Source organism: Dendrobates tinctorius, unplaced genomic scaffold (assembly GCF_039654945.1).
Source record: "Dendrobates tinctorius isolate UK_male_01 unplaced genomic scaffold, ASM3965494v1 ptg000127l, whole genome shotgun sequence".
NCBI classification, from domain to species: Eukaryota; Metazoa; Chordata; class Amphibia; order Anura; family Dendrobatidae; genus Dendrobates; species Dendrobates tinctorius.
This window is the reverse complement of record NW_027361795.1, coordinates 11,870,539-12,073,468: the sequence shown is the minus strand read 5'-3', so window position 1 is coordinate 12,073,468 and position 202,930 is coordinate 11,870,539. Positions and strand designations below refer to the sequence as shown.

General features: G+C 43.8%; 3 protein-coding genes across 4 annotated transcripts; 1 reads left to right on the top strand and 2 right to left on the bottom strand.

Moving 5' to 3' along the window:
* Nucleotides 1–26,661: 26,661 nt before the first annotated feature.
* Nucleotides 26,662–63,634, bottom strand: ABHD10 (abhydrolase domain containing 10, depalmitoylase). Its single transcript, XM_073542517.1, has 5 exons — nt 63,455–63,634; nt 55,253–55,436; nt 29,505–29,616; nt 27,490–27,627; nt 26,662–27,302 (listed from the first exon to the last, which is right to left on the bottom strand). The coding sequence occupies exons 1-5, from the start codon at nt 63,552–63,554 to the stop codon at nt 26,961–26,963; spliced, it is 876 nt and encodes a 291-aa protein (XP_073398618.1). The 5' UTR covers nt 63,555–63,634; the 3' UTR covers nt 26,662–26,960.
* Nucleotides 63,635–65,684: 2,050 nt separating this feature from the next.
* AUNIP (aurora kinase A and ninein interacting protein) lies at nt 65,685–84,990 on the bottom strand. Of its 2 annotated transcripts, none has more exons than XM_073542516.1 (4): nt 84,640–84,990; nt 71,753–71,897; nt 68,698–68,817; nt 65,685–67,355 (listed from the first exon to the last, which is right to left on the bottom strand). In XM_073542516.1, exons 1-4 carry the CDS (start codon nt 84,643–84,645, stop codon nt 66,802–66,804), a joined length of 825 nt encoding a protein of 274 aa, XP_073398617.1. In that variant the 5' UTR covers nt 84,646–84,990; the 3' UTR covers nt 65,685–66,801. The 2 variants fall into 2 exon arrangements, with proteins under 2 accessions (XP_073398617.1, XP_073398616.1); XM_073542515.1 differs by lacking the exon at nt 84,640–84,990 and adding an exon at nt 78,479–78,808.
* A 2,160-nt stretch (nt 84,991–87,150) lies between these two features.
* On the top strand, nt 87,151–185,803 carry LOC141047472 (GPI ethanolamine phosphate transferase 2-like). Its single transcript, XM_073542583.1, has 6 exons — nt 87,151–87,353; nt 96,969–97,178; nt 97,573–97,761; nt 116,270–116,411; nt 185,398–185,610; nt 185,748–185,803. Exons 1-6 carry the CDS (start codon nt 87,216–87,218, stop codon nt 185,801–185,803), a joined length of 948 nt encoding a protein of 315 aa, XP_073398684.1. The 5' UTR covers nt 87,151–87,215.
* The last annotated feature ends 17,127 nt before the right edge of the window (nt 185,804–202,930 follow it).

Below are 202,930 nucleotides of genomic sequence, written 5' to 3'. Positions count from 1 at the left end.
CAAAAATTACACGGTGCGCCGTGTGCCGTACGGCCCGTATTTGCGGCCGTGATAAAAGATCGAGCTTGCTCGATCTTTTATACGGCATACGGACACGGCCCCCATTGAAAAACAATGGGGTTTTGCGGAAGACCGTTTTTTTCCAATACTATTTCAATAGTATTGGAAAAGTAAAAAACGGCAATCCGCAGGATTTTTTGCGGCCCATTATTGCGTCAAACAGCGCTCCTTCCCTTCCGAGCTCTGCCATACGCCCAAACAGTGGTTTACCCCCACATATGGGGTATCAGTGTACTCAGGACAAATTGCAAAATAACTTTTGGGGTCCTGTATCCCTTGGGAAAATAAAAATTGGGGGTGAACAGATCATTTTTGAGGAAAAAATATGATTTTTTAAATGTACAGCTGGTCGTTATAAACTTCTGTGACACCCTTGGGGGTTCAAAGTTCTCACCACATATCTAGATAAGTTCCTTTGGGGGTCTAGTTTCCAAAATGGGGTCACTTCTGGGGAGTTTCCACTGTTTAGGTACATCAGGGGCTCTCCAAACGTGACATGGCATCCAATCTCCAATTTTGCATTGAAAAAGTCAAACTGCGCTCCTCCCCTTTCGAGCTATGCCATGCGCCGCAACAGTGGCTCCCCCCCCCCATATATCACGTATCGGTGTACTCATGACAAATTGCACAATAACCTTTGCAGTCCAGTTTCTCCTGTTACCCTTGGTAAAAAGAAAAAAATTGGATCTGAAGTAAATTTTTTTGTGAAAAAAAGTTAAATGTTCATTTTTTTTTTTTTAAACATTCAAAAAATTCCTGTGAAGCACCTGAAGGGTTAATAAACTTCTTGAATGTGGTTTTGAGTACCGTCAGGGGTGCAGTTTTTAGAATGGTGCCACTTTTGGGTATTTTCTATCATATAAACCCCTCAAAGTGACTTAAAATGTGATGTGGTCCCTAAAAAAAAAATGGTGTTGTAAAAATGAGAAATCGCTGGTCAACTTTTAACCCTTATAACTTCCTAACAAAAAAAAATTTTGGTTCCACAATTGTGCTGATGTAAAGTAACCATGTGGGAAATGTTACTTATTAAGTTTTTTGTGTGCCATGTTTCTGTGATTTAAGGGCATAAAAATTCAAAGTTGGAAAATTGCGAAATTTTCAAAATTTTCGCCACATTTCTGGTTTTTTTCACAAATAAACTCAAGCTATATTAATTGAAATTTTACCACTAGCATGAAGTACAATATGTCACGAGAAAACAATGTCAGAATCACCGGGATCCATGGAAGCATTCCAGAGTTATTACCTCATAAAGGACAGTGGGCAGAATTGTAAAAATTGGCCCGGTCATTAACATGCAAACCACCCTTGGGAGTAAAGGGGTTAAACATTGTTTTTATTTTTGTTAATAAAAATGATTTTTTTTCACAATCCCTGTCTCCCTGTGTTTTCTGTATCTCTTTATTTAAACATGTGTGTATTGTTGAGTGAAGTATTAACGGGTGTTACAGTCAAGGTGTTTAGTATTAAAGTTACAGTGAAGGTGTGGCTGGAGTCACACTAACCAGCGCAAAATACGCTCCGTAGTTTACATGCGTAATATGGATGAATGACCCCTAAATAGTGCTCCGTAGGTCATCCGTAAGCCAGGTGCGGTCGCGTATTTTGCGCATGTGTGCATCCGTATGTAATCCGTATGGTATCCGTATGCAATCCGTATGGCGAGATTTTCTCGCAGCCTTGCAAAATGGACATTTAACGGTTTTTAGGCCTGCTAACTATTTAAATTATTAGCCTGCACCCTATTTCTACACTCAGAAACAGGTGGCTGCCTCCATACTGTCCATTTGTGAGCTTGCATTTACGAGGTGTGTTGGTGTTCTTTGTGCAACATGGCAGAGGGTCTGAGATTCAATACAACTGAGCAGGTTCTCTTTAACTGGCTTTTGTCACGGCGCTTTGGGCAACCAGACCCAGTGATAGTGGATCCGCGGAGGAGGAGACGCATGTGGGTTCATCCACTTTTGAGGCAACGACTCACAAGAGGTCATTTTCACCGCCTCTATTCTTCTCTGCGGGAGCATCCTGAGAAATTTTACCAGTACTGTCGCATGAGCATTTCCACATTTGATCGACTCTTGGAGACAGTGCGCCCTGGGATAACCTTTCAGGACACAAGGATGCGCAAAGCCATATCTGCAGAGGAGCGACTTCTACTCACAATACGGTATGTACTACACAACCACATTCTCTATGTTCATAATGTGTGTGCTAAAGTATGTTTTTTTGCCTTCTTTGACAAAGTTTTATGCCCTCATCTTACTCCAAATATGTTTCAACTTACACCTCAGAATGTTAGATGTAATATGTCCTGCATATCACTTAGTTATTGTGGAACCAAATATGTGTGTGTTATTCTATCTCAATTCCTCCCAAGTTTGGTCGGCATGTAACTGATGTTTTTGGACTTTACGCATTCTAAACTTATCAATTTATGTTGTTCTACAGCTTCCAGTCCACTGGCCTGTCTTATGCCACCCTCCACCATGAGTTTCTCATTGGAAGATCAATCATTTCAGGCATAGTGAGGTCTACATGTACAGAAATCTGGACAAGACTCCATCAAGTGGTCATGCCTGAGCCCAGGATGGAAGACTGGTTGAGGATATCAAGGGACTTTGAGGAGGACTGCCAGTTTCAAAATTTTATTGGGGCCCTGGATGGCAAACATATCCGGGTGCGTAATCCGCCGAACTCTGGCTCCCAATTCTTCAATTATAAACAATACTTTTCTGTTGTATTGTTGTCTCTGGTAGACCCTCAATACAAGTTTATAATTGTTGACATTGGGGCCTATGGAAGGACGGGAGACTCTAGAGTCTTCAATACTTCCATAATGGCTCGGCGGCTACGCACCAACCAGTTGGATCTACCACCACCACGCCAGCTACCAGGCTCCACTGAAGAATCAGTCCCTTATGTCCTTGTGGCAGATGAGGCCTTTCAGTTATCGCGCAATGTCATGAGCCCATATCCCCAGCGCATTTGTAACTTGCGCCTATCACGTGCTAGGCACCTGGTGGAGTGTTCCTTTGGGATTCTTTGTGCCAAATTGCGGGTACTACAGTCTGCCATTCAGTTGAGTGAACAAAATGTGAATGAAGTTGTGAAAGCCTGTGTTGTTCTGCCTAACTTTACCAGGATACATGATTGTTCCTCCTCTGATGGTGTTGTGCGTAGGCCGGACAATGTGCGCAGGGTGAGATCACCTATGAACCCTCAACGTAGACCGCTCTCTGGCCTCAAAGTGTGTAATATTTTCACTAATTACTTTATCTCACCTGAGGGGGCAACTTCTTGGCAAGAGCATGCTGTGTCTATGTTATAATTTGTTTCTTTAAGTGTGTCTAAATATATATTACTCAACCCCTTATGATTCTATTGTAAATAGAAACACCAGCAAAAAATATCAAATGTCCTTGCTATAAGGCGACTCAATATCATACTTCAATAAAGGAGGAACAACGAGTATATATAGCCAAAAGTACAGAGAAAAATTGTATTTATCAAAAGTTATACTTTAATAAATATATGTAATACAAACATCATATATTAACAAACATGCATGGGCATACATCAATGTCATGTGACTAACTCCATGGGTCAATATAATGACCAGGAAAAGCGGGACCCAAAATTTAAATAACACATGCACCATTCAAAAAAGATCATATAGAAGGTTAAAGGTTGTTTAGAGACACGTTATCCAGCGATAGGGATTAAACAGTACTGACTTCCCCAAAGCATACCATTCCTATACCGCTAGGTAAACAACCTCCCATAGACACTAATTAGCGCCTTTACAAGTGTATAATCCAGTGCACGGTAAAGGAGAGATTTATAAGAGAATTGGTACAAAATAATTACCCATAGTGGTGTGTATAAAGTCCCGTCTAGACCTTGGTCATATACCCCGACGCGCGTTTCGCGTACACAAGGTGTCGCTTCCTCAGGGGGCATGGCCTAATCCCGGTCTCGGTCGGGTATTTATGACAAATGAATCCGGTCACGTGACTAAAGTGCGAGGTGAAAAGTGCGCAGGCGTAGAACGTGGAAGTGTGCTGCCCACCACATCCAAACCTCGGTCTCGGCTCACACAAGATGGTCACATGATGGGGCTGGTACCAAGCACCCGTTCACGTCACACACTTGCGGCGTTATATCAAGGGTGAATGCAATGGGACAGTGTGACTAAAAATATATAGAAAACAGTGATAGGCTTGATGCCAAAATATCGCAATAACAAAAATAGTGCCGTAAAAAATGTGAAAGAAAGTGAAATCTAATTTTATTGATTTTATATACATATGCATGAGTAAATATGCATGAATAAATTATACCTTGATATAACAAAGCATAAGTGAAAATACAATACAAAGTGACAAAATATGATATAACATGTGCATAATATATGTTATTCATCTCATATGCTCTTTCATAAAAAGTGAAACATACATATTACCAAACATACATCCACTATATTAAAAAAAAATTTAATATATTGGATGTATGTTTGGTAATATGTATGTTTCACTTTTTATGAGAGAGCATATGAGATGAATAACATATATTATGCACATCTTATATGCATAACATACATCCAATATATTAAAACATTTTTTTGCATATATATGCTCAAGACAATAATAATCAAATGATATAATCATTTGAGCAAATAGTATAAGAAAAAAAAATTTTTTATGAGAAATTTTTATACAATATAACAAATTTAATATGATATTATTAGATTACATAGAAATTCCAAAATTAGGGTAAAATGCTAATAGAAAAATTTGTTATATCTTTTATTACATCCCTTCCCTTGAAGTAGTAATCTCCACTATCTTCTTTTTGTTTCTTTCTTCATCTCATATTTCATTTTTCTTATTTCTTATTTTCATCTTTATTGCTCACTAATAGAATAATATTATCGAAGACATTGCTGAAGCGAATGATACACAAATCCATCGCACACAACCAACTAAAAAATAAAAACAACCAAGACAAAAATTATAAAAACCAACGGTAGCAGGTAGAGATAATGTACCACAGACAAAATGGAATGTATATGTTTTTATAAAAAGGAGGAAAACCCATGAGTCTCATTGAGACCCCTAGGAGTCATCGTGTCCAGTGTTGTGATCCACTTGCACACTCTTTGTGCAAGGAGGCGTTGAATATCGCCTCCTCTAATTCCACACTGGACACGATCAATCCCCCTCACCGAGAGAAACTTAGGATCACATTTGTGGAACTGCAAAAAATGACGTGGTAAAGTTTTTAATTGAACTATATCAGTGGCATTTTCAGCCGCCATTATATCACGCACATGTTCCCACGTTCGTGTACCCAGGCGTCTGGATGTCATTCCAATGTACACTTTAGGACAACTGCATCTCGCGTAATATATTACCTGGGTAGTTCCACAGGTAATATGAGAATTTATAGAAAAAATCTTTTTACCATCCGAAGATGCAAATTCTGTTGTACGACAAATGTTACTGCAAGCTATGCAGTTGCCACATGGAAAGCATCCCCTAGGTAGACCACGTGAACCAAAAATATTTTGTTTAGGCGTTGGGATATAATGGCTTGATACAAGCAAATCTTTAAGATTTCTACTACGTCTAGAGGTCATAGATGGATATTTAGTCAGATATTTTGATAGAGTTGGATCCATTAAGAGAATGTCCCAATGTTTTTGTAAACAATTTCTCATTGAGGCCCATTCTCCATTATGTGTGGATATGAAATGGACAACATCTTTATCTTTATTCATCTTAATCCGTGGACATAACAAATCCTCTCTTGATTGATATTTGGCCCTTTCATATCCTCTCAATGGATCTGTTGCTATATCCCCTTGCTTTAAATCTAGATTTCAAGTCCTTGGCTTGTAATTCAAATCTGGCAGTTGAAGAGCAGATACGCTTCATTCTCAGATGCTGACCAACTGGGATGGCATTTATTGTAGAGTAGGGATGACTTGAATCCGCATGCAATAGAGAGTTAACAGCAGTGGGCTTCCTGTACACATCAGTCTGCAAGTAACGATTCTCATTCACCTCAATCTTTATGTCCAGGAAGTCCACTGCCTTTTTACTCGCTTGATAGTTCAATTTAATATTAAACCCATTAACATTCAATTGTTGCATAAATTGATGTAACATATCCTCTGATCCTTGCCATATTATGAATAAATCATCAATATAGCGCAACCAGCACTGCACATGGTCAGCGACCCGCGCACCTCCCCCGCCAAAAACCTCCCTTTCCCAGAAACCCAGGAAGAGGTTGGCGAAAGAAGGCGCACAGGCCGCACCCATGGCAGTGCCGCGTTGTTGCAGATAAAAGACATCCCTAAAGACGAAAAAATTCTTAGTCAGAATGAATGGTAACAATTCAATAACAAGGTCACAAATAGCATCATCCCAGTTGCTTGCATCTAAGAAGAAGCGAACTGCCCGTAGACCATCATCATGCCGAATGCATGTGTAAAGAGATTCTATATCAGCAACCACCAACCACATATCTTCCTCCAATTGAATCCCATTGATCCTACATAGGACGTCCGATGTGTCACGGGCATAGGAGGGAAGCGACTCCACAATAGGTTTTAAATAGAAGTCCACAAACTTACAAATAGGATCGCTTAAACCCCCCACCCCCCGAGACAATCGGACGGCCAGGAGGGTCAATGGGATTTTTGTGTATTTTGGGGATAAAATACAAAGTCGGAACTTTGGGTTTTTTAGTTAGAAGTCCATCCACAATTTTTTGGGGTATTACTCCCTTCTCATACGCATTCAGTAGAATAACTTCCAATTCTTGTTTGAATTTGTCAATGGGATTATAATCCAATTTATAATATGTTTGCTTATCCTTCAGATGTCTAAGTGCCTCTCTTTCATAAAGGTCCTTGGGCCACAAGACTATGTTTCCCCCCTTGTCTGCTGGTTTTATAACAATATCGTCATATGTCCTTAATTTTTCAAGCGCTAATCTTTGTTTAGATGTCAAGTTGTCACATCTACGTCTACTGGATATGCTTTGGAAGTCCTGCAATACCATTTTTGTAAAGACTTCCACCGCCGGACACAGAGACAAAGGGGGAAACTTAGTCGATCTAGGATAACAATTTCGAGGAAAAATATTTTTTGTACCTGAAGATTGTTCTTCCAGAAGATCCTCAAGTGCCATAAGTGCCTCACATTCTATATTCTCTACTGCTGGCGTATGGACATCTTTTTCATGTAATTTTTTCAAAATTAATTTCCTTGAGAAGAGGTGTAAATCTTTTGTAGCTGTAAAAAGATCAAAATTATTAGTTGGAGAGAATGATAAAACTTTCTCCAATACCTCCAGCTGGTCATTAGAGAGAATGTGACTAGACAAATTAATTACCTCCAGACCCTTCTTTTCTTTTTTGTTTTGCTGATTGACTTGAAGAGTCTTACGTTTAGTAGCTTGTCTTTCACGGTTAAAACCGGAATTGCGTAAATCATAAAATTTTGAATGTGATCTGTTAGATCCTTCACTTGATGTTACTGATATAATAGAGGCAGATCTGGCACGAGAGGATCCTCGGGCACGATAAGGTTTTCTATTCCATCTGTATACCATATTAGATTGTTGATCACTCACATCCCTTTGGAGTTTCTTTGATTTATTTTCACAGATACTTTTGTCCCATTTGACAAATTCATTTTCAAGTTCAGTATTAAATCTAACTAAAGCCTCATTAGACAAATCCTGTTTTAATTGATTTTGCAGTTCCACAATATCCTTATCCAAATTCTCCAGAATGATCTGATTATTGGATGCCAGCAGTTCTATGAATCCCCTGGAACATGTTGTAGCCAAATCCTCCCATTTTTGGCGAAAGATAAGGTCATCAACCTCAAATGAGGGAAAAACTTGAATCCTAAGACCTCTAGGTATTAATCCTTTCTCAAGGTACTTGTTTAAAAAGGCCCGATTCCACCAGGTCCTCATACATTTATTCAAAACATCTTTTAATTTATTAAAAATATCCTGTTTGTCTCTACCATTACCCATTGGCAAAACCCCTGGATCATCACAGAAAACATCATTCAACTGTGTCAGCCACGTCTGTTCACGGGCTTTATAATCCATATTAGAACTGGCTTTGAATGCTGTGAAAAACACAGAAATAATCAATTGTAAATAGAAACACCAGCAAAAAATATCAAATGTCCATGCTATAAGGCGACTCAATATCATACTTCAATAAAGGAGGAACAACGAGTATATATAGTCAAAAGTACAGAGAAAAATTGTATTTATCAAAAGTTATACTTTAATAAATATATGTAATACAAACATCATATATTATAATAACCTACTCAAAAGATGAATACACCAAATGGAGTCCAGAATATTAAGACTCAAATTTATTACATAATTACCAATAAGTATACAGAACAAGACATAGTAACATACCATAAATACAAAACAATACATGTAAAAAATACATATAAAAGGACAAAGAGCACTATAAATAAATAATCATGACAAAATGATAAGGATAATAATAATAAAGTGCATAATAAATATGAGCAGAAAAATCGGCTCCTAATAAAGTGCAAAATAAATACGCACAGATTATATATATAAATCCAAATCATATACACCCGTAAAGTGTGGTTCAATGTGTCCAGGCTCCCTCCAACGTACGTTTCGCCCACCGTGGCTTTTTCAAGGAGTGTCCCGGCCTCCTCTACACCTGACTAGACTTAGGACATAAGGACGGGAGTCACGTGCTGACCCTACACATCGTGGTCACTATAGGTACCGCTCCAGCGATACACACCTGAGGTCTCCTTCTCATTTATCCTTCTAGCCGAAGGTACTCTACCTGTGCTATTACAACAACCCTACATTCTCTCCTGTGACGTCTGTGACTTCAAATGAGTCCAGACCAGCAGGACTACCCCTGACAGTGATGACCTCGCCCTAGCTGGACTACAAAGGCAAACCTATACCACCTATACACACACCCCAAAACCAAGGACCAAGTCATATCCCTGATGAAAGCTCGAGATGTAGAGCTGAAACGTTGGATTGTAACACCACCCTTTTCCACAAAAAATAAAATCACAACAAAAAAGAATGTCGTTGCAAAGACTCTACCGTCTCGACCTTGGTCATATACCCCGACGCGCGTTTCACGTACACAAGGTGTCGCTTCCTCTGGGGGCGTGGCCTAATCCCGGTCTCGGTCGGGTATTTATGACAAATGAATCCGGTCACGTGACTAAAGTGCGAGGTGAAAAGTGCGCAGACGTGGAACGCGGAAGTGTGCTGCCCACCACATCCAAACCTCGGTCTCGGCTCACACAAGGTGGTCACATGATGGGGCTGGTACCAAGCACCCGTTCACGTCACACACTTGCGGCGTTATACCGAGGCGTTCCACGCCTGCGCATTTTTCACCTCGCACTTTAGCCACGCCCCCAGAGGAAGCGACACCTTGTGTACGCGAAATGCGCGTCGGGGTATATGACCAAGGTCTAGACGGGACTTTATACACACCACTATGGGTAATTATTTTGTACCAATTCTCTTATAAATCTCTCCTTTACCGTGCACTGGATTATACACTTGTAAAGGCGCTAATTAGTGTCTATGGGAGGTTGTTTACCTAGCGGTATAGGAATGGTATGCTTTGGGGAAGTCAGTACTGTTTAATCCCTATCGCTGGATAACATGTGTCTCTAAACAACCTTTAACCTTCTATATGATCTTTTTTGAATGGTGCATGTGTTATTTAAATTTTGGGTCCCGCTTTTCCTGGTCATTATATTGACCCATGGAGTTAGTCATATGACATTGATGTATGCCCATGCATGTTTGTTAATATATGATGTTTGTATTACATATATTTATTAAAGTATAACTTTTGATAAATACAATTTTTCTCTGTACTTTTGGCTATATATACTCGTTGTTCCCCCTTATGATTCTATGACTGTTTCATTGCATTGGTTAGTGTAGGTTAGTATGTTGTGAGGGTTTGTGAAAAATCACACAGAGACGTTAACTATAGTAGATAAATTTTTAGTTTTGCCTTTTTGTTTTGTTTGCTTAAAGGCAAACATAATATTGCCCTAAGAACATTTTGGCAATGGGCAAAATGACCCTTTGTGCCTTCTTTAACTTTTTTGAAAAGTAACATTACATAACATAACTCAAAAAAAGATTAGGCAATAACAACATTGCTGCAGGAGAATATTAAACTAGAATTGAAAAAAATAGGTGAGCTCCATCACCAAAATAAATGCTAAAAGATAACACTCACATTTCTTCATAATGTTTTCCAATCATAGAAAGATTCCACCATGACAGGCAAGGCTACCTCACGGCTTTCAGACAGATATTACCTGTCTGTAGAACAGAGAATATTTAACCATGCTATACTGGAAAGGATGAAAAAACAAAACTCACTTGTTAAGACATAGAGAGAACGTGATATTCTGAAGGCTAGTCACCTTGATTTGTTTTACTAGAGATTGCTAGCAAAAAAGGTGACTACTTCACTAAGGCCAGCACGCCTTTCCTAGGCATTAGCAAGTGAGTAGTGTATTTTCATCCTTTCATTTTACAGTATAGCGCGTTGAAATATTCTGTTTTGTACACACATGTAATATTTGTCTGAAAGGCGTGAGGTAGCCTTGCCTGTCATGATGGATTCTTTCATATGATTGGAAAACATTGTGAAAAAATTAGAATGTTAAATTATGTAAAAAAGTTTGGTGATGGAGAACACCTGTTTTTTCCTTTCGATTTGGAGCACCAGTTAAACCGCACTGGACCTCTCCGGCCATCAGACTTATAAATTCTCATAGGTTGGGGAAGGGGAACGTGGAAGAGCTGCCTGTGGGTGCTGCTGGACACTGTGGCCAACATCGCCCTGTGTGGGGCCATACTGTTGCACAAGATGCTGGAATTGTCCTGCCTCCTGGGACTGTTGGGGATACTGGCCAGAGTAATGATGATGGTGAGGGGCATCTTGTTGGCTGTGGTAGGCACGTGGCTCATACCCACCAAGATAGCCAGATCGTCCCCAACCAGGTTGGGACCAGCCTCCAACACTGGGTGGGTACAAGTGGCCATACTGGTGGGGTTGGCTAGAGGCTGACATTTGGGGCTGCGGAATAGAAGGTTGGGTAGTGGGAGGAAGGGGTTGAGGTGTTGGCCCACGTATTAGGGGCTGTTCGGACCCTGCTTGAGCAAGCATCTGTGTGGATGGTCTCATGCGCATTAGATTTCGGGGGGAGAGCTGCCACCTCTCCAGATATTCGAATACCTCATATGGGGTATTGGGGGTGCTTGCATCAAGCAGGATCTGAATACATCCCCTAATACGGAGCCTGACCTCACAGGTAAGGGCACGGAGATAAAGGGTGAGGCTACGTGTGTAGGTCTCCTCCCCATCATCTGTAGTTACTCTAGATAAATAATTGAGCACCCCTGTGTCCACATTGGTCCTGCTCTCTTGAATAGTGACCTGGCGCCTTCTTCGTGTTCGCCGTGATGTAAGAGCAGCCTGTGGGGAGGCCCTGATCTGGCCAGTTGGGCTGCTGCTCAAGTTGCCCGGCTCTTCCAGAATGGGTGATGGGGCAGCTGCAGACTGTCCTGGTGGTGTTGTGTGTTGGGCAGCCATTGGGTTGTCCTGTGATGCCTCATCTTCTGCCATCCTTCTTGTAGGGGGAGAAGATGGGCCAGCCACCTCATCCCCTACAGGATCTATTATGGGCTCTGCCTCTGAGGCCGTTCCTCGATCTGTAAGGTTGGATTGAGTTCTGTTATGAAATAGAACAGAGGCAAAAATACATCAATATTTTTGGCCCTGTAAAGTATTTGTGTAATGTGGTGTGAGGTATCTACTTACGGTCTCAGATCCAGAATTGGGGCGAGGAAGGACAGGCGGTCATAGTGGATGTGCTTCCTTTTAACATATCCAGCATCCCCACTCCTGGACCGCTGCTGGCGTTCCCGGCGGTACTGGTCCCGGATGCTTCGCCAGCGTTTCATCACATCTTCCACTGCAATGTGACAGGAAATATTGTCAAATTCACATATTTGAGAGGTCACATTTTCTACCAGTAGTCTAGGCATGGGGCCTTCTGGGGTGTGCTTTATACCCATGCTGGCATATGTAATTGGGCAGATACACAGGGTCTCTTTAGCTACACTTAATAATTGTTTTGTCTAGGAGGATGAGGAGCTTGTGGCCTAACCCCAAATTATGGCTGTGTGAAGCCACGTGTCACATCCAAATGTAACGGCCTCATGAGGCTAAAAGTACATGCACAGGAAGGGGGGTGCTGATTCTATATTCCTTTTTTCTTGCGCGCTAAGGTTACTGATGTTTTGCGTTGTACTTACGAATTTTATGCTGCTCCTCACGTGGTCGGTCACAAAAGTCATGGTACATCTGGCGACAGATGCGCCTTCATGACGCCTCCTTTCTTGCCCGGTTTGCATAATTTGCATCGCGTTGGTCCCAGATTTCGGGACGCTCCTGCACCAGGACAATGAGCATCTCAACATTTATGTACGTGGATGCCATGCTGCTGCTGTACTCCGTGGAGGCGTACTTCCTGGATGTCTGGAGCGCTTTTTGAGCTCATTTGCATGTCTAGGCTTCCTGATGATGGATTGGCCCATTTCCTGTCACCAGCCAAAAGACCTGCGTATTGCTCGCAGGTCACACGTCTGGTCCATGTGTAATCTGTATTTTTTGCGCGCCCATAGACTTGCATTGGCGTACTACGGGCGTAGTACGCTGACAATCGCAGTATGCTGCGATTGGCACGGAGCGTAGGATACAGATGAGAAATATACGCCTGGTGCGAGTGACCCCAAAGAGAATCATTTGTCCGTGTCTAATGCGTGCTTTTAGCGCCTCTCACTCGGCCATATTCCTCCCCAGTGTGACCCCAGCCTTAGTATTAAAGTCACAAACATTACAGGTACATTTTACTTCTTAGTGACTTAAACCATTTCGTCTTGCCATGCCACACGTCCAATATCAGAAACAAAGTAGGCAGCAAATTTATCTCTCATTTGGGCAACTTCAACTGTTGTCCTCAGTGGATGATCTTGGTAATCTTGCAATGTGGTAGCAACAGGTTCATCATGTTCTAAGTTGGGTCGCTCTTTTGCCAGGATGTAATTGTGCAGAACAGCACACACTTTCACAACCTCATCAATTGTCTCAGTTTTTAGACAATCCCAAAAAGAATAAATGCCTAGAGGCAGCTTCAGTATTCAACAGTACATCCAAAAAACAAATGAAGCTTCATGCCAAACAATAAAATTACAAAGCTTAATTGTGATATATGTTAAAAAAATAATATAAAATAGACATGAAATAGGGACAAAACTATGCAAAAAAACACAATAAGGCAAGCAGTAAGCTGTAAAGAAATTTGGATGACAATATATAGAAAAAAGTAATCCAAATGCAAATGGTATGTAAATAGCAGCAATCAACAATCAGGACAAAGAAAAGAACCCCCAAATAAGATGGAGACAATGTAGGTCCTATTAGTATTAAAGTACACAAAATAAGGTTGCACTCTAACATGCTAAAGCATGTCAATATAGAATATAAGAAACTTGAACAGCAATACAGCTATGGAATATTAAGAAAAAAAATGAGACGCTTAGCTTATAACTTGGCCAAATTATATCTGCCCATCAACCAACGTCAAGGTGGCCTCAAAATCTGATGGGTACCTACACTGTGTGAATACCTCTCTAAGGCTGATGTCTGATTTCCTGGGTGAATGTGGACACCTCTGTCAGCAATGCCTGCATTTATGGGTAAGTAGGGACCTGCTGTAGTTAAAATCACCACCTGGTGGAGGACGAAGTGCTCGGTCAGTAGGCTAATATACAAAAGAAAAAAGTAGCGACGACGACGTCTTCTCCTTCTTTTTCTTCTTCTTTCTTCTTCCCAAGCCACAGCAAGGGCAAAAACCAATTTCAATGCCAAATCCAGATTACGATAGAAGCTCTCCATGCCAAGATCCATCTTGCAGCTGGATACAGCAGAAAAAGTTGAGGATTTCATCTGTTCAAGGATCTATATACAGAATTTCCATAAGACACGCCCATTGGACGTGGCTTGTGTCAAGGAAATTCTCCTGGAAAAGCATTGTCCTATCAAACGCATGCAGATAAATAACGCAAACGCATGCAAAAACGCATACAAATGCCACGTTTTGGAGTCATGCGTAAGCGGATACGGATAAAAATCGCTGCGTTAGCATGCATTTGCACATGCAGATGATACGCTGTGCACATATACACAAATGTGAACTTAGCCTAATGCAACATTTTAGTGTAAAAAACATAGTTTTTCATTTCTACATTGAAATATTATTTACGTTCTTGACGCACCTGTGGGTCCAAGAAGGTCACTACAGTCCTAGATGAATTGCTTGAGGGGTTCAGCTTACAAAATGAGGTCATTACTGTGGGGTTTCTGCTTGTTTGGCACTTTTGGGGTTCTGTAAATGCGACATTGTGTTCACAATCAATTCCAGCCAAAATTGGGCTCCAAAGTCAATTAGTTCTCCTTCCCTTCAGAGCCCTGCTACGTGCCTAAACAGTCATTTCTGGCCACAAATGGGGTATCTGGGTAGACAGGAGACCTTTTTTTACAAAATTTGCAGTACATTTTTTCCCAACTACCCTTGTGAAAATGAACAATTTGGGACTAAAATAAATCTCATCGCAGTTCAGCCCGGCTGGGAACAAAGCCTCACTGACCGGTAGTAACCTCTATGACGTCACCACCAGTCAATGACACTCCGTTCCAAGCAGCTCATTCACCAGTTGTTCTCAGCCGGGACGGTCGCGCATCTTTTCACCATCCAGGTTGAAAACTCTTAATCCCCGAGATATGGATTACGGTGTGGGACAGAACGACAGACAGCTATGGTATATTGTTTTTTTTTATTTTACCTTTATTACAGGAGAACGAGGGCTTTGGTAGAATAGGCGTTTGGTGAGTATAACTGTGTTTGTTATTTTTAAATAAAAAAGTAAAACTGTGTTTTGTTTTATTTCTAATAAAAGACTTTATTCTGGCTGTGTCTTTATTTACCATACAACTATAGGATTAGCCATGGATAGGTGTCTTTTAGACGCTTCTCCATTACTAAACCGTGAGCTTGATTTCACCTGACAATACAAAGGTGACATCAACCCCACAAATATGAACCCCATTTGCCACTGCTACAGGGCAAGTGGGAAAAGCCGGGAAAAGCGCCAGAATTGGTGGTTCTAATAGATGTGCCTTTTCTGGGCAGCTGTGGGCTGCTATTTTTAGGTTGGGGGGTCAATATCCATGTCAATATCCAAGGCTAGTTGTCAAAAATGGGGGGACCCCACACCGTTTTTTTCATTATTTAAATCATTTAAAAAAACAGCATGGGTTGCAGCCCCCAGCTGTGAGTTTTGCCTGGCTAGTTATCAAAAATACAGGGGAACTCATGCCATTTTTTTCATTTATAGCACAGGTGGCTCCTGCTGTCACTGTTATTAGCAGCAGCAGGGGTAGGCTGATGGGAGTAATAGTCCCATCAGTCACCGCCTGCTGTCTCTTTTATCATTTAAATGTAACTCATCATTCTCCCCTGCTCATGCCGATCGCCGGCAGAGGAGGCGAGAATGATAAGAGCCTTGTTCAGTACCCAGCGCAGGGGAACAGTGCTTACTGTAACACCTCTTCCCCGGCGCCGATGCGTGTCACACAGATGACATCCATGTGTGTTTTGCATGTGCATGTATGCGGGACGTTTTACGGCCCGTGCTGACATTAAAAACGGACATGTCAGCATGTTTTTCCCACGGACACACGGTCTGTGGAAACACACTGACATGTGAAAAGACCCATTCACTTGAATAGGCAAGTAGCGTTCCTCCTAAGTCTCTCTCTATGGCTAATTAATACTGTACAGCCACATACGGGGTACTGCCACGTTCAGTAGAAATTTTGGGACAAATTTTGGTGCCATTTTTACCCACTTCTTGTGAGAAAAGGTAAAATCTTTGGCTAAAATAAATTTTGGGTGATAAAAATGTACTTATTGTGTCTTCACTGCTCAATGGTATAAAATTCAGTGACACACCCATGATGTTAATATGACACTGCACCCATAGATTAATTCATTGAGAGGTGGTTTGTAAAATGGGGTTCTGTTCTGGCACCTCAAGGGCTCTCCAAGTGGGTCATAGCACCTGCAAACCCTAACAGCAAAATCTGGTGCTCCTTGCCTTCTGAGCGTTGTACTGTGCCTGAAAAATATTTCCCGATTACATGAAGGGTTTTGGCGCACTCAGGAAAAAATGGACCTCAGTTCGTTGTAAAAAAATTTCCTATTAGCCCTTTGAAAAATTAAAAACGTGGGGCTAAAACAACATTTTAGTGGTAAAAATGTAATTTATTCTTTCTTCACCGCTCAGTGGTATAAAATTCTGTGAGGCACATGTGGTGTTAATATGATCACTGCACCCCTAGACGAATTCATTGGGGAGTGTAGTTTGTAAAATGAGTTCACATATAGGGGGCTTATGTTGTTCTGGCAATGTCAAATGGCACCCTCAAACCTTTCCAGCAAAATCTGAACTCCGAAATGGCACTTCTTCCCTTTTGAGCGTTGCACTGTGCCGCAAAAATAGCATTCCCCTACATATTGGGTATCGGCATACTCAAGAGAAATTGCACAACTTTTGGGGTCCAATTTCTCCTGTTACCCTTGGTAAAATAAAAAAAATTGGGGATCAAAAAATAATTTTTGTGAAAAAAAAAATTTCATGGCTCTACGTTATAAATTTCTGTGAAGCCCTTGGGGGTTCAAAGTACTCACCACACATCTAGATAAGCTATTTGGGTGATCTAGTTTCCAAAATGGGGTCACTTCTGGGGGGGGTTTCCACTCTTTAGGCATACCAGGGGCTCTCCAAATGCGACATCTCAATTCCAATCTTGCATTGAAAAAGTCAAATGGTGCTCCTTCCCTTCTGAGCCCTGCCATGCGCCCAAACAGTGGTTTACCCACACATATGGGGTATCAGCATACTCAGGACAAATTGCACAACAACTTTAGGGGTCCAATTTCTCCTGTTATCCTTGGGAAAACAAAATTGGATCTGACGTAAATTTTTTGTGAAAAAAAAGTTAAATGTTCATTTTTTTTAAACATTCCAAAAATTCCTGTGAAGCACCTGAAGGGTTAATAAACTTTTTGAATATGGTTTTGAGTATCTTGAGGGGTGCAGTTTGTAGAATGGTGTCAATTTCTGTATCTTCTATCATATACACCCCTCAAAGTGACTTCAAATGTGATGTGGTCCCTAAAAAAAATGGTGTTGTAAAAATGAGAAATTGCTGTTCAAATTTTAACCCTTATAACTTCCTAACGAAAAAAAAAATTTGCTTCCAAAATTGTGCTGATGTAAAGTAAACATGTGGGAAATGTTACTTATTATGTATTTAGTGTGACATATCTCTGTGATTTAAGGGCATGAATATTCAAAGTTGGAAAATTGTGAAATTTTCAAAATTTTCACCAAATTTCCATTTTTTTCACAAATAATCGCAAGTAATATCACAGAAATTTTACCACTATCAAGAAGTACAATAAGTCACGAGAAAACATTCTCAGAATCACTGGAATCCACTGGAGCGTTACAGAGTTATTACCTCATAAAGGGACAGTGGTCAGAATTGTAAAAATTTGCCCGGTCAGTAACATGCAAACTACCCTCGGGGGTAAAAGGGTTAAAAACGTCATGAATGCGTTTTTGTACACTTTAAGAGGTGAAGTTTTTAAAATGTTATCATTTCTTTTTCCGACATATAGCCCGCTCAAGGTCATTTCAAAACTGAATAGGTTAGTAAAAAAAAAAAATAAGATTCTCTACATTTTGTTATAAAACTAATAATTGCTGCAAAACTTTTAACCCTTCTAACATCCTGACAAAATAAAATGGCATTTCAACAATAATGCTGTTGTAAATTAGACATATGAGAAATATTTTTTTTTACTATTTTGTGGTATATGATTATCTTTTATGAAGACATAAAAGTTAACACATTTTTCTATTTTTCTATTAATTCCTGATATATTTATTAATAAACATAAATTGTATTGACTAACAAGAAGTATAATGCGTCACAAAAAAATTTTGCAACTTAGCAATTCACTTAATCAGGGAATAGATTTTCATTCTTGCCAAGGAGAACACCGAAGAGATAATGCAGATCCTGCCGCTGCCACCAATTTGTCAAAGATAACACCAATGTCAGGGAACAACACTCTGCTGCCTCCAATCGCCATGTTCGCTACGCTTCTTGGGCTGAATGGTAAAATCACAAGCTCCAGCACAGTAGTTTACCATTTTAGATGGCCAGCTGAAAAGGGTGTGTTCAGTCACTATGGTGAAGTTGCACCCATATAGCTAGGGCTGCAGCTTCCGCAGGGCTCACACTATGGCGAGACATTCCTCCACAATGGCATAGGTCACTTCCTGCGGTAAGAGCTTGCGGCTGAGGAACACCAGATGCTCTTCCCCCTCCCCGTTTCCCTTGTTGGGTCGTCACCTAGGCCAAATGCCCTACCATCTGTTTGAACTACAAACCGCCGGGTGAAGTCTGGGGCTTGTAAAACTGGGGAATTGTCAAGGGCAGCTTTTAGCGCTGAGAATGCCCAGTCACAATCAGCTGTTCAGTAGACTATATGTGGTAGCTTCTTTATGGTGAGGTCCGTCAGAGGCTTGGCAAGGGCACTATAGTTGAAGATGATTTTCCTATGGTACCCTGACATACACAAGACGGAAATCACCTGCTTCTTGGTCTTGGGGGTTTGCCAGGAGGCAATAGCATTGACCTTCCCGGGCTCTGGCTTCAGCGTTCCGCCAGCCACTTGGTGATTGAGGTACTGCACCTCCCCCATGCCTATTTGACATTTTCCTGGCTTCATAGTCAAACCAGCACCCTGGATCCAACTGAGCACCTGCTCCAGGTGACCCAGGTGTTCCGCCCAGGTGGGGCTGAAGATGGCAAGGCCGTCCAGATGAGCAGCAGCAAACCCAACGTGTCCCTTGAACACCTGGTTAACCAATCGCTGAAAAGTGGAGGAAGAATATCTAATGGCAAATGGCATGATGAGGGATTTGTGCAGTCTAAATGGGGTAAGTTGGGCAGACCTTTCCTATGCCTCCTTGGTTATCTGCCAATAATCCCTACCCAAGTCCATGACAGTCAAATACCGGGCACCGGCAAAGTAATCCAACAGATCATTATTGCGTGGAATCGGGGGGCTGTGATGTAATATAGCCCCCTGTAGTCCAGGCAGAATCGGGATGTCCGGTCCTTTTTCAGGGCCAGAACTACATGCAAGGCCCATGCACTGTTTAATCACCCCCCAGGCATAACATTTAATCTATCTCCATTTTGATGTCCTTTTACACCTCTAGGAATACACGGTATGCAGGTTGACGGACAGAAGGGTGACTCCCTGTGTCTACTTGGTGGATGGCTAGCTGTGTCTTCCCTGTTACACCAGTGAAGATGGTTAAGAAGGCCAGAATACCTTTCGCAGCTGGGATCTCTGGTCCATGGTTAGATGCGGGTTGAATTCCGCATCCTCAAGAAATCTTCCATCCCAGAATTCGGCCAGAAAATCCACCAGGACTTTAGTCTCACCTTCAGCAGGAAGGCTGCACACAGGAAGGGCACAGGCCTTACTGTCATGATGAGCTTTCATCAAGTTGACATGGAAGACCTTCTGCCTGTTCCTGGTGTGGTCAATGGTGACCACGTAATTTACATTGCTAAGGCACTGATGCACAAGGTACAGTGGGGAAAAAGGTATTTAGACAGCCACCAATTGTGCAAGTCTGATGAAACCAAAGTAGAACTGTTGGTAGAAACAAAACTCGTGTTTGGAGGAGACAGAATGCTGAATTGCATCCAAAGAACAACATACCTATTGTGAAGCATGAGGGTGGTAACATCATGCTTTGGGGCTGTTTCTCTGCAAAGGGACCAGGACGACTAATCCGTGTACATGAATGAATGGGGCCATGTATCGTGAGATTTTGAGTGAAAACCTCCTTCCATCAGCAAGGGTATTGAAGATGAAATGTGGATGGGTCTTTCAGCATGATAATGATCCCAAGCACACCGCCAGGGCAATGAGGGAGTGGCTTCGTAAGAAGCATATGACGGTCCTAGAGTTGCCTAGCCAGTCTCCAGATCTCAACCCCATAGAAAACCTTTTTGAAAATCCGTGTTGTCCAGTGACAGAGGCCTAAAACATCACTGCTCTAGAGATCTGCATGAAGGAATGGGTGAACATACCACCAACAGTGTGTGCCAACCTTGTGAAGACTTACAGAAAACGTTTGACCTCTGTCATTGCCAACAAAGGATATATAACAAAATATTGAGATAAACTTTTGTTAATGACCAAATACTTATTTTCCACCATAATATGCAAAATATATCTTGGCAAATCAGACAAGGTGATGTTCTGGATTTGTTTTCTCATTTTGACTCTCATAGATGTGGTCTATCTATGATGTCAATTACAGGCCTCTCTCATCTTTTTAAGTGGGAGAACTTGCACAATTGGTGGCTGACAATACTTTTTCCCCCCACTGTATGGACCTTCCAAAGCCACCTGAAGCTTGTTTTGGGTCAGTGGAACTAGGACCAACACCTTCTGACCCACTTCGTACACCTGCTTAGCTTCTGGCTAACTTCGGCCTGCACCATATTCTCATGCATCAGCTCTGTCATTGTTTGCATTTTGTGACAGAGTCGTATTGACATACTCGATGGCGTACAGTTCGGGGGTGTTCAATTCCCATTCACAAGATTCCGTTACCAGTCCAAGGGGCCTCTGGATTCATCTGCCATACAGGAGCTCAAAGGGGGAAAGCCCTGTCGAGGCCTGTGGTACCTTTCTGTAAGCAAACAGCAAGTTTGGGAGGTACCGCTTCCAGTCGTGCACATGGAACGTAACCAGCATTGTAAGCATAAGCTTAAGAGTACCATTGAAGCATTCACACAAACCATTGGTCTGTAGCGGATACAAACTTGATACCAGCTGCTACACGTTCATTTTCTTACAGAGGAATTGCATTAAACAAGAGTCACCAGAACTGTAAAATCTCAATCAAAAGAAAATATGGCCAAAACAGCATCTGGCACCTTATCGGCCCGATTGAGCCACTGCCTCTGGGTACCAGTTATCATAGTCTACAACCAATGCCGTCACTAAGAATTTCAGAGGCCCATACTGGCAACATTTTCAGGCCCCTTGGCGACTTCACCCCAGTTGCGCCTCCACCTCTCGAACCTTTCACAGTTCTAATGCCCTGTCTCGGAAAAACTCCAGTTCTGCACCCAGCCTCAACAATCACACATTAAGGGTATGTGCACACGTAAGTGTTTTTTAAGCATTTTTGCCAAATAAAACGCTTAAAAAAAAGCTTAAAAGATGCATCTCATTCATTTTAATCAATTCCGCACCTTTTGTGCATATTGATGCCTTTTTTCCACGAAAAAAGCGCATTGCGGTAAAAAAACGCAGCATGCTCATTAATTTCGCGGAAAAATCCGCATTTCTAGCTATTTTCTATGAAACTGGGGACACTCCGGAAAAAAAAACGCATAAAAACGCACGTTTTTTGCGCAAAAAACGCACTGAAAAAAATGCACATTTTCTGGGAAGGAGTCCGTTTTCAGTCAGGAATTTTCTGCATATGTGTGCACATAGCCTAATAGTTCTCATTGACCACCAGATCACATACTTTACATAGCCATCAGCTTTTCTTTTGGCAAAAAGATTTTTTGAGCTGCCACCACAACAAGATAGACTTTTTTGGCCAGGCCCTACTCTAATCTACTAAACACTTCTTAAAATATCCAATACTTTTTTTTTAGATATATTTTTCTATTTCTTTAAGGGAATGTGTCCTATACATTTTTTCTTTAAATGACCAATAATACCACATGCAAGGGAGAAATACCGCCACACCTGTGCCATTATACACAGGAGCTCTGTACAAAGTATACAGTGCATAGTGTAAATGTACAGTTAATATAGTGATCACCAGTGACATTATACAGAGGAGCTCTGTGTATAGTGTACAGGTAATACAGGACTCACAGGTGACATACACAGAAGCTCTGTATATAGTGTCAGTGTACAGGTATTACAGTGATCACCGGTGATATACATTGGAGCTCTGTAAAGAGTGACAGTGTACAAATAATACAGTGATCAGCCGGTGACATTATACACAGGAACTTTGTACATAGGGTCACTGTACAGGTAATACAGTGATCACCAGTGACATTATACAGTGGAGCTCTGACACCTCCCCTTGAGAAAGCTACTCGCGAAACGTGTGTCGGGACAGTGCTGGTGGGACAATATTGATACTCCCTCATTATGGGTAGGCAATACCATACATAACTTCTCTCGTCTGACTTTAGACTTCTGGCTATCGTACCCTTTACTATATATGGTACTCAGCTTTATTACATAGGTGAATGGCACATTGTGTGTTGTCTGACATGCTGGATCTATTTTTTGATCTCCATCATTATTCCTTCTTATTTGACACATTTATATATTGATGGCAATTATTTTATATAATCAACAAGTGTCCAAATCTATGCAAAGGGCACTTCACATAATAGCATCCAAAAATTCCCATATAACGCTATATAGGACAACGAAGAGATCCCAACAATAGTAAAAACAATATTTATTTCATAATCAAGTTAAAATACAAATAAAAAGCAAAATGCCGTCTAGGGAACGCTAGAGCACACAATAATAACAAAAATAACAACAAAAGGGGTAAATACAATTATCAATAGTCCAAGGAGTTATAAATATAACAGGATATAAAGCATATCTGATAATGTTACAAAATGCAATCATATGCAGGTATACAATACTGAAATATAGAACAATTACCAATGCTCTAATGAGTTATCATAAAGTGGTATAAATATCAGCCAGAGCCACCGGACTACTACCCCTAATATCCCACATCATCCCATCAGCCTGGGGTCAGAACCAGAGCGCTGAGTGGATTTGCCCTAACTTCCATACCAATGATCCCTTTAATAGAACCCTGGGGTGAGAATCAGAGCGCTAAGGGATTTACCCTAACTTCCATACCAGAGATCCCTTTAAGAAAGCCTGGGATCAGAACCAGAGCGCTGAGTGGATTTGCCCTGACTTGCATACCAATGATCCTTTTAATAGAACCCTGAGATCAGAACCACAGCGCTGAGTGGAACGGTCCATAGTTCCATACCAGAGATCCCTTTAAGAGAGCCTGGGGTCAGTACCAGAGCATTTGAAGGCAATTGCCCTGACTTACATACCGGGGATCCTTTTAAGAGAGGACTGGGGTCAGTACAAAAGTGCAGTTTGGATTTGCCCTCACTTCCATACTGGGGATCCCTTTAAGAGGGGCCTTGGGTCAGAACGAGAGCGCTGAATGGATTTGCCCTAACTTCCCTACCGGGGATCCCTTTAAGAAAGCCTGGGATCAGAACCAGAGCGGTGGATGGATTTGCCCTGACTTGCATATCAATGATCCCTTTAATAGAACTCTGGGGTCAGAATCAGAGCGCTGAGGGATTTGCCCTAACTTCCATTCAGGAGATCCCTTTAAGAGAGCCTGGGGTCAGTACCAGAGCATTTGAAGGCAATTGCCCTGACTTACATACCGGGGATCCTTTTAAGAGAGGACTGGGGTCAGTACAAAAGTGCAGTTTGGATTTGCCCTCACTTCCATACTGGGGATCCCTTTAAGAGGGGCCTTGGGTCAGAACGAGAGCGCTGAATGGATTTGCCCTAACTTCCATACCGGGGATCCCTTTAAGAAAGCCTGGGATCAGAACCAGAGCGGTGGATGGATTTGCCCTGACTTGCATATCAATGATCCCTTTAATAGAACTCTGGGGTCAGAATCAGAGCGCTGAGGGATTTGCCCTAACTTCCATACAGGAGATCCCTTTAAGAGAGCCTGGGGTCAGTACCAGAGCATTTCAAGGCAATTGCCCTGACTTCCATACCGAGGATCCCTTTAAGAGAGGCATGGGGTCAGAACCAAAGCACTGGATGGATTTGCCCTGCCTTCCATACCAGAGATTCCTTTAAGAAAGGCCTGGGGTCAGTACCAAAATGCTGAGTGGATTTGCCCTAACTTGCATGCCATTTGATCCATGGGAGGGGGATTCATTTCTGTCATGTGCTCGCTGCTCCTTTCTGGGGGGCAGACAATGGCTGGGAGCTTATGTTCCTGGGGATGCTAGATTTCTCCAACCATGTCAGTGTTTGCTGAGGTGTTGTCAAGTGGGAAAACTTGCTCATAGCAACCAATCACAGCTCAGCTACTTTTAACCAGCTCTGGTGAAATGAAAGATGCTTTGTGATTGGTTGGTGATACACACATACATACATTCAGTTTTATATATAGAGCTTTATACCACTATATGATAGCTCATTAGAGCATTGGTAATTGTTCTATATTTCAGTTTTGTATACCTTATACCTGCATATGATTGCGTTTTGCAGCATTTTCCAATATGATATAAAGCATATTATATTTCTAACACCTTGGACTATTGATAATCGCATTTGCCCCTTTTGTTGTTATTTTTGTGTGCTCTAACGTCCCCTAGAAGGCATTTTGCTTTTTATTATTTGTATTTGAACTTTATTATGAAATATTGTTTTTACTATTGTTGGGATCTTTTCGCTGTCCTATATAGCGGTATTGGGAATTTTTGGAGGCTAATTATTTTATATCTATTGTTTCAATTAATGTTTTTTAAATTTATTAGTGGTTTTCTGCTACTCCATCTCTTTTCTCTTGCAGCAGAGCAGGAGATGACGGTCATTAGCGTATCGCAGCTGATGCTCTCTCAAGAGAGAATTAACGTATGCCATACGCTAATGGGACCCCAGCCTTATGGATGAAAAAAACAGTCATGGGTATGAGAAGAATAACTGATATCCAAATGAGGCCTAAGATAACATGGAGGAACCCTTTAAAAAGTTTTCACACAAATTATTATTTATCACGATGTGCAGTCATCGGTATATAGTTTAAAATGTAAAAATCAGTAATAAAACTTAAAATACTACAATAAGGTATTGGTGTGGAGGAAAGACCGGTTCCTCCCACATCACCAATGTGATGTAACTACACAGGCACAGCCTTTGTCTCTCAGGTCAGTAAAGGAACTGCACCTAGAGCAAATGGCCGCTGGGGAGGATGTCCTGTTACCCGCTGCGTATTCTAAGATCCGTAATCAGAGTAAAAGCATGAGCCCAAGATTAATTTTATGGTTTAGTTACCTTAAGGGCGCACTAGATAATTACAGAAATATACAGTAAGCTATACAACGGAATTACAGTGGATTTGCAGTCAGAGTAAAAATTTAACAATAATGGTACAAGACTTAGAGATAAGCCGGAGGTCAATTTACCAGGTTGTAGGTTGCATGTGGATGCCGGGAGCTCTGCAGTTCACAGGTACAAGAATAGTTACCGGACAGACCCCAAAGCGCATGCGGCTACTCCCTTGGCAGATCTGTCCCCAGTTCTTTCTTAGTTCATCATCATCTGGTTCTTCTGTGTGAGTGAGACGGTCTGCCATGTGCTCCCAGTTTTTAAGCATGCTGGGTTCCTCCCCCCTGTGTCAAAGGGTGGGCTAATAATCTCCACCCTTTAGCTCCCTGCAGAACTTATTCCCAATATCTAAGAAAGGGGGTAACTTCCTCCAGGATGATCGGATCAGGACCCGAAAGGGGCCAGTGAATGCGGTTTGTTTTGCAGGTCGTGTGGAGAGCAAACATGGCCCCATTGGGTCGCTGTGGAGGGCCAATCTCTATCTCAGGTCCCAGAGCCCTCACCGACTCAGGAGTCGCACTGCCAGATGCGCGATTTCCTCAGGGTCACGCGGATATTTTTATGAGTCTATAACTCGAAAGGTGTGCTCATAATCCATGATCCTAGGATGGAGCCAAAACAGCTGGGAGAGACAATGGATGTGTATTTGTGTCCAGCGGCAGGTATATTCTAATTGAAACCCCCAGGCACCTTCATGCCCCATGCAGGCATGGCTCCTACTCAAGCTTTGAAGTTCTGTTTTGGCCTTATCTCATTATCATACTAAAAGGCCATGCTATTCAACATTGGAGCACTAAATCCCGCTTTCGTCAATATGCTCACAGGCCATGGGAGGGTAGGAGCTGTTAGCTACCTGTAATTCTTGTGAACTCAGACCAAAATGGCATCACTGGGATAGGCCAAGCTCAGACATGAGGCTAGCATTAGGCCCCATATCCAAGATGGCGGCTGCTCCTTCATCACAATTGGCAAAAAACATTGTGCGTGCGTCCAACCACAGATGTGCATACCTGGTGACTTGCAGGCACCATGCAGTACGGTTTCAATACTTGTGCCTGTACCAGTGCAGTCCCTTCCAGGTGTACTTATTTCTACAGGCAGAAGGTACAGTTTATATGTATAGTTTATTTCTCTGTAAACATGACAAGCCATAGTGTTCTCACTAGGAAAGTGATTTCTTTCAGTTCTGTACAGTTTGAGCAAGTTATTCACATTTACCAAGGGAAGTAGAAAAGGGCATATTTGGGTAGTATAAAACATGAGTTGTACTGACAAGAAATAGTATAAAAAGAGGTTATCCACAGTTATTAGTAGGTAATATTTGTGCAAACATCTACTGTGCAACACTCAAAAGGGGCATCACAAATAAGTAAAGCTGTATGTTACTGTGCAGATTATGGGAAGTCACCCCAACGTAGTAAGTTTATCAATTAAATCATCAATTGTGTATACAAGAAGTTTGATGTCATCTTTTTCACTCATCCGATGTAGGCCGTGTTTGCGGAGAATGACGTCTACATCAGTACTGAGTACACGATCAGCGATCTGCATAGATACATGCCATGGAACATCCTCATCTTTCATGCCATGAATGAGTCGGACAGGAGACGTTATAGGTATAGGGCTATTTAACAAGCAGTGATTTTCAGCTTCTTTAATAAAGGAGCAAGGTATGGCATAAAAGCCCTCTTCACTGTATTTTGAGGGAAGTTTCCATTCACCCATATCTTCAGCTGCTTTCTTTTCCTGGAAATTTAAAAGATAATAGTTTACTGAATTTATAATCTCATTACAAACACTTTGTGTTTTTAGACTATGCTCTTCGTTGGGAACATGGTGCCATATATTCATTCATAGGTTCTGATAATCACATGTATTATCAGCTGCCAGTTATAATAAAGCACAAAATACGTGACATGTCCAAATGATATACCTCCAATGGAAGTTTGTTAAATACTGTAACAAAGTGGTCTGCAGCAGGGGCAACACCAACAAGAGCTGCAATCTTCTCGGGCCGGGCAAGCGCAGCAAGTAGCATGAGCCACCCTCCCATGCTTGATCCAACTAGTATCTGATAGAACACAGAAAAATAAGTCAAAAAGAGGGCATCGGAAAGTAAAGAAAAGTTCAGATTGAATTATTGAACATGGTTACATCTCTTGTTTAGAGCAGTTTGGCCTACATCAACCGAGTAGTCTGACAGTGGTTAACATACATTGTTCTATAACGGCAGGCAGTCTTGACTTTGAGTTGTAGTCCTATGTTTCTATGAAGGAGATATGTGGTCTACTGTGCCTCAAACTTTTAATAAAAGGTTTTTAAACCCAGTAATCTAGATTAAACTATTTTGTTCTGAAATCCCATGCAAAGTAGCCCAGCTATCATATGAGCTATTACTTACCCAAATTCTTTCTTAAAAGTTTGTTTAAACAGTTTACTGTTAACTGCAAATCAGTCTGTTATACACAGTGAAACCTCTTTTGTACCAACACTAGGGTGATGACTAATTTAAAAATTTTGCAAAGCGAAAATGAAACCCCTTACATTGGTGGAACAATTCCATACAAATGACATTAGTATCATCAAATTTGTAAAATATTCAAAAAAGTTCCCCCCCTTTTTCATTTCAAAAAAAAGATTTTTCGTGTTTTAATATAAACCTATAAAGAAAATATCTTTCTAAGTTGTAACAAAAAGTGGTATTTTATTCACATCTAGAACATTCTGGAATATTTTAAAATATTTTGTAATTTAGTATTATCTTTTCATTTTCAGTGCAAAGCTTCAAGTTTTACGATCAAGAAGTGCAGAAAATGTCTTCTAGAAATTCCAGCAACAGTGTAAAGGCAAACAGGTCTATCTGGACGAGGAATCTGCCCTTCTATTCTCAACATAAAAGGCATCCAAGTATTCCATATGTTGAAAAGCTCTCCAATCTCACGCGGATGCCAACGAACTGCCAAATTCTTGGAAACTTCAGTTTTCTGTTCAACGAGAAACGGCGAAGGCAGAAGAAGAAGGCAATTAAGTGTTTGAAGGCGCACTGGTTGGTCGAGGAGTCATTAATTGACATTCCCAGATCTAACCAAAATGCTGAACGTGCTGTAAAACTGATGGAGGAACTACATGCGAAATCGAAACAAATTGAATCTTTGAATCTAAAATTCATAGGAAAAAATAATTTTTAAACACTTCTTTTGTACATATTGTACTTATAATTAACTGTTTTATACCGTATTTGTTAAAAAAACGAATAATAAAAGTTGCTTAGTTATTACTATTATCGTTTCAATAATGCAAAATTGCATGTCCTTTTTTGGGGGGAAAAAACAATTTTTGCCTTATTTCATTTGAATGAAAGGGGGAACTTTTTTTAAAAAACAAAAAAAAGCAATACTTATTCTTAAATAACCCATAAAAGTTCCTCCATTGCACATTGTTTCATAAAAAATTTTTTTTTGTCATTACACTAACACGGTTTTAAAAATACATGTTCTTCTCAGTTTCCATTGATTGGCCCTCACTTTAGAAAATCACTTGCTGTGTGTGGTGTCATTTCATGGGTGAGAATTCAGAGTGTACACATTTTTCTTCACAAGTAGTAATCAGAAAAGAAAGGTCTTAAAAGAAGATTATCCACTACTTTTCCATTAATGACCTATCCAGCCGGAAGAACTCACTTGCGGAGCTGGCAGTCTTCTGATAGTGGCACCACAGGGTACCACGCAGCCCCCCCCATTTGAATAGGAGTCAAATGCGCAGTACCAAGCCTCGGCCACTACCAGATGACGGCCAGCTCCGCAAGCGAGTACTGGCAGGGACGCTGACACCGATAGCAGGTGATCGTCAGACCCCAGCCAATCGGACATTGATGACCTATCCTAAGGATAGGTCATCAATGAAAAAGTAGTGGACGAACTCTTTAAGCAAAAGCCATGGTAAGCTAACCTGTGGGCCTTCAGACACATCATCCAAGATTGAAAGTACATCTTTCTTCCATTTTCCAATAGTGCACTCCTTCATATTGCCCTCAGAGCTTCCACATCCAGTGTAATCAAACCTGGAAAAAAAAAACCTGTTACTGCCTGCCCTTTTTTTTGAAGTGGTGGAAGGGGGCTGATAATCCCCCTCAAGCAAATACTTTTCTTTTGTGACCAGAGCCATGATATTTTGAACTGGACCTACATAAATAATTTGGTGATTGTAATTGTAAATATAAAACCACCATTGTAAATTACTTTTACAGAAGAATCCAATTGTGTTCTCGTTATGTTGTCTTTGATATAGTGCAAAGTCCAGTATATCCTGGCGGAACTGCACTCTTTGCTCCTTCAAGCACACCTGTACTTACCAAGATGAGCATCAAGTATATGGATTTAAAAGGAAATCCATCAGCAGGTATTTTCTATGTAATCTGACAGCAGTATGAGGTAGTAGTGACAGAGACCCCAATTCGAGTGATGTATCACTTGGTTTACTGGGTGCAACAGTTATTATAGAAAACGGATTCTATTCTGCAGATCTAGCACAGCTGAGATGTTGATCTATGTATAGTTGTATGAAAAAGTGTTCGCTCCCTTCTTGGTTTCCGATTCTTTTGCACATTTGTCAAACTTAAAATCTTCCAGATCACCAAACAAATTTAAATATTAGACAAAAGATAAACAAGTAAAAACAAAAAAAAAATGCAGTTTTTCAGGGAAGGTCTTTGTTATTAGAGGAAAAATAAATCCAAACCTACAGGGCCCCGTGTGAAAAAGGTGATTGCCCCCTAAACCTAATAACTGGCTGGGCCACCTTTAGCAGCAACAACTGCAATAAAGAGTTTGCGATAACTGGAAATGTGTCTTTTACAACGCTGTGGAGGAATTTTGGACCACTCATCTTTGCAGAATTGTTGTAATTCAGCCACACTGGAGAGTTTCCGAACATGAACTGACACTTTAAGGTCATGCCATAGAATTATAATCAGATTAAAGGTCAGGACTTTGACTAGGCCACTCCAAAGTCTTAAATTTAGTTTTTCTTAAGCAAATCAGAGGTGGACTTGCTGGTGTGTTTTGGATCTTTGTGCTGCTGCATAACTCAAGTGCGCTTCAGCATGAGATCGTGAACAGATGGCCAGACATTCTCCTTTCAGGATTTTTTGACAGACAGCAGATTTCATGGTTCCATTTACCACAGGTCTTCCAGGTCCTGAAGCAAGTACGGTAGTCCCCAGACCATCACACTACCACCACCATATTTTACAGTTGGAATGTTCCCTTTCTGAAATTCTGTTACATCTAAGCCAGATGAAATGGGACATACACCTTCCAAAAAGATCAACTTTTCTCTCGTCAGTCCACAGAGTATTCTCCCTAAAGTATTTTCTGGCAAAAATTAGATGAGCCTTTATGTCCTTCTCGCTCAGCAGTGGTATTCGTCTTGGAACTCTGCCATGCATGTCATTTTTATTCAGTCTTTCTTATGGTGCAGCCATGAAAACTGACCTTATCTGAATCAAGTGAGACCTGCAGTTCTTTGGATGTTGTTGTGGGGTCTTCTGTGACCTCTTGCATGAGTAGTTGCTGTGCTCTTGGGGTACTTTTGAGTGGCCAGCCACTCCTGGGAAGGTTCACCACTGTTACATGTTTTCGACATTTGTGGATAATAGCTCTCAATGTGGTTTGCTGGAGTCCCAAAAGCTTTAGTATGGCTTTATAAACTTTTCCAGACAAAGATCTCAACTACTTTGATTCTCATTTGTTCCAGAATTTCTTTGGATAGCGGCATGATGTCTAGCTTTTGAGGATCTTTTGGACCATTTCACTTTGTCAGGCAGGTCCTATTTAAGTGATTTCTTGATTGAGAACAGGTGGCTGTGTGTAGCTAAGGAATTTGAAATCCACTTCCCAAAAGATGTGATAAACCACAGTTAGTTTATGTAGGTTTGGCTTTTTTCCCTTAATAAAGATCTTCCTTTAAAAACTGCATTTTGTGCTTACTTGTGTTATCTTTGTCAAATATTTTAATTTGTTTGGTGATCTGAAACATTTAAAAGTGAGAAACATGCAAAAGATTAGGAAATTAGGAAAGGGGCAAACACTTTCACACAACTGTATAACCATGGTCACTCCACAGCTCTCTGTGTATATTTTATAGTGACAGAGAGCTGCTAATTAGCACAGGGGGCAGGATTGTATTGTATACAGAAGGCCAGTTGTCCTCCAATGATAATCTTCTGCTTATAAAACAATGATTTTATTGAAACAGCAAAACACATCACAGTAAGGCCAGGGTCACACTTGTGAATTTAATGCGAGAAACTTGCACGAGTCTCTCACATCAATACCCGGCACTGCAGCTGGCACTCGGGAACAGAGTGTGAGGCTGCATGTATTTCTTTGCAGCTGCACACTCCGGTCCGGGTGCCGATGCAAGTTTCTCACATCGCACTCACAAGTGTGACCCCGGCCCAAGTGACATGTTGCTGGAATTAGGTGCCAACAACCTGGTGGTGACAGATTCAGTTTAACCCCTTCGCATCAAAGCATTTTTTCACCTTCCTGACCAGGCCAGTTTTTACAATTCTGACCACTGTCATTTTATGAAGTCATAACTCTGGAACGCTTCAACGGATCCTACTGATTCGCAGAATGTTTTCTCGTGACATATTGTACTCCACAATAACGGTAACATTTCTTTGACATGACTTGCGTTTATTTGTGAAAAAAAAAAAAAAAAAAACTTTCCCGAAAATTTTCCAATTTTCAAACTTTTAATTTTTATGCCCAAGCCTATTTTGACCTTAATGACCAGGCCATTTTTTGCAATTCTGACCAGTGTCTCTTTATGAGGTAATAACTCTGGAACGCTTCAACGCATCCTAGCGATTCTGAGATTGTTTTTTCGTGACATATTGGGCTTCATGATCGTGGTAAATTTAGGTCGATAATTTTTGCGTTTGTGAAAAAAACGGAAATTTAGCAAAAATGTTGCAAATTTTGAATTTTTATTCTGTTAAACCAGAGCATTAATGTGACACAAAAAAGTTAATAAATAACATTTCCCACATGTCTACTTTACATCAGCACAATTTTGGAAACAAAGTTTTTTTTTGTTAGGAAGTTATAAGGGTTAAAAGTTGACCAGCGATCTCATTTTTACAACATAATTTACAAAACCATTTTTTTATAGGGACCACCTCACATTTGAAGTCACTTTGAGGGGTCTATATGGCAGAAAATACCCAAAAGTGACACCATTCTAAAAACTGCACTCCTCAAGCTACTCAAAACTACATGCAAGAAGATTATTAACCCCTTCAGGTGCTTCACAGGAACTAAAGCTACACTTGTAAGGAGAGCTTTAAACTAGAACAACATGGGAAGGGAAGCAAAAGACCAGAAAAAGCCATACACCTGACAAATGCTATTGAGAACTCTGCTATTAGAAGTGGAAAGGAAGAACAAAGACAAAAGAATCTAATTAATAAAAATAATGGAGAAAGAGAAACCAATCACAAACTAAAATGTTTCTATACTAATGCACAAAGCATGGGCAACAAACAAGGAGAATTGGAACTACTAACACAGGAACAGAAATATGATGTAATTGGAATCACTGAAACTTGGTGGGACAATACACATGATTGGAATACAAGACTAGAAGGATACAACTTATTTGCAAGAAATAGACTTGATAAACGAGGAGGGGGAGTCGCATTGTATGTTCGAAACGCGTATATCTGCACAGAGATTGAAGCTTCAGAGACTGGGAGTTCTGTGGAAACTGTTTGGGTAAGAATACAAGGACAGAACAATGGAAAGGACACCATTGTAGGCATTTACTACAGGCCGCCTGTGCAAGCCGTAGATATAGATGAACTCTTTATGCATCAGATGGCCAAGTTCTCCAAAAAATATGACATAGTTGTCATGGGAGATTTCAACTATCCAGACATTTGTTGGGAATCTCTCTCAGGCAAAACTAACAGGTCAAGGAAATTCTTATCCTCTCTTGCTGACAACTTTATCTTCCAAAAGGTAAGGGAGAAAACAAGGGGAACTGCTACCTTGGATCTAATCCTTATAAACAGGGAGGAAATGGTTGAGGAGGTAAAAGTGGCTGGGACCCTAGGAGGTAGCGACCATGCTATTTTAGAATTTTGGATTACTAGAGGTGGAAGACCTGTGAAGACTCAGACGTCAAGGTTAGATTTCAGAAAGGCAGATTTTAAGGGATTCAGAAAGAGAATTGGAGGGATCCAATGGCTGGATATCCTTAAAGACAAAAATGTCCAGGAAGGATGGGAAATCTTGAAAAATGAAATTCTCAAAGCACAGTTGTTAACAATTCCGAAAAGAGGGAAGAATAGGAAGCATTTAAGGAAACCAGGATGGATGAACACAGAACTTAAGCACATGCTAAAAAGGAAGAAAAAAATGTTTATAAAATGGAAAGAGGGAGGCATATCTAAAGAAGAATATAATGCTGTCTGCAGAACCTGCAGGGCACAAATCAGATTAGCTAAAGCTGAAAATGAACTGAGGCTTGCAAGAGATGTCAAAAGCAATAATAAAGGATTTTGGGGATATGTCAAAAGTAAAAGAAAAGTCAAAGATGCTATAGGATTTTTACAGGATGAAAATGATGAAATGGTAAGACAGGATGTTGAGAAGGCTGAACTTTTAAATTCCTATTTTGCATCTGTTTTCTCTCAGAAAGGAAATGCAACATCAACTGTTATTCACTGTCCTATTAAGGGAATAGAAGAATCCAGGATATCTATAAACAGAAAGATAGTGAGGAAACACTTAGCTAACCTAAATGAATTCAAGTCTCCAGGTCCAGATGAATTACACCCCAGAGTACTGAAGGAGATAGCAGAAGAAATTTTTGAACCCCTCTCCATAATCTTTGAAAATTCTTGGAGAACAGGAGAAGTGCCAGAAGACTGGAGAAGAGCAAATGTTGTTCCTATCTTCAAAAAGGGGAAGAAGGTGGACCCAGGCAACTATAGGCCGGTGAGTCTGACTTCTATACCAGGAAAGATCTTTGAACAAATTATTAAACAACATGTATGTCAATACCTGGATAAGAATGAAGTGATTAAACAGAGTCAGCATGGGTTTGTAACTAATAAGTCATGTCAGACTAACTTAATTTCCTTCTATGACGGTATCACTGATTGGGTGGATCAAGGAAATGCTGTAGATATAGTATATCTTGACTTCAGCAAAGCATTTGACAAAGTCTCTCATACAATCCTTATTGAAAAAATGACTAAGTATGGAATGGACAAGGCAACTGTTAGGTGGATTCATAACTGGCTTAGTGATCGGACCCAAAGAGTGGTCGTAAATGGCTGCACATCCAGTTGGAAGAATGTCTCAAGTGGGGTACCACAGGGCTCTGTCCTGGGCCCTGTATTGTTCAACATCTTTATCAACGATTTAGATGAAGGAATTGAGGGTAAACTGATTAAATTTGCTGATGACACAAAGCTAGGAGGGATAGCTAATACTAGAGAAGAGAGAGAGAGGATTCAAAAAGATTTAAATAAACTGGAGAAGTGGGCAGCAACTAACAGAATGGTTTTTAACAGGGAGAAATGCAAAGTACTACATCTGGGCAATAAAAATGAAAAAAGCATATATAGAATGGGAGGAATAGGGCTAAGTGACAGCACATGTGAAAAAGACTTGGGTATACTAATAGATCACAGACTGAATATGAGTCAACAGTGTGATGCAGCAGCAAAAAAGGCAAATGCAATTCTAGGATGTATTAACAGAAGCATACAGTCTAGATCACGTGAAGTCATTATTTCCCTCTACTCCTCTTTGGTCAGACCTCATCTGGAATATTGTGTCCAGTTTTGGGCACCACATTTTAAAAAAGACATCAACAAACTGGAGCAAGTTCAGAAAAGAGCGACCAGAATGGTGACCGGTCTGCAAACCCTGTCTTATGAGGAAAGGTTGCAGGATTTGGGAATGTTTAGTTTGCAAAAGAGAAGACTGAGAGGAGACTTAATAGCTGTCTACAAATATCTAAAGGGATGTCACATTGTAGAAGGATCAACTTTATTCTCATTTGCACAAGGAAAGACTAGAAGCAATGGGATGAAACTGAATGGGAAGAGACACAGATTAGATATTAGAAAAAACTTTTTGACAGTTAGAGTGATCAATGAGTGGAACAGGCTGCCACGAGAAGTGGTGAGTTCTCCTTCAATGGAAGTCTTCAAACAGAGGCTGGACAGACATCTGACTGGGATGATTTAGCGAATCCTGCTTTGAGCAGGGGGTTGGACCAGATGGCCCAGGAGGTCCCTTCCAACTCTACGATTCTATGATTCTATGATTCTATGATTCTAAAGCAACATGGAAGGAAAAAAAATGGACATTTTAATTTTTCCAACAAATTTTTTTTTTCGCTTCAATTTTTTTAATTTTCACATGGGCAACAGGATAAAAATCGATCCTAAAATTTGTTGGGCAATTTCTCCTGAGTACACCGATACCTCATATGTGGTCATAAACCACTGTTTGGGCGCACGGCAGGGCTCAGAAGGGAAGGAGCGCCATTTGACTTTTTGAATGGAAAATTAGCTCCATTCGTTAGTGGTTGCCATGTCGCATTTGGAAAGCCACTGTGAGCCTAAACTTTGGAGCTCCCCCACAAGTGACCCCATTTTGGAAACTAGACCCCCCCAAGGAACTTATCTAGATGCATAGTTAGCACTTTGAACCCTCAGGTGCTTCACAAATTGATCTGTAAAAAAAAAAAAAAAAAAAAAAAAAAAAACTTCACAAAAATTTTCTTTTAGACTCAATTTCTTCATTTTCACATGGGTAACAGGATAAAATGGATCCTAAAATTTGTTGGGCAATTTCTCCTGTGTACACCAATACCCAATATGTGGTCATAAACCACTGTTTGGGCGCATGGCAGGGCCCAGAAGGGAAGGAGTGCCATTTGACTTTTGAAAGGAAAATTAGCTCAAATCATTAGACACCATGTCGTGTTTGGAGAGCACCTGTGTGCCTAAACAATGGAGTACCCCCACAAGTGACCCCATTTTGGAAACTAGACCCCCCCAAGGAACTTACCTAGATGTGTGGTGAGCACTTTGAACCCCCAAGGGCTTCACAGAAGTTTATAACGCCAAGCCGTGAAAATAAAAAAATCACTTTTTTCCCCCTCAAAAAATGATTTTTTTTAGCCCGCAATTTTTCATTTTCACAAGGGTAACAGGAAAAATTGGACCCTAAAAATTGTTGCCCAGTTGGTCATGAGTACGCTGGTACCCCCTATGTGCGGAGGAATCACTGTTTGGGCACACGTCGGGGCTCGGAAGGGAAGCAGTGACGTTTTGAAATGTCGACTTGATGGAATGGTCTGCGGGCGTCATGTTACGTTTGCAGAACCCCTGATGTGCCTTAACAGTAGAACCCCCCCCCCCAAGTGATCCCATTTTGAAAACTAGACCCCCCTAAGAGCCGTAAAAATAGTTGTTTTTTTTTGTTTTTCTTTCACAAAAATGATTTTTTTGCCCCCAATTTTTTATTTTACCAAGGGTAGCAAAAGGAATTGGACCCCAAAAGTTATTGTGCAATTTGTCCTCCGAGTAGGCTGATACCCCATATGTGGGGGTAAACCTCTGTTTGGGTGCACGGTAGAGCTTGGAAGGGAAAGAGCGCAGTTTGACTTTTTCAATGCAGAATTGGCTGGAATTAAGATAAGACACCATGTTGCGTTTGCAGAGCCCCTGATGTGCCTAAACAGTGGAAACCCCCCACAAGTGACACCATTTTGGAAACTAGACCCCCTAAGGAGTTTATCTAGATGTGTGGTGAGCTCTTTGAACCCCCAAGTGCTTCACAGAAGTTTATAACGCAGATTTTAGCCCCCAATTTTTTATTTTCCCAAGGGTATCAGGAGAAATTAGACCCCCAAAGCTGTTGTGCAATTTTTCCTGAGTACGCTGATACCCCATTTGTGGCGGTAAACCACTGTTTGGATACATGTCGGGCTCGGAAGGGAGGGAGCACTGTTTGACTTTTTGGACGCAAAATTGGGTGGAATCAATGTTGGCACCATGTCACGGTTGGAGACCACCTGGTGTGCCTAAATAGTGGAAACCCTCTCAACCCTAACCCCAACACACCCCTAACCCTAAACCCAACCCTAACCCTAATCCCAACCATAACCCTAACCACAAGCCTAACCCTAATCCCAACCCCAACACATCCCTAACAGTAATCTTAACCCTAATTCCAACCCTAACCGCAACCCTAACCCTAATTCTAACCTTAAACCTTGTTTTAAACCTAAAGGAAAAATAAAAATATATTTTCTTTACTTTATTATGTGTCACTAGCTATGGAGGTGATAAAGGGGAGATTTACTTACTTTTTTTGTATTTTGATCACTGTGACAGTTTATCAGTGATCAAAGTGTACCTGTAAAATGAATGAATGAATCTGCCGGCTGGCAGACTCGCGGGCGCACTGCGCATGCGCCCGCCATTTTGTAAGATGGCGGCGCCCATGGAGAGAAGACAGCGGGACATCAGGAGGTACCGGGACTGATAAGGTACCGGGGGGCTATAGGGGGAAGCGGAGGGGGGAGCAGATTATTGCGGCGGCTGCCGATCGCCACCGTCAGAAGGTGGCGGCGGCACATCGCCGCTGCCAGCCAGGTGGGGGTTGGATCACGATCTCCAGCCATGTCCGATGCTATTGCAGCATCGACCATGGCTGGATAGTAATCTTTCATTGATGAAATATTACTATCGCTCTGATTGGCTGTTAAAAGTGATACAGCCAATCAGAGCGATCGTAGCCACGTGGGGGCGAAGCCACACCCCCTGTGGTGAAGTACAAAGCCCCCTGTATCCGTGGGTCGGGTGACCCACAGGGGGGGCTTTAAACTCATGACACAGCATATGCGCCATTCATGACGTATACGCTGTGTCATTGGTCGGGAAGGGGTTAAATCAGAGTTATATCGCACAAAATAGTTACCGTATATACTCAAATATAAGCCGAGATTTTCAGCGCATTTTTTGGGGCTGAAAGTCCCCCTCTCGGCTTATATTCGAGTCATATGCACCGGGGGGGGGGGGGGTCGGAGGGGGTGTCAGGTCATACTTACCCCTCGTGGCATGGTCTCTGCAGCACCCAGGTTCTCCACGATCTCCCTTCCTTCCTTCAGCAGTCACATGGTACCGCTCATTAAACTCATGAAAATGCGCATATTCATGAGTTAGATGAGCAGTACCACGTGACCGCTGAAGGCAGGGAGACCGTGGGAGAACGGGGCTGCAGAGACCGCGCCAGGACAGACAAGCATAGCGATTTTCACTTGTCCGAGGTCCATCGCTGCCGTCTGGCACGTTATCTGTCAGTGACGTTCAGGCACGGTGACGTGGTTAGTGCGCACCCCCTGCAGTCTGAACGTCACTGACAGATGACGTGCCAGACAGCAGCAAGCAGCGATGGACCCCCCCGACAGGTGAATATCTCAGGTGCCAGCAGTGACACCGGCACCTGGCCTCCAGTGACAGAGAGGTGAGTATGTCATTTTTTAAATGCAGCAGCATATGGGGGCATAATCTATGGACCATCTTATGGGGGAAGCATAATCTATGGAGCATCTTATAGGGGCAGCATAATCTATGGAGCATCTTATAGGGACAGCATATTGGGGCATAATCTATGGAGCATCTTATGGAGGCATAATCTATGAAGCATCTTATAGGGGCAGCACATGAGGGCATAATCTATGAAGCATCTTATGGGGGCAGCACATGAGGGCATAATCTATGGAGCATCTTATGGGGGCAGCACATGAGGGCATAATCTATGTGTTAGGGACGGCGGAACGCACTAATAAATAAGTGCGTCCGCTGCCCGGGGTCCACCGTGCAGTAGGTGTTACACCGCTGCTAGATAATGGCAGACGCACAGTATGGCGGTATATCGCACACAGGTTGAACGTCACCCGGTGTGCACTGAGCGTACTCTGTTATCTCCACAGAGACACTTAGAACTTAAACGTAAATACTGAGCCTGTTGCACTCACAGGTCTCAGAGAACTGCACGCACGGTAATCGGTCACAGGAGCTGAACCCAAGGCAGAGGGTCAGGGTCCGTCTAGAAGACCTACCGTGTGTGCGGCATCACTACCGCGGACGCCCACAGATGCTGGTGATTGCAGCGACTGACTCAGCCGCTATACGTCAGTGCCCAGAGGAGGCGCACTGTCGGACGCTAGATAGGTGAAGATATGCACTGTGGCCTGTATCATGCCACTGACTGGCGTTGACTCTAATACAAAGTCCCTATCCACACACGTAATATCAGATGGAGGGGATCTTAATGAGTCATTCGCAGGCACATGTATCCGTCATCATTCACACAGGTAGCAACTAGAGTCTATACTAGCGCATGGCCGAGCGGCCATGCAGGCCTTTTCTAGCCGTGCGCTTCCGGGACCTTCAAGATCTGAGATGGACCAATCAGATCAGGAGAAGGACCTGAGCACGTGACTCCCGATCTCCACAGGGAGATAGTCTTGTGAGCATGCCCAGTAGCGCGGCGAGAGGACTTAGCCTCTGGAGTGGTTTGCTGCAGAGCAGGCTGTGCTACTATTGATTGTCCAGAGGTGGCCGCAACAACCAGACCAAGAGAGCTGGTCTGAGCAGGGCGTCTGGATCGCCGAGATTGCTGTGTAGGTCCCTGAGAGGTCAGAGGGGAATGGGAGACCGCTGGCTGCATGGCTCTGGATTCCTGCTGTGCAGCTGCAGGAACCCGACGCCTAACACTATGGAGCATCTTATGGGGGCAGCATATGGGGCATAATCTATGGAACATCATCTATGGAACATCTTATGGGCCCATAACCTTTATGGAGCAGCATATGGGGCATATTATTCTATGGAGCATCTTATGGGGCCATTATTAACCTTTGTGCAGCATTATATGGGGTGTATTTTGTATGGAGCATCTTATGGGGCTATCATGAACTGCATGGAGCATTATGTGGGGCTCCTGATTAAATATGGATATCCAAAAACATTTAACCTACTGATGTCTCAATTAATTTTACTGGTATCTATTTTTATCGGCTTATACGGTAAACAACATTTCCCACACGTGTAATTTACATCAGAATTTTTTAAACAATTTTTTGTTGGGACGTTACAAGGGTTAAAATTTGACCAGCGATTTCTCATTTTTACAACAAAATTTTCAAAACCTTTTTCTTTAAGTGACCACCTCACATTTGAAGTGACTTTGAGGGGCCAATGTGACAGAAAATACCCAAAAGTGACATCATTCTAAAAACTGCACCCCTCAAGGTACTCAAAACCACATTCATGAAGTTCATTAACCCTTTATGTGCTTGACAGGAATTTTTGGAATGCGGAAGTAAAAAAACAAACATTTACTTTTCTTTCACAAAAATTTCCCTTTAGACCTTTTATTTTTTTACTTTCGCAAGGGTAACAGGAGAAAATGGACCATACAATTTGTTGTGCAATTTCACCTGAGCATGTCGATACTCCATAGAGTGGGGAAAGAAGTACTTAGTCAGCCACCAATTGTGCAAGTTCTCCCACTTAAGATGAGAGGCCTGTAATGGACATCATAGGTAGACTACAACTATGAGAGACAAAATGAGAAAACAAATCCAGAAAATCATCTTGTCTGATTTGGCAAGATTTATTTTGCAAATTATGGTGAAAATAAGTAGTCATTAACATAAGTTCATCTCAATATTTTGTAATTTATCCTTTATTGGCAATGATAGAGGTCAAATGTTTTCTGTAAGTCTTCACAAGGTTGGCATACACTGTTGGTGGCATGTTGGTGCATTCCTCCATGCAGGTCTCCTCTAGAACAGTGATGTTTTGGGCCTGTCGCTGGGCAACACGGATTTCCAAGTCCCTCCAAAGGTTTTCTATGGGGTTGAGACTGGAAACTGGCTAGGCCACTCCAGGACCTTTATATGATTTTTACTAAGCCACTCCTTCGTTGCCCTGGCGGTGTGTTTGGGATCATTATCATGCTGAAAAACCCATCCACGTTTCATCTTCAATACCCTTGCTAATGGAAGGAGGTTTGCACTCAGTCTCACAATACATGGCCCCATTCATTCTTTCATGTACATGGATCAGTCGTCATAGTCCCTTTGCAGAGAAAGGCCCAAAGCATGATGGTGCCACCCCCATGCTTCACAGTAGGTATAGTGTTCTTTGGATGCAACTCAGCATTCTGTCTCCTACAAACACGACAAGTTTTGCTTCTACCAAACAGTTCTACTTTGGTTTCATCAGACCGTATGACATTCACCCAATACTCTTTGGGATAATCCAAATGCTCTCCAGCAAACTTCAGACGGGCCCGGACATGTATTGGCTTAAGCAGGGGTACATATCTGGCACTGAAGGATCTCAGTCCCTGGCAGCGTAGAATGTTACTGATGGTAGCCTTTGTTACAGTGGTCCCAGCTCTATGCAGGTCATTCACTAGGTCCCCCCGTGTGGTTCTGGAAGTTTTGCTCACCGTTCTTATGATCCTTTTGACCCCACAGGGTGAGATCTTGCGTGAAGCCCCAGATCGAAGGAGATTATCAGTGGTCTTTTATTTCTTCCAGTTTCTTATTACTGCTCCCACAGTTGATTTCATCACACCAAGCTGCTTGCTTATTGCAGATTCAGTCTAACCAGCCAGGTGTAGAGCTACAATTTTGTTTCTGGTATCCTTTGACAACTCTCGGGTCTTCACCATAGTGGAGTTTGGAGTGTGACTGTTTGAGGCTGTATACAGATAAGTTCTAACAGGTGCCATTACTACAGGTAATGAGTGGAGGACAGAGGAGCCTCTTGAAGAAGTTACAGGTCTGTCAGAGCCAGAAATCTTGCATGCTTTTAGGTGACCAAATACTTATTTTCCACCATAATTTGCAAAATAAATCTTACCAAATCAGACAAGGTGATTTTCTGGATTTGTTTTCTCATTTTGACTCGCATAGTTGTGGTCTATGATGTCAAAAACAGGCCTCTCATCTTTTTAAGTGGGAGAACTTGCACAAAACTAAACACTTTTTCCCCACTGCATGTAGGGGAAATCTGTTTGGGAACATGGCAGAGGTAGGAAGGGAAGGAGCGCCATTTGATTTTTGAAATAGCGGGCACCATGTCACGTTTGGCCATGTCATAGAAGTTTATAACGTTAAGCTGCGGAAAAAAAATACAAAAAAAAAAAAAAAACCACTTCCCGCAAAAATCTTTTTAGCTCCAAATTTTGTATTTTCACAAGGGTAACAGGAGAAAATGGATCCCAAAATTTGTTGTGCAATTTCTCTTAAGTTCACCAATAGCCCATATGTTGTCGAAAACTACTTTTGAGGCACAGTGCAAAGTTCAGAAGGGAAGAAACACATTACAGTGCAGATTTTGCTGCACTTGTTTGAGGGTGCCATGTTATATTGGCAGAGCGCCCCTGAGGTGCCAACACAGACGAACCCCCCATAAATTACTCCATTTTACAAACTAATGAACTCATATCGGGGTGCAGTGATTATATTGACACCACAGGTGTGTCACAGACTATTATACCAATGAGCAATGAACATAAAATTTACATTTTTACACCAAGATTGTATGTTAGGCCCCAGTATGAAAATGTAAAACTTGGAAATGGGTAAGAATTGGAACCAAAATTTGTCCCACAATTTCTGAATGTGGCAATACTCCATACGTAGCTGTACAGTATTACTGAGCCATACGGAGAGAATCGGGAGGGACGGAGCGCTATTTGCCTCCTGGAACACAGATTTTCTTGGAAAAGTTTGCGGATTCCATATAAAGAGGCCCTAAGTGTTCAAAAAGCTAAATCCCCCTCAAGTGACCCCCAATTTTGGAAATTAAACCTCTGAGAATTTATCTACATACCCGTATATACGCGAGTATAAGCCGACCCCTGTAATTTTGCCACAAAAAAAAAATTGTGAAAACTTGACTCACGTATAAGCCTAGGATGGAAAATGCAGCAGCTACTGGTGAATTTCAAAAATAACTAGATGTGTATTTCCTGAAGGAAGTACAGATAGTGCTTTGAAATGGTGCCTGGGCTGCCCCTGCAAGACTTTTAACGCAGGATCCGTTTTAACTGTGGGTGCCTCTCAGGGGTCACTCTGGGTCCGATTTGGTGAGCGGGGCCACTCTGGGTCCGATTTGTAGGCCAGGGTGGCTCAACCTCCAATTTGTAGGCCAAGGTCGATCAGCCTCCGATTTGGAGGCCAGGGTGGGCTCAGCCTCCGATTTGGAGCCTGGGGTCACTCAGCTTTCGATTTGGCGCGCCAGCCCTTTAAGACTCTTTTCGGTGCGCCGGCCCTTTAAGAATCACTTTGGCGCGTCGGCCCTTTAAGAGCCAGTTTGGCTCACTGGGCTTCTAAATCCACTTTGGCGCACATTCTCTCTCAGGGGCATGCGTCATGTGATGAAGCTAGATTTGCATTTGTGCTGTGGGTTTCGCTTTAAGAGCTGAAATTATGTGGCAGAAACTGTGTCCTGGGGGGGTCATGTGAAGTTCGTAGGCGTTGTCATAGTAACTGGGTCTGCCTGCGCATATCAATGAGCTTAACTGCCATTTGAATCGCCTCAGGGCATGTTTTCCCTGTGGCAACATTTTCCCATTGAAATGCATTGAGGAAAATGTTTTTTCAAACGCAAAATGCGCAAAAACTACAAATCCGATCGACACGAAAATTACTTAGCACACCACTCGTGGACGCTGGCTTCGAAACGACACCTCAATGGAGTCTGTGCGTGTAGCGGTTCGGGCCGCATTAATTGCGGAAAATCAACTGCATAATAAGAAGCAGAAGTTAGCAGCGTTCGGATTACAAGATAGTGCTTTCTTCAAAGCAGTATAAAAATAGATACCAATAAAAGTAAAATTGAGACATTAGTAGGTTAAATGTTTTTGAATATCCATATTGAATCAGGAGCCCCATACAGTTCATGATGGCCCCATAAGATGCTCCATACAAAATACTCCCCATATAATGCTGCACATGGTTAATAATGGCCCCATAAGATGCTCCATAGATTATGCTCCATATGCTGCCCCATAAAATGATCCATAGATCATTCCCCATATGCTGCCCCATAAGATGCTCCATAGATCATGCCCCATAAAGGCTATGGCTCCTTAAGCTGCTGCGAATTATAATATATAAAAAAAAAAAAAAACACCTCACCTCTCGTCGTTGGGGGACAGGTGCCGATGTCGCCGCTGGCTCAGGGCCCTGGCACCTGAGATATTCGCCTGTCACCGTTCCACCACAGCGCGCCACTCTGTCTGCCGGGTCCTCTGTCAGTGACTGTTCAGGCAGAGGGTGCGCACTAACCACGTCATGACCTCTGACCTGAACGTCACAGCCAGAGGACAGAGCAGCGCGGGAACAGGTGAATATTGCATATACTTACCCCCTCTTGGCACGGTCTCTGCAGCCCCTGCTTCTCCCACGGTCTCCGGCAGCTCTTCCTTTCTTCAGCAGTCATGAACATGCGCATATTCATGACTAATGAGCGGTACCAAGTGACCGCTGAACACAGGCGCCGGAGACCATGGGAGAAGCAGGGGCAGCAGAGACCGCACCAGGAGGGGTCAAGTATGATCTGACACCCCCGCCGACCCCCTGGCGTATATGACTCGAGGATAAGCCGAGAGGGGCACTTTCAGCCTTAAAAAACGGGCTGAAAATCTCAGCTTATACTCGACTATATACGGTATGTAGTGAAGATTTTGACTCCATGGGCATTTTCCAGAAACAGGCAGCAGTGGATGTTGCTGAGTGAAAATTGCAAACTGCCAATGCAGTCACCAGTACATTATGCCCAGCCCGTGCTTATGGAGACACGCACCTGTAAATTAGGCTCCCTTCACTACAGAAATGCCAAACATGTGGGCACTAAATGTAGTTTAGGCCCACTGGGGCTCAGAAGGGAGTGGGGCATTTGGATGTGCGGAATTTGCTCAGTTTCTTCTGGGGTGAGAGGAGTCATTTTGGTTTTCCAGAGCCTTTGTGCTACCAGTAACGTGGAAGCCCCTATATTTCCGTTAACAGATGACAGATCTGATTGGGGACTTGCTTTTTTTGTGGATTGAGTTGAAGCTTTTATTGGAAACATTTTGGATAACATTTATCCGGTGCTCTACACTGAGCACTTACATCGGGGTTTCCATCTACATCTGAGTGACGTGATCCAGATGAAACCCCCAAGTGATCCATTCACTATGAGGCAGCAGATTTACTGTCGCACACTAATAGATGCTTTATATTGCAAAAATAGTTTTTGCGTCACCATATTTTGAGAGCTATAATTTTTCCATATTTCGGCCGACAGCCAAGTAACGGCTTGTTTTTTTGTGGGATGAGCTGACGTTTTTATTGGTACTATTTTCAGGCACATGACAATTTTTGGGAGGTAGGATGAACAAAAAACAGCAATTCAGGAATTTTTTATTTTTTTTTGATGTTTACACTGTTCCATGTGTGGTAAAATTGGTAAGGCAGCTTTATTCTTCGGGTCAGTACGATTACAGCGATACCCAATTTACATAGTTTTAAGGTTTTTGCGCTTTTACACAATAAGAACTATTTAATAGAAAAAAATTTAATTATTTTTGCATTGCTTTATTCTGAGAGCTATAACTATTTTTCTGCTGATGGAGCTGTTTGAGGGCTTGTTTTTTGCGGGACAAGATTACGTTTTTAGCGGTACCATTTTTTATTCACATTCGTGTCATCACCGATCGTGGGCATTGCTCCCACACAGAGCTGACACCCGTGCCCGATCAACGCGGCGCTCAGTGTGAGGCCGCACAATCAGTGCGCGGTGTACTTGTACTGCTGTTTGCGAGAACGCAGCTCCCACTGAGGAGTACATGTGTGCATGTCGGGAAGGGGTTACGCGACATCCTGTAACCAGTTCTTCAGACTCTAAACCAAGTCTACAGTTTTTGTTGTTTTTTTTTCTTTCCTAGGATTACCCAGGAAGCCTCAAACTACTGTTACAAAGCCATCTCCAGTCACTTTTTGGTTACTAGTGAACTCTAGGTCACAAGGTTCACCTGTGGTACTGTGCCTAGGTGTCCGTGCGTTCTAAAAATAGGTATTAGACCTACCGGTAATCATGTTTCCAGGAGTCCATCCTGACAGCACCATGGAGGACGTCCTCCTCCTTACAGGGACAGGAAAGCACACGAGAGGTTAAAAGGCCCCGCCCCTTTTCCCTCAGTGATTTAACGAGTACCACAGCGTGGATAATGCAATAATTCTTTTAATTATATCATATTACATCATATGACATAACATAAACAGGGAGGGAACTACCCGTGCTGTCAGGATGGACTCCTGGAAACATCATTACCGGTAGGTTTAATACCCATTTTCCAGGACGTCCCCCTGACAGCACCATGGAGAGTACCAAAGCACCTCCTCAGGGTGGGATCACTGCCTGGAGAACCTTTCTCCCGAATGCAGTATGTTGGCCTGATAGCACATCAAGCTTGTAGTGTTTGCAAAACATATTAAGGCTTGCCCAGGTTGCCGCTCTACAGATTTGCTCGACTGAGGCGCCTGCGCGCTCAGCCCAGCCGAAACTGCCCTGGTAGAGTGGGCCCTTAAGGAATCTGGCGGGCTGGCGCCTTCCGACTGGTAGGCGTCCGAAATTACCGAGGTGATCCATCTTGCGATGAACGCCTTAGAGGCTTTTTTCCCTTATTTCTACCCCCAAAGAGGATGAACAGGTTTGGGTCAATACGCCAGTCATTGGTGGCCTCTAGATAGCTTATAACTGCCTGTCTTACGTCTAGAGAGTGGAGATGCTGTTCCTTCCCGTTGCGGGGATTGCTGCAGAAGGATGGTAACACTATCTCCTGATTTATATTCTGGTAAGAGGCTACCTTGGGGATAAATGCCAGATCTAATCTTAAGATTATATGATCTTCTCTGATCTGGAGATATGGATCTTTGGTGGACAGGGCCTGGATCTCTCCTATTCTTTTGGCCGTTGTGATGGCTACAAGGAAAGCCGTCTTCTGAGTGAGAGTTGAAATGGTCATCCTTTCACTAGGGATGTAGGGGTCCCTACATAAGGATCTGAGTACCAGGCCGAGGTCCCATGGCGGGGTGAGCTGCCTAATTGTGGGGCGAAGACGCTCCGTGGCCTTTATGAATCTTACCACCCAAGGATGGGAAGCTAAAAGGGTAGTGAAAGAAGGAGCTCAAGGCCGAAATCTGGACTTTTAACGTGCTGGGTTTAAGGCCCTTATTATACCTCGACTGTAGAAAGTCTAGAACACTAGGGAGGTCGGGGGTACCTGCCAGGAGGTCAGACCTGCCACCTTCCAGGCACTATCTCTTCCATATCTTCCGGTAGATTGCGGATGTTACCGGCTTCCTGCTGGCCAGTAGAGTGGATATGACCTGATCGGATAAGCCCTTTGCTCTCAAGATGTTCCTTTCAGGATCCATGCCGAGAGATGTAGTCTTGCTGGATCTGGGTGGCGGATCGGGTCCTCCTTCCAGACCTCATCTGGAATATTGTGTCCAGTTTTGGGCGCCACATTTTAAAAAAGACATCAACAAACTGGAGCAAGTTCAGAAAAGAGCGACCAGAATGGTGACCGGTCTGCAAACCCTGTCTTATGAGGAAAGGTTGAAGGATTTGGGAATGTTTAGTTTGCAAAAGAGAAGACTGAGAGGAGACTTAATAGCTGTCTACAAATATCTACAGGGCTGTCACATTGTAGAAGGATCAACTTTATTCTCATTTGCACAAGGAAAGACTAGAAGCAATGGGATGAAACTGAATGGGAGGAGACACAGATTAGATATTAGAAAAAACTTTTTGACAGTTAGAGTGATCAATGAGTGGAACAGGCTGCCACGAGAAGTGGTGAGTTCTCCTTCAATGGAAGTCTTCAAACAGAGGCTGGACAGACATCTGACTGGGATGATTTAGCGAATCCTGCTTTGAGCAGGGGGTTGGACCAGATGGCCCAGGAGGTCCCTTCCAACTCTACGATTCTATGATTCTATGATAGGGGTAGCTCGACTGGGTTTCCTACTGCCATGGCCCCTAGCAGCGGAAATCAACTCCTCCTTGGCCAGTATGGCACTATCACCACCGTCGCGTGGTCCTCGCAGATCTTCCTGAGTGCCGCCGGTATAAGCGCCAGTGGTGGAAAGCGTACAGGAGGGGTTCCTTCCAGGCCTGGCTCAGGGCATCCACTCCATCCGGTTGGTCCGCCGGGTTCAGGGAGTAGAATCTGGCAACCTTTGAGTTCTTCCGGTTTGCGAACAGGTCTAACCTTGACCCAACTGCTATGCCCAGCTATCACCCCATATTACTGCTCCCGTTTGCTTCCAAACTCCTTGAACAGCATGTCCATGCTCAACTTTCCTCCCACCTCTCATCTAACTCCCTCCTTGACATCCTGTAATCTGGCTTCCGCCCCCACCACTCCACTGAATCTGCCCTGACAAAAATTACTAATGACTTACTCACAGCGAAAGCTAACAGACAGTTCTCCATCCTCCTCCTTCTTGACCTGTCCTCTGCCTTTGGCACTGTTGACCACTGCCTGCTGCTACAGATTCTTTATTCCTTTGGCATAAAAGACCTTACCCTGTCCTGGATTTCCTCATACCCTTCTGACCACACATTCAGCGTTTCCCACTCCCATGCTACCTCCTCATTCCGCCCCATCTCTGTTGGAGTCCCCCAAGGCTCTGTCCTGGGGCCCCTACTTTTTTCCATCTATACTCTTTGCCTCGGACAACTCATAAAGTCCCATGGCTTCCAGTACCACCTGTATGCAGATGACACTCAGATCTACATCTCTGGCCCAGATGTCACACCTCTGCTGTCGAAAATCCCAGAGTGTCTATCAGCCATATCCTCCTTTTTCACCTCTCGCTTCCTAAAACGCAACATAGACAAAACTGAACTCATTATCTTTCCTCCATCTCACGTATCTTCCCTATCCGATTTATCTATTATGGTAAATAGCATCACGCTCTCTCCCGCACCTGAAATCCGCTGCCTTGGAGTAACTCTCGACTCTGCCCTGTCCTTCAAACCACACGTCCAAACTCTTGCCACCTCCTGTCGCCTCCAACTCAAAAATATTTCCAGAATCCGTCCCTTCCTCAGTCCTCAATCTACTAAAACTCTTGTACATGCCCTCATCATCTCCCGCCTTGACTACTGCAACACTCTCCTCTGTGGCCTCCCTGCTAACTCTTGCACCACTCCAGTCTGTCCTCAATTCTGCTGCCCAACTAATCCATCTCTCTCCTCGCTACTCCCCTGTCTCTCTCCTCTGCAAATCCCTCCATTGGCTCCCAATTCCCCAACAAATCCAGTTCAAACTACTAAAACTGACCTACAAAGCTATCCACAACCTTTCCCCTCCCTATATCTCTGAACTAATCTCCCAATATCTTCCCTCACGTAATCTTCGATCCTCCCAAGACCTCCTACTCTCCTCCACACTTATTCATTCCTCACACAACCGCCTCCAAGATTTCTCCCGAATATCCCCTATCCTCTGGAATGCCATGCCTCAACACGTCTGATTATCCACCACCCTCGGATCCTTCAAATGGAACCTGAAAACCCATCTTTTCAGGAAAGCTTACAGCCTGCAATAACCATTCTGCCGCCTCACCACTGCCTGAGATGCCGCCTCATAACCACCAGAGCTACTGCACCCCGGACCTTCTGTCTCTTCCCCGCTATCCCGTAGAATAAGTCCGCAAGGACAGGGTCCTCTCCCCTCTGTACCAGTCTGTCATTGTAAATTAGTTTACTGTTAACAATATCTATAAATTTGTATGTAATCCCCCTTCTCATGTACAGCACCATGGAAATAATAATATTATTATTATTATTATTATTATTATTATTATTATTATTATTATTAATAATAATAATAATAATACTGGGGGTCCCCCAACGCTGACATAGTTGATGAAAGATCTCTCCGTTTAGTTCCCACTCTGTCGGGCAGACCTGCTGTCTGCTTAGGTAGTCTGCCACTACATTCTGAGAACCCTCCAGGTGGATTGCCGTTACCGAGAGGACAACCTCTTCTGCCCAAGCGAATATTCGTCCTGCTAGTGCCTGGAGTGGTCGATGTCTCAGGCCTCCCTGGTGCTTCAGGAACGAGACTGCCGTTGTGTTGTCGGACAGTATTCGGACGTGTCGATTTCTCACTAACGACCGGTTCTGACGCAGGGCTTCCCAGACCGCATAGAGCTCACTGAAGTTGGAGGATCAGTTTCTGATGCTGACTGGCCATCTTCCCTGGAAAATTCTTCCTTCTACATGGGCTCCCCATCCCCACGTACTGGCGTCTATAGTGATTACCACGTATGGCGAGGTTGTCCATAGCACGCCCACCTGTAAGTTTCTGGGCTGTATCCACCACTGTAGAGATCTTTTTACCAGATCTGGCAATGATATGGGCCCGTCTAGTGAATCCTGACGTCTGTCCCATCTTCCGAGGATTTATTTTTGCAGGGGCCTCGAATGGAACTGGGCCCATCTGATGCACAGAATGCAGGCCGTCATCAGGCCCAGGACCTCCATTGCCCCTCTTATGGAGGAGCGATGTTTTAGGAGGCTCTTGGCTCTGTCCTGAATGATCCGCTGCTTCTTTTCTGGTAGCAAGGATACTCTGCTTCTTGAGTCTAGAAGGACTCCCAGGAAGATTTTCCTGCTTTCTGGCTTTAGGTCCGACTTCTGTTCGTTGATAAGCCAGCCGAGATACTCCAATGTTCTCATCGTTCGGCTCCTGTCCGGAATGAGCCTCTCTTCTGATCTTGTGACTAGGAGAAAGTCGTCTAGGTATGGTATTATAGGGACCCCCTGGTTTCTCAGGTAGGCCACTACCTCTGTTACCAGCTTTGTAAATATTCGGGGGGCTGAAGCCAGCCCGAATGGAAGGCATTGGAACTGGAAGTGGCAGGTCCGGGCCGGTAGTCTGATTGCGAATCTTAGCAGGGTCCGAGATGAGGGATGGATGGGGGCCTGATAATACGCACTCTTCAGGTCGAGAGTACACAACGGCATTCCTGTCTACAAGATGAATTGCCGAACGTATTGATTCCATCCGAAACCTTTTGCATACCACCCAGGCATTTAGAGGTTTCAAGTTTATGATAGTTCTGGCCTCGCCAGATGGTTTTGCAATGGAGAACAGGGAGGAGTAGTGACCCTTTCCCCTCTCCGACTGCAGAACTGGCACTATGACCTTTGACCTGAGCATGTTCTGTAGGTCTGCCCACATGGCAGAGCCTTCCGGGACTACGGTGGGGGCAATGTATCTGTCGGGGGGAGAGGAACAACATTCTATGCTGTAACCTTCTGCGATGGTTCTGAGGACCCAATGGTTGTGAGTTACCTGGCCCCACCTCTCTGCGAAGTGTCGCAGTCTTCCCCCGACGCCTATGGCGTCATTGCCTTCTGGACCGGAGGTTGATGCAAAAAGAGGGGCTTTGCTTCTCCCCCCTTGGCTCTGAACGTTTCTATAGGAGCTTCTATTGAATCTACCCTGGCTCCTAAAGTCGGTCTGTCTCCGGAAAAAGGGCCCCCTCCGAAAGGACTGGGGACGCTTGGGTTTTTCCTCTGGAAACCCTTTGTTTTTGTCAGACACCTGCTCTAAGATGCTATCTAGAGCTGGTCCGAACACCCTTGAGCCTGAAAAGGGGATGGAGCAAAGCTTCGCCTTTGAAGCATTATCCCCCGACCAGGACTTTAGCCAAACTGCATTGGAAAGGGAGCCGTTTCTGGCTGCAAATCTTACTGATTCGGCCGACGTATCTGAAAGAAACGCCGTGGCTGATTTCATCAGGGGGAGGGAAGCTAGGATCTCGGATCTAGGGGTCTTGTTGGTTAAGTGCTCTTCCAACTGCCCCACCCATAGGAACATGGACCTGGCCACCGAGGTGGCTGCTATGTTAACCTTAGTGAGGGCCGCCGCCGTTTCCCCATGTTCTCTTTAACAGGACATCCGCCTTCCTGTCCATCGGTGTCTCGGAGACTTGCCGAGTCCTCGAAGGGGATGGCGGCCTTTTTGGTAACCTTAGCTACAGGAACATCGATCTTAGGAATTTCCTCCCACAATCGAGTTTCCTCTGGGTCAAAAGGCAGTAGGCTCTTAAAGTTCCGGGACAGCATGAGTCGACGTTCTGCCTCCTTCCACTCTTCTAGGACCATGGTCTTAATGTGCTCACTTACAGGGAACACAGTGTCTCCGAGCAACCAGTCCCCCAAACATCAGGTCCTGTCGGGACTGCGGTTTAGGAACTTCTTCAATTTGCAGGGTGTTCCTTTACCGCCTGCACCAAGTCATCAGTGTCCTATAGTCTAAACAGGTTTTTCCTGCCTTGGTCCCACCTGTCGGTCGGGATCTCTCCCTCTTCCTCGGGATCCGAGTCCCGGAGGTCTGACCCTTCAGGCGAGCTTGTTTCCTAGGATAGCTCCATCTCCCACCTCGGCTGCATCCGGCCTGGGGGACTGTGGCCGTGAGAGGCTGGATCTGGAGGCCTGTACTTCCTCCCGCATCAGGGATCGCATCTCGGCAAGGAGGGACAGTTGCTCGTCTCTTACAACCCTTGAAGTGCAGGGTCCGCAGAGAGTTTTGATGTGGGTGTCTGGCAACTTTACCCTGCAGACCGGGCATCTGACAGATTTAGATGTGGCCTTGGCCGGAACTTTAGCCTCTGTCGGGGGGCTGGGGTACCCTTCTCCTGTATGATACACAACATCGATAGTCGGGTCAATCGTCATGGGCTGCGGGGAAGGCGGTGTGGGGGGTGGATTGCGCCAAGCGCACTGACCCCTCTGGGTCCATAACCACCAAAGCTGCTGCTGGCGTGTGCTGAGCCTGCGGTGAGCTGCTGGCGTGCGCTGAGCCTGCTGGCGCGCTGATTCAAAGTCAGCGCGTGACGTCACCGCCGCGCCACGGGTCCTCCCGCGATAGCCGAGATCACGCCTGCCGCTTCCTGCCCGGATCTGACGCACCCCAGGCGTTCTGTAACGGCGGCGTTCGCACCACTGCCTGCGGGGACTCGGCTGCCACTGCAGTACAGCCTGGAGCCGAGAGCCTCCCACCGGGAGGAGCGGCTCCCCCCAGGAGCGACGTCCTGCTCCTGTCTTTGGGGCAGAGGAACTCCCCACTGGGAAGTGTCGGCCCTGGGCATCCCGGCAGGGGGAAGGTTTGGACTGGCCACCCGATCCCCCTGCGCCCTCCGGTAAGTTGATCTTCCTCTCGTATGTCCCTCAATGCAGGGACAGGAAAGACACTGAGGGAAAAGGGGTGGGGCCTTTTAACCTCTCGTGTGCTTTCCTGTCCCTGTAAGGAGGAGGACTACGTCCTCCATGGTGCTGTCAGGGGGACGTCCAGGAAATAACCGTTTTGTAGTTTCTGATGCCCCACCAGCCTGTTCTGATGAATTTTGGTAGATAAAATCTTGCTTATGACTTTAAGCAAATGAAACAAATATACCCAAATAGGGAAGTTTAGAAATGCCACAAAAGGAAAATTTATGACGAATAAAGGGGGTTGTCCGGCTTTAGGCTCTGTGCACACTTTGCGTTTTCGCAGCGTTTTTCCACTGTGGAAAAATTTGCAGGAGGCTCATTCTTTTTGCGGAATCGCGGCGATTCCGCACCCATAGGAATGCATTGATCCGCTTACTTTCCGCATGTGGCTATGCCCACCATGCGCAAAGTAAGCAGATGCGGTTGATACCCAGGGTCTGGAGGAGAGGAGACTCTCCTCCAGGCCCTGGGTACCATAATCCTGTAAAAAATGGAATTAAAAAAAAAAAAAAAAAAAAAAAAAAAAGAGAGATATAATCACACTCCGGCGGCCCCCGAAGTCCTTCCCGCCTCTCACCACGCTCCCGGCATCTTCCGGTCCCAGTAATACTTTGCGAGCGTGACGTCATCTCAGGTCCTTCGAGCAAAGCATTACTGGGACCAGAAGATGCCGGGAGCGCCACAGAGCAGATCTGGGGCCATCGGAAGGCGAGAACAACAATATTTTTTTTTTTTTTTTTAAATTATTTTTAACATTGTCACATTTCCAAGTGATGCTTGTAATGTGCAAGAATTCCACTTGAAAAACATTTACAAAACGCTTGTTTTTCACTGGAAAAACGCATGTGAATTCGCATGCACTTTACCCGCGGCGGGAGTTGCTGAAATTTCCGCAGCATTTCTGCACATAGCTTTAGGCTACAAGTCTGCAATCATTATGATTACTGACTTATGAATCCACACATTGCACGCACTACTTGATGTGACGCGTGACTACAATTATGCAGCATGCAAGCATGCAGCCTTGCTCAAGGTAAGAGAATTAAGTGAGGCCGAACAAGTCTAGTCCGAATGTAGTTGCAAGTATGCAAATTTCATACCTTGTAATCATATGGCCGCCCCCAGATAATCCGCACAATATGCGTGCTTTTGCTATTTTTTTTCCATTAAGAATAAAATGAACTCCGAAAGCAAATGCATTAAAATCTGAACAAGTGCCCATAGCTTTTTAAACAAAAAACAAAAAAACAAAACAAAAAGTAGACTTGTATGATGTTTTTATTGGCGTTACCGTATAAATGAGTGTCCAAGAGATTTGCAAAAGTCTTCAAGGGCCACAGCTTTCTGAGCATTCATGTCTGAGGCAAAACCAGGCAAGAAAATGACTCCGGGACTTTTGCCTTTTACTTTCTGGTAAGCCAACTTTGGCAAATCTGTGCGTGCCAAGTACTGAATGGATGATTTCAACCTGCAAACTGGAGAGAAACAGAAAGGAATTCAAAGACAAGTAAAAAATACAAACAAAAAACTGCATTGAAAAATTCTTAAAAAGATCTTTTTCATGGTTATATGCCATCACTTTCTGCCAAGATGTCCTTGATTCTCAGAATAAAGGGGCAGCCGTAGATAGGTGCTGCAGCTCCCTCACAGTCACTGCAGCTCAATGCTTTATCCACCCACGACCTGGTATAATAAAACACATTCTCTTGATATACTAGCAATTTGCCAAAATATTCTAAGATGGGGATGAAGAAGATTAATATGTTCACACATGGTGGGGATTTTACAGTGAAAAAAAAAAAAACAGTGTAGGATAGATATATAGGTGTAAAACGATATGAAATGATACTTCCTGATATGATTTTTTTTTTACATGACAAAAACCTGACATTTTAACCCCTTCCTGACATCCGACGTACTATCCCGTCCACGGTACCCGGGCCCGTATGACCGTGGACGGGATAGTACGTCTACCGCGATCAGCGGCGCCCACATGGTGAGCGCCGCTGATCGCGGCCGGGTGTCAGCTGATTATCACAGCTGACACCCGGCACTATGTGTCAGGGGCGGTCACGGACCGCCCCCGACACGTTAACCCCTTGCACACCGCGATCATGTTTGATCGCGGTGTACCGGGAGTTAAAGGGAAGCATCGGCAGGGAGGGGGCTCCCTCCGTGCTTCCCTGAGCCCCCCACAGCAGCGCAATGTGCAGCGCTGCTGCGGGGGGCTCCTATCCTCCAGGCCCCCGAATCCAAGATGGCGACGGGGGCCTTCGGGGACCTGAGGAAGCTGGCTTCCTCAGTGCCTGCAAAGCGCAGGCAAGAGGAAGTCTGCTTCAATGCCTGTGACAGATTGCTGATCTGTCACAGTGATCTGTGATGTGACAGATCAGCGATCTGTCACAGGACAGTGATGTCCCACCTGGGACTATGTAATAAAGTAAAAAAAAAATTAAAAAAAAAAAATGTAAAAATAAATTAAAAAAAAAATAAAAAAAAAAAAAAATCGCCAAATAAATTAGTAAAAAAAAAAAAAATATTCCCCAATAAATTCATTTTTTGAAAATAATAAAAAAAAAAAACAATAAAAGTACACATATTAGGTATCGCCGCGTCCGTAATGACCCGCCCTATAAAACTGTCCCATTAGTTAACCCTTTTAGCAAACCCCTTAAAAAATAAAAATAAAAAACGAAGCAAAAAATCATGATTTATATCATACCGCCAAACAAAAAGTGTAATAACGCGCGATCAAAAAGACGCATATAAATATCCATGGTACCGCTGAAAACGTCATCTTGTCCCGCAAAAAACGAGCCGTGACACAGCATCATCAGCGAAAAAATAAAAAAGTTATAGCTCACAGAATAAAGCGATGCAAAAATAATTATTTTTTATATAAAATAGTTTTCATTGCATAAAACCGACAAAAACATAAAAAACGACCTAAATGAGGTATCGCTGTAACCGTACTGATCCGAAGAATAAAACCGCTTTATCAATTTTACCGCACGCAGAACGGTGTAAACGCACCCCCCCAAAAGAAATTCATGAAATGCTGGTTTTTGTTCATTCTGCGTCCCAAAAATAGGAATAAAAAGCGATCAAAAAATGTCACGTGCCCGAAAATGGTACCAATAAAAACGTCAACTCGTCCCGCAAAAAATAAGACCTCACATGACTCGGTGGGTCAAAATACGGAAAAATTATAGCTCTCAAAATGTGGTGATGCAAAAACTATTTTACAATAAAAAGCGTCTTTTAGCGTGTGACAGCCGCCAAACATAAAAACCGCCATAAATAGTAAGTCAAACCCCCCGTTATCACCCCCTTAGTTAGGGAAAAATAATAAAACTAAAAAAAAAGTATTTATCTCCATTTTCCCGTTAGGGTAAGGCTGTGTGCACACGCTGCGGATTAGGTGCGGATTCATCCGCGCGGATTTTGTAAAATCCGCAGGTGAAACCGCAGGTCAAAAGACCTGCGGTTTTACCTGCAGATTGCTCTGCGGTTTTGTCCTGCGGTTTTTCATCTCCTCAATAGAGGAGATGGCAAACCGCAGGAGAATCCGCAGAAAGAATTGACATGTCAATTCTTTCTGCGGATTGAAAACCGCAGATAATCCGCGCGGAAAATTCCGCACCATCTGCACTGCGGTTTTTGATTCCCATAGGGAATCATGCTACTGGGGTCCGCAGCAGCCAAAACCGCTGCGGAACCGCAGCAAAATCCGCAGCGTGTGCACACAGCCTTAGGGTTAGGGCTAGGGTTAGGGCTAGGGCTCAGATTAGGGTTAGGGGTGTGTTGGGGTTCGGGTTGGAGTTAGAATTGGGGGTTTCCACTGTTTGGGCACATCAGGGGCTCTCCAAATGCAACATGGCGTCTGATCTCAATTCCAGCCAATTCTGAGTTGAAAAAGTCAAATGGTGCTCCTTCCCTTCCAAGCTCTGCCATGCGCCCAAACAGTGTTTTACCCCCACATGTAGGGTATCAGCCTACTCAGGACAAATTGCAAAACAATTTTTGGGGTCCAATTTCTCCTGTTACCCTTAGGAAAATAAAAAATTGGGGGCAAAAATATCATTTTTGTGGAAAAAAATGATTTTTTTATTTTCACGTCCGAGTGTTATAAACTTCTGTGAAGCACTTGGGGGTTCAAAGTGCTCACCACACATCTAGTTAAGTTCCGTGGGGGGTCTAGTGTTCAAAATGGGGTCACTTGTGGGGAGTTTCAATAGTTTAGGTACATCAGGGGCTCTCCAAACGCACATGACACCCGCAGACCATTCCATCAAAGTCTGCATTCCAAAACGTCACTGCTTCCATTCCGAGCCCCGACGTGTGTCCATACAGTAGTTTTCTCCCACATATGGGGTGTCAGCGTACTCAGGCCAAATTGGACAACAACTTTTGGGGTCCAATTTCTCTTGTTACCCTTGGGAAAATGAAAAAATTGGGGACTAATTGATCATGTTTCTGGAAAAAAATACGATTTTTTTATTTTCATGCCCTGGCATTATAAACTTCTGTGAAGCCCTTGGGGGTTCAAAGTGCTCACCTCACATCTAGATAAGTTCCTTAGTGGGTCTAGTTTTCAAAATGGGGTCATTTGTGGGGGGTTTCCACTGTTTAGGTACATTAGGGGCTCTCCAAAGGCAACATGACACCCGCAGACCATTCCATCAAAGTCTGCATTCCAAAACGTCACTACTTCCCTTCCGAGCCCCGACGTGTGCCCATACAGTAGTTTTCTCCCACATATGGGGTATCAGCATACTCAGGACAAATTGGACAACTTTTGGGGTCCAATTTCTCCTGGTACCCTTGGGAAAATAAAAAAATGGTGATTAAAAGATCATGTTTGTGGAAAAAATACGAATTATTTATTTTCACACCCGGGCATTATAAACTTCTGTGAAGCACTGGGGGGGGGGGGTCAAAGTGCTCACCACACATCTAGATAAGTTCCTTAGGGGGTCTAGTTTCCAAAATGGTGTCATTTGTGGGGGGTTTCCACTGTTTTGGTACATCAGGAGTTTTCCAAACGCGACATGGTGTCCGATCTCAATTCCAGCCAAAAACGTCAAATGGCGCTGCTTCCCTTCCGAGCTCTGCCATGCGCCCAAATAGTGGTTTACCCCCACATGTGGGGTATCAGCGTACTCAGGACAAATTGCACAATAACTTTTAGGCTCCTGTTACCCTTGGGAAAATAAAAATTGGGGTGAAAAGATCATTTTTGTGGAAAAAATATAATTTTTTAATTGTACCGCTGTACGTTATAAACTTCTGTAAAGCCCTTGTGGGTTCAAAGTTCTCACCACATATCTAGATAAGTTCCTTGGGGGGTCTAGTTTCCAAAATGGGGTCACTTGTAGGGGGTTTCCACTGTTTAGGTACATCAGGGACTCTCCAAACGTGACATGGCGTCCGATCTGAATTCCAGCCAATTTTGCATTGAACAAGTCAAACGGCGCTCCTTCCATTCTGAGCTCTGCCATGCGCCGAAACAGTCGTTCCCCCCCACAAATCAGGTATCAGCGTACTCAGGACAAATTGCACAATAACTTTTGCAGTCCAATTTCTCCTGTTACCCTTGGTAAAATAAAAAAAATTGAACCTGAAGTATTTTTTTTGTGAAAAAAAGTTAGATGTTAATTTCTTTTTAAATATTCAAAAAAATTCCTGTGACGCACCTAATGGGTTAATAAACTTCTTGAATGTGGTTTTGAGCACCTTAAGGGGTTCAGTTTTTAGAATGGTGTCACTTTTGGGTATTTTCTATCATATAGACCCCTCAAAGTGGCTTCAAATGTGATGTGGTCCTAAAAATAAAATGGTGTTGTAAAAATGAGAAATCGCTGGTCAACTTTTAACCCTTATAACTTCCTAACAAAAAAAAATTTTGGTTCCAAAATTGTGCTGATGTAAAGTAAACATGTGGGAAATGTTACTTATCAAGTTTTTTGTGTGCCGTATCTCTGTGATTTAAGGGCATAAAAATTCAAAGTTGGAAAATTGCGAAATTTTCAAAATTTTTGCCAAATTTCCATTTTTTTCACAAATAAACGCAAGTTATTTGAATGAAATTTTACCACTAACATGAAGTACAATATGTCACGAGAAAACAATGTCAGAATCACCGGGATCAATGGAAGCGTTCCAGAGTTAAGACCTCATAAAGGTACAGTGGTCAGAATTGTAAAAATTGGCCCGGTCATGAACGTGCAAACCACCCTTGGGGGTGAAGGGGTTAAACAGGGGTTTAAAATGGTACATCTCTACTCCCTCATTCTGCCAATTGGTGAGAGTCCTAAGGGTCAGACCACCTCAAATTCTACAATGTAGGTCAGTTCTAAAAGTTTTCTTCAGCTGAATTTTTTGATGACTGGTTTAGAATAACATCTTTTTACAATTACAATATGTACAGTGTTTTGTTTGTTTTGGTAAAACATGTCGTGGATCCGTCCACAAGATGTAATTCTGTGTTGAACCCAACAAGTCCAAATGATACATTTCCGGTCGGTGACCATGATGATACAAGCGATTCTGCCAGGCTTTCATGAAGTATTCTCCTCTTTCACATGGGAATGTTTTCAATAGTCATTATATAACGCTACATTTACTTTGCTGTGTGTCCGGAATATATCAACTGCTCATAACTGGGACACAGGGTTGCTGTAGGTACAATAACGGCTTTGTCGCAAGCTGCTAGACAGATATAATACTGCTGTTTTCTTAAGTAATCACAATACTCCGCTACACATTACAGTGAGAAATAGTTAACGTGCTTTCATGATGAAATTTGTGATCAATGAGGTTTGCAAATCCAAATTAATAACTACAACTTACGGAAGAATACGAATCACTAAATCACTTGTAGAAGGGGTCACAAGCAGGAAGGCAAAACACTCCTTCATATGGTGGTGAAGGTGCCAGCAGTACAGTCTAATAACACGCATGTGATCGCAGATGATTTTTCAGACATCGTTTAATGCCCGAGCCGAGGGCCAAGCTAATGACTAGTCGCACAGGCGTGTCCCCGGCGGCTTCTCCCCGCCTGCTGACAGTGACTCACAAGCCTGTGCCCATGTATGCGTGTAGGCAGAGGCTTGCCAGCCACTGTCATCAGGTGGAGAGAGACAGCCAGGGACCCGCCTGTACAACTAGTCATTAGCGTGGATCGCTCCCCGGCAGCTATTAAAAGTGTTAAGGCCCCGTCACACACAGCGATATCGCTGATTTTGTGACGCCACAGCGATCTCACCAGCGAGATCGCTGTGTGTGACATGGATCAGCGACCACACCCCCTGCCGGGTATCGCTGATCGCGCTCCATCGTCCTAGGCCATTTTTTGATAGTTGGCCTCCCGCTGGCCAGCGTGCGTTGCTGCGTGTGGCAGCGAGACCAGCGACGCTGCACGCTGGTTTCCAAGTTAAACAACGGGTATCTAGGATCCGCGTGGCTCTTAGATACCCGCTGTTTACATTGGAAACCAGCTTGCTCGCTGGTCCTGATCGCTGGTGGGGCTGTCTATGTGACAGATCACCAGCGATCAGCTATGTCCCAGCAATCCCATCCACATTGGATCGTTGGTGGGATCGCTGGGACATTGATACGTGTAACAAGGCCCTAAACCTCTGATTGCTGCAGCGTTTTAGGGACAAAAGATACATGGCTGGGATACTACAGCCAGTGACTAGTACATGCTGACAGGTGCCTTTTAACACCAATTGCTGTACCCAAACAGTTGGGTATATTTATGGACACATTACTTGTCTTGTACAGATTCTGTGTAACTTTTTACTGAAGCCCAAAACAAAGCGTTACTCCTACATGCTTGAGAGAAAGTGATATATAGAATAGCCATGCCAGAAAACATGACACACAAAAATGCAACAGCCAGATTTATCATCAATTTATGAAGGTTTTGATAACAGGTTTTTTTCTAATAATACGTCACATCATTGCAGAATTTCTGCACCTAGTCGGTAAATTAGGCAACTGCGTTTTTGAGTGGCTTTTTTTTTTTTAAATGCATTTTTATCGCTACGGTTAATGTCTTTTCTTAGTATGTCAAGTTTTAAATAAAGCAGCTTTGTTTTTGATACTTCCAGGTATTTGGCTGTAACAAAGCTTTATCTATACAGTATAGCTTTATGTGGATGATGCATCCCTACGTCACCCTCAGTGTCTTCCCATCATCGAGCTCCTACGCAGGCGCACTTCTCTGCTCTGACTCACACGTTGTTTTTGCTCCTTTTTTACGCAAATTATATGCGGTGTTTTACAGTACCAGCAAAGTCTATGAGATTTCAGAAAACTCGCGCACAATTTTTTTTCCCCTGACTGATTTGGAAAACTTCTGCATTTTAGAAGACTACAGCATGTCACTTTCAGCGTTTTTGCACCTACAGAAAGCAATGAGTAAGTGCAAGAATGCAGGTATCAGGTTTTGCTGCATTTTTAGTGAAGAAAAAAAAAAGTGAGTTTATAAATGAAACCAATTTAATTTTGTGATTTTCACAAGTTTAAACCAAAAGGTCGTGATCACCTCACCTGAGATAGCAGTTGGGTAAGTTCAGTTTAATTAAATCAGTGATCTGTACAAAGTATACAATGGCTGACCAAGGTGAGAGATTGAGCAATGCATGTCGCCAACCAAGGTGTGAGATTGAGCAATGCATGTAGCCGACCAAGGTGTGAGATTGAACAATGCATGTAGCCGACCAAGGTGTTGAGGGCAGAGTAGTGCGCCTGCGCAGGAGCCATGACGGGAAGTAAAGAAGAGGACGTCACCGTTAGAATGTGGTAGGACCCGGCCCCTGACTGCGACACCCATCGGACCAATACCGGACCCCTGGGTGAGAATAATCTAACTCGTTTTTCTTATCTTTCAGGTTACATTGATGGCGGTGGCTGCAGCTTATATGCGAAAAATGGGGTGACAGATTCCCTTTAAGAAACTGGCCATCAGAGAGGCGGAGGATCAGGAGGTTGAATGCAGCCCACGTGGTGCCAGGCTGGAGTGCGGTGGCTGATACACCGCTATCTGTGGGACATCGGGGGCCCAGAATGATTAACCCTTTTCAGCACCCCCTGCAGTGCCAGTCTCTGGACCTGCGGTATCGTGTGTACATGGCAGGCACCGCACGGTCTCATTATTAGCAGCATTTCTGCTTATTACAATTGAAAACCTAAAAAGGAAAAAAAAAGACCGCTTGCGCCGGATGGCAGCAGCAATGCCTCCGTCTGGTCACAGACACCTTGGAACAAGTTTGCCCGGTGTCACTGCGGCCCCGGACAGAGAGAGGCTCCTCACCCCGGTAATAACGCGCAGGTGTGACCAGCAGCCGTGCCTAATAACGCTGCATGCTCAACCCCTCGGTGGTGCAGTGACCTCCGTGATGCCGCACACCTCCCCAGCCCGGGCAGTCATGCAGGACGTGTAATACCCCGTACGGGCAGTGCGCCCCCTGGCGGCCACACTCACCTGGACGGTGGCCGGTGCCTCCGGGCTGCAGGATGGCCGCCTCATGCTTGCACAGCCGCAGCGCCCAGGAGCGATGCCTGCCCAGCGCTATAAACGCCATCGCTTTACACCGTGAGCCCCGCCCACTCTGACGTCCCCGGAAGTGTGACACACGCCCTCTAGGGCACACACACGTGACAGGGCATGTGTGGCTGGCGGGCCTGAGCGCTCTGCTTGATATAACGGAGGGGTTACGTGTGAGCTTGGGGTCTCCCAGCGTCTTTTTGGAAGCGCAGTTATCCTTATAATTACTATGGCAACTGCTCTGTTCTACACATTGCATTTATCAGTCTGTCGGTTCCCCTTGGCATGCCAAATAGGATTTCACCAGCAGGACGAAATCCAGCCGCCAGGGGGCACTGCAGAGGCACGTGCCTTATTGGTGGAGCAGAGCACTTCACACTGCGCTCCCCATACTGGCATTCCGATACCAAGATGAAGCTGCGGAATGATGGAAAGCACAGGACTGATAGACATTAATGATATGAAGATGAGGGGAAAAAGGTCCCAAACCTAGTGCCACATGCCCCATTTCCTGCCCTGTACCAAGGCTTGTATAAGTGCAGGGATTACACTCCACACCAGAGAACCTCTGGCCATTTGGCTACTTTTCCCGTCCTTCAGGGGCCGTACAACTCCTGCTAACTCCGCCCACAAAGTACATCCTAGCGCTGATGTCAGGCTGCAATCTTTCATTGCGCGCCCCTCAGCAGTCAGTAGTGAACACAGCGTGCACTGCTCACAGAGCAAGAAGACATGAATGGGCCGCAGCCGTCATAATACAGCTGCCGGCCCAAGCACTGCGCTGTCCGGGGGCCTGAGGTTCCCCACCGCTGCCGCCAGCATGATGTGCTGCCTAATATTCGCATCTAGCCATCCTGCAATGGCCAGAACTCTACAGACTGTCCATCTCAGTGTTGCAGTTTGAGTTTTGTGGTGTGTAATTTTAGGAGAACGGAAAATAGCAGCTTTAATATTGGCGCCATTGTTCTTCTGTATATAGCCAATGTGTGTGACATAAATAAGAAACAAATACAGTAGATTTAAAAATGTGTTGTGCCTGCAAAAATACAGTTTGCTTAAGTAGCTGTAGTTTTGTGATACCTAGTTACAGAAGGTTATGAAAAATTCTAAGTAAAACTGATGTGCGCCTTGGATGGAAACTCAGGCATCACAGTTTTCAGACTTGGCACTAGTTGTTTAAGGCAGCAGTATAACAAAAGAAAATGTCAGACCCTGAACACTTAAGGCCAACATACACAGACCAATTTTTAGTCTATCCCCCCCCCCCCTCCCGAGTGTAACTTGTCTGGGGGTCTCCCGACTCTCCAACAGATAACTGGAGATAAGGATCCACCGTGCCTGATTTCGGACTATCAATTCTTTTGTAGTCGGCAAAATAAGCCACCACCACCTCGTAAAGAATATAGGAGCGCTCCTGTGAATGGAGGAGTCAGAGAGCCGTTGTTCGTACAGCAGCTATATCTTGTGCATAGGACCTCTTACATTTTCCAAATTCTAAAACAAAACAAAATTTGTATTATACCCATCTAAACAGGAGACTAATTCCTATTGTGAGAAGGTACCTGTGATGGATGGGGATGAGAAATGTAGTAACCTGCAGCCATTGTGGGAACCTGTCAGCAAGTAGTTTTAAACACGCGTAGCAGTCTAATTGGAAGAGCAGATGCAGGGAAAAAAAGAGACAAGTTATATTTTACCTGCAGCTGCACATTTCTATGCATCAGTGTAGTATCACCACTCTGTACATAGGGAGCACTCTGTAGTCTCTGCCCTTCACACTGACTGACAGCCTGTTTTGCATACACTTCAGAGCAGGCTGTCAGTAAACACACAGGCAAGTGATTGCAGCCACACTCCCTGTGTACAGAGCTCCAACACTACCTTGACAAATAGAAGGGAGCAGCTGCCTGCAGAATATAACTTCATATTTTATTTCTCTCCAACAGCCATCATTGCAATTAGACTGCCACATGTTTCATACAACATTTACTTGCAGATTACCACAACAGGCAACACTAATGAAAGATTCCCTGTAAAGTTACAATTTCACAGAAATTATGAACTGTAATTAACAGATACTAGCCTTTGCACAGTAGAAGAATTCGCTGGAATTTATTTTGTGTGAAGTCTTGATATATTAGTTGCAAACTGGAATTCATTGCCACTATAGATGGAAATATACCTCTTTATTTAGTCATGCAACCAATTTACAGATGAAGACAGAACAATAGATAGCTAAAATTTTATTGAGCAAGATAGACATTTGCAATAAATAGATGTTAAGGGGCTGTTCGGGATCTTTATAATTGATGACATACTTCAAGGTTTATTCTGTCACTGCTCATTTCTACATTGGGAATTCTGTAGAACAGGACATGATGCCTTCTAGTCATGTATGCGTCCTGTATCTGTAAGCAGAGCTGGTAAAGTCATCTTTCTGTGCGAAAGCGAGTAGTGCCGGAACAACCACCCTCTAAAATTAGCTAAGGTGTAGCAATTGCACATCTACAGCATGGTCTGGATATAAAAAAAAAAAAAAAAAAGGGAGGGGGAAAGGGGGTCAGATTGCTTCTCATTAAAGACAAGCCATCACTTTAATATCTAGGACAACCCTCATCACCAAGATGTGTTCAGATGCAGCAGGTTCACAGCATTAGGCCTCATACTCACTGGCAATAAAATTGGACGATTGCAATCCGATTGTAAATCGGATTGCACTCTGACCAATGTTAGTGAATGGGTGACATCTCACTTGCAATGATTTTTTTCTCATCCAAAATCGTACTGAAAAAAAAAAATCGCAGCATGCTGCGAATTCCGGCGATTTTCGCCAATGCAAGTCAATGGGTGTGATTAAAAAAAGACCAAAAACAGACCATCCGTTTTAAACGGATACATTATCAGTCTGTGGCATAGAACACTGTAAATGTTCCTGTAAATGACTGTAGAAAAATAGATGCTGCGAAAAAAAAACATTGCAAACAGATGCAAAACGGATGGTAAGATTTAAAAAAAAAAAAAAAAAAAAAATTTGCATAGGAATCGCATGACACTCCACCCTTTTTTACAGTCCAGAAATCAGACCTTTTTTTAATCGCCAGTGAGTATGAGCCCTTATTTTAGTGTTAGACAGGTACTACCCTGCCAATGCCATTTTACACAAACAGAATTCCAGGATCATTTAATTGACCTGCTTGTTTAGAACAGAAAATAGTTGTGATCATAAGACTATGCATTTGCAGTTCAGTATATTGTTTTATCAGGACTGATCTGCAAGTCAGTGATTAATGTTTTATAACCATATTTCCTTCAGAATCTTGTGTGAACATGTTGAGGGCCTCTTCATCACACACTGTATGTAGAGTTCCTTTCATAGGACTTCTTGTGTCCCAGCTGATATTAGTTTTGTCCAGCAATGGTATTGATGAAAAGGTATTCATAGGTCTTTCACTTGGAAACCTGTGACAGATCACTTTGTTCCCTTGTGTATCCTGTGTGAAGAGCTGACTTTCAGACCGACTTGAAAGAAACAGGCTTTCTTCTTTATAATCCTCCTGATGACACGTAGAAGATAAAGAGTCAGATAAGTTAGTCTGATACTTGGATCTCAAACTTGTTGCCCAGTAGTTTGTAGGAGGCTTCGGAGATTTATGTTGTGCTTTTGAAGCACTGGGAAAGTATCCAGGCCTGTGACCAAGTTTATCCAACACACAGCTCCAGTCAGTCTTAATTTGTCCTGAACTTTTATTTTCTGTATCTCTCTGTATTTTACATGAAGAGACATCTTCCAGATTTTCAGCATGTTCACGATAGGTTTGCTTCAAACATGTAGAAGGTCCTGGTGAGAATTAAATACATTACCATAAAATGCTTGCCAAAAGGATACATGCACTTTGGACTTTATGTGATTACTTTAAACGGGACCTGCTGTCACGTGTGTGGAGCTTCTATGACTGTTAAAAGGAACCTATCAGCATGATTGTGCACAGTAATCTACAATGTCAGTCAGTGCAGTTAAGGCTGTGTGCCCATGTAAGCATTTTTTGCATGTTTTTGAAGCGTTTGTCCCGGTTAAAACGCATAAAAGCATCCGGTTCATTTTAAGTGAATTCCGCACTTTGTGCACATTGATGCATTTTTCCGCGAAAAAAACGCTTTGCAGTAAAAAACGCAGCATGCTCATTAATTTTGCAGAAACGTCCACGTTTTTGCTATATTCTATGGGTCAGAAAACGTGCAGAAAAAAAACCACATCAAAAACGCACGTTTTTGCGCAAAAACCCACAGAAAACACGCAAAAAAAAAAAAATCACATGGAAATAAAACACGCGTTTTTCTGGGAAGGAGTCCAGTTTTAAAGCAGAAATTTTCTGCATACGTGGGCACATAGCCTTAATCCGTCTTGTGGCTGTTGTTTAATCTTTATTTTCGGTTTTGAGTTAGGAAAAAAAAAAAAAAAAAAAAAAAAAATATATGAAGAATGTCATTCTTTTGTGTTAATGATTTCTCCCAGGCTCCAGGGATTACAATGCCTTGAAGAAATACCTGCCTCCTCTACTCATTACAATATAACCCCCTTCCCATGCACATCAGCTATGGCCCTGCACTCCCTCAGAAATACATACCTCATCCGCTCTTCTGTGGGCACTGCATTCAGGGATCTTGTGCGCAGGCGACTTCCGCTCTAGTGACCTCTGGCGTGGGGGCCAATAAGGTGTTCTCCCCATTTCCTCCCTGAACAGTCATTGCCATGTACACATGGTTCTGAGCAGGGAGAGCACCTTATCAGGGCACGCACCGGAGGTCACATTGAGCCAGTGCCTGAGCAGAAGATCCCTGAATGCCGTGCCCACAGATGGGAAGATGAGAAATGTATTTCTGAAGGAGTGCAGAGTGAAGGAATCCAGGGCCGCAACAGACACTGATGGGAGGGGGCAAGTATTACCATGAAGACAGGAGGCAGTGATTTCTTCCAGGCAACATACACCCCAGAGTCTGGAAGAAATTACATAATATTTTTCAGCATCAAACCCATTAATATGAGGCATACAGATAGAAATGTTACACTAGTCCTATTACCTGTTTGCCTATATTAAAAGGTCGTATACGTCCTGGTGGAGGGGGTGACAGATTCCCTTTAATTGAGCAGACATAATTAAAAGAGGACAATGGCCACATACCAATGGCTGTAGGTTTCATCTCATTCGTAGCTTCTAGTTCATGTCTTTTCTCACACACCAGAGGAATTTCTTGAGTCAATGTATGAATATTAGTAATACGAGATTGTTTGTCCCTATTGTCTGAAAAAGAAAAATACAGTATTTCATATAGAAAATATTCATAGTTACCAAGAAAAAAAAAAAAATGTGAAAAGGAGTGTTTATTTGTAATTTCAGTGGGGGTATGCTATCATTCCTATGTATAATATATAAGAACTGGATATTTCACAAACATATAAGGACAAATGAAGTATAACAAAGAAGTAAACGTGGTTATAAAAGTCACAAAAATATTGTCAGTTCTCTGAATCTACTTTCTTCATTACCAGGGCTGTGGAGTCGGTATAAAATGGACTGACTCCGACTCGCAAAATATATAATTTGGGTACAGTAGTTCAAAGCAGAATGTGCTGAATATTTTTTCATAGGAATTTGGGAAAGTTATGAAATGTCCTATAAATGACTGTTCTATTCCTGATCTAAGGCTACAATCACACACAGCGTTTTTCCTGCATTTTTTGAGGATACGTTTTTCAGTTGCAAAAGCAGATCAGCTTTTTAAAAAACGGCATCACCTGAAAGGTTTTTGAGCTCATAGCTAATATTTTCAATAGCAAAAGCAGATTAGAAATCTGCTCTATATATCCATATCATATCTGCACCAAAAAGAATGAAAGCCAGATAGCACACAGACTAACTTTTTTTTTAGCACCAGTCAGGTACACCTCACAGCTGCCCAAAAGGACGCCCAGGACAGGCATTGCTCGTCTTCAGTAACACATCAACATCAATTGATAGCTGGAATAAATAGACTGCATTCACCACCACATCTTCTTAAGGTGCAGGCTTTATTTTCAAGTCTAGGGGGTGTGCAACATGAGGTTCTGCAGTACCTGAGGTGTGCAGTTTGAAATTCTGCAGAACAGTATGAGGTTCTGCCCCCCCCCCAGGTTTGATCCTGGCTACGCCCATAGTGCGAATGTAGCCTGAGGATCTAGGCTTTATCTTAGCAGAGATAAGTCAGAGTGATAGAGATAAATATATATATATATATATATATATATATATATATATACACACACATATACATACACACACACACACAGTACAGACCAAAAGTTTGGACACACCTTCTCGATCAAAGAGTTTTCTTTATTTTCATGACAATGAAAATTGTAGATTCACTCTGAAGGCATCAAAACTATGAATGAACACATGTGGAATTATATAATTAACAAAAAAGTGTGGAACAACTGAAAATATGTCTTATATTCTAGGTTCTTCAAAGTAGCCACCTTTTGCTTTGATTTCTGCACACTCTTGGCATTCTCTTGATGAGCTTCAAGAGGTAGTCACCGGAAATGGTTTTCACTTCACAGGTGTGCCCTGTCAGGTTTAATAAGTGGGATTTCTTGCCTTATAAATGAGGTTGGGACCATCAGTTGTGTTGTGCAGAAGTCTGGTGGATACACAGGTGATAGTCCTACTGAATAGACTGTTAGAATTTGTATTATGGCAAGAAAAAAAGCAGCAGAGTAAAGAAAAACAAGTGGCCATCATTACTTTAAGAAATGAAGGCCAGTCAGTCCGAAAAATTGGGAAAACTTTGAAAGTATCCCCAAGTGCAGTGGCAAAAAACATCAAGTGCTACAAAGAAACTGGCTCACATGAGGACTGCCCCAGTAAAGGGAGACCAAGAGTCACCTCTGCTGCGGAGGATAAGTTCATCCGAGTCATCAGCCTCAGAAATAGCAGGTTAACAGCAGCTCAGATTAGAGACCAGGTTAATGCCACACAGAGTTCTAGCAGCAGACACATCTCTACAACAACTGTTAAGAGGAGACTTTGTGCAGCAGGCCTTCATGGTAAAATAGCTGCTAGGAAACCACTGCTAAGGACAGGAAACAAGCAGAAGAGACTTGTTTGGGCTAGAGAACACAAGGAATGGACACTAGACCAGTGGAAATCTATGCTTTGGTCTGATGAGTCCAAATTTGTGATCTTTGGTTCCAACCACCATGTCTTTGTGCGACGCAGAAAAGGTGAACGGATGGACTCTACATGCCTGGTTTCCACTGTGAAGCATGGAGGAGGAGGTGGTGAGATGGTGTGGGGGTGCTTTGCTGGTGACACTGTTGGGGATTTATTCAAAATTGAAGGCATACTGAAACAGTATGGCTACCACGCATCTTGCAGCGGCATGCTATTCCATCCGGTTTGTGTTTAGTTGGACCATCATTTATTTTTCAACAGGACAATGACCTCAAACACACCTCCAGGCTGTGTAAGGGCTATTTGAACAAGGAGAGTGATGGGGTGCTACGCCAGACGACCTGGCCTCCACAGTCACCAGACCTGAACCCAATTGAGATGGTTTGGGGTGAGCTGGACTGCAGAGTGAAGGCAAAAGGGCCAACAAGTGCTAAGCATCTCTGGGAACGCCATCAAGACTGTTGGAAGCCCATTTCCAGTGACTACCTCTTGAAGCTCATCAAGAGAATGCAAAGCAGTAATCAAAGCAAAAGGTGGCTACTTTGAAGAACATAGAATATAAGACATTTTCAGTTGTTTCACACTTTTTTGTTAATTATATAATTCCACATGTGTTAATTCATTGTTTTGATGCCTTCAGAGTGAATCTACAATTTTCATAGTCATGAAAATAAAGAAAACTCTTTGAATGAGGTGTGTCCAAACTTTGGTCTGTACCGTATGTATGTAATCGATATTCTACAGTGTATTACATATTTACAATTTATTAGATTGTGTTCTAACGTTGTATTCCAATAAATAGATATTATGTTCTAGCTAAATATCTTGATTATTGGATCATAGAAATGATTAAATGTATGATGTTCACATTGTACTACAATACATTTTTCACTTAAATATATATAAGCAATATATGTGGGAGTCGGAGTAAGGGAAATTGAGGAGTCGGAGTCGCAGGTTTGGCTTACCGACTCCACAGCCCTGTTCATGACACTAGATTACTGATCTATGAAATAACCATTACCAGTTGGGGAGAAGAAGGAATACATGGACGTCTGCTTGGTGCAAAGCTGAGAGGATTTTATTTGTGTACAATCAACCGGCAAAGAATCCGCAGATTGTCTTCTTGGCAGCGGATTAAATCTTGAGGATGTACAGCTAATCACAGTCTAAAAAGGAAATAGGCACATTAATGTTTAAACCCCTTAGTGACCAGGTCAAATTTTTGAAACCCGCCAGTGTCCCTTTATGTGGTAATAACTGGAACGCTTCAAGCGATTAAGATTGGGTTTTTTTCGAGGCACATTATAATGTATGCTACTGGTAAATTTTCACCAGCACCATTTGTAAAATGTTATTCTATTTTATTAGCATTTCAGGAGGTTTAAAAGTTTGAAGTGACTGAGGGATGGAGGAAAAAAAAAAAAAAAAAAAAATATAAAAATATATATATACACATACACACACACCTACAAAAGTGATACCATTTTAAAAACAGCACCCCTATAAACAACCTATTGAAAACTGCTGTCAGTTTATTAACCCTTCAGATTATTTTCAGGAATTAATGCAAAGTAACATTACAGAAATGGAAAATTATTTTTACCACCTAAGGGTGAGTTCACACGTGGCTGTTTTTGTATTTTCGGGGCATTTTAAAAGCGTGATTTTGCTGCGAAAACGCAAAAAATAAGCATCCCATGCAAACCTATGGGATTGCGCAATGCTGTGCTACTGCTGCGGATTTTTCCACGGCGGAATCACATCGCAGAAAAATACGCAGCATGCTCATTAATTTTGCGGAATTGCGGCGATTCCGCACACATAAGAACGCATTGTTCTGCTTACTTTCCGCATGTGGCTGTGCCCACCATGTGAAAAGTAAGCAGAACATTTGCGGATAGCACCCACGGGCTGGAGGAGAGGAGATTCTCCTCCAGGGATCTGGATACCATATCCCTGTAAAAAAATAGAAAAAAAAATAGTCATATTCTCACCTTCCGATGTCCCTCGCAGCGTCCCCAGGCCTCTGCGATGCTCTCGGCAGGTGCCGTTCCCAGTGATGCATTGCGGCAATGACCTTTGATGATGTCGCCGTCCCGCGACGTCAAAGGTCATTGTCACAATGCATCACTGGGAATGGGACGTGCCGAGAGCATTGCTGCATGGGACGTCGGAAGGTGAGAAAAAACACGATTTTTTTTTTTTTTATTATTTAACATTAGATCTTTTTACTACTGATGCTGCATAGGCAGCCTCAATAGTAAAAAGTTGGTCACACCAAACACTATGTTTGACGAGTGTGACCAACCTGTCAGTTTTCCAAGCGATGCTACAGATCACTTAGAAAACGCTAGCATTCTGCAAGCTAATTACGCTTGCAAATCACTAGTTTTTCCGCAGGAAATAGGCGGGAATTAAAATGCGGTTTTCTCTCATATTTCCCATGGAATGTAATTCCCGCAGTAATTCCGTAACGTGTGCACATAGCCTTAATGTCGCTAACATCTGAAGAGGCCGCTATAGTCGGGAGACTCTCAGGCCGCCATTTGCTCGTGAATTGCCATGGCAAACAACAGGACCACACAATCATGATCTCAGGGCACCAATGGGGATAAAGAGGGAATCCCCACATTCTGTTAACCATTTATATGATGTAGTCACTATTGAGAGCAGCATTTAAGCTGTTAAACAGATTTGGACAGTGCAAACACTGATCGTGGCTAATGCAGCAAGTTGCCAACTATAGTGTACAGCAGACAGCTGCAGACTTGTCACCTGTATGGGGATGATATTCTTATATCTCAGGCCAGTAAAAAAAAAGCGTATTGGCGGTCATTAAGGGGTTTTAAATGAAAATGGAAACTTTTCATATCTCCATATGTAAACACAGGAGCTTACAACTGGTATTATCCACCAGGAGCCATAAAGATTCCTCACTGCATAGCATAACAACTGATGCCATGTAGTGATATGTTTGGAAAAATACTTAACCTTGCTCACTGAATATGATGATTACAGCCTGCACTGATGCTCTTTATTTTCATTTCATATCTAACAGGCAATCCCTGTTTGTGTCGTGGCTGTCAGACGTCGCGAGACACACAGCTGCGGCGACTCGAATATATTTTTTTTTAGCTTCACAAGCACCTTATCCGAGCACTCTCCCTCATCACTAGTGGGGGTGAAGAAACAGGTGCCTCTTACAAAATTAGATTAGAAAAGTACATTTCAACTCAATACAAAAAGTGAAACTCATTATATATAGAGTCATTACAAACAGAGTGATCCATTTCAAGTCCTTATTTAGGTTAATGTTGATTATAGCTTACAGCCAATGAATATCCAAAAGTCATTATCTCAGTAAATTAGAATACTTTATAACACCAGCTTGAAAAAAAATTGATTGTAAAATGCAAAATGTTGTCCTACTGAAATGCATGTTCAGTAAATGCACTCAATACTTGATCGGGGCTCGTTTTGCATCAATGGGGCGTGGCATGGAGGCGATCAGCCTGTGGCACTGCTGAGGTGTTATGGTAGCCCAGGTTGCTTTGATAGGAGCATTCAGCTTGTCTGCATTGTTGGGTCTGGTGTCTCATCTTCCCCTAGACAATATCCCATAGATTCTCTATGGGTTTAAGGTCAGGCAAGTTTGCTGGCCAATCAAGCACAGTGATACTGTTTTTAAACCAGGTATTGGTACTTTTGGCAGTGTGGACCGGTGCCAAGTCCTACTGGAGAATGAAATTTCCATCTCCAAAAAGCTTGTCAGAAGGAAGCATGAAGTGATCTAAAATTTCCTGGTAGACTGCTGCATTGACTTTGGGTCTTGATAAACCATAGTGGACCTACACCAGCATATGACATGGCTTCCCAAACCATCACTGATTGTGTAAACGTCACACTAGACCTCATGCAGCTTGGATTGTGTGCTTCTCCACTCTTCCTCCAGACTCTGGGACCTTGATTTCCAGATGAAAGGCAGAACTTTACTTTCATCTGAAAACACCTTGGATCACATAACAGTCCAGCTCTTTTTCTCCTTGGCCCAGGTAAGACACTTCTAGTGTTGTCTACTGGTCATGAGTGGCTTTACACACGGAATGCGACACTTGTAACCCATGTCCTGGATACATCGGTGTGTGATGGCTCTTGAAGCAATGACTCCAGCAGCAGTCCACTCCTTGTGAATCTCCCCCAATTTGATTGGCCTTTTCTTAATCCTTTCAAGGCTGCAGTTATCCTGGTTGCTTGTGCACCTTTTTCAACCACATTTTTTCCTTCTACTGAACTTTCCATTAATATGCTTGGATACAGCTTTCTGTACAGCCAGCTTCTTTAGCAATGACCTTTTGTGGCTTACCCTCCTTGTGGAGTGTGTCCATGACTGCCTTCTGGACATCTGTCAAGTCAGGGGTCTTCCTCATGATTGTGGAGCCTACTGAAACAGACTAAGGGACCTTTTTAAATGCTTTGGAAGTCTTTGCAGGTGTTTTTTGTTATTCTAATTTACTGAGATAATGACCTTTGGGTTTTCATTGGATGTAAGCCATAGTCATCAACATTAACAGAAATAAACACTTGAAATAGATCACTGTAATGACTATATAATATACAAGTTTCACTTTTTTCATTGAAGAACTGCAATAAATTAACTTTTTGATCATATTCTAATTTTGTGAGACGTACCTGTAGATAAAAACTAGCAGGTGGGAAGGACACACTGAATGATTTGGGCCCGGCGTGATGCACCGAGTGCCTGCACTTTGTTTGAACAATCATTTCATGCTGATAAAATCCCTTTCACCCAGATAAGAGTCACTGTCAGTCACAGACAGTTGCATTTATGTTGCGCCACCTCAGTGGCTTATTTCTTCAGCAGCGTATCACCCACTTTCTCACGACGAGATTGTGGAGAGCTAATTGGTTCCAAGGAAACTGGTTGCCATCTTAGAAATCCGTGAAGCCCATAGGGATTATGCTGGTAATTAACCCCCTAACGACCAGGTAATTTTTCATTTTTTGCACGTTTGTTTTTTCTTCCCTTATTCCAAGAGCCATAACTTTTTTTATTTTTCTGTCAGAGCTACGTGAGGACTTGTTTTTTGTGGCATGGGTTGTACTTTTGAATGCTACCTTCCATTTTATCATGTGATCTACTGGAAGGCGGGAAACTAATTCCAAATATGATGAAATAGCAACAAAAAAAGGCGCATTTTTTTCTGTAATTTACAGCAAGCGTTTGTTTTACAGTAAATACAATTTTCCAGGTCAGTATGATTACGCAAATACCAAACATGTATAGTTTCTGTATTATTTAAGCAGTGAAAAAAAGTTCAAAAATTTGTTAATAATAATAATAATAATAAATTGTATTTTTTATAGCGCCGACATATTCCGCAGCACTTTACATTTCAGAGGGGATTTGTACAGACAATAGACATTACAGCATAACAATAATCACACACAGATTATAACAAATACCAAGAGGAAAGAGGGCCCTGCTCGCAAGCTTACAGTCTATGAGAAAAGAGGTAGACACGAAAGGTGGGTGGTAACAGTTGTCCTGATTGTATGGACCAGCCATAATGTTAAGTGTGTAACAGTACAAACACAGAAGGCTAATGGATGCATAAAGCATGTGGGAACATGATGCGGGAAATCTGGTTATGGTAAAACTTTTGGCTGTGCCACACAGGGATAGATTAGGTTAATGTGTTGAGGCGATAGGCCAGTCTGAATAAATGCGTTTTCAGGGCACGCTTAAAATTGTGGGGATTGGGGACTAATCGTATTGACCTGGGAAGTGCATTCCAAAGAATTGGCGCGGCACGTGTAAAGTCTTGGAGACGGGAGTGGGAGGTTCTGACTATTGAGGATGCTAACCTCAGGTCATCAGCAGAACGAAGGGCGTGGGTAGGGTGGCAAAAAAAAATTTGCTTGTGTCGCCATTGGTGCCCACAGTTGTTGCTGCTGCTCCTACTACTTCCCCCCCCCCCCCAAGAGCTGTTTTACAGACGCAGCAATAGCAAATGTGTATTTTTTTTTTTTAATGGGTAATGGGGGGGGCACGCTCGATTTAACTTTTTTGTAGCTTATTGCTATTTAAAACTTTAGTCCCTTTGGCGACTTGAACCTGTGCACATTCGATCACTCGTGCTACATGCAGCAATGCTATAGCATTGTTGTATATGGCAAAACTGTTCCTATGTTCAGCTCTTGTATTAGGCTGTGACCCCTGTTGAAATCATGCAGGCATTTCTTCAATGTATGTACACTAGTGGGTGCCCTTTCATGGCTCTCCAAATATGGCCATGTCTATCTGAAAATGACCGATGATTGAGCGCATGTGCATCGTCATTTTGCGCTGCATCACATTCCTGGGGCTGCCTGTATAGCACCATATGCATTTCTAATGACATCACTGGGTCAGAGTTTACCCGACACGCGCGCAGCACAAAGACAGCCATACAGGAAGGGGACTTGAGCGTCAGCAGTAGCACATGCACTGAAATAATCAATATTTCCCCACAGGTGTGGGTATATATAGTAGAATGGGACTTTACATATGACACCCTTTTGAGATATCACCCACGTGAAACATGGCATCTGGGGCTGCAAGTAGATGATTGTTTGCGGTCCTGGCACACTATAGGTAAGCAACTGTGATCTATATATCTGACTATGGCTTGAAGGTTGTTTCTGATAGCATGATCTTTGCTGTGGATGTTCCTTTGTAGTCTGTGTGTGGATCCCAAACTCATTTGAATGCACCTCTCCTTCCATGTTTTTACCCCATGTCTCTTTATATATAAACTTTGACAGTTTTACATTTTGTATATTTTTGGTGGTTTATGGCTACTCTAATTGTCAGTATGTTTAGGAGTACTCAACCATTTTTATTTTGTTTGAATAGAGAGAACATTACATACTTCTCGGGATATGGTCTCAACCTGGCTATATATCCTGTGCTCCATGAATACTGTTTTAGTCTATGATAGGCATGGGGGTCTCCAGCAGACCCCTGGCCACCATGATATGTCACAGGAGCACCAAGGGACTTGCAGAACAGCACATTTGACAGGTTAACAGCCATGAGCAGCGCTCCGCTCCTCCACAGCTGTAAGGGGGAAGATGATGGCTGATTAAATCAGACATTATAGTTCAGGGAGACATCATATGCTATATTATATCACACACCACACGTTTGATACTGCCAAACCCGTGCATGTCCAGTCCCTGAAAATGTAACACTATATAGTGGATATGGTGAACACCATAAAAACAGGGGGCGGGAGCGAGTCAAATTTGCTGTTCTAAGTTATGAAAATATATGTACCAAAAAAATGGCACAAATCTCACTACCGGCACCGGCACAAAGAGAACAACTGCTCATACATGGCCATCGATGGAGGGGTCCAGTCTTGTAAAATAGAGACACAGAATATTTTTCTGTGAAGAAAGTCTTGAACATCTGTAAGGTTTGCTATTGCTGAGAACGCCCCGGGTTCCCCCATCCTGTCTACCGCACAATGAACGCTGCAAAATAACGGAGCCATTGCGGTTCCTCTCAGCTGCAGTTCTGTCATCTGGGGACATGAACGGTGCAGGCACAACCACAACTCGCCCGCATATGGAGGGGCTGCTAGAGATGGCTGTCCGGAACATTCTCCTCAGGCATTGGCCTTGTGCCTCACATCACCAGACACCCTGCCTTCCCCGCGGAGCACAACCCCCGTCACCTCACCTGCTGGGGCCTCTTTTTCAGCTGTGACGCATCTAACCAGACTCCGCACTCTTCTGGCTGCGGCAGCGCACGGACACGTTTTTTGCTCTTCATTCCCAGCTGTACAGCGGGCGGAGGAAGCCGGGTCACTGCCTGAAGCACAGACTGTGCCTCTGAAGTGCACGTTCCAATTTCCCGCGCCGGGGCCTTGTAATGAGGTGTCCTGTGCACTGCCTGTACGCAGCCGTAGCTGTCCTTGTGCTGCCTGCAGTGTGTGTGTTCAGTGCTGGACTGTATGGGCTCCTTCCAGGTGTGATGTCATTTCTGGGGGCGTGTCATACCGGGGGAGCGTTCTGACAGCAAAGGCAGGAAGAGAAGAGGCCATTTATTTACCCGTGTCTCTGCCATTACTGCACCGACAGGGGCACTGATGGCAGAGCCATGAAGGTCGGCTCGTCGGGCTGGGCGTGCTGTGCCTTCTGGTTCAGGTGTTGGGCCTGGCTCTTCTTCCCTGTACCTGTCCGGTCTCAGACCAGGAAAAGCCGCGCGTCTGAGATGGCAGCAGAGCCTTGGGCAGGTAACTCCTACCTCCAGCTAGGAGCCATCTGCACCAGTGCCTGGGCCGTGCCCTGATGCCCCCCGTGGGCATTCTCTCCCATCCATCTCTCCTGTGTGTTAGGCTGAGTTCACACATGGCGTTTTTTTCACGGCGGTTTTAACCGTGCAATTTTGCCGTGAAAACACGAAAAATAAGCATCCCATGCAGCGTCGGACTGGAACACCTTGGGCCCACCAGAGAAAATCATTCTTGGGGCCCACTATGTAGCTGCATAGAGTTAAATACCAGACCACCAATTGTGCGGTAAAACACGCTAATATCCGGGTATAATAAAAGGTTGTACATGTCTTAATTATGTAGCAGGAGTTGGGGTAGCCCCCTCATAGAATATAAAGCAGCCCCCTCACATAGTATAATGCAGCCATCTCATAGAATATAATGCAGCCATCTCATAGAATATAATACTGCCCCCCTCATAGGGTATAATACTGCCCCCCTCATAGGGAATAATGCACCCCCTCATAGGGTATAATGCACCCCCTCATAGGGTATAATACTGCCCCCCTCATAGGGTATAATACTGCCCCCCTCATAGGGTATAATACTTCCCCCCTCATAGGGTATAATACTTCCCCCCTCATAGGGTATAATACTGCCCCCCTCATAGGGTATAATGCTGCCCCCCTCATAGGGAATAATGCTGCCCTCCTCAGGGTATAATGCTGCCTCCTCATAGGGTATAATGCTGCCCCCCTCATAGGGTATAATGCTGCCCCCCTCATAGGGAATAATGCTGCCCTCCTCATAGGGTATAATGCTGCCTCCTTTTAGGGTATAATGCTGCCCCCTCATAGGGTATAATGCTGCCTCCTTTTAGGGTATAATGCTGCCCCCTCATAGGGTATAATACTGCCCACCTCATAGGGAATAATGCACCCCCTCATAGGATATAATGCTATATAGATATAGAGTTAGATAGATATAGATAGAAAGATAGATGTAGAAATAGATATAGAGATAGATAGTAGATAATGGATAGAAAGTAGATAATGGATATATATAGATAGAAAGATTCATAGAGATAGATATAAAGATAGATATAGAAAGAAATTTAGATAGATAGATAGATCGATAGGTAGATAGATATAGAGATAGATAGAAAATAGATAATGGATAGATAGATATAGAGATAGATAGCTATAGATAGAAAGATATAGAGATAGATATATAGATAGAGATACATAATAGATAGAGATAGATAATAGATAGAGATAGATAATAGATATAATATTCTCATTTGCACAAGGAAAGACTAGAAGCAATGGGATGAAGCTGAATGGGAGGAGACACAGATTAGATATTAGAAAAAACTTTTTGACAGTTAGAGTGATCAATGAGTGGAACAGGCTGCCACGAGAAGTGGTGAGTTCTCCTTCAATGGAAGTCTTCAAACAGAGGCTGGACAGACATCTAACTGGGATGATTTAGCGAATCCTGCTTTGAGCAGGGGGTTGGACCAGATGGCCCAGGAGGTCCCTTCCAACTCTACGATTCTATGATTCTATGATAATAATAATAATAATAATAATAATATAGACATATATAGATAGATATAGAGATAAATATATATAGATAGATGGCTATAAATAAAAATAGATATAGAGATATATATAGAGATAGATAGATATAGAGATAATAGATATAGAGATAGATAGATAGATATAGAGATAATAGCTAGATATAGAGATATGTATAGAGATAGATAGATATAGAGTTAGAAAGATAGACAGATATAGAGAGAGATATAGAGATAGATAGAGATAGCTAGATAGACAGATGGATAGATAGATATAGATATAGAGATAGATGGATAGATCAATAGATAGAGAGAGATAGAGATAGATAGATAATGAGATATAGCGATAGATACAGAGATATAGTGTTAGATAGAAAGATAGATATAGAGATAGATAGATAGATATAGAGATAGATAGATATAGAGATAATATATAGATATAGAGATAATATATAGATAGCTATAGAGAGAGAGATAGATATAGAGATAGATAGGTAGATAGATATAGAGATAATAGATAGATATAGAGATAGATAGATATAGATATAAAGATAGATAGAGATAGAGAGAGCGGTAGATAGAGAGAGAGATATAGAGAGAGATAGATACAGAGGTCGATAAATAGAGAGATAGATATAGATATAGATAACAGATAGAGATAGATAAAGATAGATAATAAATATAGAGATAACAGATAGATATAGAGATAGAGTAAGATAGAAAGATATAGAGATAGGTAGATATAGATAATAGAGATAGCTAGATAGATAGACATAATAGATAGATATAGATAGAGATAGATAGCAAGATAGATATAGAGATAGATGTAGAGATAGAAAGATATAGAGATATAGCGAGAGATATATAGAGATAGATAGATACAGAGAAAAGATATAGAGATAGATAACGGATAGATAGATAGGTATAGAGATAGATAGATATAGATATTAGATAGAGATATATATAGATAAAGATAGATAGATATAGATGGTAGCTAGATAGATAATAAATATAGAGATAATAGATATAGAGATAGATAGAGTAAGATAGATAGATATAGAGATAGATAGATAGACATAATAGAAAGATATAGAGATAGATAGATAGATATAGAGATAGATGTAGAGATAGAAAGATAGATATAAAGATAGCGCGATAGATAGATAGAGATAGAAATAGATATAGATAATAGATAGAGATAGATATAGAGATAGATAGATATAGATAATAGATAGAGATAGAAAGATAGATAGGTATAAGAGAGATAGAGAGAGAGAGATAGATAGAGACAGATAGAGTGAGAGAGATATAAAAAAAACAAACAAAACACAATACTCACCTCTCCTCCTCGCTCCCACGCTGATCCCGGCTTCAGTGTCAGGAGCTGCCCCCTCTGCCAGACACACAGCGGGTGCGCGATGTAGTGACGTCATCGCGCACTGGCTGTGAGTCAGGAGCAGAGGGGACTGAGGGCGGCGCCGGCCCTGATGCAGAGCGGCTAACTGGGCTGGGGGCGGGGCCTCTGGGGGTGGAGACCTGAAATGATATTCACTGCTTCGCAGTGAATATTCATTTCTCTTTAGCAGCGGGGATAGGGGCTCCTGCCTCCTGACACCCGCTGCTACTCCGCTGGCAGCGGGGGCCCTAGGCAACTGCTGGCCCTGTATGCCAGCAGGTGCCAGGGCCCACCAGATGCCAGGGCCCACCGGAGAATCCTCCGGTTCTCCGGTGGGCCAGTCCGACGCTGATCCCATGCATTCCTATGGGATTCCGCAATGCTGTGCTAATGCTGCGGTTTTTACTGTGGGGGAATCGCTTTGCGGTAAAAACCGCAGCATACTCATTAATTTGTGGAATCGCGGCGATCCCGCACCCATATGAATGCATTGTTCCGCTTACTTTCTGCATGTGGCTGTGCACACCATGCGGAAAGTAAGCAGAACAATTGCGGATGGTACCCACGGTCCGGAGGAGAGGAGACTGTCCTCCGGGCTTTGGGTACCATATCCCTGTAAAAAATAGAATTTAAAATAAAAAATATTGTTATTCTCACCTTCCGGCGTCCCGCGCAGCCTTCCCGCCTCTCCACGCTCTCGTTCCAGTAAGCCTTTGCGAAAATGCCCGCAATGACGTCCGTTCTCGCGGGATCGCGAAGTCTCGCGGTCATTCGCGCAACGTCATCGCGAATCACCGCGAGAACGGACGTCATCGCGGGCATTTTCGCAAAGGATTACTGGGAATGGCTGTGCGGGTCTTCGGAAGGTAAGAATAACACCATTTTTTATTTTTTTTTACATTCTATCTTTTACTACTGATGCCGCATAGGCAGCCTCAATAGTAAAAAGTTGGTCACACTTGTCAAACACTGTGTTTGACGAGTGTGACCAACCTGTCAATCAGTTCTCCAAGCGATGCTACAGATCGCTTGGAAAACGCTAGCATTTTGCAAGCTAAATACGCTTGCAAAATGCTAGTTTTTCCGCGGGAAAATCGCGGGAATTTAAAATGCGATTTTCCCGCGGAATGGAATTCCGGAATTCTCGCGGTAATTTCCGCGAGAGTTCCGGTACGTGTGCGCTTAGCCTTAGTGTTGTCATTCCCCTACCTGCCCATCCTCCAAGAGCCATGACTTCTGTGTTTGTAACACTTCTATTACCTGTATGCCCATAGTAATGGGTCACATACAGCGCTGGCAAAAAATTAAGAGACCACTGCACAGTTTTATAAAAATCAGCGTCTCTACATGTCTGACAGCCAATTCCATTCCAGGGTCAGTTGAATTCCACCCAGAGTACACCTCATTCTACTTAATGTGCTTTTGATTAGGTGATCACCTGGACTAAATCTTATTTAAGGCTGTGTGCCCACGTAGCGATTTTTAAGCGTTTTTGCCACGATTTTCGGCGCAAAAACGTTTAAAAATCGTGTACAGAACGCCCCCCCATGCATTCCTATGGCATTCCGCACATGCTGTGCTAATGCTGCGCTTTTTTCTGCGGCGGAATCGCATGGTCTTTTGTGCGGAATCGCAAAGAATTGCCGCGATTCTGCACCCATAGGAATGCATGAGAATCGCTTACTTCCCGCATGTGGCTATGCCCACCATGCGCGAAGTTAAGCGTCTCATGTGCGGTTGGTACCCACGGTGTGGAGGAGAGGAGACTGTCCTCCAGGCCCTGGGTACCATATCCCTGTAAAAAAAAAGAAAAAAAATCGGGGTATATTTACCTTCCGGCGTCCCGCGCTGCATTCCCGGCCTAAGCGCTCCCAGTAATGCCTTGCGGTAAGGTCCTGTGATGACGCGAGATCGCTATAGTAACGCGAGACCAACGTCATCACAGGTCTCGCAAGGCATTACTGGGAACGCTGAGGCCCGGGAATGCAGCGCGGGACACCGGAAGGTGAATATACCCTGATTTTTTATTTTTTTATCATTTTATCTTTTACTATTGAGGCCGCATAGGGGATCTTCCTGTAGGATCTGGATCCTAGTTAGCTGGTGGGGCTGTGAATTCTGACTTTACAGCTGATAGGAGCTCGGCTTTTTTTGATAGCCGATCCCTGGCTGTCACTACTAAGAGTGGTGCCTGCATTGCCCTCGGCTGTTTAACACTCCACATTACAGCATTTAGAAGGCAGGCAAATCGGTGGGCCTGAATGTTTTCATGGCGACCCGAGGTCAAATGATGACCTCTGGGTGTGCAAGCTACAGTGGCTTGTTAAGACCATGCCAGCGTAATGGTTTAAAAGGCGATCTGTCCGTGTTATACTGACAGGTGTAATGCATTGTAGTGTTAGTGCATTACAATGCATTATACCAGTGATCAAACTAATAAAAGAGGGACTAGATAAAAAAAATGAATAAAAGTAAAAAGACAAAAAACAAAATAAAGAATTATATCAAATACATGTATTTATGTATGAACAAGTACACATTTGATATAGCTGCGTTTTGAACTACCCAATCTATATAACTGTCATACCAGGGAACCCCTTCAGTGAACACCTTGAATAAAACAAATGGCAGAAAAGTTTTTTTCATCATACCTCCATGCAAAGAGTGGAAAACACGATCAAAAAGGTGAGTGCAAATCAAAGTGGTATCGCTGATGTGGTAGTTCACTCACAGGGCGGCACAGAGAGTTAGGAAAAATGGGTACACCGTCTCTTTTAAGTCCTTGTTGGTTTATTATCAGGCAGCATAAACCAACTCATGGGAACAAATCTCAGCCTTTCTGGCTAAAACAGGAACAAAACAAAAGGAAAAAAACAATGCTGCAACACAGTCCGTATGTTGCGGTCAGTACCCCGCTCTGGAGCAGCACAGTTTCAGTCTGTGCTCGACAAGCCACAAAGCCTCTGGAGATTCCTCTCTCCTGGCTAGCTGAACCCCCGACTGCCTGTAGAGCTCGGTTATTTAAACCTAAGCCTGTGATTCCCATCATATGATTGACCTCACGCAGGTCCTGGCACGGGAGATAAAGTGGACCTCCTCCCACCCGCTCTATGAGGACCACATAAAACCAGCCCTATGCAACATAACCCTCAGAACTTAACCTTCACACACCACTCAGCTCTCAACAGAAAAATAAAAAAGCCACAGCTATCAGAATAAGGCCATGCAAAATCATATTTTTTTATTGTTTAAAATCTGCAAAAGATAAAAAAAATTATAAATGTGTAATCGTATTGACCCAAAGGAAAAAAGCTGTTTTATCACTTTTAGCACGTGGTGAACAGGATTAAAAAGAAAAAAAAATCCTGAATTGCTGATTTTTGTTTATTTTGCTTCCCAAAAATCTAAATAGAAAGCGATAAAAAATATTACGGAAATGGTACCAATGAAAAAGTCAAGTCTTTCCGCAAAAAAAAAAGCGCTCACATGACAGAAATATATAGAAAAAATATAGTTCTCAAAATATGGCATTCAAAACCTTTTTTTTAACTTATTTCTAAATAAAAAAATGTAACTTGTGATCGCAATCAAACATAAAAACAATATTCTGATATCTCTGTAATTGCATCGATCTGAAAAATAAAGTTGCCTTATCACTACTGCACGAGTAACAGTGTAAAAAATACATGGAATAAATTCTTTAACTTCAGGGGATTAGGTGTTAAGGTGAGTATAATTTTTTCATTTATTTATTCATTTTACACTCGAATACAACTCCCATCACTCTCCCCTGCTCGCGCTGATCGCCGACAGAGCAGAGGACAATAATGTGAGCTGTCTTCAGCACCCGGTGCCGGGGAACAGCGCAAACAGCACCGCTGATTCCCAGGCTCTGGTATGTGTCACACGGATGTAATCCATGTGTCATCAGTGTGTACGTGTCTAAGACGTTTTGCATCCCATGCTGCAGCTAAAAAACGGCATGTCAACGTGTTTTGCCCGTGGACATGTAGGGAAGGTGACCTGACGGACGGACTAGTCAGAGTGAAGAAGGAAAGGTTTACACAGTGTAGGTAGGTGTCAGTTATTACAGTGGGGAAACAGCTAGGAAAGTGTAGTGGACGTGCAGTACCTTGGGTTGACCATTAGATGGCAGGGAGGAGTGTGAGCAAAGGACTTGACAACAGCTTAGGGCTTTAGAAACCGTTGGTCATGGGGGGCGTGGTTACAGTGACAGGGGACCGGGAGAGCTATAAATACTGAGGGAGGGTTCCAGAAGGTTCCAGTCCCCAGGGGGAGCTCCAGTGACAGGTGGACTGCGACAGTCTGTACGCTGTGAGGAGAATCAAAACCAGGGGGACTGAGGAGAGAGAACGTCAGGGGGGTGGTCCTGACAGAAAGAACCGCAGAAGGGACGAGGCACTGGGTGTGAGACACCATATTTGACACGACGACTGATCAGTGGAAGCGCTGTTGGTTTACGGGCCTAAGGCGGCCACAGTGACGGACCTGTCAGAAGCGTCGACGAGTGAGGAAGGGACGGTGTGTGCAGACACGTCCCCAGCATAAGGTACGGTGTGAGAAGCGGCTCTGGAAACAGAGGGCCGACAAGGGAAGCGAAGTAAAGTGTATTGCTTTGAAGTGCGGTATACTGTGGAGGCTGTCAAGTGGACGGCCAGAGAATAAAGCTTGGACCTGTTGCACCCTGAATTTGCCTCCATGTTGTCTCTGTTTCGTCTCTGTGTGGTAAGAAGTGGGACCGCCCCCCAGCTCGGCCCACCGACCCTACAGACACACGGTCCATGGAAACACACTGACGTGTACAGACCCATTCACTTGGAACGTTTTTACAGGAAAATGTATTTTTTTCGTTTTCACGGCTCAGTGTTATAAAATTCTGTGAAGCACCTGTGAATTCAAGGTACTCACCTCACCTCTAGATAAGTTCCTCAGTGGGGTGTAGTTTCCAAAATGGGAACACTTGTGGGGAGCTCTGCAAACGCGACATTGTGTCCGCTATTGCTTCCAGCCAATTTTGCGCTCCAAAAGTCACATACCACATAAAGTGGCCTGGTCAGGACGGTGAAAACAGGCTGGGGGCTGAAGGGGTTAAAGGGTAAACAAGTGGAAAGAAAATTAAATTTATTTTTCCTTTTCAGGTAAAGCATCAAACTGGACCCAACTTCCCCATCCAGTTTTCAAGAAAGTAGTCATTCTTCTCATAGATATGTTGAGACAGGACTTCGTATTTGGTGTCAAAGGCAAAGAACACATGCCTTATACAAGACAACTTATAGAAAAGGGGTCAAGCCTCAGCTATATTGCAAAGGCCGCAGCCCCCACTGTGACAATGCCTCGTATTAAGGTTAGTACACATTTGTTTGCACTTGCTAATGTATTGGGGTCTTTTGTTCAGGACTATCAGCTATTAGTGGGGACAGAGAGGCTATACAAAGTATCTCTCTCTGTCTGGATTACCCATTACATGCATGAAGTGCCAGTTTCCCACTATAGCGGCACTGCTTGCGATTGTGCCACACAGTACCAACTGAACGGTGCAGTATTGACTGTTCAATGCAATGTTTGGCGGTGCTGAATGCTACTAAGTATGCAAACTGTTGTATTGGTATATGTGAGCAACATGTTTTTTTCAGGCAGGTGTAGTGCAGCGCTTACGGAGTGTGTTGGGGGACACTCACTTTGCTGGTCGCTGAGGCATACGCTGGGACACTCAGGGTTAAAAAAGGTCCATTTGATTTATTAGTAAACAACATAAACCGCTCCTCAGGAACCAAGTAGTATGCAGCCGCAAGTACAATGTCTGTTACACATTCAGCTCTATAGGAAAACACAGTCTCTTACTGACCCTGGTCAGTATCACTCACGGTTATCAGACCGTCCACTTGGGAGGTATCTCAAAGACCTCCTTCCTCTGGCTCAGACTAGCCAGCACTCTTTCCCCAGGCTGTGTGAGGTCCAGCAAGCAGGTTTGGTCTGGAGCCACACACGCAGGGAGACTTCTCCTTCACTGCACACAGACCACTCTGTAGTGTCCAGCATGGACACATGGAAATCTGTCCACACTGACAGACTCCCACCACACTCTACTCCCATGTGCCAAACACACCTCCATTGCATAGTTGTAACCACTCCCAGGTATCACATGGCTAGTCTGGTGATCTGGTGATCGTGACATCACCGCAGGTCCTCAAACACACAACCACACACACTCTTCATCTTGGGTGTTCAGACACACACCCCCTTGAGTGCTGATGTAGGTGACTGGACCCACCCAACTCTCCAAGTCACCTGGAAGCCTCCCAATGTAAAGCAAGTCCCTCAGCAGTAGATCTGGTGAGCAAAACACGCCCAGGGCTTCCATCACAGGGCCACCCACTTCTGTGATACATACCGGCCATTCATCACGACACTGGTCAGTGTCTCACCATCACAGTTATGCCTCCAAGCGTATCCAGAGGAGCGCATACAGCGCCCCCTAGCTGTAACGGGTCACTGCCTCACACAGATTAGAATTTTTCTAAAAGAAAAGCGATTCAGGAAACGTTATTTTTAATCCCTGTAATCCCTGCAGTTTTAGTGTTTCTTTTTGTTTGGTTGTTCTTATTGCGCTTATTTGATGCTTTTCATTGAAAGCTTTCATTGTTTGCCAGACATTTTTTATCTACACTACCGTTCAAAAGTTTGGGGTCACCCAGACAATTTTGTGTTTTCCATAAAAACTCATACTTTTATTAGTCAAATGAGTTGCCAAATGAATTTAAAATCTAATCCAGACATTGACAAGGTTTGAAAAAAAGATTTTTATTGGAAATAATAATTTTCTCCTTCAAACTTCTTTCGTCAAGGAATGCTCCTTTTGCAGCAATTACAGCATTGCAGATCTTTGGCATTCTAGCAGTTAATTTGCTGAGGTAATCTGGAGAAATTTTACCCCATGCTTCCAGAAGTTCCTCCCACAAGTTGGTTTGGCTTGATGGGCACTTTTTGCGTACCGTACTGTCAAGCTGCTCCTACAACAGCTCAATGGGGTTGAGATCTGAAGACTGCGCTGGCCAATCCATTACAGATAGAAAACCAGCTGCCTGCTTCTTCCCTAAATAGTTCTTGCATAATTTGGAGGTGTGTTTTGGGTCATTGTCCTGTTGTAGGATGAAATTGGCTCCAATCAAGCGCTGTCCACTGGGTATCGCATGGCGTTGCAAAATGGAGTGATAGCCTTCCTTATTCAAAATCCCTTTTACCTTGTACAAATCTCCCACTTTACCAGCACCAAAGCAACCCCAGACCATCACATTACTTCCACCATGCTTGACAGATGGCGTCAGGCACTCTTCCAGCATCTTTTAAGTTGTTCTGTGTCTCACAAATGTTCTTTTGTGTGATCCAAACACCTCAAACTTGGATTTGTCTGTCCATAACACTTTTTACCAATCTTCCTCTGTCCAATGTCTGTGTTCTTTTGCCCATATTAATCTTTTCCTTTTATTAGCCAGTCTCAGACATGGCTTTTTCTTTGCCACTCTGCCCTGAAGGTCAGCATCCCAGAGTTGCCTCCTCACTGTAGACATTGACACTGGCGTTTTGCGTGTACTATTTAATAAAGCTGTCAGTTGAGGACCTGTGAGGCGTCGATTTCTCAAACTACAGATTCTAATGTACTTGTCTTGTTGCTCAGTTGTGCAGCGGGGCCTCCCACCTCTCTTTCTACTCTCGTTAGAGCCTGTTTGTGCTCTCCTCTGAAGGGAGTAGTACACACCGTTGTAGGAAATCTTCATTTTCTTGGCAATTTCTCCCATGGAATAGCCTTCATTTCTAAGAACAAGAATAGACTGTCAAGTTTCACATGAAAGTTCTTTTTTTCTGGCCATTTTGAGAGTTAAATGGAAGCAACAAATGTAATGCTCCAGATTCTCAACTAGCACAAAGGAAGGTCAGGTTTATAGCTTCTCTAATCAGCCAAACTGTTTTCAGCTGTGCTAACATACTTGCACAAGGGTTTTCAAGGGTATTCTAACCATCCATTAGCCTTCTTACACAGTTAGCAAACACAAAGTACCATAAGAACACTGGAGTGATGGTTGTTGGAAATGGGCCTCTATACACCTATGAAGATATTGCATTACAAACCAGACGTTTGCAGCTAGAATAGTCATTTACCACATTAACAATGTATAGAGTGTATTTCTGAATCATTTAATGTTAGCTTCATTGGAAAAAACTGTGCTTTTCTTTCAAAAACAAGGACATTTCTAAGTGACCCTAAACTTTTGAACGGTAGTGTACTGTTACGTTGTGGACACAGGTGACGAGAGTGGACCCACTGGACCGTGGCGCCGAGCTCTCCCCGAGCAAGCGCACCAAGTGGACCGACCCCTATACAGGGACCGTTAGGGAACAGACTCGGGAAGTTCTAGCGCCACGGCAGCCAGGACCAGGGGTCGGCTCAGGAGGGTGAACTAGTGATGAGGAACAGAGGAAGGTCCAGAGAGGAACCAGGGTGACCAGGGTCCAGCGACTGCGGAAGAGGAGAAGGACGGAGGAAGGCGGGGGTCCAGGAAGAGGCGAACTGAAAAGGAAGGAGACACAGGGGTTAGGCAGGAGGAACGACCAGAGGGACAGAGGAACACTGAGGACACAGGAACTAACAGGAGGCACAAAACACAAGGAATAAACTAGAGAGCAGCTAGCAAGGAACAAGCAGCAGGGAGCACGGCCTAGACAACCGAGAGGCAACTCAATAGTCAGGCGCCTCCACTAAGGGAGGGCGGCCTGAAATACCTGGTGGTGGCCTCTGATAGGTCGGGGGGCCGGTCCGGGTCAGGTCACGGCAGACAGGTGGCTGCCGGTAGCAGCGTGCGGCTTATCCCTCCGGCGCGTGCGCAGAGGCACAGTGCGCGCGGCCGAGGGAAGTGGAGGAGAACGTCGGGACGCCGGTCGCCGGAAAGCAAGGGAAGCGGAGGCGCGCGTGCAGGACGCGTCAGAGGAGAGAGTCGGGGCAGAAGCAGGAGCGGTGAGTATGGCAGCGGGAGCGGTGCTAACAGTACCCCCTCTCTTACACTCCCCTCCACTGCGTCTGGCTAAAAACCTCTTAAGAATGCGAGGAGCATTGATATTCTCCTGCGGCTCCCAGGATCTCTCCTCGGGACCAAAACCCTTCCAGTCGATCAAAAAAAAGGTTTTACCTCTAACTTTTCTCGAGGCCAGGATGTCTTTTACCTCGAAGACGTCATCAGACGTAACAGGAAGAGGAGAAAGGTTCGGGGCCGGGTGAAACCGATTCAGGACAACCGGTTTAAGGAGGGAGACGTGGAAGGAGTTGGGGACCCGAAGCGACGCAGGCAACTCCAGTTTGTAAGATACGTTGTTCAGACGTTTGAGAATCTTGAAAGGCCCAATGTAGCGCGGTCCCAACTTGTAGGAAGGGAGCTTTAGCCTAATGTACTTGGCCGATAACCAAACTTGTTGACCTGGGAGGTAGTTGGGAGCATCCAAGCGTCTTTTGTCAGCGTGCCTCTTCATGTGTTCCCCCGACCTCTGGAGGGCCTCCTTAGTTTCGGACCAGATCCGAGAGAACTCTTGGGTCAGGGAGTCGGCTGCAGGCACACCGGAGGAACCGGACAAAGGTAGAGGAACTCCAGGGTGCATGCCAAAGACTACGAAAAATGGAGACTTGGCTGATGACTCGCTGGGATGGTTATTGTAGGAGAACTCTGCCCAGGGAAGTAGATGGACCCAGTTATCCTGATGAGCGTTAGAGAACTGCCGTAAGTAGGACGCTAGTACCTGATTAACGCGTTCAACCTGACCATTGGACTGGGGATGGTATGCGGATGAAAAGTCCAGTTTTATCTCTAGAAGTTTACACAAGGCCCTCCAAAACCGAGAGGTGAACTGTACCCCTCGATCGGAAACAATATGCTGTGGAAAGCCGTGGAGGCGGAAGATGTGCTGGATAAAAATCTTCGCCAACTCTGGAGCGGAGGGCAGCGCAGGTAGAGGAACAAAATGGGCCATCTTGGAGAAGCGGTCAACAGCTACCAGGATAGTCGTAGATCCGGAAGACTTGGGCAGATCCGTGATGAAATCCAAACCAATATGTTGCCATGGAACCGAAGGAATCGGGAGAGGAAGCAGAAGGCCGGCGGGTGGTCGCCTAGGAATCTTGACCTTGGCGCAAGAGGGACAGGAGGCCGTGAAGTCTGTCACATCCTGGCGGAGTGAGGGCCACCAGTAAAAACGAGCGATGAGCTCAAATGTCTTCTTGACTCCGACATGTCCGGAAACTTTCGAGGAATGTCCCCAATGCAGTACCTTTTCTCTTTCAGCATCTGGGACGTAGGTCTTGCCGGGAGGAGGAGTAATCAGTCTCACCGGGGCCACAGTGATGATCTTAGCGGGATCGATAATGTGAGATGGTTCCTCCATCAGATCAGCGGGCTGCAGAGACCGGGACAATGCGTCCGCCTTGATGTTCTTTGGCCCGGGACGGAAACGCAATTCAAAATCGAACCGACCAAAGAAGAGGGACCATCTGGCCTGCCGAGGGTTAAGTCTCTGGGCTGACTGGAGATATGCAAGGTTCTTGTGGTCGGTAAAGATGGTAAACGGATGGACCGAGCCTTCAAGGAGGTAACGCCACTCCTCGAGCGACAACTTTATGGCCAACAGCTCGCGATCCCCGATGGCGTAGTTACACTCAGCCGGCGAGAAGGCCTTTGAAAAGAACCCGCAGGTAATCAGGCGGCCGGACGGGGACCTCTGTGAGAGCACTGCACCTGCTCCGGTGGAGGAGGCGTCTACTTCCAGGATGAATGGCTTATTAGCCTCGGGTCGGTGTAGAACAGGTGCGGTCGCGAAGGCTTGCTTCAGGCAGGAAAAGGCCTCTTCAGCCTCCGGAGGCCAGGACGAGGAGTTGACGCTCTTGCGAGTGAGACTGGAGATGGGTTTGATGATGGACGAAAAATGTGGCACAAATTGACGGTAATAGTTGGCGAAGCCGAGGAACCTTTGAATCGCCTTGACCCCCACAGGGCGAGGCCATCGAAGAATAGCCGACAGTTTCTCAGGATCCATCTCCAGCCCAGAATCTGAAACGATGTAGCCCAAGAAAGGCAAGGAAGACTGCTCAAAGAGACACTTCTCAAGCTTCGCGTAGAGGCGATTCTCCCGCAGACGTTGTAAGACCATACGAACACTCCTCCTATGGGACGCCAGATCCGGGGAAAAAATAAGGATGTCGTCCAGATATACCACCACGCAGGAGTACAACAAGTCTCGGAAGATATCATTAACAAACTCCTGAAAGACCGCGGGAGCATTGCAGAGACCGAAGGGCATAACCAGGTATTCGTAATGCCCGTCCCGGGTGTTAAAGGCGGTCTTCCATTCGTCACCAGGGCGAATGCGGATGAGGTTGTAAGCCCCACGTAGATCCAACTTTGAGAAAATGCGGGCTCCCCGTAACCGGTCAAAGAGTTCAGGAATGAGAGGCAACGGATATTTGTTCTTCACAGTAATGTCGTTCAGGCCCCGGAAATCAATACAAGGACGGAGAGAACCGTCTTTCTTCTTTACAAAGAAAAACCCGGCTCCGGCCGGGGAAGAAGATTTCCGTATGAACCCTCGAGCTAAATTCTCACGAATATACTCGGACATGGCCGTAGTCTCTGCAGGGGACAAGGGATAAATTCGCCCTCGGGGCGGAGTGGTCCCGGGTCGCAGATCAATAGGGCAGTCATACGGGCGATGCGGAGGAAGAACCTCTGCCTCCTTCTTGTCAAATACGTCAGAGAAAGCCCAGTATGCGGCTGGAAGAGCCTCGGGACCCGAGGAGGCTGGTGGAGGGTTAGCCGGGCGGACAGGCCCCAGACACTTCTCTTGGCAGGGATGCCCCCAGCGGAGGACCTCACCGGAACGCCAATCCAAGACAGGTTCATGAGTCCTAAGCCACGGAAGACCAAGCAGCACAGCATGGGAAAGGTTGGGGAGGACGTAGAACGCGATCCGCTCCTGGTGCAAGGCCCCAATTTGCAGACACACCTCCTCTGTTACCAGGAACACGGATTCACGTAGGGGTCTACCATCTACTGAGGCGATGACACGTGGAGTCTTCAGAGAGACCACAGGAATCCGATACTTCTTTACCTCCTTCAACCTAATGAAGTTCCCTGCCGCGCCCGAGTCCACATAGGCCACCTCCGAACCACGTCTCCGACCCAAAACCAACTGAACTGAAAGGGTAAGGGGGTGAGAGGAGTGAGACACACCTAGATCGGCCTCTCTTACCTGCCCTAGGTGGAGGAGTTTCCCGGTCTCTCAGGACAGAAGCGTAAGAAGTGGGACGCGCTGCCGCAATACAGGCACAGACCCTCCATCATTCTCTCCTTACGGCGCCGTTCTGCCAACTTGACCCGATCCACCTGCATTGGCTCAGACGCCGGACTGGAGGATGCCCCAGGCGGATGTGGGCTGGACGGCCAGTGAAAAGAAGCAGATGGTCTCAGCGGTCTCCTGTCCCTACCAGTCTCTCTAGCGCGTTCCTGGAACCGAAGGTCGATGCGTGTGGCCAACGAAATTAAATCCTCCAAGGAGGTTGGGGTGTCTCGCCCTGCCAGCTCATCTTTAATTTTGCCTGAGAGGCCACGCCAGAAGGCCCCAACCAAAGCCTCGTTATTCCACCCTACCTCGGAGGCCAAGGTACGGAACCGGATGGCGTATTGTCCGACTGTAAGAGCGCCCTGGGAGAGGCAAAAAAGAGACTCCGTGGCGGAAGCCAACCGTCCGGGCTCGTCAAAGACCCTACGGAATGTGTCAGTGAAGGTCTGGAGACTGGAGACCACGAGATCGTCCCGCTCCCACAGGGGATTTACCCAGGAGAGTGCCTCTCCCTCCAAATGGGAGACAATGAAGGCAACCTTGGCCCGATCGGTGGGGTATTGTTGGGGCAGGAGTTCGAAGTGCAACCTGCACTGATTCAAGAAGCCCCTGCACAACTTGGGGTCGCCGCCATACCGAGGCGGTCTACCAAGCCTGGGAGGCGGAGAGGGTCCGGGATCTGAACTGCGGGACGAATCGCGTCCGGCGGCCGATTGAAGGGAAAGCAGCCGATCGTCGACCGAAGCCATATACGAAAGAATATGGGATTGGGTGTCCCGTTGTTGAACCAGCTCCTGCTGGAGGCTGGCAAGTTGGGAGGCGTTACCAGGATCAGCGGCCTGCAAGGCCGACAAGCGGGAATCCATGGTCTTCATGAAAGACATAATACGGGTCTGGTTCTCCCTAAGGAAAACCAACTCCTTTTGGGTAGCGGCCCCGGCGGGGTCCATGGCCTGACTATACTGTTACGTTGTGGACACAGGTGACGAGAGTGGACCCACTGGACCGTGGCGCCGAGCTCTCCCCGAGCGAGCGCACCAAGTGGACCGACCCCTATACAGGGACCGTTAGGGAACAGACTCGGGAAGTTCTAGCGCCACGGCAGCCAGGACCAGGGGTCGGCTCAGGAGGGTGAACTAGTGATGAGGAACAGAGGAAGGTCCAGAGAGGAACCAGGGTGACCAGGGTCCAGCGACTGCGGAAGAGGAGAAGGATGGAGGAAGGCGGGGGTCCAGGAAGAGGCGAACTGAAAAGGAAGGAGACACAGGGGTTAGGCAGGAGGAACGACCAGAGGGACAGAGGAACACTGAGGACACAGGAACTAACAGGAGGCACAAAACACAAGGAATAAACTAGAGAGCAGCTAGCAAGGAACAAGCAGCAGGGAGCACGGCCTAGACAACCGAGAGGCAACTCAATAGTCAGGCGCCTCCACTAAGGGAGGGCGGCCTGAAATACCTGGTGGTGGCCTCTGATAGGTCGGGGGGCCGGTCCGGGTCAGGTCACGGCAGACAGGTGGCTGCCGGTAGCAGCGTGCGGCTTATCCCTCCGGCGCGTGCGCAGAGGCACAGTGCGCGCGGCCGAGGGAAGTGGAGGAGAACGTCGGGACGCCGGTCGCCGGAAAGCAAGGGAAGCGGAGGCGCGCGTGCAGGACGCGTCAGAGGAGAGAGTCGGGGCAGAAGCAGGAGCGGTGAGTATGGCAGCGGGAGCGGTGCTAACATGTACATTGAACAATAAAGAAACCGCTAGCAGTTTTTGAAGCAGAGACACTGGCAAGAAACCCGCTAACAAATAAAACCTGGATGTAATTTTAGCCTTCCCATTCACTTATGAAGTAGAGAGCATCTTCAGAGCAGAAACCTGAAACTTTTTTTTAATGAGAACTTTGTGTGGGCCATTATACTATTTGAAGGGCCAGGTAGGGACCATTTAAATATTTGGAGTGCTATGTGGGGGCAATTATATTGTTTGGGGGACTATTTAAAGGGCCATCGTATAGTGTGGAGGGACCATTATATCGATTGGAGGTACACTTGTATGGAGGGAGACCACTTTCACTTGTTTTGACCAGGAGTATGTAGTACACATACATACTCAGAAACCGGTGAATCCCCACAGTGCACTGCAGGCGCTGGAGGTTTCATAAGTCTGCAGTCACATTTTGGACAGGACAACCCCATCTAAGGTCAATGTAAAACAGTTTAGGGCCTTGTAGAAATTTGGACAGAAATTGGCCCCTTTAATATATTTATGTACTGAAAATGGATCTTCTAGCCTGGGGAAAAAAGGCACCTTAATGAGTATGTGTGTTTTTTTTTTTAAATTATAGAATGTGATAGTATAAAGTGAAAAGAGAATACCCCTTTAAATTCAGTCTTATCAAGACAACTCATGTAAAAATGCCGTAGTAGGGAAATTTGAATCCGGCAGTAGCTATTAAAATCCCCTATTTCCGAGATCTGTAAGACAACACCTGTAAAGTCCTCTTAAATGTCCACTATATTCCTAAGCATTACTTCTTCAGTCCCTTGCTGGTTTAACTTTCTGTCGGCTCTATGACCTGTTTCCTATTCTGTGTCTCCAGGCATTGATGACAGGTAGTATACCCGGGTTTATTGACATTGTAATGAACCACAACTCCGCTGAACTGCTGGAAGACAACTTGATATGGCAGGCAAAGCAAGCTGGAAAAAGAATAATGTTTTATGGTGACGACACGTGGATAAAACTTTTTCCAAAGCATTTTGTGGAGTTTGATGGGACAACATCATTTTTTGTTTCTGACTTCACAGAGGTACTCTAAAGAGCACCTTCCATCTCTACTTACCTGTCCATTTTGGTATAAATCTATTTCCTATAACATAACAATTCTGGGGCATGTTTTCCTAGAAATCTTTGTTGTTCTGTTCCTCTGTCATCTCGGACTAGTCATCCAAGATAAATGGTTCCGGAATGGCTTTTCAAAGTATGTTTTATCTGAAACACCACAGCATTTCAGAATAAAAAATACCTGACTGCAATAACTCAGCCAGTATCTGAGTCATGCCATCCTCTTGAATGGCTTGTTGATCTGCTAAACATAACTATTTTCATGTATGTGGTTTGTGTTTTTTTCACATGCCTATCTCAACTTTAATTATAAATAGTGTTTTATTTGTATATTGCTTCTATACATCAATATTTTTCAGGTTGATGATAATGTCACCAGACATTTACATGATGTTTTAAAGAGGAATGACTGGGAAATGCTTATTCTTCACTATCTGGATTTAGATCACATTGGGCATTTAACTGGCCCACATAGCCATTTGATTGGCCCAAAGCTTTATGAAATGGATCTTGTCTTGAAAAAGATTCACTCGTCATTGCTTTCAAAGGTATGAAGCTTCTGTTACTTTCTTTTACAGTACATTGTTTTTATATTTAATTTTTTAAAGATTTCAAAACATTAATTACTTTGGGGTATTTCTCAAACATCCTAAAGTATAAATAAATGTGTTAATTATAACAGGTTCATACTTGTTTTGCCTGTACACTAATATTCCAAGAAATGACACAAAAATAAATCTTAGTTATTATTGGGATAGTAGAAGTGGCCTGTACTCTACTGTTTTTATGCTAGCAATATTAAGGCTATGTGCACATGATGCGGCGTTTTTTTTCCACGCTGAAATAGTCCAGAAATGAAATGGCATCCTTATGCAAGGTAATTCAATGACAATCCTAAACTGTTGTGCACATGATAAGTTTCCCTCCATATTTGCAATGCTTTTTTTTTCTTCAGCATGTCAATTCTTTTTGTGTTTCTGCACCCATTGACTTCAATTGGGTCAGTCAAATACTCAGCAAAAACGCAGGTATAAAAAAGTTTGCGGATTTGCTGAGTTTTTGTTTCTCATTTTACCGGCTTTCTATGGTGTTTCCCACGCTCTCATCTGTGTGACAGCGTGGGAAACACCTGCACCGTAGTTCTTATTGGCGGTAACGCTACCACTGACTGGTAAGACCGTCGGTCACAGCGCTGCGGGATCTTGCTGTCAGATGTCAACGTGACCCTGCAGCTGTGACTGCGACCCGCGGTAACGCTGACTCTGTCAGAGCGCTGCGGGATCATGCAGTCAGATGTCAGCGTAATCCCGCAGCTGTAACTGTGACCCACAGGCGTGGGCTGATGTGACTACTGCTCTCATCGGGCTACGTCTGCTGTCACTGATAACAGTGACAGCAGGTGCCGCTAATGGGAGACGTAGTCTCATCTGCCAGCGCCTGTGCTCACAGTTAAAAAAAAAAAAAAAAGTAGTAAAATTACATACATAGTCAAATAAAAAAGCAGTATACTCACATTAACGCCCAATCCCTAATGCCTTCGTCTCCTAGAAATAATGTAAAATAATAAACCAACATATACTCACCTGTCCGCCGTAGTCCAGGTAATTCAGAGTGTCCCACGGCGATCTCACGTGTAGAACAGTCACATCGGGAGATGCTACTGCTCTTCCCAGCCACCGGCTTTACACTGCAGGAGCGATTACCTCCTGTCAGTGTATCACTAAGCTGCTGTGAGAGTTCACCAGAGTTAATCAGCTCTGGTGTTCTCACTTAGGGCACCGCTGCGTGAGAACTTTCCCACGCAGTGCTGGTGCCATAAGGGAGATCACCGGAGCTAGTCAGCTGATGAACTCCATTGAACTCTCTCACGGCAGCACAGTGATACACTGCGGGAGCGATTACCTCCTGTCAGGGTATAGCCGGCTGTCTTTGAGAGCAGTCACATCACTGATGTGACTGCTCTCAAAGTGATCTGGATCGTCGTGGGACATTATGGATTATCTTCTCTGCGGACAGGTAAGGAATATTGTGGTTTATTATTTTATTTTCTCCTTCGCCTCATTGGGGGACACAGACCATGGGTGTTATGCTGCTGCCACCTGGAGGCTGACACTAAGAAAGTTAGATCTTCCTCTGCAGTATACACCCTCAAGCTGGCTCCCAGAGAACCATTTCTTGCTTAGTGTCTGTAGGAGGCATACGGGTCAGGTCTTCAGACCAAAAACTCTTTATTATTTTATTATTACATTTTTACATTTGTGATTTTACTTTTTCCTCGGATGAAGGGGCGACGGATCCTTTCAAGGCTCCGATCTCCCCGAACCATTAACAGGTGAACACGGGGAATGTCGCCTCCCCGTATCCTCTCCTGCGACGTGGGATGCCATGTCTGGGCTGATTTTTTAGGGGCGACGGGTCCCTTAAAGGGCACCGATCTCCCAAAACCCTTATCGGACGAGCACGTGGAGTGTTGCCTCCATGTATCCTCTTCCGCAGCCAGGAATAATGCCGGACATTCATCCCTGTCCCATACTAGAGGATTTAACTCCTTGAATGTACGGCGGCCCCTTTTTTGGCATCTGAGCAGCCCCCACTTCACCACCTCTGTTAAAGCGGATGGTACAAGAGGCAGACGGTCCCTCTTCTCCTAACGATTAAAGGGATCGTGGATTGAGGGGGTGTTCCTGCACCGTCCACTCCTAATTACATCTCCTGACCTGCATGAAGAATCCAAATCCTGGCAGGGTCGGTGAAGAAGCTGCAGCAGTAAGTGGCTGGGTCAAGGGTAGCAAAGGGGGGCCCAAGTCCTGTGTCCGTCCGTGGTTAACAGCGCAAAATTTGTTCTCCGACATCAATCCAGGCTAGGCCGCAATCCGGACCTCATCCCTGGGTGCCCCAAGCTGCGTCCGCGGTCCGCCGGGTGCGCTCAGACTGGTGCCGGACATTTCCTCTCCGGCGTCAGCCCAGGCACGGCCACTTGGAGTGTTCCGGCTGGCGTCAAAGATTTACTCCCCGGCGTCGGCCAAGGCTAGGCCACACTTCGGATCTTGATTTGGGAGTGTCACTATGCTCTTCCTCCGCCCGCCGGGTGCGTTCCGGCCAGCGCCAAAAATTTACTCCCTGGCGTCGGCCCAAGCTAGGCCGCAATCTTCAAGCTCCACCCACCGGCTTTTTGGCGCGACGGCAGCTCCACCCACTTCACTGGCGCTTCTCGTTCAGAACAAGAAGTGCCCTCAGATACTCTCTGCGGCCAACTTGCTCCCTGGCGGCAGCCCTGCATGTGATCCTCTACAGGGACACTGTAACCGGCTATCGGCGGCAGCTTCCTCACACTATAACCGGCAACCATCTTTTCTCCAGCAAGGGAGCGCAGACCACCGTGGAGGACTGTCGGGGACGCAGGACCTGGATAAGAACTGAGCTGCAGTACACATATTGGCCCTTCAGCTGCACTAATTTCCTGGCAATCTCATCTATTAAGCCATATTAGCAGGGAGACATCGGGGTACACCATGTCATTCTCTGCTGGGACCCCACCCCTGGTCTAGGGGGTATGATTCTCGCTTTGGGTGCGAGAGGTCCCGGGTTCAGATCCCGGACGACGCCCTTTAGACATCGATAAAGGCTAACTAAACACATGCAGTGTTTTTAACCTCATGTACCACCTGCCACACGGCGTCGCCCCGAGGACAGATTTCACCACTCTATGATTTAAAATGCGCTCAGGAGCCCCCCCGCCGCTACCGACCCCAGTGTACCTAGTCCCGCTAAGTGGGCTTCGTCACTGTCGCAATCTATGGCTTCACTGGCCAAAGTGATTGAATCCCTTCAAGACCCCTCCACGGGTTGGGGCATTTGTCTGCCTGAGTTAGAGGGTTCCCCTGCTACGAGGGAACCGTCGGCCAGCAGGGACCGTTCTCAGTCACAAAATACCCAGACGTCTAGGTACGTCTCCCGAGCCCTCTCGCACCTCGGTATCTGTGAGTTCCATTTCTCACTCCCCCTCACCAGGGGCTCGTAGCTATCAAAACCCTCAGTACGAGTCGGTCATGTCTCTAGACACCGGATTCTTTCCTTGGGGCCGCCAACTGAACTTTGAAGGTTGACAACGTTTCTGTCTCCGCTCGATGTCCTTCATCCAAACGTCCTCATAGGGTGTCTGGGAATATGTTGGGGACATAGTTCACCGACATTAGGAACGGTCAGATAAACGCTTCACAGGGCAAAAGCTCCATAGGACGGGATATCCTTTCTCTCCGAATTTAAGGAAGGACTGGGCTGGCTCCCTTCTGGTGAATCCTCACGTATCTCGTCTGGCGTCCAAAACCCTCTTTTCCTTGCCAGATGGATCCTCGATTAAAAATCCCACGGATCGTCAAAATAGACAATCCTTGCTCGTTCTGTTTCGAAACCTCAGGGTCTCCTGGGCGGATACTCTGACCAAATCTTTTGAGGACAGCATTACTTCCCGGTGACAGCAGATCTAGCCAATCAGATCGCGCTGGCCGGGGATTATTTTGTGCACGCCCCTCTGGATATGGCTAACTGCGAATCTGTCAGCGGCAAATGCCATCACGATCTGAAGGTCACTGTGGCTTAGAGAAAAGGGAAAGCGGACTCCGCCTCCAAAAAGTCGTTCACATCTCTTCCTTGCCAGAGCGGGCATTTATTTGATGAGAAGCCGGATCAGCTTATCTTGACGCTACGGGAGGGAAGAACAAACTTCTTCCCTAACAAAGGATTAGGCGTCCCTTTCAGTATCAACAACAAAATTGAGTTTTCATTTTGTCCCTCAACACGGTGGATTGTGCGGAGTGCGTTCGTATCACTTGTGATACTCTTTCTCGCCTGAGCTGGCTAATCAATTTAAGCAAGTCTTCCCCCGTTCCAGGCCAGTGGATATCTTTTTTAGGGATGACTCTTGGACTCCTCCCATGGGTTGGTGACTCTTTCTCGAGATAGGCTCCTAGCCCTTGCCACTCATCCCCTCATTACATCCGATTTGCCATGAGGGTACTGGGAAAAATGGTGGAAGCAATGGAAGCGGTCTCCTTACTCAGTTTCATCTTTGCCCAGCTGCATCTCTGTCCCCTGCAGCAAGCTCATCTGGCAGCCTGGGACAGAAACCTGTTCTCCCTCGACTGCCACTGCTGCTTGCCCCTATGGGTCAGACAGGCTCTCAGGTGGTGGACATTGAGGTCATCTCTCAACCAGAGGAAATCCTTTCTTCCTGTTTCATGGCTAGCGGTGAATTCCGATGCCAGTCTTTCAGCTGGGGAGCAATCTTCCGTCACCACACTGCTCAGGGATACCAGTCATCTCGGAAGTTGAGCCTCCTTATCAATGTCCTAGAGATCCAAGCGTTCCGTCTAGCCCGGCAGCAGTTCCATTATCTCCTGGCGGGTCACCATACGAATTCAGTTGGACAACGCCACAGCTGTGGCATACATCAACTATCAAGGGGGGTACCCGCAGCAGGGTGGCCATGTGCGAGGTAGCCCACATTCTCCGATGGGCAGAGAAAAACCACTCAGTAATCCCAGCAGTGCATATCCCAAGCATGAGAAATTGGACGTAGGTTTTTTTTCTAACCGTCAAAGTCTTGCCTTGGGACAAAGGGAGTGTCATCTGGAGGTCTTTCGTCAGATCTGTATTCGTTTAAGGACTCAGTTGTGGTTCTGATGGCTTAAAGATTGTACACCAAGATATTCTATTTCAGAGCACGTCTCGGGATCCCAAGACCATTGAGGTGGATGCACGGGTCTCTCCGTGGCATCAGTTTCATCTTCCGTATGTGTTTTCCCCCGCCTTATATACTCACGACGGTCATCAGGAAGATCAAGGTGGAATGGACTCCAGTTATCCTAGTCGCCCCAGTTTGGCCACGCTGGGCATGGTATGCAGAGTTGGTGCAGTTCGTTGCTGATGTCTGTTGTGACTGCTGGATAGTCCAGTTTTGCCCTGCCAATGTCCGATTTGTCATGAGATCTCAGGGGCTATCTCAAGCTGGGCTCTCTCATCAGGGGTTTCCCACCATGATTAGCGCCTGGCAGCCTGCATCAGCTAATATCTATCACCACACCTGATAACCATTTTTGCATGGTACAGGGACTATGGATGTTCTCGGTCTTCTTTGCTCCCTCCATTTTGGCAATTTTTTCTTTTTTTAGACTGCCCTGGAATCAGGCTTGGCGATCAGCTCTCTCAAAGGCCAGAGCTTGGCCTTATCAGTTTTATTCCAGCGCAGGATTGCTTCCAATCTGCGAGTGAGGACTATTCCCTCCAGGGGGTCTCCCATGTGGTACGCCCTATAGAATGCCGTCAGAGGCCTGGGGCCCTTATTTTGATCCTGGGCGCTCTTCAGGCGCTTTTTCGAACCGTTGCAGGACATCTCGTTGCCAGTTCTGTCTTGTAAAGTAGCCTTTCTTGTCGCGGTGACGTCACAGGGTCGTCTATCAGGCAAGTCTCGGAACTGGTAACACTATCCTGTCGATTTACATTCCTGGTTTCCACCAGGACAAGGCGGCCATCGAACCGTCTCCATTCTTTTTTGTTCACGGTGGTCTAGTCTGTCCACCTTAATGATAAGGTCATTGTCCTTCTCTCCTTTTGTCCAGCGTCAGTACATTGGGAAGGATGAATTCTTCTTTTCCTGGATGTAGTGAAGGCTCTCAGGAAGAGCATCTAAAAGAAGGCGCTCTTCAGTAAGTCGGACGCTCTATTCATTCTTCCTGAGGTTCTCAGGCATGGTTTAGCCCCTTCAGGGCCACAAGAGCCAATGCATTCGCTCAGCTATTCAGAAGACTGCTTTGAGACATCCCATGGTCTGTGTCCCCCAATGAGGCGAAGGAGAAATAGGGATTTTTGTGTACTCACCGTAAAATCCTTTTCTCCGTGCCTATCATTGGGGGACACAGCACCCAACCTGATTAATGGCTTTGTGCTTGTTCAGTAATTTGACATGTTATACTCTTATATGTTGTTAATGATCTCCTACTGCTTTTGCACTGAACTGGTTCTCTGGGAGCCAGCATGAGGGTGTATACTGCAGGGGAGGAGCTAACTTTCTTTGTAATACTTAGTGGCAGCCTCCTGGTGGCAGCAGCATAACACCCATGGTCTGTGTCTCCCAAAGATAGGCTCGGAGAAAAGGATTTTGCGGTGAGTACACAAAAATACCAATTTTTTTGCAGATGGCGTTGGTGGATTAGGAGTTTGGTAAGTGGTTTAATTAAGATTATTAAAGGAGTCTTTGTCATTATTTCAAATTAAGGACTATATTCTGGGGTTACTAATGGATAGGTGTCTTATAGACGCATCTCCATTACTAACCTGTGGGCTTGATGTCACCTTACAATACAAAGGTGACATCAAACCCACAAATATGAACCCCACTTGCCACTGCTACAGGGCAAGTGAGAAGAGCGAAGATAAGCACCAGATTTGGCACATCTTTTAGATGCGCCTTTTCTGGGGCGGCTGTTTTTAGTCTGGAAGGAGCCAATATCTATGGCCCCTTCCTAGACTATTAATATCAACCCATAGCTGTTTGCCTAGCCCTTGCTGGTTAGATTTTATAAGGTTCCCTATGTCAGTTTTTTTCTGGGGTCCCCCAGTAAACTAGTCAGTAAAGTCTAAGCAAACTACTGTGATGTGATATTAATAGCTTGGGAACCTTTATGGCTATGGACTCATTCCCAGAATTTTAACAACAGCCCTCAGCCATCAGCTTTCCTTCTGCTGATTATTAAAATTACACAGGAGCTCCCACAATTTTTTGTTCATTTTTTTTTCTTTAGTTGCTGTCTGGTTACAGCCTATGTACGTTCGTTCTGTTAATGCTCCTACATAGGCTGGTGACAATGACAATGTGTGTTTGTGTTTACTTCTCGGGTTAGTAATGAGGGTGTCGGGCTGACACCTTTTCATTACTAAACCTAGAGCTAGGTGTCAATGACAGCTGCTGACACCAAGCCCTGATCCCATTATTCTGATGCTACTGCATCAGCATGAAAAAGATGGTGTTGAACCAAGAAATTACATCACAAAACTTTTTTTTAAATATCTATTTAGCTCAAAAAACCATTCATTACTGTACAAAAACGCGGGAAAAAACGCAATATAAACGTGCGTTTTCTCTGCAGCGTTTTTCCTGCCAAGAGATGCAGAAACCTTGAAGAAATTTCTGCAAGCAAATACTCAACGTTCGCACATAGCTTAATTCTGTACCTTAATCAAAAATATTTTAGTAGAGAGTTTCAGTACGTATTTAAAGTACAAGTAACTCACTAAGTCAGAAAGACTACCTTCCTTTCACCAGTTTGAGCATGTTAAAATGACCACATCATGGAATAATGGCTTCAGAGCTGAGTAAATAAATTTTCTGATTTCATAATTCCGAAACAAAGATTAGTGGTCTTATTAATACTCGAGCTTTCATCGCAAAATAGCCAGTGTGATGTGAAGAGGCAGTACAGCAGAGCTGAGGGCCTTGGGAGGAGAGCTTGATAGAAGTGTTTGTAATGAGACAAAGCTCAGTGAGAAGAGCAGACTTTCCACTATCAGTCTCATACAGGAGATCTCACTGCAGAGGTATGTGTGATTACAAAGTTGGGGTTTTGAAAAGATGAGTGTCATTGCATACATATTTCGTCTCACAGCAGCCTGTGTGTGGATCGGGGGGGTGTACAGCAGTGTTGAGCTTATATCTCATAACAAACAATTCTGCAGCTGTAGCTCTCCTCACATAGTGCTGTCAGCTCAACTATACAGCTTCACCGCTATGCCATGAGTTGAAAGTTTAACAAGCGTTAGTAGTCACACTCATCTCTGCTCTACTCTCTACAGCTTGTAATCACACATAACTCTGCAGTGATATCAATGAGAGCTCTAAGCTGTTTGTGCGGGTGTGCCCTTTTCCATACTGTATGATGCTGCCTGCTTATGGTTAGTGATGGGTGAACCCAAATGGTAAAGTTCGGGGTCCGTGCATGGACACCGAACGCGCACTTCTCCCGGAAATCTGTGTTACTGTTCGGGTTCAGCAGCCCGAACAAAGCTTGCTGAAAGGCAAACCAAGGCAATTCAAGTATTGACATGGCTGTGATTGCCTGACGTAGTATATGTGAGTTAAAAAAAAAAGCCAAAGTGTGTCCCCTCTCTTTTTTTTGATAACCCAAGAGAGTTATCTTGGTTAGTAGTCCCATCAACCAGACTCCAGTGACCGGAGGTAAACTTTTTACCTACAATCACAGCTGCGGGCTCACACTGTCATTTAACACCGTGGGAACCGCGGCTCTCTGACTGGCAGTAATGATTTTTCTGCTGATCAGAAGCAGTATTTGCCACACTGTCATTCACGTGGTGGCGTGAAAAGCACTAGATGGTCAGGCCCCCGCATTCAAGTGAATGGGGTCCCAAACATCCAGAGATCAACCCATCTCTAGTACTGTGACGGGAGTATTCTCCAGAGCAAGGAGGGACAACAGGCCTGGGAATAATCCAACAGATTTATTGACCAAAAAACAGGAACAACACGAAGGTAATTTGCAGAGTCCCAAAATAAGTCCACAGGAAACTGATTCGGGGGCACCTCCCGACAATCCTTGTGCCAGATCACAAAACCATAGTCCTTTAAGAGTCCCAGAAATCCACCACGATCACACAGAGGCCGAAGCTTCCTCAGACAGTCTCATCCTTCTCTTTTAGCATCCAACTCACATCTGATCTTAAAGCAAGAATGTATTGTCAGGGCTCCTGGGATCAGTCCATCTGAAGGGGGGTAGGGGTCACACCTACTATTCAATGGTTTGGTCCATCAGAAGATTCTAGAAATGTAAGGGCTCCACTTAGTCTACAGGATGTGTATTGTAGGTTATCTTCTGCTTAGGAAAACAATAGCCAAAGTTCCACTAGCTGTTGACACAAGCCTAAATTAGATTATGGTCCAGGTACATCACAAGACATTGCAAAGTATTGGGGGAAGGAGACATGGTTAATTTACAGCAAATGAATCAGAGGAAAGTTAAATGACCTATTATACAAAATACAGGACAGGGCAAGACTACAAATCATGACAATCCCTTCCCCTCCTAATTTGTGTACGTACTAGGGACCTCTACAGGTCACTGGTTAAGTACACACAGGCATGGCGTAACTTACATGTGGCTTCATGCAGCCACGAATTGGCATCGTAGCTTTCCCACATCATTGCCCAGGAGAACAGCTGCAGGCAGACCACCCATCACCCCAACCAAACATCGCCTGACCCCAAAACCAAAGTTCAGATCCACAGTGGCTGTGGGAATAGTCCTCCATTGTCCACCAGCCAGTTCAATGACAATTCCAGGTCCTCTATGGATTGCCTCAGGCCGAACCACTCGGGGATCAGCCAGCGTGAGGAAAGCCCCTGAGTCACAAAATCCAACAAGTCTTTGTCCATCCAGCACGACCTCCTGCAAGTGCTTACCTCGATGAGCTGAAGTCGTCATAGCTGCGGGTCGCACACCATAAACTCCTAGTGGTGCAACATGGGTGGGTGAGGCACTAGGCCAGTCCTCACTTAGTGGTGACACGTCTTCCTCCATGGCACTTGGCTGTACATAATTAATAATATGATTGGGTACAGGATCAATCCTCATTTGAACAGCTGGGCAGGAGGCTTGCAGATGCCCAGGCTGCCCACATCGATAGCATCTGTGCTGTGTCTCACTCCATCCAATGCGTCCTCTTGGGCGAGGAGTAAGGGAACCTGCCGGTCGGCTCCCACCTGAAGGTGCTGTAGGGGTTTGAGGACGATTCCTCCATGAGCTGGCTGGACATGAGGCCTGCAGATGCCCCGGATGCCCACAACCATAACACCTGCGCTCTGCTACTTCCTCTCCTCGTCGTATTCCAGAAAACGCAGTGGAAGCAACAGGAGGCACATTAACACAGGTATCAACACGAGGTGGTGGCTCAGAGGAACGGGGAACAATGGGGACAGAAGAACTGGGGGCCACCGGTGTTGTGGAGCTGGTAGGCCTCTCTCCATCCTCCAACAGAACTCTCCACCGAGGCTTGATGGTGAGAGCCTCATCAGCGAGAGATGCAGCTTCTTCCACTGTAGCAGGTTTCCTCTCACGCACCCATTCCCTGATCTCAGCGGGGCACTGGGCAAAAAATTGTTCTTTTAGGATAACCTGGAGACAGGTGTTCCAGGTTAAGGCCTCCTCTGCCTCCAGCCAGCGATTACATATTTGTTTGAGTCTGTGGGCATACATCTTGAAAGACACTTCCTCATTACAGGCTAAAGTACGAAACTGGGTCCTGTAAGTGTCTGGGGTCACAGCATAATGTTCTAGAACAGTCCGTTTAATCTCTGCATACTCACAGTTCCACCGAGGGTCCATAGCTCTATAGGCTGCGGCAGCTCCACCCTCTAAGAGCCCCACAAGATGTCGGACGCGCTCCCTTTCCGGGACTTCCATTAATCGACACTGATGCTCAAAGTCCAGGAAGAAGCCCTCAATGTCACCGGAAGCCTCATTAAACGGCTTGAAGTCTTTGCGGGACACTCTGGGGAGTTCCCTCATGGGGGATGCTGTGGGTACAGTCTGTCTGGAGCTTCTCGCTGCCTCCAAAGCGATCTCCCTCTCCAGCATTGCCCTCTCCTCCATCCTTCGCTGCCTCTCCTTGGCTGTGCGCATGACCTCCCTCTTATCTTCTATGGTAGCCTCTTCTCCCAGTAAGGCCATCTCCTCCTCGTACCACACAACCCACTGACTTTTTTGGGTATTTACCTCCGACTGCCGCCTTTCCTCTCTTTGCTGTGAGGATCCTTCCACAGCATCATCTTGCAGGCGAACTGCTTCCAAAGCTTCAATCAGCTGCTCCTTGGAGAGTCCCTTGCAGCTGACTCCCAGTTCACGGGCCTTTGTTTGTAGGTTCTTTGCAGTCCAGTTCTTGTACTCTGAGGCTCTGGTTCCAGAAGTTGATGGGCCGTTGTCCTCCATTTCTTCTGCTCTGATCCCACCGCTGCCAACCAGTTTGTGACGGGAGTATTCTCCAGAGCAAGGAGGGACAACAGGCCTGGGAATAATCCAACAGATTTATTGACCAAAAAACAGGAACAACACGAAGGTAATTTGCAGAGTCCCAAAATAAGTCCACAGGAAACTGATTCGGGGGCACCTCCCGACAATCCTTGTGCCAGATCACAAAACCATAGTCCTTTAAGAGTCCCAGAAATCCACCACGATCACACAGAGGCCGAAGCTTCCTCAGACAGCCTCATCCTTCTCTTTTAGCATCCAACTCACATCTGATCTTAAAGCAAGAATGTATTGTCAGGGCTCCTGGGATCAGTCCATCTGAAGGGGGGTAGGGGTCACACCTACTATTCAATGGTTTGGTCCATCAGAAGATTCTAGAAATGTAAGGGCTCCACTTAGTCTACAGGATGTGTATTGTAGGTTATCTTCTGCTTAGGAAAACAATAGCCAAAGTTCCACTAGCTGTTGACACAAGCCTAAATTAGATTATGGTCCAGGTACATCACAAGACATTGCAAAGTATTGGGGGAAGGAGACATGGTTAATTTACAGCAAATGAATCAGAGGAAAGTTAAATGACCTATTATACAAAATACAGGACAGGGCAAGACTACAAATCATGACAAGTACCTATTCATTCTTCACCAGCCAATAGTATAAAAATCTGTGAGGTACAAGTGGAGTCAGTATCATCACTGAACCCTTAGATAAATTCATTGGGGAATGTAGTTTGTAAAACCGGGTCATATATGAGGGGTTCTGCTGTTCTGCACCTCAGGGGCTCTGCTAATGTGACATGACACCCTCAACCATTCCTGCAAAATCTGAATTCCAATATGGCGGTTATTCTCTTCTAAGCTTTGCACTGTGCCTCAAAAGTATTATATTTTTTGGACTATAAGACGCACCTAGGTTTCAGAGAAGGAAAAAAGAAAATAAAATTAAACAGAAAATGTGGTCATTATGCACTGTTATGAGGGGGAGTTGCTCGTGACACTGCATGGGTATGCATGGGCCCCATCCCCATCCAGGTATACATGGCCCCACATCCTGGTATTCATGGCCCCCATCATGATGCGCACATAAAAAACCCCAAAAACTTACCTTCCCTCCTCTCACTCACAACGTTCTGATGCCGGCAGCTGTCTGCTGTTCATGACGTCACTGCCATGTGCCCTCACATTACGAGATCAGCTACCAGAATATTCACTGCTCCCCACGCCCGGGATTATGGACGTGGAGAGCAGTAAATATTAATTTTTTTTTAATAGCAGGCACACTGTTAGCCGGAGCTGACGGGCGATCATGTGGGCCCGCTATTAAAGAGAATGAATATTCACAACTCTCCACTCCCATTTAGATGAGCGCATAAATTAGACGTGTGCTGTCTGATTTTTGATCAGATAGTACCTGGCCAGCACACTGACCTATACTATTCAGTAAAGATGTTCAGGTCAGACAGTGAGAAAAAAATTGCAGCATGCACTATTCTCTAAAAAGTCTTGACTAAAGATCACCCATTCCAGTCTACGAGTGCGTGAAGAGAAAATTGTATCCCACGCAGAAAATCCTTGTGGTATTTTATTTTTACTTATAAATTTCTAATGTAAACCTAGAAAACTACTGGATCATGTACAATTTTTAATTTTAGACTTATGAAAACAGATGGCACATGGATGCAAAAAACGGACACGTGCCTGGCAGACGGATGAAAGTCATGAAAGACTTTTGTAAGAAACTCAGATGATTTTTCATAAGCTTGTCTGCCGCTGGCCTTAAAGTATATTCACACTCTGTCTAATTGATTATGCTTAACGCAATCTATGCGATTTTGATTTATGGCAGACCTGGAGGCCAGTTTTACGTCTCCAGTTGACATAGCAAATATCGTTTCCCTACAGTCATGCTGCGGAGAGAAAACGGAGTGACACAAGATGTGATGTCCCTCTGTCCAACATCTTATATGCTGGTTGCCATTGAATGCAGCATAAGGAATTAATTTACACAGTGCAAAGTGTGACAAACCACAGTTTCTGCTGCTGTGTCTATACTAACTTCGGGGAGTGAGTCCTGCTTGAGAGTGTCCTTGATCATGATGCCCCTCTTTTTCTTGTCCTAGTGGAAACTGGCATGTTCTAGTAGTAAGTGAGAAGGCATTGCAGTGAGAGGAAACTGCTAAACAGGCAAATTTCATTGTCTATTTGCCATGGTTTAGTGGCAGAAAAATGCTATGTGTGAGGACTTAATTTTATGCTGTGCTCCTTTTTGTGTTCCTCATATGAGCAAGGCAGATTTTTATTCCCTGGGATTATCAGTGATGTATGACTTTGAGGAACTGATTTATAAAATGTATGTGCACAATTTCAGAAAAATCTGAGACCAGTGGCTTTCAAAAGTTTTTAAAAGGAAGTAGGTGCAGTTGAAAATAACGCTGGGCTCAGCTGCACCCTCAGAGATTGAGATCATTATGATCCTGACCATACATTTTAGACATTGTTCACATCAGTGTTTTTCATTTTTGTAGTTTTAGCCCACCATAGGAAAATATCAACAAAAATGGTGACAGTGCTGGATCTAATTCTGTCAGCCCAAAAGACCACATTGACTAAAATGGTGTTGGGTGTCTGTCAGTGTTCATACTTTCACAATGTCAAATAGCTTAACCCCTTAACAACCGCCGATACGCATTAAAACAGCGGCCACTAAGTGTACTTAGTTCCTTATTGCCGTTTTAAAATGACGATTGGGAATAAAGCTGTAGCGTCCCACAGAGTCGAAAAATCTCCGGGGTTTCGGCTTCTGTAGATAGCCGAGACCCCAGAGAACAACATCAGGGACGGATTTTCGGTGTCCGGTCACGTGATTGCTGTTATTCAGTGAATAACGGTAATCGCAAAAAAAAAATATGTGTCGGCTGTTGCAATGATTTATCTCTCTTCTGACATGATATACATGTCAGAGAGAAATTATGCTGTCACGACAATGGAAAAATATCATGTATGATTTTCCCTATTATCACACCTTCCGGAACATTCCAGAATCTTCTATTCACATGCTGAACTCTGCTATACCAGTGGTGAGGGTTTGACCCCCCCTTTCCCTCTCCCTGCCTGTCAGCAACTGCAGCTGTGTGTTCTTCTAGCTCTGTAACCTGAAACTACAGTGCACGCACTCCTTCCTGTCCTCCCTCAGGAATGTCTTAATTAGCAGGGAGAATTTCCTTTGTCTCTTCTCCCCATGTGCGGGCTTCTCATACCCTATAATTAGAAGCTAATCATTTCTACATAACTTGACGGCAGTTTACAATAGAAAAATGAAAATTACATATTGGGACGTACTTCGATAGAGCTTCCCTACAGTGGTTTTTGCTAAGCTATAGCGCCGATAGAACCCGAGAAATGGATTTCTCCTGAACAGAGTGGAATAGCTAGTCCGAGTTTGGACTCATTAGAAAGCCAATTTAAAAATAAGATGAATGATGGTTCTGCCGATATTCTGCTAGGTTCTCAAGCCCAGTTATGATCGTTATAAGTTTTCAGAACCAAATCTGTAACTCTGATCTAGAAGAAGGGTGCCAGTAAAACAACCTCTTCAGTGATGTCACAAGCCCAGAAGTATAAGTTACTTTCCCTCAGACCAGTCTCATTCTTGCCTGGGAAATTGCTGCAACCAGACCTTCAGATGCATTGTGACGTCTGTCCCCTCGCTCCAGCATGGTTGCCTGAGATGATCTAAGCAACATGTGAGTGTTTTTCTTCTTTAACCCTGTTTTATTTGTAATTGCTTTGTACATAATTTAATTGTCTCATTTTGTAAAATCTTTTTATACCTTCTGCAAACACTGCCTACCTTTTTTGGAGTAAAATATAAAATTATTAGTCTCGGATGTTCATGCGCTATAACGAATTCATACATGCCTGAAGTTGATTGTGCTACTAATTTGGGTTGGCTTCGGACCCTCTTTATTAATTTAAATATTGATAGATTAATCGGAATTGGTGTCGGCGAAGTGTGTTCTGGGGCTAGGTGGGCACCGCTGGCAGTGCCTGAACGGGTTTTATAAGCTGATTGTTTGGCTGCGGCCAGAGCATTTATAATTCCCTCGCTGTAGCGAGCCTAATAGCCAGTGCACAACAAGTGGCCCGACCGTCACTAATTTTCCTAGGTGCAGTTCCCTGACTGACCTGAGGGTAAAGGGGGTGCCAGAGAGCTGCAAGTTCCAAAGCGGAACCAAAAGTGGGATATACATAAATCCCGATAGTTTGCAACTCATTTTTGGCAGCGGTGGGATAACTAAAATAAGCCCCCATGCGGTACATTGATAGGTCAAGACTATCTTGCTGTTTTCATCACATTGTTGCAGTGGTGGGATAACTAAGATAAGCCCCCCTGCGCATGTGATAGCCGTGTGCTGGCCAAAGGTCATAACCCCCTATCCATGACAGATGCCCCCAAGAACCCACGGTACCTCCCCGGGCCTGGCGCCATCTTCCTGGAAAAAAAAAGAAAAAAGGTGGGTGCATGCGCCGATCTGCCGTCCGGTACTCGGCAACAATGGGAGATTTTTCCTGTTGGTTCCTTTTATTCATTGGGACAGTGATCAAAATAAAAAAAAAATAGTAAATAAAATGTTACCCCCTTAGTTAAAAATGATAAAATATTTTTTATATTCTTTGCAGTCGGGGTTGGGGATAGGGTGGTTTTAGCATAAGCATGACGATATGACGGCTAGTATTAAGCGCAAGTACTCGCTACTCGAATTTGCATCGGGTGTTCGGCTTTGCAGAGAGTAGCAAGGATCTGCGCATGTTTTTATGGGGGGAGGGTCGAACAGCCATGAAACATGCTGGGCAGGGACTCGAGCATGTCACTCAGGCACCCGCGATATTGGGTGCATACCCGAGCACCTGATGCAAACTGGAGTAGTGAGCACTTGCTCAACACTAATGACGACCTAATGTTATTAAATACTGTGTTGTACTTGTGGGTTCAAAATGCTCACTATGCTACTGAATACAATCCTTGAGAGGTGTAGTTTCCAAAATGAGGTCACTTGTGGGGGATTTTCACTGTTTAGGCACATCAGAGGCTCTGCAAACGCGACATGGCATCCGCTAATTGTTCCAGCAAATTTTGCATACAAAAAGTCAAATGGCGCTCCTACCCTTCCGAGTCCTGCTGTGCGCCTAAACAGTGGTTTTCCCCCACATAAGGGGTATCGGCATGCACAGGAGAAATTGCACAACAAAATTTTTTTAACCTGGTACCCTTGTGATAATAAAAATATTTGTCTAAATTATTTTTTTTTGTGAAAAATGTTCATTTTTTTCCACATTGCAAAAATTCCCTTGAACCACCTGAAGGGTTAATAGACTTCTTGAATGTGATTTTGAGCACCTTGAGGGGTTAATTTGGGGTACTTTCTGTCATATAGACCCCTCAAAGTCAATTCAAATGTGCTGTGGTTCCTAAAAAAAAAAAAAAATGGTTTTGTAAATTTTGTTGGAAAAATGAGAAGTTACCGGTCAACTCTTTCCTAACCCTTATAACTTTCTAACAAAAAAAAGTTTTTTCAAAAATGATGCTGATGTAAAGTAGACATGTGGGAAATGATGTTTATTAACTATTTGCTCTAACATAACTCTCTGATTTAAGGGCATAAAAGCTAAAATTTTGAAAAATGCTAAGATTTCAACTTTTTCTTTTTACAAATTTTGAGTTTTTTCACAAATGAGCGCAAGTTATATAGAATAAATTTTATAACTATCATTACGTACAGTATGTCATGAAAAAACATTCAGAATCAGTTGGATCCGTTGAAGCGTTTCAGCGTTATTAACTCGTAAGGTGACGGTGGTCAGAATTGTAAAATTTGGCCTTGTCATGAAGGAAAAAATTACCTCGGTCATTAAAGGGGTTGTCCGGGCTTTTCACATAATCTCAGTGCATATCTGGGCTGCAGAATGCTGACAATAAGTAATTTACCTTCTGTGGCCAGTTTGCAGGGTTTGCTAGATATCATCTCTTGCTTGTAAGAAAAACGTCCAGGGGGGGTGTGTTCTGGCATTGAAATGAGAACTGGTCGTTTCCTCCTCACTAGTTTCACTTTCCATAGATCACTGTTCAGCGTGTGTCTTGGGGAGGAGCAGCTGGGTGGTCCTGCTCTCTGCACTGAGGCTGCTAGAGGGGGAGGATTTGTTACTGTGTGAGGAGGGCTTGTTCATGTGGTCGGGGAGGGCCTGTTGCTATGGAGGGTGGGGTTGTTGCTATAGAGGGCATGTTTTTAGTAGAGTAGGAGGAAACGATCAGTTCTCATTTCAATGCCAGAACACACCCCCCCTTGGATGTTTTTCTTACAAGCAAGAGATGATATCTAGCAAACCCTGCAAACTGGCCACAGAAGGTAAATTACTTATTGTCAGCATTCTGCAGCCCAGATATGCACTGAGAGCAACCCCTTTAAGGGGCTAATAGCCAAATATTTCTAATAGAATCTGCAAAAGCACCTTAAACATAGGTGTGAATACATGCTTATTGCTACATAAGGTGTGGCTTTATGTTTTAACAGAGCAACCCCTTTATGTGCTATATGATGGAATATTTAAAAAAAAAACCTACAATACTTGGCAGCCCTTTCCAGGCCCTCTCCAGCATCACAGGATCACATTTGTGATCTGCGGAATTCCGCAGTTCTTCGTTGGGAGCGGAGGTCGCTTTCTGAACAAAATCAGGCTAGAGAGCATCTTTCTGAGTTTCAGTGGCTTATATTGATAACATTTAGAAAGTGACCTCCACTCAACACATTAGGCACTGTGTTATTCGGCAAGTTACAAATGTGGTCCCATAACACAAGAGTGGTGCTGGAAGTAGAAATACATTCTGCATACTCATAATAGAGGAGAAAATAAAAAAATCACCAAAGTGCTTTTTCTATATGCTGTCAGTTCTTGTGTGCCTTTTTTGTGGTACTCAGCATGTATGGATATAAAATTCAACATTCCATATTGATTTTTTTTCCCTACAGGATGAAGATCCATTGTTCCCAAGTTTAATTGTTGTCTGTGGTGATCATGGGATGTCAGAGGCAGGAAGTCATGGAGGATCATCTGATGAGGAAGTGCAGACCCCGCTCTTGTTAATTAGTTCTGCGTTTCAAAACAAAGCAGGTACAGCATTGCTGGAAAAACATTAGAATGATGTAGTTGTGCACTAGTCATGGCAATTTTGTGTATAACCTACATATGTTGGATCTTTCTTCCTTCCATGTGATGGTTTCTGTAACTGGACGTTTTCTATCAGTGCTTGCTGAATTGGTGAGTGTCTTGTCACTCTTGTGATGTCAGAACTAGTGATGAGCAAGCTCAGATAAGGTGTTATCCAAGCACGCTCGTGTCCTAATCGAGTATTTTCGGCATGCTCAAAAAAAAATGTTCGAGTCACTGCGGTTGCAAGTCTCGCGGTTTGTTAGGCAATTCCTGCATGTGTTGCGGCTGTCGAACAGCTGCAAGACATGCAGCCGCGGCGACTTGAGCATTTTTTTCGAGCACGCGGAAAATACTCGATTAGGACACAAGCGTGCTCGGTTAACACCTTATCCGAGCACGCTCATCACTAGTCATAACGCTTCTGCTAGTTCTTACTCCACACTCACAGCATTCATCTCATGCACAGGCTATGGCTTCATTCACATATCAGTTTTTTTCTCTGTTTTCATCATTGTTTCTAAGCAAATATTGTGAGTGGAACCTGTGAGAAAAAAAATACTCTACTTAAAGTGTCCTCAATGTCTTGTTAGTCATGCACCTTGCATCACTAGCATGTTTATCTCAAGCAAAACGTCCCAGTATTTAGTGCAAAAATCAGTTTTTATACTTTGATTGCCCTACATACCTTCTGCTTCAGTCATAGGAGTGGGGACCTCTAGCTTTTCAGTCACGGTCGATAAAATTCTCTACACCCATCGTATTATTATTCCTTCCCGTCACTGCTTCCTACGGAATGCCCCAGCATGGCGAGCTGTTAGACAGGCGTGCATAGCATGTACATTCACAAACTGTCATGTTGCCACTGACGCTCAGCAGCTGAGTCATTGCGCAAGCGCGGGATCTGCTGGGAGATTGTGGTGTGATGTAGGGAGCAGTGAAGGGAAGTACTAATAATATGATGGCTGTGGGGAATTTAAAAGACATTTGACTGACTGTGACTGAAAAGCTAGAAATCCCCACCCCTACGACTGAAGCAGAAGGTATGTGGTGCATTCATCACAGTATAAAAAGTGATTTCTACACTAAATACTGGGACGTTTTGCTTGAGACAAACATGTAAGTGATGCAGTGTGAATGACTAACAAGACATCGGGGGCAGTTTAATAGCAATAAAGGATAAACAAAAAAAAAAAGCCCCACTGCCCACCTTAAATTGGAGACCCTGCGACGTCATCATGACCCATTGTCAACATCCGGGTCACCAAGCTGCCATACAGCTCAATCAGCTGAAAAAAAAAGTATAGCTCTCAGAATAAAGCGATGCAAAAACAATTATTTTTTTCTATAACATAGTTTTTATTGTGTAAAAGCACCAAAACATAAAAAAAACTGTGTAAATGTGGTAACGTCATAATCGTACTGACTCGAATAAAGCTACCCTATCAATTTTAGCACACGTGGAACAACATAACCCTCCCCCCCCCCAAAAAAAAAAAAAAAAATCTGAATTGCTGGTTTTTGATCATTCTACCTCTCAAAAATCGGAATAGAAAGCGATCAAAAAATGTTATGTGCTCAAAAATGGTACCAATAAAAACGTCAACTCGTCCCACAAAAAAGAAGCCCTCACATGACTCTGTCGGCTGTAATATGGAAAAATTATAGCTCTCAAAATATGGCGAGGTGAAAACTATTTTTTGCAATAAAAAGTGTCTTTTAGTGTGTGACAGCAGCCAAGCATAAAAATTCTATATAAATCTGGTATCGCTGTAATTGCACCGACCTAAAGAATACAGTAAAACAAAAAAAGAGCATGAGCAGCACCTCCAAAAATCATACGTTGATTTAATGCCGCTAGGCAAAAATTTATATAACTGAACATGAGGGTCGTAGTTCTTAGTTTAACATTGTGATCAGACTGTATGAAGTCCACTGCCATGTCACGGCAAACCTCGTAGTGGGTCCTACCGCCCTAACGGAGCCCAGCCGTGCGCCGACCACCGCCACAGCGGCCATGCACCAGTAGGGCAGATGGCCTGGTGCCCCACAGCATCCATGCTGCAAGACTGAGTCCCCATGACTCCAGACCGCGCCACCCCACCAGCACAAAACCACAGCAACAATGGCCACCACACAGCACCCACACCAAATGAAAGGAGTACTTAAACTCACCTTCCTCCAGCTCTTCAGTGAGAGCAGAAATGGACTAGACCCCTTACTTTGCAGTCTCCTGCTAATTAAATTCACCTGTGCCAAATGGGAGGAGTGCTGGTCCTTTTTTCCTTTGGATGTGCACTCCTCCCATTTGGAACAGGTGATTTTAATTAGCAGGAGACTGCAAAGTAAGGGGTATAGCCCATTTTTGCTCACACTGAAGACCTTGATGGAGGTGAGTTTCATTGCTCCTTAGACTTGGTGTTGGTGCTGTGTGGTGGCCATTGTTGCTGTGGTTTTGTGCTGGTAGGGCGGCGCGGTCTGGAGTCATGGGGACTCTGTCTTGGAGCATGGGTGCTGTGAGACACCAGGCCATCTGCCCTGCTGGTGCATTGCCGCTGTGGCGGTGGGTGGTGCGCAGCTCCGCTCCGTGGGAGCGATGGGGACTCCTTTCATTGGGTGTTCGTGCTGTGTGGTGGCCGTTGTTGCTGTGGCTTTGTGCTGGTGGAGTGGCGTGGTCTGGAGACACCGGAACATCTGCTCTGCCAGTGCATGGCCGCTGTGGCGGTGGTCCGCGCTCGGCTCCGCTCCGTTAAGGCGTTAGGACCCACTGCGAGTTTTGCCGTGACGTGACAGTGGGCTTCATACAGTCTGATCAGAATTTTAAACTAAGAACCTCATGTTCAGTTATACAGCTCTGGCAAAAAATAAGAGACCACTGCAAAATTTTCAGTCTGTCTGATTTTTCTCTTTATAGGTATATTTTTGAGTAAAATGTAAATTGCTCTTTTATTCTGTAAACTACTGACAATGTGTCTTCGAATTTCCAAGCAATAAATTTTGTATTTATTTTCAGAAAATGAGAAATGGTCAAAATAACCAAAAAATGCAGTGCTTGCAGACCTCAGATAATGCTAAGAAAACAAGTTCATAATCATTTAGAAACAAGAATACTAATGTTTTAACTCAGGAAGAGTTCATGAATCAATATTTTGTGGAATAACCATGATTTATAATCACAGCGTTCATGTGTCTTGGCATGCTTTCCACCAGTCTTTCACACTGCTTTTGGGTGACCTTATGCCACTCCTGGTACAAAAAGTTAAGCCGTTCTTTGTTTGATAGCTTGTGACTATTCATCTTCCTCTTGATTACATTCCAGAGGTTTTCAATGGGGTTCAGGTCTGGAGATTGGGCTGGCCATGACTGGGATTTGATGTGATGGTCCTTCATCCACACATTGATTGACCTAGCTTTGTGGCATGGCGCATTGTCCTGGAAAAAACAGTCCTCAGATTTGGGGAACATTGCCTGAGCAGAAGGAATCATCTGTTTTTCCAGGATAACCTTGTATGCAGCTTGATTCATATGTCCTTCGCAAAGATTAACCTGCCCAATTCCAGTCTTGCTGAAGCATCCCCAGATCATCACCGATCCTCCACCAAATTTCACAGTGGGTGCAAGACACTGTGGCCTGAACACCTCTCCAGGTCTCCGTCTAACCATTAGATGACCAGATGTTGGGCAAAGCTGAAAATTAGACTCATCAGAGAAGATTACCTTACTACAGTCCTCTATGGTCCAATCCTTATGGTCTTTGGCAAACTTCAGCCTGGCTTTCCTTTGCTTCTCATTGATGAAAGGCTTTTTTCTAGCCTTACATGACTTGAGCCCTGCCTCTAGGAGCCTGTTACGAACTTTTCTTGCCATGCACTGCACCCCAGCTTCTATTTGCCATTCCTTTTGTAGGTCACTTGATGTCATCCTGTGGTTGCTGAGTGGTATTCAAATAAGATGACGTCATCCCGGTCAGTGGAGAGTGGTTTTCGCCCTCTGCCGGTCTGTAGCTTTGTTGTCCCCATATCTGCTGCTTGACCTTGTTGTAATGGACTGCCATCTTAAAAATTTTAAGGATGGAGGCAACATGAAGCTCACTGTATCCCTCTGCTAGTAAAGCCAGAATTGAGCCCTTCTTTTCCTCACTCAAGGCTTTTCTTTTGAACTCATTTGGCATGGTTAAAAGTTATTTTTTCATTCCTATTACTTTTGTGATATTACTAGCACTTGCTTTGCCATCCTGCTTGTCCTATTGTAAGAGGATTATGAACGCCACAGCAGGGTTTTTTTTTTATACTTTCCTTCGTTAAATAAGATTTGGTTCAGGTGATCGCCTAATCAGAAGCACATTAAGTAGAATGCGGTGTCCTCTGGTTGGAATTCAACTGACACTGGAATGGAATGGCTGTCAGACATGTAAAGAAGCTGATTTTTATAAAACTGTGCAGTGGTCTCTTAATTTTTGCCAGAGCTGTATATATTTTTGCCTGGCGGCATTAGATCATTGTAAGATTTTTGGAAGTGCTGTCCTCTCTCTTTTTTTCAGCACAAAGAATACAGTCATCTAATCGCTAACACCGCACGAGGAACGGTGTAAAAAATAAATGAAACCAATTCTTAACCTGCTGCTTTCTTGTTCATTCTGTAAGGTTCGGCTCACACTTATCCTGTGCTGGGCTCTTACATCAGGGATTCCGTGTAAATCTCTGAAATACGTGATTCAGACAGTTCCCAGGTAGAAGATTCCCTATAGCGAGGCAGATGGAGGCACTGAGGACGCCTTCTGACCAGTGATCCAGCAGTGTCCTTCTTTTTATTGGGAATGTATAAAAGTGCTGTCGGCCACAGTTTTCTGCACCTCTGAAAAAAAGGACATTGCTGAACAGAGGCCAGATTGAGTCCCGAATTACTCTGCTGCTCCATTCTAGTGAACGGATGCCTCAACGATTTCATATAAATCACGTCACTCGGATATTTAGATGGAAACCCCAAAGTATGTGCTCAGCGTAGCACACAGGATAAATGTGATCCCAAATGTTATGTAAAATGTTCCAAATAAAAGTTTCAACTCAATCCACAAAAAAAGCAAGTCCCCACTCAGGTCCGTTATCTGTTAGCAGAGATATAGGGGGCTTCCACATTACTGGTAGAACAAAGACTTTTCAATAAAATAAATGGCCCTCGCCTTCCCAAAAGAAGTTCAGCAAATTCTAAGCTCCCAAATCCAAATGCCCTCCTCCCTTTTTAGCCCCAGAGTGTGCCTAATCCACATTTAGCATCCAAATGTTTGGCATTTCTGTAGTGATGAGAGCTCGCCTAATTTACAGGTACACGAGCTGGGCACAACATACTGGTCACTACAACTTCAGTTTGCAATTTTCACTCATCAACATCCACTGCTGCTTGTTCCTGTAAAACTCCCATGGAGTCAAAATAGTCACATCACCTGTAGATAAATTTCCAAACAGGTATAATTTCCAACATGGGGTTACTTGAGGTGGGATTCCGCTCTTCTAGCACTTAGGGTCTCTGTATATGGAGTCTGCAAACTATTATAGAAAATTCTGCTCTCCAGCATGCCTCCTGTATAACAGTACTGCTTAGCCATTCGGCTAAGAGATTCTGGAGATGAGGAGCGCTATTTGCACTGTACTGTACAGCCACATATGGGGTATTTCTGTATTCAGCAGAAATTGTGGGACAATTTTTGGTGCCATTTTACCTATTTTCCTGTGTGAAAATGTAAAATCTGGGGCTAAAACAAAATTTTGGTGGTGAAATTGTAATTATTTCTCCTTCGCCTCATTGGGGGACATAGATACTGTGGGTGTATGCTTCTGCTGCTAGGAGGCTGACACTAAGTGAAAAAAAGAGGTTAGCTCCTCCTCCGTCGTATACATCCTCGCCCCTATTGCGGGCGGAACTCAGTTTTTTGCTTAGTGTCCATGGAGGCACACACGTCTGGTTTTGCTCCAGACTTTTTCTTTTTCTTTTTACTATGAAGATGAGACGGGCAACGGATCCTATTGAAAGGGTCTGATTTCCCCAAACCATCAACGGGTGAGCACGCTTTGAGTATCGTCTCCGCGTATCCTTTCCCGCACCGAGGGACATATCTGGGTCTTTTTCCCCAGACTTCTATTTTTTCTTTTTTATTTTATGAAGATAAGATAGGGGCAACGCATCCTATTGAAAGGATCCGATTTCCCCAAACCATCAACGGGCGAGCACGCGTTGAGTATCGTCTCAGCGTATCCTTTCCCGCACCGTGGGACATATCTGGGTCTTTTACCCCAGACTTCTATTTTTTCTTTTTTCCTTTATGAAGATAAGACAGGGGCAACGCATCCTATGGAAAGGATCCGATTTCCCCAAACCATCAACGGGCAAGCACGTGCGAGTATCCCTCCACGTATCCTCTCCCGCGACGTGGGACGTAATGCCGGATTTAGCCCTGTCCACCCCCAGGTATTGAAACCATGGGCTTGCACAGAGGCACAAGACTAGTCTGTGCGGCCCCCACTGCTCCACCAACCCTAGGTGGCGGTGCTGCATAGCGGCGGACGGTCCCTCTCCTCGCCCCTGCAGGGGGGGCGGAGTTAGGGTGCCTGCACCGTCCAGGAAATTACTCCATCCCCTCTACCTGGGGCGCTGGATCTGTAGCGGAGGTTATCGCAGGTTTGGAGGACTGGGGGTGGCCCTGCGGCAGCGTTCCGGGAGCTCCATTGAGAAGGCTCCAGGCGGAAGGTGGTGCTCACCTGGTCCAGCATTTCTTTACCTGGTCCAGCGCGGATGTCGGTTCATTGAGCGGCTAAGAGAAGGGCCGGCGGGACCGCCATGGTTGGGGGCCGCCAGCGCGCAGGCGGGCGGGCAGGGGTAGAAATTTAGCCCGCGGCATCAGCCGTGACTTGGCCGCGGGTAGAAGTCCCGCCCACAGCGTGATGTCATTTCCGGCGCCGCCCCCGTGGCTAGGGCGGACGCGAACAAATTGAGCCCCCGGTCTCATTACAGGGTAGACCGCGACCAGGAGAGGACACCGCGACCATTAATTTCCTGTGGGGCCAGTTTTGCACGAGCACAGAGTAAAAAATTATGTGAAACCTGTGACTCCGAACACGCCCAGGAGCCCTCCCCTGCGACCGAACCCACAATGCTTGTGTGGGCAGACCGCAGAGGACAAGGCTTGGGATTCCCGCTGTGCAGCGCCCGGAACCCGACGCCTTGCAGAACCTCAATGGACGTCCTCCACTGCGACCGCGGCCAATGTGCCAAGCCCCCCAGAGTGGGCCCTATCACTGTCTCAGTCCATGCAATTGAGTCCCTTCAGGCCTCAGGTGGGGGCAGGGATAGTGGCTCGCCAGCCTTAGAGGGGACCTCCACCTCACAAGAGCCTCCAGCCTGCAGGGGCCGCCCTCACTCCAGGCAGACCCAAGGGAAACGAATCCACCCGGTGTCGCCCAGTCCATCCGGTGCCTTGGCATCAGTAAGTTCTGCTTCTCTCTCCCCGTCACCAGTGGTTGATAGCGAGCAGACCTCAGAATTCGACTCAGACGAGCCCCTTGACCTGGATAATCCAGCGTCATTCGAAACAAGGTATCCGTTTGCTGCGAACCTCCGTAAAAAATGGATGGAATCCCCGATGGTGGACCCTCCGGTTTCGCGCCTAGCCACTAAGACCCTGCTATCAGCCCCTAATGTTTCCTCAATTAAGGATCCCACGGATCGCCTTATAGAGAGCTTAACTCGCTCAGTATATGAGGCGTCCGGGTCAGCGCTCGCTCCCTCATTCACAGCAACTTGGGTAGCCAAGGCTATGATATCATGGTCAGAAACATTAAACAAGGTCCTGCAGGAGCAGGATCTACCTGCAGAGATTTCGGAGGTCGCAGGTCAGATGGCGATGGCCGGAGACTATGTAATCAATGCATCTTTGGATGCGGACAATTGCTCGGCACTTGCTGCCCCTAATGCAATTTCTATCAGAAGAGCCCTATGGTGAAGGACATGGCGAGCCGATTCTACTTCTAAGAAGTCTTTGACTTCCCTGCCTTATCAGTGCGGCCACCTATTTGGGGAGAAGTGGGATCAACTTATCTCCGACTCCACAGGAGGAAAGAGCGGGTTTCTCCCTCAACAAAAGGTCAAACGCTTTTTCGTCACCCGTTTTCCGGCACGTTTCGGGCCTGTCGCAACCCCGGGTGGACTACAGCGACCAATTCCGCCGCCTCAGGCCGCCCCAACCACGATAGGGAGCGGTAGGTCTCATATAGAGCCAACCCATTGGGGGAGAATGCATACTCAGCAGCCCAGATCGAGGGGATCCAGATCCCAAAGACCGTCGGTCAAATGACTCGAGTCCTTTACCAAACGACACCGGCAAGGTGGGCGGCCGCCTGCTCTGGTTTCACCACGTCTGGGTCAATGTCGCTCGCGACGCATGGGGAAAGGAATTGGTGGCCTCAGGTTACAAGATAGGAGTTGTCAGATATCCTCCAAGATGGTTTTTTCTTTCCGGCCTCCCCAGGGATACCTAGGCAAGGGCTCTATTGGGAGCCATCAAATCGCTCCAGCACAACGGAGTCATTGTTCCAGTGCCAGAACACGAAAGAGCTCAGGGGTTCTATTCCAACCTTTTTTGCGGTTCCCAAAAAGGACAGGTCTGTCAGGCCTGTTTTGGACCTGAAGCTTCTGAACAAATTCATCAGGATCAGCATATCGGCCATGGAGCAGTGAGAATACTTGGCCTCAATAGGCATCCAGGACGCTTATCTGCATATTCCCATTTTTCTCCTCATCAGAGGTTTCTATGCTTCACCATCTGTGATCAACATTTTCACTTCGTAGCGCTACCCTTTGGGCTAGCCACGGCTCCCAGGGTGTTCACAAAGGTTATGGCAGATGTCATGGCCACACTGCATTCTCGAGGCATAGTCGTCTTGCCTTATCTGGACGACCTCTTGGTCAAGGGCCCGTCAATACGGGCATGCGAGGAAAAGGTCAACATCACGCTAGATACTCTTGCCCGCTTAGGATGGTTGGCAATGCAAAGAAGTCATCCCTTGTGCCAGCTCAGAGGATCTCCTTCCTAGGAATGATCTTCAACACTTGCCGTGTGTTGGTAATTCTCCCTCAGGAAAAGGCGCTAGCTCTGCGGCAGGGAGTTCGGACACTTCGCCAACCAGTCCCTCATACCATCCGATCCAGGATGAGGATTCTAGGGAAAATGGTGGCAGCAATGGAAGCGATACCTGTCGTCCAGTTCCACCTTCACCCCCTGCAGCACGCCCTCTTGTCAGCCTGGGACAAGAATCCTTTCACGCTCGATCGGCGGTGCCGACTGTCCGCTCAAGTCAGGCAGTCGCTCGGATGGTGGATAACCAGTTCCTCTCTGGCCCAGGGGAAACCTTTCCCCCCAGATCATCGGCTGGTAATGGCAACCGACGCCAGTTTCCTCGGTGGGGGAGCGGTGTTTCGCCACCACACAGCCCAGGAACGGTGGTCGCCACAGGAGGCACGCCTCCCGATCAACTTATTGGAGATACGAGCAATTCGGCTGGCTCTGCAGAAGTTTCTTCACTTTCTAGCAGGCCGCCCCGTCTGGATTCAATTGGACAATGCCACGGCGGTGGTTTACATAAATCATCAAGGGGGCACCCGCAGCAGAGCAACCATGCGCGAGGTAGAGCTCCTTCTTCAGTGGGCCGAAGCAAACCACTCGGTGATTTCAGGTGTCCACATTCCGGGGCATGGAAAATTGGGCAGCAAACTTTCTCAGCCGGCAGGGTGTTGCATCCGGAGAGTGGTCTCTACATCCCGAAGTTTTTCAGCCGATTTGTCAACTGTGGGAAACTCCGGATGTGGACCTGATGGCTTCCAGAGTGAATGCCAAGGTGCCCACATATGTCGCTCAGGCCATGGACCCGCAGGCAGTCGCGGTGAACGCGTGGGTTCTGCCATGGAACCAGTTTCGCCTCCCATATCTATTTCCCCCACTGCCACTACTTCCGAGAGTCATCAAAAATATCAAGACGGAAGGGGTACCGGCGATCCTGCTGGCCCCGTCGAGCGTGGGACGCATATCTAATGCAGCTGCTCGCCGACGTTCCTTGGCTTCTGCCAGAGCGCCCAGATCTACTGTCTCAAGGGCCGATTTGCCTCTCGAACTCAGGGACCCTGTGTTTGACGGCATGGCCATTGAATCTTGGATTCTAACCCAGGTAGGGTTCGGGAGCGAGGTGTGTTGTGAGTTCATTTTTCCCTTCATCATTGAGGTCTGATGAACTCCCTCCTCTGGTGAAGGAAGGTAGTGAGACTGATTACCAAACACCTGGGCAGCTAGATGATAACTGGGTGGCTGGAATTGAGGACTGGATATAAGGCTGCCGACGCCCTTCTTCCTGGCTGGTGATCTTCCTGCTGGATTCTTGGAGACCAGTCTGATTCCTGCTTCTCAAAGCTAAGTTTTTCTGCTCTGCTTTGTACTCTTCAGTTTTGTTTTTGTTTACCTTGTTTTTTGGGAGTTCTGCCATCCCCGGCCGGGGGTGAGCTGAATTCCATTTTTGTCTCTGATCTTTTGATCTTTTGCTCTGTCTTCAGAATATACCTGAGTGCTGATATAGTCTTTTGAAGCCTAGCGACTTCAGGGCCTGTTTTTCCTATCAGTCGGTTGGCTCATTTTGATAGGGTTTTTGCGGATGGCATACAGCAGCTTTCCTATCCTGTCCTATGTAGTTAGCTTGGGCCCCATCATTTGCTCAACCTATCTTTCTATCTGTGTTAGTGTTTTCATCTTGCTTCACCGTCATTATATTTTGGGGGCTGCCTATTGCTTTGGGGTCTGCTCTGGGGCAGTTTAGTTTTCCCCTTTCTGTCTTTAGGCTATGTAGCTCTCCGGCTGTGATCGAGGGGTCTAGGGCACCGTAGGAACCCCCCACGGCTACTGCTAGTTGTTGTGGATAGGTTCAGGGGTCTGCAATCCCATAGCTGTCAACCTCTCTGGTTTTTCTGGACTTAGCTGGTATTTTGTTTTTTCCTCCTTCGGTGACTCATCATAACTGAGGTGGTCGCTACAATGATTAGCTTCTGGGCGAAGCCTGCTTCAGCACGAATTTACCACCACACCCAGAAGGTGTTCTTTGCTTGGTGTCGACGCCGCAGTGTTTCCCCACTGGCATTCTCGGTCCCCAACATCTTAGCTTTTCTCCAGTCGGGCTTAGAGAGCCTGGATTGCTCAGTCGGTAGAGCATTAGACTCGGGCTTTGCCCCAGGTTCCCTCAGGAGACAAATATCGGCCGTATCCGTCCTGTTCCAGCGCAGAATTGCAACCAATTTGCAGGTGAAGACTTTCCATTCAGGGAGTCTCCCACTTGGTACCTCCCTATAAGGCGCCTATGGACGCCTGGGACCTTAACATGGTCCTAAGTGTTCTGCAGGAAGCTCCATTTGAACCGCTTCAGGATATCTCTTTGAGGTACCTTTCCTGGAAAGTGGTGTTCCTAGTGGCCTTCACTTCCATCAGGCGGGCTTCAGAGCTGGCGGCCCTATCCTGCCGAGCTCCCTTCCTCACTTTCCATAAGGATAAGGTGGTCCTCAGACCAGCCCCTCCTTTTCTGCTGAAAGTCGTGTCCTCTTTTCACATTAATGAAGATGTTGTTTTGCCTTCATTTTGTCCAGCACCGGTGCGCCATGTGGAAAAGGCTCTTCACACGTTAGACCTGGTAAGAGCCCTCCTGTGGTACGTGTCGCGGATGGCACCTTTTCGTTAGACGGACACGCTGTTCGTGCTCCCCAAAGGGTGCAGGAAGGGACTCGCTGCCTCAAAATCGACCATAGCCATATGGAATCGTTGGACGATTCAGGAGTCCTACCGCATTAGAGGCACGCCGAATCCAGCAGGGATCGGAGCGCACTCTATCCGGACAGTGGGCACCTTTTGGGCTCTTCGGCACCAGGCTTCGACGGAACAGGTTTGCAAGGCAGCAACCTGGTCCAGCCTGCACACATTTGCCAAAGATTATAATATCCACGCTCAGGCCTCGGCTGATGCGAGCCTGGGTAGAAGGATTCTCCAAGCAGCGGTGGCGTACCTTTTAAACAAGAGGTGCATGTAGCTTGGATAGCTTGGATCGGTGAGTCAATCTCCCACCCAGGGACTGCTTTAGGACGTCCCACAGTATCTGTGTCCCCCAATGAGGTGAAGGAGAAACATGGATTTTTATGATAACTCACCGTAAAATCCTTTTCTCCGAGATGCTCATTGGGGGACACAGCACCCACCCTATTAGCCAGTTGGCTCTGTTCTATTTAGTTAATACGCATTTATTTATGTGATATAAGGGTGGTCCTTTTCTGGACATGTTGTACCTGTATTAAGGCTGATTTTGTTGTCCTCCTACTGCTTTGGCACCAAACTGAGTTCCGCCCGCAATAGGGGCGAGGGTGTATACGACGGAGAAGGAGCTAACCTATTTTTTTCACTTAGTGTCAGCCTCCTAGTGGCAGAAGCATACACCCACAGTATCTGTGTCCCCCAATGAGCGTCTCGGAGAAAAGGATTTTACGGTGAGTTATCACAAAAATCCATGTTTTTTGTTCATTGCAAAATGTTATAAAATTCTGTGACCCACCTGTGGTGTCAATATGATCACTACACCCCTAGATGAATTCTTTGAGAGTTGTAGTGGCACCCTCAAACCAGTCAAGCAAAATGTGAACTCCCAATATGACACTTCTTCGCCTCTGAGCTTTGCACTATGCGCTAAGAGTAGTTTTCGACCAAATATGGTGAATCGGCATACTCAGGAGCAGTTGCAAAACAAATTTGAGGGTCATTTTTTTCTGCTATCCTTGTGAAAATAAAATAATTGGGGCTAAAATAACATTTTTGTGGGAAAAATGTGATTTTTTTTTATTTCTTTCATGGTTCAATGTTATAAACTTCTGCGAAGCACCTGGTTCAAGGTGATCACCACACATCTAGATAAGTTCCCTAAGGGGCCTAGTTTCCAAAATGGTGTCACTTGTGGGGGGTTTCCACTGTTTAAGCACATCAGAGGCTCTCCCAACACAACATGGCATCTGCTAATTATTCCCGCAAAGTTTGTGTTCAAAAAGTCAAATGGCGCTCCTTCCCTTCTGAGCCCTGCTGTGCGCCCAAACAGGAGTAGGTATGATATGGAGTATCGACATGCTCAGTAGAAGCTGCACAACTTATTTTTTGGTCCATTGTCTCCCGTTACCCTTGTGAAATAAAAATTGGGTCCAAAGTAAAGTTTTTGTGAAAAAAGTTTAATGTCCATTTGTTCTATCCACATTCCATTAATTCCTGTGAAGCACCTGAAGGGTTATTAAACTTAAATGTGGTTTTGAGTACCTTGAGGGGGGCAGTTTTCAGAATTATGTCAATTTTGGGTATTTCCTGTCTCACAGACCCCTCAAAGTCACTTCAAATATGATGTGGTCCCTAAAAAAAGAGAAAGAAAAGGCTTTGCAAATTTTGTTGGAAAAATTTAACGTTGATAGTCAACTTTTAACCCTTATAACTTCCTTACAAAAAAAATTGTTTCAATTACTGTGCTGATGTAAAGTAGACATGTGGGAAATGTTATTTATTAACTATTTTGTGTGACATAACTGATTTAAAGTCATAAAAATTAAAAGTTTAAAAATTGCTAAGATTTCAAAATTTTTTACAAATTTTGAGGTTTTTCACAAATTGAGCGCAAGTTATATCGAATAAATGTTTACCACTATCATGAAGTAGAATATGTCACGAAAAACAGTCTCTGAATCACTACGATGCTTTGAAGCGTTCCAGAGTTACAACCTCATAGAGTGACAGTGGTCAGAATTGTAAAATTTGACCTTATCATGAAGGTGAAAAAAAGCTCAGGGAGTGAAGGAATTAAATGACGTCTGTTCAGACCATTAAAGGTCCCGTCTATGCTTTTTGTACATTTTAATTTTAATCTTTTAAATGGGGAAAAAGGCAGGTGATTTGCATTTTATTTTTTCATCCCTTAACCCATTAACGACCGCTGATACGCCTTTTAACGGCAGCAGTTAAGGGTACTTATTCCTTGGTGCCGCTTTTTAAAAGCGCTGAGAAATAAGGGTATAGCGCCCCCCCCAGCATAGGAATTTCTCTGGGGTCTCGACTACCGGGGGTAGCCGAGAACCCAGAGAACATAATTCCGGTCGGTTTTTACCGACTCCAGTGTTGCGATCGGCGTTATTTACGGAACAACGGCGACTGCAAAAAAAAGTGTTAGATTTCCCATTTAATTTCTCTCTCCTCTGATGTGATCGCACATTAGAGGAGAGAGAAATGAGGTCACCCAATCCCCTGCCGATACTTTTGGTGTCCCTGGACCCTCCTGCATCCCCCGGTCCTGTCCCCGGACTCCGGTGTCTTCTTCTGGGAAGAAAATGGCAGGCGCATGTGCAGTGCGCCCGTCGGGATCTGCAGGCCAGCACCCGGCAACAATAGGAAATTTTTCCTATTTGTTCATTTTGATCACTGCGATAGAACCTATCACAGTGATCAAAATAAAAAAAATAGTAAATCAAACCCCCCCTTTTATCACCCCTTAGTTAGGTAAAAATAATAAAATGTATTTATTTCCATTTTTCCATGGTTGAGCTTATAGTTGGGAGGTTTTAGGTAGGGTTAGGGTTGGGATTAGGGTTGTTAATAGGGTTGGGATTAGGGTTGTGTTAGGTGTATAATTAGGGTTGTGGTTAGGGGGTTCGATTAGAGGTAGGGTCAGGGTTGGGATTAGGGTTGTTAATAGGGTTGGGATTAGGGTTGTGTTAGGTGTATAACTAGGGTTGTGGTTAGGGGGTTCGATTAGGGGTATGATTTAGGTTGTGGTTAGGGTTGTGATTATGGGTACAGTTAGGGTTGGGATTAGGGTTAGAGGTGTGTTGAGGTTAGGGTTGGAGTTAGAATTACTTGTTCCCATGTTCATGCTTTATGCCTCCATTAGCCCTCTGTGTCTGTACTGTTACACACTTAACATTATGACTGGTCCATACAATCAGGGTAACTGTTACCACCCACCTTTCGTGTCTCCCTCTTTCCTCATAGACTGTAAGCTTGCGAGCAGGGCCCTCTTTCCTCTTGGTATTTGTTATAATCTACTGTATGTGATTATTGTTATGCTGTAATGTCTATTGTCTGTACAAATCCCCTCTGAAATGTAAAGTGCTGCGGAATATGTCGGCGCTATAAAAATAAAATTTATTATTATTATTATTATTATTACTTCTTGAATGTGGTTTTGCGCACCTTGAGGGGGTGCAGTTTTTTAGAATGGTGTCACTTTTGGGTATTTTCTGTTATATTGACCCCCCCCAAAGTCACTTCAAGTGTGACGTGGTCCCTAAAAAAATGGTTTTGTAAATTTTGTTGGAAAAATGAGTAATTGCTAGTCAGCTTTTAACCCTTAACGTCCTAACAAAAAAACATTTTTTTTCTAAAATTGTGCTGATGTAAAGTTGACATGTGGGAAATGTTATTTATTATTTTGTGTGACACCACTTTCTGATTTAAGGGTACAAAAAAAAAGTTTTAAAATTCCATTTTTTTCATAAATAAACGCAAGTTATATCAAAGATATTTTACCACTAACATGAAGTACAATATGTCACAGTGGTCAGAATTGTAAACATTGGCTTGGATATTAAGTACCAAATTGGCTCTTTCACTAAGGGGTTAAGGGAATTGAGCCTGCTGTTGTCCGATTGATTATATTATAAACAGCAATAATACATTGTCGCTGTATAAAAAATCAAGTCATGCTCTCCGTTGAACACCAGCCATAGGCTGAAATTCACAGAAATACTATTGAGTAATGTACACTATTCTATTAACCAAATTAATGCAAAAAAAATAAAAACGTCCCAGAATTTTTCACTTTTTAGCCACTTTACTCATTCTTCTACAGTTCAGATCTCAAATTATTCACATGTCTCTCTACCGCAGCAGAAACAGCATGGGACATTATTCCAGATGAATATATTATGTATAAACAAAAACGCACACTTTACACATTGCATATTGCAAGTACACTTCTATTCACATGCTTTATTCCTTTGATCAATACCTTTTGTGGGACAATCCTCCATGCTTTCCACTGTTATTAAATTAGCTTCTTAGATATTTTACTTTATTATATACCATATTTTTCGGATTATAAGACACACTTTTTCCCCCAAATTTGGGGGGAAAATGGGATGAGTCATATAATGCAGATATACCTTACCGACCGCGGTGGAGCAGGGTCCCAGGGTCGCTGTTGGAGGAGGCAAGAGTGGTGCATTGCTGCAGGCCGGGATGCGGTGGTGTTCCGATGTGCGCTACAGGTGAAAATAGTTGCGGTGTTCTGTGGTGCGGGTGGCTCCAACGGCATTTTGTGAAAGCCCGGAGCTCCCCGCACATACATTACTGCAATGCGGTGGCCTCCGGGAAAATGGCCACCAGGGGTGGTGCATGCTCAGATTGAGATCTCGGCAACGAGATCTTGGGAGTATCTCGTCTCCCAAGATCTCGGAACGAGATCTTGTTACCAAGATCTCAATCTGAGCATTCGCCGTCCCTGGCGGCCATTTTCCCATAGGACACCACATCACAGTAATCGATGTGCTGGGGGCTCCGTGCTTTCACAAAATGCTGGTGGACCCCCACACCAGAGAACACCGCATTCAATTTCATCCGCAGCGGAGCACATCGGAACACCCCCTCATCCCAGCCTGTGGCCTGCAGCAGCGCTCCACTCTTGCCTCCTTCAGCAGCGACCCTGGGACTCCGCTTCTCCACAACCACCACCCCTGGTAAGCAATAAGACGCATGGATAATAAGAGACACCACCATTTTATTAAAAAAAAGGTTTTTTTCCTATTTTTCTCCTCAAAAATTGGGATGCGTCTTATAATCCGCAAAATACGGTACTTGACGCATAATTCTTCTGATTTGAGCAAATTAACTCCTTAATCACCAAGCCAATTTTCACCTTAATGACCAGGCCAAATTTTACAATAATGACCACTGTTTATATATATATTTTTTCGCAGGGCTGGTTTTAGACAAAATGGGGCCATAGGCAAACCTGAAAGTGGTGCCCCCATTACTGAAATATTCCTCCAACAACACTTTTAGGCCCCCTTCACATGTCCATATAAAACATGTACGTGTTACACCGATATCGGTGTCACTAGTGTGTCCATGTGCCATCAGTGTTTTCCGGTATGGATGCTGGAAATTAAATTACAAAGCATCTCACATACTTTCCATGTTAAACACGTACGGCACACGTGCAGCACACGTACGGCTCACGGTTGGCACAAGGACGCAATGTTTAGATGGACCCATAGACTTGTATTGACCCTTGTCATCTGTGCTGCTGGGAAAAAGCGGACATGAGGGCAGCACTGTAGGTTAAATAGGGGACATGTGGCATCCGTGAAAAACATGATTCACGGTTGTGTGAAGGGGGCCGTACAGTCACATAATAGAAAACATTAGCAGAATTGCCATCTTTTTCTACATCCTACCTCACAAAGAGCAGAATAAAAAGCAATTTAAAAAAAAAGTTTTACATGTCCCCCAAACTACTCTGCTTAATCCCCTCTGGCTCCGTGGCCAATGGTTCAGGGTCCCTGATGGTTATTATTCACTTTGCAGCTATAATATAAGGTGAAGCCACAAGTTGACTACAGCCTAGTGCTAAGACTGGCGGAGAACCCTGGAGCCACAAGACCACTGTTGCCCGGTGCCAAGACTGGGGGAGACCCTCGGTGCCACAAGACCACTGCAGCCCCATGCTAAGAGTGGCGGAGACTCCCAGAGCCTTAAGACCACTGCAACCAACCGCTAAGACTGGCAGAGACCCCCGGAGTCACAAGACCACTGCAGCCCAGTGCTAAGACTGGCGGAGAACCCTGGAGCCACAAGACCACTGTTGCCCGGTGCCAAGACTGGGGGAGACCCTCGGTGCCACAAGACCACTGCAGCCCCATGCTAAGAGTGGCGGAGACTCCCAGAGCCTTAAGACCACTGCAACCAACCGCTAAGACTGGCAGAGACCCCTGGAGCCACAAGACCACTGCAGCCCAGTGCTAAGACTGGCAGAGACCCCTGGAGCCACAAGACCACCGCGGCCTAGTGTTAAGACTGGCAGAGACCCCCGTATCATCAGTGCTGAAGCCGCAGGGGATTTATCATTTCATGCTAATTATTTTTACATTCTCAGAAAACCCCTGTAATGTCTGTTCACACACACTATTTTTGCTGCGGACTGATCTGCTGTGTTGGCAGGAAATATTCAGCTTTTTTGCAGCCTTTTCACTTGCATTTTTGTGTCCCTTTCATTTGAATAGGGAAAAAATGCTGCAGAAATGCAGAAAGATGCCATGCAACAGATTTATAAAAAAAAAAAAAAGTGTCTCCAGGCAGGTGTCCGTGTCTGGCCGATGCAATGGGACAGCGCAGAACAGTATAGTAGACTGCATTATTCCACACAATAGGATATTAAGCCCTGTTCACACTTAGAAATTTCCTTATTTTTGAAAGAAAAGCACAGTTTTTTCCAATGAAGCTAACATTAAATGATTCAGAAATACACTCTATACATTGTATACATTGTTAATGTGGTAAATGACTATTCTAGCTGCAAACATCTGATTTGTAATGCAATATCTTCATCGGTGTATAGAGGCCCATTTCCAACAACTATCACTCCAGTGTTCTTATGGTACTTTGTGTTTGCTAACTGTGTAAGAAGGCTAATGGATGGTTAGAATACCCTTGAAAACCCGTGTGCAAGTATGTTAGCACAGCTGAAAACAGTTTGGCTGATTAGAGAAGCTATAAACCTGACCTTCCTTTGAGCTAGTTGAGAATCTGTAGCATTACATTTGTTGGTTCTTTTAAACTCTCAAAATGGCCAGAAAAAAAAGAACTTTCATGTGAAACTCGACATTCTTTTCTTGTTCTTAGAAATGAAGGCTATTCCATGCGAGAAATTGTCAAGAAACTCAAGATTTCCTTCAATGGTGTGTACTATTCCCTTCAGAGAAGAGCACAAACAGGATCTAACCAGAGTAGAAAGAGAAGTGGGAGGCCCCGCTGCACAACTGAGCAACAAGACAAGTACATTAGAGTCTGCAGTTTGAGAAATCGACGCCTCACCGGTCCTCAACTGACAGCTTCATTAAATAGTACACTCAAAACACCAGTGTCAACGTCTACAGTGAGGAGGCAACTCTGGGATGCTGACCTTCAGGGCAGAGTGGCAAAGAAAAAGTCATATCTGAGACTGGCTAATAAAAGGAAAAGATTAATATGGGCAAAAGAACACAGACATTGGACAGAGGAAGATTGGAAAAAAGTGTTATGGACAGACAAATCCAAGTTTGAGGTGTTTGGATCACACAGAAGAACACTTGTGAGACGCAGAACAACTGAAAAGATGCTGGAAGAGTGCCTGATGCCATCTGTCAAGCATGGTGGAGGTAATGTGATGGTCTGGGGTTGCTTTGGTGCTGGTAAAGTGGGACATTTGTACAAGGTAAAAGGGATTTTGAATAAGGAAGGCTATCACTCCATTTTGCAATGGTATGCCATACCCTGTGGACAGCGCTTGATTGGAGCCAATTTCATCCTACAACAGGACAATGATCCAAAGCACACCTCCAAATTATGCAAGAACTATTTAGGGAAGAAGCAGGCAGCTGGTATTCTATCTGTCATGGAGTGGCCAGTGCAGTCACCAGATCTCAACCCCATTGAGCTGTTGTGGGAGCTGCTTGACCGTATGGTACACAAAAAGTGCCCATCAAGCCAAACCAACTTGTGGGAGGGGTTTCTGGAAGATTACCTCAGCAAATTAACTGCTAGAATGTCAAAGGTCTGCAATGCTGTAATTGCTGCAAGGGAGCATTCTTTGACAAAAGCAAAGTTTGAAGGAGAAAATTATTATTATTTCAGATAAAAATCTTTTTTTCGAACCTTGTCTGAACTAGAGTTTAAATTCATTTGGCAACTAATTTGATTAATAAAAGTATGAGTTTTCATGGAAAACAAAAAATTGTCTGGGTGACCCAAAACTTTTGAACGGTAGTGTACAATATACAGTCACATACAGTGTGTACAAGCACATATGTAAAGTATATACAGTATACAGACGCATGCAGTGTGTACATGCACATATATAAAGTATATACAGTATACAGACACATACATTAGTGTGTACAAGAATGTATATGCAATATACAGATGCATACAGTGTGTACAAGCACATATATAAAGTATATATACACACAGAAACATTCGGTTTATATGCAGTATGCTCACATACATATATACTTTATACATATATAAACACAATATAGTGCACACATGCAGTATACAAATATAATATACACAGACACACATACTATGTACTGTATGTACATGCATATGTATATGTATACACACACACAAACGCACCAAAGATATACACAATCATACTCTATACTGTTTATATGTACACACATACTATATACACATATATCATATATGTATACAGTCATATGTAAAAGTTTGGGCACCCCTATTAATGTTAACCTTTTTTCTTTATAACAATTTTGGTTTTTGCAACAGCTATTTCAGTTTCATATATCTAATAACTGATGGACTCAGTTATATTTCTGGATTCAAATGAGGTTTATTGTACTAACAGAAAATGTGCAGTCTGCATTTTAACAAAAGTTGACCGGTGCAAAAGTATGGGCACCCTTATCATTTTCTTGATTTGAACACGCCTAACTACTTTTTACTGACTTCCTGAAGCACTAAATTGGTTTTGTAACCTCATTGAGCTTTGAACTTCATAGCCAGATGTATCAAATCATGAGAAAAGGTATTTAAGGTGGCCACTTGCAAGTAGTTCTCCTATTTGATTCTCCTATGAAGAGTGGCATCATGGGCTCCTCATAACAACTCTCAAATGATCTGAAAACAAAGATCATTCAACATAGCTTTTCAGGGGAAGGATACAAAAAGTTGTCTCAGAGATTTAACCAGTCAGTTTCCACAGTGAGGAACATAGTAAGGAAATGGAAGAACACAGGTACAGTTCTTGTTAAGCCCAGAAGTGGCAGGCCAAGAAAAATATCAGAAAGGCAGAGAAGAAGAATGGTGAGAACAGTCAAGGACAATCCACAGACCACCTCCAAAGACCTGCAGCATCATCTTGCTGCAGATGGTGTCACTGTGCATCGGTCAACAATAAAGCGCACTTTGCACAAGGAGAAGCTGTATGGGAGAGATGCGAAAGAAGCCGTTTCTGCAAGCACGCCACAAACAGAGTCGCCTGAGGTATGCAAAAGCACATTTGGACAAGCCAGTTACATTTTGGAAGAAGGTCCTGTGGACTGATGAAACAAAGATTGAGTTGTTTGGTCATACAAAAAGGCGTTATGCATGGAGGCTAAAAAACACAGCATTCCAAGAAAAACACTTGCTACCCACAGTAAAATTTGGTGGCGGTTCCATCATGCTTTGGCGCTGTGTGGCCAATGCCGGCACCGGGAATCTTGTTAAAGTTGAGGGTTGCATGGATTCAACTCAGTGTCAGCAGATTCTTGACAATAATGTGCAAGAATCAGTGACGAAGTTGAAGTTACGCAGGGGATGGATATTTCAGCAAGACAATGATCCAAAACACCGCTCCAAATCTACTCAGGCATTCATGCAGTGGAACAATTACAATGTTCTGGAATGGCCATCCCAGTCCCCAGACCTAAATATCATTGAACATCTGCGGGATGATTTGAAGCGGGCTGTCCATGCTCGGCGACCATCAAACTTAACTGAACTGGAATTGTTTTGTAAACAGGAATGATCACAAATACCTTCATCCAGGATCCAGGAACTCATTAATAGCTACAGGAAGCGACTAGAGGCTGTTATTTTTGCAAAAGGAGGATCTACGAAATATTAATGTCACTTTTATGTTGAGGTGCCCATACTTTTGCATCGGTCAAATTTTGTTAAAATGCAGATTGCACATTTTCTGTTAGTACAATAAACCTCATTTGAATCCAGAAATATAACAGAGTCCATCAGTTATTAGATATATGAAACTGAAATAGCTGTTGCAAAAACCAAAATTGTTATAAAGAAAAAAGGTTAACATTAATAGGGGTGCCCAAACTTTTACATATGACTGTACTTACCAGGTTCTGGTGCTTCACCTATGCAGATCGCATTGGTTTAGGAGAACCCTTGATGAGAAGGAGAGGTCACAGAAACACACAGAGCTGCAGGCATCGCCCTGCCCCTGCTCTGACCTCTGCTGTGAGACGTTTCCTCCCCTCACTTTTAACTTAACCTGACACTCCGGGGGTTGGAGAGGGTTTGAGAGACACAATCAAGGACTGCAGAGGATGCACAGCGTTATTCACTGTAAGGAATGCTGTACACCCTGTAGGCACTTCATAAACGGGCTGCAGATGCAGGGGGCGCCCTTTGAGTTTGGGCATCCTAGGCAGCTGCCTTGTTTGCCTGCCCCAAACGCCGGCCCTTTTTATCCAATATGACTTGCGTTTATTTGTAAAAAAAACAAATTTGGCAAAATTTAGCAATTTTCAAACTTTTAACTTGTATTCCCTTAAATCAGAGAGTTTTGACACACAAAATAGTTAATAAATAACATATCCTACATGTCTACTTTACACTCGCACTGTTTTTGTTAGAAGGATTAAAAGTTGATCAGCAATTTCTCATTTTTCCAATAAAATTTACAAAACCATTTTTTTAGGTCTATATGACAGAAAATACCAAAAAGCGACACCATTCTAAAAACTGCACCCCTCAAGGCGCTTAAAACCGCATTCTAGAAGTTTATCAACCCTTCAAGTGCTTCACAGGAACTGAAGCAATGTTGAAGGAAAAAATTAACATTTAATTTTTTTCACAAATGTATTTAGATCCAAACTTTTTATGTTCACAAGGGAGACAAGAGAAAATGGACCCCAAAATTTTTCTGATTTCTCCTGAGCACTCCGATATCTTATTTGTGGGGGGAAATCTACTGTTTGGGTGCACGGTAGGGCTCAGAAGTGAAGGCACGCCATTTGACTTTTTGAATATAAAATTTACTGGAATAATTAACGGACGCCATGTTGCATTTGGAAAGCCCCTCATGTGTCTGCCTAAACAGTGGAAACCCCCACAAGTGAACCCATTTTGGAAAGCACACCGGTCAATGATTTTATCCAGGGCTATAGTTAGCATTTTGAATCCACAGGTACGACACAGAATTTGATAACATTAGATTGTCATATTGACTGTCATCATTAGTTTTGAGCGCAAGTGCTAGCTACTCTAGTTTGCATCGAGTTCTTGGGTGTGTACCAAACATGGCTGGTTCTCGAGTGAAACGCTCGGGTCTCTGTCCCACATGTTTTGTAGCTGTTAGACACTCGCAAAAAAGCATACAGGGATCCCCAATACTTCGTGCATACCCGAGCACCTGATGCAAACTTGAGTAGCGAGCACTTGCTTTCAACACTAGCCGTCATATCATCATCAGTTTTTTTCTTTTCTTTTTTTTACTTTTGAAACCGTAATACATCCCTAACCCCAAATGCAACGAATGGAAAAAATAGAAATTATATATATTTTTTTTAATCTAAGGAAGTGAGAAAAGGGGATTTGATTTACCATTTTTTTTCTTTTGATCACTGCAATAGGGTCTATGACAGTGATTGAAATGAAAATGTACTATTGTTGCCGGGTAGCGGCCAGCAAATTTCAGCAGACACACTGTGGTGATCACGTGAACTGGGACAGGAAAACCTGTCCCTGATCATGTTCTTCAGTGTCTCAGCAACTCTAGGTAGCCGAGACCACAGAGATTTTCTGACTCTGGGGGGCACTACAGCCTTATTCCCAATCGCCGTTAAGCAAGAAGTACCCTAAGGCCTGTTTCACACTTCAGTCTTTTGCCATCAGTCACAATCCATCATTTTTTGAAAAAAATGGATCCAGCGATTTTTCATGCTGGATCCGTTTTTTTCTCATAGACTTGTATTAGTGATGGATGGCCACACATTTCATCCGCCTTTTGACGGATCCGTCGGAAATTCTGTGTCTGTCGGCTGGATACAACGGACGTGGTAACGTTTTTGTCAACGCAAAAAAGTTGGACAGCGACGGATCCTGCGCCATCCGCCGTTGGATATAATGGAAGCCTATGGGCGTAGGATACGTCGCTGTCCGTCAAAAGACGGATCCGTCACTGGATTCCTTATTTTGCAACTGAGTATGCCCGGAATCATTTCTCTTCCTGTAATTTAACCCCAAAATCCGTTCTGGCACATAAAATCTCTCTCCCTCTCTCCAGAATTCTGTTCCTTTAGTTCCCACAGCAAGGCTGCTACAACGGATCCGTCACAAAAACAGATCCAGTGCATCAGTTTTTTGCAATATGCACAAGATCCATCTTTTGCACACTTTGACGTATTGTGACTGATTGCAAAACACTCAAGCGTGAAGCAGACCTAAGCCTCACCCCTAAAAGTACCCCACATTTTTTCACTGTTGTTGGTATTTTTGGTGAAAAAGGAAACAATTTTAGTGGAAGTGGTCGTCAAAGTTTGTTACTTGACCGTTCGGAGGGTGGAGGTGCTGCGTTAGGGGTCCTGTTACCATAGTTTCTGACCCATTACTTTGCTTGGGGGGACGCCATTGGCTTCATCTGCCTAAGGCTTCAAAATGCCTTGTCCTGACTCTGATCATATTACTAAAGATACCAAAAAACAGGTCTGTATATGAGAAGAATCTAGCCAAAAGCAACATAGATGTTTTATGTATATATATTTGTGCATAAAAGTTGTTAATATTATGCAAATATGAAAAAGAAAGCGTGTAGATAGTGACTTTCTGTATAAAGTAGCAGATGATGATGATTCCGCTTCTCGGGCCTTGGTTTGCACTTGTGCTGATTTTGGACATCCAAGTCTGGATCACACATGACAGAGAGGAGAAGAGCAGGAATGTGTGACATGTGCTCTGTGTAGTTGGAGTTTTCCTGGAGTCCTACATTATCGCAATCAATCATATGGCCTTCTGTTTGACCATGGGCAGGAAGGTGAAGGAGCAGCCTCTTCCTTCTGTCTGTACATGGCCAAGTATGAGAAGGAGCAGCCACTTCTTTCTTTCTGTAATATCCGGTAGGTAAAGGAGCAGCCACTGCCTTCTTTCTGTAAATATCCTGTAGGTTGAAGGAGCAGCCGCTTGCCTTCTCTTTGTCCATATTCGGTAGTCTTCTCCTTACCACCACATTGTAGATGAGTTGTCCAGTTGGTGACATAGCAAGTATTGCTGAAAGAAGTCCTTCAATTTCAGCCTTTAATTACTTGCTATGTTGCTCCAGAGGAAGGCGAAAAATAACCCTGAGGACTCGTTGATGAATTATCCTCATATCAAGGTAAAAAAATTCCTTCCTGACCCCAAATATGGCGATCGGAATAAATCCCTGGATGTTTAGTGCTCAAATCTACGTGGATGTTATGTGGTAGAAGCTCGGTAGGTTTGTCACAGTCCGGTAAATGAGAAAGTCCAGTTTTGTCGTCTCATCTGATTAATGTAAATCTTCATTCCTGGATGTTACTGGAATGGGGCTGATTGTTATCAACCTAATAGTCCTGCTGTAAGAAGAGAAATATACACGTCTGAGAATCAGCTCCTCACATTCAGTATATATAGTGTACTGGGGGATATAATAATAAGGGGTATAGTGAGTAAGTGAGTTACTGGGTAGTGATAACATTATGGATGTCCGTATGTGTTATACTTACAAAGTAATATGGGTATGGTGGGTCGGATCTGCCGCACTCCACATCTCTCCAGTCTATGGAGTGGAAGAACGGGTGGGACCTGATTGATGACGTTATAGCCAATCGGGCAGATGGAGTTTTGCAGAGAAGCTAGAAAATGAAAAGACACCATTAGTCATTAGATTATGTATTATTACTGATAACTTATTACACAATGAACGTGGACTGTCCACATCTTCTATCTATTCTTGTAATCCACCTTCATGTTTATCCATCTGATACTACTCACCCTTTTTATGATGTCAATGGTATTAGTGCATATCCCTGGTGGAAAATAAGGGATGTGCTCACGCAGAGACTGGTGGTATTCGTCCAGTGAGCCTTTGCTGTAAAATGGCCAGTCCCCTACGCTCATCATGTATAGGATGACTCCGAAGGAAAAGGAGTCTGCCAGATGGTTATATCCTTCTTCATCCATTATCTGTGGGAACATGAGATTGGAGGGAAGCTGAATATACCGGGAAGGAGAATTACACAAATACTATGAGGACCGGTCTGTGATTAGATGTGAGCAGGATACATTGGGATCAGATTATCCCTCAATCCTGCTATCGGTACCAATCACACAGAGATGTTCCTTACCTCAGGCACCATGAAGCCTTGAGTGCCAACAATGTACCTCACTTTGCCACCCTCAGACACATTCACGGCTGATAAGCCAAAGTCTGAGATTTTGATGTGGCCAGTGTCTTGGAGGAGGATGTTCTCTGGCTTCAGGTCACTGCAGGGAGAAGGAGCAGACAATGATTGTGAGGATTATTCATGAAAATAACTTTCTACAATAGATATGTAAGGAGACAACAGAGAGTCACAGGTGACAGATTTATGGAGGTGAAATGATTACCTATGTATGACGCCGTGTTCATGCAGGAATTGGAGTCCGCACACCATCTCTGCTGCAAAGAGTCTGTGGAGTAGAAAGTAAAAGATGGATCAGTGGTTACATACACAATCATACGGAGAACATGAGGAGATCACACACGTGTCCTTTTCACCTCATTATTTGCTCTTGTCATTCTCCATTGCTCTAGGACTACAATGTGCGGGCAGCAGATTATTAAGAGTTAGTATAAGACGTTTACCTTGTTGTGTTTGTGTTAAACATCATTGAATCTTTCATGTGGTGATTCAGGTCTCCTCCGGCCATATAGTCCATGGCTATTGCATACTCTGTAGGTGTCTCCATAAACGCCCGAATAGACATTAGGTAGGGGCACCCGGCAGCCAATCTCAGGACTTCTACCTCTGTAGCGATTATGTCCTCACAAGATCTCTTGTCCATGATCTTAATGGCCAGCAGTCCTTCATTGACCGGATCTGATGCCAAGCTGACCTGGAGAAAAATCACAACAGATCAGACCAAACTCCCAGCTATTACTCTGTAATATGTCACTAGTTTATCCCAAGTATTGTTACATATGAACATCCTGTAATGAATAAGTCCATCCCTCCTGTGTATCTGTGCAGGATACATTGAGGAACACGGACAAATATAAATTGACACTTACTTTTCCATAGCCTCCTTTTCCAAGATCTTTCAAGAACTTGAGACTGTAAAGGTCCATAGGTTGGTCTGTGCGCACAAGTCCTCTTTGTGGAGAAATCTGTACACTGGCATCTCCAAGGCCTTGTGCCGGCATGTCTGTTGTGTTGTGGGGTGTCTTTTCCATTCCATCTGCTGAGATGACACAATATTTATTAGCCCCTTAGCGAATTCATAATGGAAATGTTTGTCAGGTTGTGTAGTAAATGTATGGAGCGGGCTCAGGAGCTGAGCATGCATCGTACCAATTCCTGCTGTATTACAAAGCTGCTACCTGCCTATAACTGCAGCCACCAGAGTGTTCTCCGATTACTGCTGATTAACAATTTCAATGCTGACAATGGTATTTAAACTAAATGAGTTTCAATTTGTGTCCACGCAATTGCAGCACATAATTGCAGGGGGACAATTGTTTGAAATGACTACCTGGGCCTGCTGAAAGCCCCTGTCTTTCACTTTCCTTCTCCTGTGAAGACCAGCCTGGCTTAATTTCATATGAGAACATTAATTTAGCTATATATAGTTCTATCACAGTATATAGTACAAGCGATCAGAAAACACAGGTTCAAGTCCCCTAAGGAGATTAAAGAAAAGAAGTAACTGAAAAAATTGTTACAGAAGAAAATAGAAAATAAATGTTAAAACTTTACTTTCCCATTAATAATGATAATGATAAAAATAATTTGCCTCTCTAGTATCACCACATCTATATTGGTCCGATACACAAAAATATAATATTTATTATTATTAACGCAAACCGTAAACACTGAAATGAGAAAACAGATGAAAATTCATTTTTTGAGAGTGCCGTATCCACCTAAACAATTGTAATGAAGAGATATCACAATGTCTGGTCTACCCAGGAAAGGTTTCAATAAAAGCTACAACTCGACACGCAAAAAATAAGTCCTCACACAGCTCCATCAAGCTATCAAAATCAAAAAGATACAATGTCTCAAAATGTGGGGACACAAACCAATTTTTTTTAAATTCACAATTTTCTTTCACCACCAAGTAAAAGGAAAACCCCTATGTATATTCAGCATTTTGTGAGGTCATTTTTACCACTCAATGAACACAGTAAAAACAAAAACAATAGAAGAATCACTTTTTTCCCCACACGTTGAATCTTTTTCCCTATTTTCTAGAACATTGAATGGTAAAATAAATAATGTTCAAAAGTACAGCTCGGTCCACTAAAAAAAGGAGTGCACATACGGCTACTTTGGCAGAAAAACTAAAAATAAATAGTTATTGGTTTTATAAGGCGTAAGAAAAGACGGTTTATCAAAACCGTCAATTAGCAAAAAGTTCCTGTTGCCGATAGCAACGAATCACAGCACAGATTCTATTTCTTAACATTCTATAGGACAATGAAAGCGCATTGTGATTGGTTGCTATGGACAACAAGGACAGCTTTTCTGCACTTTCGATAATTGTGGACAGTACATAATATTAGGAGTATAATCCCCCTCACCCCAGTCTTATTATACTGAGCAGTTTCCATCTTACCTGGTTCCTCTTTATCCAATTAGGTGTTTAGTGGAGAATCACTCAGCTGTTTGTTCTCTGGGATGGAAATGTTTTCAGCTGGTGTCCTGGACCTCCGTAATGCACCATTCCCATTTATAATGGGTTTGGCGTAGATGAGACGTCTTGTACATTGGACAGCCCAGTCTCTGCAGTTCCTGATCCTCTTCTGGGCTGCCGCTCTTTGTAGGTTCGGTGTCTCCAGACTTTCAGATCTAGAGAATGTGACATATCTCAGGGTTTCTTGGATAACCTCTTCCAGCTCTAACTCTGCGCTGATGTTTCTCCGCTTATTGAGGATGTCTTCTTTGTTCCTCTTCCGTATTTCAGGGACCAGATCTCCGATTTTTTTCAAGGCGCTTAGAATGGCCCTCTGAAGCTCAGCAGAGGCTGCAGAGTGAGACTCCATGAGGGTCTTCATATTCCTTTTCTCTGTAAGGATCTCATGTCTTTTGGTCTTTCTCGTTTTCTCAAGAATTTGTCGTTTGGACGCCATTTCTGAGGCGTCAGTGTCAATGTCCGGTAATATAGAGTCTTTTCGCCCTAAAGTGAACAATGGTACCTGCTCTTCATTTATTCCTCTCTTCTTTCTCAGAACCCGATCTCTTTGGGCTCTTCTCTTTTTCTCCATTTTAGAATTAATTTTTGCTTTGTTTATCACGAAAAACAAAAGGGGTTGCCTCACCCTTGGGAGTCTGTAAGGCAGTGATCTCCCTTTGGCCGCAACAATGGAATATAGAATGTGATGATGTCATGACATCACTTGTGACATCGGCTTTATTGTTATGTCACCATGAGAGAGATGATAGAGATAGACAGATAGATAGATAATAAATATGAAATTTAAAGGATGCTGAACCAAAGTTTTGCGGATGTATACATGTACATATATACCCTGTGTGCACAATTTGTATTTTTGATTAATTTTATCATTGAACAACTACTGTACTGCTGGTTGATTCAAAATGTTAATAAATCTGAAACCTGAAAATTTAGGAAATTAAAAATGAAGTTTTTTCTTAGGAAAATATCACTGTGCGCAGAAGTACTGAGTAACTATTATTGTGCAGATTTATTATGCAACTAAATGAAAAACATACATTTTCTCATCTCATTTGTTTATTTTCCTCTTACAGTGAGAATAATAATCAAGGAACTCAAAAAGTTAAAAAATACATTTCGGACATTTAAAAAATATATATCAGTGCCCACTATAGCCGCCCTTCTGTTCATTAATAGACATAAGCCGCTCATCCATGGAGTCTGTTGCAATCAGCTTTTTGAGCAACACCAACCACAGCCTCCCAGACCCTGGCATTAGATGCATTGATACATAATGTTTTAGAGGTTCCCAATTGGATTCAGGTCTGGGCCTGTTTTGGAGGTGGTAGTGGCCCCCTAACCTCTTGGTCCCCTGTGTGTCTGTACAAGTTGCACTGGGTCTGGGGATCATGGACTCATCAATACCTTCATCATCCAGTAACTGCGTACACAGTCTGGTCACATGAGGTTGAGTAATGTCCTGCACTAGGAGTAGGGTCCTATGCAGCGCGGTAAGGTCTGACAATGGCTCTAAGAATTTCATCCTGGTACCTAATAGCAGTCAGGAGCCATAGGCTATCACATAGTGCCCGTCCTCCTACCAGATGATGGTGCAGACTGCATAACGTTCACCACGGCGTCTCCAGACTATCACATCTGTCACTTGCTCAGTGTGAACATGCTCTCATCTGTGCAGAGAACGTAGGACCGGCCAATTCTGGTGTTCTCGGGTTTGTGCCACTTGAATTACAAGGTGCTGGGCTGTTAGTAAGGAGGCTGCGAATAGGGAATTCAGGTGGGAGAAAGGGAGTAAGCGAGCCAGCGGAGGACCGGGCAGAGACAGGAGATTGGCGATATAAGTGTATGTTATTTTATTTTTTAACCAGTCTGTTTATCGTGCTTTTCGTTCTGCAGAGACTACAAGAAAAAAAAACCAAAGTAATGGACAAATATAGATGGTGTTATTGAATATCCAAACTTTATTGACCAAACAATAGATGTGCAGGAGTAATACAACAATATGACAGCGGGTGCGTATCCAAATACTAATGTGAATAATCTAAAAACTATAAAAATTGTGTGTCCAAAGAAGCAACTGAATACATAAATCCACTGATAAACTTGGCGCAGTGCAAATATGACAACAATACATGTGATCATGTGAGAGTATACTGGTAATGAACTAAGTGGAAATGGAAAAAAAACGAGGCATCGCTCAATGATGGCCTGTTTACTAGTATACAAAATGGCCATTGGAAAATGCGTGTGCATGTAGCAATGCTATTATATTGACCCATGTAAAGTGATAAAGTGATATAAGCACATGTTGATGTACGTGATAGAATGACAAGGTGTTAAAGTGTATAGATGCATATGGAATAACCCATATTGTTCATGTAGGCATTATATAGTAATAGATGGCTAGGTCAGATAAATGTGTACCTGTATGAATGACAGCAGAGATTTCAGGGAGGATGCGCCCAGCCTGAGACGCATTTCAGCGTTTGCCTTCTTCAGGGGTGACATCATCTAGGGCAGGGTTGGGTAATTAATTGTCCCAAGAGGGCTACATGAAAGACCGTGACTGTTGTGGAGGCTGAACCAATATGCCAAAATTAAGATTGCTCAATATTAAAACTAACATAGTAATTATAAATATTTTATATTAATTGTATGAATTAATATTGAGCAGAATTAAGTAGCTGACATTCCGTATTTTCCGTATGAGCCTGTATAGAGCCATCTATATACATACCGTGTGATCCCACATGCAGTCCCCTAAATACTGTAAGAGCCCACATACAGCCCCCTACATACCGTAAGAGCCCACACACAGCCCCCTAGAAACCGTAATGGCCCACACATAGCCTTCTACATTTTATACAGTATGAGCCCTCATCTAGCTTTTCCTCTTATATATAGCAGGTTCCCCATGTAGCCTCTGATATACAGCATGTGCCCTATGTAGCCTCTGATACACCCCATGTAACCTCTGATATAAACCATGTGCCCCATGTAGACTCCTATACACAGCAAGTGCCCCATGTAGCCTCTGATATACAGCATGTGCCCCATGTAGCCTCTTGTTTACAGCATGTGCCACATGTAGCCTCTGGTTTACATCATTGGCCCCATTTAGCCTCTGGTTTACAGCATGTGCCCCATGTAGCCTCTGATATACAGCATGTGCCCCATTTAACCTCTCTTATACAGCATGAGTCCCCACATATCCGCTTATATACAGCAAGTGCCCCACATAGACTTTTATATACAGCATGTGCCTAACATAGCCCACCTTATGTACAAAATGAGCTCCACATAGCCTCTTATATACAATATGAGCCCCACAAGAGCCTCATATATAGAGCATGAGCCCTAAATATGCCCTATACACAGTATGAGCCCCACATAGCCTCTTATATACAGCATGAGCCCCACATAGCCCCCTATATACATCATGAACCCCACATAGGGTCTTATATACAGAATTATTAATATTTATTATTATAGCACCATTTATTCCATGGCACTTTACATGTAAGGAGGGGTATACATAATAAAAACAAGTGCAGTGTTCCTAAACAGTACAAATCACAACGGGTACAGGAGGAGAGAAGACCCTACCCGCGAGGGCTCACAATCTACAAGGGATGGGTGTGAATACAGTAGGCAAGGATAGAGCTGGTTGTGCAGTGGTTTGGTCGATTGGTGGTTACTGCAGATTGTACGCTTTTTGGAAGAGGTAGGTCTTCAGGTTGTTTTTGAAGGTTTCTATGGTAGGCGAGAATCTGATATGTTGTGATAGAGAGATCCAGAGTAGGGGGATACGCGGGAGAAATCTTGTATGCAATCGTGGGAAGAGGAGATAAGAGGGGAGTAGAGAAGGAGATCTTGTGAGGATCGGAGGTTACATGCAGGTAAGTACGGGAGACGAGGTCAAAGATTTATGGAGGACACATGTTGTGGATGTCTTTGTATGTCATGGTTAGGGTTTTGAACTGGAGTCTTTGGGTAATGGGGAGCCAGTGCAGGGAATGACAGAGGGGAGAAGCCTGGGGAATAGTGGGAGGACAGGTGGATTAGTTGGGCAGCAGAGTTTAGAATAGATTGGAGGTGTGTGAGAGTGTTAGAGGGGAGACCACAGAGCAGGAGGTTGCAGTAGTCAAGGCGGGAGATGATGAGGGCATGGGCTAGGGTTTTTGCAGAATCTTGGTTAAGGAATGTACGGATTCAGGAAAGACTTTTGAGTTGATTTCAGCAGGAAGTGGAAAGGGCTTGTATACTGTAGCATGTTCCCCACATAACCCACCCTATGTACAGTTTGAGCCCCACATAGCCCCCCTATATACAGCATGAGACCCACATAGTCTCTTATATACAGCCAGAAACACCCTTATACACAGCATGATGCCCCCACTGCTTCCCTATCTGCACTATCATGGCCCTCAGAACCTCTGTACACAGTATGATGCTCCCCACACTGTTTGACCGCTAACTACACTACTACTAACACTGTATATTGCCCGCAAAGCCCCCAATTATCAGTATAATGTCCTCTTATACATAATATGATGTCTCCATAGCTCCCGTATATACACTATCATGGTCCCATAGCTCCTCTATACACAAAATAATGCACTAGTGGACACAGACAGAAAAGGGCCCCTGTACAAGAACAATATAAGGGCCCTTTGCAGCCCAAGAGCTCCTAAAAATCAAAATTAGCACCTCCTTTGAAGGTTGAAATGGACCACCCTTACCTTTTGGTCCCCTTTGCGGCTGCACAGGGTGCACTAATGATATGTCCGCCCCTGAAATAATGCCTCCTACACTGTTTGATGGCCCCCACAGTTTTCTATAAACAGTATGATGCGCTCAGTATTGTATGATAGGGCTGTAATGGCAATTCACTGACTACCTATAGATATCTCCAAAAATATAATTAATAATTCACTGTCTAATCCAGTTGGAGTAAATTCATTTAAAATAGAATATTTTAAGCCACAAATCCTCTCCCAGTACATAGGATATTGACCACTTATTCATATTTTCTTTCAAACTGGCTAATCAATATATATTCCTAATGTGAGTAATAGGATATATATTGGATGAATACTAAGGTCTCAATTGTGAGTATCAACATTCATTAACCCGTGCCACACCAAAGACCTAAAATGACACCTTCAGCCATATATTGAATATATACTCAGGAATTTGGTTCCCTGCTGGTCACATGATTTAGAACCTGACAGTTGTGATTAATAACAACTATAGTTCTAAAACATCATTCATGAATATAGTCCTAGATTGATAGGTTTAGGAACAACAGAGATATCCACATGGTTCACTGTGGAATAATAATTACTGCTACTTCATTCATATAGGAAATGACTGGCAACTGTCAAAGTTAGTTTACTCCTAAAATAATACCCCTGTGCGTTTCTACAAACATTGGTTACCGCTAGAGATGAGTGAGCACTAAAATAAAATGCTCGGATGCTTGGTAATCGAACCGAGCAATTCCTAATGCTCGGATGCTGGTTTGAAGAACAAGTGTGGGAGTCAATGGGAAATCCAAGCGTTTTTTTGGCAGACCCTACTAAAAGGTCTGTCAGCAGTGAAAATATTGAAATAGATGAAAAAGTGTAGAATGGAAGGAGAACAGCATGGTGAAGACCCTTGTAAGCAGCTCGGACTCCCAGATTGCTGCTGAGAACAATGGTGTCACACTTTTACTTCACTTTAAGGAGTGACAATAAAACATTCCAAATCAATAAGAAATTGGAGTTTACAGGAAAAAATGTTAAGAAACATTATTTCTTGCAAAATGATTTTTAATAAAGTCAAAACTTAAAAATAAATGTAAAAAAATAATTATTTAGGTAAAATTGAATTGAAATTTCTGGAAAAAACTAGGAAATTTCTGTGTAATTTATGAAGAAATCAAAAACGGCCCAAAATGTGATGTAAGAAGGACTCAGATACACCCTGTATTAGACATAAAGGAAGTCCTCAGACTAGACTCATAATGGCTATGCAATAAATGCCAAGCCTTCCAAAAATTACAAGCAGGATCATCCATACAGCCTTGAAGGCACCAGCCTCATTCAATTGCTGTCAGCAAAATATAGTTGTTGTACCCCTCCATTCACAATAGTTTTACACAGTGCAAATCCTGCCAAAAATTAGAAGCCGGGTCATCTATGCAACCTTGAAGGCACCATCTGTAGAACCTCATTCAAATATTGTGACCAAAGTTCTGCACAGTGCAAAGCCTACCAAAAAGTGCAAGCCGGGTCATCTATACACTCTTGAAGGCAAAAACTGGTCAGCCTCATTAAAATATTAAGAAAGTGTACACCTGCAGTATGCCAATTTTGGTTTTTATTTCAAACCAATGAAATTTCATACAAAGCAGGTTCTACAGTATATACGACAATAGTCCATTTTTGGAACAAATATACTTTGTGAACTGTACAAGGCCAAGCGGTTTTAACCCACCATAATTTTACAGAAAACACGTTAAACTGTATAGATGAATTATTGAATCCAACAAAGTTTTGGAACAGTTTTTTTTTAAGAGTTTAATATGTCAGCAAAATGTAGCAATAACCATGTTACAGTGTATGGATTAATCAGTGAATCCATAAAAAGTTGTGGAAGTTGTTTTTACAATTTAATATACCAGAGAAATGTACCAAGAATAGAGTTGAGCAATACCGTCCGATACTTCAAAGTATCGGATCGGAATGGATCGGCCGATCTTAAAAAAAAGTATCGGTATCGCCGATTCCGATACCGGAAGTCCCATTCAAGTCTATGGGACTTCCGGTATCGGAATAAGAAAAATCCTGTTTTTCCCTTGTACAGCCTCTCTGGGGTCTGTACGGGCCTTTCGGGGGGCTGTGCCGGCCTGCCAGGGGGTCTGTGCAGGCTCCGGTGGTCTGTGCCGGCCTGCCGGGGGGCTGTGCCGGCCTGCCAGGGGGGCTGTGCAGGCTCCGGTGGGCTGTGCCGGCCTGCCGGGGGGCTGTGCTGGCCTGCCGGGGGGCTGTGCAGGCTCCGGGGGGCTGTGCCGGCCTGCCGGGGGGCTGTGCAGGCTTCGGGGGTCTGTGCAGGCATCGTCCGATGGGACTACAAGTCCCATCGGGCGATGCCTGCTACCATGACAGTGATTGACACATTAGCCAATGATGGGACAGTAGTAGTCCCATCATCCGGCTAATGTGTTGAATGTAAAAAAAAAAAAAAAATTACATGCTACATACATACAACATGCATACTACATACATGCTACATTCATACTACAAACTACATACATGCTACATTCATACTACATATATACTACATGCAACATACATACTACATATATACTACATGCAACATACATACTACATATATACTACATGCATGCAACATGCATACTACATATATACTACATGCAACATACATACTACATATATACTACATGCAACATACATACTACATATATACTACATGCATGCAACATGCATACTACATATATACTACATGCATGCAACATGCATACTACATATATACTACATGCTACATACATACTACATATATGCTACATACATACTACATATATACTACATGCATGCTACATACATACTACATACATACTACATATATGCTACATACATACTACATATATACTACATGCATGCTACATACATACTGCATGCTACATACATACTACATGCTACATACATACCACATATATACTACATACATACTACATGCATGCTACATGCTACATACATACCACATACATACTACATACATACTACATACATACTACATGCTACATACATACTACATATATACTACATGCATGCTACATACATACTGCATGCTACATGCATGCTACATACATACTACATACATACTACATGCTACATACATACCACATATATACTACATACATACTACATACAATACATTCATACAATACATACATAGACATACAGTACATATAACATAGAGTAACATACTTACCAATACTTGTCACATTGTTCCCCGAAGCCATTGTCTTTTACGGAATAAATATTAACATAACAAACCACAAAAATACTCACCCACGATCCGAAGCAGTCCACGAGTGTGTCCCACGACGATCTTGGGTAGAGAACTGCAGCATCAGCTGTTGCTGCCGTTCTCTACGGGCTGCAGGAATCCAATGACGGAAGGTAGGTATCCTTCCGCACTGTATTCCTCCGCCACTTAAAAAAAAAAAAAAGTCCCTAGTCTCACTTTATGCCATTGCTGTGTGGGAAATTCCCACGCAGCAATGGCATAAAGTGAGACTAGGGACTTTTTTTTTTTTTAAGTGGCGGAGGAATACAGTGCGGAAGGATACCTACCTTCCGTCATTGGATTCCTGCAGCCCGTAGAGAACGGCAGCAACAGCTGATGCTGCAGTTCTCTACCCAAGATCGTCGTGGGACACACTCGTGGACTGCTTCGGATCGTGGGTGAGTATTTTTGTGGTTTGTTATGTTAATATTTATTCCGTAAAAGACAATGGCTTCGGGGAACAATGTGACAAGTATTGGTAAGTATGTTACTCTATGTTATATGTACTGTATGTCTATGTATGTATTGTATGTAGTATATATGTGGTATGTATGTAGCATGTAGTATGTATGTAGTATGTATGTAGCATGCATGTAGCATGCAGTATGTATGTAGCATGCATGTAGTATATATGTAGTATGTATGTAGCATGTAGTATGTATGTAGTATGTATGTAGTATGTATGTGGTATGTATGTAGCATGTAGCATGCATGTAGTATGTATGTAGTATATATGTGGTATGTATGTAGCATGTAGTATGTATGTAGCATGCAGTATGTATGTAGCATGCATGTAGTATATATGTAGTATGTATGTAGCATATATGTAGTATGTATGTAGCATGTAGTATGTATGTAGCATGCAGTATGTATGTAGCATGCATGTAGTATATATGTAGTATGTATGTAGCATATATGTAGTATGTATGTAGTATATATGTAGTATGTATGTAGCATGTAGTATGTATGTAGCATGCATGTAGTATATATGTAGTATGTATGTAGCATGTATGTATGTAGCATGCATGTAGTATGTATGTAGTATATATGTAGTATGTATGTAGCATGTAGTATGTATGTAGCATGCATGTAGTATATATGTAGTATGTATGTAGCATGTAGTATGTATGTAGCATGCATGTAGTATGTATGTAGTATGTATGTAGTATATATGTAGTATGTATGTAGCATGCATGTAGTATATATGTAGTATGTATGTAGTATGTATGTAGTATATATGTGTTATGTATGTAGTATGTATGTAGTATATATGTGGTATGTATGTGGTATGTATGTAGTATGTATGTAGTATGTATGTAGTATGTAGTATGTATGTAGCATGCATGTAGTATGTATGTAGTATTTTTTTTTTTTTTTTAACATTTAACACATTAGCCGGATGATGGGACTACTACTGTCCCATCATTGGCTAATGTGTCAATCACTGTCATGGTAGCAGGCATCGCCAGATGGGACTTGTAGTCCCATCGGACAATGCTTGCACAGACCCCCGGACATCAGCACAGCCCCCCGGCAGGCCGGCACAGCCCCCCCGGCAGGCCGGCACAGACCCCCACAGGGTGCACAGACCACCGGCAGGCCGGCACAGCCCCCCGGCAGGCCGGTACAGACCCCGGGCAGTCCACACAGCCCCCCGGCAGGCCGGCACAGCCCCCCGGCAGGCCGGCAGAGACCCCCGGAAGGCCCGAAATGACGGCGCATCATGATGCGCACACACCGCGCATCATGATGACGTCAGGCTGTCAATCAACTTTGAACTTCCGATTCCGATGCCGACTTCCGATATTGAAAAAATATCGGAAGTCGGTATCGGAATTCCGATACAGCAAGTATCGGCCGATACCCGATACTTGCGGTATCGGAATGCTCAACACTAACCAAGAATCATGTTACTGTGTATGGATGAGTCACTGAATCCATAAACATTTATTCAAATTTTTTACATTTTGGTGCCAAATAAAAATTTAACATAAAGCACGGAATACTGTATGGATCAGTAAGTGAATTATTAAAAATGTTTTAAAATATTTTAGAGTTTTATATAACACCAAAATGTAACAAAAAGCACGTAAAACTGTATGGATGAGTAATTGAATCCAGAAAAATGTCTCACTTCTTTGTTGTAGTGTTAAAAACCAACGAAATGTACTACAGAGCACGGAATACTGTATGGATGATTAATTCAATCAATTAATTTTAAAATGCTTTTTTTGAGTTTTACATAAAAACAAAATGTACCCCAGGACACGTAATACTCTATTGAAGAGGACTATAATACCGAGAAATTGATCAACAATTTTTTTTGAGTGTTACATACAACCAAAATTTACCAAAGAAGACGTAGTAATCTGTGGTTGAGCAATATAACACCAATACATTTTTTAACAATTTTTTGCAGGGTTAGATACCACCAAAATGTACCCAAAAACATGCAATAATTTATGAATGAGCAATATAATACCGATACCTTTTTTTAACAAATTTTTTTGAGGGTTAGATACTACAGAAATGTTGCCAAGAAGACGTAATACTCTATGGATGAGTCATTGAATCAAGTCTTATTTTCAACACATTTTTGTAGTTTTACATACCACTGTAATATAACAATAACCATATTCAACTGTATTTATGACTAATTGAATCTATTTTAAACTTATTTGAAGTAAGTATTTTGAAAGTGTAGTTGATGTGCTTTTACACTTATAAAGGCCCAAGTTCATAGCTGAGTTAGTATGGGTGTACAACAACCGCAAGCATCGAACCACCGGTTACACTCCTTATACCTGTCTATTTGCGTCACTGGATAACTCCTGAGCTTGAGCCACACGGAACAACTGTTGGAAAATTCTTCTTTTAGAAGCGTGTGGGCTCTACTGCTTCAGAGTTGCATCAGAAGGTTCATTGATGAGGAGGCTTCTGAAGTCCTTTAACACATTCATCCCCAGGGTAACGGCATGTCCGTTACTTACTTCTCCAAGAGTCAGCCCCGCACTCTTCCATCCCAGATCTTTGCCGCAGATGGTTATCTGCATCCACACCACCCCTGCGACCCGAATGTCAACATTGTCACCCGGCCCCTCTCAGGCCGCATCGCCGATAGTAAGTTTCAGGTATCGTAGTCACCTGTGAGCCCATATCTATTTCGGCCCAGACAAAAGGGCATGTTGAGACTAGATTTGTGGGACTTCTAAGACTCCTTTGTGATTCTTCAGGCTATGATATCATGGTCAGAAACATTAAACAAGGTCGTGCAGGAGCAGGATCTACCTGCAGAGATTTCGGAGGTCGTAGGTCAGATGGCGATGGCTGGAGACTATGTAATCAATGCGTCTTTGGATGCGGACAATTGCTCGGCACTTGCTGCCCCTAATGCAATTTCTATCAGAAGAGCCGTATGGTGAAGGACATGGCGAGCCGATTCTACTTCTAAGAAGTCCTTGACTTCCCTGCCTTATCAATGCGGCCACCTATTTGGGGAAAAGTGGGATCAACTTATCTCCGACTCCACAGGAGGAAAGAGCGGGTTTCTCCCTCAACAAAAGGTCAAACGCTTTTTCGTCACCCGTTTTCAGGACTACAGCGGCCAATTCCGCCGCCTCAGGCCGCCCCAACCACGATAGGGATTGGCAGGTCTCATATAGAGCCAACCCATTGGGGGAGAATGCATACTCAGCAGCCCAGATCGAGGGGATCCAGATCCCAAAGTTCATCAGCCAAATGACTCGAGGCCTTTACCAAACGACACCGGCAAGGTGGGCGGCCGCCTGCTCTCGTCTCACCACGTCTGGGTCAATGTCGCTCGCGACGCATGGGGAAAGGAACTGATGGTCTCAGGTTACAAGATAGGAGTTGTCAGATATCCTCCAAGACGGTTTTTCTTTCCGGCCTCCCTAGGGATACCTAGGCAAGGGCTCTATTGGGAGCCATCAAATCACTCCAGCACAAAGGAGTCATTGTTCCAGTGCTGGAACACGAAAGAGCTCAGGAGTTCTATTCCAACCTTTTTTGTGGTTCCCAAAAAAGGCAGGTCTGTCAGGCCTGTACTGGACCTGAAGTTTCTGAACAAATTCATCAGGATCAGCATATCGGCCATGGAGCAGTGAGAATACTTGGCCTCAATAGGCATCCAGGACGCTTATCTGCATATTCCCATTTTTCTCCTCATCAGAGGTTTCTATGCTTCACCATCTGTGATCAACATTTTCACTTCGTAGCACTACCCTTCGGGCTAGCCACGGCTCCCAGAGTGTTCACAAAGGTTATGGCAGATGTCATGGCCACACTGCATTCTCGAGGCATAGTCGTCTTGCCTTATCTGGACGACCTCTTGGTCAAGGGCCCGTCAATACGGGCATGCGAGGAAAAGGTCAACATCACGCTAGATACTCTTGCTCGCTTAGGATGGTTGGCAATGCAAAGAAGTCATCCCTTGTGCCAGCTCAGAGGATCTCCTTCCTAGGAATGATCTTCAACACTTGCCGTGTGTTGGTAATTCTCCCTCAGGAAAAGGCGCTAGCTCTCCGGCAGGGAGTTCGGACACTTCGCCAACCAGTCACTCATACCATCCGATCCAGGATGAGGATTCTAGGGAAAATGGTGGCAGCAATGGAAGCGATACCTGTCGTCCAGTTCCACCTTCACCCCCTGCAGCACGCCCTCTTGTCAGCCTGGGACAAGAATCCTTTCACGCTCGATCGGCGGTGCCGACTGTCCGCTCAAGTCAGGCAGTCGCTCGGATGGTGGATAACCAGTTCCTCTCTGGCCCAGGGGAAACCTTTCCCCCCAGATCATCGGCTGGTAATGGCAACCGACGCCAGTTTCCTTGGTGGGGGAGCGGTGTTTCGCCACCACACAGCCCAGGAATGGTGGTCGCTACAGGAGGCACGCCTCCCGATCAACTTATTGGACATACGAGCAATTCGGCTGGCTCTGCAGAAGTTTCTTCACTTTCTAGCAGGCCGCCCCGTCTGGATTCAATCGGACAACGCCACGGCAGTGGCTTACATAAATCATCAAGGGGCACCCGCAGCAGAGCAACCATGCGCGAGGTAGAGCTCCTTCTTTAGTGGGCCGAAGCAAACCACTCGGTGATTTCGGGTGTCCACATTCCGGGGCATGGAAAATTGAGCAGCAGACTTTCTCAGCCGGCAGGGTCTTGCATCCGGAGAGTGGTCTCTACATCCTGAAGTTTTTCAGCAGATTTGTCAACTGTGGGAAGCTCCGGATGTGGACCTGATGGCTTCCAGAGTGAATGCCAAGGTGCCCACATATGTCGCTCAGGCCAGGGACCCGCAGGCAGTCGCGGTGAACGCGTGGGTTCTGTCATGGAACCAGTTTCGCTTCCCATATCTATTTCCCCCACTGCCACTACTTCCGGCTACTGCTAGTTGTTGTGGATAGGTTCAGGGGTCTGCAATCCAATAGCTGTCAACCTCTCTGGTTTTTCTGGACTTAGCTGGTATTTTGTTTTTTCCTCCTTCGGTGACTCATCATAACTGAGGTAGTCGCTACAATGATTAGCGCCCAGAATCCTGCTTCAGCACGAATTTACCACCACACCTGGAAGGTGTTCTTTGCTTGGTGTCGAAGCCGCAGTGTTTCCCCGCTGGGATTCTCGGTCCCCAACATCTTAGCTTTTCTCCAGTCGGGCTTAGAGAGCCTGGATAGCTCAGTCGGTAGAGCATTAGACTCGGGCTTTGCCCCAGGTTCCCTCAGGAGACAAATATCGGCCGTATCCGTCCTGTTCCAGCGCAGAATTGCTACCAATTTGCAGGTTAAGACATTCCATTCAGGGAGTCTCCCACTTGGTACCTCCCTATAAGGCGCCTATGGACGCCTGGGACCTTAACATGGTCCTAAGTGTTCTGCAGGAAGCTCCATTTGAACCGCTTCAGGATATCTCTTTGAGGTACCTTTCCTGGAAAGTGGTGTTCCTAGTGGCCATCACTTCCATCAGGCGGGCTTCAGAGCTGGCGGCCCTATCCTGCCGAGCTCCGTTCCTCACTTTCCATAAGGATAAGGTGGTCCTCAGACCAGCCCCTCCTTTTCTGCCGAAAGTCATGTCCTCTTTTCACATTAATGAAGATGTTGTTTTGCCTTCATTTTGTCCAGCACCGGTGCGCCATGTGGAAAAGGCTCTTCACACGTTAGACCTGGTAAGAGCCCTCCTGTGGTACGTGTCGCAGATGGCACCTTTTCGTTAGACGGACACGCTGTTCGTGCTCCCCAAAGGGTGCAGGAAGGGACTCGCTGCCTCAAAATCGACCATAGCCATATGGATTCGTTGGACGATTCAGGAGTCCTACCGCATTAGAGGCACGCCGAATCCAGCAGGGATCCGAGCGCACTCTATCCGGGCAGGGGGCACCTTTTGGGCGCTTCGGCACCAGGCTTCGACGGAACAGGTTTGCAAGGCAGCAACCTGGTCCAGCCTGCACACATTTGCCAAAGAGTATAATATCCATGCTCAGGCCTTGGCTGATGCGAGCCTGGGTAGAAGGATTCTCCAAGCAGCGGCGGCGTACCTTTTAAACAAGAGGTGCATGTAGCTTGGATAGCTTGGATCGGTGAGTCAATCTCCCACCCAGGGACTGCTTTAGGACGTCCCACAGTATCTGTGTCCCCCAATGAGGCGAAGGAGAAACATGGATTTTTATGATAACTCACCGTAAAATCCTTTTCTCCGAGATGCTCATTGGGGGACACAGCACCCACCCTATTAGCCAGTTGGCTCTGTTCTGTTTAGTTAATACGCATTTATTTATGTGATATAAGGGTGGTCCTTTTCTGGACATGTTGTACCTGTATTAAGGCTGATTTTGTTGTCCTCCTACTGCTTTGGCACCAAACTGAGTTCCGCTCGCAATAGGGGCGAGGGTGTATACGACGGAGAAGGAGCTAACCTCTTTTTTTCACTTAGTGTCAGCCTCCTGGCGGCAGAAGCATACACCCACAGTATCTGTGTCCCCCAATGAGCGTCTCGGAGAAAAGGATTTTACGGTGAGTTATCACAAAAATCCATGTTTTTTGTTCATTGCAAAATGTTATACAATTCTGTGACCCACCTGTGGTTTCAATATGATCACTACACCCCTAGATGAATTCTTTGAGAGTTGTAGTGGCACCCTCAAACCAGTCAAGCAAAATGTGAACTCCCAATATGACACTTCGCCTCTGAGCTTTGCACTATGCGCTAAAAGTAGTTTTCGACCAAATATGGTGAATCGGCATACTCAGGAGCCGTTGCAAAACAAATTTGAGGGTCATTTTTTTCTGCTATCCTTGTGAAAATAAAATAATTGGGGCTAAAATAACATTTTCGTGGGAAAAATGTGATTTTTTTTTATTTCTTTCATGGTTCAATGTTATAAATTTCTGTGAAGCACCTGGTTCAAGGTGATCACCACAAATCTAGATAAGTTCCCTAAGGGGTCTAGTTTCCAAAATGGTGTCACTTGTGGGGGGTTTCCACTGTTGAAGCACATCAGAGGCTCTCCCAACACAACATGGCATCTGCTAATTATTCCCGCAAAGTTTGTGTTCAAAAAGTCAAATGGCGCTCCTTCACTTCTGAGCCCTGCTGTGCGCCCAAACAGGAGTAGTTATCATATGGAGTATCGACATGCTCAGTAGAAGCTGCACAACATATTTTTTGGTCCATTGTCTCCTGTTACACTTGTGAAAAAAAAATTGGGTCCAAAGTAAAGTTTTTGTGAAAAAAGTTTAATGTCCATTTGTTCTATCCACATTCCATTAATTCCTGTGAAGCACCTGAATGGTTAATAAACTTAAATGTGGTTTTGAGCACCTTGAGGGGGGCAGTTTTTAGAATGATGTCAATTTTGGGTATTTCCTGTCTTACAGACCCCTCAAAGTCACTTCAAATATGATGCGGTCCCTAAAAAAAGAGAAAGAAAAGGCTTTGCAAATTTTGTTGGAAAAATTTAACGTCGATAGTCAACTTTTAACCCTTATAACTTCCTTACAAAAAAAATTGTTTCAATTACTGTGCTGATGTAAAGTAGACATGTGGGAAATGTTATTTATTAACTATTTTGTGTGACATAACTGATTTAAAGTCATAAAAATTAAAAGTTTAAAAATTGCTAAGATTTCAAAATTTTTTACAAATTTTGAGGTTTTTCACAAATTGAGAGCAAGTTATATCGAATAAATGTTTACCACTATCATGAAGTAGAATATGTCACGAAAAACAGTCTCAGAATCACTGGGATGCTTTGAAGCGTTCCAGAGTTACAACCTCATAGAGTGACAGTGGTCAGAATTGTAAAATTTGGCCTGATCATGAAGGTGAAAAAAGGCTCAGGGAGTGAAGGAATTAAATGAAGTCTGTTCAGACCATTAAAGGTCCCATCTATGCTTTTTGCACATTTTAATTTTAATCTTTTAAATGGGGAAAAAGGCAGGTGATTTGCATTTTATTTTTTCATCCCTTAACCCATTAACGACCGCCGATACGCCTTTTAACGGCAGCAGTTAAGGGTACTAATTCCTTGGTGCCGCTTTTTAAAAGCGCTGAGAAATAAGGGTATAGCGCCCCCCCAGCATAGGAATTTCTCTGGGGTCTCGACTACCGGGGATAGCCGAGAACCCAGAGAACATAATTCCTGTCGGTTTTTACCGACTCCAGTGTTGCGATCGCCGTTATTTACGGAACAACGGCGACTGCAAAAAAAAGTGTTAGATTTCCCATTTAATTTCTCTCTCCTCTGATGTGATCGCACATTAGAGGAGAGAGAAATGGGGTCCCCCAATCCCCTGCTGATACTTTCGGTGTCCCTGGACCCTCCTGCATCCCCCGGTCCTGTCCCCCGGACTCCGGTGTCTTCTTCTGGGAAGAAAATAGCAGGCGCATGTGCAGTGCGCCCGTCGGGATCTGCAGGCCAGCACCCGGCAACAATAGGAATTTTTTCCTATTTGTTCATTTTGATCACTGTGATAGAACCTATCACAGTGATCAAAATAAAAAAAATAGTAAATCAAACCCCCCCCTTTATCACCCCCTTAGTTAGGTAAAAATAATAAAATGTATTTATTTCCATTTTTCCATAGTTGAGCTTATAGTTGGGAGGTTTTAGGTAGGGTTAGGGTTGGGATTAGGGTTGTTAATAGGGTTGGGATTAGGGTTGTGTTAGGTGTGTAATTAGGGTTGTGATTAGGGGGTTCGATTAGGGGTTTGATTTAGGTTGTGGTTAGGGATGTGATTATGGGTACAGTTAGGGTTGGGATTAGGGTTAGGGGTGTGTTGAGGTTAGGGTTGGAGTTAGAATTACTTCTTGAATGTGGTTTTGCGCACCTTGAGGGGGTGCAGTTTTTTAGAATGGTGTCACTTTTGGGTATTTTCTGTTATATTGACCCCCCCAAAGTCACTTCAAGTGTGACGTGGTCCCTAAAAAAATGGTTTTGTAAATTTTGTTGGAAAAATGAGTAATTGCTAGTCAACTTTTAACCCTTAACGTCCTAACAAAAAAACATTTTTTTTCTAAAATTGTGCTGATGTAAAGTTGACATGTGGGAAATGTTATTTATTATTTTGTGTGACACCACTTTCTGATTTAAGGGTACAAAAAAAAAAGTTTTAAAATTCCATTTTTTTCATAAATAAACGCAAGTTATATCAAAGATATTTTACCACTAACATGAAGTACAATATGTCACAGTGGTCAGAATTGTAATAATTGGCTTGGTTATTAAGTACCAAATTGGCTCTTTCACTAAGGGGTTAAGGGAATTGAGCCTGCTGTTGTCCGATTGATTATATTATAAACAGCAATAATACAGTGACGCTGTATAAAAAATCAAGTCATGCTCTCCGTTGAACACCAGCCATAGGCTGAAATTCACAGAAATACTATTGAGTAATGTACACTATTCTATTAACCAAATTAATGCAAAAAAAATAAAAACGTCCCAGAATTTTTCACTTTTTAGCCACTTTACTCATTCTTCTACAGTTCAGATCTCTAAATTATTCACATGTCTCTCTACCGCAGCAGAAACAGCATGGGACATTATTCCAGATGAATATATTATGTATAAACAAAAACGCACACTTTACACATTGCATATTGCAAGTACACTTCTATTCACATGCTTTATTCCTTTGATCAATACCTTTTGTGGGACAATCCTCCATGCTTTCCAGTGTTATTAAATTAGCTTCTTAGATATTTTACTTTATTATATACCATATTTTTCGGATTATAAGACACACTTTTTCCCCCAAATTTGGGGGGAAAATGGGATGAGTCATATAATGCGGATATACCTTACCGACCGCGGTGGAGCAGGGTCCCAGGGTCGCTGTTGGAGGAGGCAAGAGTGGTGCATTGCTGCAGGCCGGGATGCGGGGGTGTTCCGATGTGTGCCACAGGTGAAAATAGTTGCGGTGTTCTGTGGTGCGGGTGGCTCCAACGGCATTTTGTGAAAGCCTGGAGCCCCCCGCACATCCATTACTGCAATGCGGTGGCCTCCGGGAAAATGGCCACCGGGGGTGGTGCATGCTCAGATGGAGATCTCGGCAACGAGATCTTGGGAGTATCTCTTCTCCCAATATCTCAATCTGAGCATTCGCCGCCCCCAGTGGCCATTTTCCCGTAGGCCACCACATCACAGTAATCGATGTGCTGGGGGCTCCGTGCTTTCACAAAATGCTGGTGGACCCCTGCACCAGAGAACACCGCATTCATTTTCATCCGCAGCGGAGCACATCGGAACACCCCCTCATCCCAGCCTGTGGCCTGCAGCAGCGCTCCACTCTTGCCTCCTTCAGCAGCGACCCTGGGACTCCGCTCCTCCACAACCACCACCCCAGGTAAGCAATAAGACGCATGGATAATAAGAGGCACCACCATTTTATGAAAAAAAAAAAGTTTTTTTTCCTATTTTTCTCCTCAAAAATTGGGATGCGTCTTATAATCCGCAAAATACAGTACTTGACGCATAATTCTTCTGATTTGAGCAAATTAACTCCTTAATGACCAAGCCAATTTTCACCTTAATGACCAGGCCAAATTTTACAATAATGACCACTGTTTATATATATATTTTTTCGCAGGGCTGGTTTTAGACAAAATGGGGCCTTATCAAACCTGAAAGTGGTGCCCCCATTACTGAAATATTCCTCCAACAACACTTTTAGGCCCCCTTCACATGTCCATATAAAACATGTACGTGTTACACCGATATCGGTGTCACTAGTGTGTCCATGTGCCATCAGTGTTTTCCGGTATGGATGCTGGAAATTAAATTACAAAGCATCTCACATACTTTCCATGTTAAACACGTACGGCACACGTGCAGCACACGTACGGCTCATGGTTGGCACAAGGACGCAATGTTTAGATGGACCCATAGACTTGTATTGGCCCTTGTCATCTGTGCTGCTGGGAAAACGCGGACATGAGGGCAGCACTGTAGGTTAAATAGGGGACATGTGGCATCCGTGAAAAACATGATTCACGGTTGTGTGAAGGGGGCCGTACAGTCACATAATAGAAAACATTAGCAGAATTGCCATCTTTTTCTACATCCTACCTCACAAAGAGCAGAATAAAAAGCAATTTAAAAAAAAAGTTTTACATGTCCCCCAAACTACTCTGCTTAATCCCCTCTGGCTCCGTGGCCGATGGTTCAGGGTCCCTGATGGTTATTATTCACTTTGCAGCTATAATATAAGGTGAAGCCACAAGTTGACTGCAGCCTAGTGCTAAGACTGGCGGAGAACCCTGGAGCCACAAGACCACTGTTGCCCGGTGCCAAGACTGGGGGAGACCCTTGGTGCCACAAGACCACTGCAGCCCCATGCTAAGAGTGGCGGAGACTCCCAGAGCCTTAAGACCACTGCAACCCACTGCTAAGACTGGCAGAGACCCCCGGAGTCACAAGACCACTGCAGCCCAGTGCTAAGACTGGCAGAGACCCCTGGAGCCACAAGACCACTGCGGCCCAGTGTTAAGACTGGCAGAGACCCCCGTATCATCAGTGCTGAAGCCGCAGGGGATTTATCATTTCATGCTAATTATTTTTACATTCTCAGAAAACCCCTGTAATGTCTGTTCACACACACTATTTTTGCTGCGGACTGATCTGCTGTGTTGGCAGGAAATATTCTGCTTTTTTGCAGCCTTTTCACTTGCATTTTTGTGTCCCTTTCATTTGAATAGGGAAAAAATGCTGCAGAAATGCAGAAAGATGGTATGCAACAGATTTATAAAAAAAAAAGTGTCTCCAGGCAGGTGTCCTTGTCTTGCAGGTGTCCGTGTCTGGGACAGCGCAGAACAGTATAGTAGACTGCATTATTCCACACAATAGGATATTAAGCCCTGTTAACACTTAGAAATTTCCTTATTTTTGAAAGAAAAGGACAGTTTTTTCCAATGAAGCTAACATTAAATGATTCAGAAATACACTCTATACATTGTATACATTGTTAATGTGGTAAATGACTATTCTAGCTGCAAACATCTGATTTGTAATGCAATATCTTCATAGGTGTATAGAGGCCCATTTCCAACAACTATCACTCCAGTGTTCTTATGGTACTTTGTGTTTGCTAACTGTGTAAGAAGGCTAATGGATGGTTAGAATACCCTTGAAAACCCGTGTGCAAGTATGTTGGCACAGCTGAAAACAGTTTGGCTGATTAGAGAAGCTATAAACCTGACCTTCCTTTGAGCTAGTTGAGAATCTGTAGCATTACATTTGTTGGTTCTTTTAAACTCTCAAAATGGCCAGAAAAAAAAGAACTTTCATGTGAAACTCGACATTCTATTCTTGTTCTTAGAAATGAAGGCTATTCCATGCGAGAAATTGCCAAGAAACTGAAGATTTCCTTCAATGGTGTGTACTATTCCCTTCAGAGAAGAGCACAAACAGGATCTAACCAGAGTAGAAAGAGAAGTGGGAGGCCCCGCTGCACAACTGAGCAACAAGACAAGTACATTAGAGTCTGCAGTTTGAGAAATCGACGCCTCACCGGTCCTCAACTGACAGCTTCATTAAATAGTACACTCAAAACACCAGTGTCAACGTCTACAGTGAGGAGGCAACTCTGGGATGCTGGCCTTCAGGGCAGAGTGGCAAAGAAAAAGTCATATCTGAGACTGGCTAATAAAAGGAAAAGATTAATACGGGCAAAAGAACACAGACATTGGACAGAGGAAGATTGGAAAAAAGTGTTATGGACAGACTAATCCAAGTTTGAGGTGTTTGGATCACACAGAAGAACACTTGTGAGACGCAGAACAACTGAAAAGATGCTGGAAGAGTGCCTGATGCCATCTGTCAAGCATGGTGGAGGTAATGTGATGGTCTGGGGTTGCTTTGGTGCTGGTAAAGTGGGACATTTGTACAAGGTAAAAGGGATTTTGAATAAGGAAGGCTATCACTCCATTTTCCCTGTGGACAGCGCTTGATTGGAGCCAATTTCATCCTACAACAGCACAATGACCCAAAGCACACCTCCAAATTATGCAAGAACTATTTAGGGAAGAAGCAGGCAGCTGGTATTCTATCTGTCATGGAGTGGCCAGTGCAGTCACCAGATCTCAACCCCATTGAGCTGTTGTGGGAGCTGCTTGACCGTATGGTACACAAAAAGTGCCCATCAAGCCAAACCAACTTATGGGAGGGGCTTCTGGAAGCAAGGGGTGAAATTTCTCCAGATTACCTCAGCAAATTAACTGCTAGAATGTCAAAGGTCTGCAATGCTGTAATTGCTGCAAGGGAGCATTCTTTGACAAAAGCAAAGTTTGAAGGAGAAAATTATTATTTCAAATAAAAATCTTTTTTCGAACCTTGTCTGAACTAGAGTTTAAATTCATTTGGCAACTAATTTGATTAATAAAAGTATGAGTTTTCATGGAAAACAAAAAATTGTCTGGGTGACCCAAAACTTTTGAACGGTAGTGTACAATATACAGTCACATACAGTGTGTACAAGCACATATATAAAGTATATACAGTATACAGACGCATGCAGTGTGTACATGCACATATATAACATATATACAGTATACAGACACATACAATAGTGTGTACAAGAACGTATATGCAATATACAGATGCATACAGTGTGTACAAGCGCATATATAAAGTATATATACAAACAGAAACATTCAGTTTATATGCAGTATGCTCACATACATATATACTTTATACATATATAAACACAATATAGTGCACACATGCAGTATACAAATATAATATACACAGACACACATACTATGTACTGTATGTATATGTATATGTATACACACACAAACGCACCAAAGATATACACAATCATACTATATACTGTTTAAATGTACACACATACTATATACACATATATCATATATGTATACTTACCAGGTTCTGGTGCTTCACCTATGCAGATCGCATTGGTTTAGGAGAACCCTTGATGAGAAGGAGAGGTCACAGAAACACACAGAGCTGCAGGCATCGTCCTGCCCCTGCTCTGACCTCTGCTGTGAGACGTTTCCTCCCCCTCACTTTTAACTTAACCTGACACTCCGGGGGGGTTGGAGGGGGTTTGAGAGACACAATCAAGGACTGCAGAGGATGCACAGCGTTATTCACTGTAAGGAATGCTGTACACCCTGTAGGCACTTCATAAACGGGCTGCATATGCAGGGGGCGCCCTTTGAGTTTGGGCATCCTAGGCAGCTGCCTTGTTTGCCTGCCCCAAACGCCGGCCCTTTTTATCCAATATGACTTGCGTTTATTTGTAAAGAAAACAAATTTGGCAAAATTTAGCAATTTTCAAACTTTTAACTTGTATTCCCTTAAATCAGAGAGTTTTGACACACAAAATAGTTAATAAATAGCATAATAACATATCCTACATGTCTACTTTACACTCGCACTGTTTTTGTTAGAAGGATTAAAAGTTGATCAACAATTTCTCATTTTTCCAATAAAATTTACAAAACCATTTTTTTAGGTCTATATGACAGAAAATACCAAAAAGTGACACCATTCTAAAAACTGCACCCCTCAAGGTGCTTAAAACCGCATTGTAGAAGTTTATCAACCCTTCAAGTGCTTCACAGGAACACTCCGATATCTTATTTGTGGGGGGAAATCTACTGTTTGGGTGCACGGCAGGGCTCAGAATTGAAGGCACGCCATTTGACTTTTTGAATGTAAAATTTACTGGAATTATTAACGAACGCCATGTTGCATTTGGAAAGCCCCTCATGTGTCTGCCTAAACAGTGGAAACCCCCACAAGTGAACCCATTTTGGAATGAACACCGGGCAATGATTTTATCCAGGGCTATAGTTAGCATTTTGAACCCACAGGTACGACACAGAATTTGATAACATTAGATTGTCATATTGACTGTCATTATTAGTTTTGAGCGCAAGTGCTAGCTACTCTAGTTTGCATCGAGTGCTTGGGTGTGTACCAAACATGGCTGGCTCTCGAGTGAAACACTCGAGTCCCTGTCCCACATGTTTTGTAGCTGTTAGACACTCGCAAAAAAGCATACAGGGATCCCCAATACTTCGTGCATACCCGAGCACCTGATGCAAACTTGAGTAGCGAGCACTTGCTTTCAACACTAGCCGTCATATCGTCATCAGTTTTTTTCTTTTCTTTTTTTTACTTTTTAAACCATAATACGTCCCTAACCCCAACTGCAACGAATGGAAAAAATAGAAATTATATATATTTTTTTTAATCTAAGGAGGTGAGAAAAGGGGATTTGATTTACCATTTTTTTTTCTTTTGATCACTGCAATAGGGTCTATGACAGTGATTAAAATGAAAATGTACTATTGTTGCCGGGTAGCGGCCACACACTGTGGTGATCACATGAACTGGGACAGGAAAATCTGTCCCTGATCATGTTCTCCAGTGTCTCAGCAACTCTAGGTAGCCGAGACCCCAGAGATTTTCTGTCTCTGGGGGGCACTACAGCCTTATTCCCAATCGCCGTTAAGCAAGAAGTACCCTAAGGCCTGTTTCACACTTCAGTCTTTTGCCATCAGTCACAATCCATCATTTTTTGAAAAAAACGGATCCAGCGATTTTTCATGCTGGATCCGTTTTTTTCTCATAGACTTGTATTAGTGATGGATGGCCACACATTTCATCCGCCTTTTGACGGATCCGTCGGAAATTCTGTGTCTGTCGGCTGGATACAACGGACGTGGTAACGTTTTTGTCAACGCAAAAAAGTTGAACAGCGACGGATCCTGCGCCATCCGCCGTTGGATATAATGGAAGCCTATGGGCGCAGGATACGTTGCTGTCCGTCAAAAGACGGATCCGTCACTGGATTCCTTATTTTGCAACTGAGTATGCCCGGAATCATTTCTCTTCCTGTAATTTAACCCCAAAATCCGTTCTGGCACATAAAATCTCTCTCCCTCTCTCCAGAATTCTGTTCCTTTAGTTCCCACAGCAAGGCTGCTACAACGGATCCGTCACAAAAACAGATCCAGTGCATCAGTTTTTTGCAATATGCACAAGATCAGTCTTTTGCATACTTTGACGTATTGTGACTGATTGCAAAACACTCAAGTTGTGAAACACTCAAGCAGACCTAAGCCTCACCCCTAAAAGTACCCCACATTTTTTCACTGTTGCTGGTATTTTTGGTGAAAAAGGAAACAATTTTAGTGGAAGTGGTCGTCAAAGTTTGTTACTTGACCGTTCGGAGGGTGGAGGTGCTGCGTTAGGGGTCCTGTTACCATAGTTTCTGACCCATTACTTTGCTTGGGGGGACGCCATTGGCTTCATCTGCCTAAGGCTTCAAAATACCTTGTCCTGACTCTGATCATATTACTAAAGATACCAAAAAACAGGTCTGTATATGAGAAGAATCTAGCCAAAAGCAACATAGATGTTTTATGTATATATATTTGTGCATAAAAGTTGTTAATATTATGCAAATATGAAAAAGAAAGCGTGTAGATAGTGACTTAATGTATAAAGTAGCAGATGATGATGATTCCGCTTCTCGGGCCTTGGTTTGCACTTGTGCTGATTTTGGACATCCAAGTCTGGATCACACATGACAGAGAGGAGAAGAGCAGGAAAGTGTGACATGTGCTCTGTGTGGTTGGAGTTTTCCTGGAGTCCTACATTATCGCAATCAACCATATGGCCTTCAGTCTGACCATGGGCAGGAAGGTGAAGGAGCAGCCGCTTCCTCCCGTCTGTCCATGGCCTTGTAGGTGAAGGAGCAGCCGCTTCCTTCTGTCTGTACCTGGCCAAGTAGCAGAAGGAGCAGCCGCTTCCTTCTGTCTGTCCATGGCCAAGTAGGAGAAGGAGCAGCCTCTTCCTTCTTTCTGTAATATCCGGTAGGTGAAGGAGCAGCCGCTGCCTTCTTTCTGTAAATATCCGGTAGGTGAAGGCGCAGCCGCTGCCTTCTGTCTGTCCATATTCGGTAGTCTTCTCCTTACCCCCCACATTGTAGATGAGTTGTCCAGATGGTGACATAGCAAGTATTGCTGAAAGAAGTCCTTCAATTTCAGCCTTTAATTACTTGCTATGATGCTCCAGAGGAAGGCGAAAAATAACCCTGAGGACTCATTGATGGATTGTCCTCATATCAAGGGAAAAAAAATTCCTTCCTGACCCCAAATATGGCGATCGGAATAAATCCCTGGATGTTTAATGTTCAAATCTACGTGGATGTTATGTGGTGGAAGCTCGGTAGGTTTGTCACAGTCCAGTAAATATTATGCAAATATGAAAAAGAAAGTGTATAGATACAGTGACTTTCTGTATAAAGGAACAGATGATGATGATTCCGCCTCTCGGGCCTTGGTTTGCACTTGTGCTGATTTTGGACATCCAAGTCTGGATCACACATGACCGAGAGGAGAAGAGCAGGAATGTGTGACATGTGCTCTGTGTAGTTGGAGTTTTCCTGGAGTCCCACAGCATCGCAATCAACCATATGGCTTTCTGTCTGACCATGGGCAGGAAGTTGAAGGAGCAGCCGCTTCCTCCCGTCTGTCCATGGCCTTGTAGGTGAAGGAGCAGCCGCTTCCTTCTGTCTGTACCTGGCCAAGAAGGGGAAGGAGCAGCCTCTTCCTTCTGTCTGTACATGGCCAAGTAAGAGAAGGAGCAGCCACTTCCTTCTTTCTGTAATATCCGGTAGGTAAAGGAGCAGCCACTGCCTTCTTTCTGTAAATATCTGGTAGGTGAAGGAGCAGCCGCTTGCCTTCTCTCTGTCCATATTCGGTAGTCTTCTCCTTACCACCACATTGTAGATGAGTTGTCCAGTTGGTGACATAGCAAGTATTGCTGAAAGAAGTCCTTCAATTTCAGCCTTTAATTACTTGCTATGTTGCTCCAGAGGAAGGCGAAAAATAACCCTGAGGACTCGTTGATGAATTATCCTCATATCAAGGTAAAAAAATTCCTTCCTGACCCCAAATATGGCTATCGGAATAAATCCCTGGATGTTTAGTGCTCAAATCTACGCGGATGTTATGTGGTGGAAGCTCGGTAGGTTTGTCACAGTCCGGTAAATGAGAAAGTCCAGTTTTGTCGTCTCATCCGATTAATGTAAATCTTAATTCCTGGATGTTACTGGAATGGGGCTGATTGTTATCAGCCTAATAGTCCTGCTGTAAGAAGAGAAATATACACGTCTGAGAATCAGCTCCTCACATTCAGTATATACAGTGTACTGGGGGATATAACAATAAGGGGTATAGTGAGTAAGTGCGTTACTGGGTAGTGATAACATTATGGATGTCCGTATGTGTTATACTTACAAAGTAATATGGGAATGGTGGGTCGGATCTGCCGCACTCCACATCTCTCCAGTCTATGGAGTGGAAGAACGGGTGGGACCTGATTGATGACGTTATGGCCAAGCGGGCAGATGGAGTTTTGTAGAGAAGCTAGAAAATGAAAAGACACCATTAGTCATTAGATTATGTACTATTAATGATAACTTATTACACAGTGAACGTGGACTGTCCACATCTTCTATCTATTCTTGTAATCCACCTTCATGTTTATCCATCTGATACTACTCACCCTTTTTATGATGTCAATGGTATTAGTGCATATCCCTGGTGGAAAATAAGGGATGTGCTCACGCAGAGACTGGTGGTATTCGTCCAGTGAGCCTTTGCTGTAAAATGGCCAGTCCCCTACGCTCATCATGTATAGGATGACTCCGAAGGAAAAGGAGTCTGCCAGATGGTTATATCCTTCTTCATCCATTATCTGTGGGAACATGAGATTGGAGGGAAGCTGAATATACCGGGAAGGAGAATTACACAAATACTATGAGGACCGGTCTGTGATTAGATGTGAGCAGGATACATTGGGATCAGATTATCCCTCAATCCTGCTATCGGTACCAATCACACAGAGATGTTCCTTACCTCAGGCGCCATGAAGCCTTGAGTGCCAACAATGTACCTCACTTTGTCACCCTCAGACACATTCACGGCTGATAAGCCAAAGTCTGAGATTTTGATGTGGCCAGTGTCTTGGAGGAGGATGTTCTCTGGCTTCAGGTCACTGCAGGGAGAAGGAGCAGACAATGATTGTGAGGATTATTTATGAAAATAACTTTCTACAATAGATATGTAAGGAGACAACAGAGAGTCACAGGTGACAGATTTATGGAGGTGAAATGATTACCTATGTATGACGCCATGTTCATGCAGGAATTGGAGTCCGCACACCATCTCTGCTGCAAAGAGTCTGTGGAGTAGAAAGTAAAAGATGGATCAGTGGTTACATACACAATCATACGGAGAACATGAGGAGATCACACACGTGTCCTTTTCACCTCATTATTTGCTCTTGTCATTCTCCATTGCTCTAGGACTACAATGTGCGGGCAGCAGATTATTAAGAGTTAGTATAAGAAGTTTACCTTGTTGTGTTTGTGTTAAACATCATTGAATCTTTCATGTGGTGATTCCGGTCTCCTCCGGCCATATAGTACATGGCTATTGCATACTCCGTAGGTGTCTCCATAAACGCCCGCATAGACATTAGGTAGGGGCACCCGGCAGCCAATCTCAGGACTTCTACCTCTGTAGCGATTATGTCCTCACAAGATCTCTTGTCCATGATCTTAATGGCCAGCAGTCCTTCATTGACCGGATCTGATGCCAAGCTGACCTGGAGAAAAATCACAACAGATCAGACCAAACTCCCAGCTATTACTCTGTAATATGTCACTAGTTTATCCCAAGTATTGTTACATATGAACATCCTGTAATGAATAAGTCCATCCCTCCTGTGTATCTGTGCAGGATACATTGAGGAACACGGACAAATATAAATTGACACTTACTTTTCCATAGCTTCCTTTTCCAAGATCTTTCAAGAACTTGAGACTGTAAAGGTCCATAGGTTGGTCTGTGCGCACAAGTCCTCTTTGTGGAGAAATCTGTACACTGGCATCTCCAAGGCCTTGTGCCGGCATGTCTGTTGTGTTGTGGGGTGTCTTTTCCATTCCATCTGCTGAGATGACACAATATTTATTAGCCCCTTAGCGAATTCATAATGGAAATGTTTGTCAGGTTGTGTAGTAAATGTATGGAGCGGGCTCAGGAGCTGAGCATGCATCGTACCAATTCCTGCTGTATTACAAAGCTGCTACCTGCCTATAACTGCAGCCACCAGAGTGTTCTCCCATTACTGCTGATTAAAAATGTCAATGCTGACAATGGTATTTAAACTAAATGAGTTCCAATTTGTGTCCACGCAATTGCAGCACATAATTGCAGGGGGGCAATTGTTTGAAATGACTACCTGGGCCTGCTGAAAGCCCCTGTCTTTCACTTTCCTTCTCCTGTGAAGACCAGCCTGGCTTAATTTCATATGAGAACATTAATTTAGCTATATATATTTCTATCACAGTATATAGTACAAGCGATCAGAAAACACAGGTTCAAGGAGATTAAAGAAAAGAAGTAACTGAAAAAATTGTTACAGAAGAAAATAGAAAATAAATGTTAAAACTTAACTTTCCCATTAATAATAATAGCAATAATAATGATAATAATAATTTGCCTCTCTAGTATCACCACATCTATATTGGTCCGATACACAAAAATATAATATTTATTATTATTAACGCAAACCGTAAACACTGAAATGAGAAAACAGATGAAAATTCATTTTTTGAGAGTCCTGTATCCACCTAAACAATTGTAATGAAGAGATATCACAATGTCTGGTCTACCCAGGAAAGGTTTCAATAAAAGCTACAACTCGACACGCAAAAAATAAGTCCTCACACAGCTCCATCAAGCTATCAAAATCAAAAAGATACAATGTCTCAAAATGTGGGGACACAAACCAATTTTTTTTAAATTCACAATTTTCTTTCACCACCAAGTAAAAGGAAAACCCCTATGTATATTCAGCATTATCACAGTTATCACTGACATGGAGAAATATTTTGTGAGGTCATTTTTACCACTCAATGAACACAGTAAAAACAAAAACAATAGAAGAATCACTTTTTTCCCCACACATTGAATTTTTTTCCCTATTTTCCAGAACATTGAATGGTAAAATAAATAATGTTCAAAAGTACAGCTCGGTCCACTAAAAAAAGGAGTGCACATACGGCTACTTTGGCAGAAAAACTAAAAATAAATAGTTATTGGTTTTATAAGGAGTAAGAAAAAAAAACAGACCGTTACCAGTTCAAGAAGGGGTTAACAAATATAGCTCCAGAAGAAATATTACAATTTTATACAGCATTATGTAAATGAGCAGGAAATGTCTAATATTTGGGCTCCCATTTATCAAAACTGTACATTAGCAAAAAGTTCCTGTTGCCGATAGCAACGAATCACAGCACAGATTCTATTTCTTAACATTCTATAGAACAATGAAAGCGCATTGTGATTGGTCGCTATGGACAACAAGGACAGTTTTTCTGCACTTTCGATAATTGTGGACAGTACATAATATTAGGAGTATAATCCCCCTCACCCCAGTCTTATTATACTGAGCAGTTTCCATCTTACCTGGTCCCTCTTTATCCAGTGAGGTGTTTGGTGGAGAATCACTCAGCTGTTTGTTCTCTGGGATGGAAATGTTTTCAGCTGGTGTCCTGGACCTTCGTAATGCACCATTCCCATTTATAATGGGTTTGGCGTAGATGAGACGTCTTGTACATTGGACAGCCCAGTCTCTGCAGTTCCTGATCCTCTTCTGGGCTGCCGTTCTTTGTAGGTTCGGTGTCTCCAGACTTTCAGATCTAGAGAATGTGACATGTCTCAGGGTTTCTTGGAGAACCTCTTCAAGCTCTAACTCTGCACTGATGTTTCTCCGCTTATTGAGGATGTCTTCTTTGTTCCTCTTCCGTATTTCAGGGACCAGATCTCCGATTTTTTTCAAGGCGCTTAGAATGGCCCTCTGAAGCTCAGTAGAGGCTGCAGAGTGAGACTCCATGAGGGTCTTCATATTCCTTTTCTCTGTAAGGATCTCATGTCTTTTGGTCTTTCGTTTTCTCAAGAATTTGTCGTTTGGACGCCATTTCTGAGGCGTTAGTGTCAATGTCCGGTAATATAGAGTCTTTTTGTCCTAAAGTGAACAATGGTACCTGCTCTTCATTTATTCCTCTCTTCTCTCTCAGAACCCAATCTCTTTGGGCTCTTCTCTTTTTCTCCATTTTAGAATGAATTTTGCTTCGTTTGTCACGAAAAACAAAAGGGGTTGCCTCACCCTTGGGAGTCTGTAAGGCAGTGATTTCCCTTTGGCCGCAACAATGAAATATAGAATGTGATGATGTCATGACATCACTTGTGACATCGGCTTTATTGTGATGTCACCATGAGAGAGATGATAGAGATAGACAGATAGATAGATAATAGATATGAAATTTAAAGGATGCTGAACCAAACTTTTGCGGATGTATACAGGTACACAACTACTGTACTGCTGGTTGATTCAAAATGTTAATAAATCTGAAACCTGAATAGTTAGGAAATTAAAAATGATGTTTTTTTCTTAGGAAAATATCTCTGTGCGCAGAAGTACTGAGTAACTATTATTGTGCAGATTTATTATGCAACTAAATGAAAAACATACATTTTCTCATCTCATTTGTTTATTTTCCTCTTATAGTGAGAATAATAATCAAGGAACTCAAAAAGTTAAAAAATACATTTCGGACATTTAAAAAATATATATCAGTGCCCACTATAGCCGCCCTTCTGTTCATTAATAGACATAAGCCGCGCATCCATGGAGTCTGTTGCAATCATTTTTTTGAGCAACACCAACGACAGCCTCCCAGACCCTGGCATTAGATGCATTGATACATAATGTTTTAGAGGTTCCCAATTGGATTCAGGTCTGGGCCTGCTTTGGAGGTGGTAGTGGCCCCCTAACCTCTTGGTCCCCTGTGTGGCTGTGCAAGTTGCACTGGGTCTGGGGATCATGGACTCATCTATACCTTCATCATCCAGTAACTGCGTACACAGTGTGGTCACATGAGGTTGAGTAATGTCCTGCACTAGGAGTAGCCCAGGGTCCAATGCAGCGCGGTAAGGTCTGACATTGGCTCTAAGAATTTCATCCTGGTACCTAATAGCAGTCAGGAGCCATAGGCTATCACATAGTGCCCGTCCTCCTTCCAGATGATGGTGCAGACTGCATAACGTTCACCACGGCGTCTCCAGACTATCACATCTGTCACTTGCTCAGTGTGAACATGCTCTCATCTGTGCAGAGAACGTAGGACCGGCCAATTCTGGTGTTCTCGGGTTTGTGCCACTTGAATTACAAGGTGCTGGGCTGTTAGTAAGGAGGCTGCGAATAGGGAATTCAGGTGGGAGAAAGGGAGTAAGCGAGCCAGCGGAGGACCGGGCAGAGACAGGAGATTGGCGATATAAGTGTATGTTATTTTATTTTTTAACCAGTCTGTTTATCGTACTTTTCGTTCTGCAGAGACTACAAGAGAAAAAAAACAAAGTAATGGACAAATATACCGTATATACTCGTGTATAAGCCAAGATTTTCAGCCCATTTTTTTGGGCTGAAAGTCCCCCTCTCGGCTTATACACGAGTCATATACCGGAGGGGATCAGCAGGGGAGGGGGAGCGGTGGTGTCAGATCATACTCACCCTTCTCTGCAGCTCCCCTGCTTTTTCTATGTTGTCGGCGCTGCTCTCTTCCTGCTTCAGCTGTCAAATGGTACCCGCTCATTAAATATGCGCATATTTAATGAGCAGGTACCATGTGACCGCTGAACCAGGAAGAGAGCAGCGCCGACAACATGGAACAACAAGCAGGGGAGCTGCAGAGACAAACGTCAGGACCCGGTGAGTATGAACCGGGGGGGAGGCGGGAGGCATATTCACCTGTCCCTGCGCTCTGCTGTCTTGCGTCCTCTGCAGTGACATTCAGGTCAGAGGGCGCTATCGCGCTCTCTACCTGCACAGTCACTGCAGAGCGCAACGCTGATGAGCAGGGGGCAGCGACTGAGGTGAGTATGCTGTTTTTTTGTTTTTTTTGTAAGGGAGGCAGCGGCAGCAGCAACATAACAGGGGCCACTCACTGTGCAGAAAAGCTGGGGCCACTCACTGTGCAGAAAAGCTGGGGCCACTCACTGTGCAGAAAAGCTGGGGCCACTCACTGTGCAGAAAAGCTGGGGCCACTCACTGTGCAGAAAAGCTGGGGCCACTCACTGTGCAGCAAAGCTGGGGCCACTCACTGTGCAGATAACTGGGGCCACTCACTGTGCAGATAACTGGGGCCACTCACTGTGCAGATAACTGGGGCCACTCACTGTGCAGTAAAGCTGGGGCCACTCACTGTGCATAAAAGCTGGGGCCACTCACTGTGCAGAAAAGCTGGGGCCACTCACTGTGTAGAAAAGCTGGGACCACTCACTGAGCATAACTATGGCCACTCACTGTGCATAACTGGGGCCACTCACTGTGCATAACTGGGGCCACTCACTGTGCAGAAAAGCTGGGGCCACTCACTGTGCAGAAAAGCTGGGGCCACTCACTGTGCAGATAACTGGGGCCACTCACTGTGCAGATAACTGGGGCCACTCACTGTGCAGAAAAGCTGGGGCCACTCACTGTGCAGAAAAGCTGGGGCCACTCACTGTGCAGAAAAGCTGGGGCCACTCACTGTGCAGAAAAGCTGGGGCCACTCACTGTGCAGATAACTGGGGCCACTCACTGTGCATCTTAACTGGGGCCACACACTGCAGATAACTGAGGCCACTCACTGTGCACCCTCGGCTTATACACAAGTCAATAAGTTTTCCCAGTTTTTTGTGGCAAAAATAGGGGGTCGGCTTATACTCGGATCGGCTTATACTCGAGTATATATGGTAGATGGTGTTATTGAATATCCAAACTTTATTGACCAAACAATAGATGTGCAGGAGTAATACAACAAGATGACAGCGGGTGCGTATCCAAATACTAATGTGAATAATCTAAAAACTATAAAAATTGTGTGTCCAAAGAAGCAACTGAATACATAAATCCACTGATAAACTTGGCGCAGTGCAAATATGATAACAATACATGTGATCATGTGAGAGTATACTGGTAATGAACTAAGTGGAAATGGAAAAAAAACGAGGCATCGCTCAATGATGGCCTGTTTACTAGTATACAAAATGGCCATTGGAAAATGGGTGTGCATGTAGCAATGCTATTATATTGACCCATGTAAAGTGATATAAGCACATGTTGATGTACGTGATAGAATGACAAGGTGTTAAAGTGTATAGATGCATATGGAATAACCCATATTGTTCATGTAGGTGTTATATAGTAATAGATGGCTAAGGCTGGTTTCACACTTGCGTTTTTTTTTGCGGGATTTTAGCGCTAAAAAACGCATGCGATTTTTTTTCCTATACTTTGCATGGGATGCGCTTATGTGCGCATACACACGCGTTTGTATGCGTTTTTGCGCGCATGCGTTTTTTGCGGTATGCGCTCGGGCGCACAAGATGCATCCTGTTGCATTTTTTGGGCGTCCGACTTGCCTCAAAAAAACGCATGCGCGCGCAATGCGTTTTTTTACAGCAAGACACCCATTATAAGTCTATGGGTGCGCATATGTGCGCATTGGCATGCTTATGTATGCGTTTTTTTGCACATGCGTTTTTTTTGTTAACCATGGAATTTAGGGGTTTGGGTTAGAGTTAGGGTTAGTTAAGGGGGTTTAGGGTCAGGGTTAGGGTTAGTTAGGGTTTAGGGTTTGGGTTAGGGTTAAGTATGGTTTGGTTAAGGGTTAGGGTCAGGGTTAGGGTTAGGGTCAGGGTTAGGGTTAGGGTTAGGGTCAGGGTTAGGGTTAGTTAGGGTTTAGGGTTTGGGTTAGGGTTAAGTATGGTTTGGTTAAGGGTTAGGGTCAGGGTTAGGGTTAGGGTCAGGGTTAGGGTTAGGGTTAGGGTTAGGGTCAGGGTTAGGGTCAGGGTTAGGGTTAGGGTCAGGGTTAGGGTCAGGGTTAGGGTTAGTTAGTGTTTAGGGTTTGGGTTAGGGTTAAGTATGGTTTGGTTAAGGGTTAGGGTCAGGGTTAGGGTTAGGGTCAGGGTTAGGGTTAGGGTTAGGGTCAGGGTTAGGGTTAGGGTTAGAGTCAGGGTTTGGGTCAGGGTTAGGGTTAGTTAGGGTTTAGGGTTTGGGTTAGGGTTAAGTATGGTTTGGTTAAGGGTTAGGGTCAGGGTTAAGGTTAGGGTCAGGGTTAGGGTCAGGGTTAGGGTTAGGGTTAGTAAAGTCATGGTTTGGGTTAGTGTGAGGGGCCACCTAATGTTGGAAAAAAACGCATACGCGGTAAAAACGCACTAAAAACGCATACAAACGCATAAAAACGCTGCGTTTTTTTCATGCATGCTCATAAAAATGCTTGAAAAAAATGCAGCAGTTGTATGCGTTTGTATGCGTTTTTTCAATGCATTTTTTTGCGGGAAAAACGCGCTGCAAAAAAAAGCAAGTGTGAAATTAGCCTAAGTCAGATAAATGTGTACCTGTATGAATGACAGCAGAGACTTCAGGGAGGATGCGCCCAGCCTGAGACGCATTTTAGCGTTTGCCTTCTTCAGGGGTGACATCATCTAGGGCAGGGTTGGGTAATTAATTGTCCCAAGAGGGCTACATGAAAGACCGTGACTGTTGTGGAGGCTGAACCAATATGCCAAAATTAAGATTGCTCAATATCAATACTAACATAGTAATTATAAATATTTTATATTAATTGTATGAATTAATATTGAGCAGAATTAAGTAACTGACATTCCGTATTTTCCGTATGAGCCTGTAAAGAGCCATCTATATACATACCGTGTGATCCCACATGCAGTCCCCTAAATACTGTAAGAGCCCACACTCAGCCCCCTACATACCGTAAGAGCCCACACACAGCCCCCTAGAAACCGTAATAGCCCACACATAGCCTTCTACATTTTATACAGTATGAGCCCTCATCTAGCTTTTCCTCTTATATATAGCAGGTTCCCCATGTAGCCTCTGATATACAGCATGTGCCCTATGTAGCCTCTGATACACCCCATGTAACCTCTGATATAAACCATGTGCCCCATGTAGGCTCCTATACACAGCAAGTGCCCCATGTAGCCTCTGATATACAGCATGTGCCCCATGTAGCCACTTGTTTACAGCATGTGCCACATGTAGCCTCTGATATACAGCATGTGCCCCATGTATCCTCTCTTATACAGCATGAGTCCCCACATATCCGCTTATATACAGCAAGTGCCCCACATAGACTTTTATATACAGCAAGTGCCTAACATAGCCCACCTTATGTACAAAATGAGCTCCACATAGCCTCTTATATACAATATGAGCCCCACAAGAGCCTCATAGATAGAGCATGAGCCCTAACTATGCCCTATACACAGTATGAGCCCCACATAGCCTCTTATATACAGCATGAGCCCCACATAGCCCCCTATATACATCATGAACCCCACATAGGGTCTTATATACAGAATTATTAATATTTATTATTATAGCACCATTTATTCCATGGCACTTTACATGTAAGGAGGGGTATACATAATAAAAACAAGTGCATTGTTCCTAAACAGTACAACTCACAACGGGTACAGGAGGAGAGAAGACCCTGCCCGCGAGGGCTCACAATCTACAAGGGATGGGTGTGAATACAGTAGGCAAGGGTAGAGCTGATCGTGCAGTGGTTTGGTCGATTGGTGGTTACTGCAGATTGTACGCTTGTTGGAAGAGGTAGGTCTTCAGGTTGTTTTTGAAGGTTTCGATGGTAGGCGAGAATCTGATATGTTGTGGTAGAGAGATCCAGAGTAGGGGGATACGCGGGAGAAATCTTGTATGCAATCGTGGGAAGAGGAGATAAGAGGGGAGTAGAGAAGGAGATCTTGTGAGGATCGGAGGTTACATGCAGGTAAGTACGGGAGACGAGGTCAAAGATGTATGGAGGACACATGTTGTGGATGGCTTTGTATGTCATGGTTAGGGTTTTGAACTGGAGTCTTTGGGTAATGGGGAGCCAGTGCAGGGAATGACAGAGGGTAGAGGCCTGGGGAATAGTGGGAGGACAGGTGGATTAGTTGGGCAGCAGAGTTTAGAATAGATTGGAGGTATGCGAGAGTGTTAGAGGGGAGACCACAGAGCAGGAGGTTGCAGTAGTCAAGGCGGGAGATGATGAGGGCATGGGCTAGGGTTTTTGCAGATTCTTGGTTACAGAATGTTCGGATTCGGGAAAGACTTTTGAGTTGAAATCAGCAGGAAGTGGAAAGGGCTTGTATACTGTATGTGGTTTGAAAGAGAGATCAGTGTCAAGGATAACCCCGAGGCAGATTGCCTTTATATACAACATGTGCCCCACATAACCCACCCTATGTACAGTTTGAGCCCCACATAGGCCCCCCTATAAACAGCATGATACCCACATAGTCTCTTATATACAGCCAGAAACACCCTTATACACAGCATGATGCCCCCACTGCTTCCCTATCTGCACTATCATGGCCCTTAGATCCTCTGTACACAGTATGATGCTCCCCACACTGTATGACCGCTAACTACAGTACTACTAACACTGTATATTGCCCGCAAAGCCCCCAATTATCAGTATAATGTCCTCTTATACATAATATGATGTCTCCATAGCTCCCCTATATACACTATCATGGTCCCATAGCTCCTCTATACACAAAATAATGCACTGGTGGACACAGACAGAAAAGGGCCCCTGTACAAGAACAATATAAGGGCCCTTTGCAGCCCAAGAGCTCCTAAAAATCAAAATTAGCACCTCCTTTGAAGGTTGAAATGGACCACCCTTACCTTTTGGTCCCCTTTGCGGCTGCACAGGGTGCACTAATGATATGTGCGCCCCTAAAATAATGCCTCCTACACTGTTTGATGGCCCCCACAGTTTTCTATAAACAGTATGATGCACTCAGTATTGTATGATAGGGCTGTAATGGCAATTCACTGACTACCTATAGATATCTCCAAAAATATAATTAATAATTCACTGTCTAATCTAGTTGGAGTAATTTCATTTAAAATAGCATATTTTAAGCCACAAATCTTCTCCCAGTACATAGGATATTGACCACTTATTCCTATTTTCTTGCAAACTGGCTAATCAATATATATTCCTAATGTGAGTAATAGGATATATATTGGATGAATACTGAGGTCTCAATTGTGAGCATCAACATTCAATAACCCGTGCCACACCAAAGACCTAAAATGACACCTTCAGCCATACATTGAATATATACTCAGGAATTTGGTTCCCTGCTGGTCACATGATTTAGAACCTGACAGTTGTGATTAATAACAACTATAGTTCTAAAACATCATTCATGAATATAGTCCTAGATTGATAGGTTTAGGAACAACAGAGATATCCACATGGTTCACTGTGGAATAATAATTACTGCTGCTTCATTCATATAGGAAATGACTGGCAACTGTCAAAGTTAGTTTACTCCTAAAATAATACCCCTGTGCGTTTCTACAAACATTGGTTACCGCTAGAGATGAGTGAGCACTAAAATAAAATGCTCTGATGCTTGGTTATCGAACCGAGCAATTCCTAATGCTCGGATGCTGGTTTGAAGAACAAGTATGGGAGTCAATGGGAAATCCAAGCATTTTTTTGGCAGACCCTACAAAAAGGTCTGTCAGCAGTGAAAATATTGAAATAGATGGAAAAAGTGTCCAATGGAAGGAGAACAGCATGGTGAAGACCCTTGTAAGCAGCTCGGACTCCCAGATTGCTGCTGAGAACAATGGTGTCACACTTTTACTTCACTTTAAGGCGTGACAATAAAACATTCCAAATCAATAAGAAATTGGAGCTTACAGGAAAAAGTGTTAAGAAACATTATTTCTTGTAAAATGACTTTTATAAAAGTCAAAACTTAAAAATAAATGTAAAAAAATAATTATTTAGGTAAAATAGAATTAAAATTTCTGGAAAAATAATAGGAAATTTCTGTGTAATTTATGAAGAAATCAAAAACGGCCCAAAATGTGATGTAAGGAGGACTCAAATACACCCTGTATTAGACATAAAGGAAGTCCTCAGACTATACTCATAATGGCTATGCAATAGATGCCAAGCCTTCCAAAAATTACAAGCAAGATCATCCATACAACCTTGAAGGCACCAGCCTCATTCAATTGTTGTCAGCAAAATATAGTTGTGGTACTCCTCCATTCACAATAGTTTTACACAGTGTAAATCCTGCTAAAAATTAGAAGCAGGGTCATCTATGCAACCTTGAAGTCACCAACTGTAGAACCTCATTCAAATATTGTGAGCAAAATTCTGCACAGTGCAAAGCCTACCAAAAAGTACAAGCAGGGTCATCTATACACTCTTGAAGGCAACAGCTGGTCAGCCTCATTAAAATATTAAGAAAGTGTACACCTGCAGTATGCCAATTTTGGTTTTTATTTCAAACAAATGAAATTTCATACAAAGCGGGTTCTACAGTATATATGACAATAGTCCATTTTTGGAACAAATATATTTTATGAACTGTACAATGCCAAGCAGTTTTAACACACCGTAACTTTACAGAAAGCACGTTAAACTGTATAGATGAATCATTGAATCCCAAAAAATGTTTTGGAAGATTTTTTTTTAGAGTTTAATATGCCAGCAAAATGTAGCAATAACCATGCTACAGTGTATGGATTAATCAGTGAATCCATAAAAAGTTGTGGAAGTTGTTTTTACAGTTTAATATACCAGAGAAATGTACCAAGAATCATGTTACTGTGTATGGATGAGTCACTGAATCCATAAACATTTATTCAAGTTTTTTAAAATTTTTATTTGGCACCAAAATGTAACATAACGCACGTAATACTGTTTGGGTCAGTAATTGAATAATTAAAAATGTTTTAATTTTTTTTGAGTTTTATATAACGCCAAAATGTAACAAAAAGCACGTAAAACTGTATAGATGAATACGTGAATCCAGAAAAATATCTCACTTCTTTGTTGTAGTTTTAAAAACCAATGAAATGTACTACAGAGAACGAAATATTGTATGGATGATTAATTCAAACAAGATTAATTTTACAATGCTTTTTTTGAGTTTTACATACAAACAAAATGTACCCCTGGACACGTAATTCTCTATGGAAGAGGAATATAATGAAACATAAAAACAGATCCAGTGCATCAGTTTTTTGCAATATGCATAGGATCCGTCGTTTGCACACTTTTGACATATTGTGACTGATTGCAAAAGACTGAAGTGTGAAACAGGCCTTAGCGGTCAACGTTTTAATGCATATTGGCGTTTAAGTGGTTAAATTGGCATATTATTAAAGCTTATCTTCTTTGTATGGCTTCTTTGTTAGGTACTTTTGAAGAACCTGAGATAATACAACAAACGGATTTGACTCCCACTTTAGCACTTGGCCTTGGACTGCCAATTTCCATGGACAGTTTAGGAATGCTTTTACCAGCAGTACTAGAACATAAAACCTTGAGAGAAAAATTGCGGTTTTTCCATTTAAATGGTTATCAGCTTTGCAAACTCCTAAAAGAGAATCTGAAGACATATGAGAAAGGTAGGTATTTATATCCTGATTTTAGTTTTACTACTGGTTCTTCAATTCGTACCTTTTAAAGGTCATGTTTTATGTTCTTTATGTGACTATCTTGTCTCATTTCACATTTCTTTGTCATGTGAACTCATGTTATATAGGAATTGGTGGCATGAAGTCTAAGAAATCACAAATCATATTTTTTTTAGTATCTTAGACTATTATTCATGACCATTCAAGAATGGCAAATTACTGGTCCCATTCTTAGTAGAGAAGTTGGCATTAAGTGTGTCAGGGTGTCTTGAGCCAGCTGATGTTCTGAGCTTGATGCCAAATGGCTGATGTCAAATATTAAATAGCCAGCACCTTTGTCTAACAGCTGTGGTGAGAGATGAGCTCTAATCGCTGCTAATTATTTAACTTCTGCTACTGCACCACATTGGCTCCTATTGGCCGCCCACAATGCGATCTTGGGGCACCGATGGGTTACCATGACAGCTGAGGGCCTCTTAGGCTAAGTGCCCATGTTGCAGAAATGTTGCGGAAATGTCCGCTGCATTTCTGCAACTCCCTACCGCAGGTAAAACGCATGCGGAATTCGCATGCGTTTTCCCGCAAAACACAAGTGTTTTGCAAGCGATTTTAGTTTGCAGAACGCTTGCGCTTTTCCAAGCAATTTGAAGCATCGCTTGGAAAAGTGATTGACAGGTTGGTCACACTTGTCAAGCATAGTGCTTGACAAGTGTGACCAGCTTTTTACTATTGATACTGCCTGTGCAGCATCAATAGTAAAAGATAGAACGTTAAAAATAATTAAAAAATAGAGATATACTTACCTCCTGTCGGCCTCCGGAGTCGTCCCACCTCTCAGCGACTCTGCCAGCATCTTCCGTTCCCAGGGATGCCTTGCGACAATGACCTCTGATGACGTAGCGGTCTCGCGAGACCGCTACTTCATCAGAGATAATTCGCACAATGTATCCCTGGGAACGGAAGATGCTGGCATAGTGGCTGAGAGGCTGGACAACTCCGGGGGCTGACAGAGGGTAAGTATATCCATATTTTTTATTTTAATTCTATTTTTTACATGGATATGGTACCCAGGGCATGGAGGAAAGTCTCCTCTCCTCCAGACCCTGGGTACCATCCGCTCATGAAGCGCTCACTTTTCGCATGGTGGGCATAGCCACATGCATAAAGTGAGCGTTTCAATGCAATCCTATGGAGGCGGAATTGCCGCGATTCCGCAGAAAAAATGAACATGCTGTGGATTTTACCGCTATGCGATTCTGCAGTGGTAAAATCTGCAGCATTGGCACAGCAACTGCGGAATACCATAGGATTGCATGGGGATGCGTTTTTTAAGCGTTTCCGCTGCGGCAAAAATGCGGTGGAAACACATAAAAAACACAACATAGGCACACAGCCTTAATGTCCTCATTCCTGCCATTTCTGCACACCTTTTAAGCAAGAGCTGAGCTCTTTAGGAGACTGAAATATTCACTATATACTGCAATAAATAGTACTGTATTACAGTATAATATTATGAGTAGAGATGAGCGAACTTGTGGATGTTCAAGTTCGACAAACACAGTAAGAAGTTTAAGTTCGAACTTGACCTTGAAATTGACCCGAGCCCAATAGAAGTCAATGGGTACCCTAACTTCAGTGTTTTAAAACAGCTGTAAGGCCTCTTTCAGAGATGTCGGTGTGTCCGGTACGTGTTGTGACAGTTTTCGCACTTAGACAGGTACCATTCAAATAAATGGGTCTGTGCACGTCAGTGTGTTTCCACAGACCTTGTGTCCATGAGTAAAATTCCCGGACATATCCGATTTTAACAGCAGCATGGGCCGCAAACGTCCAGCGCACGTACATGGGGATGTCATTTGTGTGACACTTACCGGCGACTGATAAGCACTGGTACAGTTAGCTTTGTTCCCCGGCGCTGGGTGTTAAAGACTGCTCTCATCATTCTCCCCTGCTCTGCCAGCGATCATTGCGAGCAGAGAGAATGATGAGTTATAGTCAGCCGATAACAGTGCGAACAGGAGTGGCTGATGGGAGTATTCATCAACTCCCACCTGCGCTATAAAAAAATAAATAAATTAAAAACACAGCGTATGTCTCCTTGTGTTTTTGACAACCAGCCAGGCAAAACTGACAGCTGGGGGATGCAACCCTCAGTTGTCAGCGTTAGCAATGCTGGTTATCAGGAATAGAGGGGTCCCCACACTGTTTCTTTTAAATAAATTCTTTAAATAATAAAAAAAATGGCATGGTGTCTCCCCCATTTTTGACAACCAGCCTATCTAAAGGAGAGAGCTGAGAGCTTTTATTCTCAGTCTGGTAAGGGGCCATTGATATTGACCCCCTCAGCCTAAAAAATAGCAGCCTGCAGCTGCCCAGAAAAGGCACATCTATTAGATGCACCATTTCTGGCACTTTGCCCGCCTCTCCCCACTTGTCCTAGCGGTAGCAAGTGGGGTAAAATTTGTGGGGTTCATGTCACCTTTGTGTTGTCTTGTGACATCAAGCCCACGGTTTAGTAATGGGGAGGCTTCTATAAGACACCTATCCATTACTAATCCTGTACTTGTATGGTAAATAAACACACAGCAAGTATAAATTCTTTTATTTGAAATCAAAACAAAGCACACTCTTCCATTTTTATTTAAAAATAACAAACAGTTATACTCACATAACGCCCATTCCACTGAATCCCTCATTTCTTGTAATAAAACATAAACAAATATCCCTCGGCTGTCCAACATTCTGTCCTATGTCGTAATTCATGTCTGGGGATAAATACTTTTCAACCTGTACGGTGCCAAGATGCGACCATCCAGGCTGAGAACCACTGGTCAACGCAGCATCAGTGAGCAGCGTTGACCTCATCAAGATTACCGCTGGTCACTGAGGCTGCGTTCCCAGCCTGTCTGAACTGCAGTGACCTCAGCACTGTGACAAAAAGTCACTGAGTACACCAAAGACCTGTGGTGAACTCACTGAGTTGAAGTGCAATTATCTCAATAACTTTTAACTGCAGTGAACTCAGTGACTTTTTCTCACAGTGCGGAGATCACCGCAGTTTAGTCCGGCTGGGAGCGCAGCCTTAGCAATCGGCCCTATCTTCGATGATGCTGCACTCGCATCAACTCAATCACCTGTGGTTCTCAGCCTGGACGGTCGCATCTTTGCACCGTCCAGGTTGAAAACTAGTAATCCCCAGACATTGATTACGGCTTGGGGCAGAATATTGGACCGTATTGGGATATTTGTTCTTTTTTATTTTTGTTTTACCGGTACCGGAAATATCAGGACATTTGAAACAGGCTTTAAAAGGTCATAGTCAGGGGTTGCAAATGGAAGCTCCAAGTAGTAAGAGCAGGATAATTGCCCTGCAAACAAATGTGGATAGGGAAAGTATCTAAAATAACACAGAATAAAATAAAAATCTTAAATCAGGAGGCGCAAGTCCAAGTGGAGGAGATGAATGTGGCAGTGTAGGTGGAAGAGGCAGGGGAGGAGGAGATATCCAAGACTATTTTTTTTGTTATATATATAAAAAAAACAAATAAAATAAGAATCTAGAAGCAAGTGGCGGAGGTCCAGATAGAGGTAGCCAACACTGGTTTTGTGGGTGTGTTTTGGGGGGGTGGATGTGGAGGGGGAAGAACTCTGAAAACAGGCAGTGTAATGGTCTACTGGCCACTGTCCCTCTGCAAACAGGTCGTGTAATACTCTACACTTTTTTGGTTTGAAAACAATGAGGAGAGCATCAAATAGGGGACAGGGCCGTGTAGCTGTTGGTGGTGTAGCTGCTGCAGGGAGATGGAGGGCGTGGTCGATCTGTGCCTACTACCAAGGTTATGGTATTGGAGTCGTGAAGTCATTGTCCATTTTGGTGGAGTCTGTATAAAATGAGTCGACTCAGACTCCTAAAATACAGTGGGTATGGAAAGTATTCAGACCTCTTTAAATTTTTCACTTTTTGTTTCATTGCAGCCATTTGCTAAATTCAAAAAAGTTCATTTTTTTTTATTAATGTATACTCTGCACCCAGTATTCAGACCTTTTGCTCAATATTGAGTAGAAGCACACTTTTGAGCTAGTACAACCATGAGGCTTCAAGAGAATGATGCCACGAGTTTTTCACACCTGGATTTGGGGATCCTCTGCCATTCTTCCTTGCAGATCCTCTCCAGTTTCATCAGGTTGGATGGTAAACGTTGGTAGACAGCCATTTTCAGGTCTTTCCAGAGATGTTCAATTGGGTTTAGGTCAGGGATCTGGCTGGGCCAGTCAAGAATGGTCACAGAGTTGTTCCGAAGCCACTGTTATTTTAGTTGTGTGCTTAGGGTCATTGTCTTGTTTGAAGGTGAACCTTAGGCCAAGTCTGAGGGTCCAGAGCACTCTGGAAAAGGTTTTCATCCAGGATACCTCTGTACTTGGCCGCATCCATATTTCCTTCAATGGCAACCAGTCGTCCTGTCCCTGGAGCTGAAAAACACCCCTGTAGCATGATGCTGCCACCACCATGTTTCACTGTTGGGATTGTATTGGGCAGGTGATGAGCAGTGCCTGGATTTCTCCACACATGCCGCTTAGAATTATTACCAAAAAGGTCTATCTTCGTCTCATCAGACCAGTGTGGGGGGTTGACACGCTTTGCTGCTTCCTATTGGAGTCAGCATACACCAAGGCAGGATTTTCAAAACAAAAACATAGCCTTTCTGGCTTAACAGAAATACAAAACAAAGTGTAACAGAGTCCATTTTCTCAACCTGTAGGCACCTGGCAAAGTCCTCCGCTCCTCCTTGGAGCTATGTGGGAGTACTTCCTCTCCTAAGACACCACCCAGACTGTCTCACCTGTCCAGGTATTTAACCCAGGACCATGTAATGATCACATAATTGTGACATCACCGCAGGGCCTGCTAGTACACCTGCCGGTGTCAGCTGCAGAAAGAGATATGGTGAGCACTCTCCCTCCCACTCTGAGTGCTCACATAAAACCAGCTCATGTATGCAGCTTACTTTAACCCTCCCAACACTTAGTGTGCTGGAGGAAAAATATCCTGGTTTCATACCACTGACGCCAACATGCGCAGTGACACATTTCTCCCATCGTACACTGTGCCAGTGACCCTGACATACTAGAGAATCTTATTTCTCATAGTATGGGAGTTCTTCATATGTTTTTTCTATGTGGGCTTTCATATGTCTTGCAATGAGGAGAGGCTTCCGTCGGGCCACTCTGACATAAAGAACTTGGCACACACACGTTAATGATTGCAAGTGAAAAGGGAGTGTTTTAATAAGATATAGTACATACAGTAAACGTTTCGGTTACAACGCCCTTCGTCAATGTACTAAAAATAAAAAATTACAAAATTTTAAATCAAACAAAGTATATACAATGTGGATAATCTTGGGTACAAGTATATGCAGAAATTGGAATTATGCCATATACCAATAACAGCTTATAGCAAAAATTGTAATACAAGATTTGATAATCACTGACACCCTGAAGGACTCAAAATTATATATACACACGTACCTATATAGTGTACTGACTGCACTTGTATATAGGGCAACCTGTTCTATAAAGAAAAGATATTATGTTGTAGATGTTTATTATGAATGCCCATACCTAAGTCACCATGTGCCCATAATATCAAAAAGGTGCTACATACCATAAGGAATAATGCTAGAGCATGGAGGGTTAATTTGTCTCCTTAAAAAGAGCCTGAAAATAAGAGGTACTAAAGTGACCTATTTGCGCCATGCTGCTGGTCCAGAAGTGTGTGACAGCAATAAGGTATCTTACCGTTGGTGATAACGTGGAACGGTAACTAGCCTGGACGCGGTTTCCACCGCTTGTCTCCCGTGGTGTGAGGAGTGCGCACGGACCGTGTTATATACATGGTGATAATCACCGCTAACCGGAAGTGCTAGGGCGGAAGTGCCTTAGCGTGCGGTCCAGCAATGCCGTCCAGTGTGTTCCACCGACAGGAAGGACGTGGACAAGGGGCGTGTTCGATATCCGTCAATCATGGATTACCAACGCAGGCTCTGCTATTCTTAGCGTGCTGATGTATCAGGTTGTGACTTAGTGCAGCGGTAGAAAGGCTCTCTATCATTGTGCTGATCAAGCGGGAAGGTGATCATTGTGATTCTATGTTTTACTGAGAATGAGCTCAATTCCGGGGATTCTGTAATGAAGATTAATAACATTAGTATGATGTACATTATAGCTGTGTCACAATCTTATTGCATACCGAGAATAAAATAAAATAAACATCACAATAGACAGCCATTTAATTAGAATGATATCTATGATGATAAAAAGGATTGCACGTCATACTCCTTATTTAACCCCTTAGGTGCTAATGTATTCAACTCATGAATCCAAAACGCCTCTCTTCTTTTAAGTAGCAAAATGCGGTTACCTCCCCTGCGTGGTGCATGGACCTGCTCTATTATTTGAAATTTTAACTGAGCAATGTTGTGGCCTGCTGTGATAAAATGGAATGGAATAGGGAGAAGTAAGTTTTTACACCTGATTGTGGATTTGTGTTTAGAAATCCGGTCCCTGATGGGCTGTGTGGTTTCTCCTACATAGAGTAGCCCACAGGGACATTTAATCAGATATTTCACAAAAGACGTGCTACAGGTATAAAAGTCCTTAATATTATATCTTTTGCCAGTGTAAGGATGAAGGAATTGGTTGCCTTTGAGTACATTATTGCACTGTGTGCACTGTAGGCAAGGAAAGGTACCAAATTTTGGATTCATGAGGAAGCGCTGTTTTTTGGGGGGTTGTGATGAGCCAATATTAGCTCTTATTAGATGGTCATGTATATTGCGTGGGCGCTTAAAACAGGGTAGAAAAGGTTCTTTAAATTCCTTGATATTCGGATGTGCCGTGGTGAGAAGGTGCCAATGTCTACGTATGCTGGTATGGAGGCGGTATGCCAGGGGGTGATAATTGTGAACAAAGGGGATACGATGATTCATATTTGATTTAAGTGGGGTAGTGGAGGGGACCATAGATTTTTTGGGGTATCCCCTTTCTACAAATTTTTGGCGCATCTCCTCCATGCGTTGTTCTCGAATTTGTTGATTGGATACTATTCTTTCAACCCTTTTCATTTGAGATTTGGGTATGGCGTCTTTCATTTTAGTAGGATGGAAGCTCTCATAGTGGAGCAAACTATTCCGATCTGTGGGTTTGACATAAATGTCAGTTGAAAGACTGCCAGTTTCATCTTTGATGACAAGGGTATCCAAGAAAATGATCTCTCGGTAACTATATGACATCGTAAAATCCAGACCAGGCCAGGAGGAATGTAGGCGAGAAAAGAAACAGATTAATGTGTCTAAATTGCCCCCTCAAATACAGAATATGTCATCGATATACCTTTTCCACATCACAACATGTGTGCAGAAAAGGTCATCCATGTAGATTTTATTTTATTCTCGGTATGCAATAAGATTGTGACACAGCTATAATATACATCATACTAATGTTATTAATCTTCATTACAGAATCCCCGGAATTGAACTCATTCTCAGTAAAACATGGAATCACAATGATCACCTTCCCACTTGATCAGCACAATGATAGAGAGCCTTTGTACCGCTGCACTAAGTCACAACCTGATACATCAGCATGCTAAGTATAGGAGAGCCTGCGTTGGTAATCCATGATTGACGGATATCGAACACGCCCCTTGTCCACGTCCTTCCTGTCTGTGGAACACACTGGACGGCATTGCTGGACCGCACGCTAAGGCACTTCCGCCCTAGCACTTCCGGTTAGCGGTGATTATCACCATGTATATAACACGGTCCGTGCGCACTCCTCACACCACGGGAGACAAGCGGTGGAAACCGCGTCCAGGCTAGTTACCGTTCCACGTTATCACCAACGGTAAGATACCTTATTGCTGTCACACAATTCTGGACCAGCAGCATGGCACAAATAGGTCACTTTAGTACCTCTTATTTTCAGGCTCTTTTTAAGGAGACAAACTAACCCTCCATGCTCTAGCATTATTCCTTATGGTATGTAGCACCTTTTTGGTATTATGGGCACATGGTGACTTGGGTATGGGCATTCATAATAAACATCTACAACATAATATCTTTTCTTTATAGAACAGGTTGCCCTATATACAAATGCAGTCAGTACACTATATAGGCACGTGAGTATATATAATTTTGAGTCCTTCAGAGTGTCAGTGATTATCAAATCTTGTATTACAATTTTTGCTATAAGCTGTTATTGGTATACGGCATAATTCCAATTTCTGCATATACTTGTACCCAAGATTATCCACATTGTATATACTTTGTTTGATTTATTTAAAATTTTGTCATTTTTTATTTTCAGTACATTGACGAAGGTCGTTGTGACCAAAACGTTTACTGTATGTACTGTATCTTATTAAAACACTCCCTTTTCACTTGCAGTCATTAACGTGTGTGTGCCAGGTTCTTCTATACTAGTATATGGATTGGGATTCTACTTGTGCACCACCACTTTTGAAGTTGTGCCAAAACGTCTTTATATATTACACTCTGACATAAAGGCCCGACTGGTGAAGGGCTGCAGTGATAGTTGACTTTGTGGAACTTTCTCCCATCTCCCTACTGCATCTGTGGAGCTCAGCCACAGTGATCTTGGGGTTCATCTTTACCTCTTTCACCAAGGCTCTTCTCCCACGATGTCTCAGTTTGGCTGGACAGCCTGGTCTAGGAAGACTTCTGGTGGTCCCAAACTTCTTCCATTTAAGAATAATGGAGGCCACTGTGCTCTTAGGAACCTTGAGTACTGCAGACATTCTTTTGTAACTTTGGCCAGATGTGTGCCTTGCCACAATTCTGTCTCTGAGCTCCTTGGCCAGTTCCTTTTGACCTCATGATTCTCATTTTGTCTGACATGCACTGTGAGCTGTGAGGTCTTGTATAGACAGATGTGTGACTTTCCAAATCAAGTCCTATCAGTTTAATTAAACACAGCTGTACTCCAATGAAGGAGTAGAACCATCTCAGAGAGGATCACAAGGAAATGGACAGTATGTGACTTAAAAATGAGCGTCTGAGCAAAGGGTCTGAATACTTATGACCATGCGATATTTTGGTTTTTCTTTTTTAATAAATTTTCAAAATGTATACACTTCTATTTTTTCAGTCAAGATGGGGTGCAGAGTGTACATTAATGAAAAAAAATGAACTTTTTTGAATTTACCAAATGGCTGCAATGAAACAAAGAGTGAAAAATTTAAAGGGGTCTGAATAGTTTCCGTACCCACTATAATAAATTGGGTACAGTAGTTCAATGCAGTATGTGCTGTAAAATTTTTCAGAAGAATTTGGGAAAGTTATTAAGTGTACATGCTCAGTAGTGAGGCAGAGCTGTGAAGTCGGGAGTCAGGGAAATAGAGGAGTCTGAGGTTTCGCTTACCGATGCCACAGCACTGCCTGCTACGCATGCAAATGAAACACCTTTCTCTGGTGCAGGAAATTCTGTGTAATTTCATAGGCACGAGTACAGCTGGACAAATGGTGAGGCCAGAACACGTAGAACTGGTTTTTCATTGATTGACTGAGAGTGCCTTCAGTTCCTTTGCTTTGTCTTCCACCCGCAACCCTTGTGAAAACGCAGATTTTTCACCTGCGGCCCATGGGCATCTGTCTTCCACCTCACCCCCTTGCAAATCAGGCAAACAGTCGGAGCCTCAAGTCATGCAGCTGTCACTTCTGCTTTTTGATGACTCTGCTGACTGTGGTTCCGTTGGCCATCCACCTGGACCTGGCTAACCATTGGAGGAAATTGAGTGCATTGATGCCCAACCACTTGTTTTGTTGGAGGATGAGTAGGTGGAAAGGTTAGTGCAAACTGTCAGCTGACCACTGCTGAAGCTTTCTGCTTTGTGTAGTATGGCAAAGATGGCAAGGGTGAGGACTGGGTGGAACATCATGCAGAGGATTATTATTATTATTATTATTATTATTAATAATTTTAATTAAAGCACCATTGATTCCATGGTGCTGTACATGAGGAGAGGTTACATACAAAACACATTTGAAATTACAATTAACAAACTAATGGACAGGTACTGAGGGGAGAGGACCCTACCCTTGTGGCCACACATTTTACATGAGGGAGACAGTAGGTTCGGGGGCTGCAGCAACTCTGTTATCCGCGAGGTGGCAGTGGGCTCATTGTAGACTCTAAGCTCTTCTGAAGACATGGATTTTCAAGATCCGCTTGAAATTTCATAATGTAGAGGATAATCGGTTGTGTTGGGCCACAGAATTCTACAGGATGGGGGATACTCAGGAAAAGTCTTGCAGGCGATTGGATGAGGAACGTGCGATTATGTAGGAGAGAAGGAGGTCTTGGGAGGACCAGAGATTATGTGTTGGGAGATATCATGAGATTAGTTCAGAGATATATGGGGGAGACATATAATGGACTACTTTGTAGGTCAGTGTTAGTAGCTTGGGGATTAGCAAAGAGGAGAAGTGGAAAAGTAGGGCAGCAGGGTTGAGGACAGACTGGAGAGGTGTGATGATGTGATAGGAGATGATGAGATTCTAAACCCCAAATGGAGTCAAGGCCAAATGCCTTTCACCATTCACACCATTATCTGGCCAAGCGTCCACACATGTCTTGAAGGATGGCTTCCTGTACCAACAGTGGACAGGTAGACTAATATTCAGCCAGGAGACAGTCTTGGAGGATGAGGAGCAACAGTGTTCACAGCAGGGTAGCACTCTAGTCAGGAACATACAGTGTAAAGCCCCCGCTACACATGGCAATCTCGCTAGCGAGATCGCTGCTGAGTCGCAAGTTTTGTGACGCAACAGCGATCTCACCAGCGAGATCGCTGTGTGTGACAGCTATCAGTGACCGCCCCCACTGCCGGGTATCGCTGATCGTTGTTGAAACGTCTGGACATTTTTGTGGACGCTGGTCTCCCGCTGGCCAGCACGCATCGCTGCGTGTGACAGGCCGGAGACCAGCGAGCAGGAGCTGGTAACCAAGGTACACATCGGGTTTCTAAGGGGCGCGCGGCGCCTAGAAACCCGATGTGTACCTGTTAGGAACGGCGGAACACACTAAATAAAAATAAATAATAAAGTGCGTTCACCGCTCGGGGTCCACCGTGCAGTAGGTGTTACACCGCTGCTAGGTAATGACAGAGGAGCAATATGGCAGTATAATGCGCACGGGTTCAACTTCACCCGAAGTGCGCAGAGCGGGCTCTGTTCACACACAGAGGCGCCGCAACATAAACATACAAAAACGCTGAGCCTGTTAGTGACACAGGCCTCAGGTAAATGCACACATGGTATCTGGTCACAGGAGCAGGACCTAAGACAGAGGAGCTACGTCCCTCTAGACCTACCGTGTGTGCGGCGTCGCTACTGCAAGCGCCAAGAAGGGCTGCGACTGCAGCGCGGCGTAGGACACTGCCGCTCTACGACAAAGCTGGAAAGCAAGCGCAATGTCGGAAGCTAGCGTAGAGGTGCGGTGTGCACAGTGGCCTAAGGCTTGCCACTGACTGGCGCTGACTGCTAAACTAATTCCCTATCGACAAGAGTAATATCAGAGGGAAGGGGTTTTATAATGAGTCAGTCACGAGAAACATACATCCGTCACCATTCACACATAGCAAGTATAGTCTATACTAGCGCATGGCGGAACGGTCATGCGCGCTTTTTATAGCCGTGCGGGACCTTCCAGATCTCCGAGATAGACCAATGAGATCTGGAACAGGACCTGGGAACATGACTCCCGATCTCCAATGGGAGATCGTCTCGTGAGCATGCCCAGTAGGAGCACAGAGGGACTTAGTCTCTGGGGCGGTCTGCTGCAAAGCAATCTCCTCTGCAGTAGAAAGACAGCAGGAGACCGCAGAATGTGTAGCTCTAGATTCCTGCAGAACAGACGCAGAAACCTGACGCCTAACAGTACCTTAGTTACCAGCGCTCTGATGCAGGGAGCTGGTAACCAAGGTACACATCAGGTTTCTAAGTGCCGCGCGCCCCTTAGAAACCTGATGTGTACCTTCGTTACCAGCTCCCTGCATCAGCGCGCTGGTAGCTAAGATACACTGTGGGTAACTAAGCGACGTGCGTCGCTTGTTACCCGCGTGTTGCAGGTCCTGATCGCTGGTGAAGCTGCCTGTTTGACAGCTCACCAGCGATCATGTAGCGACACACCAGTGATCCTGACAAGGTGATATCGTTGTCGGGATCGCTGGTGAGTCGCTATGTGTGACGGGGCCCTAAGGCCCTAGAGGCAACAAAGTAATATAAAGATAAGGGAAGGGTAAAGGTAACTCCACTTGGAACAATATTTGGTAATAATAACCAGTACACCTAAACATGTTAACCTCTTCTAGACCAGTATAAAGGAATCTATTGCTGGCATCCTCTGATCAGTGGAGCTAGCTTAAATGGGGAAATAGCAGACATGACTGGTTCTCCTGCAACATGTGACCACAGGCAGTCAACAAGCTATGTTCAGCAAAGATCGCTAGTGGGGCCACATCTAGAATACGGGATCCAGTTTTGCGCTCCATATTTTAAAAAGGATATTCAGAAGTTAGTTCAAAGGCGGGCAACTAAATTATTACAAGGAATGGAAGGCCACTCGTATGATGAGAGGTTGGAAAAGTTGGGCTTGTTTAGCTTAGAAAAAAGAAGCCTCAGAGGAGATTTCATTTACATGTATAAATATATGTGTGGTCAGTACAAATAACTTGCACTTGACTTATTATTTCAAAAGTCCATACTAAGGACCAGTGGTCACTCATTACAGGTGGAAGAAAGATGATTCCGACAGCTAAATAGGAAAGGGTTCTTTACAGTTAGAGCAGTCAGACTGTGGAATGCCGACCACAAGAGGTAGTGATGGCAGACACTATAACAGCTTTAAAAAAAGGGCTGGATGATTTCCTCAATACACAACATTGTGGGTTATAAATTATTAAGTGACAAAATTTACAATTGGTGGAGAAACGTTGAACTTGATGGACATACGTTTTTTTTCCACCTATGCAACTATGTATGTAAGATTTAACTCCTTCAAACCTGCCTAGGAGCTGTAGCTCTAGAAGTCGATGCCGAAATCACACTGTGCTGACCATAGCTGTCTATGGAGTCACAAGGACGATTGTCTGAATGTGTGGAATCCACAGACCCTGACACTGCCATGACAGTTGGAGAGTTTTCAGAAAACCTCCTTGTGACACTGGGCTATCAAAATGTTAAATTGATTAGCCCATACTGTAAGGAGAAAAAAAAATCAAACTTTGTATTCTGGCGTTTTGATTATGTATATATACAGTTGAAACCAGAAGTTTACATACACTATATAAAAAGAAACATCTGCATGTTTATCTCAATCTCTGAAATGAAATCAGAATAAACCCTTGCCATTTTAGGTCAATTAGGATTGCCATAATTATTACTATCTGCTGAATGCCAGAATAATGAGAGAGAGAGAATGTTCTAAGGCATTTTTATTACTTACTGCAAAGTCAAAAGTTTACATACAATTCATTAGTACTTGGTACCGTTGCCCTTAAACTGAATGACGTGGGTCATACGTTTGGGATATCCTTCCACAAGCTTCTCACAATATTTGGTCGGAATTTGAACACATTCCCCTGACAAAACTGGTGTAACTGATCCAGGATTGTAGGTTGCCTTGCTCGATCCGGCCTTTTCAGCTTAGCCCATAAATTTTCAATAGGATTGAGATCAGGGCTTTGTGATGGCCGCTCCAAAACATTGACTATGTTATCCTGAAGCCACTTAACCATTTTGGCAGTATGCTTTGGGTCACTGTCCATTTGGAAGACCCATTTCCTCCCGAGCTTTAACTTCCTGGCTGATGTCTTGAGATGTTACTTCAGTATTGCCACATAATCTTCGTTTCTCTTGATGCCATCTATTTTGTGAAGTTCCCCAGTCCCTCCTGCAGAAAAAAAAACTCCACAACATGATGCTGCCACCCATGTGTGTTTTTCCATTACCAATTTTCGTCTTGATACTATGCTAATGATCATGTTATGTTTAATTAATTAATGTCTCTGTGTCTGGTATCTGCATCAGGGTCCTCCTGTGAAAACAGATGAGATTATGTTGTCTACTATGACATGTTACATACCATGTAGAATAGGGTTACCAACCATTCTTCATTATTAAACTCCTTGTATATTTAAAACTTCAATTCCCCGCTATGAGATAGGTTACTGATGATAGTTTACAGGGAATTGGATCGTTTTAACTTTGGACTTTTATTCTACACTCAACTACTAGGTCTTGGTACAAATAGATAGGTGCGTCAATTTTCCTCTTATTATTATCCCCTTTTAAAGAGGTAGTGGTAAAAAGAAATGAAGGACACAAAAAATAAAAAACAATTGTATGCACTTAGTCACCATATTTGATTTAAAATACATAATGGTCCACTGACCCTAGGTGACAGATAGTAGCTATTCTTTAAAACGTAGAGCTGCACCACCGGATGGAAACATTTCTTTAGTAGAGCTGAGGTTACATCACAGTAACAGCCCAATGATCATGAACGTCAGGTAAGCTTACATCTCCACAGAGACTCCGATAGCGTGCAATTATTATTATCAATTATACCATTCACCTGTAAAGGGGTTGTGACACAAATGGTCTCCTGTCACTGCAGGGTCCCATTATATATATCCTCTTTGCCCCACTAGTATTATCTTATTTAGGAAATGCGTAGGGAGATTTGTTTGTTTACACTGATGTTTACATTTCTAGAATTTCTAGAATTCGACCTTTTCTTACTTTTGACTCTGCAAAAACTCTTACTGTTTCTCTTATTCATTCTCGTCTCGACTATTGTAACTCTCTTCTAATCGGTCTCCCTCTTACAAAACTCTCCCCTCTCCAATCTGTCTTGAATGCTGCAGCCAGGATCATATTCCTCACCAATCGTTACACCGATGCCTCTACCTTGTGCCAGTCATTACACTGGCTACCCATCCACTCCAGAATTCAGTATAAACTTATTACCCTCACCCACAAAGCCCTCCATGGCTCAGCACCACCCTACATCTCCTCCCTTGTTTCAGTATACCACCCTACCCGCGCCCTCCGTTCTGCTGATGACCTGAGGTTAGTATCCTCAATAGTCAGAACCTCCCACTCCCGTCTCCAAGACTTTACACGTGCCGCGCCAATTCTTTGGAATGCACTTCCCAGGTCAATACGATTAGTCCCCAGTCCCCACAATTTTAAGCGTGTCCTGAAAACGCATTTATTCAGACTGGCCTATCGCCTCAACACATTAACCTAACCTATCCCTGTGTGGCAGAGCCAAAAATTTTACCATAACCAGGTTCCCAGCATCATGTTCCCACATGCTTTATGCATCCATTAGCCCTCTGTGTCTGTACTGTTACACACTTAACATTATGGCTGGTCCATACAATCAGGGCAACTGTTACCACCCACCTTTCGTGTCTACCTCTTTCCTCATAGACTGTAAGCTTGCGAGCAGGGCCCTCACTCCTCTTGGTATTTGTTATAATCTACTGTATGTGATTATTGTTATGCTGTAATGTCTATTGTCTGTACAAATCCCCTCTGAAATGTAAAGTGCTGCGGAATATGTCGGCGCTATAAAAATAAAATTTATTATTTATTATTATTATTATGTTGGGTAACCTGTAGCAGCCTACACTTGGGGACTGTCCTTGTGAGGACACGAGCAAGGCGGGGGTTCGACAGGGAATAAGAAGAAAATACCCCCATCCCCCCATATATGGACTGTATACCTTGCTCCTGTCTTATATGTATGCAATCGTTTGGTTTGGTCTGATTTCATGTCAGATATTGAGAAAAATATGCATATGTGTCTTTTTTATATAGTGTATGTAAATTTCTGGTTTCAACTGTAGAAAAATATTTAGAAATGAGAGTCCTCAGTGGTTGATACCTTTTTAATGGCTAACTGAAAAGATGGTAACAAATTGCAAGCTTTCGAGACTACTCAGGTCTCTTCATCAGGCATAGACTAATACAAAATCTGAAGAATCACATATTTACTGTATAAACAACACAGAAAAAATGCAATAGATATGACAAGTGACATGAAGCAGAACTATCGTTATGGGAGAGTGATAACACTATTGTATTCCGATAGATGCTACTGCGCAAGTGCTGCCACCAGCTCCTTATTCCTGCAGCCAAAAAAAATGTACACTACAACAAAATGGCGGCGCTTGGTACGCAACAGATGCTACTTCACATGCGCCGCCTCTGGCGTCATTTTGTTGCAGTGTAAATTTTTTTTTGGCTGCAGCGAGGAGTCGGCGGAGGTGCTTGCTTAGTATCATCTATCTCGTACCGTGACATTTTGTTGTAGTGTACATTTTTTGGGGCTGCAGCAACAAGGAGCTGGTGGCGGTGCTTGTGCATTATCATCTATCGGAACAAGATAGATGCTAATGCGCAGGCGCACCCGACCCCTCCATATTGATGGTGTTTTTTTTCTTTGAAACACAGGAAGATAACAGGCACTAAGAGAGAGTGCGCAGGCGCCGCCATTTTGATTAAGAGAGATGCTTTTTTTCAAATACATAAATTAGTATATTCTTTTTGCAAACTAGAGGGCAGGTCAGTGAGGGATCAGTGACCTGTTAGCAGTCTGCATTATGAATATCTAATCAGAGCACCACATAACCAACCCTGCCTTTGGTCACGAGAATCTCATTAGCACAAAACTGAAAATAAATATTAAGAAACAGCCACAGACGGATTTCATCAACCAAGGTATCAATTTATTCAGTATAACGGCACTGACCTGACACTATGTGTAGGTTACTATGCACAATCCTGCTGACAGGTTCCCTTTAAGCAAGCTAATTCAATGACAATCCTGAAGTGTTGTGTACATAATCAGTAAATTTCCTTTGAGTATTTGCATTGTGTTTTTTTCTGCAGCATGTCAATTCTTGTACGTTTCTACAGGGTTTTTCACCCATTTACTTCAATTGAGTCAGTCAAATCCGAAGCAAAAACGCAGGTATAAAAATGTTTGCTGATTTGCTGAGTTTTTGTTTGCATTTTCACGCATTTCCTTAGGTGTTTCCCATCTGTGTGACAGCGTGGGAAACACCAGTGTGGTGGTTCTTATCGGCAGTGATGCTACCGCCGGTGAGACAGTCAGAGCGCTGCCGGGTCATGCTGTCAGAAGTCAGCGTGACCCCGCAGCTGTGACCTACAGTGACGACCCTCGGTAAAACGCTTACCGCAGGTCAGCAGGCGTGGGC

Coding starts and splice junctions, on each gene's coding strand:
- ABHD10 (XM_073542517.1), bottom strand. CDS start 63,554: ATGGCGTTTATAGCGCTGGGCAGGCATCGCTCCTGGGCGCTGCGGCTG. Junction 55,437..63,454: donor AGGCACCGGCCACCGTCCAG/GTGAGTGTGGCC, acceptor GTTTCTCTCCAG/TTTGCAGGTTGAAATCATCC. Junction 27,628..29,504: donor ATGTGTCTGAAGGCCCACAG/GTTAGCTTACCA, acceptor GTGTTCTATCAG/ATACTAGTTGGATCAAGCAT.
- AUNIP (XM_073542515.1), bottom strand. CDS start 78,571: ATGAAGAGCAAAAAACGTGTCCGTGCGCTGCCGCAGCCAGAAGAGTGC. Junction 71,898..78,478: donor TGAAAAAGAGGCCCCAGCAG/GTGAGGTGACGG, acceptor TTTCCTTTTTAG/ACTGTGATTAGCTGTACATC. Junction 68,818..71,752: donor TTCCTTCTTCTCCCCAACTG/GTAATGGTTATT, acceptor TTTCTTTTTCAG/ACAATAGGGACAAACAATCT.
- LOC141047472 (XM_073542583.1), top strand. CDS start 87,216: ATGTTGAGACAGGACTTCGTATTTGGTGTCAAAGGCAAAGAACACATG. Junction 97,179..97,572: donor TTGTTTCTGACTTCACAGAG/GTACTCTAAAGA, acceptor AATATTTTTCAG/GTTGATGATAATGTCACCAG. Junction 97,762..116,269: donor ACTCGTCATTGCTTTCAAAG/GTATGAAGCTTC, acceptor TTTTCCCTACAG/GATGAAGATCCATTGTTCCC.